Below are 288,358 nucleotides of genomic sequence, written 5' to 3'. Positions count from 1 at the left end.
GTTTTTTATTTAGTTGACAGAGACACAGCAAGAGAAGGAACACAAGCAGGGGGAGTAGGAGAGGGAGAAGCAGGCTCCCCGCTGAGCAGAGAGCCCGATGTGGGGCTCGATCCCAGGACCCTGGAATCATGACCTGAGCTGAAGGCAGATGCTTAATGACTAAGCCACCCAGGCACCCCTACTGAAGTTATTTTTGCTCAAGTGTTATTTCTTCTCAGTTAAGTCAAGCCCTAGATACCTTACAGTTTGGTTTGATGCTGTGATTATCTTCTTTCTTGATTTTTTTTTCTAATTGATTATTGCTGATGTAGAGAAATGCTGTTGGTTTTTGTAGGCCAGTCTTCTATCCCACAGCCTTGCTGAACTCTAGTATTGGGGTCTCTTGTCGTCTCTACAAATCTGTTGGGTTTTCTGTGTATGGTCACTTTAACTGCAAACAATGAAAGTCGGCTCTATCCTTGCAGTTCTGGCCCTGGTTACTTCTTTGTCTCTGCCTGTGACATTGAACAGAATCTCCAGTCCTGTGGCGATGAACATCCTTGTCTTCTTTCTTTTTTTTTTTTTAAGATTTTATTTATTAATTTGACAGAGAGAGAGATTACAAGTAGGCAAAGAGGCAGGCAGAGAGAGTGGGGGAAGCAGGCTTCTTGCCTAGCAGAGAGCCCGATGCGGGACTCGATCCCAGGACCCTGAGATCATGGCCTGAGCTGAAGGCAGAGGCTTAACCCACTGAGCCACCCAGGTGCCCCCATCCTTGTCTTATTTCTGTATCTTAAAGCATTCAGAGGTTATCCACTAAGTATGTTGGTTGGTTTTGTTATATAACCATTATCAAGTTAGGGGAGTTTCCTCCTATTCCTAGTCTGCTAAGAGGGGTTTTTGTTTGTTTGTTTGGGGGAGGCTTTTTGGTGTTAAACAGGTATTGAGTTTTGTCAAATACTTAATGTCTTTTTTGTTTGTTTTATTTTTCACTATTTATTTTTTTATTTATGTCATGGTGGGTATGGGAGCTTGAAATCTGGAGCTGATGTGTCTTCCCCTTCTCACCCCCTTGACAAGCACAACTGAGATCAGTCCCAGAAACCTCCGAACTGGGACCATTCAGACGGGCAGAACCCCTATGCCTGTCTCCTGGCAGCCAGGCCTCCCTCACAGGGCAGGGAGCGAGGGCTCCCAGACACCCACTCAGGGCCTGACTCAAGTACTGTAGCTTGCACTGGACCACCTGTGCCCCTCACGGGTCCCACAGCCCCTACCTTGCCAAGGTTTGGGGGTAGGAGGGGGAACAGTGGCCCCTGCAGGCTGATAAAGCCATTTAGCTTGACTGTGGTTGTGACTGGGCCCAGCATTTGAGGGATGGGTCTAAGGTGTGTCTCCAGGTAAGGTGCTGGGGTAAGCTTGTTAGGGAGGCCTCAAACGTCCACATCTGTGGGATAGAAAGACTTCTTTGCCCACAGCAGACACGGTATCTATACAGTGCATGAGGGAGAGGCATCCAGGGGCTTGACTGGAGGCAAGGAACCCCAGGGCTCCTGCCTGTTCCCTGGAGTTCAGGGGCCGCTCTTGGGACCCTGTTGCTTCCTCCGTTACCTGCCCCAGCTGGCAGAAGGACAGCCATTTGGGGTTGAGGCCAAAGGCCTGCAGTCTCTGGTGAGTAACTCATGTCTACCAGCTGTCACCTTTGGGCCCAGGAGTTGTGTCTCCTTGCCCCTCCTACGTCCCTGGGGGACTGGCTTCTGGTGGGGGTGGGACACAGAGCGCTCCCTTCCTGTGCTGGGCTGCTTCCTGCAGGGCCTGTCAGGTGCCAACAGCTGCCCTGTGGACTGGCTTCATCTCTCTGTGGCTTCCCTGTGGCTTCCGTGAGTGTCTCTGTCTCTTCTGGGCAGAGTGACTTGAAGACCTGCCTCTTCTTCCACAGTTCTGGGCCTTCCGCTTCTGGCGTCTCATCCTGTAGTTGCTCTGGCTCTGACCTTGTATGTGCAAGTTTCCTTTAGGGAACGCCACCCGCCTTCCCCGGCTCTGGATTGTTCCAGCATTCCTCCAGGTGGGCAGTTCTCTCGGGTGTCAGGGCTGTGATTGTCCTTCTGCCCTTCAGCGTCTCCAGCCAGTTTGCATCCCCCCGGGCCTTCTCCGCCTGGTGTTCGCATGTGTCTGCCGCCACCTCAGAGCCACTGCGGGACACTGTCCTTGCCCTCACTGCCCTCCACCCTGCAGCAGGGCCCGAAAGCTTTCCTTGAGTGGTTTCTGTTCTTCTGCGTAACTTTTGACGAGATCTGCTGGAGTCTCCAACTGGAGGTCTCCACCATGTCCAAGTTCGCCTTCTTTCCAAGATAGCCTTCCTTCTGCTTCCATGGCCCTTCAGGTACATAGGCCGCATCTTCTTTTGCTTCTCTTTAGCCACGGCTGCCTGCTTTCTCTCCGAGGACGGTGCTATTCTCTGACAGAAGGTGGCAGCTTTCTGATAAATGTGGGGGTCCTTCTTCTTCAACGAGGGGAGAGTCCTGTAGAAATCATGCCCCCACTGGGGGGTCAGATTCCATGCACTTGTTGCTGTAGAGTCAGACTCAGAGCTGGAGGTGCCACCGCGGTCCAGGTCCCAGTCTCTGAAGCCATCTGGAAGCTGCTGCTCCTGGCACTTCTGGCGGGGGCCATACCGAATGGCCAAGGCCACATTTACCCGAAGGGGCGACCCGCTCAGTTCTGCCTGGCGGCTCTGCCCTTCAGGTCTCAAAATGTGCCAAAGATTCGGGGACAAGCCGATCACTCACAGAGAGTATCTTACAAGAGCTCAGGAGTCCCGTTTCTGTCCCCAGCAATTACACCCACCAGCACTGTCATCCTAGGTGTGTCACTTGCCGTCTCTGAATCTTGGTAGCCGAACTCACAGAGAGTGACAGGTTTGCAGTCAATGATACCAGATCTTCCTCATTTCTTCACAGAGAGAGATTCTCCAAGGTCCCCTGTTAAGTTTTGTCTCCTTCTTACATTTAGAAATGATTCTCTACTTCAAAATGTAGTTGCTGGGTTTAATACTTTCCATAACTAAATATTGCTTTTGTGGTTCTCAACCAATTCTAAAATGATGCTGTCTTCATCTGTTCTGTGGTGAGCCAAACTTCTCCAGCATTCAGCTTTACGGAAGTACGGAATAGCAGCGCGTGCGCACCACGGCTCTGATGCCCCCTTGCATCCTGGTCTCTCTTGTCTCACATACATAGCTTGATGAGAGTGACGAGTGGGAGCCGAGCCCTTCATTTATCTCCCTCCAGGCCTTCTCCTCTGTTCTGTGCCCGTCCATGCAGCTGCCCAGTCCCGAAATCCAGGTGCCACCCTGATTCTTCAGACACCAAGCCCTCCAGAAGCTACCTTCCAATCAGACCGTCCATGACCGTCCTTCCCTGACAAGGGCACCATCTCTAGCTTAGTTACTGCAGGAGCCTGGAAGCTAGTTTCACCGCACATGTACACACACACACACACACACACAGGCCCCAGTCCACCCTCCACAACATTCTTTCTCAGAGAGAGCCCAGAACTCTTCACTGGTTCCCTAGTACTTTGATAATCAAGTCCGGACGACTTAACATGCCTTAGCATTGGGCTACTTATAGTAACCCACGGGGATACTCTTGAGACCAAAAAGGGCATTATTAATATTAGCACCAGGCACAACAGGTGTAAACTGTCCCAGGGAAGACAGCATGTCTGCTCACCTTGCTGGTGAGGACCTTTACTGCCTGGCCCTGCCTCCTGACCCACCGCACACTGAGGCTCCTCTTCCAGGAAGCCCTCTGTGATTCCCCCCAACTGCTGGCATTCTCTCTCACCCCCACCGTTTCCACTCCAAATGCCTTGTAGCCCCCTCCACCTCCTACACCCAGCTTCACAGGGACCAAGGCCCTCTTCTGTGCCTCCATTCCTAGACAATGTCAGCATCTGCTCACATGTCTCCAGAACTTACAGAGCTGCGACTCTTATAGCCTTGGAGCAGGCGTGTTCAAAGCCAGCTTCCACATTCCTCCCCTTGCAACAGGGTCTCCTTCCTGCCCCGACGGTGTCAGCTCTCCTCTCCAGCCAGCCAGAGACGCCCGTGGCAGGTGGCACATGAGCTCAGTGTTCCTATAACCGGACTGGAGATGTTGGACAGTGGGCCAGTGCAGAGAAGAGGGCTTTGAAAATTCATAAAGAGTGGTTCACTTTTGTAACAGTTTAATTTTTAGTTTGGTTATTATGACTTATTACAGATGTTTCCACACTCATCCATTCATTCAGCATTTAATCATATCAGGCTGTGGGCCAGGCACTCCATTTAGGCACTAAAGGCACTACAGTGAACAAAGAGAAACTCCCACCTCAGGGGGAGCCCACACTGCCATGGAGATGGCAAACAGGAAGTAAATAGTAAAATATAGGTGTCAGGTAGGCATCCCCACTCTGAAGGAAAATGAAACAGGATAAGGGGATAGGATGCAGGCTGCTGACTCCGGGAGAGTGACATGCGCAGCCCCACAGAGCTGACATCAGAGCAGACTGGAGCCAAATGAGTAACTGGAGGGGGAGCCTTCCAGGCCCCAGGAGCAGCAAGTGCAAAGGCCCTGAGATGGGAAAGTGCTTCTCAAGTGTGGGGAGCAGGAGGAGGCCAGAGAGAGGTGGGCAGCTGGAGGCAGGTCACATGGCACGGTCAGGACTTGGGGTCTTACCCTGAGCACAAAGGAGTGCCACTTGAGGGGGAAGAGAAGAGACATGGTGTGATCTACTTAAAAAAAGGTTGTCTGAGCCTCTGGGCTGCTGAAGAGAGAACATGGAGTGGGGGCTGGGGAATAGTAGGGAGGCAGGTTGGAGGCTGTTAAAAGACCCCCATGAGAAGCAACAGAGGCTTCACCCAGGAGAGGAAGTGTGTTGGCAAATATGACGAGTGTCAGGATTTAGGATTTATTTTCAAGGTAGAGCTGATAACATTTGCTGGTAGATTCATTGTGTGCTATGAGAAAGAGGATATTCAAGAATAACTCTGGAGTGGGGGTTGGAGGGGTGCGCCTGGGTGGCTCAGTTGGTGGAGCATGTGGCTCTCTATCTTGGGGTCGTGAGTTGGAGCCCCACATTGGGCATGGAGTTTACTTTAAATAAATAAATAAACAAACAAACTCTTAAAAAAAAAAAGGATAGGGTGTTGGCTGGGTTTGGCTCATTGGGGTGAATGAAGTAGTTGTTGACGTGAAACCCCATTAGATTGGGAGCCGTTGACTGGGGGTGGCACTCTCCCAGTCCAGTTCCCTGTGGTTGTGGGTGGAAATGTGGGCGGCAGGCAGAGAGCTGGAGCCCCTAAGCACGTGGCGGGGGCCTGCCGGAGACCAGTGCCAGGGGCTGGAGAGGGAGGATCAGGCCAAACGGCCCATCTTAGGACCCTGACCCTCCGACCCGACCCAGGAGAGCCTCCGGAAATCCCGATTGATTGGCCCACTCTGAGCAGTTGAACCTGCTTTCATACCTTTCAAATATATATCTATTTACCTATGGCCACCTGGATTTTTCAGTAAGGATAGAAGCATAAATGGGAGGAGAATCATTCACTTATTTCATTATTCTCCTTCCCCTGAATGTCTGTGTGTCTTTGATCACAGCCCTGAGAACTGAGCAACAGGGTAGATGAGGCGTTTCATCTGAAAGGAGATTTTTCATTGGACAAGTGTACATTCTGCAAAGGATTATAAATTATTATCGGGGGCAACTTAATTTGTTCATGAATTCCCGAACTGCCAGCCTTTTCCTGTAAGACCTATGTTTCTTTTGTACCAAATATTAGGAGACAATAAGTCCCTCATAAGCCATTAAATGCTGAATCAAGGCTCACTCAGTGACTCGTGAACACAGGCATTTTTATCCCTCTTTAAGCGGCTCTTTTTATAGAAGATGAATTTACAAGAGGGCTTGCAAAATCCGGCATGTTTCCTGTTTCCAAAAAATCCTGTATTGAGAATTAGTTTGAGGAAATTCTTACAGGCACTTAACGTTCAGAGAGCGTTCATCCCTTCATTTAACAAGTAACTGTTGTGTGCCTGCTGGGCCAGGCACCGCCCTAGCCCCTGAGGAGAGAGCAGCAGACCAGATGCCCCCCCTGCTGGCATTCATTCCCACAGATGAAGGAAGACAGGAGCCAGCAATTTTCTTCTTTTTTTTTTTTTGTTTAAGATTTTTTAATTATTTGACAGAGAGAGAGACCATAAGCACAAGCAGACAGAAAGGCAGTCAGAGAGAGAGGGGGAAGCAAGCTCCCTGCTGAGCAGAGAGCCAGATGCGGGGCTTGATCCCAGGACCCTGAGATCATGACCCGAGCTGAAGGCAGATGCTTAACCCAGTGAGCCACCCAGGCGCCCCAGCAATATTTTAAAGTTAATTCCTGCAGAGCTCAACTGGGGGACTTACTAACTCCCAGACTTCCATAGGCCCCCTCCACCAAGTTCTCAGAAGGTTCCAGAAAAAAAAAAAAAGAAGGTTCCAGAAGGGGCTACACAGGGATCTTCATAGCAGTCCACCCAGCAGCAACCAGGGAATTGTCTCCACTCCCAGCCCCCACACATGGCTGCTCAAGTACAAGGGAATGAGACCCATATTGATGGATAAAGGGTTCCCCTGAGTGTAGAGTCCCCAGGCCCCACAGGAGCAAGTGTCCCTTGGGCACAGCTTCCAGGGTCCCCACAAGGATATACCTGGTTTACAGTAACCACTGCCCCAAAGATGCGCAAAGTTTCTGGCAAACCCACCAGATGTTTTCAGTTTCACCCAGCCCAGACGCAGTTAATCAATCAAGTTATTTTTACCATAAGCAACATTGCTGACATTCCATCTCTTATCAGGTTTCTAGGAAGTAGAGCCAGAAATGATCTTAAGGTCACCTTTGTCCCTAGAGGAGAAAGAGTTGGGTTAATGCTTTCTTTGAAATTACTTTTGTCATAAGTGCCACAAAGGAGAAGTAGGAGCGGGGAGCTTTGGTGACCAACATGCCGATGCCCTTGCTGGGCTTTCATTCTTTATGCCTCAAACATAGGATGCTGACTGCCTCCTCGTTTTTTTTGTTTTGTTTTGTTTTGTTTTGTTTTGTTTTGTTTGCAGATAAGCCATCATGGTGAAAAGCCACATAGGCAGCTGGCTCCTGGTTCTCTTTGTGGCCACATGGAGTGACATTGGCTTCTGCAAGAAGCGGCCGAAGCCTGGAGGAGGCTGGAACACTGGGGGGAGCCGATACCCAGGGCAGGGCAGTCCTGGAGGCAACCGCTACCCACCCCAGGGTGGTGGCGGCTGGGGCCAGCCCCACGGGGGTGGCTGGGGCCAGCCCCATGGGGGTGGCTGGGGTCAGCCCCACGGGGGTGGCTGGGGACAGCCGCATGGTGGCGGTGGCTGGGGTCAAGGTGGTGGGAGCCACGGTCAGTGGGGCAAGCCCAGTAAGCCCAAAACCAACATGAAGCATGTGGCGGGAGCCGCAGCAGCCGGGGCGGTTGTGGGGGGCCTGGGCGGCTACATGCTGGGGAGCGCCATGAGCAGGCCCCTCATTCATTTTGGCAATGACTATGAGGACCGCTACTACCGTGAGAACATGTACCGCTACCCCAACCAAGTGTACTACAAGCCGGTGGATCAGTACAGCAACCAGAACAACTTTGTGCACGACTGCGTCAACATCACGGTCAAGCAGCACACGGTGACCACCACCACCAAGGGCGAGAACTTCACGGAGACCGACATGAAGATCATGGAGCGCGTGGTGGAGCAGATGTGTGTCACCCAGTACCAGCGAGAGTCCGAGGCTTACTACCAGAGGGGGGCGAGCGCCATCCTCTTCTCGCCCCCTCCCGTAATCCTCCTCATCTCGCTGCTCATTCTCCTGATAGTGGGATGAGGATGGCCTTCCCGTTCTCTCCATCGTCTTCACCTTTTACGGGTTGGGGGAGGGGGTGTCTACCTACAGCCCTGTAGTGGTGGTGTCTCATTCCTGCTTCTCTTTATCACCCATAGGCTAATCCCCTTGGCCCTGATGGCCCTGGGAAATGTGGAGCAGACCCAGGATGCTATTTATTTGAGCCCCCATGTGTTGGAGTCCTTCAGGGGCCAATGCTAGTGCAGGGCTGAGAATAACAGCAAATCATCATTGGTTGACCTAGGGCTGCTTTTTTTGTTGTTGTTGTCTAGTGCAGCTGACAGAGGCTAAAACAATTCTCAAAACAGTCTTCAAATACCTTTGCCTGGAAACCTCTGGCTCCTGCCATAGCTAGATCTCAGTACACTAATGTCCCATTTTAGCCCTGTCTTCATAGCAACTCGGGCAAGTTTTTCTCACCCACTCTAAAAGAACGCAATTGCACTTCCCTGTGCAAAGAGCATTTCTGCCAAATTTGAAAGGAGGCCACATGATACTCATTCAAAAAGCAAAACTAGAAACCCTTTGCTCTTGGACGCAAGCCCGGCCTGCTAGGGAGCACCAGTCTGGGGCGATGGTTTGCATTCTGCGGCAGCCGAGGTATCCAGCGTAAATATTGATGCGACGCTAGACCTCGGCAGAGGATGTTTGCACAGGGAATGAACATAACCAACAGTGCGAAAATGCTACAAAAAATCCCACACTTGGGAGCAGTGTCCTTGGAGGCAAGTTTTCTTTTCTTTTGGGACATTTAAAGCCCCTATATGTGGCATTCCTTTCTTTCGTAACCTAAACTATAGATAATTAAGGCAGTTAAAAATTGAACTTCCTTCCAGGCCCCAAGAGCAAATCTTTGTTCGCTTACCTGGAAACCAGAATGATTTTGACACAGAGGAAGGTGCAGCTGTTAAAATAACCCTCATCCTAGAAGATTACATCATGGAGAAAACGATCAGTAGACAAAAATGATCGCATTTCTTCATTGCTGTCTCGTAATTGACAGAAACCAGAATTATGTCAAGTCCTAGTTTCTATAATCAGCTTTTGAATCAAAGAATGGAAGGCCATCCAAAAAAAAAAAAAGAAATACCTTAGGTCACCCATGACAGAAATACCCATTCAGGTTGGAAAAAAGGAATTCTGTTAACTGTTATTTAAGTAAGGCGAAATTATTGTCCGGATTGTTCGATATCATCAGCTAGCAGATAAATTCGCATTCTGCAGTGTTCCCGGCTTGCACTGTGCGGGTATTTGATGTTAAAAAAAAATTATTATATATATTGTGTATGACAAACTTAGAAGTTTTCGCTAGAGGAGTTAACATCTGATATATCTAATGCACCACCAGTTTTGGAAGGTACTAAATACTTAATATGTAGAAACCCTTTTGCGTGGTCCTCAGGCTTACACGTGCACTGAATAGTTTTGTATGATAGAGCCCATGTGTCTTCGAAATATGCATGTACTTTATATTTTCTATATTTGTAACTGGGCATGTACTTGTATAAAAAATGTATAAACATTCGAACTCTTGACTAGAATTAAACAGGAACTGAGTGTGTCCCATGGTGTTTGCAGTGACATTCACCGCCGCACCCTGTGTTGGCAAGGCCATGGGTGGGGGGTGACAGGAGCAAGGTGCCACTCGTGGTCCAAGCTCCTGCAGTGGCCTGCAGCCCATGCACCCAGTCCCCGTCTTGCCTTTAGCGGGCTCCCAGTCACACACCAGCTGCTCCCAGCTGCCTTTTCATTTTTTCCACAAATATCTTACGTATGCTGGGCTCTGGGTAAATGGCAGAGGCACTTAATTGCGGCAGAGGAAGACAGTCCTTCCGCCCTAGAAGCTCTTTTTCTGCCCTAGATTTTGAAATAGAGGATTTTCTTTTCTTATTTTAAGATTTTATTTATTTATTTGACAGAGAAAGACAGCCAGAGAGGGAACACAAGCATGGAGAGTGGGAGAGAGAGAAGCGTGTTTCCCACCAATCAGAGAGCCTAATGCAGGGTTCTATCACAGGACCCTGGGATCGTGACCTGAGCTGAAGGCAGACACTTAAGGACTGAGTCACCCAGGCACCCCTGAAATAGAGGGTTTTCTTAACTAAATGCAACTTAACCAGCTTTCAAGTACCAACTTGATTGCCCCCTGCCCCACCACAATATCAGACTATAAACTCTCCCAGACCATGGGAGCCCAGGGACAGTCACTCCCTTTGTACTGAAATTCAACACCTTAGGTCTAAAAGATCCATTTGTCAGTTCTTCAACTCCTGCTTCATCTCTTTCCTGCTGCTTTGAGAGTGTCAGGCACCAGCCCTAGGGGCACTCGTGATTTTCCTTGGTGGGTTTTCTTCTGCAGCTGAAATCTACCAACAGCAGGAAGTAGTCACAGAAGAGTGGTTGAAATCATACTTATTTGTTAATACCTCAGGAAATGCCAATATTCTGCAGCGATCAGAGCATCAACTCTGTGCTTAAAATGGGAAGATGGAGGTTGACCTATTGAAACCCTATCATTCACCAAACTGCTAGAATAAACAGCCACCAAGTGTCTGAAGTATTCCTCATCCATAGTGAACCTCAGACTTCATTCTTAACATAAAAATTTCCAGAATGATTTTCATTTAGAGCCATTTATCTAATTATTTAAAAATAAGCTTCATAGGGACGCCTGGGTGGCTCAGTTGGTTAAAAATAAGCTTCATTATCTGACCATCATAATTTCTGAAGAGTATCCCACTGAGAAGACTTAAAATGTTCAAAGTTTAAGTACTCAGAGGCCAAAGTGAGTAACACCACCAAGACCCACCGTTTCTTCCTGTTACTTCCAACTCATGTGAATTGTGCTGGAAGAATTTTCTCTTTTGAAAGGAAGGACCCTCTCCCTGCTTGCGTGCATGCTCTCTCTCTAAAATAAAACTTTTTAAAAAATAAACCCCTTTTATTGATGGTTGATATGAAAAATATTATTTTCTTGGATCTCGTGCAAAACAGCAATTGATAGTCTTTATCATCTTACATAATGTTACTCATATTGTAATAAACCCAATCATTTTCTCAAGATTTTACCACTTGGGAAGAGTACCAAAGAGTCTTGCCCAGCCTGTCTAGAAGCTCAGAAATTCGCTGTCACCAAGTGTGGAAGGCAATATGACATCCTAGTTTTAGCACGCAGGTTCGAAGAGAGACTATCTGAAATCAAATCCCAGTTCTGCCACTTATTAGCACTGTGACCTCAGGCACATTATTAATCTCTCTGTGCTATAGCTCTCTCATCAGTAAATGGCAATAACAAAAATATCCACATAATAATGCTGTGATAAGTATACGAGTCAATATGTTACTAAAACTCCTAGTAATCAAAACAGTATCTATGGGCACAAAAAAAGACATGCAGGTCAAGAGAATAGAATAGAGGGGTGCCTGGGTGGTTCAGTGAGTTAAACACTCTGCCTTCTGCCCAGGTCATGATCTCAGGGTCCTGGGATTGAGCCCCGAATCGGGCTCTCTGCTCAGCAGGAAGCCTGCTTCCTCTGCCTCTCTCTGCTTGCCTCTACTTGTGATCTTTGTCAAATAAATAAATAAAATCTTTAAAAGAAAGAGATAATAGAATAGAAACCCAGAAATAAACCACACTTATATGGTCAATTAGTCTACAACAAAGGAGACAAGAAAATACAATGATGAAAAGTTAGTCTATTGATTAAATGGTGCTGGGAAAACTGGACAGCTTCATGCACAAGAATGAAACTGGACCACTGCCTTACACTACACACAAAACTAAACTCAAAGTGGATTAAAAACCTAAATGTGAGACCTGAAACCATAAACTCCTTGAAGAAAACACAGGCAATAATTTCTTTGATACCAGCCATAGAAACATTTTTTCTGGATGTGTTTCCTCAGGCAAGAGAAGCAAAAGCAAAAATATTTTGGGAGGGACCACACCAAATTAAAAAGCTTTCACATAACAAAGGAAGCCGTCAAAACAAAACAAGGCAACCTACTAAATGGGAGAAGACAAATGTTATATCCAATAAAGGATTAATATCCAAAATATAGAGAGAACTCATACATGTGAACACCAAAAAACCCCAAATAATCTGATTAAAAATGAGCCAAGGACCTGAATAGACATTTTTCCAAAGAAGACATACAAATGTCTAGCAGGCATATGAAAAATGCTCAACATCACTCATCATCAGGGAAATGCAAATCAAAACCACAATGAGTTAGCACCTTAACACTTATCAGAATGGGTAGAATCAAAAAGACAACAAATAACAAGTGTTGGAGAGGATGTGGAGAAAATGGAACGCTGGTACACTGTTGGTGTATTTTGGGGCAGCCGCTGTGGAAAAAGGTACAAAGATTTCTCAAAAAATTAAAAATAGAATTACCTTATGATCCAGTAATCCCATGACGGGGTATTTACCAAAAGAAAACAAAAACACTAATTTGAAAAAATATATATATACCCCTATGTTTACTGAAGCATTATTTACAACAGCAAAGATACAGAACCTAAGTGCCCATCAATAGGTAGATGGATAAAGAAGATGTGGCATATGTAATATACAATGGAATATTACTAAGCCATGAAAAAGAATGAATCTTACCATTTGCAACAACATGGATGGACCTAGAAGGTATATGCTAAGTGAAATAAGTCAGACCAAGAAAGACAAATATATGATTTCACTCACATATGGAATTTAAGGAACAAAGCAAACAAAAATGAGAAAAACAAAAAAACAAACTCTTAAATACAGAGAACAAACTGTTGGTTGCCAGAGGGCAGGCGGGTGGGGGGATGGGTGAAATAGGTAAAGGGGATTGAGTGTACACTTATCACAATGAGCACTGAGCAATGTAAGAAATGCTGAATTATTATATTGTACACCTGAAACTAATGTAACACTGTATGTTAATTATATGTAAATTAAAAAGAAAATTCTTTTAAAATTAAAAAATAAAAATAAACAAAGCAAGAAAGGAAAAGGGGTGCCTGGGTTAAGCATCTGCCTCCAGGTCAGGTCATGATTCCAGGGTCCTGGGGTGAGTCCCAAGTCAGGTTCCCTGCTCCACAGGGAGTCTGTTTCTCCCTCTCCTTCTGACCTCCTCCTGGCTTTTGTTCTCTCTCTAAAATAATCTTAAAAAAAAAAAAGGGAAAAGAAAAATTAATTTTAAAATGATTGACGTAAAGTAACTGAGTTGACTCTAGGAGAGGTTTCTGGAGAAGCATCAGGTGTCAGGTTCTATTTCCCCAGCCCTCTCTCTGGGGCTGAGACTGAGGAAGTGTCCTCTGCCTTTGGACAGGAGTGTGGGTCCGTGTCGCTTTCTACCCTCGTGGGAGCCTTCATCCCAGCCAGAATTGAGCTTCCCCAGACTCAGGCCTTGCCAAACGGGGCAAGGAGTAAGGCCTCTGAGGGCCCAACGTTGTCCCACGCACGCCCCAAGCCACCCGAGACACTGGCTTCCCAGAGCCCTCAGACTGGAGCTGTCGGCCCCTGTCCTCACCTGTACTTTAAAGGATCCCCGTCTAGGCCTTCATTCAGATTTCATCTCCTACACTAGGTCCCAAGGACTGAGGGTATTGAACTCTGCCAAATATTTGGCCCCGATCCAACCCCTGGGGCTCATATGACCTCTTATCTGCGCCACCTTCCACAGGTGGCTCCCAGGTGTGCACACCTCCGCCTCACAGAGATAGCCAGGTTGGGGGAGGGAGCTCTGAAAGAACTGGGACACACACACCAGGGGGCCCACACCCATGAACCTGAGGCCTGCACAGGTGCCGGCTGGGTCCCGGTGGGGAGAGAAGAGGGCAGCGTGAGCTAGAGGCTCCCCTTGTGGACTCTGATTTCTCCAGGGCCTGTGAAGGGCGGGGGGGCAGTCCTGCCCTTGAGCTTCTAGGGAAAGGCACTGAAGGATTTTGCAAGGAAGTCATTAGTTTTTACAAATGTCCCTACGCCATGAGGTGTTTTGAAGTTCTCAGTCCTGCCAGGACTGGTCTTGTGACGTTCTGAGTTCCCCCAAAAAGGACAGTCAGGAACTTTATTTCTGGTGCCTCGAGCCAAGTTACCTCCCCATCCTGGGGCAACTGTTCCTCATCTTCTTCCCAGGTCTCCACATACAAGTGGTCCAGGTACACTCAGGCTCCCACACCCCCTTCTGATGAGCCTCTAGAAGGTGACAAGTGCCACCAAGATGTCCTGTTAACAGGTACTCGAGTGTGTAGGACCCCACCGGTAAAATGACAGTAGTCTTTTTGCCTCTACCAGGGAATTTGCCAGCACTTGCTTCTAAGATCTAAACCTTAGAACCAATGATAGCCCATCAATTCGATTAAAAAATAATAGTGAGCCAGAATTAATTTTTTTTTTAACATGGCTGTGCTTCTGTGCAGTAGAAGGCTGCCCCCAGCTCTTACCCTCAGAAGAACTGTGCCTTACGTGAGCATGTAGAATGCAATTTTAAGTGAAAATTGGAATACAAACTGCTAAGGGCAGTGTCTCCACTTTTTATAAAATAAAGAAATAAAATATAGAAATAAACCAAAAAACACCTGAAATACACAGCCCTTAATGTTAAATTGCTTATCACTAGGTGGTAGAGGACAGGGGATTCTTTGTTTTTCTCTGTGTTGTTCTTGTATTTTCCAGAAAATTTACAGTGACCAAATATTTCTTTTATTTTTTTTTAAGATTTTATTTATTTCTTTGACACAGAGAAAGAGAGAGAAGAGCAGAGGGAGAGGGAGAAGCAGGCTCCCCGCTGAGCCAAGAGCCCGAAGTGGGACTCGATCTCAGGACCCCGAGGATCATGCCCTGTGGTGAAGACAGACACTTAACCGACAGAGCCACCCAGGCGCCCCCAAATATTGCTTTTGTAACAAGAAAGAGGTCTGCAATTGTTATTTTTTTTTAAGATTTTATTTATTTATTTCACAGACAGAGATCACAAGTAGGCAGAGAGGCAGCAGAGAGAGAGGAGGAAGTAGGCTCCCTGCTGAGCAGAGAGCCTGATGTGGGGCTCAATCCCAGGACCCTGGGTCCATGACCTGAGCCAAAGGCAGAGGCTTTAATCCACTGAGCCACCCAGGCGCCCCTGCAACTGTTATTTTTAATTCCTCTCTTGGCACGTACCAGCCTGGGTGGTGCGCCCTTGGGGAACTTGTCTGAAGCTCCAGCTTCAGGGCACTTAGCTGACCCCAAGCAGAACCTGGAAAAAGGGTCAGCAATCCGAAAAGCAAGCCAGGTCTAAAATGCTGTCCCAAGGGGCACCTTGGTGGCTCAATGGGTAAAGCCTCTGCCTTCGGCTCAGATCATGATCCCAGGATCCTGGGATCGAGTCCTCCATTGGGCTCTCTGCTCAGCAGGGAGCTTGCTTCCCCTCTCTTCTCTCTCTGCCTGCCTCTCTGCCCACTTGTGATCTCTGTCTGGCAAATAAATAAATAAAATCTTTTTTTAAAAAATAAATAAATAATGAAAAAAAAATAATAAAATGCCTCGTCCCTGAAACAGACCCTCTATTGCTGACTATCCCGTATGTGCCCCACTTGCATTATTTCAGAGGGGCCAGACCCAAAGGTTGTGTACAGATGGTGTCCCCCTCCAATTAAACCGTGGTCCCCTAGAGGCCTAGAGCGTAGGTCCCCCAAAGCCAGAGGCCACCAGGGTGTTGATGGGCTGGGAGCCTTTTTCTCCTTAACTTTTTCTCCTAAAAAATCTGCCCCTTGCCTCCCTCCACCTGTCTCTAAAAACAAACAACAGACAAACAAAAACAAGTTCATTATCTTAACTTTTGTACTGGACAAAGATACCAATTTTCAGTACCTCCATGCCTTAGCACCCTCAAATGACCCAATTACACTCAGACACCATTCTCATCGCCTTTCTTTAAAAAAAAAAAAAAGAGAGAGAGAGATTTTATTTATTTATTTGACAGAGAGCGATCAAAAGTAGGCAGAGGCAGGCAGAGAGAGAGGGAAGCAGGCTTCCTGCTGAGCAGAGAGCCCGATGCGGGACTCGATCCCAGGATCCTGAGATCATGACCTGAGCCAAAGGCAGAGGCTTAACCCACGGAGCCACCCAGGCGCCCTCTCATTGCCTTTCTTGCTGGTTATACCATTGCTTTTAGTTTGTTAGAGCTGCCATAATAAATTACCACAGACTGGGTGACTTAAAAAGAAGATTAATTTCCTCAGAGTTCTGGAGGCCAGAAGTCTGAGATCCAGGTGTCAGAGGTGTTGGTCTCTCCTTAGGTCTCCTCAGCTTACACACGGCCATCTTCTCCCTGTGTCCTCATGTGATCCTCCCTCTGTGTGTCTGCGTCCTGATCTCTTTCCATAAGGACTCCAGTCATGGTGGATTAGAGTCTACCCTAATGGCTTTGTTTTAATTTAACTTTAAATTAACTCTGTAAAGGCCCTACCTCCAAATACAGTCATTCTGAGGTTTGAGGGACTAAGACTTCAACCTATAAATTTTGTGAGGACACAATTCAGCCCCTAATGCCGTCCTTCTAGAAACATAACCATGTATCCACGTCACCGTCAACATGGTTCAAAGGCATTCCTGGGACTGTGAGGGTCTTTCGAGGGCCCCACACTCACGTGCTCACTTCTCATAATGGAAATACCATCACCTGTGTGTCCTCAACAGACTGGGCCACTCAGGATTGCCAAGGTGCCCACCCCACAGTGCCCATTGCCAGGGACCTCAGAAATGCTTCTGTTCCAGAGACAGCCCCTGAAAGCCAGCCACTACACCCCCGGGACTGGCACAGAATGAAGACTTTCATGGTCACCCAAATTTGTTTATTTGGCTCCTACTTAAGGAAGATCTAAAACTCTAAGCCCAATAATGTTCCTCCCACACACCAGTACACTGTGAACACACCTGGCTTCGGGTTATGCTGATTACGAGTTAATTAACTGAGTCTGATACCTGGGATAGCTGGCAAGAGTTATCCCCTCACGCCGCCAAATTCAGAATGCGAGGCATGCCCATCGCTCTGCTCACAACGGCTGCCCACACATGGAATGCGTCCATTCGGGTTTGGCCCAAGTTCTTCCTCCCAGGGCCCTAACACAAGAGAACGCCACAGATTCCAGGCTCTCCCAGTTGAGTGCTGGTTGGCCTTGCATTGCTAGACTCACAGACCAAGAGAGCCCAGTGAGGAAGGAGACTGTGTTTCCTTTTTCTAGCCAATGTCACATTTCCCCCATTCCCCTGCATGTCTCTGGATCTCTTTTTATTTCAGCCCTCTGAGGAGGCCCTTCCTCTCCAGTCACTCTGCAGACCCATTTCTCTACATTGCTTCCAGGAGGCAAATCTCTCTCTCTCTCTCTCTCTCTCTCTCTCTCACACACACACACACACACACACACACACACACACACACACACTGGGTTTGTTATATCCACACTGTCACGCAGACACTGAGGCTATTGTAGAATGGCCCAGAAGGAGGGTTTGTGCTTCCCGTTAGGGCCATTAGGCAGGGCTAATATTTCTTCAAGAAACATCTCTGGACCTTTGAAGAATGAAGAAAATAATGAATGAGTGAATGATTACAGGAGAGTAAAGCCCAGACTTGTCCCCATAAAGTCTGTCAGAGACCATTCTTGGCTTTGAGAATTTTAGGAGCAAGATTTTGCCCAGCCACCTGTGGAAGAAGTCCACTGTGGTTCTACTAAATGCCTGATTTCCACCAGATCAGGCTGCCACATTCCCCACAGTCCACCAGAAGATGAACTCATGGAATACACCAGGATGGGCTGTTGGGTCTGTCTGGGCAACTTATGGGAAAAGCTTAGTGAAAGCTGCCATCTTGTTTTTGACATACTCACCTGAAGAGTAACTGGACAACAGAAACATTGTTTTATCCCACACCTCCTAGTCTGCCCTAGTAAAACCACACTATCAAATGGGAAAGTATTTGTATCCTACAGGGTGAAGGGTATAGAACCTACCATGTTATTCACCATAAAAAGGCTACATGAAGTGCTGATCTATGCTACCATGTGGATGAACTTTGAAAACATGATGTCAAGGGAAAGATGATGATTCCATTTCTGTCTCTTTATTGTATGATTCTGGAATAGGCAAATCTATAGGGACAGAATGTAGATTATTGGTTGCCAGGGATTGGAGAGAGCTGGGGAATTGAGAAGGGAGAGCTGACAGGTACGGGTTTTCTCTCTGGTTTGATAGAAAATATTCTAGAATTAGATAGAGGTACTTGATGAACAGCTCTGTGCTGAATATCACTGAATTTACACCATGAAATGACGAATTATATGGTATGTGAATTACATCTCAATGAAGCTGTTTATCTTTAGGTTTTTTTGTTTTTAAGATTTTATTATTTATTTGACAGACAGAAATCACAAGTAGGCAGAGAGGCAGGCAGAGAGAGAGGAGGAAGCAGGCTCCCCGCCGAGCAGAGAGCCTGATGCAGGGCTTGATCCCAGTACCCTGGGATCATGACCTGAGCCAAAGCCAAAGGCTTTAACCCACTGAGCCACCCAGGCGCCCCTAGGTTTGTTTTTTAAGCACAAATTACTTGCCTAAGAAGTAGTTTGGGCAACCCTTTCGGGTCTCCTCCCTCTTTGGGAGCTTTGTACTATCGCTCAATAAACTTTAACATGCACACACACACACTAAAAAATGCAGTGAGAGGGTAGGGGGCAGGTTAGGCACTTTTTTGAGATTTAATCTAATAACATTTCAGCCCACTCAGTTTTCTCACAGGTGTTCCGGAAAACAGTCTGTACAGAAGCACTAATGGCCTTGGGTCCACCATGCTTATAAATACTTGGCCTGAAGCCTTTTCTGGCCATGAAATCAAAGCCTTCAATAGCGAAAGCTGAAAAATGTCATATAATCTTCTTGACCTTCACCAAGGGGAGCACAGAGGCCAGTGTTCTGCATACAGCTTCGTTACCAGTGGCCTGAAAACAACCTTGGGGTGTTTTGTTTGGGAATTATTTGGCCAAGACCTTTTGAACAGTAGAGTCCTAATGAAGAACCAGAGAGTGTTCACGGAAGAAGGAGCTTTTTTATTTAAAAAAAAAAAAAAAAAAAAAAAAAGGTCTACCTTTCCAAAATTAAAAAAAAAAAAAAAAAAAGTGAGCCCAGCAATATTTAGCCACAAAGTGCTTGAGTTTATAACCTGTTTTCCTCTCCTTGATATATTACCCTAAAAGACCTGCTGATACCATGCATGGACAAAAATCAACTCAAACCCTCTACTTAGTGGCAAATACTAAATTTTCCTCAAGAAAAGGCCATGGTCTTTGATGAATGAATGAATGAATGAATGAATGAATCAGTTAGTCAATGAGTAAGGAACCTGGGGAATTGCTTCACACACCGGTTTTTGCAATGAGCCTAGTGACTGCCTTTTCTACCAGATTACAGATGACTCCCCATTTAGACTATTTTAAAACCTTGCTTCCACCAAATGGAAACTTTTCTCCTGACTTTTCCATCTGCCCTGTGGAGACAGCCCCCACTAATCCTTCTCCACTTCAAAGGGAAGTTATGCAGGTGAATAAGGATGTGCCTTTCCATGCTGTGTGCTAACTCTTTGGCAAGACTAGGTTTTGAGAAATGAAAGCCCTCATGTGAACCTTAGCTTCTGAACATCCACATTACATCCCTGTCTTACTTACGCTGACCTGCGTGGCCCATTCAGAGGCCTCTCTGGAGCCTTTATGAACCAGATAGTCCATCTGAATCACACATGTGATGTTTTGGTTTTCCCTCCTTTGGCTCCCCTTCCATTTGGTTTTCCCTCCCGCATGTCCACCCGATTCTTCTTTTCTGTGAGTCATTGCACACCTATGTGTCACTTCCACTTGGGGTCAGGAAATCAGAAAAGATGGAAGAGGGACATTGGTTTGTGTCCATTTGGAAAATCTGAAATCCTTCCCTATGGCAGCTAAAGTGAAGGGACAAGAGGACCCAGCCATTTCTTGACATCAAGGACATCCATGCATTGTTCAGGAAGTATTAGCCCTTCCTCTGAACCATAAAACTGAGTCAAGTGGGAAAACCTGCTGGGCAGAAAAGGTTGTGAAAGAAATCCAACAGAACACCAGAGATGTCAACTGTCCCCGCTTGACCCCTTCCCCCATCCCAACCCTCTTGATGGTAAGCCAGTCTTCTATTTGTGTACCTCTAATAGGATGCTACCCCCAGCCACCTTCATGTCCCTTCAAGAACTGGGTTCATGCTCTTCCTCCCAGGAAGTCATCCCTACAGACTTCCAGCTCGAGATCACTACCTCCTCTATACTCTGATAACCCCTGCCTTGTACATACCACCGCAAACACTGAGGCAACAGACTGTTTCATGATCACAAACACCAGCAATCACAACTTGCAACCATCATTTTCCCAAGCCTAATTTTACAAGGTGTATTCAAATGCAGCACAAATCCTTGCCTTATTGTCCCCTTTTCTCACGCTGCTCCCCCCACCTAGAATGTCTTTCCTTCCCTCTCTCCACTCTTCACACAAATTCCTATTTATACATGAAGACCTAACTGAAACCTTTATCCTTCCCATGGATCCTTCTGTGAGTCTGGCAAAACCTATGGACCCTGCATGGAATAATGTTTTTAAATACATCAAATAAATACAGAGGTCACAGAGGAAACCAATGATGCTGAAGTATAATCCTGATTAAATTAAAACTTTTTTCAAACTTGCTAAATAAAATCTACTGGTGGACCTAATAACGACCAAAATTTCATGATGGTAAGTGTAAGGGATATTTCAAGATCTGCTATCCCTACACATCTGAAGGAGGGTGACCCCTTTATCCTGGCTCGGCCACCCCTTTATCCTGGCTCGGCCCATACTTCCCCAGTTAGCACTGAAAAATCCTATGCGCTGGGAGCCCCTTAATCCTTGGCAAACTGAGACACCTGGTCACCCAACTGTCGTCACAGTTTATTTAAAAATTAAAAGAAATGTCCAAGAGAAGGGCCACCATGCAGCAGGTGCCTGGGAAACACCAGAGCCCTCTTCCACAGCTGAGTCTACATTGGTTGAACAACTCTGGGGAACTGCCAGTTTCTACTAAAGCTGAGCGGACACCAAGCCCATGGCACAGCATCTCCACTCCTGAGCATCTGCCCAACAGAAATGAGAGCTTATGCTCACCACCAGAGGTAAAGGAGAATTTTTAGAGCAACTGCATTCATAATAGTCTCAAACAGAGAATACCCCAGTGTCCATCAAGAGGTAAATAGGTAAATAAATTATGGTCTATTTATACAACCATCTATCATGCAGGAATGAGAAGTGAAAAATAATGCCTCCAGGCAACAGTACTGAGAAATCTCACAAACACAATGGGGAACGAAAGAAGACAACCACAAACAACCACACATGGCATGATTTCATTAGTATAAAATACAGAAGTGGGTGAAACCAGCCTGGTCATTAGAAGTCAAGAAAGTCAAGACTCGCCCGCTTTGTGCAGGGGGAGCCATGAGGGTTTGGAATATCCTGCTGGTTACATAACATTGTTCAGTTTGTGAACATTTATTGAGTTGTGCACTTTTTTGCACGTATGTTTTACTCCAATAATAGCATTTTTTAAAAATGTTAGCTCTTGCATTCCTATTTCCTGCCAGATCTACCAAGAAGTGACTTCAGCCTGCATCTTCCGGTTTGGTTGGCTCCGTGGCTCAGACACTCCTTTTCTCCATCCAGTACGACCTATCTTGACGGTGCTCCAATCCTTCTCCTTTCTCTGTCACAGACCCAGGCTCTGGCGTGAACCTTTTCAGCCCCTGCTAGTGGCCTTCACAGTAGTAAATGCTTCATTAGTATTTCTGGCAGGCCAGTAGCGAACATGTTAACACATGCTCAGATGTCAACAAAGCTTTTAGATCTTAGCTTACTGCCCTTTATACTATTTCAGGGCAAAGGATTTTTATTGGGTTCTGTGCTTCCAACACTGGCAAGCAACGTGTGTTAAGCGTGAACAGTGGTGGTGGCGGGGAGGCGTGATACCTCTTACACAAACCTGGAAACATGGAAACCCTTTCTCAGCTGAACTTCTACCTGCCCGAATGATGTCTGATAAATACACCATTTATCCTCATAAAGGCAGCTTATGTGACAGCAGACTCCATGCTGAACACAGAGCCCGACTCAGGGCTCGATCCCACCACCCTGAGATCAAGACCTGAACCAAAACCAAGAGACAGACACTCAGCCGACTCTGCCACCCAGGGACCCCCATAATAGCTAACCCCTTTCACCTGGAGCAGGCCTTTCTCCTTTTGGACATTTTCTTGCATACTGTGGAGAGAGGACAAGCGACACATCATATTATTCGGTTAATTATTCTTCTAAAAAACCATCAAAGACAAGTGAGAAAAGTGGTGGGTGGCCAAGTGAGGAACTTCGACATGGTGGCCAAGGCTGGCACTCTCTGCCATCCTTGGGGTCTCCACGCTGGAGTGTCTCCCTTTCCTTGGGTGCCCCTTTCTGGACCACCTTAAAACACAGACTTCACCCTATTCCCTGTGCCCTAAAGCTTTGGTGGCACTCTCTCTTCTCATTTATAAACATCCTACTCCACGAACATTTGGGGACACAAGATGAGTAACCCCCTTCAGTGGTCCCCAGTATGCCACGAGATTCCCCATCTCCCAACCCTTACGCATTCCCTCCCGTTCCATCTCCCTCCCCCGCATCAGCTCCACACAGCCCAGCACCTGGCACCTGCTGTGGTCTGAGCAGGAAAGGGCAGCAAACTGCAGGGGAAATGGCCCTTCGATGAGAGAAGTATTTGCTTCCTCTAGGGCCTCCTGTTCCACTTCTAGACAATTTGACCCCAGAGGACTTTCAATGACCATGATAGGTCTTCACATGCTGCCCTTGATTTTTTTAAAAATGAATTCTAAAACTGTTGCCTTTATGCCTATTAGCTTTCCTCTTGCTTCCTCTATATATCATGACCTGCTGTGACTTGGAGGGTTGGTCCTGCCACCTGGCACACAGCCCACCCTGGCAGCTGTGATCCTTGCGCAACCAAGTCACAGATAAGAAGGGATAAAGGGAACTCAGTTCCTTTAGATTCCAGGCACCATGCTATGTGTGGGGCAAGTGGAACATGGTCCTTTGACTTCTGTGAGCTCAAATGAACACATGAACAGCGAGAGTGCCCTGTGCAACTATTCAACTACATGTCCAGTGCTCTGGAACCCCCAAAGGAAGAGCCCCCTACTGCACTTAAGAAAATAGTGGGCAAGCTATAGAGGAAGGTGCTATTTAAAATTTGTTCAAAGTCATAATCCAAATTCTAAGAATACAAAAGCTGAACATAGTCTATGACCCAGCAAGTCCCCCCTGAGAGTGTACAGCCAACAGAAAAGTGATTCCACCGAGAGGCACATGTCTGAATGTTCACAGCAGCCCAAACTGGAAACCCCCCAAACAGGAAACCACCCACACGCCCACCATGAGGGGAACCAAGAAGATACTGTGGAGTTGTCTCATGATGGAATGAACCATCGGCAGACACAAAAGATTAGCTTCTCCATAATTCTGTTTCTGTGAAATACCAACAGGCAAAGGTAAGCGAGGGTGTCCTGAGCCAGGCAAGAGGGCAGTGATACAATGGGGAGACAGAGAGGCTTTGAGCATGCTGTCATTGTTCGACTTCTCATTCTGTCGCAGGTTACAAGGGTGTGTTCAGCTTTTAAAAAATGCATAATGCTGTACCATCAGGATAGCGCTTCTTGTGAACAGAAGGCTTCACTAAAAAACTGAGTACAGCTGTTTAGACTTCTACGCAACTATCTTGTTAGTATTATTTTCCAAAACACAGTTCAATTATTTCTCTAAGCTAAGGGGAGCCGTGAGCTGCCTTCGCTGCCTTCCCCAAGTTGATGCTGTCCCTCCTTTGACACAGCATGGTCCAAACACAGGACTGGCACTCGATAAATCTTCAGGAAGCCAAGAAACAGTGGGTGATCTTCCTACACACTAGCCCTTCTGGGAACAGTTCAGCCTGGCGTCTTGTCTCTTAATACCCACTGTATTTATAAATATCCAAAGTTCCCAGATCTCATCAAAGTAGGAACTGATAGAATAACGACCCACTCAGCCATGCTAGACCTCAGCTTTTCCCAGCCATTTTTTTTTTTTTAATTCACATAATTTTCTACCACTCATTCATTCTAGAAAAATCCTCCGGAGCCCCTTCCCTTGCATCACAGAGCACCCAGCCCAGTGGGATCCGTCTCGGACTCTCTGTTTGATCAAGGATGATCCATAATCAGTGATATTCCTCAAGTAACTGTTGACACCAGAAGACGTGATTCACTGGGCCCTGGTGTCTCAGCTCCTGGAGAGACTGGGGCTCTCTCACTGATTCGTTGGCTGTTTGTTTGTTCATGTTTGTAGGTGGGGAACCAGCACCAGGCAGAATTGGGGAGTTCTGGACTCTCTGCAGTTGTCTTGCCTTGTTTGCAGCTTTCAGAGTTCCTCCCATCTTCTCGAACACTTCCGTCGTCTTCCATGCTCCTCTGTGCCTCTTTGTTCGCTGCCAGGAGGAATCTGCAGTCTCATCAGCTCTGCACCAACCTCCCACCACCTTCTGCGCCAAGTCCTCCTCTGCAAGAGAATAGAAAGAATTAGAAAGAGGGGGGGCCTGGTGGTGCTCACACCAGATGCGGACGGGCAGGGTGGACAGTACACAGAGTTCAGGACAGGGCAATGGGTCTGCACTGTTGGGGGTGGGGGGGCAGCACAGCCTGCCTAGCGGGGTGACCTTGAGCCTATCTGACCCCATGACTTCATGGTGTGAAGGAGCTCCTAGAGGATTCTGAGCCCTTTCCAGCTCTAAAAACCCCCAACCCTAATTAAGAACCTTGTACTGATGCTTGTCTCTGGATAGTGAAATAGGAAGGAGGGTTTTGTTTCTTTTCTTCTGCATTTTGCAAATAGTTTATAGGGAGCTTGCACTGCTGAAGTGTGTGTGTGTGTGTTATGTGTTCACAGGACAAAAAGACTCTGATTCTAGGAAGAAAATAAAACTTAAAAAAAAAAAAGGAAATACAATACATTTTAAAAGTAAAGGCAGAGACAGACCCAACTGGAGGCCCCAAATCCCTGCAGGGGTTAGCGGTGGGGGTAGAGGGGGGAAGTGCCCACCTCGGGCGTGAGAGGTCTTTGTGAACCCCTGGCGCCATCTGCTGGTCATTATGGGAGAGAACACTTCAGCTTGGTTTGCAAAAGGGCTTTGAAGCGAATCCAGCCAACATCGATGGTTCACAATCAGGATAAAGATCACATTTATTTACATGCTAATCTCACTCCGTACTTTCCTCCGGAATTCACTTTTGATTTCGCATTGCAGTAATAACTGAAATAGAGACACCTGAGTAGATCCATTCTGTACAAGGAGTAATTATGCACAGCCCCTCCTGCCAGGAGAGCCTGGTTCTCTAGCTGCCTCCTCCACCCCAACACCCCATCCCCAGACCCTCCACCCCCGCACCCCCACCTGTCCGCGGGAACTCGCTCCCAGCCCCCACCGTGTTTGAACTGGGTCAGTTTCATCTCCATCTGCGTCTGTCCTGTGGGTGTCCATAGATCTAAACTTCCTGAACTTGGACTAAGTCAGCATCTCAAGCATTCCTGCGTGACCCAACAGCCTAAAGTGCCAGCCAAGCCTGTCCCTCTAGACAACATGTGTCCCTCTAGACAACATGAACCTGCTTTTCCACCTCCCCAGAGAAGGTGGGTACCTTGCTCTCTGAGGGTCCCCGCTGGGAGAGGGCCCCCCTAGGGCTCAGCTGCTGTCTCACCCTCTTCTGACCAAACCCTTCCCACAGAGGCTGCCTGGCCAAAGCCCCTTTGCTGGTGGAGGCTAGTCTGTGGGTGCCAGTCGGCACACATACCAGCAACACCCTCTGTTGTGGATACGGATGGGAAAGCGTTTTCCTTCTAACACTGTTCATTTCCATTCTACAAGGCACTTCTCAAAACACCAGTCTTAAAAACAGACTTAACCAGACTCTGGACAGATGCCTCCATCCATCTGTCCAGCTGTGACATTGTGGTATAATAATGTCCCCAGCGTCCGGCACCCAGCTTCTAAAACCTTGCAAATTCCTGAGTGTTAGGGGTGATAGGAGTATCTTTGGTTAGAGTATTTGGTCCTTGGCCCCAGTTACTGGCAACAGAGGGGTCTGGAGAGCTTTTAGGCTGGTGAACTCATGAGCAATGGGGCAGGTTGTACCCCCAGACTCCCTGAGCACTCCTGCAGCTGGAACCCTCCAGACCTTCCCCTAATGTACTTCTTCATCTGGCTGTTCCTTTGTTTCCTTTGCCATGTCCTTTTTGATAAACTGGTCAGTAGGAAGTAAATAAGTAAATGCACATGTCCATACATAAAAGGAAAAAAAAGTGAAATCAAAGGCAACTCTCTGAACTTCGTCAAGATCTCCACACAGTGTTTATTTGTGAAGAGGGATGAGGTCTCTCCTCAAGGCAGAGGAGTGTCTGGGAACCCGTGATTGGTCCTGCCCAGCGAGGAGGGATGCCCTATTTGGAGAGCAGCAGGAAAGCCCCCTCCCCCGCAGCTCCTACATAGGTGGGAGGGCAGTGCTGGCGGACAGTGCTGCTGAAGCTCCAGAGGCAAGCTTCCAGAGAAAGTCCAAGGTATGTGGGGAGGCTGAGTTCGCGTTGGATTCCGTTTCTGTGGTCAGGGTCGCTCATTTCTAATCAGACTGCAAACCGTGCAGCGGTTTCCTGTCTCGCATCTCCTGGAGTGGGTCCTGAGTCAGGGGACACGGGCCTGGTGTTACACCACTGGCTTTGGTGCTTGCAATAAAATGCTACTTTAGGGTTAGCTGGTTGGGATTTTCTTCTTGCTTTCAAGCCCTTGACTATGAAGATGACTTTCCAAGATCACTATGCTTTTATGTTTTTCTTTTAACTTGACACACCTGTAGTTTGTGTTGTTATTCTTATTTAACATTTCCCCTACTAAAAGAGTATGGGCTGATGGCATGGAGAGGTGGCCCCCTATTTAAGAGACAAATGAACATTGGCTTCATGCTTGGATCTCTTTAGCGAAAGCTGGTCTGAGGTCACTGAGGGGTGGTGGTAGGGTAAGGTGGGTGCTCAGGGTGCTGCCGGACACACTCATGGCCTCCCTGAGCAAGAGACTAGACCATGCCTGCAGGTAAAGAAAGGTCGGCCAGAAACCGCTTTGCAGACATCCAGAGGTCACTGGACATGCACGGAGGTTGTGTTTTGCTTTTTTTCCTACATAAGGACCAGAGTCACACCGCATTTGAACATATTAACAGAGGTGGACCTATCACTTTTGGAATTCTGCAGGGAAGGGGTGTTAGGGGCTAAGCAAGCTGACTTTTGAACCCCTTCAATCCTGGCACTGATGGGCTCACAGTGGAACTTCATCTAGGACAGAGCCCGACCGTGATTCTGGTGTTTCTCATCCATGCTGACCGAGGTCCAGGTGCCGGAACGCCCTGAACAGTTGACCTTGGGAAATATATTTCCACAATAGCTATTGTGATTTCAGGAGACAGATGTGACAATCAGACTGGGGGGCTGGGGGAAGGGAGGGATATCTCTGATGTCATCAGCAACCCTTGGAGTGCCCAGGCACCACCTTGACCCGGGAGCCTCTGAGCTCCCCCAGACCCTCCAATCCTCCCCAGCATTCCATCTCCTCATGGAGCCTGCTCTTTGCTCAGCTTAGGGCCTGTCGGTGCTGCCCCTCATGGCCAGAGAGTCAAAAGCAAAAAACTTGGGCACCATCCCCTCCTGAAGAACAGAGGGCCTTGGGATATAGCAAGTAGGCATATGGGAACAAGTCGGACAGACTGGTTTCAAATTTGCCAGCCGCTATTGTGCAGCCTTGGGCAAATCTCTTCCCCACTCTGAATCCCAGGACACCTTTTTTTTTTTTTAAGATTTTATTTATTTTTTGAGAGTGAGCAGGGAGGAGGGGCAGAGGGAGAAGCAGATCCTCACTGAGCTAGCATCCCTATGCGGGATTCTATGCCAGGACCCTGGGATCATGACCTGAGGCAAAGGCAGATGCTTAACCAACTGAGCCACCCAGGCACCACCACCCCGGGACAACTTTCATCCGAGGGAAATAATAATGTACCCACCCTGTGTGAGAATTAAGGCAGTCAATGTTAGTGGCTGATCATAGTAAGTGCTGGGTGAGGGAGACGGTGGGGTCACTCTGTCCCTAAGGTGAGACTGGGAGCCACCTCTCTAGCACATCTTGACCCCTGACACAGGAGGCAGGGGTCTCCTGACCACGTTTCCACCTCTCTCCATCATTACCCTAAAGCCCTTCGGGACTTTCTTAGAATGGACTGCAGAATGTGCCAGAGACAGAGCCAGTTTAGAGCTACAGAATAAAGAGGGAAGATTAACAATACAGTCTGTGCTCAGAAGCCTGTGGTTTCAACTCTTCTGCGTATTTTCCTCCAGAGATCCTCTGATTGGAAAGACTTGGGTGCACCAAAGAAAACCTATATGTATTATGTCATTACTCGCTCATTTTCCCATGCATATTCAAAGGCTTTGTAATTGCCAGCTGGAGAATCTTATCTATGGGAGAAAATCAGATCTCCACCCTGAATGCACGTAATTCCAGGCAAAAGTAAGAACCTGGGTATTGACCTAGCCTATGCAACGTGAGCACGGTGAAACTATTCCGCTTTTGGAAAAATGTGAATGGTGCAAGGATGCATTCCTTGCTTAAAATTGCCTGCATGGGAGAGGGAGGCAGGGGAGCCCTCGAATCCTCCCCACCAACCTCCACACCCCCATCCCCCACCCCCACCCCCACCCCCACCCTCGCCCCGGGGAAGGTAACCGCCTGGGTTTTTGCTCCTGCAGATCCTGGCACAATGAGGAAGCATCTGGGCGGATGCTGGTTGGCCATTGTCTGTGTCCTGCTGTTCAGCCAGCTCTCAGCAGTCAAGGCCAGAGGCATCAAGCACCGAATCAAGTGGAACCGGAAGGCTGTGCCCAGTACCTCGCAGGTCACCGAGGCGCGCACGGCGGAGACCCGCCCCGGAGCCTTCATCAAGCAAGGCCGGAAGTTGGATGTCGACCTGGGAGCGGAGGGCAACAGGTACTACGAGGCCAACTACTGGCAATTCCCCGACGGGATCCACTACAATGGCTGCTCAGAGGCCAACGTGACCAGGGAGAAGTTCGTGAGCGGCTGCATCAATGCCACCCAGGTGGCAAACCAGGAGGAGCTGTCCCGAGAGAAACAGGACAATAAGCTTTACCAGCGGGTCCTTTGGCGGCTGATCAGGGAGCTCTGCTCCATCAAGCACTGTGATTTTTGGTTGGAGAGGGGAGCGGGACTTCGGGTCAGCGTGGACCAGCCGGTGCTGCTCTGCCTGCTGGTTTTCATTTGGTTTATTGTGAAATAAGCTTGCAGGCCGGCCGGCTGGCCATGGGGATGAGATGGGGAGCCATCGCTGGGGTATCTCAGTTCTCCTCTAAGCCCCAAACCCCGCGTGCCCCAAAGGTACCCAAGAGCTGTGATTCTTCAGTCCCTCAAGGCCTACTGGCAAGTCTCCCTGGGGAATCTGTCTGTATCAGGTAAATGAGTGTGTACCGAGCCCCTGCGGACTCTCCCGAGGGTGACCTGGCAGTCCCTGCCTCTTCAGCTCCCCAGGGAGTGTCTGGCATGTCGCATTCTGCAGTAGAAAAATGTTCGCTGAACAGAGAAGAGAAGGTGCCAGGGACGGGGCCATACACTTCTCCGCATCCCCAACCCCTCCTAGAGACAGGGGTTCTTCCCACTGTGTAGACAAGGAAACTGAGGCTCCAAAAGTTGAAGAGGCTAGAAAGTAGCAGAGCCAGAATGCGACCCTGGTTTGTCCAACCCCAGATCTTCCACTCGGTGCAATCCCAGAGCTGCCCTGTGATTCCTTTAGGGCTCACCCAACCCAAACCCAGATTTCCACCTGGCTGTGGATTCTGCTACCTTGCTCCAGGCAGGTTGTATTTAATTCTTCTAATTAAACTAAGACACAGTAAAGGGATGAGATGAACATAGAGGTAAAGAGAGAGAAAAGGCCAGAAATCATGGTGTAAGGTGATCTTGCCTGGCTAAATTCCCAGAGCAGAGCATTTCCACAGCAGGATGTGTCTACTCAAAGATTTCTTTCACAAGAAGGATAAGTGTTTGCTGTTCCTCTCTGAAATAGCACCTGGATTTGAGAAAATATTTTTAAATGACACATTTGCTTTGTAACATTCCCCTAGCGCTAGGTGCCTCTTTTTCTGTACCTGTGTGGGAGAATCCTGAACTCTACTCCCTTTACATGGGTCTGCTGGCCAATCGCCAGCTGTTCTTTTAACAGCTGTTGGGGGTGGGGCGGTCATTTCTGTGAGCCACTTGTCACTATAAAAAAATAATTCCTTGCCAAAAAGTTTCAAGAGAAACCGTATCTTTAGGGAGACCTAGCAAAGAATTCACTCTTAGCATCAGCAAGAGATGTGGTCCTTGGTATCTACCTCTTATTAGTTAAATATATAGTGCAAAATATGAATATGGCTTAAATACAAATAATGAGTCTAATGCTCTAAGATGTCCCCACAGGCCCTCTGGGGTGAGGACCTCTTGGGGTCCCTCTTGGGGACCCCCAGGAATTGTTGAACCATATTTGGATTCACCAGTTACTGACTATTATCAATTCTCTTTTAAAGAGAGTCTTAAAAAAATAAAAATAAATTTTAAAAAATTAAAAAATAAAAAGAGTCTGCGGAGGGGGGCAGGGATGTGCTTTCTCAGACAGTGTATCCTAAGTATTTTAAACCACGAATGTTGATAATGGTACCTCTCGTTCTGAGCCTCCACGGCTATCAGTGTTCTTCTCAAGGATACTTGTGGAAGGTTTTAACAGAGAAAGTCAGTGGAGGACTTGGGGGCGGGGCAGCCCAGGATAGCAATCTTACCCAAGGGGACTGGAGGATCAGTGCCATCCGCTTCTACAGTCCTGATGAATTCTTGAGCAGAGCACAGGATAAAAGTACAGACCATGTACAGGCTATTTCTTGCATGTCAGTTTTTTATTTTTAATTTTTAAACAATAGCAAGAAAAACAGGGGTAAAGAAAGAAAGAAAGGGAGGAAGGAAGGAAGGGAGAGAAGGACAGGGAGGAAGAAAAGAAAGAAAAGCGGCTTACTCGTAGGCCGGTGTTGAAATTTTCAGTCCAGCTCTGCTGAGTTTAACCAAAAGGACACGCAGAGCCACAGAAGCCAAATGACTTCATTTCTTCAGCAAACACAGGCCAAGATACAATACATGTTCCGTAATTGCTGTCTTTGCTCATCTCATTAACATTTCCAGAAACCAGACTTAAATGGCGAGTGAAGGGCATTTGTGTATGGTGATTCAAATGCCAAGTTTATTCATGAAGCTTTTAACACGTGCTTGAACATCCTTGCTGCTGTTTATGAACGATGAGGTCCAGGGAAGGCTTTGCGCGTCCGGTTTTTCACTTTAGCCAAGGTTGTTGGGTGCCTGCCATGTGTAGGACATTGTGAGGGACGCCTGAATTTAAACGGTCGTTTTAAAGGTGAATAACTTCACCAACTACCGCTTTCTTTTCCCCTCCAAGTGCTGACTTTTAAAAATGTAATTGTTGGGGCGCCTGGGTGGCTCAGTGGGTTAAAGCCTCTGCCTTTGGCTCTGGTCATGATCTCAGGGTCCTGGGATCGAGCCCCACATCGGGCTCTCTGCTCAGGAGGGAGCCTGCTTCCTCCTCTCTCTCTCTGCCTGCCTCTCTGCCTACTTGTGATCTCTGTCTGTCAAATAAATAAATAAAATCTTTTTAAAAAATAAAAAAATAAAAATGTAATTGTTGTGTAAAAGTGACATTCAAATTACAATAGAAATCCAGAACACCACATCCCACCTCCCCCACCCCACCCCCCACCGCAACCCAGTATCTGATCAAGTCTGCCCTCTTATCTCCTAGGCCTTCTCCATTTGCATATATAAATGTACATATCAGCAACGATACTATAGATCAGCTTTCATATTTCAAATATTCTCTTTATTTTACAGAACTTTATTCGATGCTTTTTTCCATTTTTCTATGATGTTTTAATTCTTGCCTCCCCCAACCCACCTCCTCCTTCCTGCCTGATCTGTAGTCTCCACGTTTTCACTGTGCTTAGGTATATAAGGGAGGGTTGGTTGGTTGGTTGGTTGGTTGGTTTAGTTTGATTGCTCCTTTAAAAAATACCATAATTGTTGTACATATCACAATTATCCCTCAGCAATTTGCTTCTATGGCTTAATGCCGCGTCATAAAACTCTTTCCAGCTCAACAGCTAGCTGGTTAGCAAACTTGACCTTTTCGATTGCTGTGTAATGACTACTCCGCAGTCCAGACAGACCCTGGTTGATTTCATCACTTCTGTTGATGCACCTTCAGGGGGCCTCCGTTTTTCACCACTGCAAACAATAAACATCCACATATATACAGCCTTGCAATGTGTGTCTTTTGTTTCTGTGGACTGGTTTAAATTTAAATAACTTAAAATTTTCTAGATGGGACTATATTACCTTCCCTCATCGCTAGAGCCATGCTCATTCCCGCCTGCCATGGGGGGTGTTAACCTATAAGGGGTTTTATTATGTCTTTTGAGTGTAAGAAGCCGCCTCTTCTGTAAATGCTGCTCGAACACCTTCTCCCCCTTTACACACAGCACACCCAAATCCTCCCCAGTAATTTCTGACCACAGGACCATTTGAAAAATCCCCAAACTGTTAGTAATTCCCATCCTAAACCTGGCTTGGGGTCCCAGAAGATCCAGGTGAGAAGCCTGGAAAGTGTATGTTGGGGCTTCGGAGGGTGGTTATGTGCACAACTCCGCACTTCCCAAGGGTCAGGGAGGCATGGGGTGAGGTCCAGTCCTCTCCTTTTTACCCATCTTTATCAAGCCAGAGTAAATGCCCCGCATTCCACTGCGCATGCACTCCAGGAGGGCAGGCGCAACAGGTGCAGCGTTCAAGTAGCCCCCGGCTCTTCCTTCCCTTTAGGGCTCCGGCGGCCAGCCAGCCTCTCCCCGGAGCCTTCACACCCCTTCTTACTTAGGATGCGCTTGGCAACATTTAGAACCCCATCCTGTGGTCCTAGCGACGTTTGTCCCGGTGATTGAAATGCCCCGAGTTTGTCCTGAACTACTTACACTCTCTACCTCACGCTTCCCAATAACAAGTGATGGTCTTGGGGCGCTGGCCCACGGGGTCAGGCACTCTCCGGAACTACTTCCTACCTTGCGGTTTGGTCAGGGTCTTGCATTTCCACCCACCATGTTTTTTTCATGCGTTGTATATGGCTGGTCAGGGACACCCTACGGTGTCTGACAAGTTCTAGCCGCCCTAGCTGGAAGCTCAGACAGCGCTCCGTTGACGAGCAGAGCCCCTGCGAGACCCAGCTGGGTGCCAGTGGCGGGGTGTCTCTCATTCTGCCTCGAGACCATGCCCTCGCACCCGGCCCATGACTCCTTCTTCTCCTATCCTCAGGCTGGCAGCAGACCCCTTACAGCTGGGCACCCAGCTTCCCCAGTGGAAGGGAAGGGAACCAATCCCCCATGTTCCTGAGAATGACCGACACCTGCACGATGAGAATAAATATAACATTGCCAGCAAAATGGGAATAAGGTACTCTGTCTTCAGGACATCTCCAAGCCCATCCCAGACCTCTCAAAACCAACTCAACAGACTCGGCGGTCTCCCTTGGCAAGTGGGAGGCTTCAGACGGAAAGATATCCCATGTAGTGACCATTCGCCTTTTAAAGGGACCTCCCTGGTGACTGCACCCAGTCCAGAGCTGACCCCCCACCCCCCTCTCCGCACCCCCACCACAAAGAGCTTGTCTTTGAATGCTTAAGTGTCACTGCCTCCTCAAGATGCTTCCCCTACTCTGGTCTGAATTTCTTATCTCCACCCCCACCTGGACAGCCCTTGGAATTTCCAGATCTTATTTTAATGGAAACCTTTTTGTGGGAATGCGCTGCTTTCTTAAACAATACATATTGCTTTTAACTCCAGAGGGCTTAGCTTTCAAGAGTGGAAGGAAGTTGGCAAAAAGCCAGAGAGGAACTTGAGGAAGCTAGAAACAAGTGAGGGTCAGACCTAACACAGCTGGTTTCCTGGGATGGAGGGAAGGGGCGGGAGAGGAGGTTAGGCGGGAGAGGGCAGGGGCTTGGGAGAGAGAATTACACACGGGTTCATCAGAGATGCCATCAGCATTCAACAGGGTGAGGTGTTTTCCCCAGGCCTCCAGGCTCAAGAAACAACCTTCAAATAAAAAAGAAAAAAGAAAAAAGAAACAACCTTCAACATCGAAGGAAGTGAGTGTCAAGGACTCAGCAGAAGGAAGGGTCTAGGGTAGGGTCCTGTTAGCCAATTCCCATATCAGCTGTGTTGTACTTGAATTTCCAAATCCATAAATAGGGTTTCTAATTGTTTTAACTGGTGTTTTGACTCAGGGCTACTTAGTGATCAAGAACAAAATGACGAAGTTACAGCATCCACAACATGGTGATTTCTTTACTTTTTTTTTTTAACATGTGATTTCTAAGAAATACATATTTAGTTATCTAGATGAGCAAAATACAGTTCTTTTATGTGTTTGATCTTCATCCATGGTTCTTAACTCACAACTCTGCAAACTCTGGAATTTGCTGAGCAATAAGATGAGTGGAAGCGTCTTTTGTCCTAACACTTGATCTCTTGTCCTCAGCTCCTGAAATCGGTTCACAGCCATAAAGGTGAAATGGGTGTCTTGTTATTCATCACCAGTCCCTTCATGAGTTTATGTTAATGAGGTGGCTTGGAGCACACCTAAGGATGGGGGCTGGTTGCCAGGGGAACCAACCAAGACTAGAGGGTTGGAGCTTTCAGCACACTCCCACCCCCCCACCCCCCGATTTCTGGGGAGAGGAGAGAGACTGGAAGTTGAACTAATCACCAATGGCCAATGAGTCATCAGTTGCACCCAGATAATGAAGCCTCCATAAAAAACAAAAAAAGCTTCCAGAAGCGTCCACATTGGTGAACACGTGGAGATTGGGGAGAATTGTCCATTCCAAGAGGATGGAGGCTCCGTGTCCTTTTCCCATACCTTGTCCTATGCATCTTTTCTCTCTGTCTGTTCCTGAATTATGTTCTTTTATGATAAACCAACAATCTATTAAATAAAATGTTTCTGTGAGTTTTGTGAGCTACTCTAATAAATTAATTGAGCCCAAGAAGGCGTTACTGGAACCTCCTGTCTATAGCCAGCCAGTCAGAAACACAGGTGACACCCTAGCCTTGGGATGTGTGTCTGAGTGGGGGTGTGGGCCAGTCTCAGAGGACTGAGCCCTTAGCCTATGGGGTCTGATATTACTAGTATCAGAATTGAGTTGAATTATAGTACATCAAGAATTTAAATAAAAACTTGGGAAAAAAGAGAATTATAGGACACCCAGCTGGTGTTGGAGAATTGCTTGGAGGTGCAGGGAAAATACACACACACACACACACACACACACACACACACACAGTGGAATTGTGTCCACAACCCTTTTAGTATCTCTTAAATGTCTTTTATCTCTCCCTGTGCCTAAGCAAAACCCCACCATCAACTCTGCTCCCCATCATCAAAAAAAACAAAGGGCAGCAGGAGGCAAAAGATTGGTGGGTTTTCCTCAGATCTTTACCCACATGGCACAGCCAAAGGGTGGAAGGACCTCCACCCACCCAAAGTTAAAGGACTTTCCAGGTTCCCTGTCACAAGAACAGATTCTAAAAATTTCCTCCCAGATTTCAAACTTAGTGGAGCACTGACCTGTGCAGTTGGATGTTTCCAGAAGTCCAGCTGCCAGACTTACTCAGGGCAGGACCTGACCCTGTCTCGGGAGTCTTCCCATCTATATTTCAAGGCCATTGGCCCTTTGCCTCTGTAGATGGCTTTTACCTAGAATTACAGATACTTTTTCCTCTGGGCCTATCTTGGCTCCTAACTTACATTCCATATTGTAGCTAATCTGCCTCATCTTGGGTGTTTTGTGGTTGAATCCAGGTCTTCATCTTACCAACATTTTTTGAGTTCCTATTATGTGTCGATTTACTCTGTGCTGGATCTCTACTGCTGGGCAAGAAAGCCCTGCTGTTGGGGTGTTGAAGCACACACACTCACACACACACACACACACAGAGAGAGAGAGAGAGAGAGAGAGAGAGAGGCCTGCTGGTATACCAGCTCTCTGGGAACTGGGGCGAGATCTGATGTGTTTTGTTTGCCCACTTCCAGTACTCTGTGCCCTGGTCTTAATTTATAAAGGTGACTGAATGACAGCATGAAGTGGTCAATGCCATTGAAATACAAGTATAATGTGACACAATCCCCCTAGAAGTGAGATGCATGGCTCATCGTCCAGGGCAACAGGAGGAACCCCAAGCTTGGGTCAAGAGGCAGAGCCAGGAACAAGGGAGAGCCTAGGTCAGAAGTCTTGCCTGCAGTTTCCTCAGGAAAGGCAAGGCAGAGTGAAGCTAGAGTGAATCATTTCACTGGGCTTTGGGCTATCGTGGTGGTGTCTGGTCTCTGGTCTCTGGACTGGCAGGTGGAATTAGAGGAGTACTGCTTCCAGGGGTGCCTGGACAGAGGAGCATGGCTCTGGATGGATTACCTCGCATCTTGATGGCAAGCTCCCAGCTGAGCCCTTTGCTGTATCTAAGACTTGGCTGGCCCTGGGACGGCAGTCTCTCCCCATCAGAAAGGTTTTTTTGTTGTTGTTGTTGTTTTCAAATATCAAAACATCACGATATCCAGAAAATAAACATGATTAACACACCTTGCTAATTCTGAGCAGCTTGTGCAGCATAGTTGCTGCTAGAAGCGGAAGAGATGTGGGCAGTCGCTTCTGGGGAGCCCGTGTGACTGAGTCCCCACACAGCAAACTCAGTTGTTTCCCATGTCCTTTTACACGATTCATTCATTCCCCCCGACAGTGTTGATAGCCCTGCCAAATCACAGCTAAGATCATTTCAAGTGGCAGGGGGAGGGGGCTCTAGATGTGTTGAAGATTGCCCTCTGGATCTCTCTTCCCACCTGTGGCCCCTGGGACGGCCGCTGGAGTGCAGGATCATGTGGCAGTAAATCATCACTGACGTGCTATCACGTGTGTGTGACCATGCACGCGACTTGCAGAGACACAACGAGTGAACGAGCCACCGTCATTCCTTCAGGTTACTGATCTTGCCGGGTGTGATGCAGGAGCCCCAGCAAGACAGTTTTCCAGAGAGGGTGAGTCTGAAAGGATGGATATGGGTCCCCAGGGAAGAAGAGTGGGAAGGGGCAATGTTATGGAAGGCGGGAAGACTTTAGCGTATTCCAGGGGCTTCAAGTCATTCATTCTGCAGGGATGTTTGTGTGTGGGGGGGTGTGGTGATGCCAGGCTGGAGAGCTTCAGGGGCAAGATCAGCAGCAGTTCCTCCTTGTGTCTCGTGTCCTGTCTTGTGTCCTATAGGATAGCATGTCTCAAGCTGGTGCACGAGTTTCTCGGAGATCTTGGGCAAGTGCAGATGTTTCTTCAGCAGTTTGGGGTGGCCGGAGACGGTGTCGTGGTTGAAACGAGCTCACAGGTGATACCAGCACTGCTCGCCGGTGGAGCACTCTTGAAGGGCAAGCACTCTTGAGAGATCTCCAACTGACTGAAAGGCGTTGGGAAGGTGACTGCCACAGCGGGCCAGTCTTTAGAAAGCCGGCTGTAGCTGCAGGGTGGGGAGCAGGCACAGACAGCCAGAGCTGCGGGAACCCCCAACCCCCAGGGGCACGAAGAGGTTAATTCTGGTGCGGAATGAGTTTGAGGTAACCCATGCGGATCTTGCTTCATGTCTGGCTCCTTGGTCTTCACCCCCTGCCTCACCCAATTCTCCTCCCCAGGGAGGTGCTGGAACCCCCAGAATGTCTTCCACTCCAGCAAACATCGTGGCTCTGGGATGCCTGCGGTGTCTCTTCGTTGTAAAGAATCAAGCCCATGGATGCCTAATGTCACTCACTTATTACACAGTAGAATCATTTAGTTTTAGGGCAGAATTTATTTCAGTAGCTGTCCCCAGAGTATATAAAGGGTGATAAAGGGTGATCATGCATGTGTTCTAACAAAACTTTACTGAACACTGTGAGGGAAATCTGTACAATAATGAAATTTGTCAAAATCTTAGTATCTATCACTTTGGGGTACGCACCATCCACAGTGATGGGGAAGCATCAGAAGCTAGAAGCGGCCTGTGAGTCTGCTATGGGAGCTTGCAAGAGGGACAATTAGCTGTTCCCAGGGACGCTGGAGATGACACTTAGGCAGAATCAATAAAAAGTGAGAGAAGAGGGCCAAGAAGAAGAAACCCAAAGGCTTCGAGGTCTAGAAAGAAGTGGCAAGTGTGGGCACTGCACACAGCCGCAGGTAACACTAGACTAGACTGTGAGTAGCACAACAGCAGTGAGGAATGAAACAGGGTGATCCCCAGAGAACAGGACACAGCAAACCCTCCAATCCGAGCACAGCTGAGCTCCCAGGCCACCAGGCTCCGCCCACTGGTCCGTCTGCTAGGGAACCCCCTTACAGAGTGGCTTCTGTGTGCGGGGTATCGGTGCCAGGCCTCGGGGTGTGGTGATGGGACCCACAATAGAGGAGATTAGAACACGTCAATGGTGGACAGCCTTGAACTAAGAGTATGATTCTTTAATCAATCTCACGTGTCGGGGCCCTGGGTAGCTCAGTCAGTTAAGTGTCTGACTCTTAGGGGACGCCTGGGTGGCTCAGTTGGTTAAGCGGCTGCCTTCGGCTCAGGTCATGATCCCAGCATCCTGGGATCGAGTCCCACATCGGGCTCCTTGCTCCGCAGGGAGCCTGCTTCTCCCTCTGACGCTTCCTTCCACTCTGTCTGCCTGTGCTCGCTCTCATTCACTCTCTCTCTCTGACAAATAAATAAATAAATAAATAAATAAATAAATAAGTGTCTGACTCTTAGTTTTAGTTCAGGTTAAGATCTCATGGGTTGGGAGATCAAGCCCCACATCAGGCTCTGTGCTCAACAGAGTCTGCTAGAGATTCTCTCCCTCTGCCTCTTTCCTGACTCACACATGCTAGCCTCTCTCTCTTTTTCTCTAAAATAAATAAATAAATCTTTTTTTTTTTTTTAATTTAAATTTCATGTATGATCTGCATACATGAGTAAAGGGGATCTGGGTATTAAAATTGGGAGTTGATGTTTGAGACCTAAAAACTAAATGGGGTTGAGGCACATCCAAACACACTTCTAGGGGTTCCTGGGTGGCTCATTTGGTTAAGCATCTCTTAGTTTTGGCTCAGGTCATGATATCACAAATTACTGGAACACAGAGCAACATGGATGATCTCACAGACACTACATTGTTAAGGGAAAGAAGCCAAATGCAATAGAGTGCACACCACTGTATGATTCTATTTATAGGAGGTTCAGAAACAGACAAAACTAGTTTATGGCAATAAAGGACAAAATAGTGATTCTCCTTAGAGTAGGGAAGACTGTGAACCGGAAAGGAAGGGAGAGGGGGGAACTGTGTCAGGCATGGAAGTTTCTGTATTTCATTCTTGGTAGTAGTTATGTGGGCACACATACATATGTACATTTTTTCACATAGTACACTTAAATACTTTGCTGTATATAAATTAAACCAGTTTTCTAGAAAGCTCTACAAGCCCAACATTCACTAAAGCGGGTAGACTAACCATTCTGAGTCCTCACTCCATTCTTCAGTTGGCTACTCCCACTTGTCTGCACCAAGGCTGCCCTGAGCCACCAGGATTCCAGTCACATGTAAGCAGGATGAGTTAAGCCACAGTCCCTGAGGGCAGGGAGTTCTCTGCTGGTTACACATGTGACACCTGCAGCCAGTGGCCAGACTAGGCACCACCTGGGTATCTCAGGGCTGCTGACCAAGCCAGGGGACAAAAGATGAACAAGTTCCTGTCCCTGGGCCCCTGGGAAGGCCCAGGCTCTTTGTTGGCTCTGACCAGACATGAGTGGCTGAACAGAGTCTCTGCCTTTGTTCCAAGGTATTGTTAGAATCCGTTTGATGTGGGGCATGAGGGGGACCGCACCTGAGAGAAGGGTGTGGAAGATCTCTGAGCACCAGCCAGAGCAGCAAGGCAAACAGCTCTCTAGGCCTTCAGCTGACCTGCAGGGCAGGTAGCGGGGATCAAGGGCCCCTGGACAGCAGAGTTGCAAAGGCCAAAGGAAGCATGCAAGAAGCAGACCTTTGAGCTGGCTGGGATCTGCTAGACCCATGCAAGCAGATAGAGCAGGTGTGGGAGCTCAGAGTGATCAGGCTGAAACCGTCTTTGAGTCTTACTCTGGCTTGATGAGCTCTAGACCAATAGCACCTAACCCAGGTCTTCGCACACAGATGGTGCTGAAGTAAGGCCTTTAAAAAAAAAAAAAAAAAAAAAAAAAAAAAAAACAAGCAGCTCTTCTCAAGTCTCAGGGTCCTCATTCTGCTGTCTCCAAAGTGTTGCTACAGAATTTCCTGAGCGTCACAGCCCTGTCCTTCCCTGCCTGGGGAGGGGGGCAGTGGAGGGGGAGGGTCTTGCGGTTAGTCCAGGTAAGTTAATCAGGTAAATTAATCTTTTTTTTTTTTTCAGGTAAATTAATCTTACCTGAAAAAAATCCAACACTTGAGAGCAAAGATTCTGGAACCAGAGACCCTGACTTCAAAAGCTAGCTCTTCCACATCTGCAGTGTGATCTCGGGGAAACACATTAACCTCTCAGATCCTGAGGTCTTTTTTTTTTTTTCTTAATCTGTGAAATGGGAACAATTTCTGCCTCACAGGTTTGTTATGAATATGTTTATCTATAAGACAATACATGTAGAATGCTTAGCAAGGTGGCTGACACATAGAAAATCCTTTATAAATGTTCGCTTTTGTCTCAGGTCAGTTTCCTAGGAAGTGGAAAGTGAGAAGGAAATTCTAGCACATGTGATTTATTGGGAAAAGCTTCTTAGGAGAAACCAGAAAGGGAGTAAGGGAAGGAAGGAAACAAAAGGGAAGAGATGATGCCAAGCAAAGATATGGGCTCAGCTGGAGTCAGTCCTCAGCCCCATCCTGCAGGAGGCTCTGGAGTGTGAACTTGCATCCCAAGGAGAATGGGCTGCAAGCCTTCCTAGAATGAAGGAGAGTGTGGCCGGAGAGGCCATGAATGCTGCCCAGGGCTGGTTTTCTAGAGAACACTGCAGATAGGTGGGGGACATTGGCAACAGCCAGTCAAAGGGAGCCACAGGGATCTGGCCTGGGGATCTGCTACAGCAATTGAACCGCAAGTAATCCTGTGTGTTACTTCTTGACTTCTGCTGTGTTCCCACGTAGAAGGAAGGTCAAGTATGCCACAATCCTTTGGAAGATCTACTTTCCCCTTGGCTGGGCCTAGACCCAGCTTCATGCCCTGAAGGTCTTGATCGCTGCCATTTGCCCACACTCCTACCCCCTGCCAGGGTAGTACCACCAAAGTGTCTCAGTACTTCCCAGCCCCAAGACAAGGGGAGAAAGAAGAGGTCAAGACTCTGGGCCGCTTTCCTGGAGGTTTTCCAGAGTGAACTGGAGGCCGTCTTAGTCATTGTGTTGCTGTGCTTGAGAAGAAATCGGTTTCTCAATAAGACAAAATTTCTCCATCTGAATGGCCAACTGAGCTCCACTCTGGCGGTTTCTTCGCTAGCCCAGGAAGGGCTCAGGACGACGTGGAGAACCTCGGGGCACTTCTGCAAAATGAAGAAGTTGGAGAAGCAGAAGACCTGAGCTCCAGCACTGTGCCATGCTTGGGGTCTTCGGGCAAATCATTTCACCTCTTTGAACTTCAGGGTTTTTAGTCCATAATGGTGGGCAGAATACCACCTACCTCATGAAAGTCAAATAAGAGGCTGCATTTGGAAATAACTGGCACAAAATGAAGGTCACTGGCCTCAGAACTCATGAATATATCGCTATGACAAGACAAAAAAGTAAGATCTAAAATCGAGATCGTAAATACACTTGATCAAGTCCAAGGGGAGCAGGCTTCTTTCATTCCCTTATATTTAGGAAACTGTGTCGCTCTGTAGGTTAATTGCTGTCTTGGTCTGGGTTCCCCCAGAAGTCGGTCCTGAGACAAGGATCCATATACAAGTACTACATTAGAGAAGCAAACCCCCAAACACTGGAAGTGAGGAAGTAGAGGGGGCATTAGCAGATTTACTCTGCGCGCAACTAGAATTCATTCTGCTCAGACGCTCTGGGAGGTGACGTGTGCTCAGAGAGGCACTTGGGAGATTCAGTCAGTTAAGCGTCTTTTTTCCATTCAGGTCATGATCCCAGGATCCTGGAATCAAGGCTGCTTTGGGCTCCTTGCTCAGTGGAGAGCCTATTTCTCCCTCTTCCTTTGCCCAACCCCCAGTCATTCTCTCCCTCTCTCTCTCTCTCAAATAAATAAATAAAAATCTTTAGGGCTGCTTGGGAGGCTCAGTGGGTTAAAGCCTCTGCCTTCGGCTTAGGTCATGATCCCATGTTCCTAGGATCGAGCCCCACATCAGGCTCTCTGCTTAGCAGGGAGCCTGCTTCCCTTACTCTCTCTCTCTGCCTGCCTCTTTGCCTACTTGTGATCTCTATCAAATAAATAAATAAATTTTTTAAAAATAAATAAATAAATAAATATCTTTTAAAAAATCAAAAAAAGAAAATGTGCTCAGAGTCATCCCACCTGAGGGCGGGGGAGCTGGGGAATTTATACACCAGCACTCTCATCATTGATTGAGGACCACTCCCAAAAGGCACTGATTCCTAATATTTCCAGCCTGCCCTTTGCATGGTTGGAGTGGGCTTCAGACAATGCCAGCTGTCTCTTAATGGTGAGAGTTGAAGTCAGGAGAAGAAAGAAACACAAGACAAAGACACTTTAGCACTGAGAAAATGAGCCCAATCCAACTTTCAAATTTCTGGGTGCCCACCCATCCCTACTAAGCACCATAGGCCATTCCACCTGCTTTCATAAGGACAGACCATTCTGCAAAGCCAAGCCTGACAAGTAGCTCACCTGAACCTGTGAATCCCAAGTGCTGGTGGCCTTCCCACTGCCAGTCAAAACCAGGAAATAAAGAAAGGCCTCTAAACTTGCTTTAAGTATTCATTTTTTCTAATTATAAATAGCACACGACAGCTTAGTTGGAAGGTCTGGTAAAAAAAATATGCTAGAAAACTAGGGCAATCGTTTAAAAAAAAAAAAAGTGCTCTTGTTTAGCCAAAGAGTGTGCATCTGAGCATCAAAAGATGAGATGAGAGATGAGAGTAGCTTTGACTTATAATTATAGCGATCTTTCAGGAAAAATGTGCTTCATCAGCTCATCTTGAGCGAGTGTTAAAGATAATGAAGACGCAGCTAACTATTAGCTTCAGAAACTCCTGTCTCAGATACACAGCCCAAATTGACAAGGCCTGAGGAGCCTGGAGGTAGGGAATGACATGTGCTAGAGTCTGAATGTTTGTGTCTTCCCAAAATTCTTCTGCTGAAATCCTCACCCGCAATGTAACAGTATTAGGAGGAGGGGCTTCTGGGAGATGATTAGGTCATGAGGGCGGAGCCTTCATGAATGGAATTAGTGCCCTTCTAGAAGAGACCCTGGAGAACTCCCTCCCCTCCTCTGCCCTATGAGAACACAAAGAGCCAACGGTTTAGTTAGTGTGGTAGCTAACACTACCACACCCCGAATCTGCCAGCCCCTTCTCTTGGACTCTCAGACTCCAGAACTCTGAGAAATAAATGTCTGTTGTTTAGAAACCACCCAGTGGATAGTACTTCATTAGAGCAGCTCAGGTTGAGACAAGATGCAACAGATTTTTTTTTTTAAGATTTTATTTATTTATTTGACAGACAGAGATCACAAGCAGGTAGAGAGGCAGGCAGAGAGAGAGAGAGGAGGAAGCAGGCTCCCTGCTGAGCAGAGAGCCCGATGTGGGACTCGATCCCAGGACCCTGAGACCATGACCTCAGAGGCTTAACCTTCTGAGCCACCCAGGCGCCCAGATGCAACAGATTTTTAATGCTTGCTCTGCAAATCCTAAACCAGCAGAGGTTCTCTGTCCAAGGTCTCAGGGTTCCTGGATTTGGGGTGCTTATCCTGCGAGCTTCCTATAGAGGGCCATCCACCTGCCCTTGACCCCATCTGAGGATCCCTGATGCCACAAAGATCTCCTGTATCCCATTGTAATGGCTTTAACACCTGTCCATAGATCACACTGAACTATCTTCGTTGGTTGCCATAGCCTCCTTCAATGGATTCCCAAGCAGAATATAGATTCCTTAGTGATAAGAGCTGGGATGTCTGCCTCTTTTGTGTGGCACATGGTGCCTAGTGCAGAGCTGAGTGCATCATCCCAAGGAATGACTAAATGAATGAATGTCACTATCGTGCCCTAGGAAACCCAGTTTACTCCCTCTGAACTACTCCTACTCCCACCTGGGAGACTGTCATGTCTTAGTAGAACTTAATATATCTTCATCACTGTCGTAGCAACATTTGATAAGTGGCTCATTGTGATCTGGAATGACTTTCTTCGTGTTCCCTCTTGTACAAAAGCCCAAGTACTCCGGAATTTACCTGCACCATAAAAAAGGCAAAGTACAAAATCACTGAAAAGAGATCGGGCTGGTTTATGAGAACACCCTTCAGATGTATCAGAAACAACACAGGTTGGAAACACGTCTGATTCTCCCGAGAAAGCAGAATGACGTGATCTCTACCATTTGTTTGGATCTACGGTTCCTCATTTATGAGGGCCCTCCAGATCTATTTAAAATCCTCTAAAGATGTTCCACCTTGTCCAGAAGAAGGTCACGGCACCTCTGCCAAGAGCATGAGGTCTCTCATAAGCCGGTCCAGCCTGGTTCTCCAAGCTCACCTTCCATAATCCCAGCACGTATCTAGAGTCCCACTATATCACCAAACCGTCTCAAGTACTTCCCCCGCCTCACTCCCCCCTGCAGAATTTTACCCTGCAATTCCTACTCACCTACTGTGAGCAGGTCAGACATGACCTCCAGGAGACCTGTCTTAAGATTTTAGGGGAGATAACTGGCCTCCTTGTCACTTTGTGACACAATTATTCACGTGCTCGTGTCTACGAGTGCACCGTGTCTCCAAACTCAGCCATGCATTTTAGTCACCTGGAGTTCCTTTACACAGCTCCTGTCCCCATCCTGCCAAACGGCCTGTAAGGACGAGAGCCCGCAGATGGGGTCTTCAATCTCTCTCTACCTGCCTGAATCCTACTGCCGCTGAGCCGCTTTCCTTCCACTAAGATGTTATCCTTTTGTCTTAAACACCAGCACTTACTCTGATACGCTTGGGGGAAGTGGTTCTCCTGCTGCTCTTCACGCCCACTTCCCAGGCCTGGTCTTCCCTGATACAGGGCCAGCTCAGTACTTGCTCTGAGGAGACCCCTGAGGTCTTCCTAGAGACCAGCCGCAGGAGGAGTTACTGTTCCATGATCAGCCAGCAGGGGGCAGTGCAGAAACACACAAACTAAGCCGTTTTGTTTTCGGGTCATCTTCCCTGACAGAGCCCATCTCCCTGGTCTGTGAAGATAGCTTGAGCCACTCCTCAGGTTCCGTGTTTACCTAGATTCTTCTCTGACCCCTAATTTCTATTAAACTATAAAATCCCAAATGACTTTCTGGGTTGCTTGGAAAGGCAGCAAGCCCTTACCAGTCCGTTCCGGATACATGAATTGAATGTGGGCTAGAAATTGTGGAGCCTGGTACTATGTTATCAGATGTGAGTCAGCAAGACTTCTTTTTTTTTTTTTTTTTCTTTTTTTTTCCTTTTTTTTTTTTTTTTTTTTTTTTTTTTTTTTTTTTTTGCCTGTTACATGCAAAAGTAGGAACGCTAAATAGTTTAAGCTGGGACATAAAGACAAGCGGGTTACTCCCCACCCAGCCCCAGCTTTATTGAGGTATAACAGACATATAAAATTGTAAGTTATTTAAAGCATGTTCAGTAGTGATTTGATAGACATATTCACTGGGAAAGGACCTTCTGCATCTAGTTAACTAACACATCCATCACCTCACGTATCTATCTTCTTTTTTTGGTGAGAAGACTTAAGTTCTACTCTCTTTATTACACAATACGGTGTCCTCAGCTATTGTCACCATGTTTTACATTATAGCCTCAGACCCTATTCATCTGACAGGTGAAAGTTTGTACCCTTTCCCAACTTCTCCCTCTTTCCCAACCTCCCTAGTCCCAGAAACGGGTGGGTTTCTAATCCTCTCTGATGCCTTGAGTTCTAGAAAGTACCTGTTTGTATTCTGTTGGAGTGTCTGGATGTGTCCTTTATTTCTTATTTCTTTTAAGATTTTATTTATCTATTGGAGAGAGAGAGCATAAGCGGGGAGGAGGAAGGGGCAGAGGCAGAGGGAGAAGCAGACTCCCCCCTGAGCAAAGAGCCCTACATAGGGCTGGATCTCAGAACCCCGAGATCATGAGCAGAGCCGAAGGCAGACATTCACCCGACTAAGCCACTCAGGCCCCCTGGAGGTATTTTTTAAATATGCTTTTAAATGTACTGTAGATTTCTTTCTCTGATGAATTATCTTTTTCTGAAAAGAATTCTCTAGTGTTGGGAAAACATCAAATCCTCCACGTTTAACCATTTGCACCATAGGACAGGTGTCTTAAGGTATGCTGTCATGGATCTCCCAGAATTTTAAATCATGTCATTTTGATCCTGAAGTTGCAGCTTCAAGCTTTTCTGGCTACTGAATGTGTGGCCAAGATCATCTCAGCAAGCTCTCTGAAGCACGTTCCCTACTGCGTTATCAGCACCATGAAAAAATGTTTCTATCTCATCCTTTGTTTCAAAAACACAGGAGCACTTTCTTCTTAATACCTGTGGGACACCCTGGTCTTGCGGAACCAAGGCACAGACTGACCGGTCTTTTATACCTACTGGCCACGTAGTTAAAGTCATGCTGGATAATCAATGAAAACCAAATGCACACCATCACTGTCTGCCTTTTGAAGTAATAATGTAGACATCCCAGTACAGGAGGGCTTCAAGGGAGTTTTGGACTTTAAAAAAACACTTTGTAGATCACCAGTAAGAATGATTAACCCACATCTTGGTCAAGGGTATTCATTAGTCTCTCAGACACGCCTGGAGTTGACCACCCCACCTCCGTGGATAGCTGCAAGTTAACCCCATCCTTCCTTAAACACCAAGGACTCCTCTGTTATATACGTTGGGCATTTTACTCTGGCTGATATATTGTCTCCCACAGGGATGCGGGTTAGCAGTTCTGATACAAAAACCCTGGAATTGAATAAATGGCTAAATGGATAGTGCAGAGCGGGTTCCAGGCTCCTCACTGTTTGGAGTGGGAATTCGCAGAGAAGCAAGAGGAGGCTAGAATCACCCATAGGGTAATGGAGCAGAGTTAGAGACATTGGTATGAACTCATGTGTAGCTCAATGTGGACACAGAAGGTTACGTGCAGAAACTTTTATAGATATGTGTCTGTGCTCTGGTTAGTGTACATACATGTATTTTCTTTCTCTGCAGCTAAAAAGGCCTGAAAGAAACAAAACTCCTGTACTAACAAATGGACCTAGAACCCAGGGCTTGGTTTCTGATACCATTTTCCAATGAGAGGAACCAGGGCTCCTTGGAGAAAGGGCTGATTGTATGACAGGAGCAGAAATATACAAGAAGGGCATGGCACCTTGTAGTGCCAGAAAAGAAGGAAGGGCTACAAAACAAACAAAAATCAAGCAAACCCCCAACCATGGGGCTATATCAAAGGGACACAGGAGCACTGGAAGAGCTCCCAGTGGTGAAAACAGTGACAATTTGAGAAACGAAATAAAGTCATATTGGATTATAATCCAAATAAAATAAAATAAATACCCATAAGGCCATGCTGCTCTTGTGGGTAGAAGAATTCCAAATAATATCTGTAGATACTCTGCCCTCAAAGGGGCGGGGCCTACTCCCTTCTCCTTCTGTGTGGCTGTGCATAGAGACCTCCTTCCAAGGAGGACAGTGTGGGAATTGGGGCAAGCCTAATTTTACAGTGGAGGAGTTAGGTGATCAGGGTCAACAGCAACAGTGATAAATCACATTGAGAGTGTGAACTGATACCAAGTGAGGGAAATGGTGCTTTACCATTGTGGTCTTTCCTCTCCAAAACTCATAACTCAAAATAAATCATGAGAAAACCATCAGACAAATCCAGTAAAGGGAGAGTCTACAGCCCTCCTTAAATCTGTCAAGGCCATCAAAAGCCAGAAAAGTCTCAGAAATTGTCACAGCCAAGAGCAGCCTAAGGAGACATGACCAAAAAATAGTGTACAACCATTAATTGTAACAAAAGAACCATACTAATGTAAGGAGTTAATAATCGAGGACACAGGGTGTGTGGGGCCTATGGGAACATTCTGTACCGTCTTCTGAATTTTTCTGTAAATCTAAAACTGTTCTAAATAATAAGGTCTTGTTTAAAAACACAAGAAGCAGAAGAAGAGAAAGTATTTGTGGTATGTAACAGATAACAGATTATTACATAGACTATATAAATAACTTCTATTATCAGTGAAGGAAAGATAAACAAGCCAACAGAAAAAACAATGACAAAGAATATGAGAAGGCAACACAGAGAAGAAATGCAAGTGACCGGAAGCATAAGGGGAAAAAAATGCTTGATCTCACTAACAATCACAGGAATGCACATGTTTTCCCTTATCAACTCAAAAGACGTGTGATCTGCAGTCCGAGCAAGAGGATGAAAAAGAAACAATACTAACATGTTTGAATAAAACTTACGTATTTAAATATAAGTTGACATGATGCATTTTTTTTTTCCAAAAAACTCAGAGATAAGGAAAAGCATTATCCCTTTGCCAGACTCTCCGGGTAATTTTGACTCAAAATGATGGGTAGGTATCCAGTGGCCAATGAGAATGCGGGTCTCGGTCAGCCTCAGTCAAATGCAAATGGGAACTTCCAGGAAGCACTACTACACACCAGAGTAGCCAACCTTGGGAAATGCTGATGAGGATGTAGACCAATCAGACCTTCAAACCCATAGGGTGGGATTGGCTCCACCCACTTTGAAAAGTTCGCTTGGGCAGGATCCACTCAAGCTAGCCACGCACCTGCTGTTGAGTCCCAGCAAATCCACTTTTCAGCAAATACCCCACAAACGTGAGAGCTTCTGGCCACCAAATGACACACGCCAAAGTGTTTGTAATGTTTTAGCCATGAGAGCTAGACACTGGGAACAACCCAAATGTCTGTGCGTGGGAGAAGGGCTAAAGGGTAGGACAGTCACACCCTGGAATTCGGCCCTGCAACGGAAGAGGACCGACTGTTGACACATACGCGAGGAACGAGTCTCACAGACATTGCTGCGCAGGAGAAGTCAGGCGCAAAAAACCGAAACAAAACAAAACAAAACAAAACAAAACAAAAAACACATATGGTATGGCTCCATTTTTTTGAAGTTCAAGGATAGGCAAAGTTAATCTAAGGTGATAGAAATGATAACAGCCCTTTCCTTTTGGGGGGAATTGGGTGGCATCGAGATTATTCAGGTAGAGATGTAGGTAAGGTGTATGCATTTTCTTATGTCTTAGTAAACACATAAAGGAAAAGGAAGAGACAGATGAGTCTTTAGAAATGGGGTAATTTACTGCCAAATGAGAATCACTTGGCTGTACCCACTGTATAATGTGGAGGTCAGATTTCAAGAGGACTCCTTAAAACAGAGGAATGATAAATACAATGTGGTCCTTCCACATAAAGGAATATTATTCAGCCACAGCCATAAGGCAACATGAAGATGGGGTGACTCTTGAAAACATGCTGCTGAGTGAAACAAACCAGACACCAAAGACGACATGCTGTATGATTCCATTAGCGGAAATGTCCAGAACAGGCAATTCCATGAAGACAGGAAGTAGATTCGTGGTTATGGGGAGGGAGGAATGGGGAGTGACTCTTACAGACATGGGGGTTCTTTTCGGAGTGATGAAAATGTTCTGGAGTTAGATAGTGGTTGTACTTGGACATCTTTATCAATGTACTAAAAACCACTGAACCGTACACTGGAAAAGGGTGAATTTGACAGTATGGGAATCATATCTCCAAGAAAACCGCAGGGCAGAGGCGGGTGTCTGTCCTGATAGGGGGAGACACATAAGGACTCTGTCTGGGCTGAAGCCTTTGGATCCTGGGACATGGGCTCCTGTGGCCGCCTTTTCACTCCCGGGGTAGCCAAGGACCCCAAACGGAGGAACCAAAGAAGTTGTTCTGGTCTCTGTGCAGCCTCGGGGGGCACAGCTGGAATCCGCTGAGGGTCGGAGAAAAGAAGGAGTTCCAGCATGGAAGGAGGTGGGGTGGCAGGGAGTCACCCCCAAACCTGGGGCTCTCATCGTGGAACATCCATGCCTCTGTCAGGTGTTACAGAGGGGGTGCCAGCAGCAGCAAGCCAGGGAACCCCCAATGAACCGCAAGTCCCTCCAACTGCAAGATCTATTAAGACAGAAGTACTGAGGGCTGAGACGGAGATGTTAATTAACTCCTTCTGGTGAGTTTCAAGTCAGCAATCAAACCCCGGAGGGCTCCCCAGGGCCTCAGCAGCTCCAGACAGCTCCTTTGTGACGCGTGTCTCCTTCTTGGGTAATGCTCTAGAGGCCGATGAGGGTAAGGCAGCAGGATCCAGAAGAAGGGATGTTTCCCCAAAGTGCCCAAACAGTCTGCTATTTCTCAAGGGCAAGGACAGGGTCTGGCATGTGGTTCCAGCCTGGTCCTCTTGGGAGCTTAAGGAGTAGACATACAGAAGACTATTTTTTTGTTTCAAGTTTTAATTCAATTACACAATCTCTCTCGTATCCACCCATTCTCTTTGCACTTTACTTGCTTCTGCTGATCTACGAGGATTTTAATTAAAAGCTTAAAATGGAAAATGAAAATTCATACAAATAAAATTATTTAACCACTAGAGATGCTGACTATTTTCAAGCTTCAAAAATGCCAGGTAACATTTCTTGAGGGCTCAGTATTCGCTGAACCCTGTTCTAAGAAGTCACTGCTGCTTGCTTAACCTGCATCGGGTGGACATTCTAATTATTCTCATTTCACAAAGGGAAGACTGAGGCTTAGGGACTAGGCAGGACTGGTAGTAAGCAGGTGACCCAGGCTTCAAAGGCCACACTTTAATCTCTATATCTTGTTGCCTCCTTTTAATAAACTTTTCTAGGGGCACCTGGGTGGCTCAGTGGGTTAAAGCCTCTGCCTTCGGCTCAGGTCATGATCCCAGGGTCCTGGGATGGAGCCCCACATCAGGCTCTCTGCTCAGCGGGGAGCCTGCTTCCCTTCCCCTCTCTCTGCCTACTTGTGATCTCTGCCTGTCAGGTGAATAAATAAAATCTTTAAACTAAATAAATAAACTTTTCTAATTTTCATCAATAAAGTTGGAAGTTCATCTCTTGCTGCTGGGGTCTTCAGCTGAAGGTCATGGCCCTCTTGCAGGGGCAGTGAGGAGCAGATAGATGCCTCCACCTGACTCTACATTTTCCCACTCCCTACCCGCAGCAAGACCATGTAGGTTGGCATTCCTGGTCCCAGGTGCCCTGCCAGAGGTTAGGGAAGCCTGGGATCCACAATCCTGTTTTCAGCTTACAGGTCACATAGGCAGTCCCTGCTTGGTCCCAACTGTTTTCTCATCTGTTTCCATTGCCTGCACCCTCGCAGGGAAGAATGGCCAGAGCCCCCGCCTCTTTCACATAGGCACTTGGGGTTCACAGGAGACCTGGGCCAAGTGGCCGAGGGGTGGACTGGGCCATCTCTCCGTGAAAGGATTGCTACAACTCCGATGGGGGCGCCTGCCGAAGTCCGAGAGTCTATGTGCCCAAGGCCGTTCACTCTCTGCCTTCACCTGTGGCGTGGCTCATCAAGCCTGCAAATTCGGCAGACCCTCATTTACCAGTCTCTTTTTTTTTTTTTTTTTTTTAAGATTTTTGATTATATGACAGGGAGAGCACACAAGACGGGGGAGCGGCAGGCAGAGAAGGAGAGGGAGAAGCAGACTCTCACTGAGCAGGGATTCCAATGCGGGGCTCGATCCCAGGACCCCAGGATCATGACCTGAGCCGTAGGCAGACGCTTCACTGATGGAGCCCCCCATCTAATTTACCAGTCCTTAGATACGGACTCTCTGTTCCAGTTCCAGCTACAGACATAAGAGAAAGGAGTGTCAGATCCCCCAAAAGACAAACCAGAATGTCCATGGCCTCCTAAGGCACAACTTCCAACAGGCAACGATCCACAGGGTTGAAGCAGGCCAGCCAATAAGGATGAAGATGAACCAGAGGGAGCAGCCCCAACGGCACCCCCCCATGAGGGCTCCTTTGTTCTCCTTGAGGCTAGAGGCTAGGACATGTTCATGCAGGACACGGTGAAGGCCAGCTAAAGGAAGCCTTGGCTCCGGGTTTCGTCACCTCTTCCTGCTGAGGGAAGAATGGGAGCTGGCAGGAAGGGAAACCGAACAAAGAGAGAAAAAATCAGAGGTTCCCTGGGGAGAAGTGACAGCTGGCCCAGGTGCTCATTGTGAGCGCGCGGAGGGGCAGGGGGGCGGGGGGGGGGGGTACCTGTGTGAGAACAAGCTGCTGCCCAGGAATCTGCCTCAAGCCCTAGGAGAGGCGCATGCCCTCCACAACCAAACCAGGGTCCAGCCCCCCAATCTGACTTTCAGGATCTCAAAAGGGACCTAAAACTGACTTTGAAAAACTTGACTTTTTCCATATACATTTAAAACAGAACTCCCATTAAAAAGCAAACATTAACTCTGGGGCAGCGCCATGTACAGAGGAGGCGACGGGAGCCACACCAGGCGGTGACCATGGCCTTGTGGGGAAGCCAGTGACTTAATAACGTAATCCAGAGTAGACCACAGCTTCTGGTTTGGGTGTGATGGAAAACTACCCCCAGCTACCGATTCCCCTCCCCCAGAACCATTCCTGGAAAGGCAGAGAGAACGGAGGGTGGGTAGACGGCGGGTATGTGTGCGGCACGCGACTGAGAGGGCAGAGGGCACACGGCAGGGTGCTTGCTCCTATTTGCTGAGCGCTTCCTATGTTCTAGACCCCGCACGAAGCACTCAAGGGTCTCTTGCCGACCCCAAGAAGTAGGTCATTATCATCCCCTTATAGAGGAGGAGATGGCGAATGAGATGGCGACACCCCGCAGGTGGGGAACCGCCTCAAGGTCAGCCCCATACAGCTGGTAGGAGGAGCAGAGTGATCTGGGGTTCTGCGCAGTCTCTGTGTGGGGCTTGCCTTTGTGAGGCTTGTCGGAGGTCCCCTCTTCAGATCCAAGCAATGCCTCCCAACTCTGAGGCATCAGAGCTGGGCGCCTGGGTGCTGGAAGCCCCGGAGCACCTCTCACATGTTGTTTGGTGGCAGAAACCTCTCTGGATCGTTGTCTACCCACCTTTGACCCAAGCTGCAAAGCCGGCTTTGCCCCCATCCCTGGATGGTGGCTAATTGACTCGAGAAGCTTCTTCTTGGCCAATAAAGACCATTAACTCTGGGGCAGACCTCCTTACACTGGCTTCAAAAGCTCTGTGCCTCTCTCTCACTGCCTTGTCGGTCCTTTTCCCTCACTAACTCTGCTTCAGACCCCCAGGCCTTCTGTCAGGTCCTGAAACTCAAGTTCTTTCCAGCCTCAGGACCTTGTCTGTTGTTTCTCCACTCTCTTCCCTGTGTAGAAAGGTCCTTCTTAACCTTCAGGCCTCAGCCTAAGCAGCAATCCCTCACCAGACCTTGCCAGGCCATTCCGCCAGGAGCAGCTTCCTTTTGCTGTATCCTCAACTATCTCAGCTCCCTGTTCCCTTCAAAGCACCTGTATCAGCCAGCTACTGCTGCGTAACAAGCCGCCTCTAAACTCCGTGGCTTCAAGGCAGGCTCCTGCAGGTTGGCTGGGGTTCAACCACAGGGCTGGGCTCCGCTGGACAGCTGTGCTCCTCCCGGGAGGACCGTGAGTCAGCTGCTCATGTTTCTCATACTCCCACTGGGATTAGACTGGGCACATTTTCTCATGGCAGCATCACGGGGACAACAAAGCAAGCAGAAAGGTGGGACATCTCTTCAGACCTCAACTCAACATGGACACGCTGTCACTTCTACCCACATTCCATGGGGTGGGGAAAGTCTTGTGGTTAATCCCCACATCAAGGAGTGGAGAAGTGTCCTCCATCCGTAAGGCAGCCAAGCAGGCACACAGAGGCAGGGAGAGACAAGAAACTGGGCCAAGCAGTCAACTGTCACCATCGGGGATTTGTGATTGGCATCCTTGTTCCTCCCTTCTCTACTGGAGTGTAAGCTCGGAGCAAGCAAGGAACTTGTCTATCTCAGGCATCTTTACCTGGTCTCTACAACACCTGGAACAGTGCCTGGCATGTGACAGATGGTCAACCAGTCCTTTATTAGCTAGCATCTGAATAAGCCCTGAACCACAAGTCCATGTTGAAGTCCAAACAACATTCTGCAAAGGCATCCTGACAGGTGGATTTCCAGAAATGGCTTCTGTGGGAGATTGCCTCGAACACAAACACATTTTTTGCTTAACAATGGAGACTTTTATTAATCACATGCAGTTTCATACCAAATTGTTAGCAATTGTTTTGGACATGGCTTAAGAATTACAACAGCCATGCTATGGTCTAGAATGGCAGAAAAAAGCCCAAAAGAATGGCCTTGATCAAGGCAAAAACTAGGCAAGGCCTTCTCTGCCCTGGACAGGGCAGAACTGAAAAGATCAGTGCAGGACCTGGCCCCAAACTCTTCCGGCCTCAAACCTGTTTATCCTTCAGAGAAGGGAGTGAGCAGAAGGTAGCCAGAGAGTAAGTAAGTTACAAAGGTTGACGGTGCTCCCCTTGTGCCTCGAAGGAGAGTGGGGCAGACAAGTAGTTAAACTGTTGTGGAAAGCACCTAGGAGCATGAAAACCAGCGGCCTTGGCCATGAGGAGGCCCAGCTCAGCCAGTGAGCACAGTGAGTAACTCTGGCTTCAGGGTTTGGAGTGCCTACTGCTGTACCATCAAACTACCAAATACCACATAACTCCGAACAGGGCTGCTAAGCAAATGGAGGAAGATGTGCGGGGCAAAGCCCACACCTCTGTGGGGTGTCTCTATCCAGGTTTGCAAGCGATGGTAGCCAAGCTTTTCACAGGGGACATCCCCCAGGGAGAATTCATAATATGCTTAATACTCTTATTTATAAAGTATATCCATACACTTTTAAGTATCTTTCATTCTAATGGCCCATCTTCTGGACTTCCTGCATTTACATTCTTCATATTATCTTTTTAAAAAAGATTTATTTATTGGAGCACCTGGGTGGCTCAGTCAGTTAAGTGTCTGCCTTTGGCTCAGGTCGTGATCCCAGGGTCCTGGGATGGAGGCCCGCGTCTGTCTCCCTGCTCAGTGGGGAGTCTGCTTCTCCCCCTCTTCCCAGCTTGTGCTCTCTCTCCCTTGCTATCTCTCTTACAAATAAATAAATAAATCTAAAATTTTGTTGTTTATTTATTTTAGAGAGGTGGAGGGGGGGTGGTGGGAAGAGCAGAGGGAGAGGGAAAGAGATTCTCAAGCAGACTCCACGCTGAGCACAGAGACCCCTCAGGGCTTGATCCCACGATCCTGAGATAATGACTTGAGCCAAAACCAAGAGTCGGACACTCAACCGACTGAGCCACCCCGGCAACCCGTTCATATTATCTTTGATCTACATGTTGTGTCCCTTAGGATTTTTTGAGCACTTTAGTCTAAGAAAAACTAAAAAGTTGTAGCTATTGCCACTTAGACAGTCCCTACCGAGGCGTTCCATCCCTACAGCCGCCCCGTTAAACAGATGAAGAAATGGAGGTGCTCAGAGAGCAGTCAAGGGCTCACCACAGTGGAACAAGGGTTTGAACCAGAGCCACCTGGTGCAGAAAGCGTCAAAATGCACCAGGCATGTGTCCAAAGCTTTATGTCCCAGACACTGAGCCCGGGGAGGGCTCACCAGCGGCCTTCCTAGGTGTGGGGGCCCTCCTGTGCCCACAGGGTACTCCTTCCCCTTTTATTTTACGCAACGGGATACAAGGCGGACACACAAGCTACGGAAGGGCGCCAAGGTCAAAATGTTGCTATTTGTAAGATTTAAAAAATTCAATTACTGCAGTTAAAATAGAGGTTGTAGTCTTTTCTTTCCGGGCCCCACTTTGGCCGCCCCGGCTCCGAAGCGGTGAGAGAGGGAGAGTAGTGCAGCATCTAGACCACGAGGGGGCGCTCCAAAACCACTGACCCCGATGGGCGCGGTGGACCCTGCCGGCAGCGCAGGCAACCTGAGGACGGAGGCTTTCAGCAGAGTTCACTTTCCAAACCCTCATGGGCCCTCAGGCTCACCCAGTCTAACAAATGGGCCTGCTGTTCTTAGCCCCAGATCCTTCGCAGGGCTGAGCTCAGGAGAGGGAGCTGGGCCGCGACACTGCTAATAACCAGATAGGGCAATGACCATGAAATTCGCAGGGAGTTGCAGAACCAGAAGGTACCCCCCGGAGATGCCGCCCTTCTCTTCTGCCGCCACGTGTTTTGTTTTGTTTTGTTTTGTTTTGTTTTGTTTTGTTTTGTTTTGTTTTGTTTTTACCACGTCCTGAGACATGTTTTTGAAGATTTTCTTCCTGATTTTAGGGGGAAGCTCCAGCAGGACATTCTTCCTAAACAGAAATGGATTTTGAAGGGCGCCTCTCGCTAGGCGAACTCTTACTCACCCATGTGTCATCCAAATGTTCCAAGGTTAACATGACAGGACTCTGTCTCATCGCCCTGACCATGACGTTCCAAGATGGCGCTCTCAGACCGGGCAGATGTGGGATGTGGAAATGGTGAGGCAGAGCACAAGGGAGAAGAAAGAGTTCTCACCCACAAGACCAGGAACTAAGAGTGTTGCCTACACTAGGGAACCTGCATCCTGAATTCAGTTCCAACAAGGGAAGGTCCATGCCCAATCCCACAGAGTACTAGGGTCTACAACATTAGGAGCCAGGGATTATCTGCTCAGAGAAAAGGCAAAGACAGGGGCACCTGGGTGGCTCAATGGGTTAAGCCTCTGCCTTTACCTCAGGGTCTTGGGATCAAGTTCCCAATCGGGCTCTCTGCTCAGTGGAGAGCCTGCTTCCCTCTCTCTCTCTCTCTCTCTGCCTGCCTCTCTGCCTTCTTGTGATCTCTGTCTCTCTGTCAAATAAATAAATAAAATCTTGAAGAAAAAAAAAAAAGGCAAAGACCATTCATTTGTTCGGTGCAAGCCAGAAAGATGTCTTGAATCCAGGGAATACAGCAGTGAACCAACCGGATGGATGAGACCTGTTTCTGGGAGTTTCCTTTGAAGGGGTGGAAACAGTTAAATAAGAGAGACAATATCCTCCACCAGCTGAATGAAGTAATGAAACAAGGCAGCAAGGTAACAAGGCCCTGGGGAGAGTTGGTATTTTGGATGGGATATTGATACACATATGTAAACAACTGTCAAAACTCTCCAAACTCTCCACTCAAGATAAACTAGATTCATCTCATTATAGGTAGATTTTATCTCAATTAAAAACCTTTAGAAATAATGAAAAGAGTGATGGAAAGGAAGACATTAGCTAGAGTGATCAAGATGTCCTCTGTGCAAGGTGAACATTGGAGCTGAGACTTGAACACTAAGAATGAGCTAGAGTTAAGTTTTCCACGCCAACATCTGGTGTCTCTTCCTGCCAAGATGCTTCAAGAAGAGGAGCCGGTGCATTCAAAAGGCCCAAGTAGAGAATTGTGGAAGGCACAGGGAGCCAGGTGTGAGCAAAGGAAGCAAAATGGCAGGTGTGTGAGATGAGGTTGAGGAGAGCTGATAATGAGGGCCATGAAGGAGTTCATTCTAAGTGCAGTTGGAAGCCCCTGGGGGACCAGATAGAGAGAAGATAGAATTTCCCAATCTGATTGGCCCTAGGCAGAGCGTAAGGAAGGGCAGGAGAAAGCAGCCAAGTTGAGCAGCCACCTGAGGACCAGTGGTCGGCATGACCTGGGCAGCAGGTGGGCAACTAGACCCCAAGATGTCCAGCGAGGGCATTGTGGCCACAGGTAGAAGGTACAGCAGGGAATGGGCAGGACCTAGAAGACTCAGGAAGATCTAGGGACACTTGAGAGAACCCCAAGGCCTGGGGTGATCCACAAGTAGACACCAATGCATGCTCCCAAAATAAGGCCAGGAACACAGCCAAAAAGTGAGTCAGAAGAAAAGGGACAAGGCCGAATGCCATCAGCAGGAAGGGCACTCCTCAGCTACTGGCCTGAGCTCCATGGATACCCCCTTACAGGAGTGCACAGGCCAACCTCTGGTCACAGCCCAAGGAAGATCGCTTCTCCAGGAAACATGCCTGGTTGGCTCACACGGTGTATTTATCCCTGAGTCTGTGGGGCAAAGGGTTTCTGTAATGTGGGCAGGTGGCTGGAAACTCATCAGTATGTCCCCCAAAGATCCTCAGTCACTATTTCTGTCCGGCAGATACCTTTGTCTTGACAGCTATGAGCTCTGAGGTGAATAAAGCAAATGAGCTCGAAGTTGCTCTTAAAATACCCAGTGGGCTAGACTTCTTAGGGAAGGAAAAGCCAAGTTGAGCATCTGAGATGGGGTTATCTGCTGTCACTTGAGAATGGAGACGACCTCACCCAAGGTGAGACAAGTTGGAGCAAATCCCTAGGGCAGGGAGCAAGGTAACAGAGGGGCAATTTCAGCACATCATTCAGGCTGACACAGAGGAGGGCATGGCCTTCTGAATTACCAGCAACCCCTCCCCAGGAAGGACTGTCTGCTGAGACATGAAAACGCCCTGTTTCTTGGCTCTCTGTGTCATAATGGGATCTTAATGGTTTCCAGTGTTCAGTGAACAACAGGGGGAAAGAACCGAAGCTTCCCAGGGTCATTCAGTGCTTTGGGAATTTCCCCTAAGTATGCGACAGCCTTGAGGTGGATTACAAGAAGAGAGTGATCCCCTAGAAGCAGGGTGTTAGGGGCTGGGGGACTGAGGTCAGCCCTGCCTTGGCCCCATTTCACTTATCTTTGTTTTTCATCCCAGGACAATGTTCCAGGCTTCCACTGGTATGCATTCTCTTGTCTCCTAAACAGGGTCATCCAAGGACTGCAGGCACTCCTTTTTGTCTAACTTCATTTTTGCCGAACTAATTCCAGTTTACCATAATAGGGGTAGGCTGGAAAATGGCCCCCAAAGATACCAAGAACTTGCTAATGTTACCTTCTATGAAAAGGGGCTCTTTGCCGATGTGATTAACTTAAGGCTCTTGAGAAAGGGAAATTATCATGGCTTATTTAAGTAGGCCATAAATAAATTTCTGGAGTGTCACATAGGGCAGAGGAGAGAAGCCTTTCTTTGGGGGCATCCAGAAAATGACAGGCTGAAGAAATACAGAAGCAAGTTTACTAAAGTGTGGAATAGTTTAAAAATAGTTTATATATCCACATCTAACACATTGCTACTTTTAACACATACGGATATACCAAGTTCATGTAGCAGACCTTGTCCATATCCACTTGCCGTTTCTGTGCACATACACTTGACCTCTAAAGGCCAGCCCTTGTGTCCCTTGGCCTGTGGACTTTTCTTTGGCCACCATAGCTTCCTCTGCCCGTGGACCCTGAAAGCCAGAGATGCCAGGGAATTAATGCCTCCCCAGCCTCCAAGGGCAGCCCTCTCTCCCTGCCACCGATGCCTGATGGAAGTTGGTGTGTAAGTACCCCGGCTTTCTCACCCCTCGGTGGGAGGACTCTGAACTGTTCTCTATCCTGGCTTTCAGAAGTCTCAGGTGGGATGGAGCTCCAGTTGCCCAGAGAAGTAACTTAATGTATATGCAAAGTCTGTGTGTGTGTGTGCATGGGATCCACAAGGATCAGGATGGGATACCATCCTGTCTCTGTCTCTTACCAGCCAGCTGTCTCACCAACTCTCTGTTTTGGCATCTACTTTCAGATAGTGAAATTGGTCTTATGGTACATCATAGACTTTAACATACTTTCTCTACAAATTCTGAATAAGGAAAGTATTACACACAGTGAAACACAACCTTATCGCCTGGACGTAAAGCTCTTTCATGCAGTTCACTGAAACCAAATTGTTATCTTTCAGCATGTCCTCCAAGAAAGACAGTATTACAGATCTTGATCTTGGGGGGATACATTTTTGAAGTGTCTTCCTTTTGGGGGAGAAAGTAGGTTAAGTCATGACCTCTCAGCAGGGTCCTTTTATAATATCCTGTATGGAATCTTTGGGTGGCTTATCCTTTAAGTGGGGGCTCCTGGGATTCTGGTTTTGGATATGTATATATACAGGGTTAAAAGTAGGTGGTTCAGTGGGTTAAAGCCTCTGCCTTCAGCTCATGTCATGGTCCCGGGGTCCTGGGATCGATTCCCGCATCGGGCTCTCTGCTCTCTCTCCCACACCATGCCGAATGTCACAGTGGCCTTGAAAAGCAAATTCACGACTTTAAGGGCAGCTTAAAGTTAGTATTATAAAGCCTAAAATCTGCACTACTTTCATTTTAACTCAGGGTAAATTTCAGTGATTACATTGAGAAGAACATGGCTGTATGATCCCCAGAGGGATTTTTGGGTCCTCACTCAAAAGCTGGATAAACTTCTAAAAAGTATTATTTCATCATTTTTAACTAGATCCTTAGGTGACGGGTATGCACATGGAACTCAGGGTAAGGAGTGTTATGTTATCTGACCTTCCAGATCAGGAATACCAGCTGGTGCTGCAGGCTATCTTAACACTGCTTTCTCATTTTTCAGTGTTTAGGGCTTAAGGTTAGTGTTGTTAGGGTTTACGGTTCTGGATATCAAAGGCAAAGTCACGTTTAGGTCCAGGTAAGCCTCAGGGTAACCTCTGTCACAGTTCTCATATTATTGGGATTATTAGGATGAAGGCATAGGATCATTAGGGAGAAGAGTGTAAGATTGAGTTTGAGGTCAGGATATACGAGGGTCTGCTCTAGTCTGTTTTCCAGAGTTGACAGTGTAGGGTCATTAGTTTAGGGTAATCAGACATTTGGGTTAGGTCAGGGGAGTCTGAGTCAACCATACATTAATCCTCTGTCATTTGGAACTCAGAGTCTTGGGTTCAGCGTGAATGGCCTCCCTGGGTCAGGGTTAAAAGTAGGTATATGTATATAAAAGCAGGTATATACACAGGGTTAAAAGTAGGTGGTTCAGTGGGTTAAAGCCGCTGCCTTCAGCTCATGTCATGGTCCCGGGGTCCTGGGATCGAGCCCCGCATCGGGCTCTCTGCTTGGCAGGGAGCCTGCTTCCCTCTCTCTCTCTGCCTGCCTCTCTGTCTACTTGTGATCTCTCTCTGTCAAATAAATAAATAAAATCTTAAAAAAAAAAAAAAAAGCAGGTATATAAACAGAACCCTGCTCTTTGGAGCATGGATGCTGAGTCACTGGGGTGTGGGGTAATCAGGGTCAGGACAGACCATCAACAGAGTGTCTGCGCCATTGCCTCTTAGGGTTTTTAGATCTCTGCGTCATCAATGTCAAGTTCATTGAAGTTGTTAGCACTAATGTCGCTGACAGTGGGAAAGTCAGGCTCATTAGAGCTAATCTCCATTTAAACAATTTAAGGTCATTTTGGGTTTAGGATAATTTTGGATCACTTGGAATTGTTTCAAGAGTCTGGGATTTTAGGTATAATTAGGCTCTCTTGGGTCTTTTAGGATCTTTTGGACTGTTGGGTTTTAGAATCATTTAAACGTGAATTTTTAAGGCATTTGGGGGGAGGAGTGCAGGGTTTAAGATCCTTTAGAGTCCACTGTGAACCTTAGGTACATTCAGAGTTGCCCGAGTTAGTATAGGGCCATGTGGGATACTTTGGGGCATAGGGTTTTTAGCATCATTTGAGAAATTTTAGGGTGTTTAGGGTTATTATGGATGGAACTAGAGTGTATCATGCTTAGCGAAATAAGTCAAGCAGAGAAAGACAACTATCATATGATCTCCCTGATATGAGGAAGTGGTGATGCAACATGGGGGCTTAAGTAGGTAGGAGAAGAATAAATGAAACAAGATGGGATTGGGAGGGAGACAAACCATAAGTGACTCTTAATCTCACAAAACAAACTGAGGGTTGCTGGGGGGAGGGGGGTTGGGAGAAGTGGGGGTGGGGTTATGGACATTGTTGGGGGTGTACTTTGGTGAGTGCTGTGGGGTATGTGGGCCTGGTGATTCACGGACCTGTACCCCTGGGGATCAAAATATATGTTTATTAAAAAAAATTTAAAAAAAAAAAGATTTAGGGTTATTTAAGATTTAGGGTTTCATTTTGTTGAGGATCTTTGAGGACATTTTAGAAAGTAGAGTAGTTCTACCTGTTTTAGGATCCTTTTGAGGCATTTAGGGTTATGTAACTTACAGCCTTGCTATACAGAGTGTGGCCTATGGACCAGCAGCCCCCACAATCCCCAGAAGTGTGACAGTAAGGCAGTATCTCCCGCCACCCCCACACATCTGCTGAAACCAAATCAACATTTTAATGAGACTCCTGCCCTCCCACCACCACCACCATCAAGAGTCCCTCTGTTCTAAGACCGTTTAGGGCCATTTGGGACCATTTCCAATCATTAGAGCTTTGGGGTTGTAAGACACACTAGCCGTGGAGCTTTTGAAATGACTGGGTCCTTTAGGGCTGGAATGAAGATCATTTTCTTCATTTGGGATATTTTATGCATTTAGAGTTAGAGTCATCTAGGGTTCAAAAATACTGAAGATCCTTTAGAGATTTCGAAGGTTCAGGTTCTTTCTGGGTCACTTGGAGCTTTTTAAGCTTTACGTGTTTGAAGTCTTAGGCCATTTCGGGTCATTTAGGATACCAAAATGTTCAGGAGCATTTGGAGTGATTTAACGCCCATTAGAGAGCCTGGGACATCCAAGGTCATTTTCGCAGGGATTCCAGGGGTTACAATTGTTAAGGAACTTGGGCCAAGACTGTAAAGCTGTTATTAGCATGGACGTTCTTGGCATCTTAAGGTGTTTGTGTTCAGGGTACCACTGGATATTGACTCGTGCATTCCACAGATGTTATCAAGGTGCCCACCCAGGGTCAGGCAGTACTCCAAGGGTTGGGGTTACCCTCATGAGGTTTGGGTTCTACTGGAGGAGATAAATCAAGAAACCAAACCAGGTCATGATCCCAGGGTCCTAGGATCAAGTCCCACATCCAGCTCCCTACTCGGCAGGAGAGCCTGCTTGTCCCTCTGCCTGCCACTCTGCCTACTTGTGCTCTCTATCTCTCTGTCAAATAATTAAATAAAACCTTACCAAAAAAAAATAAATAAATAAAAGTTCCCCTGGTGATTATAATACATTCAAAACTCCTGGCACTGAGTTTACAAGAATCTTCAGGACCCTTGAAGCTTTTATTAGGATGGAGGCTTCTAAGGGCATTTTAGGGTCCCTTATTATCATTTGGGTTCATTTAGGGTTCTTCATGGCTGGCTTAGTGCATTTATCTTTATAGGGTATGGGTGGACATGTGAGGCAATTATTTTTAAAATAGGTTAATTGGATAATTCCCTGAATCCAAAAGTAATCTTTGCTGCCACCATGCCTGGACCTCTCTCCTCCCCTAAAACCCTTTGGAGGAGGAAAGCCCCTTCTCTGTGGGGATGTTGCTCAGAGCAGCTCCCAAGATCAGAGACCTTCTGGTGTGGGAAGTAAGACAGAGGAACAGAGACTGTCCCCTGTGCCAGGGTGGGACGAAGCATACATATTCCAGAATCTACCACACGAGGCCTCGGTTAGCTAAGCAGGGCAGTGCCTCTGGTACCCAATTCTTAATAAAGAGAACTTCAGAAGTTCAGAGCCCAAGTTCAACAGTATGACAGCATATTCTGGATGACCTCAGGTTTCCAGAATTTATAATAGGGCTGTTGTTTTTTTCCTCCTTTTGAAAGCTGTTGCTTTTCTAATTCCTGAAAGAAGCAGTGAGAGTACGATTAGAAAGCGGATTTGGTGTCCAGAGTGACTGAGCCCAAAGTCAAGGCATTCCCCAGTCCCTCCAGCTCCTACTGGTTTTCTCACAGGCTCTATGGATGTGAGCCTTGCTTTCTGGTGTGTGTGTGTGTGTGTTGTGTGTGTGTGTGTGTGTGTGTTGTGTGTGTTGTTACATCAGTGTGTATGCATGTGATGTATGCTACATGCACAGACACAGGGACTGCATTTCAATTGCATGACGGGCCTCCTAGGACAAGGACTTAAGTCTTGCCCTCGGAGAAGATGGACCCAAGCAGAGGAGGAATGGAAGTCTTGCTGGCTTTCATGTTCTGGCTACTGTTTGTGTTTTGTGTGTGTTTCTTATGCATATATGTGCTTTTGGACCCTCAACATTTTTGGACACACTAGCAGGAAATTTTAACCTAAAAGCCAATGTAGTAGAAACATAAAGAAAACATAATCTTAGCATTCCAATGTAACTTTTTATAAAAGTTATTGGCTTTTTTTAAGTTTTTATTTATTTATTTGACAGAGAGATCACAAGTAGGCGGAGAGGCAGGCAGAGAGAGAGAAGCAGGCTCCTCACTGAGCAGAAAGCTGATGTGGGGCTCGATCCCAGGACCCTGAGATCATAACCTGAGCCAAAGGCATAACCCACTGAGCCACCCAGGGGTTCCTGCATTGGCTTTAAATAGAAGCCTACCATCCTCTTGAATATGCTATGTTATTCACTGTATGTAACAATATCTACCATGTTTCTACAAAAGCTTCATCATTATACCTTTAATGGCTGAATAATATTCATGATTATGGTTTCTATTTTATCTATAGCATTATCACAAAAGGAAGAAAAAGTCTTGGCTTTTTTTTTTAATTGAGGTATATTACTTGGCTTTTCATCAGGACTGTTTAGATCAATTTAGGAAGAGCTGCTGTCTTTCCAATGCATAAATGAGTTATACCTTTCCATTTTTAGGTTTTATTTTCTAATCTCTTATTGCCCATACATAGAAAAAAAATAAATTTTTATATATTCACGTCATTTTGGCAACCCTGCAAAATTTATTTGGTACTTCAAAATAATTTCTAGATTATTATGACCATTTTAAATTCAGCTCTCCCTTGTTGGTTTCTTTTAATGGGTCATGGATGTTATCATTTGTTCTTTTTGCTTAGGTAACTCAAGCGCTTTAGAGCAAACTACCCAAATGCATTTTTGTGACTTGTGTTATAGACAAAATTTGGCTAAGGAACTTTAACAATTTAAGTTGAACAATATATCCCACTTCTGTAAATATATACCTTACCTTTAAAATCTTTCCTTGGGAATCATTCTGGACTCAAGGTTTTTCATAGTCCTAGACATTCAATATTTGCTATTCAATATTTGCTATTGCTATATGTGGGAGTTCTCGTCAGCAGTTTGTTCCCGAAATTATACCCCAGACATGTCTGAGACATAATTACTTTCCATTAGCAAGCCATACCCACGCTGTCTTCTGCCCCAGTCTTTAGCACCAGTTACCCTCCCGGGAGCCCAGATTTCTCTCTGTGGAGGATATTTTAAGAGACCCAGAATCTGGGGGTTGCCCACCCCTTAGATGGCTCGGCAGCTGTGGGCAGAGTTCAACCAAAAGTTAATGCTAATGTGTCCAGTTCAAAAACTCCTTTAGGAAAAAAGGATCTCACTGGAACACAAGAACGTTAAATCAGTGTTCTCAAAATATTGTTATGTAAAATATCTGTATCGCAGCGCCCCCGTGGCTCAGTCGGTTAAGCGTCCCACTCTTGATCTCGGCTCAGGGCATGATCTCAGGGTCCTGAGATCTCTGGTCCCCCATCTCTGCTCAACAGGGAATCTGCTAGGGATTCGCCCTCTTCCTCTGCCCCTCATCCGCTCCCCCCCCCAAGAATGTGCTCTCTAAAAATAAATAAATAAATCTTTAAAAATAAAATATCCATGTTATATCTTGCCTTTCACCAAAACATGTGTTTAGATTTCAGTTCTGTCATAAAATGTAAATTTGAGTTCCCGCTTACGGCTTCATCTTGACAACCTCACACATTATAATTATAGCGCGCTGTTTCTCTAGCCCATACGCAGAGTGACCATATTAATTAGCCACACTGGGACATTTTGAGAGAAATAGGGGCTGCTTTTGATAATTACAACAGAACGACAGGTATAACCTGAGACTGTCCTGAGCAAACCAGAACTTGTGGTCCGTACCAAGGCGCATGTGGTTTTAAAGCTTCTAAAGTTAACTAAAGTATCTACTTAAGTCATAAGTAATCTTTTTTTTTTTTTTTTTTTTTTTTTTTAAGTAGGCTTCATGCCTGGCGTGGAGCCCAACACGGGACTCAAACTCAGCACCCTGAGATCAGGACCTGAGCTGAGATCAAGAGTTAGACACTTGGGGCACCTGGGTGGCTCAGTCGTTAAGTATCTGCCTTCAGCTCAGTTCCTGATCCCCGGGTCCTGGGATTGAGCCCTGCACGGGCTCCCTGCTGGGCAGGAAGCCTGCTTCTTTCTTTTCCACTGCCCCTGCTTGTGTTCTCTCTTGCTGCACCTCTTTCTGTCAAATAGATAAATAGAATCCTTTTTAAAAAGTTGCTGGGGTGCCTGGGTGGCTCAATGGGTTAAGCCTCTGCCTTTGGCTTAGGTCATAATCTCAGGGTCCTGGGATCAAGCCCCGAGTCAGGCTCTCTGCTCAGCAGGAAGCCTGCTTCTCCCCGCAACCCCTCTGCCTGCCTCTCTGCCTACTTGTGATCTCTGTCTGTCAAATAAATAAATAAAATCTTAAAAAAAAAAAGGGGGCGCTTAACCAACTGAGCCCCCCAGGTGCCCCTTAAATCATAAGTAATCATCTTTATTTTGTGTGGTTTTAAAATGAAAAGAGCAATGTCAATTTTACCAAAGTTCAGTTTTCAGTAGGTTTCCTTGCATCTAAGCACCTCAGCAAAACCTCTTCAAATGTATTCAGCACTTGACAGCTCAGTCTGTGCCCTCAGCAAACCCCATTCAGTACTAGCTTCATTACCTAAAATAGACAAAACCAAATTATTTCATAAAATCTGTTTCCATAAAGAAAGCCAAGAACTGCTGGCTCCTTGGGGAGAAAGTTATTGGTATTTGCTGGATAATTTTCTGCACTCTAATTTCTGTAAGGCTTACAGCCTAATTTGGGGTGTTGGTGGGACCCCAGACAGTTTATCTTTTGTCTTTGTCACCTACATGCACCATCCGAACTGTACAAAAACCACACTTTCTTTGAAGTGTTTTAACTGTCTGCTCGTCTGTTTCACTCAATTCAGCAACCAAAAAGCTACTGCTCAGAGTGGAAACTCTAAATATAAAAAATCAAGACCACACTTAAGACGAGCATTGATCCATCCAAATTTTTTTCTTCTTTTCTTTTTTAAAAGATTTATTTTAGAGAGCATGAGTTGGGGGGAGGGGCAGAGGAAGAGGGGGAGAGAGAATGTCAAGGAGACTCCCTGCTGAGCGTGGAGCCCAGTGTGGGTCTCAGCATGGGTGTTGTTGAGTCCAGGACCCTGAAATCATGACTTGAGCTAAAATCAAGAGTTGGACACTTAAGAAACAGAGCTACCCAGGTGTCCCTTTCTCTCTCTTTTAAAAGAAACATATAGGGGTGTCTGGGTGGCTCAATTGGTTAAGTGTCTTCCTTCAGCTCAGGTCATGATTCCAGGGTCCTGGGATTGAGCCCCGCATCCAGCTCCCTGCTCCGCAGAGAATTTGCTTCTCCTTACCGCACATTCCCCCCTCCCATGCTCTCACTTGGCTGTCTCTGTCTTTCTCAAATGAATAAAAAAAAATCTTTTAAAAAGTTAAAAAAAAAACATATAAGTATCATTTGGGGGCATTGTTAAAAATCCCATCTTGGAATAAAAAAATAAAAAATTATTTAAAAAATCTTATCTTGGTTGTTAGTTTTTTTTTTTTTTAGAGCCCAAATTATGTTGGTCACTATTTATGCTCTTAGGAAGAGCTCTTATCAATCACATATTCAAATGTTGTGACCAACCGTACAACCCCTCTGTGTTAAAGCTCCCCAGAAAAACAGAACCAACAGGACGTGGCAGTCTGGAGACCCGAGGAAGAAAGCCAACGTTGCAGCTCAAGTCCAGAGGCAGTCTGGACGTAGAATTCTTTCTCCATCACGGGAGGTACTATTTTTTTTAAGGCCTTCAACGGATCGGATGAGTCCCCCCCCCATTGTGGAAGGTCATCTGCTTTATTCCAAGTCTACTGATATAAACGTTAATCTCATCTAAAAAAACACTTCAGAGCAACATCTAGACCCGTGTTTGGCCAAATATCTGGGCCCTGTGGCCTAGCCAGGCTGACACAGAATTAACGAACATTGGCCCCACACCATAGGGTAGAACTTGGGCCCTTGTCTGGGGTCTTACATCTGGCAACCCCTGGGGAGCTACCTCCAGCAGAAGCAACTCCTGAGGCAAGCCCAGGTCCCTACTCCCCTATGGGGTGACTCAGCCATTTTAGACATGGGGAAAGACTAAGGACTAAGATGACCAAGGACTAGCAAAAGGTTCCATGATTTGGGCCCAGGATCAAAACAGGCCTGGGGTAGAGTCAGGGCAAAATCCAGCATCTATGGTATTCCTACCCAGCTCTTTCCGCTACAACTCTTGGCTCCAGCAGGACCTGAACTCAAGACTCCTAAGGGACGTTCTCATTTCACTTCCTATTTGGAATATTACAGCCAAGCCTGAGCCTGTTCAAACCATAAACTCTTAGGGAAGAAAATCAACTTATTCCCTGGATATACCTTCACACCCCCATCCCCGGCCCTCCCACAAGGCAGGGGTCCCCACCCAGCGGCCACACATAGACTCATCCACAGAGCGACTTCTCTTTGAAAAGTGCTTTATTTCAACAAGATCTAAGTTAGGTGCATGAAAACATATCAAAATGTTACAGACATTTATGGCTCCCACTGAGGCCTCGTCAAATTATGTTAGGATACCCAGATGCATCATTTTAAAAGTTCAGAACCAAACATTGAACCGGGTCATGTACCATTGTTGAAGGCAAACTATGATAAAGAAACCAATACCTCGCGAAGCTAACATAAGTGGGGAAACCCTGAAGAAACACTAGCACTTACACACCAGAAACCATCAGCCGGGGAAGCAGGTCTGCAATCAGCTGAGCAGGCTCGGAAAGGGCAAACTGGGCTTTCCCTTCCGGGCTTGTCCACGTCTTGTGCTTGGTTCAAACACGGGGGGGGGGGGGGGGGGGGCTATAACCTCCCGTGGCAGAAGTGCTTTCAGTTCCACTGAAAGAAAGGCTGCCACATTTCTCTGTATTTCTGCCTCTCTCTGAGATCCTCGTCTCACCTGACTCAAGCAGGACTTTGTGTAAAACAACTTCAGCAGCAGCTCGGAAATGTGCTACGGCTCGAGGATGCTGGGAAATTCCCTGCTTGCTATCTCAGCTCCCACATCATGGCTTGGCCACGAGACCCTGAAATTCCCCCGCGCGTAGAAAATTTCTCTCTTGGCCATTTATCTAGGACACCATATTCTCTGTGCCGTGGAGCTTGGCATTTTTCGAGGTGGGAGAAGGGGAAGGAGAGTTTCTCTTAAGAGAGTTTCTTGCCCTACTGGGAGCCGTCGCACCTCTTTGCTCCTGACACCAAAATAACCACCCAACCCTGCGGAGAAGAATTTGTGCCAAGAAGTTTTACATCCGAGAACAGATTTGCGTGTGTGTGTATCATTATATTTCAAAGTCTTATTGTGTACAATGGTGATAAAATGTCTACATGAGGATCTCCAGGAGAGTGTATTGTTTCCTTTCTGCTAGGGAGAAGGGAAGGGTGTGAATATTTCTCCTTGAAGCCTCAGACCAAAACCTCAGCTCTTGGTCCTAGCATGGGACCCAGTGGGTGGATGGCTAATCTGATCTCCTCTCCCTTAAACCTCACGTAGAATTCAAGTTTATCAGCCTGGAGTCCGGCGCACACATTCCTCACCAGCCCATTCCTCACCAGCCCGCACAGGCAAGCCGGCTGCTTGTGCTTGTCAGTCCTTCCCCAAGATTCCCCCACCCTCCTACGCTCCCCTTTAACACTTCACCTGCCCACTCACGTGATCACTGAAAATGTGACCTTGTGCTTAATTCCACCAACACCTGGCAGAACGGACCCCACCCCCACCCCGCCAGATGAGACTCAGGCTTTTCCTTCATTTGATCACCTTGTAACACAGCCCCCAGGAAAAGAAAGCCAGATGTGGCTAGCCTGCTTTTCACAAGTTAGGGAAAAAACCCTATAAATTGGCCTTTTGTTCCTCACCCGATTTCAGGTTCATTGCACGCAATTACATAAAACCACACAAATCAGTAGAGGAATTCAAAGCTGCAAAGCCATACGATACCAGTGGGAAAATCCGGCTCCACACCATGGAGAAGTGTCTCTCTTTCAATCGCTGCTATTTCAAAAGACCTTTCCAAAATTCCTGATGGGGTTATTAGGATGTGAGAAATGATCTCCAAACAGGGTGGGCCAAAACGGAAAAGTACAGCCTGTGGTAAGGGGAATGTATCCAATAAGACGTGATTTCCCCTGACTTTCACCTTGACACCTGCCCCCCCAACCCCATCTTTAAGAGGCCAGATCTACCCTACGTTTTGCAACATTTCCGTATTGAAGCAATTGTAGTGCTAGTGCAAATCAAAGAGAACTTTTATAAACCAGAAGTCGCCATCTAACAAAAGTTAGAGGTTAGTCATCTGCTCTGTGGAAATTTTTCTGCCTAACCCACCAAAGAGAGTTATGGGACCAACGCAGGCTTTGAACATTCAAAATAAAAGTAACTGGAAGAGAATTTCTTAGGTCATTTTCGCAAATGCAAAACTCAGGAAGTCTGTTTGCATTCACCAACCGGCTCTTTCCCAGCTCTAACAAAGGAAGCCTCTCCCCCTGCCCCTGGGGTTTTCTGTGCATTTTGCGGAGGCCCACCGAGGGGTATGATGGAGACTAAAGACTCCGGATTTCCAGTCCACGCCCCATAGGGCTGGTGGCGCTGTCCCCAAAGAGGAGGTCGCCTTGCTAAAAGACCCCCGGCAAGATGCCAGGTGGCAGAACGCCATCTTTGTGAAAGTCAACAAGACCACAGCTGCAAGCCATCTAACGAGGCTACGGAAGCCACAGAGGGGAGCAGGGGGCAGGAGGAGGCAGGAACGGCTCTGCTGCAAGCATCCACCTTCTTTGCAGACACGGCTCTCCTTCCGCCAACTGCCCGGTTCCCGAAACCTTTCTTGGAGAGGAGAAGAGATGGGGACACCCCCCCCAAAAAAGGCTGAGACACCTGCTGCTAGGAGCTCCCACCCTTGCCTGGCCCATCCTCTGCTCCCAGCATCTGTCTGTCCCTCTTCAAACTGTACCAGCCACATTGATGCCCAGCTACCCAGTGGTCTTCCTGAGAGGAGACACAGGTGACAGACTATCCTACTCTTTCTCCCCCATTTGAGGTCTGTTCCAAAGATCACCCAGGTGGCTGCTCAGAGAAGCTCCACCCTCCACGTGCACCTGCATAGGACAGCCCACAGAGCTTCCCTGAGCCCCACACTCAGTCAGTAGCAGGGTCTTTCTCATGCTTGGAGTCCATCTCCATGCATAAGTTGAGGGCAACTTACAAGAATCCTGTGGTTGGGAAGAAGAAACCCTTGGCCTTGACCTCAAACACATGGCCTCAACTCCAAGTGCAGAGAGAGCCCTTGATGATGGGAAATGGGCTGGCCTCCCAGGCATCTGTCACTTCTGCAAGGAGCTTCTATGATTCCCTAAAGAGGGAAACTCTGGTCACCACCCAAGGACAAGTCCAGATCTGGGCCATTCTAGCCAGTTGGCCACGGAAAAACCCATGAGACATTTCCTTCGACTCAAGGAGGCGCCAAAGAGTTGGGGTTGGCCTTCACAGCATGGGGTTGGCATGCTGAGTGAGACATCAGTCTCTTCTCCTAGGCATGGCCACAGAGGTGAGGACAGAAGCAGAATCCACACAGATCACATACGTCTTTGTTATTTTAAACAAAGTTTCCAGTGTAAAAACTTGTGGGTTTATTGCATCTACCCCACAGATGATTTATTTTTCTCTTTCCATCCGACCTTCCCCAAGGGCATGGGGCGGCTATTTTGTTAATTTCCAATGCCCAGTCTTTCTAGACGTACGGGGAAGATCTCCACCAATATATAAATACCCCAAATGGTGAGTTTGCGGAAACCCCTTCCCTTCCAAACATGCATGGCTGCTCCCTGGCCCTCGAGGGAGGACATCAATGTCAACCCCCCAGGTGGGTGCTGGTGGCTCGGAATTCAGTTCCGTGTAAATATCAGGTAGGCACGTGAATATGTACCATATGTGCACACGCGCTTACTAGTGCATGTGTGTGCTCAAATGCACACAAACACACACACACACACACACACGTTGGGTCCTTATAACAAAATTCAAAAGTCCTGTGAGTGAGAGAAAGAAGAGGCGCGTGGGGATCCGAGGATGGGGAGCTGTCTGCTGGCTTCTCCATCCTGCTATAGGCAATGGATAGTGGCTCCGCAGGAGCTGGAGGGGTCTGTAGCTACACATTCCCATGGAAGGAAGGCTCCCAGCTTCCTGTGCGTCTTCTTGTGCCAGTGGCGGCCCCTGTGGCATCTGGATCCCCTCCTTCGTGTCGCTCAGATTGTTGCTGGGGTCTCGGCCATCTCTTCCAGCCTCTGCCGGATCATGAGCCGGAGCACAGTATACCTGGGGACAGGAACAGCTACCATGGGCAGCAGAAAGCAACACATGCTCCCTCTTGATCTTCCCCCACAGCCCGGGTTCCTGGGAGCCCCCTGTCAGTCCCTTTACTTCTATCAGTGGCCCAGCTGCCAGCCACCCTGTGTGGCCTGTGTTTATTTCTGCACCCAGAGGAGAGGAACCGAGCAGACCCAATCCAAACTAGACAATTGGACTACAGTAGCGTTCAGTAAATGTTAACTGCTTTTGCGCGATCATCATTGTTAGGGCAAATAGAGCACTGGCGCTATTCTCCAGGGGCAGAAGTCAATCAATTGTTCTGCCATATCCATGGAAAGCTGTCCACTTTACGAATAAATATGGCAAAAAAAAATTTTTTAAATCATACAATTCTCCCCAGAGAAATAGGGTGAAACCGGTGACGGGGATTGGAAGGTACGAACTTCCAGTTATAAAATAAAAAGTCACAAGAATGAAGAGTGGAGCGTCGGGAATACAGTCAATAAAGTGTCAAAACGTTGGATGGTGACAGATGGGGACTTTGCTTATCATGGTGAGCACTGAATAATGTATGGAACCGTTGCATCGCTACGCCAGACGCCTGAAGCAAATATAACACTGTATGTCAACGACACTACGATCATAAAATTAAAAAAAAAAAAAAAATCCTCTCCAGAGAGAAGCTTTACTGGACTTTTCAAGCTAAATGTAATTTCCAGAAGAGAAGCATTGAGAAAGAAGAAGGGTAGGAGAGAAGGATTTCAGAGGTAGGTAGCTTCGGCTAATTTCCACTGCTACGACAGCCTTCCTGAAATCCCCAGAACATTTTTCTGTCCCACATCAAAATAAGAAGCTGACTGAGGAAGAAGAGAGACCAACACACTTAAGCTTTGTGTCCCCATCTGAGATCCACATGTGTCACAGGGAGCCCCCGGGAAGAAGGTCCCCAGGCCCCAGGCCCACACTCAGCATAGTCCCCAGGAGGCACCCATCAGAGAGCCGGCTCCCGGAGGTCCCAAGGAGAAGCCCAAGCAGCTGCCCCGGGGCCGGCCGCACGTACTTGCGCATCAGTTTCTTGACTTCTCGATCTTCTTCCTCTTGGAGCTTCTGAATGAAGCTTTTTAGGACAGGCATCTCAAACTTTATGTACTGGGCCACCTGGGGAGGAAGAAATCCGTCTGGGGTGCGTGCACGCCCCGTCCCAAACTTACTCCAATTCCTTTTGTTGTCTGTCTCATGCAAGGTGCAACGGGGTGGGAAACCTATTTCTGCATGGATCCAAGATTCCTTTAAAGGCTACAGTAGCCAAGCCCCGTTCATCTCGCGGCTGGCACTGAGTCTGTGGTGACGATCACTCCTTATCCGTGACACAGATCTTGGAACTTCTCCTCTCTTGTCCCATGTATCTAATGCACGACAAGTTGCTATCCAACATGCAAAGCACTCTCTCTTGAGGCAGTGATGCTGAGAACACCTGAACCCCCAAGTCAATAAACCTGTACGTTCTGCCCTATCGGGTTCAGGGACCTATGGCTCAGGACGATAATTTGCATTTGGAGTCTCACATGGGCATCCAAATGGGAACTTGCTCCAGAGAGGCCATGGGGGTGAGGGTGCCTCCAGGTGAGCTGAAGTTAAAGCAGCTGTGCCCTTGCCTCCACAAGAATCCCCCTCCTACTCGATCAACTCTTTTCCATGGGAAAAGCCTATTCATGTTGAACTGCTCTAAGACTCGTGGCTGGCTTTGGTCGATGGAACGTGTGTGGACATGATATAAGGTCCGTTTGAGTGGAGGTTTCAGAGGAGCTTATGAGGTTTGGTCTGGTATCTCGCCCTCCAGGCAGCTGCCCTGGGAAGTGTACCCCAGGAAGCCACTATTCCTCATACCTGGGTCTCGGACTGAGACGTGAACTCAACCCCAGGCTGGGAGCAGAGCAGGTAGCCACCAGCCTGCGGTGCCCTGAGCAAGAAAGTGAACATTTGCTGTGGCAAGCAGCTAGGATTTGGAGATGTTTGTTACTGTAGCAAAAGTTGACTAACACACAAGATAAGGGAAAAACCCTGCCAACAGCTTCAAGTTGCTGAGAGAGGTCTGCAGAAACTTCTCAGCCCTTTACAGTACCCTAGAAAGGTTGAAGACATTTACTTTTTCTGGGTAAACCACTTTGTGCCAGAACATTCCCTCAACAGCTCCCCCAGCGCATGCCCTCTGCCTAGCTTTTGTGTTCATTCTCCCGGCCTCATGACCATTCCTGCTTCAAGAAAACCTGGTATTAAAAGTAATAATAATAAAAGAAAAAGAAAGAAAAAATGAAAAATTAAAAAAAAAATTTTAATCATAATAAAATGTTTCATTAAAAATAAAATAAATAAATACAATTTAAAAATAAGTTTTAAAATTCAAAAAATAAGATAAATGAATTAGAATAAAAATGTTTAAATGTTAAAAATCAGAAATTTGAAAATGTTTTAAAGATGGAAAAAAGTAATAAAAAATAAGTTAAACTTTAAGAAAGAAAGAAAAGAAAAGAAAATCTGGTATGGAGGAACAGCAGGAAAATGGGACTTGGTCCTTGGCCAGAGAGTCAAGCTGCACGTAACCCAAGCAAATCTCCGACCGCCCACCGGAAGGGGACTCACATCATAGGTGATCTCCTGCACCTGGTCCTTCTCCATAAGAAACACTTTGGAGACTTGCTCACACGGTCCCTGGAGGATTCGGGCAACCAGAGGGTAATCGGTGTTCTTCAGCTTCTGTTTCTCTGGAACCACACACACAGCCAGGAACAGCTCCTGAGTTAGGCCTGAGGCCTTTCTCACCGTAAGAAGCAGCCAACTCAGGGGCCCAGATGGCCCAGGCCCCTTAGAAGATGTGGCCAGCTACGTCAGGAGACTGAATTGTGAATGAACAATTCTGGTTCAAAGCAACCATTCCCTCCTCCCCGCTCTCCCGGACAAAACTACCAGGCTCCAGCCCCGCTATAAGACGCTACATGGAAGGAATCGGTTTCATCTACCTCGAGAAAATCCAGTTGCCTTTTAAATAAGCAGTTAGGTTTTAGACCACCTACAGCCTTCCCCAGTGGACTCAGACAGTGACCCCACCAGCCTCAGGAGCAAACAACATTTGGAACTTTCCAAAGGCCAAACAACAAGCAAATGAGGCCGATTTGAGTGACATAAACATTTTCAAGTACACTGTGTTTTTCAGACTTACCACCGCTGGTATGGACCACGTACAAAGCAAACTCCTCTGCGGAATTCTCGATCTGAATCAGAAACAAGAGATGCTTGAAGAGAGTGCGTATTTACATATCCTACCTCTGAGCCATTCCTTCTGGAACGTTGCAAAGCTAAATGGATTTTCGGTGCTTCTGAGGGGGAGCCGTTTCTCTCCAGCTCTCAGAAGGGATGAGGAGAGCGGCTGATCACAGTCGATAAGAAGGACTCACCTTTCTGGCACCCTGCCAAGCACTGGGCGACACACTTGGCACGTGTTAACTCATCTCGTGTTCCTGACAGGCCCTCAGCGGGGGTTCCGTGAACCCTCATTTTAGAGAAGACGAAGGAGAAGCACAGGGAGCTTAAGTTACTATCTCGGCTCCTCCAATCAGCAGGTGACGGCTGGGGATTTGAACCCAGAGACCACCAGCTGACAGTGGCCTCAGGGAAAAATGGGGATCCCTGTCTCCTAAAGATTTCTTGTAAAGGAATCGTGTAAAACCTGCAGAGTTACAGGACTTTACGGACTCATGCACTAGAACTTGCACGTGTACTGAAGTTCATTTTTCAGCATACATTTCCCAAATGTGTTTCAGAAGCCAGTCTGTGCCTGGGCTCTGAGGTGTGTGCCTAGGGCCTGGGGTCTGTGCCTGGGCTCTGAGGTGTGTGCCTAGGGCCTGGGGTCTGTGCCTGGGCTCTGGGCTGCTTCTCAGAATTCAGCGGACCAATCTGCTGCCATTTGCCAAACAGTTTCCCTGGTCCTTGGGCTTCAGATTCAGTAGGTCTGCTTCAGGGCTGGGGACTGGGAAGCTGCTTGGCTAACAATCTCCCTTGGGATACTAATGCCACTGGGTCGGAAAACCCCAGGCCCCCTCGCCCAGTGCCCCCTGCTTACTGCACACTCTCCACGGTCCCCTTTCCCACCTCGGAAGCGCCGCAGGCCCCTGCGCCACCCCTCCAAGGCCAGCCCGCGGAGGGAACTTGCCTTGAATTTGTTGAGCAGCAGCTTCAGGACCTGGGGGGTGGTCATGGTGCTGTTGATGCGGACGTTGGTGACGGAGCCGTAGGCTGGCGTGAATACCGATGTCTGTCAAGAGAGGGGGATGGCTTAGGGTGGCAGTGGGGACAAGATGGGACAAGAACTGGGCTCTAAAACCCAGGTGTCCCGGCCCCATGACCTGGGGTAAAGGGCACTCTCCCCGTGCACCCTGAGAGGCCCCCTCCTCCCCCACCCCGCCCCAGAGAGCTGTGCCTAACTCCGGTGGTCTCTTCCCCACTGTCCCCATGGGAAGCTGGAGGGGTCTGGGCTTAGCAAGGAGGGGGAGTGGATCCAGGTAAGGAAGGCCCTCTTGCCAAAGAAGACATGCACAAGGCCCCTTCCACTGTGACTTCAACGCAAGGGGTCTCTGACCCTCCCGTGAGGCACTTGCTTCTGGGGCTGGATTCAGACCAGGCAGTGGGAGGAAAGGAGGATCAGCTAGAATTGGTGGGGGTGGGGGGGTCGGGTAGTGCACGGACACCCCCTGATTTGAGCCCTGCAGCCCTGACTCAGTGGGTAGCACACAGTTCACAGAAAAGTGAGACCACCCAGCAGCGAGAGGCCCACGGTATAGGAAGGGGGTACATGTGGATTTTCCAGGGAAAATCTGATGTTTGTGGGGTCATCTCATTCACCACCCTATGGGGGGGCTCTGATCTGGGGTCCCTCATCCCTCCCAAAGCCTGCAGAGCCTGCAGCCCACCCATGAACCAAGACAGAATAGCAAACACTTGGCTTCCCACTCGTCTGTAACCTTGAGGTGGCCGCTGCCCAAGAAGAGGCCTTATTCCCTTGGCCCCCAGCCCCTCCCCTCCCCCATCCTCTCTACCTTGTGGTTGTAGAAATGGCCATTGATGGAGAAGCGGTGGCGTCTGATTCGTCTCTGGTCACCGGGTGTCCTCACGTTGCCACGGCGACGCACCCCAACATCACTGCGTGTGCGCATCAGCTGGGGGGTGTCTTCCTGCAGGGGCTTGAGGCCCCTGGAGTCTAAGAGGGAAGAAAGAGATGAGCTCCGTCTGCCCAGCCCAGGGTTGTGGCAGTTTGCACACAGTCCCCTCTTTGTGGCCAATGCTACCGTCAGTACTAGCCATGGCCTCCCACTGAAATACGTTTCATCAAAACAGTATTTCTTGCCGGGGCAAAAACCTATGGTATAATTTACGGAGAAGCTCTATAGTGACAAGATTCAGAGGAGAGACTCAGGAGCCAGATTCCCAGGGCCAAATCCCAGCCTCACCATTGCCATGTTTCACTAACCTCTCCACCCCTCAGTTCCTTCATCTATAAAATGGGCATACTAATAGCACCCCCATCACGGGGTTGTCGTGAGGGTTTCCTGAATTAATTCACGCAAAGCACTGAAAATAGTGTTTGGCACAGGAGAAGCATGACCTAAGGACCTGACAGTATTTATCAAAATTACAAATGCTCATAACCTCAGACCTAGACACTCCATTTGAACGAATCCTACAGATATGACAAATGTGTGAAATGACACGTGTCCAGGGCCACTAACTGCCATTTGTCACAGCAACAGACTGGAATGACTTCAACGTCCATCACCGAGGAGCAATTCAGCTCTCGTTTTCTCTACACAGTGGAACACAGCTGGATAAGAAGGCCAAAGTTCTTGAGGGATTTGTGTGGAACACTCCTCAAAACAAACCAACAGAAACAGGGATGTGCAGAAACAGAAGAGGGGAAGAAAAGAAATGACCTCCAACTATAAAGGCATGTTGCTGTGTATTTGCTTTTCCCTGTCTAGAATACCTCAGAAAGAATGCCTTCGAGGATTTTCTGGGGAGGGAACCACTTATGGTGGGGAGAAGAAATGGGGGAACCTCTGACTGCCTCCTTTGAACACACATTGAATCTCAAACCACATGACTTTTATTAATTCCATTTACAGCATCTAGATCACACCAGTCCTCCCAAAGGTGAGCCCAAAGCGGGACCCCTCCCGCCGCACCTGTACCTGTGGGGCTCGGTGTCTGCTCGCCCTCAGGCGGGGCATCCGCTTCTGAGATCTGAATGTTGGGCATGGTGAGGGGCTTGAGGATGGTGCTGGGGAGAAAGAACACAAAACGGAGAGCGGTTCAGCTCCTGCAGGGGGACCCTCCCTCTCCTGCAAGAGCACTTGGCCTGGGCCGGGCTGGGAACTAGCACAGCCCCGTGCGGGCGGCCCGTGAAGCTGGCCCTGCTCCAGGGATAAGCACTGGGAGGGGAGGGGGTGTTCTAGAGAAGATGCTCTTTCCCAGCATCCATCCCAACACAAGCCCCAAGTTCATCACGCCCGGGATGGAGAACACCAAAGAAGAAAATCCAGGTGTTGTCTGCACTGTTTCTGAGCATGTACAGCTTCTACAGCATATTTGGAAAACCCGGTAACAATGAGCATTTGCTTCTCCAGACAAGATTCCAGTTCAGAACCTTTTCTGTTGGAGTAACTCAGAAATTGCTTCTGGCATCTTCAAGGAGGAGAAGCAATACATTGGCTGCCTACGAGGGTCAGAGCAGCGTTGGAAGGGCTACTGATGATAGTGTCCTTGGGGTTGCTGGACGGGTTGCTCAGCCAAGCTGGACCCCACACAGCCAGCCTGAGCAGAGGCCCGGATAACTGGCAAATGACCCCCTTATAAGCCAAAAAGAATAATGACTGCAGCTCAGAGATGCATACCCCAAATCAACAGGAGATTTGAGCAGAGAGGAGAACCGTATTTAACCCATTAGAACCATCCCATTGTGAGAAGAGTATGGGCTCCCTGGGATCCAGTCGAGATGGGACTCAGGATCCGGAGATGACAGTTTTAAGGGAAGACCATAAAAACTGAAAATCTGGAAGGACTCCCCACTGTGGTCTAAGTCTGGACTTCTGACTGCAGACTGGAGCTAGGGAGGGCTGCTCCCACCGCCCACTCCCTCACCGCAGCAGAAACTGGTCTCAGCCCCCTTCTTAGCCCAGTGGCCCAGGTAGTTGCTTGATTCTAGCCAGCATCAGGGATGACATTCATTACCGTTCCTGACAACCCGGTCAAAAGCCCTGGTGGGTTTCAAGAACTAGCGAAGTCCAGCTTGGCGTTGCAGGGAAGGGAGGAGAAATGAGTGTGCGGAGTGAAGGACCGGCCAGCAGGTTCAGCCAAAAATCACGCAGTCAACGGCGTTCTCAAAATCCCCTCGTGGAGGGGACGCAATGGAATACAGCCTGGGCGTCGTCCGGATGCGGCCATGGAAAAGGGTTTGGCCCGCAGGAAATCCAAGAAGGCAAAAGGGCTGAAATCAAATTAGAGCGTGAAACTAACCAAGGAGATGAAGCCCAAGAACCTTGACCAGACATCCCAGCAGCCGATGGGACGGGCGACGTCCCTCCTAAAATTCCCTGGGAAAGAAAGCACATCAGCTCCAGGGCTTGGCCACCATGCAGGCGTCTCTCAACTTTAGAGAATGATGGATTTGGCTGCGGAGTTGAGCAGAATTCCAGTGTGTCCAACAGAGACGGCTTAGGTCCGGTTGAAAACAGAAAACACGTCACCGTGGTTTGGCTGGGAGGTCAGCACACATCCCCCACACTCTGGCCTCAGGGCAGCACCAGCCAGTTTGGGGAGGGAACACGGCCGGTCACTGATACCCAAAACCGAAGTCCTGAAGGAAGTCCCAGCGGAGAGGGCAGGCCTCAAAACATGGCACTTGGCTACTCAGCTGGCAGCAGAGGGAGGGGGCAACCAGTCTTGGGCTTTGCAGACCTTGCAGTGGGAATCCAGAGGAGGGAGCCTCCCAGACTACTGACTGTCACACTGAAGCCCAGCTCCGGGTGTGGCCTGAAGGACGCAGTCCCCTGGCTGGCCTCGCAGGAGCGGTTTGGACAAGCTGTGATGTTCCTTTTCTTCTTCCAGGTTCCTCCACCCCAAGACATGGAAAGCTTTGGAGACAAGGTTCAAGCCCTTGCTGTCTCCAGAGCAGGGCCACTCTATAAGGAGTGGTCCCCATGGGGAGATGCCGAGGCCGGCTGTCCCTTAGAAATCTGCAGGCGAGGCCCAGCTCACCACAAGCTAGACTCCTTCAGAGACTCAGAAATTCTCTGCGAGGGAGGACACACTGCAAGCAGGCCTTAGCGTTTCCCCCCTCTGATGTGGTGACAGGCACAGTGGCCTGATCACACCAACACCTGCTCCTTCCTCTTCCTCCTAAGCCCAGAACAGGTGCGTAGTGCCGGTGGGGAGAATGGGGGCCAGGGTCAAGGCTTGCTGGAAGAAGGTGGCATTTCTCTGCTCAAGGACATTTAAGAACAGAACCCCAGTCACCCCTGGGCCCCCTCTCTCTTCACTCACCCCTGCGCCCCCAAGTTACAGCCAGAGTGCCAGGAGGAAGAGGATGGTGGGGGGCGAATGCGCTCATTGTCGTCCTGCATCTGTAGACGGATGGGCCGTCGCAGGCCCCAGGAGATGTTCAGCAGCCCCTCCACGATGAACTCGTCTTCCTCCTGCCCACAAAGCAATTGGCACCATGAGCCAGCCCTGAAAACCCCGCAGAAGCCAGCAGCACATCGGGGGACAATGGACAGCGCCCCTGACACGTCCTGGCTGGGCGCACCCAAGTTACACCCGCAGGCCAGCTCTGAGACACACCCCACCGCAAACAACCCCTGACGCCCCGAAGACGACCTCAAGGTCAACGCAAAAGTTGCCTCAAAATCAAGCATATGTGTGTCAATGATAAAAATGGTGGGGTTTTTTTGTTTTGTTTTTATACTTTAAAGAAAGAAGAAGACATCGCTTAGCGTGAGATGAGCCCTGCTAACAGAAGTCAGAGCCAGATTCTCGAATTAGCTACTTTCCCCTCCCCCACCATGGGAAGCTATGTCTTCAGCTAGAACATATGCTTACCAATCTGACCCGCTGGATGAAGGAGTTTGCAGTAACATTTCCCCAAGTTTGTTCTATCGAATACTAGCTTCTCTCGCAGATCAACCATTCCCTTAAATAGGGTGCCAGGCGATCACGAGCTGAGACAGGATATGTTCATCAGATTTCCTACCAGCATAACATCCCAGAGACTTTAATTAGCTAATGTGCTACATTATGGCTCTCCAAGAGGTGAATAAATCCTCTGAGAATTCCAAATTTATACTCAAGGGTGGTTGCCTGCTAACAGGTTAAACATCAGACCCTTCTAAGGGCATCGGTGTGTTTTGTCTCAAAGAACCGAATCTCATTTATTATAATGAGTCTCTATTTAATCATAGAGTATTCTGAGAATTTATTCTATAAGACACACTGCTGAAAAGCTATCCAAGGACCAAAATCTTACAAATGGCGGAGCCACTCACTACGAGAAGCTTTAAGGGCAGTGCCTAAAAGGGTCAGGCCTTTTAGAGGGTCTCAAAAAAACCTACAGCTGTCAGACCTGGGCCACAGCTACATCTTCAGGATGAACCATATGGATGAGGAGGACACCTGTCCACCGAACAACAGACCCAGATCCCAGGATCATCCACAGAGAGGAGGGAAGAGCCAAAGACGGCAGGAGATGAAAACAACTTTCAGGCTGGGAGGGGTCTTGCGGGGAAAGGCTTTATGTAAGAGCAAGCCATATAGAGGGCCTTTCTTGCTGGTAAAGCCTGAGGCTGGCATGCCTACTGTTACATAGTATGATTTTAGGACAGGATTTAACCCACACTAGGACTTTGCCTACATGGACTGGTTTGAGGGACACAGAAAAGGCCACTGCATCTCACATACTCTCCCCAACGAGCCTGCCTTTGTAGCTGAAATTCTACCATCTGATATCTGTTTCTGTGGATTGGATCGCCATGGCTTGAGGAGCTGAAAATGTGTTTAGAAGGTATTACACACATCTTATCAGTCTAGAACACTTGAGTATAAATTACTCCACCTGGCTCCTCTATAACTCACCATCTACCCGATAACAGGCTTCAACGGAAATGGATATGGGATGAGTAAGCTTAGATTCAGGCTGGGGGCTGGGAGAAGCCGGACGGAGAGCAAAGGGCATCCCAGGAAGGCACCCGAGGAAGACCACTGCAGTCATACAGAAGGGCCAAGTGTTTCCACGCCGAGCTGACTGATGTGGGCCCAGGTGTGTAAACACAGAGGACTGGGTAAGATTCCTGAATTGCCCAAGAAGAAAGAGCTTGCTTGAGAGCCATGGGAAAGGATCATTTCATGAACGTCCCCTTTGAAAGACCCCCCTCTGAAGCAGAGGCTAGCCCAGGCTCACATCCCCAGGAATATCTCTGAAACAGAAAAGCTCATCCTCATTAGTACAAAACAAGCCTGGGGTCTCCTTCCAAAGAACTCCAGGGGCTCCCGCTAACATCCTCAATGAGTGGCCACCCGTTGGTGGGGGTAGGAGAGGCAGGGACCCCGAGACCCTGGAGACATGGAGACAGACTGGGCTGGCCCACAGGCTCCCCCGCGGTCTCCTTACCTCACGGTGTCGGAGCTGCAAATTCTGGCCTTCATAGTACAAATTATAGGTCTTCAGATGAAGGAGAAGTTCGTTCCTTAGGGCAGGATACAAAAGGTGTGACATTCTCAGCTGAAGCCACTTGTAATGCACCTGTTCCCTCTTTTCTCACCTCGAAACTGGCCTCCAGCTGCCCCAGTCTGGATGTCTGTCCACACATGCATACACACACACACACACACACAGCCACCGCCCCCATCTCCATTTTCCCCAGGATCAAGGTCAAGAACAGAGTGCAAGGAGCAACTCCAGCAAACCCAGGCTCGCAGCTCTGACAACACTCCCCAAACCAAACTCCACACACAGTCCTTGGTGAGGCGAGATTCAGAGAGGCAAACACACGACTAAGTCCATGTATAAGCCTGCTGGGGCCCCACTGTTTTTTCTCCCTCACCCCTGCTGTGAGGACAGGGCAATCAATACAGGCTTGCGGGAGACTCAGGGACTTCTAGACTTTGCAGCAAGTTAAAAGGGACGGTCTGGACCCACTGACTAATGCTTCAGAGACATGACCTTACAGCGGGTTTAAAAACTCACAAATTCCCGTCAACAGCTCAGAGAATGAATAAAGGAAGCTGAAGTCACACGGTGGAATGTTACATAGTAACAAGAATATGAATGAGCCTCACCCCCACGGATGGATCTCACAGACCTTACCACAGACCTTACATTGAGGAAAAGATGCCTGACTCCAAAGGCCACGTATTGTATGATCCCGTGTATACAGAGTTCAAAATGGGTGTTAGAATTCCGGAGAGCAGTTCACCTTGGGGAGCAGTGACCACAAGGGGGCAGGAGGGGATTCTGGGCCCTGGCAGTATTCTGTTCCACAAGTTTTTATCTTTTCATTCTATTCTAAGTGCTTTTAAGTTTATTTAAAAAAAAAAAAAAAAAAAAAATTGGGGTCGGTGCTTGGCTGGCTCCGTGGGAGGGGTGTGTGACTCTTGATTTCAGGGTCGTGAGTTCAAGCCCCATGTTGGGTATAGAGATTATTTAAATAAATAAACTTTTAAAAAAAATGTTTTCTTAACTTGCAAATCTTCCTCTGAAACCCCCCATATTAGCCTACTTTGCTGTTAAATCCTGGTTTTCAGGTGGCCCCCTGGAAACACAGCTCTACTGAATGAGAGAGAGCAAGGACTTCCCACCTTTGTGATTTGGATGAGCCCTCATCCAACCTGAGAACAATCTACTCCGGTTTTATCTGAAGGTGCATGCTAGCACCTGCGGGCTGGGAAGGCAGGGGCTTGAAGACATCGCCCTGTGCTCTTGCCTGCTCTCAGGCAAAAGTTTGGACTCTCTGAATGCCACCATTCAGTGGAGCGAGTGGGGCCACACCAGAGGTCAGAGCTGGCTTGAAATTCCAAGAAGCTCCTGACAAGTTAAACCTAGAAAAATTGGAGTCATTCTATGCAAGCCTAAATGAATTAGTTGAAAAATGTGACTCCAAATAACCTAACGCAAAAGCTGTTTGGGACTTTTGAGCACAGAGATCTAATATAACTGGCCAGTCCAGTCAAGGGCCCTGAAGAAATCCCTCAGTGAAGCAATAAGAACAAGCCACAGTTCACACAACTGCATGTGTGTAAGTGGCCAAATATGTGTAAAGGAATTAAAACAATTTGGCCTCGGATAAGTTAAACATTTATTTCAGATAGAGAGCATTCAGTATGAGTGAATCCCTGTGCTGGATAGAAAAATCTATTCTCGAAATTATCATTTGAAAAAGTCCATTTTGGCTCCCATTAGCAAAAAAATCTAAGCTCAAGAGATTTAAGTGCATATAAAGCCATAAGGCTGTCTCTTTCTGTTCAGAGCTCACCTGAGTCCATTCCGGACAGACCCCCAGCTGCACAGGGATATGACCCAGCGGGGACTGCCTCAGGGGACACCACAGACAGCACAAAGGGCAAGCACCATTAATTCCTCCTTTCGGGACACTATCTGTGTCTTGAAGGTCCCCTTTGCTTTGCTGTCCATGGCCAGCCCCAGGGCTATGTTTTATTCTAGAGCACCAACCTTGCTGTGCTCCCTACTTCCCACACACGGGAGCCCCTGCCATCCATGGGCAGAAGAGGCTCTTCTGCCAGGGGCTTCCATCCACATGGAACTGGCCACTGGGGGCATAACACTAAAGCCAAAAATCTTACTTGGAGATGTATTTATCTTGTCCACACGGGACGAGGGAGGTTTGGTGACTGTAGTCCATTCTTCTGTTCTCTTTTCATCAGAAGGGGAGACCTATGTTTGAAAAAAGACAGAGGTCAAAGTCAAGTTGGGTCCTTAGGGATGCAGAACTTGGGCCAGGGGAGGGGGCACATGGCTCTCTGTTCCCACCCCAGATCCACAGCTTAGGCAACCCAATGCTGACCCAGGGCTAGTGAGATACCACACTGCTGGCTGCTGCCTCTGCTTGGCACAGCCTCTGGGGGGGTGGGGGGAAACACCCAAAGGGGAGACTGACAACCCTTGGAGGGCTCCAGTCACTAAGAATGTTTGATGCCCAAGGTGGTCCCAAGGGTGACCAACAAGTTTTGCCTGAAGAGAACTTCACCACACAGAATAGAGATATGTCTGTCAGGGAAGACTCAGACTCCACTAAGGTACACTAGAGACTGGCCAGCCACCTGAAAATGCCCAGACAGAGCTGGGTGCAATAAATCTAGCATAGACACCTACAATTGCCATTAAAATAGGATAAGGTTTAAGGCAGTTAATTACCTGGGAAAATGACAACATGTTATGGAAACAAAGGTTACAAAACCATGAGTTCAATTTTGTTTAAAATATATGTAAGCCTAAAATGTGTGTGTGTATATATGTATATACATATATATATGTATATACACATTAATACGAATGGGTATAAATATTCAGATATTCAGATATATATGTCAGGGTTTCTCACCCTCAGTACTGTCGACATTTGGGCTAAAACATTCTTTGTTGTGCAGACTGTCCTCTGCATCGGAGGGCACTGTTAGCAGCATCCTGGGCCTCTACCCACTGGATGCCGGCAGCACCATCCAGTCATGACGATCAAAAATTACCCAGTGTCCCCTGGGGGCTAAACGTCCCCCAGTTAAGAATCCCCGGCATGTGTCTATCTGTATATAAAGGAATGAAGGATTGACTCTCTCTGGGGAATGGCATTACCCCAAAGTTTTTTCCAACATTTTATTATGAGAATTTTCAAACATAAAGATGAAGAAGACAATGAACGGCCATGAATATATGCTTATTCTACCCTTAACATTTGCTGCGGTGCCTGGGTGGCTCAGTCACTTCAGTGTCTGCCTTTGCCTCAGATCGTGATCCCAGGCTCCCAGGATCGAATGAGCCCCACATTGGGCTCCCTGCTCAGCGGATGGTCTGCTTCTCCAGCTCCCTCTGCCCCTCCCCCTACTTGTGTTCACTCTCCCATGTTCTCTCTCTCTCTCAAATAAATAATCTTTAGGGTGCCTGGGTGGCTCAGTGAGTTAAAGCCTCTGCCTTTGGTCATGATCCCAGGGTCCTGGGATTGAGCCCCACATCAGGCTCTCTGCTCGGCAGGGAGCCTGCTTCCTCCTCTCTGCCTACTTGTGATCTCTCTCTGTCAAATAAATAAATAAAATACTTTAAATAAATAAGTCATAGTCTTTAAGAAAAATTACTATCCTTATCACACAGCGGGCCAGCTATACATTCCTTTATCTATTCAATAATCCATCTTATCTTTTATGCATTTCAAAGTAAATTACAGACAAAACAAGTTTCATGACTTAAGATTGAGATCATACCAGTATCTTCTCCAACCACGGTGGTATGAAACTAGAAATCAATAGGAGGAGGAAAACTGGAAAATTCATGAATATGTGGAAATTGAACAACACACTCCTGAACAACCAATCGGTCAAAGAGGAAATCAAAATGGAGGTCAAAAATACCTGGAAACAAACAAAAATGGAAATAGAGCATACCAAAAGTTACGGGATACAACAAAAGCGGTTCTAAGAGGGAACTTTATAGCAATAAACACCTACATTAAAAAAAAGAGGAAGATCCCAAATAAACAACCTCGAGGAACTAGAAAAAGAATAAACTAAGCCCCAAATTAGAAGAAGGAAGGAAATAACAAAGATCAGAGCAGAAATAAACGAGAGATCAGAAAAAACAATAGAAAAGATAAATGAAACTAAGCTGGTTTTTAGAAAAGATAAACAAAATTGACAAACCTTTTGCTGGACTAAGAGAAAAAACTCAAATAAACAAAATTAGACATGAAAAGGAGACATTACAACTGACATGAGAGAAATGCAAATCTTCTTAAGAGACTACTATGAACAATTATATGCCAATAAATTGGATAATCTAGAAGAAATGGATACATTCCTAGAAACATATAACATACCAAGACTGAATCACGAAGAAAAAGAAAATCTGAATAAACCAATAATGAGTAAGATTGAATTAGTATTCAAAAACTTCCCAGATTGTGAAAAGAAAAGCAAAGCCTGGGACCAGATGGTCTCACTGGTGAATTCTACCAAATATTTAAAGAAGAATCAATATCCAATCCTTCTCAAACTCTCCCAGAGAACTAAAGAGGAGGGAATACTCCTAAACTCGTTTTATGAGGCCAGTGTTACCCTGATACCCACAGCCAGGTAAACATATGACCAGAAAAAGAAAATTACAGGCTGATATACCTAAAGAATGAGTGTAAATGTAATTCTCAACAACTAGCAAAGCAAATTCAACAATACATGAAAAAGATCATACAACATGATCAAGTTGGATTTACCCCTGGGATACAAGGATAGTTCCACACATGGAAATCATACACGATTACCTCAACAGATGAAAAAAAAAAAAAAAGCACTTGATAAAGTTCAACATCCTTTCATGATAAAAACTCCAACCAATTAAGTATAGAAGGAATATGCCTCAACATAATAGAAGACAGACATGACAAGCCCACAGCTACCATCGTACTCAACAGTGAAAACCTGAAAGCTTTTCTTCTGCAACCAGGAGTAAGACAAGGGTGTCTACCTAGACCACTCCTATTCAACACAGTACTGAAAATCCTTGCCAGAGTCTTCAAGCAATAAAAATAAATAAAAGGCATTCAAGTCAAAAAGGAAGAAGTAAAATTGTCTCTGTTTGCATAATATGATCTTATACATAGAATATCCGTGGCTCAGTCAGTTAAGCATCAACTCTTGATTTTGGCTCAGATCATGAACTCAGGGTTGTGAGATTGAGCCCTGAGTTGGGCTCCACACTCAGTGGGGAATCTGCTTCTCTTCCTCTCCCTGTGTCTCTCCCCTGACTCATACACACTCACTCTCTCTCTAAAATAAATAAATCTTTTTTTAAGAATCTTAAGGATTTTTCAAAAAAACTGTTAGACTTAATCAATGAATTCAGTAAAGTCACGGCATACAAAATCAGCATACAAAAATAGTTGTGTTTCTATACACTAACAGCAAACTATGTGAAAAAGAGATTTAAAAATCCCATTTACAATAGCATCAAAAAATATAATTCTTAGGAATAAATTAACCAAGTGCTTGATAGACCTTCACACTAAAAGTTGAATGATACTGATGAAAGAAATTGAAAAAAACAAAAACAAAAACAAATAAATGGAAAGATATCCCATGTTCATGGATCAGAAGAATATTGTTAAAATGTCCATACTACCCAACGCCACCTCTTGATCAACAGAATCCTTATCAAAATTCCAATGGCATTTTTCACAGAAACAGAAAAAATAATCCTGAAGTCTATAGGGAACCACAAAAAAACTCAAACAGCTAAAGCAATCCTCAGAAAGAACAAAGCTGGAGGCATCACGTTTCCTAAATTCAAACTGTACTACAAAGCTATAGCAATCAAAACAGCGTGATGCTGACACATAAACCAATGGAACAGAATTAAGAGCCCAGCAAAAAACCCATGCACATGAAATTAATATTTGAGAAGGGAGCCAAGAATATTCAATGAGGGAAGAATAGTATCTTCAATGAATGTTGGAAAAATTGGAAACTCACATGCAGAAGAATGGCATTAGACCCCTATCTTATACAATCACAAAAATTAACTTGAGGGGCACCTGGCTGGCTCAGCCAGTACAGCATGCAACTCTTGAGGTCATGAGTTCAAGCCCCATGTTAAGTGTGGAGGCTACTTTAAAAAAAATTAACTTGAAATGAGTTAGACTAAATGTAAGACCTGAAACTATAAAACTCTAAAGAAGAAAACAGAAATAAAGTTCCTAGGCACTGGTCTTGGCAACAACTTTTTGGATATGACACCCAAGTCATGAACAACAAAAGTAGAAATAAGTAAGTGGGACTATATAAAACTAAAAACCTTCTGTACAGCAAAGGAAACAAAGAGCAAGATGGAAAGGCCACCTACAGAATGGGAGAAAATATTTGCAAACTATAAATCTGGTAAAGGGTTACTATCCAAAATATATAAGGAACACAGAGAACTCAATAGCAAAAGAAACCCAACAATTCAATTAATAAATGGGCAGGGAAACCAAATAGACATTTTCCCAAAGAAGACATACAAGTGAACAACAGCACATAAGAAGATGCTCAATAGCAGGTTGGTAGGGAAAAGCCAGTCAAAATCACATTATCACCTCATTTGTGTTAGAATGGCTAGGTATCAAAAAGACACCTAGGTGTCTCTACCTAGAATGGCTAGGTATCAAAAAGGCGCCTGGGTGGCTCAGTGGGTTAAGCCTCTGCCTTCAGCTCAGGTCATGATCCTGGGGTCCTGGGATGGAGTCCCACATCAGGCTCTCTGCTCAGCAGGGGGCCTGCCCCCCCCCCCGGCCCCGTCTGCCTCTGCCTACTTGTGATCTCTCTCTCTCTCTCTCTCTCTGTCAAATAAATAAAATATTTTTTTTTAAAAAGACACAAGATAACAAGTGTCAAGAATGTGGAAGGATAGAGCACCTTGTGCACTACTGGTGGCAATGTAAAATGGTGCAGCCAATGTAAACAACAGTACAGCAGTTCCTCAAAGAGTTAAAAATAGAATTACCATATGATCCAGCAACTCCACATCCGGGTATATACCCAAAAGAACTGAAAGCAGGATATTGAAGAGATATTTATACATCCACATCTATAGCAGCATAAAACACAACAGCTGAAAGATGGAAGCCACTCAAGTGTTCATCAACATATGAATGGATTAGCAATTCATGTTAGACACATACCATGGAATATTCTGCAGCCTTAAAAAAGAAGGGGATTTTAACATATGCTATAACATGGAAGAACCTTGAGGACATTCAGCCAAGTGAAATAAGCCAGCAACCAAAGGACAAATACTGTGTCATGCCATTAATAGGAAGTCTCCAAAGTAGTCAACATCATAGAAACATAAGGCAGAAATTTGGTTGCCAAGGCTGGGGAGGAGCAGAATTAGTGTCTAAAGAATAGAGTTTTAGTTTTGCAACATTAAGCATTGCGTGGATGGATGGTGGTGTTGTTAGGGCAACAACAGGAATGTCCTTAATGCCACTGAACTATGCACTTAAAAATGATGAAGTTGATACATTTCATGTGTATTTCACCATGATATAAAAGAGAATGAAAGAGGGAGGCAGAAAAGCCAGTGTGATGGTGATACAATGTGAAAAGGACACAATCTGTTGTTGCTGGCTTTGAAGCTAGAGGAAGAGGGTCACAAATCCAAAGAACATGGTGTACTCTAGAAGCTGAAAAGGATGAGCAAATGAATTTTTCCCTAGGTCCTTTAGAACATAGCCTTGCTGATACCTTGATTTTAGCCCAGTGAGACCCTGTAGGTACTGACCTAAAAAACCCTAAGATCATAAATTTGTGTTGTTTTAAGCTGTTATATGTTGACACTTTGTTAAAGGAGTTGCAGGAGACAAATATAAGAGTTCCCCTAATAAAGGGGGCATCAGTGCAGAGAGGGGAGTTGAAGGCTGAGTTTCATTCTGAAAACTCAGTTCCCAACTGTGTACCCAAAAGTGGTATCCTAAGGACACAGTCATTCTAAGTTCTAAATTTTAATTTCTTGATTTTTCCTAAAAGGAAAAAAAAAAATCATAAAAAATGGAGTTCAGAGGTGCCTGGGTGGCTCCATGGGTTAAGCGTCTAACTGTTGATCTCAGCTCAGGTTTTGTTTTTGTTTCTGTTTTTAAGACTTATTTATTTATTTTATGGAGGGAGCAAGAGAGAGCTCACACAAGCAGGAAAGAATGGCAAAGAGAGAGGGAGAGAAATCTTCAAGCAGACTCCACGCTGATCAGGGAGCCTGACATGGGGCTCTATCCCAAAACCCTGAGATCATGACTGGAGCTGAAACCAAGAGTCAGACGCCTAACCGACTGTGCCACCCAGGCACCCCCTCAGCTCAGGTCTTGATCTCAGGGTCGTGAGTTCAAGCCCTGCACTGGGCTCCATACTACCTTAAAAAAAAAAAATCAGAATACATATGTACTGCGAAGAAGAAGAAGAAGAGGAAGAGAAGGAAGGAAGGAAGGAAGGAAGGAAGGAAGGAAGGAAGGAAGGAAGGAAAGAAAAGAATGAAAGAAAAAGGGGAAAGAAAATCAGACTGGTGAGAAAGTTTTGTGTTTTTTTAAGTGATAATTACCCATAACTAGTCAGTGCCCACTTTTTAAAAAAGTATCCTTTCTAAGAGAAAAACAGAGCAGGAGGCAAACCAAAAGAGACTCTTTAACTAGGAAACAAACTGAGGGTTGTTGGGGGTGGGGGATGAGGTAACTGGGTGATGGGCATTAAGGAGGGCACTTGCCGTAAAGAGCACTGGATATTATATGCAACTGATGAATCACTGAATTCTACCTCTGAAACAAGTAATACAGTATATGTTAATTAAATTGAATTTAAATTTTAAAAATGAAAAAAAAAGTCCACTTTTTATGGTTTATTTATTTACTTATTTATTTATTTTTTATTTGACAGAGAGAGAGACCACAAACAGGGGAAGCAGCAGGCAGAAGCAGAGGGAGAAGAAGACTCCTTACTGAGCAGGGAGCCCAACACAGGACTCGAACCCAGGACCCTGGGATCATGACCTGAGCAGAAGGCAGCGCTTAATACACTGAGCCACTCAGGCACCCCTATGCAGATTTAAATGTACACATTTCACAATCCCTTCTCCTGTGCCTGACATGTATGTGTCTTTTGCCCTTACTGATGGTGATTCAACAGCAAAGAGAACAGGCACAGCCCCGTCCTCAAGATGCAATAAGAGATGGTAACAGGAGACTGTTCTAGCAAGGGAAGCAGGTGCTAGGGCAGCACACAGAAGGGCACCTAAACTGGACATGAGTGGGGTCCCAGGAGCTTTCTTTCTTTCTTCCTTTTTTTTTTTTTTTTAAGATTTTTAATTTATTTATTTGACAGAGATCACAAGTAGGCAGAGAGGCAGGCAGAGAGTGAGAGGGAAGCAGGCTCCCTGCCAAGCAGAGAGCCCAACGAGGGGCTCGATCCCAGGACCCCGGGATCATGCCCCGAGCCAAAGGCAGAGGCCCTAACCCACTGAGCCACCCAGGTGCCCCTCCCGGGTGCTTTCTGAAGGAAGCATTGTCTAGGCTGAGGCCTCTGGGATGAGAAGGAACTGGCAAAAGTTTAGGACAGAGTGGTCCAGATGGAAGCCACACGCACCCCAGAGCTGTGCAAAATGGGGAGGAGGGTGCATCTGGGACCTCGACCATGTCAAGGAGTTCGAGGTGCCATGGGAGGTATGGTAGGCTGAATAATGGACCCAAAGTTACCCAGGTCCTAATCTAGGGAGCCTGTGAACGTTACCTTGTACAGTACAGGGAACCCCCCAGGTGTGATTAAATTAAGGTTCTTGGAATAGGGAGACCATCCTAAGTTACCTGGGTGGGCCCTGAACGTAATTACACGTGTCCTTATAAGAGAGGCAGAGGGAGCTTCTGGAACACCAACCCCAGCAGAGAGACAGAGAGACGGGAAGGTACTAAGCTGGATGAGGATGGAGAAAGGTCTGCGAGCTAAGGCACACAGCTCGCTGAGTCAGAACAGGCAAGCAAATGATTTCCCCGCCCCCTGCCCCCCAGAACCCTCCTGACATCTGTGTTTGGGCCAGATGAAACCCATTTCCGACCTCTGGCCTCCAGAATGTCAGAGAGTAAGTCTGTTGTTTTCAACCACCCCATCTAGGATGGTGTTTACAGCCGCCCTCAGGAGACCAGGGGAGGGTGTGATCAGACTTGAATGTTGGAACAGCTGCCCCACGCAGTCTACTTTAAGAAAGGATTGTGGCAGAGAACAGAGGCAGGGGGACCCCTGGAGGGGCCTGACCCGGGGAAGGGGGGGATGGGGGCAGATTCACCGCATCTATAGGATTTAAAGAGGCAGAGGGAGAAATAGCAGCAAAAAGATATGGAAAAGGGTCCAAGGCCAGAGTCACCGTGGGGATAAAGGCAGAGTCCAGGATGATACAGGGCTGGGGGTGGTGTCACATTCGCACGTGGCAAGCTGAGGAACAGGGGCTGACTTTGAGACAGGCCCATGGAACCCTTTGGGGCAGACGACAACAAGCATAGCCAGGTCTGCGGCCTGGGAAGGCAACCGCATGGAGCTCCCAGAGAGGGAGGTCTGGAACGCACAGAGGGCTCTGATGTACCCAGTAGGTCAGCTATGGGCAGAGGAAAAGGAATCTCTCGAAAAGAAGGAGGGAGACCTGTTGTCCCGGAAGACAAGAGAATAAGATGCCTTGCAAAGGAGGCTGGTCGGCAGAGCCAGAAGCTGGTGGTAGAAGCCCAAAGAAGAAAGCCCAGAGCAGCCTCGGGGCAGTCGTGGGGGACCTCAACCAGAGCCCATTCTGCAGCCTGCCTGGTGTAGAAATCAGATTAGCGGTGCCTAGCTGTCCACAGAAATTCTCACCCTGAGTGTTCAAGTCTTCCTCCAACTAGGGAAATGTTGTTTGAGCCTTTCTTCGTTCTATTCTCTTCCTTCCATTCTTGGTTCGGCAATGTCTCTAGCCCTCTCTCGAGCACTGTCTGCCTGTCTGTCCATCCATCCACCCAACCATCCATCCCTGCCCCGATCTCCCCCAAAGTACCATCTCATTTCACTCATTGCCTTCCATCTCCTTCTTCTCCTTAGAATTCTGCAGCTAATCTTCTAACTCGTGGATTGGGTTTGGGGCAGGACTCTCTTTTGTTCACTGCCTCTATCTAAGCTATAATTTAGTAATTTTGTTCTGCATCTGAAAGCAGTCTGTCCTGTTCTCAAGACAATTCCCTTTGATAGCATGCCCTCTTAAATCTACAGACCACACACCAATTAGGGAATTTAAGTCTTCTCTATAGTTACTAAAACTACTTGGTACTTGAGAAAAAAATAGGCAGATCAATGAAACAATATAGCATATGGAAATAGACCCAAATATATTTGGGGACACAGAATGTGGGGAGCATCTCTAAATAGCCAGGGAAAGATAGAGTAACTGTTAAAATGTTGTTGGAGAATTGACTGACCTTTGGAAAGGGGAGGTTGGGGAAGCTAAATCCCTACCTTACTCCTGCCACCAAAAGAAATCATAAATGAATAAAAAATTTAAACATTAAAACGTAAAATACTGAAAGGAAACATAAGACATATATCAACTTGAAGTGGGAAAAACTCTGCTGTGAAAGACCCCAAATCTAGAAGGTATAAATGAAAAAAAAAAAAAGAAAAGAAAGAAAGAAATGGAACCAATCTGTAAAAATTTCTGACTTCTTTCAGAAAAAAAAATTTTTACACTATCCAAAGTCAAAAGTCAATGACAAATTGAGAGAAAACATTTACAATACAATAGACAAAGGGTTAATGTCATTAATTTATAAAATTGATAAATCCATAAGAAAAAGGTTCTCTACCTAATACAAAATTGGGCAAAGGACACAGTTAATTCATAGTTAATAAATAAGTACAAATAGTTAATTGATTTATGAAAAGATGTTCAAACTCTCTAATCACTAATTTTTTTACTTGCCAGATTAATATAAATCAAGTAGTCTGATGGCCCAAATGTGGGGATTCTCCAAGATTCCATCACTACCTGTTGGGTGATATTAGCTAGGCCATCGCTGTGTATCAGAACCCCCAGGATCATGTTGCTCAATCTTTTTCTCCAACCTGAACTTCTTCCCACCTTTTTTCTTACTTTTATAAATCTTGAATTTGGGGTGTTAGGAAAACACTTATTAGCCTACCACATTGTTGAATTAAACATATAGGTCACTGATACCAGGACCCAACCCTTCTTTGTCTATCTCAAGGAAGCAGTGTTCTGATATTCCTGATATTCCTTAAACAGAGTATTGTTCCTCACACAAGGAAGGGTCAGAGGAAGATGGCTGATGGGGCTGGAATGTGGATTCAATGGGACACTTCCTCCAAGGGCGCTTGCCGAAATCTGCAGCCTTGGGGAGAGGGACTGGTTCAGCTGGCTCGTTGCAACTCTTCGGCCTTGTCTGTTATTATCAAGAATTTATGGGGCTCTCCGGGACTCCAAAATGCCTTGTAAGAATCATTTGCCTGCAATGCTTCCACGATGTCTTGAAAATGGCAAAGGGGCAAGGGGCCATCACCATCTTTTTGAGGAAGAGAGAGCACAATGGGGAGGAAGGCGGGACTTCCCCTGTGGGTCAGCATCTCAGACACAGAACTGAAACAGCTCGCAGGTGCCCACACAGAAAAGGAAGGGGAGAATAGGGGATGCAAACGAAAGGACGACTTGGACACAACACATAAATTTTATAGAAAAATAACTTTCAAAAAAACTATTCATAAAAAAATCATTAACGCGGAGTTGCTCTTTGGAAGTCTGAGTCATACAAAAACCGACTGACCTCCCTCTAGGAACATCGTTATTCACCCCTCAAGAATTCTAAATCGGTACAACTTCCCTGTAAAAAGACTTTAAGAGGTAAAATGTATATTGAAGCACATCTGCTTAAAGGTCTGGAGGTGCATGTATCATTGGGTCTGCCACGTTGGGACAGGAGCCTCTCAGGGCTCAGTCACACTGGAGACCCATTGGGGCCACCAAGTAATCAGTCCTTCCTTCTGACCCAGACTTCACACCCTGGCAGAATCTTCTAGGTTCTCTTCAGCTCCATCAAATGCCTGGGCAGTACCATGAATCTTTGCTAGTGGTAGATAGGAAGACCCATCCATTACGTCCTGCTTGTACAACTTTCCCTAAGATCCAAGAGAATGTTTTGACAACTGGAATTTTCCTCAGCCATTGGAGGTGATGACATCCCAGCCACAGAGAACTTTCTAGGCCTGCTCTTCAAGCTCCATGAGTGTGTCCATGCTCCTCTACAGACCCAAGCAAACTCACGTGGTCCCTAGACCCTGATCCAAAACTTAGCTCCCCCTTCAAAGTATCTTCCCTGCCCCTGGGCAGTGTTGGGGGGCAGGCGCTCACACCTCAGCCAGCTCCTCACAGTGCTAGCCACCACCCAGAAATCATCCATCTGGTGTTGCTTTCCCCCTCCTGGGCTTGGAGCTTCCCCTTTCTGGACCCCAGCCCCCAGCCTATGATTCTCTCCTGTGAATCTTCCCATGATCATTATATTTTCAAGGGAGGGAGTGGATTCCTGCTGTCCTAGGTAAGAGGATTTCCAGAAGCAGGGCCCCACACAAGGATTTTTGGACACATGAGTTAATGAGGACGTGTTCTCAAGAGAGCCCTGTCAGCAAGTGAGGGAAGCGGGACCAGGCCGGGGAAGGAGCCGGGTGACCGGATTCATTCAGCTGGAGCCCAGCCACAGCCTGATCCCGTGGGAGCTCTGGGGTGTCAAGAGCACCACGGACTTGGACAGGCAGGCTGGCCTCTGTAGCCCTGGGCTAGTCTGTCGTCAGCTGAGAGCCGTCCTGGGAGGAGGGGTGAGCTCCCACACACGGCCCTGCAAGAACCCATCTGAGGACAAGGGAGCCACTAAGACTGAGCAGGAATCCCCTTTCTCCCACCTGCCATCCAGCAGGGAGGAAGCAGCTGCCCACCCCGCACCCCCCAAGCTGGCCAGGTGCACTGTGAGGCTGAGGTGCAGGGATGGGGACACTCACTTGCCAGAGCTCTGGACCAATCATAGTCCTGCAGCTGTGGTACAAAGGGGCCCTTCCTCTTCCTCTTCACAGACCTGCCCTTGCACAGGTGTCTCCAGCTTTCCCAAGAATAAATGAGGGGCCGTGCAAGCCGCTGACAGTCACCAGCTCAGCTTCCTATGAGGAAGGCAAACATCGAGCCTTCAACTTGCTCCAGGAGGGAGAGAAGGCATCCAAAGCTCTCTTCAAGGAGAGCAAAATCTGTGTTCTTAGCTCTTGGTTCCTCCAAAGCCCAGGGCCCTCACTCCCGTTCTGCTGGACCCCTGGAAAACACACTGAGGTTCATCTGGCCTCAGAACCTCCCTGGGACGCTGGCTAAGCCCAGCAGTTTCTGCTCCAGCCTATGGACCACGTGTGTCTCATCTTATTGAGTCACTGGAAGGTCCCCAGAGGGAGAAGGGCAAAGGCAGAACAGAAAGGCTGGCAACCCAGGCCTTGGCAGGAGAGCCCGGAGGAGATGAAGAATCCACTTCATTTCTGACACCGTCTTCCTGGTGGCGCAGCGGGAGCCAGCCTTGACCTCAGCAACTAGGGCAGGATGGGGGTGGGGGGGGTGGCCACTGCCCATTAACAGGACCCAGGCAGTCCCAGTCTCTAAAACAGGACAGTGAGGAGAGTGAGACAGGCTAGGGCATGGGAGGGCTTGCCACAGAGAATGCCCAGAGGGGCAAACCGCAAAGAGCTCCCATCTGACTGATGAGAGGGACGTGCCATCTGCGAGGCCACAGCGGAAACCAAAGCAGGAAGGAGAAGCAGCTGGCCTTGAGACACACTGCAGCTCAGAGGCTCTGCTTGTAGGTGCTCCTGAGACTCTCTCTGAGTGAGGACAGCGAGGTGTGGAGAGGGAGGTTAGCAGGGTTGATTTAAAATTCCACATGTCCAGGCTGCCCCTCATCCCAATGACATCAAACCCACTGAAAGGGGCCCAGGTATGAGCATTTTTATAGTCTTCCCCGGGGGGTGCCGATGTACAACCAGAGCTGAGAACGACCTAGAAATCTGATAGGGACAGAGCTGAGTAGACTGAGGACACCACTCAGTGCGTCTCAAAACAGCCTTTCAGGAATGGAAGGAATAGAATTTTCTGAAAGCCAACTGAGTCGGGTCTTCAGCATCCCCCTCCTCATTACTAATATCTCAGCAGGGAAGAGAGGGCGGCACAGAGCATCCCAAAGGGTGGGTGTAGGCAGGGACAGAGGAGCGAGTTGACGCAAAGGGCCCCGTGACACGCAAACCAGAGCACCAGAGCAGAGAGGGCAGGAAGTCAGCTCTGGGCCCCAGAAACAAAGGAAATGCACACTGGAGGCCCACAGCTTCCCCTTTTAGGGCCTGTCCCCACCTCTTCTCTGAGTCCTGCTCTGCCCCGCTCCCCAGGGGGATGGTCTAGAGCTCCTGGGCTGGAGTAGAAAATTCTCCTGCACAGTGCTTCATACTATAGTATTAAAGACAGTCTCGTCGGGTATCCTGAGGGACTCTGCTTTGTAACCAAGCAGGGGTTACAGAGGAGATCGGGCTGACCCCTGTGGACTTCAGCCCCTTGGTAGAGGGGCAGGAAGAAGTGTCGATGGCAAACAGGAAACCCCAGCCCTATTGCGCCACCCGAGGAAGGAGACTAGAGTTGTGGCCTGGGACCCTGCCAAGTTCTAGAGATTACCAGAGATTCCACCACCTGGTTCCTGAACCTGAACCTGCCCCAGAATGGGCAAAATTCTGGCTGGCCGGGAAGCAAGCAGCTCACCTTGCCTTTCACCTTCATTCAATAAAAGGCCACTTACTGGCCAGGCCTGGGTCCTCTCCAGGGCCTGTTCACCTTACTGATGCTCCCTTCCCTGAATGTACCACTTCTGTCCCCTTTTCCAGGCCTAGAGGCCCCCGGTGACCTACCCACACGGCTATCCCAGTCGCTCCGCTCAGAAAGAGTCTGGCACCAAACACCACCAAAGCGGGAGCTAAGGTCAAATGTCTTGAGTATATGGACAGCACTCTCTCAGCTTTCCATCTGACAGTGAATAAAGGCTTTCATTCAGTCCCCGCCCCAAAAGCATGCTAAGCATCACGAAAGGGGAAGTGGAAGGTATTTGGTAAGAGGTGGGAAGGTGGAAAAAGGCTCAGGAGAACTAGGAGTTCTGAACTAGGAGAAGACAGGTCTCGGGAGGCACCTTGACGCCTGTTTCCCTCATCAGTCAAGAACAGAACAATCACACTATTATTATTAAGCTAATAACAAGACACCAGATGTGAATCATAGACAGCTACCATAAACGAGAGTTCACTGTGGGCCACCTAGTATCTGCTTTGGCTCGTTTCATCCCCACAATGACCTCATGGAGAAACCTCAATATCCCCATTTTGCAGATGAAGCCAATGAGGCACAAAGAAGCAAAGTCCCTGGTCCCCAAGTACACAGCCAGGAGGGAGGTGGGGGTCAAACCTGGAACTGTGTGAGTTCTGGCAAAGCAGAACCCTCTTGAGGTGAAGGGGAAGAAAGAGTTTCAGCTAAAACTCAACTGAGCCAGCGGTACCCTAGAGGAGGGGCTCTCACACTGGAGTGTGGACCAGAAGGCTCTGGAGGGCTACTTCAGTACAGATTGCTTTCCCCCATCCCCCACCCCCAGCTACAGATTCAGTCCTTCTGGATGGGGTCAGAGGACGTGCATTCCTAACAAGCCACCTCCCCAGTGATGCCAGCCTTGTGGGTAACAAGGCTCTAGAAGCTTTACCTTCTTCCTTACAAGAAAGAACCCACTGGGAAGACTTTATTTTCACCATTTACAGATGAGGAAACAGAAGGTCCTAGAGGTCAGGCAACTCGATCCAGGTCACAGAGCCAACATGAAGCCCAGAGCCTCCTTCTGTGGTGCCCTGGCTAAGCACTGGGTATGGGGGGCTTCCGCTGCCAGCCACAGCAGGCCCAGGGGGCCTGGGGAAAGGGGGGGCAGTGAGTAAATAGCTGGACAGACAGGATGTAGGTAGAGCAGACCCTTCAGGGGCCAGGGATAGAGACCTCAGCCAGGGACCTGGGCACCTGCCACAGACCCTAAGACACATCTACCCTCTGTCCAAAGAAGAGCTACCCCTCACCTCATGGATCCCAAAACCACTGGCTCCCCCAACCCGGAAAAAGCTGGGGGCCCTGACTGAGGACAGGTATGAGGCCCCTGCTGACGGGAAACATGGCTCCCATCCCCAGAGGCAGCCCCTGCCTGGCCCACCCTCTCCGGTGAGGAGCTGAGATTCCAGCCACGCTGGGCTCCCCACCAGCAGCTTGACCTATGAAGTCCCTGCTCTTTCCGCCACCAAATGGGACCCTAGCCCACTCTGCTCGGGCCTTCTGTACACAAGGCTGAGTCCCCAGTGTGGCTGGGGCAGATCTGAGGAAACGGTCCTGGGATTCCTGCCAGAAGGGCCTGCCTCCCCTTCCACACCAGCGGGCGGGTGGCCAGGTGAGTGACCTGGAAGGTCACCACTGCGACTCACCCAAACAATCATTTCAGAGGCCCGGATGAGCAACTACTTGCTTATAGGAAAGTCCCACCAGTGTCCACAAGATTTTGACCTTCTGGATGTTTAGAAGGAAACCCAAAGTCCCCTAATCTTCTATCAGAGAACCAGGGTGTTGGAGCAGGACGAAAAAAAAAGGCATTAAGGAAGTAAAAACTCCAGACAGAAAATGCTGTGTGTGTGTGTGTGTGTGTGTGTGTGTGCATGTATGTAGAATTTAGACTCTGGCTCCGAGGAACCAGAGATCTAGAAAGCCAACCCTCCAATTCGACAGACCCTCCTGCTTCCCCAAAGCAACCGCTTCATCACCACCCACCAGAGGGGTCTTGCCAAGATCAGCCCCTCACAGGCTAGGATTCAGCAACATGCCAACTTCTGTGTGGCTGAGGTAGCCTGAGGAAAAAGTGGGAAGTCAGCAAGAGGCCACACTGGCCCTAATAAGGGAAGAAAGATGAAACATTCCTTGACCTGCATCTCTCAAAACCAAGGTCTATTTTATAGGGTAATTTCATGTGCTACCTCAGGAAGGGCAAATTAAGCTTTCCTCCACCTGATAATTATGGGATTTAGGTGGAGCCTGTCCCACAGGGAGGGCCTGAGGCCTGGAGCCCCCGCTTGCTGTCCGTGGTTAGTCTCTCAGCTATGCAGGGATGTGCTGACCTATCAGGGCAGGTGAGGACGGGCGGCCTCCAGCTCCCCATTTCCTACAAGCACAGGTTTCTTTCTGGCCATTCTTCCTGTTTACTGAGCGATTTCTCTGAGACTCATCTCTGACCTCACTTCCCCTTCCTCAGGGAACCCCAGCAGCTCTTCCTTTTTTGGTGCTAGAAGCTAAGGCCGAGCTTTGTGTGCAGAGATAATGAGGTTCCTGCTCCTCGCTACCTGGGGCCAGGATTGGGCACCCAAGAGCCAGGACCGTGGGCTTTATCCATGCCCCCCACCATCTCTCCCCTCCCACCCCCAAGATGGGCAGGTTCCTGGCATTTCAGAAACAGTAAAGAAGGGAGAGCAAAGGAGGAATCCTGTGGACACTGAGCCCTCCCCTGGGGCAGCTATTGGAGGGGGACCTCCTTTCACCTCCTTAATACCCCGTGTGTGGAAAAATTCACCCTCACACAACAGATCTCAGATCCTTCCGAGTACCAGGAAAGACGGTTTATCTGGGGGTTTCCAGAGCATTTCCAGGAGGCTGACAGGGGGAGTTTTCCACAAAACCACGTTCCTACCCTCCTCTGCCTGCTCTGCCACCAGCTAACTAACCCTGAAGAAAAATCAGCACCGTGCAACACAGAACCTCTCCTCAAGATGGGCTTCAAAGCCTGTCTCTGTAAAATCTTTACACTCCCCCAAATGCCCAGGATTAAAAGAGCAGCCTCCCACTGGACAGAGAGAAGACAGGCCAAACCAGGTAAAGAAACTTCAGAGTTCAGTGGGCAAGTCTGTCCCTCCCACACCTAAATCCTCTTACTGACTCTCTGGAGAGCCCGACAGGCCTTCTGGAAGCTCACTTACCAAGGAACTAAAAGCTTTTCACACAGAACAAGGTGTCCCATTGAAAAGCCACTTGATCCACTCCCATGACGCCTAAACAGGGCCACAAGACCCAGTTCTGGGTCCCGAAGCTTCCTGACCCCTTTCACCTCAGAGTCGACACACCATCTTCCCTGCTCCCCACCCCACTGCACCACGTCCCGGACTACCTTGTCACATGCACCAGAGAGCCATCCTTGTCCCAAATGTCTGTGTGATCAACTGTGAAGTTCCATATGGAGCTTCAGGAAGAGGGCTCTGCCCACCTAAGGCCACCACCCATCTCTCCGGAGCACTTGAGGCCTCACAAACCCCACCAGCTAATGCCCCTGCTGCACACCAGCCCGCCCACCCCACCTGCTGACAGAACATTCGACAGCCATACCCCCAGCCACCATGGTGGCAATTTAACAGGTTATGGTGGGGAGTTGGCAGGTCAAGTTCAGCCCCGGGATCTGGAACACACACAGAGGACGCTTGAAATCGAAATGATGAGGCTGTCGTTCTCAGCCTTCAAGACGGATGGTCCCAATAACCCACCTCTAGCAGGTTTGGTCCTTTCTCACTGCAAGACGGCTCTGAGGTTCAAGGCACAGTGAACCCCAAGCACACCCACTCAAACCCACCACAGAAGCCGCCATCTGGGACCTGAGTCCCAGCTGTCAGCAACCAGAAAGCCACACCTGCGGTCAACTCCGAGGCCAGGGGCGCTGCATTCGTCAGTGCCTGGCCACCTGCCCTTGGCTCCCCCAGGCCAACGGGGAGGTCAGAGCCTGCCCCCAACCCCAGTGGGGAAGATGGCAGGGTTGGGACGGATGGCCAGGACAAGGACCTCATGGCCCTGCCTGAAACAAAACCCCCAGGGACAAAACACCGCCACTCTCCCATGGGGCTGTTTCATTCCTTGTTACGTAAAACATTTCTATTTCTTTGACAAATATAGGGAAGCACAAAGATTATTGAATGATTCTAATTCTATGCCATCCCTAGGACAGGCAAATTCACAAAGGCAGTGCGTGGAAATGAGGTTGCCAGGGGCTCTCAGGTCGGGAATGGGAAGTTGACAGCTGATGGGTACAGGGTCTCTGGGACAAGGGAAGAGCTCTGGAGAGGGAGTCCGGCGAGGGTCATACAACATAGGGAGTACACATAATGTCACTGTTGTCGTTGAAACATTTGGGTCCCGACAAGTTTTAACATTGAAATATTAACCCAGAATGGCCTGGATTAGGAAGCGAGGCCTTTGGGCATGACTAGTGCCCTTCTCAGAGACCCCATGGAGCTCCCCCATCCTTCCTGCCACATGAAGTTATAACGATAAGTCTGAGATCTAGAACAGCCTCTCGCCCACCTCTGTGGGCACCCTAATCCACACTTCCAGCCTCCAGAACTTCGAGAAAGTCATCTCTGGGGTTTTCAACTCATTCAGTCTATGGCATCCTCTGACAAGAGACTGCACAGCCCTTGAATTCCACACTTAAAAATGCTGAAAAGGACAAATTTTCTATTACATATATTTTACCATCATTAAAAACAAAAATATTTAACTTAAAAAAAGACTAAGATCAGTATCTCCCCGAAATGCCACCACACAGAGACAATCACTGCGAACATTTGCCTGCACATCCTTCCAGAGACAAATATAAAATGGAGGGGAGGATATATTTGCAAAGAACACAGTTGGGTAACCTGATTTTGAGAAATATTATATTTTTCCACAGTAATAGATGCACATCGCTCCCCTGTATTTTTTGCAGCCCCATGGTATTCTAGTGTGTACATATGGAGGTGTTTCCTGGCCACCCAAAAGCAGAGAGTTCCTATGAACCTTTTCGTGAGCCAAAGCGACCTAAAGCAAAGAATCAATTACCATTAATCTATATGGGAAAATGTGTTAGCGTTCCCAGACCCAAACATAACCTCGTTTAGGTTTTTCTGATACCTTGGGACACATCTTGCTAACAGATAACACAAAATAAATCAAGACAAAGCACAGATGCTCACAGACACAGTTCAAAGCTCCGTCCGGCGTTGGCTTGATGCTGAGACAGTGAGATGCTGAGAGTAGGTCCCAGGGAAGGAGAGGGGCCACTCTCATCACGGGCGGTGGAGGTAGGGGGTACAGTGCTGAGTGCTACTTATGCTTTTTGCCTTTTTTTCATAAAAACAAAAATCCTGGGACGCCTGGGTGGCTCAGTCAGCTAAGCATCTGCTTTCAGCTCAGGTCATGATCCCAGGATCCTGGGATCCAGTCGTACATCAGATTAGGCTCCCTGCTTAGCAGGGAGCCTGCTTCTCCCTCTCCTTCTGCCGCTCCCTCTGCTTATGTGCTCGCTCGCTCTCTCTGATAAATAAATAAATTTAAGAAACTGAAAATCCTTTTTGGATTTCTTTCTTTAACAAAACAGGTACTAATGTAGATCCTTCTTAAAAAACCAAGCAGCGGGGGTGCCTGGGTGGCTCAGTGGGTTAAAGCCTCTGCCTTCAGCTGAGATTGTGATCTCAAGTTCCTGGAATCAAGCCCTACATCAGGCTCTCTGCTTGGTGGGGAGCCTGCGCCCCCCCCCCCCGCCCCACTCTCTCTGCCTACTTGTGATTTCTCTGTCAAATAAATAAATAAAATCTTTAAAACAAAAACAAAAACAAGCAAGCAGCCTAAGGCAAACAACTTTGGAAAAGTCAGGGCTACCTGGACCAGAATTAACATGTTTGCTTTTGTTGAGGTTTACTCTCCATTTCGGTGGTTATTATTACAAAGAATGCTGCAAGGGACATCCCTGTGCACATATTTTTCTGCACTTGCCTAATTACATCCCTAGGATAAGATTTCCCACCAGGGCCACCGTGGAGTCCGGGACTCCCTCCACAGGACTGTCTACAGAGCTTTGGGGATAAAAATCACAGCAGGGACGTCGAATTCTGCCACACAAGGGTCTTTTTCGCCACATAGAATTTTCTGGACTCTCACTTGGGTGTCTGTGGCATGGCATAGCAGTTCAGCAAAGTAGGGACTGTCCTTTCCATAAGAAATCAGTCCCCTCCTCAGGGAACAAAACATGCCTCTGTCATGAAGAGAAACCATTATGCCAGGAAGGCAGAAGGTGGCGGGGCTGAATTCCCCCTTGGCAACAGGAAAGACCACAGCAGGACTCCAGGATGGCCCAGTGCCACCCAAGCGGCTGTTCAGCATCTATCACCGGTCACAGCCTAAATGTGACAGCCATGAGCAGGTGCCCTCAGCTTTCTCACCTAGCCGAAGGATAGCCCCTCTCCACCAAGGCGTTATAACTGGCCATTCATGAGCCATCATAATGCCCGCTCCCAGAACCTCCATGGCCTCTTCCATCTTTATCAATGAGCGGTCCATGGCAGCCTGAATGTTTGCTGTGTGCCAGGCTCTCCTCTGAATGCCCATCACAGTATCACCGGGAGACAATGATAACTGTGGTCTTACAGCTGGGGAAACTGAGGCTGAGAGGCTTTACGTGACTGTTTGACTGCAGCCTGAAACCCATCCTCAGTTGCTTTCCCCAAGAAGCTGGCCCTAAAACAAGGATCAGGGTGCAAGTGGAAGGGGGCTGGAAAGGGAAACAGGGAAGGGACAGCAGCCGGTGAGGGGGACCAGTTACTAGGCGACTCTAAGACACAGCATAGCACGTGCCCCCATGCCACCCCAGCAGAGAAGTGAGGGAGCTTTCTTTGGTCACTGGCTGAGGCCAAGGGAACACAGGAAGGATGCTGAGAGCATCTATTACATTGCCCAATATCATCGAGCTGGAAGCCGTCGAATGCCATTCAAACCCCAAATCCAACACTGTATTCCTCTTTTAGAAATGAGCAGTTAAACATTGAACTGCATGCCAGCCACGGGGAGAGCGCCATGCTGGTGAGATAAACCCACTTTGCCAAATCACTTTGGGTTGGGATGTCCAAGGACAGCAAGGGTATCTTTTTGTCAAGTTTAATCAATGGGATGACTAGGGGAAAGCCCTTCTATATCACTTTGCCCATCCCCTGGGAATTAGTCAAGACCCTGTCACTGCCCCCTTCTCCGGTGTAAGGTTTCCCTCTCGGAATCAGCCACAGCTGGCCTGGGCAGAGTCCTACAGCCTCAAACTGTCATCCCAAGCAGCTTCATCAGCCGATTATAGGCTCCAGAGTCCGCCTGCCATCCCAGGGACGATCCCAAATGACCCACTAGATGCCCTGCCAGCCGAGTCTGGAGGATGTCCCTGTTTACTGTGCCCCGCTTCCCCTGTGCCTCCTGCCCTATCCCCTCCCTCCAACCTCACACACACATGCCCTCCACGGGAACCCACAAGGAGGCCAAAGAAATGAAACCAGCAATCACAGGTCTGCAGGAGCTGACCCCATCTTAAGGACTCACTTAACATTCTTCTGGAGATGCAGGGAGGTGTTTAATAAGACAGTGTGTCATGAGGGTAGATCACTGGACGATACTGTAAGGAGCGGTGAGAGAAACAAGGAGGTGGCAGAAGGGAACCACTGCCCTAGTTTTTCTTTCTTTTTTTTTTTTTTTAATTTTAATTATTTATTTGACAGACAGAGATCACAAGTAGGCAGAGAGAGATGGGGGGAAGCAGGCTCACTTCTGAGCAGAGAGCCCGATGCAGGGCTTGATCCCAGGACTCTGGGATCATGACCTGAGCCGAAGGCAGAGGCTTTAAGCCACTGAGCCACCCAGGCACCCCCACTGCCCTAGTTTTAGAAACCCAGTGGCAGCAGCTCTCAACAGCTCTGTCTTGAACCCAGAGACTGGCCGTCCTGTTCTGTCCCAGGAACACTGCTGAGACCTGCCCAGTTTCTCCCCCTGGGGGAAAGAGGGAGACCCTGGCAAGTCCCAGTCCCTTTCCTGGCACCCCAGCAGGATTCTCTGGCCCTCAGGTCCTGCCTGTAAACCCCCTCCCAGTGAGGACACTTCTGGCCCAAGTATCCTAGGGAGAACCAAAGGCAATCATCAGGCCAGCGTTCTTTTATGCTGTGGGACAGTCATGGGCACGCCATTAGAAGCGCAGTCCTGGGCACCTCTCCAGCCAAGTCTCCTGGTCATTCCTAAGCAGCTCACGCACAGAAGGCAGACACGAAGCTTGGCTCTGGGATTCCAGGAAATAGACCAAGAAATCAAAGCAAAACCAGTGGGTGACTGAAAGTTCCTGGTTAGGACATCGAAGCTGAGAAATGGAAGCTTGAGGGAGGGAAAACAGGTGTGGGGCATCTATCGCTGCTAAGTGACCTCTAAGGGAACAGGAAGAACAGAAGCTCTGCAGAATGCAGAGAGGGGGGTTCCAGAGCCCCGGGGGCAGGATGAGACTCCCCATACCCAGCTCATGAAGGTGGAGATGCTGCCACCTGAGGCACAGGGACGCATGCTGTGGTCTGCACATTTGGGGGAAAGGGGCACCCCTTCCCACCCATTTCCCAGGGCTTCCCCTGGAGGGGGGCATGCCTGGGGGCCCCAGGTCACCTGGCCTCCTTTCAGCCAGGCTCCCTGAAGATGCACCTAGATTTCAAAAGGGCAAGGAGCATGGGATACATCTCAGCTGCACCCCAGCCAGATTATCCTATCTCCATATACGCTACCCCTGCTCTTTCGTCTTCTGAAGGGGGGTCAGGACTCACAGCCCAGCCTGCCCAGCCCAGCCCAGCCCACGCTCTGAGGTTCCCCAGGAGGGCAGCCTCTCTGACTCCCTGTCCTTCCAGCCAGGGCAAGAACCACCTACCCTCTTTCCCAAACTATCCCACCTCTCCCAAACCCAGCCACCATGTGGCTGTTAGCCTGTCAGGGCCCAGAGGACTCTGCAGCAGCTCCCAGGCTGCCAGGTCCAGAGGACAAAGCACAGATTGCGACCCCACTGCAAGGTCTCTGATCCCAAGTGGGAGCCTCCCAGGCTGATTCACACTTAGTCCCTGGGACACCACATGTAGACACAAGTTGAAACACACACACACACACACACACACACACACACCAACAACTAACCCACCTCCCCTCAAAAAACCCAATATATCTTAGCCACGAGAAGTTTCTTTAATTCCAAAGACCACTCCAGAAAAAGTTCCCAGTAAATAAATGTGGACTGATAAGTAGAATAAATCCAAACCCAGATTCCTCCCCCAGATGCTCTGGAAAGCAGGCCCCAGGCTCTGAATCCCAGCTGTTTAAAAGAATCATTGTTTCTAATTCTTTCCTCCCATTGTACCAAGATCAGCTGTGACAGGAACAGAGTCCCACTCCAGGATGAATTGTTACTTGGCAGCTCCCTGGGTCTAATTTTCATTCATCCCATTAAGGTACTTACTAGAAACCTGGCCCACGCTAGTTAGTCACGGCCTCTGTCCTCTGGGAGAACCCGGATTCCGGACACCTGGGAATAAAGTATGGGCAGCATTGAGAAGCGCAGCCTCAGCTCCTGCTGTCACTCTGTGGCGGGGGTGGGGGGTGTGAACAAACGAGGACCCATAAGAGCCCCGGAGTAAGAGGAAGCCCTCCGTCGCCCTGTCGGGCCACCGCGCCGCTCCGCGCTGTCCCCAGAGTTCTCCCAGTTTAAGTGCTGAATGCAAAGCAGGCGACCGAAATGCAGAAGTGGCTGGGTCGCCCAAAGAAACTGCCCCTCTCCGGAGAGAGAGGACGCAAAGCTGAGGTCCCCAACGACCTCGGCGCTAGCTCGGTAGGCGGACGGGGAGACCGAAACGGGAAGTGCCACGAGGACCGAGGGCCCCCGAGGCCGCGCGCCCTTCAGATGTGGCCTCGGGAGCGACGCCTGCCCGCGCCGGGTGCTGGATCCCCCTCTGGGGAACCGTCCGTTGGGCTGGGAAAATGGGGACCCGTTTGGGGTTAAACACTTCCCAGCGCTGTCCGGGCCTCCCATCCCGGCACCTGCTGCGCGGCCGCAGCTTGCCAAGGAGTCCCGAGAACCCCGCGGTTGGGGCGGGGGCGCCGGAGGGAAGAAGGACCCCCAAGGGTCGCAGAGGGAAGGCAAGCTTGGAGCCACAACTTTCTCCGGCCAGCAGCTGGGCGCTCAGGGGCTGGCTCCTACGCGGCCCCCGGGGGTTCCGCACTCCCGGGAACCCCCAGCGGCCCCGGGAGGAGAGAGGAGACCAGGGCAGGGGAAGACTGAGGCGCTGACCTGGACCAGGCTGGGAACACCGCGGGAAAACTTTCGGCGGGGCTGGAGGGAGGGCAGGGAAGAGAGGACCGGCCCGTGCCCGGCACCTTGCGACCCGCATCCCGCGCCCAGTGCCCCGCGCCCCGAACCTTGCCTGCGTCCTGAGTCGGCTGCATCGCCCGCGGAGTTGGAAAGTGGGGGTGCCTCTGCGCTGGGGTAGGGGGGCGTTGCTCCAGCCAGCGCCTGGGTCTGCTAGCCGCGGGCCCGGCTCAAATCCAGCCCCGCGGCGCAGGCGACGGACGCGCGATTGGGGGTCGGGCGCCCCGCCCTCCTCGCCTCCCCTCCCGCCCTCTATCCCGCCCCCCTGCCTTTATCCGTCCCTACCGCGTCGGATCGGCCTCTCTCCCCGTCTTTCTCTAGCTCTCCATCTCTCCCCCGCCCCTCTTCCCTCGCCTTTCTTCCTCCCCGCGTCTCCCGCCCTCCGTCCCCTATCCCCCTCCTCCCCTCCCCTCCTCCTGGGGGGCGGAGCTTCTCCCCTCCCTCCCAGACAATGCTGGGGCTGCGCGTCCCCTCCTTCCCCTCCTGCGAGTCTGGGCTCAGGCTGCCAGCGCTTCTTCCGGGCTGGCGGCGGGGGGGGGGGGGGGGGGTGCGGTGGCGGGGGGGGGGGTGCGGTGGCGGGGTGGGGGTAGAAGTGCAGGGGTGGAGAGGTTGGACTGGCTCCCCTCACCCCATTCGCCGCTGCCCTCTTAAGCCGGATGGAGTCTTGGCCCTAGCCCCTTGGCTCGCCCCAAGCTGTGACAGCCACTCCCAGGGAATGGTCACACCGCCCCGCAGAGCCCACCTCGAGCGCCCCGGATTCCCCAGGCAGAGGATGTGGGATTCATTTTCTAACACCCCGCCTTATTCCAAAAAGGGTTTGAGCTGAGCAGGGGCTAGGCAAGCCCACTTCGACAGGCGGGCGGGCAGACGTGACCGTGAGGGAAGGAAGACAAGTTTCTTTGTCCACCTCTTACCTCCCTCACTCATCCATCCCTGGACTATGGGGACGCTCAGTGCGGAGGAAGACTTGGAGAACCACAACTGCGGGGCCCCTTATCTATTTCCTTCCTCTTATCATAAACCCCTCCTCCCATACATGCCCCAGCCCCGCACGGTAAATCTCCTTGTCTAAAGGGAAGGGAAGCTAATGGTTAATGCATAGCCAGCCCCCAGGATACAGCCGGCTCTGCTCATCCCTCCTAAAAGCCAAACATTCTTTACTAAATTCATTGTTTGGATCTTGGAATGTGTCTCCCTTAGAAACAATGTTATAAATGGTGATGTGCTTCCCAGCCCAGCCACAAAAGCCTTTGAACCCAAAACGCAGCTGTAGGGTGGTGCCCAAGACTGTGTCAGCTACCCTGGAACAAGGAGGCCACTGATCAGCATTTTCTGTAGGGAAAAAAGAAAAAAAAAAATCTACTTGTACATTCCCCTTGACCTATAAACACAAAGCTCTCCCATTAATATTCTCCCCTACCCCTCAGCCACTACTCTGTATTGGTAAGTTGCTCCTTTGCAGGTAACATGAGCACTAACCCGGGAATGTATTTGGAGGACAGGGTGTTTTCTCTATGACCTCGAGGTCAGAACGGTAGGGAGAGCTGCATGAGAGGCACAACCAGAGCCTGGAGCGCTTCCAGGAACTCAGAAAGTCTTCTCTGAGATGCCAGCTCTTCCCTTGGCTCACAAATGGGCCTTCTCACGCCCCAGACACATGACAAAGGGTGGCCCTCATTTACATCACTGGGGTTTGGAGCTCCCCTTTTGAAGACGGGCAGCCAGGTGGAGCTGGAATCCCTTTGCCTTTACTCAATCCCCCAAGAGAGCAACTCTTTGGCCCAGGTTGAGTCAGGTAACCATGCTATGTATGACCAATCAGCTGGGGTGGAGGACTCTTGCACAAACTGGGCTGTCAGGGACCCTGCCGTTAGGCCCTGTTTAAAACAGTCCAGTCCTTGGGACCCCTGGTTGGCTGGTGGGTTAAGCAACAGACTCTTGGTTTTGGCTGAATTTGTAATCTCAGGGTCCTGGGATCAAGCCCCAGTTGGGTTCTCTATTCATTAGGGAGTGTGCTAGAGACTCCCTCTGTCCCTCTCCCTCAGTCCCCCCCCCACCACCACTTTCTCTCTTTTTCTGTCTAAAATAAATCTTTAAAAAAAAAAAAGAAATAAAGGATCCATTACCCTCTGCTTATATTTCCATGCTGGTGAATAAATTGATTAATTCAAGATACCAGAAAACATCTTTTTTTTCATCAGTTTCCCCATACAGAAGCCACAGAAGAGAAAGGAAAAGGTTCTTATCCTTCCAATGGGTATAGGGACAATACATCTGTAACAGGTTTAATACTTCACAAATATTAAACAGCTATATGAAGCCCACCCTCAAAACCTTCTTTTCTTGCCACCATCCACCCCTGGGGACTGGCCCTGGAGGCACATGGCTCCAGGAAAGCAGCAGATAGCACTGTCTAGAACACAGGCTGGCCAACGGAAATACAGTGCAAGCCACAGACTCAAAACTTTCTAGCTACATTGAAAATAGTTTAAAAACAAAACAAGTGAAATTAATTTTCATGATATATTTTATTTAACCCAATGTATTCAAAATATTACCATTTTCACCATGTAAACAATATAAAGACATGACTCGAGGTATTTTGCATTCTGTTAATGTACTAAGGCTGAAATCAGGTGAGTATCTCTACTTCAGCACATCTCAATTCAGACGTTAGATTTTCATTTAAAAAATACTTGACCTCAGTTTAAGCTTTATAAAATCTCTATCTGAGAAAGTAGATTCACAGGCTCAAGTTGTTTTAGATATACTCTAAAGTTAGCCAATAACCAAACTGAATATATCAGTTTTTACATTTAAATTTTAATTAAGATTAAATGAACTTGAAATTTAGTTCTTCAGTTGTACCAGCTGTGTTTCAGTGCTCCATAGCCACAGGTGGCTGGTGGCTACCCTATTGGGACAGCACAAGATTAGAGAGCGAGGAAGCCACTGATTGACTCAGAGTCTCAGAGTCGACTTTCCTCATCTTTTTAGCGAAGCAGTGGCAGGAAAGTCAAGTGTGGCCAGAGAGAAATTGATTTTCCAAATTCCTCATGTCTCCACAGAACATCGAAAGGGGCAGGCTTTGCCAGTAGATCAGAGCTCTACCACACGCCTGGGGAGAAGGAAGGTCTGCAGGGAAGAGTTGGAGGCCCAAAGCCCACTCTTGAGTTCCCAGTGGATTTTGGGAGAAGAGAGGAAGAAGCAGGAGACAGACAGTCTGAAGCAAAGGTCGCATCCTCCGTGATTGTGACCTTTAACCAGAGTGAGGAGGTATGTCAATGGGTTAAGGAAGGTTCTCAGGAGATTACCACATGGGCTGCCTACATCCTCCTCCCCTGTCCTCAGGCACTGGGCTAGGAGAGGGGGCAGCCCCTTTAAAGTCAGCTTCGTGGATCACCATGGTTATACAGAGCTAGGGCCTGGCCTGGATTTAGTTTCTGGAGTCACCTATAAGTCCTTGTTGGTCCAGACATAATGCAGAAGTTCCTTCCTGCTCCCCAGGACCAGGGGCCTCAGAAGGAAGCTAACTTGTGAATCTCGGGCTTTCTGCGGGGCCTGTCTTAGTTTGAGTTCTCTCAAAAACAGAATCTGAGGTAAGGATTTGGGTACAGGTCACTTATCTGGAGTTGATCCAGAAAGCAGGGACGTAAGACAGGGCAGGAGGAGACGCTAATAAAGGGTGTACAACTGGGTCTCCATTCTTCTGGGGCCCCTCTGAGGAACTGTATAAAATGTGCCTCAAAATGGTCCTCTCTGAAGTTCAGGGGGCTGGGGGCATTTATCTCATCTCCCACCAGTTGAGGATGTCTCCCAGGAAAGTTTACTTCTTCTTACTTCTGGTTGTTTTTCAAGGAAACATCTGGGACAGAAAAGCAGAGCCACTGCCTTTGTCACTAGAGGTGGGATGAGTCACTGTGCATGAAGCTGTGCCCCACGATTCTGCTAGGGTCACAGGTAGGCTGAGGGGTTGTGACACAGAACACACGAATCATCTGATCTAAGGCCCAGCATGGAGAGGGACGAGTAGACCCTGGAGGTTTGGTCAGGGACTGACGGGAGGATATGATGAGGTCTCAGAGGGAATATTGGTGAAGGAACATTGGTTAACGTCGTTGGGGAAGTCAGGGAGCACTGCAGAGCTCTGAAGGAGCATGGAGCACCCAGTCCATGAGGTACACAAGCCGCAGGCTTCCGCAGCCGAGCACTGAGGAATAGGGCCATCACCCCTCAGCGTTCTGCTTTCAAGGAATGATCTGGAGCAGACTTTCTGCGGGGAGGCCTAGCGGAGACCCAGAGGCACCCCCTCACGTGCCACCACAGGAAGAACTTGGGAAGTCTCTAAGGAGACCAGAGAGACTGTTTGAATCATTGCCTCAGACTCCATTTTTTTCCCTCTGCTATCCAGGAAGAGAGACTCTGCAAAAGAAAATCTAATGAGTTATAGAGAATTAGAGAAGACTCAGCGAGGTCTGCCACTGGACATGTCTGACACACTAGCATGGTGGGCTGGCTGGAAATCTATTTGCTTGGAAGGTGAAAAAAGTCCTCCTGGGAGATTATTTTCATTCTAAGGAAAGAAGAAACCATGTTTGGTTTGGTCCAGTAACAAAGTTTTAGTGCCAGAAGGAAGATGGAATTCAACTCTGCCCCCAACTTGGCCCTCTGGACACACCAGGGATCCTAGGAAGATAGAAACTCTATGTTACAACTCCAAGAACTCTTTCATAAACTACAGAGAGACTCTGGGGCCCAAGCAGATATGTGTTGGGGACCCTCCTGCTAAGCAACACTTGAGAGACCTACACTTCATTCCGCTTCTCCATTTCAAGGGCTTGGTATGTTGACATTACCCAGAAAGTAGTAGATGAATTGCCACAACAGTCACAGTTACTCCCCTCCCGGCAAACACTTCACAGTTCCTCCCACAAAAAAGGGGAACCTACTTCCCCACCTTGAATCTGGGTTGATACTGTTGCTTTGGCCAACAGAATGTAGCAGAAGTCCCACTGTACCTTTTCAGACCCTGACCTCAAGAAGCCTTGCATTCTTCTACCCTCTCCACTGCCACATGAGTAAGCCTGAGTTAGCCTACTGGAAGGTGAGAGATCTCTTGACCCAGAGCCAAGGCAACCCAGCTGTTCCAACTGAGGCCCCCCAGACATGTGAAAGACCCAACCAAGATCTGAAAGCCCTCTACCCAATCCCGAGTTGACCGCTGATGCAGGAAGAAATCCAGCTGAATCTAGTCCAGATAGCCAACCAGTACAACCCCGAGCTCAATAGATGGTTGCATCTTAAGTCACTCAGGTCTGGGTTGTTCCTTATACAGCAGTGACTGTTAAAGAACTTGATAAAAAATGGTAACTCTGGCCACTGATGGATGTGTTAACTAACCTTATTGGTGTAATTGTTTTGCAATATACACATATATCAAATCATCAAGCTGTGCAGCTTCCATTTACTTAATGTTGTATGTCAATTATATCTCAATAAAGCCAGAGGGGAAAGCACAAAAAAATAAAATAAAAGCCTGGGGGCGCCTGGGTGGCTCAGTGGATTAAGCCTCTGCCTTCGGCTCAGGTTATGATCCCAGGTTCTGGGATCCAGCCCTGCATCAGCCCTCTGCTCAGCAGGAAGTCTGCTTCCCTGCCCCCCCCGCCGCCTGCCTCTCTGCCTACTTGTGATCTCTCTCTGTCAAATAAATAAATCTTTTTAAAAAATAAATAAATAAGATAAAATCCTATAATACAAAGGAAGAAAAAGAACTTAGTAAGATGAGGTGGGCATGGCCAACACAACCAGGATATCAGTGAACACGAGTCTGGAGCCTCCTGGATTTGCTTATGAGCTTGCAAGGGAGGCCTCTGGGAATTCTCCCCCCACAGGCACCCCCACCTCCAAAACCAGTATGGAAGTATGGCTGGCCGAAGTCTCAGTGAGCTGATGAAATTTCTGTTTATGGCTGCTGATGGGACCATTTGTTCTCATAAAGTGGAGAGACATAGGGAAATTTGAGTAACAAAGACTTTGTCACTGAACCCCACAGCTTTATCTGTCATGGAGAAGGGCTTTCTTAATTAAAAGCATCCACTTTATCCACCACTAAGAAATTTCCATAGCATCTTAAATATTTATACAGTACAGTGTCTGGACTCATCCTTGGAGATGGGAGGGCAGATTAAAGCTCTCATATAGTTGGCACTTAAGAAGACTCAGGTGCGGGGCACCTGGGTGGCGCCTGGGTGCTCAGTGGGTTAAAGCCTCTGCCTTCGGCTCAGGTCATGATCTCGGGGTCCTGGGATCGAGCCCCGCATCGGGCTCTCCGCTTGGCGGAGAGCCTGCTTTCCCCTCTTTCTCTGCCTGCCTCTCTGCCTACTTGTGATCTCTCTCTATCAAATAAATAAATAAAATCTTTAAAAAAAAGAAGAAGAAGAAGAAGAAGAAGACTCAGGTGTGCCAGTCTCCGGCCCCAGAGGCCCCAGAGACGAGACCTGCCTTTCCTGGATTTTTCCCTCCTCCACTTCAAGTGCAGATGGGGGATGGTGAGAGGGGGAAAAAGGAAAGTGAGGACTCAAAGTATATAGCTTAGAGTCAGTTCATTCCTTGCAAATACGCAACTTTTCCCAGTAAGTACTGGTAGAGAGGCATACGTCAAAAATTCTCTGCACAGCTATCCCCCTAAACAAAGTGCTTATAAACAGAATTTGGTGGGGTGCTTGGGTGGTTCAGTCAGTCTGTCTTCAACTCAGGTCATGGTCTCAGGGTCCTGGGATTGAGCCCCACATCGAGCTCCACATCCGGCTCGTTGCTCAGTGGGAAAATCTGCTTCTCCCTCTGCGCCTCCCCCAGCTTTTGCTCACACTCTCTCTCTAACTTGCTCTCTCTCAAATAAATAAATACAATCTTAAAAAAATAAAAATAAATAAACAGAATTTGGTAACTGAACTGTGTTTCAGATTAGATAGGAGATTTCATATAATTTTTCTAGCTATCTATTGAAGTTTCTTTGACCCCGAGTTTACATTCCATCAAAGCTCCCCCTCCATTCTTGGATGTATTGAAATACTAATTACTTGGTGTGAAAATGTTATCCTGTCATAATGCAATACACATTCAAAATTATGTTGATAGATATTTACGAGACATCTGTGGTGTGCAAGGGACCATGTTAGGCATGGTGAAATAAAAGAAATATCAAAATCAAGGAGCTAAAAACAAAAAAAGAAAACATTAAACAACATCTTGTCCAATAATGCATTTGGTGGACTCAGAAATCGAGACTTAGAGAAACAGGATCTCTAAGTACATGTAGACTCATCGCACCCTCTGGTAAGAAACAGAAGCCCTCTGAACCAGCCTAAGTAAAGAGAGACTGATTTTAAGGAATAAAATTCCTTGTAGAACTCATGGGAAGGAAGTGAGCCAGCATCAAGAGGGCTAGACTGTGACCTACAATCTCCTCTCATTCTTGCCCCCCATCTCTCTGTCTCCCTCTCTCCCTCCCTTTCTTCTTCCCTGCTTCTCATATTGCCTTCTCTCCTCATATCTGCTCTAACTTCTCCCCAGATGGCAGGCAGTCTTGATCTCTAAGTCTACATGCACTTAGAGATCCTGTGCCCACCATCAGCTCATACAGTCTCTGGGCATCATCTGCTGTGGCTTGCAGCAGGGTAAGGTGGGCAGGTAAAATGGGTTAGTGATCTCAGAAAAGGAAGAAATGAGCAGAGGTGGAAAGTGCTTGCTTGGAGTCTCTATCTGAGTGGTCACATAGTCTGTTCATCTCCCACCTGTTGGCCCTTTCATCTCTGTCAGCTCAGGTCCATGGTCAGGCGACATGGTCCCTGTCCACGGAACCCTGGCCCCTGGGCATTCTTGAGAGACCCTGAGTGGTGGGTTCCCTGAACGTGCCGTGCCTTCTCACACCTCCATTAACTGGCTCGAGCATTCTCTCCTGGATACTCTTTTTCCTCCCCCTCTCTGCTGGACTCTTTCTCCCATTACCCTTGATGTAATGTCCATCAGTGCCCTCCACCCTTCATCTTCCCAACTGAAACATGCAATCCAAGTAAAAGATCAGTCAATCATAGCACCTGCTGCATTTCCTAAGTTCCATAATCCAATTAGAACTCTACTTAAAGCCCTTCCCATATTCGGGACCTACTCTCGATGACTGCTCATTCTCCAAAACTGGGCTCCAGTGCCCCTTCTTTCAGGAAGTCCTCCCTGAAGAGCCTTTCCTCACCTACTCCGTCACTTCTTCAGTGATCTCACAGCAACATTTCAAAGTGTATCTACAGTGAGCCCCTCCTCAGGTCGACCAGCCCAACAGCCAAGATGGCGTCTTATTTATCAGTTTATCAGTTCTTCTCCAACAGCCATATTGAGAGTGCTCGATACATATCTGTGAATGAAGGAAATGAAAAAATTAATCCTATCACGTTATTTGCCACAATACTTGCCACAAGTTTTAGCTCATTTAATTCTCATATAGCCCTGGTAGGTGGTATTATTATTATCTTCATTCTTACACAAAAGGAAACTGAGGCAAAGAGTGGTTGGATAACGTGCCCAAAATCATAGCAACAACAGTCAGAGCTAGGATATGAATCTAGGCAGTCTATCAAAGGTGTCTCTCAGCCTTTGTGCTTTCTGCCTCCTCAGCAGCCCAGACCAGGTAGAGAATGACAGCTACTGGGTCCTCACTCTGCTAGCCTCACTTAAAAACTGAAACTGAATGAGGAAACTGAGGTTGGTATATGTCCGGGGGTGAGAGTAGAGAAAGTCAGGTTATTGCTTCTTCGTAATCTCTAAGGGCTGGGCATTGGAAGCAACAGAAGCATCACCTCAGAATTCTTGGGGTGAGAACCCACCCACTCTTGGAAAAATTGTGAAGTCAACGGAAGTTGGCCTTGCACCCTGCCCTCACTCCCCTATCTTCCCTTCCTGTCCCACACTCCCATTTTCTCCTCCATCGTGATGTAGAAGCCTCTGTCGGTCACAGCAAACATTCAATAAATAGGAACAATGCCAGAAGTGCTTTCAACAATCAGGAGACAAAAGCCTGTCAAGTTACTATAGTGTAGTGTAAGAAGTAAATATGTATTACTGTTCGTACCACTGTTAATAACTGTTAATATATATTACTGTTAGTATTCTATATTGTTGTCTAGAGCTTTCTAAAGAGCCACAGAGAGAGACCCCTTACTCCCACTTGAGAAAGACTTTGTCTTGGATAGATAAGTTGTGACGAAGATTTTCTCATAAATTCAATAACTTAATGAAAAAATCACCTATAGGGGCGCCTGGGTGGCTCAGTGGGTTATGGTCCCATTGAGCTTCGGCTCAGGTCATGGTCCCAGGGTCCTGGGATCGAGCCCCACATCGGGCTCTCTGCTCAGTGGGGAGCCTGCTTCCTCCTCTCTCTCTGTCTGCCTCTCTGCCTACTTGTGATCTCTGTCTGTCAAATAAATAAATAAAATCTTTTTAAAAATCACCTATAAACAATAATTCAAAGAAAAGTTATAAGCACACAAGAAAAATTTTAAGACAAAGGGAAGAGGAGAAATATAAGCTGTCAGGACTTAGGGAAAAAAGTGGAAGAGAAACATAAAGTCATCACAGTAATGAAGGGCTCAGAGAAGCACTAAAAAAAATAGGAAAAATTCAGCTTCAAACATCAGAGAGGAATTCCAGAAAAATGAGCACCATAACATGGACAATAACAATGAGTTTTAGGAGCACCTGGGTGGCTCAGTTGGTGAAGTGTCCAACTCTTCATTTTGGCTCAGGTCATGATCTCAGGGTTGTGAGATCGAGCCCAGTGTTTGTCTCCGCAGAGGGCATGGAGCCTGCTTAAGATTCTCTCTCCCTCTGTTACCCGCCCCCCCCAAAATTAAAAAAAATATTTTAGAACCCAAAACAGTGAATTTTAAAAGGAAGAGAATAACATATATGGAACAAAAACAAAGGATTCCAACACATGTATACTGGCATTCAAATATATGAATTGAGAAAACTTCCCTAAACAAAAAACTTGAAGGGTGCCTGGGTGGCTCAGTGGGTTAAGCCGCTGCCTTCGGCTCAGGTCATGATCTCAGGTCCTGGGATCGAGTCCCACATGGGGCTCTCTGTTCGGCAGGGAGCCTGCTTCCCTCTCTCTCTCTCTCTCTGCCAGCCTCTCTACCTACCTGTGATCTCTCTCTGTCAAATAAATAAATAAAATCTTAAAAAAAAAAAAAAAACTTGAGTTTACAGATTTAAAGGGTATACTATGTTCTAAGAAAATGGGTAGAGTAGAGTTTTCTTTCTTAAGTTTTTCACCAAAATGAAAGTTTCATGAAGTGTAGGAACAGGGGTTCTTGTCCTTTTTGTTCACTGCTGTGTCCCCCATGTTTTTTTTTTAAGCTTTTATTTATTTATTTGACAGACAGAGATCACAAGTAGGCAGAGAGGCAGACAGAGAGAGAGGAAGGGAGGGAAGCAGGCTCCCTGCGGAGCAGAGGCAGAGGCTTTAACCCACTGAGCCACCCAGGCGCCCTGTCCCCCACATTTAAAATCATGCCTGGCACCGGAGAGTCCCAATAAACATTGACTGAATGAATTGGTAAAGGAATAGACCAACCAACACCAACACGTCCTAATAATGTTACCGTACTTCAAAGATAAAGATTCCTTTAGTTACCTAGCAGTAAAGTCAAATCACCTATTTGAAAAATAAAAAAATTTAAAAACCAGGGCACCTGGGTGGCTCAGTGGGTTACGGGTCTGCCTTCAGCTCAGGTCATGATCCCAGAGTCCCAACATTGAGTCCCACATCCAACTCCCTGCTCAGTAGGGGCTGTTTCTCCCTCCCCCTCTGGTGCTCCCCCTGCTTGTGCTCTCTCATAAATAAATAAATAATCAATGGATGGATCAATCAATCACTCTTTGGGGGAAGAAAGGTCAGGCTGGCTACAAACAACAGCACAACAACATTCCAAGCTAGAAAACAATGAAACAGTCGGGTACCTCTTACAACACCATGGCGTCCACAGAGAAAGAAAACCTGACCCAAGAATTGACCTCAACCCAAACTGTAATCCAAATATAAAACACACTAATATTTCACATCGACACAACTTCAGCCATCTTGAAGAAAATACCTGAAGAAAGACAAAGTCTGGTAAGCAAATGGATCAAGAAACAGGGGGAAAAGCATCCAAAGAGATCACTGAATGTACTAATGTTTGGGATTAAAGTTAAGACAACTTTTGGAATTATGGTTCCAAAAACCACATAAATGTTATACCCCATTATGATACAAAAACCATAAAACCAAGGGAGGTAAGAGGTTGTTAAGTATCCTGATTTCTTCATTTTTTCATAGCAAGGGAATGAAAAAAGACGTTGCAAGCAGACAGCCCAGGTAATAGAGTTATGGGGAGGGGTGTCCAAGAGTCCACTGAAGGCAGGTTTCAGCCAGGGGCGGTGTCTGCATCTTTGGTGGTCCCGGAGCTTCAGCAGCACTCACGCCTTCCTGTGGGTTGGGATCAAAGCTTAGGAGCAAGTGCAAAGTGCTCGCCCGTCTTACACAAAGAAGATCTGTCTCCCAGAAGTACATTAATTCATCCCCACGGAGTAATAAAGCCCTAGAACCAATAGTAACAATCAACCAGAACTGAGGAGAGGAGAGCAGAGGAGAGGGGAGGAGAGGGGAGACAGGAGGGGAGGAGAGAGGAGGGCAAGGGAGGGGAGGGGAGAAGAGGGGAGGGGAAGAGATGAGGCAGAGTGGAGGCATGGGGATTTGCCGTCACTATGGTAGAGACTTGAACAACGTTGTCTTAGATAAGAAAAGTAAATAAATTGTGTAACAATTTGAGTGCTTTTGTACTATGTGAATTACTTGTTTAATATGCATATATTAAGTAGTAAAAAATTACAAAGTAAACGTAGCCCTATGGGAGGCAGGGAGGTGGGAGGGAGGGTGAGCAGACCATGAAGCAAGACAGTTAGTAGCTGGTGGGGATTTCTGAGGGGTCCACAGGCTGCCTCCTCTCTAGGGTTAGATCCAGAAGGTTGGGGGAGTGGACAAGAAGACCCTCAGATTTCTGGATCAGTTTGGGACCTGAAAGTGGGGAGGAACTCCGTCACTTCCCATCAGGCGCCTGTAGTAAGCTAGTACCCGTGACCTGGGGTCTGCCTAAGTCAAGGGAGGGACCTAGGCAGGTACAGAAAGCTTCTGGCGGCCATTGGAGGGGGGTGTGGGAGACAACTGACATTCTCCTTACCCCAGAGAAGGGCATGGGAGCCAGATGGGAAAAGCTGAGGGACCTGAGGGTAGCTCAGGACAAGGGCACCCACAAAAAGGCGGTAGTCTGGGCCATGCCCGAGGACCATATGGGAGCTTAGACATCTTGGGGGAGCCGGAGTGGAAGGGTGCTTTACCCACAACCAGCAGGACATCCACCCAGCATCACATGCCTCCCCCAGCCCGCAGCTGCCAAGACGTCACACAAGCCCCCCCCACCACCACCACCACTGGCAGCAGCAGCATTTGCAACAAGACTGAGATGAGAACCTAGAGAGAAGGGGAGGGGGGTGGCGGGCAGACAGGAAAATTTTAGATTTAACCATTAATTTTAGAATTAATTTAACCTGGGATGAGCAAGTTTACCAGAAATTAACCAGCATGTTTTCTGCTACTAGCTGAATGGGAGTTCAAAGGAGAGGGTGAGTTGTATTTTTTTCAAACTGTTTCACGTGTGGCTTGTCAGACAAGCGAGAGAATGAGATAAATGCTTTAAATCTTTGCTTCCTGGACTGTGGCCCAGGGACCAGCAGCACTGACCTCAGGAGTTGGCTATAAGTCCAGAACCAGGCCTTAGGCCAGGTTCAGTTTTAATAAGGGGTCAGGTGCTCCAAAGGAACCCTAATGGTAGAGGCCCCTGATATGATAGTTTCAGGGGCTCCGTGGAAGCACCTAGAAAGACAGGACTGGGTATATAGGAAGGGGGGAACTTCAGAAGGAGGTAACATCTGGATTGAGGCTTAAAGGGCAACCAGAAGTTCCTTGGGCAGCAAAGGCTATTCCAGGCAGAGCTGTAGTAGGCTCTAAGCCACGAAAAGCCTGCACGTGTCAGAGGGCTGTGTGTGGTCTGGGGTGGCTGGAACAGAAGGTGGAAGGTGAGACGTGTTTTACGTTCCATTTGTACAGCCAAGAAACAAAGTTCAGGACGAGTTGAGATCCCTGGCTCCTGTGGCGTCTCAGGAACACAGCTCCCCTGGGCCTCGGCCTGAACACTGTTCAAACTGCAGGGCCGGACGAAGAGCCAACGCCACCTCTCTCGCGGAGAGGCAGACCAGCCGAGTGGAGCCAGCTGGGGGGAGTTTCTTGGAGGACTAGCATGCTTCCCGGGCCAAGAAATGTCTGGAAGGAGCCAAGGAGGGGAGGGCAGGACAGCTCAGCCAGGAGGAGCAGTCCGTGGGCCTCTCCCGGCCTGTGTGAGATGCTGACCCTCCACCCGGAGCTGGCCGAGTCTCCACAGCCACAAATCCAACTCTCAGGGCTTTACCACTTTGAGGCCTTGACCGCCGCACCCACCGCTGTGCACAGAGACGAACCTTCAGCATGTTCTCTCCTTCACTGCACCTAATCGCTCTGCTGTGGAGACTTCCCAGGACCCAGCCAGCAGCCCCACGCCTACCTGCTGGGCCCTGATTAAGAACAGGCCTGGGCTGTCCAGGCCTTCCAACAACCTTAACCTCTTCCTCCCCTGACCCACTCCCAGGGAAGGGAGGGCAAGAAGGATCTGGAAGCTGCTGAGTGGCCAGGCAAGAGAAGGGTCCAGTGTCCTGCCAGCTGGCTTTGGTCATGAAGGAATGGCGAAAGTAGTGTGTGGAGGAGCAGGGAGAGGGCGCAGGGAGATGGGCACAGGTGAGGCGCTGGTCAGGCCTCGCACCGCAGCCCACAGTGAGGAGCTTGGGTTTCACCCATGTTGGCAGTGAGAACCTTGAATCATGAATTTCATAGCGCCATGGACCTCACCTCCCTAGTGGGAGATGGTGAGGTAACATCTGAAAGAAAATTGTTGAGAGATCAGAAAAGTCACGAGTCGAAGCCATGAAACAGGGAACATGGCAGAGAACTCGAGGACAGGCTGGTGCTTCTGTATTCAGGCTACCATTAGGAGAATGGATTAGCAAGGGGTAAGGCTAGAACCTGGAAACCAGCCGAGAGGTTATTACGTCATTGAAGGAACAAAATTGTGATGGTTTACACCGCAGAGGGGTGTCAGTCGTCTAGGGCCACATACCGTGGCGCGACACACAGCCCTAAAACTCAGGGTTGAAAACACTTACCCTTTGTGGGGGGCCGTTGGGACAGCTCTGCTTCATGTTGCAGACCTCAAGCTCCGCTTGGTGTTCTCTCCCCTTCCAGAGACCAGTGTGCTCGCCACGGTATGTTCTCCTCTTCATGATGGTTGAGGCACAAGAGAACTCATCTCATCCCACCAGCACATTTCAAGTCTTTAAAACATCTCGTTGGCCAAAGTGGGTCACATGGCCAAAGCCAAAGCCAAAGCCAAAGTATGGGAAGAACACTGCACAGCTAGTGAGAAAAACCACAGTCATGTGTCAAAGGTTGTGGATTCTGGGCAGACTCAGATGCAACCACGTTGCAGGGTTACCAGTGGTAACACCACATAGCCCTAATCGTGTGATGGGGTAACGGTGGGGGTGCAGAGGAGGCGATCGATTGAGGAGGTGGTGGTGGGGCAGGACTCACAGGTGACAGCCTGGGGCCAGAAGACCAAAGAGTAGAGGAATCACAAGCTGGAAGAGAAGCATCTTTGGTGGAGAGGGACGAGGATGTCTCTGGTTTGAGGCACATCCTGTGGTTATGTCAAGTAAGCAGTTGGCCCTAGAGTCAGGAACTTGGAGACGAGGTCTGGGTGAGGGTTTAGAATGGCCAGTCATCGGCTTACCAAAGTCTACCAGAGGGTTTTTGCTTGTGGCCACAATCTGTGATGCCCTGGGAGATCTGTTCTCCTCGCCCCAATCCCACACCCTGACACAGACCCCTGAAGACATGAGACCCCAGGTGACTAAGTGGAAGGGACACCAAGTTGCCACATGAGAGGACAATTCTCTGTCAGGTTCAGAGAAGCTGAAAGAAGAGAAATTCTGCATGGGGCTGGGAAGAGGATTTTTGTTCTAGTTTGGTTTTTGAGAAAGTTATTTGTAGATGCTTCGGAGCACTATACAACCTCCCCCTTCCCTCACTTCCAGGATGAGGCACCTGTGAAGTTCAGTGATAACCATGGGTGGGTGTCAGAATTTGGGTCCCCTCCAATGTAGGTCCGAAGACACAGATGCCAGTGCAGGTTGCCTGGGTGAGGTGGGGAGTGGGGGAGTGAAGGACACCAACCCGGGGCCTGTGGAGCCCAGTACCACTGTGGGCAACTGGGACTCAGTCTTGCTGGGGATTCTGGGAGAGAGTGTAGAGCATACCTCAGCCACCCACCCAGTGGATGAGGCTGCTGGTCCCTGATTCCCTTCAGCCAATTGGCTGAGAGCTTCTCCTGTGGGTGTTGTCCCCGGGCACTTCCTGTTTGCTTGAAAGCTTCCCAGAGAGCGGCATTGGTCGAGTGAGTGTCTGTGCCTAGAGGACGCGGGTAGACACTGACAGCCTCTCCCATGGCAGGGAAGGCCATCGTTCTGTCCCTCACATGGGGTGCACAGAAAGGCCGCCTTCCTCCCCGCAATATGTCTACAGGTGTTGGCAGGAGGGACAGGCTACTTTCACGGTGTCTAGGAACCAGGGACGCCACCTGGGGTGGCAAGGTGAGCGTGGCCACCTCAGGAGACCATTTCAGGAACTCATGTCCCAGGTCACCTAGAGTGGGAGGGGGTGGGGATGTGTGACACGGCTTCCGTTCTGGAGGAAGCCTCCCACTCAAGGATGCAGAGTCTTCAGACCTCTCGTCCGAGAGAGGCGGTTTCAGGGCTCTGGGGTGCAGAGAAAAGAGCACCTGGACGTCAGCCGCGGAAAAACAGGAGCAGCCGGGGGTCTGCAAACACGGTCAGACAGGCTCCCGGACCCTCAGGCACCAACCACACCGCAGCCCTGCACTCTGGAGTTGGTGCAGGGATGGAAGCTGGTGGAGTGGGGGGGGGGGGTGCAGACTACAGAGGAGATGGACCCAACAGATCCAGGGTTGGAATAAAGTCACTCCCTGGCCTGCCTGGACTAGAGGACCCAGAAAATCCTAATGGGTCTCAGAGTCAAGAGAACAGTCAGAAAGGTTTCCTTTTGGCAGAGATCCAATTTGTGCATGCCACATTGGAAGATAATGTAAGCCATGGCCATGGATGACAGTAAGTGCCCTGAAGAGAGAAAAGACCCAAGTCGGGATCTGCTCATTGGAGCTGGGGGGTTCCCCCTTAAAATCCTTTTGCAACTTCCTACACCTAGAGGATTAGGTCCTGAAGCCTCCCATGTCTTACCCCAAAGCAGAATCTGTATTTTAATTAACTATTGTCATATAACAAATTACCCCCCCCAAACAAAGTTAGCTTAAAGCACTAAAAAATGATGGTAATTTCCTACCTTTACTGTGGGTCAGGGAGTTGGGAGTGGATTAGCTAAATGATTCTGCTTCAAGATCTCTCACAGAGGCTACAGTCTATCTGAAGGCTTGACCAGGGTCAGAGAACCCATTTCCAAGATGGCTCGTGCACACAGGTGTTGTCAAGAAGCCTCAGTTCTGCCCCACAGCCTGGACCTCTCAAAAGGGCGGCTCACATGTCCTCACAGCATGGCCAGTAGCTTCCCCCAGAGCAAAGGATCCAGGAGAAGCAAGTAGAAGTTGTTCTGTCTTGTGTGAGCTAGACTTGAAGACATACCTTGTGATTACTACAACATTCTATTCATTAGACATAGTGATGAAAGCCACTGCCCTCAAGGGGAGGGAAATTAGCTCCACCTTTGGAAGGAAGGCATGTCAAAGAATTTGTGAATCCATCGTGAAATCACCACATACTTTTTTGGGGGGGGAAGTAATCCTAGGAAACACCAGGGAGGGAGGGAGGGCGTCTGTCGCTGTGGCAAATGGGACTCCAACCCGTGAGTTCTCCGGAACAGTACACAGAATGTGCCTTAGAGTCATCCCACCGGAGGGCGGAAGTCTGGGGCCTGACCCACTGTGACCAGTCTGGTACTGGAAGAGGAGAAATCCCTGCATCTTCCATTTCTGGAACCCCTGCCTTCACCTGAGCAAACTGCTGTGATGCCCAAGCTTGAAGCAGAGAAAAAGTGAAACGTACATATGCTTGAGGTAGGAAGCTGTCCCTGGGCTTCCTCTGCCTAGGGACAGCTGCCCCCTCTGCCGAGGGAACTCAGGTAGCCCAGGGAATAGGAAATGGAGGGTCTCAATGTCACTGACTCCAGCCTGCAAGGCTGTCCATTAACTAGCTCTTACCTAAGGTGCATCTTTATGACTGACTTCTCTCTGGCTCACACCTTATGCTCCAGCAATGCCCAAGTGTTTGTCATCCCCTAAAACGCTCTCCGGGGTCGCTTTTCCTGGACTTGGCTGTTAGCCATCGTACCGCAGCAGGAGCAAAAAATTAATAACACTGCCCAGCAAGATGTAAGAACAACACAAAAAATGAGGAACTAAAATATTATTGAGGCTTAAGATGAATACTTACACATAGAAAGTACTGTGAATTCCCACACACCCGTCACCCAGATTCAGCAAGTAGAAAGATTTTGCCACAGGCAAACTCTATCTCCTTTTCTTCCCTACTAAGTATTTTAAAGCCCATTCCAGACACCAAGTCCTATCACCTCCATCCTTCAGGATCCAGCTCAAAAACTACATACTTGCTGTCTTCTAACCCAAATGTAACCCTTGCTTTATCTGCTTTTCTACTTTGCAAAAGTAACTTAAATTCAGTTCTCTAAAACATATGGACATTGTACCATCTAATCACAATGATAAAAATGTGATTTTTATTTATTTTTTTAAGGATTTTGTTTATTTGTCGGGCGGGGGGGGGAACACAAGCAGGGGGAACAGCAGGCAGAGGGAGAAGTAGGCTCCCTGCTGGGCAGGGAGCTTAATGCAGGACTCAATCCCAGGATGCTGGGATCATGACCTGAGCTGAAGGCAGACGCTTAATAGACTGAGCCACCCAGGTGTCCCTCTAAAAGTGTGATTTTTTTTTCTTAATTAAAATGTTCAGCAAATGAACTGAAGGAAAGGATGGCTGATGCTGAGATTTGAAAGAAAACACAGGAAAAAAATTTAAAAACTAAAAAAAAAAAAAAAAGAAAGAAAGAACCAGGCAGTTACACACGAAAAATAATCAAACTGGCATCAGACTTTTAATCGGCAACCCAGAAATCTAATGGACAGTGGGATAACATGCACTGATCAAAAATTAAAAAGCAAAAAAACCCTACCAGACCAAAAATCCTCTACTCAACCAAGATTCATTAACATGTTAGCGTAAAAGGAAGATATTTGTGGATAGGATAAGAATCAGAATGTACTGTCCCTTAGGGAAATTCTCAAGAAAGAAACTTGTCCAAAAACAAATGACTCAGAACAGAGATTTCAAGTTGAGAGAAGGTGAAGAAAAGAGGAAACAGTGCTCACCAGTGGACCTTTAAAAGGGCGCACTGTTAAATAAGACACGGTGTGAAATTGTGTGGTATAAACACTTAGCAAAGGTTTATGCATAGAAGAGACGTACTGTAAGAGAAATTCAAGTAATCAGCTGGGATGAAGTCTATTAAACTATCTCTAAAAATTTAGGAGTAATAGGGTGACAGGCGGGGTTTGGGAAGTAGCAGCTTTCTAAATGTCATCTAAAAAGACGAAGAAATGCAAGTATTAAGCTTGCCTCAACTTATTGAGGGGAAAGGATGGGAATAGGGAGAGGAATGGCTGGTGTTTTGTTTTTACAATGGAATTTTAGGGATGCCTGGGTGGCTCAGTGGGTTAAGCAGCTGCTCTCAGCTTAGGTCATGATCCCAGCGTCCTGGGATCGAGTCCCTAATGGGGCTCCCTGCTCAACAGGGAGCCTGCTTCTCTCTCTCCCTCTGCCTGCCACTCTGCCTGCTTGTGCTCTGTTTCTCTCTCTCTTACTGTCAAAAAAATAAATAAAATCTTTAAAAAATATATAAATAAGTAAAATAGAATTTTACTTGTTTAATTACGAAATCTGGGGGAAGTTCAATGATCTCCTCTACCTAATTGGGCAGAGAAGGGAAAGGAAGGAAGAAATGAGCATAATTTTGTCCAATTAATACAAAGTTGTTGTTGTTTTTTTAAAGATTTTATTTATTTATTTGACAGACAAGTAGGCAGAGAGGCAGGCAGAGAAAGGGAGAGAGAGGGAAACAGGCTCCCTGTCAAGCAGAGAGCCCCATGCCGGGCTTGATCGCAAAACCCTGAGATTATGACCTGAGCCGAAGGCAGAGGCTTAACCCACTGAGCCACCCAGGTGCCCCTAATACAAAGTTTTTAAAAAAGTAAACTAGAAGGGTGCCTGGGTGGCTCAGTGGGTTAAAGTCTCTGCCTTCCACTTGGGTCATGATCTCGGGGTCCTGGGGTCGAGTTCTGCATTGGGCTCTCTGCTTGGCAGGGAGCCTGCTTCTCTCTCTCTCTCTCTCTCTGCCTGTCTCTCTGCCTACTTGTGATCTCTGTTTGCCAAATAAATAAATAAAATCTTTTAAAAAGAGGTAAATTAATATAGACATCAGTTTTTAGAAATTAGAAAAAGAACAAAAAGTTAAAGCAAAAGAAAACAGGAAGAGGAAATTAAAAGTTGATTAATAAAGAAAGGAGATGCCGTAGGTATTATAAAAATGATCAAGAATACCTACCTACCTCTATAGAAATACATTTGAATTTCACAGAAAACAGTTGATTTTCTGGCAAAAAGATTTCCAGAAGTGGAGATTTGAATAGACTATAATAAGAGAGTGGTGGTCAAACACCAGCCACGGAAAAAGAACCAGATGGGGTCGCAGCCACATTCTATTTTCCTCTAAAGAAGGAATGATTTTAGTGCTATTTAAATTTTTTTAGGCAATGGATAATTTAAACCTTCATAATGTATTAAATGAAGCCACACTAATTTGAAGACTAAATTCTGGTATGACACAACAAAAATAGAAAACTTACGGTCAGTTGCCCTCATGGGTACGGCTGTCCAATTTTTGACCAATTGTTAATAAATAGAACTCAGCCATGTACGGAGAGTGGGACACTGTGGCCCTGTGTGCCGTATTCCACGAATGCAAATCTGGCTTACAATCAGGAGCTCTGGCAAGGTAATTCATTACAGCAAATTAAAAGACAAAACCATCTAATAAAATAATTCAATGCTGAAAAGCCATCTGATAAAAATCAGCAGGCACTCTTATTTAAAATGCTAAATAAAACTGAAAATGGCTTAAATATATAATAAACTCTATTTACTAAGATCCAGGAGCAAATATTCTAAAGGGAAAAACACTCAATTCGTGCCCTCCCCCGTGTTGTCCTTGTTGAAATGCACAGGACGCCTGACATCTTCATTATTAGTCAACCTTGTCTTGGAGCTCTAGTAATTGCAATACGATCAGGGAAAAAAGAGAAGAATCAGAACATCAGGCAAGAAAATCTGACACAATCCTGTTTTTGCCAACAACACAACACTTTGAATTCAAAATTGGCCTAATAAAAGAAAACTAAAAGGACTAATAAAAGAAGTTAGGAAGCTGGTTGATACAAGATAAGTATATAAATAGTAATATCTGGTTTGTACAATACATGTGGAGAAGTAGATACTGGAAAAATATTCCATACACAATAGCAATGAAATTGTTAACTTCTTTTGAATAAATCTAATGAGAGCCGTAAGACATAACTGAAAAACTGTAAAATCTTTTCGAGGGCCTTAAAAGCAAGATTCTAAACAAATGAAAGGATGTATCACATACTTTATTGGGGATTAGTATATAATGTAATTCTAGTTAGAATCTCAAGGCTTAGGGATTTGGATGAGTTCATCAAGACGGTGTTGATAAACAAGAAATGCCTGAGCCACTCCCCAAACACAGCCTCTGGTTCAACTCCAACAAGGCAAAAATCTTCAGCTCCACAGAGACTGACTGGAGCTCTGAGTCCCTGATTGCTGTGTTTCAGAAGTATGCTGGGGGGCGCCTGGGTGGCTCAGTGGATTGGGCCTCTGCCTTTGGCTCAGGTCGTGATCTCAGAGTCCTGGGATCGAGTCCCGCGTCGGGCTCTCTGCTCAGCAGAGAGCCTGCTTTCCTCTCTCTCTCTCTGCCTGCCTCTCCGTCTGCTTGTGATTTCTCTCTGTCAAATAAATAAATAAAATCTTTAAAAAAAAAAAAAAAAAAAGAAGTATGCTGGTAAGGATGGTAACAACAGCAGACTCTCCAAGAGTTCTTAAGCCTCATGAATATGAAACTGGCTGCCTTCACAGAGAGCCAGAAGGACCCTGGTACAAAAATGGAACCTCAACTCTGAAGGGAAGCCAGATCTCCAAGAAGTTCTCAGTCTTCTTGGCCACGTAGCTGTGGCTACCCATTTCCATAAACTAATCTGAGAAGCCCTTGGGCCTGGCCTCCAAACCCAACCTCTTTCCAGCTTCCCAACCAACAGGGCACGGTTCAGGCAACAGGGCACGGTTCAGGTATACCCTGAGCCCAGGGTAACCCATCCAGGACACCCCTGGTGGTATTAATAAGCAATGTATTTTTAAAAAATAAAATAAAAACCTGGGGAAAAAAAACAAATATAAGGAAAAGAACAGTAAGCCTGGATTTGCCTTCTTATTGGAACAGGGACAGATAGATTAGTAGAACAGCCAATCATAAAAATAACCTCCAGAAGTGTTAAAACATGTAAACATAAAGTATTAAAAATAAAAAATTAAGAATGAAATCTTGGATTACACATGCAATCTAGGGGTGGGGAGATTGTCTTAAAGCAGAAGACACAGTTGCTCTGCAGGCATGGACATAGTTAACCATATAACTGTTAATAAAGTCTTTATGTATTATAGATATTTGGCTCTACCTGTATTGTGAAATTTTTCCCCCAAATTTATTTTTCCATTAACATTGTTTCTGATATTTCTTGCCAGGAAATAATACTAAAACAAATACATTTCGGGAAAAAATTTGCAACACAGACGAGGACTTAAATATCCATAACACACAAAAAATTCTCACAAAATAAAAGATAAACCTAATGGCATTTGGGTGGCTCAGTGGGTTAAGCCTCTGCCTTTGGCTCAGGTCATGGTCTCAGGGTCCTGGGAGCAAGTCCTGCATAGGGCTCTCTGCTCAGCAGGAAGCCTGCTTCCCCCACCTCTGTCTGCCTCTCCGTCTACTTGTGATCTGTCAAAAAAAAAAAAAAAATTACAAAAAAACAAAAACAAACAAACAAAAACTTAAAAAAAAAGATAAATCTAAAAAAGCAAATGAAAAATGAGCAAGAATAGGAGCAGACCATTCATAGAAGGGAAAATTGAAGGGACTGAGAAATTAAACAAACAAACAAACAAACAAACAAACACACTAGTGGTCAAGGAAAGGTAAGTTGAAGTCCAGCGAGAAACCATGTTATAGTCGTTGGGCTGACATTAAGAGAAAGGTAGCATCATTGCCAGCAGAGCTGCAAGAGTGAGGACAGAAATGTATTGTCCTGCTTTGCTGATGGAAAGAGAATTATGTCTGTCTTTAGAAAGCAATCTGGTAAGATCCCTTAACATTTAAAATACACATACTCTCTAGCCTACCCATCCTGGTTGTGGGCATGTATTTTAGCATTTGTTAAGATGTGTGTACAAAAATGTTTACTGTAGCTATATAGGATGGTTAAAAATGGAGAACACCAGGGGTGCCTGGGTGGATCAGTGGGTTAAAGCCTCTGCCTTCGGCCCAGGTCATGATCCCATGTTCTGGGATTGAGCTCCGCATTGGGCTCTCTGCTCGGCGGGGAGCCTGCTTCCTCCTCTCTTTCTGCCTGCTTCTTTGCCTACGTGTGATCTCTGTCAAATAAATAAATAAAAATCTTTTTAAAAAATGGAGAACACCAATATCAACTCTGAATAAACTACTGTGAGTCCTCAGCAAAGAATATTATGAAATCTTTATAAAAAAAATGAGTTCAGGTGAAGGCTGCTGACTCGTAGAGATCTCCATAAGATACTGTTGAGAGAACACTGCAAAGTACAGAACAGTGTGTATAAGTGGATCTTTTTTTTTTTTTTTTTTTGGTAGAACAAACCCTGAGTAAAGATGAATGAATGAATACATAGGTGTGGTGTCGATCATGTGTGCGCACAGTTAGGTGGGTAGTTTACGTGGTCATGTGAACACGGAGAAATGTAGGAATGCTACAAAGCAGGTTGCCAACATGGGTTACTAGAGCGATGCAGAAGGGTGGGCAGAGGGAGAGGGAGATGGAGGAAGAGAAGTGAGCAGACAGAAATGATGGAAAGAAGTCTGCACAAAAAAAGAAATGGTGTGTAAGATCATTTTTATGTTAAATTGTATCTCAGCGCAGAAAGGATCAGGAAAAAGATCAACATCTTTCCAGTTGTAGGAATGTCCATGCTATACTGTGAAATGAAAAAAAAAATGGGTTTCAGAATGTAGTACACCACCATTCTATTTAAAAAAAAAAAACAAAACAAACACCAACAAATCACAAGCACAACGTTTTTAGATGTCGATTTATGATTATATGCATTTGTCGAACAAAGAGAACGTTGTGAGAGGATACACCAGATGGGTAACGATGGTTAAGCGTGGTGGGGTGGGACTGGGATGGAGCGGAGGAGGGGGAGTTTCACTGTTCACATCTTTGTATTGACGGAACTGTCACAACAAGCACATATTACTTTGATAGTTTCAAAGCATCCAGAGAGACAAAAACTCTAAAGTAGTGACAGGTTTCCTTCTTTTTCTATCTCCATTTGCCCCTGAACATCTGGCTCTGGATGGAGCCCAGCTTCCCAGCAACCATCTCACTCTACCTCAAGTGTTTGTAGACATTTGAGTCCCATTTGTAGAGGGTCTTGATGTTACCTTCCACAAAAATCCCGGGTGGTGGTCAAATTCAGAGAATGTGTCTGGGTATCTATGAGGCTTTTTGAAAATTCTGGGCCACTTAAGGACTTGGGTAGTCTAGAGAACACAGAGGAACAAGGGATGGGACCCACAGCTGTACACATTGACATACCCAAGTCTTCGCGCTAGCCTGGGCAATTCTTCCAATAAAAACACATGGGCCATGATTGTGGCTCTATAAAAATATGTGTGTGTGCCTACAAGGCCTGGAGAGTTGAAGAGGAATGGAACCTAGCCTGTTGAGGCTTTATATCTTAACCCCAATAATCCCAAAACTCTGGATGAGTATTACTTCTGTTTTATACATAAGTTAAATAGCATGCTCAAGGCTATATAAGCTGGTCACTTGTAGGTGGAAATGTGTGAATTGCTAATCCAATTTTAGACTGGTTTTTAACCTCCAATAGGGCACAGTTTTGGTAGCTACAACAGATACACAAGTAATAATGGTTTAAACCAGTGTGTTTCTCTCTCACTTTAAAGTTTGGGCTGCTGTCATGATGAGTTCAGGCTTCTTCCATATCTTCGTGCCCTGCCACGTGTTGTCCTTGTTGAAATGGACCACGTTGGCTGGCCACTACCTCTGCCTTCCAGCAGGGAGAATTGGGGGTTGTAAGGGAAAGCAAGAATGTGGGTAAACATCCATCCTTTAAGAACACAACCAGGAAGTTATACCTTCAGCCTTACTTACCCCTCACTCACACAAGTCTGATCATATGGTCATAGGGAGCTACAATGTAGCAAGGTTGGGAAAGGTAGTCTTAAACCCTTTTGAAACTGCATGACCATGGGAGAATGGGGGAATAGACCCTGGGGAACACTTGGTAGTGTCTGCCACAGTGGAAAGAGGACTTCTGAGATTTGAGCATGGATCTGTATACCTGCAAAGCTCATTACCTGATCACTGAACCATAATAAAAATGACTAGGCTGCTACTCCATGTGAAATCTTTTTATTTCAAAAAACTCTTCTGTTGTGCAAGAGGCTCATTCCTAGACAATCCCTCTAAGGGTGATTCTTCCTGCTTCAAATTCATTCCCACAATTTTCCTGAGACCACAGTGGATCACTCACTGCCCAAGAGGTAAAACAAAACAAATTGTACATGTGCTCATATGTGTATGCACACACACATAAATATATAAAAGGCCCTCTGGCAACTTTGAGTATCCAAGGACAGTTGCTTCATATTGATATAAATTGGTAATTTGAGGCTCAGCATCTCAGTAGTGGTTGGAAGGTTGGGGCTGCAATGGAAGTTTTCCAGAGACCACATCAGCCCAGTTCAGACTGGGGCTGCCTTGGTGCAGGAGTGGTCATTACAGACTTTTGGGCACTGTCTGTCATTACAGACAGGGCATGGTGCAAGAGTGGTCATTACAGACTTTTGGGCACAGCTCAGGGTAAGTGCCAAAATTCCACCATCTGAGGGTCATTCAGCTTGAGCTTGTGTTTTCAAACATCACTGTGTCCTCCCCAAGCGACCCCTCCTCCGGTCCCTAAGGATGGAATGTTCTGGAAGATTTTGTCCACCAAGCCATGTCATTTATAAGGCAAAATCTTCCTGTACAGGACAAATGGTAGCTTTAGCTGTTTCATATTTCAACTGAGGAGTATTTGGCTACAACTTATTTATTTATTTATTTATTAAAGATTTTATTTATTTATTTGTCAGAGAGAGAGAGAGAGTGAGAGCGAGCACAGGCAGACAGAGTGGAAGGCAGAGTCAGAGGGAGAAGCAGGCTCCCTGCAGAGCAAGGAGCCCGATGTGGGACTCGATCCCAGGACGCTGGGATCATGACCTGAGCCGAAGGCAGCTGCTTAACCAACTGAGACACCCAGGTGTCCCAGGCTACAACTTATTTTAATGTGAAGTACAATTTGAGGAAGTGCAATGTTTTATATTTGTATTAGAAGAGTACAGGACTTCCTTATTTTTAAAACTATGATATTACTGAGTATTCATAATGCAATTTTTGATCTTCTTTGAAAAAAGATTTGAGTAATTTGTATTTAAAATAGTTTAAAATTACAAAAATATTAAGACAGAACAAATGGAATAAATGTAACTATAACCCCACTTCCCAAAGATCATAACCAAAGATCTTGAGGTACATTTTCATTACTTCCCTTTAAGCACATGTTCACGTAAATATGAAGATATTTGTGATAAAATTGAAATGTTAGAAGAACACCTCTGAGTTATTGCTAAGTAAACCAGAGTCTGGCAAATGGATGCAGATAGAACCAAAATGAAGAAAGTCCAAGGAGAGGCCCACTCAAAGGGTCTAAAGGATTTTAATTTCAACTCAGAAGCTTTGGGGAGGAAAGTAATCAACCAAATTCACCATAAATCCTACTGTTGAGCAAGCACAGACCTCCTTCTTGAGCATAAGCAGTCAGAAAAAAAAAAAAAATCACCAGATAACATGAAAAGTTTCCAGTCCCAAAGAAGGTTACATTCAGAGTAACTGAGAGAAACACTTCCCAATGAAACATAAGGAATGGGAGAAAACTTTTAAGCAAAGTCCCAAGATATATTTTCAGTAGGACTTGTGAGGTTACACCATGTAGGAAAACATCTCATCATGAAAGAGTGTTTAATCTACAATGCAATTACAGAGCCAAATAAAAAAAGGCAATGTCCCCAGAAAAACTTTGGTATGGGAACTGAGTGTCAATGGCTGTAAACATCACAAGAGGAGAGACTATGTGCTGCCTCACAAAAGGACCCACAGCCACTTACAAAGTAGTGCTCCCCCTCCCCTCTGGGACCAACACCAGGTTCAGGGCAAAGAACATGTTTAAAGGGCTGCACTCAGCACTTCTGTAGGAAACTGCAGGACCAATAATTTGCTCAACAAATAAACTGCAATGAAGAAAGAGACTTATCAACCAATACCAATGACAAAATCTGAACATTTCAAACATTCATGAGACAACTGCAAATTTGAACACTGCATAACTATTTGACCATATCAAATACTATTAATTTTAAGACCGAGTAGCTTTTATTAAAAAAAAAAAACCTTTTAGTGGTAACTAGTGAAATATTTATAGATGAAGTAAGATGTCTGGGATTTGATCAGAACAATGGAGGAGGGAAAGTTGAGGGGTGTAGATGAAATGAGGTTGGCCAGGAGTCGGTATCTGTTAAGCTGGGCTGCGGGCACATGGGGAGTGGTTATGCTCTTCTACTTTTGTATTCATTTGGAAAATGACCAAAATAAATTGTTTAAAAGTTGCACTATATGACACAAGTAAGAGGCTGAGTATTCTAGAAAAGCCAGCCAGTAACCTAGATCGTTGCTCAAGAACTTCTCCCAGAACTTAGAGGAAATGGAAAAAAGCATAAGTGAAACTAGACGAAACCCATAGGAGAGACCCAGGAGATAAAAGGCGGACATAAAATCAGAGTTCTAGGAGGCATGTACAGAACCACCAGAGGATGCCCAATACACTTCATTAAAGAACATTTCCATTATTGGTTTCTCCTTTAGTCACGGAGTTATTTAGCAATATGTTATACATCCAAATATGCAAACTTGTAAATTCAAGTTTTTATTATTAACTTCCAACTTAATTGCGCATAGTGAGGGAACATCTTCTGCATAATACCTATTATTGAAATTTTTTCAGGGCTTGTTTTAATGACTAGGACAAGTAGTTTCTAGAAACATGCCTGAGTGCTTGTGAAAATCTATTCTCTAGTTCTTGGGTAGAGTTCTAACCATGCCCTTTGGTCACTTCTGTGCGTTGCCTAGTTTTTGCTTGTCTGACATATCAAAAGGGAAGTGCTAGAATTTTCCACTGGTAGGTGGATTTGCCACTTTCTTCCTATAGTTCTATCCATTTATGGATGAATTTTGAGGTTGCGTTTAAAATTAAGGACTCTTTGTAAATTGAACCTATCATTACATCATGAACTTTCATATCCTTCACAAAGCTGTCTCAAATTTTGTCTGAGAATAAAATAGATGGTTTGTATTTGTCCCATGTGATTTTTCCCCCATCCTTTGTCGATTTTGCACTAACGGAAACCAGTTTCTTGTAAATGGTGCTCTTAAACCTACCTGTGGTGAAAGATTTTTTGTTTTCCCCAAACCATTATAGCCTCAGACTTTTAAAAAAATGTTTTAAAAGATTAATAAAATTCTGGACTTAAAAACATGTAAAATACAGGCGAGATATTTTAGTATTGGATCCAACACACATAAAATAACTGTCGAATTGCTTGGAAACTTTTTCACATGAAGCTTCTAAGATCTTATCAACTCCTAAACAGATTTTCTCACAGCTTTCAGAAACAGAGCCACGCTTTTGAATACCAGTGTTTTAAACACACATCAGGATTTTGTTCTGTCCTAACATATACCTTTTAACCTGCAAGTTTAGTTCATTTATCGTTATTGATGAATTTGACACGTTTCTCTCCTCTGTAAGGTTCCTCTTTTTCCCCAACGCCAAGTTCATACAACCTTGAATTACAATTTGAGACCAGGTGCTTTAGACTGTGCCCCCCAACACACCCCCACCAATTCATGGTAGAACGGAATTCCCAGAATGATAGTATTAGGAGCGGAGCCTTTCGGGTGATCAGGTCATGAGGTGGGATGCGGAATCCTCACGAGTGTGACTAGTGGCCTCATCCAAGAGGCCCCCGAGAGATCCTGCGCCTCTCCCATCATGTGAAGACACAGTGAGGGGATGGCCGTCTATGGTCTTGGGGCCTGGTCCTCACCAGACACTGCATCTACTGGGGCCTTGACTTGCAGCCTCCGAAACTGCAAGAAATGTTTGTTCATAAGCCACCCTGTCTATGGTTTTCTGTGATTGCAGCCAAAATGGGCCAAGAGAGCAGGTTAACCGAGGTCTGTGCGGCTCACCTCGCCCTCTATCATCTCCTACAATGCCTCCCGGCTTTGTTTCCTCCTCACAATCAACTACTTCATCCCAAAGTATTTAAATGGGGACATTTGGGTGGCTAGATGTGAAATTCTCAAGTTTGAAGTTTTTTCTTTTCCTTTGGTCCTTAGAAATGGTAACTCCACACACAGGGCTGCTGCTGGAATACCTCACGTCCGTTGCTTCTGGTTCATGGTCTCCAGTTTTCAGAATGAGCTTCGTCTTTGTGAATGCTCGAGTTCACTAGCCAGCAGTGAAGATGGATGAACTACATTCTAGACACATACCAACATGAAAGATTCTCACGATAGTGGGGGAAATGTGGTAATACTGTTACTCTTTTTACGTAACCTTAAAAAACACACAAAACAGACTCAGTGGTAAACTATTCAGAGATGCGTCTATATGGGCAAGATTGTGAAGCAAGGAGACGACCAACCCGAAAACCAGACGGTGGTTCTCTCATGGTGGATGGGTTACACCAGGAGAGAGGTACATGGGGTACGGTGTGGTAAGGGCTCTGAAGTACTGACCGTGTGCTTTTGTCCCACTGGAGGTGGGAACATGGGTATTCTATTATTTTAATACCTTATATTTTTGCGGGGGGGGGGGCATGTCCATAGCATCAAGTAAATACCTTGTGACAGACTGGATGTCCAGCGGCAGCTTACAGGTCAGGGTACTAGTGACCGGGTGCAGCAGGGTCCATACCCTACGAGAGTAACTATGGGGGGCCACTCACGGCCCAAACTGCCCGAGATGAATCAGGGATGGGGATAGGAATGGGGGAACTCTAAGTTTGCTCTAAATTAAGAAATACATTGGGGTACATCTGCGCCCATCTTCACGTCCCCACCGGGAGGCCTGGCAGAATGAACTGTCCCCAGCTGCTTTCAGCTCAGCTCCAGGCCTTTAGGGCACCTACGCCTCCGCGGCTCCTGCCCCAGCATCAATACTCGGTTTGGCCCAGGCCGCTCTGGGAGCCTTGGACTCCACTGTGTGCACAGACTGCTTCTCTGTCCAGCCTCCAGAGGTTGTGGCCTTAATAAGAGACTCAGAGTTTCACCCACCGTCCTGCAGGCTGCGTCTCAGAATGGAAGCCTCCCTCAGGCATCCCCGCAGGGACCCCGCTGTGGTTCTCTGGTCGTGGGGACAGATGACGCTTTGGCTCCTGCTTTCCTCCCTTTGAGTCTTCCAGGACCCTGACCATGGTAACATTGGAGACTTGCTGAAGCAAGTTTTTTATTAGTCGATTTCCCTCCCATAGGTGATGACTTTTAATTAATGACACATTTCTTTTTTTTTTTTTTAAAGATTTTATTTATTTATTTGACAGAGAGAGATCACAAGTAGACAGAAAGGCAGGCAGAGAGAGAGAGGGAAGCAGGCTCCCTGCTGAGCAGAGAGCCCGATGTGGGACTCGATCCCAGGACCCTGAGATCATGACCCGAGCTGAAGGCAGCGGCTTAACCCACTGAGCCACCCAGGCGCCCCAATGACACATTTCTTAAAGACAAGCCAAAGAAGGAGGCACATAAACACAGAACTGCATCCAGGAGAGCTTTTATTCGTACGGAACAGTTTTAAAAATACAGAATAAAATAGCTTTATCTCTACTATTATTCACAACATCTGGTCCAAATAGTACATATTTTTAAAATACTTAAACGTTTAATGAAGCCATGTTAGAAAAACAATATGAAAATTCTTTTTAAAAATTCCATAAAAGAATTACACATCTCAAAAAACAACCCCACCCCCAAATACCCTCGGTATGCAAAATAAACATAAAAAACAAACAAAGAAAATCCCCGAAAGGTATATAGCCAAAGTCAGTCACAAAAACTCAAGGAAAATATAGGCATCCCCACTGCTTTAGGAACAGTCAAGAAATTTATTAATGTGTCAAACAAAGGTGGTTACCAACTTACAGAAAAGGGTATTAACTCGAATTGTCAGTAGGACGGCTGCCCCAGTGTGGGGGCCCTACGTGCCAGGAAACAAACACAGGAAGTTGAGGGGCGCTGGATGGGACTTCTGCGGAGTGAGGACGAGGCACAGTCAAGAACCACCTCAAAGGACAGGAATGTGTGTGAGGCTGCCGCAAAGGGGTGCCCAGCGCTAACGTGCTTTCCGCATCCACGGGGCTGGGGGGAGCCGAGTGCCGGCACCACGGGCAGTCTTCTCGCGCTGCCACTGCAGGTGAAGTGGCGAGGATCCAAATCCTAAGAGGACAGAGTACCACACGCACAGCGTGTGAAAGCCCCAGGTGCTTCTCTGAGGCCAAGTGTGGCGCCCGCAAAGAGAACCCCCAAAGTCTCAGACCCACTCACGTGGGCAAGCACAGCCCCCCAGGGCCCAGCGGTGGGGTACCCGTGCAATGCTGCCACCCAGCGCCGGCCAGGTCCCAGAATGAGGCCTCTGCCACAGCCACCTAGCCACCTACCACTCCTGCCGCATTGGTATTATGCAAGATTACCATTGCCAACTTCAAGTCTAAGTTGCCAGTACCGGTATTTCAGCAGGGCCGTGAACTAAGGAAGTAACAACTTAGCTCGTGGTGATAAAACAGATGCGTGGGTAAATAAAGTATACACACATACTAGAGATTCATCAATGGAGAAATTCTATTATCACATGACATTGTCATGAAAATTATATCATTCCCTCCCTGGAAAACTGTGACTATTATCCTGGGTAGAAATGTTACTTTACTATATGGAAATACTGCAATATTCATGCATAAACCAAGGCGTCATCAGGAAAGGAAGTATTCTACAGTATAAAGCAAATCCTGCTTGTGACTTTGTTGCCATGAAAATGGGAAACCATTGGGACTTGTGATGCTTCAGCTGGCCTGGTTAAGCCACTTTTCTCCTTCACCAATCACCAGAAACTCACTACACGTTAACAGCTAAAACCGTCTTGAGAAAGACTCTATGAAGGAATCTAAGTTTAATTACCTAGTGAGGCAAAGACTGGAGCCATTTCCCACTATTCTGTCAACCATGTTAGATGTTTTATTAAAACCAGTGGTGGGATATCCCTTGCCACCCACCGTGATATGACAGCACCTACCGTCCTTATAAACACTTTCTACTTCTCACATCAAGATCACCAAGGTGAATGTAAAGATGGTGGGTAGGTGGTCACTATGGAAACTGGAGTCTGCATGGCCTGCCCAAGGACATTTACATCCAAAACACTTTGAAACATTCCACTGGCCAAACAAAGCCTGGTGGGTATGTGCCCCAGCAGTGCAGGCCAACAATGTGAGTGGTAAGTATACAGGTACAGATGAGGCACGGCCACTGTGTTCCCCCAAACTTCCCTTTCACGTGTGTGCTTAAGCCTCAAGAGCAGATGAATCAAGTTTTTCTCTTGATTATAGACTGGTTCTACAGTATATCTACCAGCAGGAGGACCACTGTCAAAAATGGCATTCATCAGGAGACTCCAACCACTCAAGCAAAGGTGAGTTTCACAGGCCGCGCAGAAGTACCAGACTCAATGGGACCTGGAGTCTGGCTGCCCTCTCTCCTCCCCACCTCCTGTCCCCTTTCCCCATGACTTAGGGAATCCAAAGTTGGCCCCAATGGAGCAAGAAGGGTAAAACGCCTCATTTCTGACAGAGGGTCGAGGTCCAGGGCTTCCCTCCACAATTAAATGCTTGCAGAAGACATCCATCCCCCCAGACCAGCAGACCTGCAACCTCCCAACAAAACCCAGTCCAAGGAGGGGTTTCAGAAGGGAGGGAGTGTCTGGATGTTTGAAGCACATGTCCTGAGTGTCACCCACTGGAACGGACGATGCCAGGTTGAAAGTGAAGATTATTCAATGGTTCAGATGCTTTTATTTGTATATTTGGTCCTTCTGCTCCCTTAGTGAGCTAGGATCTCTGGCATGTTTAACAGTTTTCCCCACTTTTCAGGGCAGAGAAATTAGAGATGCTGAGCAAAAACACAAACAGAAGGAAACTAAGAGCGCCTTGGAGCAGGAGGGCTTTTGACATCAAGTGCTTACCAACCAAGTCACGGGGACGACAGTCGCTAAACAGTGTGCTTCCAAAGTTAACTAGGCATCAGGTACAATTTTTAAAAACAACATACAAAATTAAAAGTAATTTAGAATCTAATTTTTTAAACTTAATCTGCAACCAGATCTTGGCAGAACAATGCAGGGGCTCTGAACTGTTCTTGCTAGAATACACTTTGCAGCCCCAAACTTCCCAGGAGCCAGGGAGGCCGCAGTGACAATCAACGCTGCCAAAGACACCCCAGTGCTGTGGCACGGAGCCGGCTGTGGGAGCCAGGGAACGTACCCTCGGGACACGAGGCTGCGGGGAGCCATGCTCTGCTATCAGAGACAGGAACACCTGTGGCCACCCAAGGCTCAGCCAGGTCAACGAACCACCTAGGAAGCACCACCTCACGTGGCGAGGTCACTACTTGGTGTTTCAGGGTTTTCCTTTGGCTGACAAATTTCAAACCAAATTTCAAAGAAGTCACTTTTTTCAGAAAGGATTTAGTGTTATTAATGAGAAAGCGACAGAAGGGGCCCGCCACCTGCTTTTCTCACCACCATTCTGCAATGACTTAAATAGGAAAGGTGCATTTGGCCAGGGGGGTCTACTCTACCCCTCTGCAAAATCAAGATCCAGTTGACACACAACATGGCAACCCACACAGAGTCTCCGTAAGCCTTAAGTGCCAGAAAAGACTCGAAACAGAACTGCAGTGATGAATTTACCAGGATGTCTGACCATTCAATATGGCGACTCTGTCGATTACCTGCCCCCAGCTTCCCCTCTTCACAAAACAAATTCACGTATAACTTAACCCATAAGGTTTCTGGGCTCTGGTCCAGTAGTCAGTTTTGATAAATAGATTAGGCATTACAGTATTTACACTTTCATGGTATCAAGCAATACAAAACACAACCACAATAATGGTTACTGGCCTTCAAAAGCCATGATGACAAGCTTCCCTGATGGTGTCCACAGCTTTACAAATGCTGGTTCTTTTCTTAATGGGAGGTGAGGGGTGGGGGACAAGAGACAGGGATGCAAGGTAAGAGGGTCACGTGGAAAACACTGATTTCAAAAACCTGCTATAGTCAATAACATTAAATAGGAATAAAATCTTGTAATTTATAGACACGCGCAACAGTAACTGACATCCACATGACAGCAGAGTCAAGACTCCCATGAACATCTGCTAAGTGCCATCGTGTGGCACTCTACACCCATCGCACCAGCCTGGAGTGATAAATGTCAGATAGAGTGTCTCCATTAGAGTGAAAAAGAAGCCCGTATGAAATGTGCTGGCCCAGCCTGGGCCAGGATGGCACCAAGAAAGAGCAGTTGAGAATCAGATTCAACTTCAAGGTACTTTCCCTTCCCCTCCAATCCCCCAAACAGATTTCAATTCTAAGAACATCTGTACAGACCTTACCCACACACAGACATGGGCCTGGGGTAACCATGTCACAGTTTTCAATCAGGCCAATAGCTTCCCTCTAATCAGGGAACACAGAATCACATTTGACCCATCAGTTGTGACAGTGTGAGGATACTGGTGCCCCATGACCAGAGGGGTTCTCTGTGGGTTGCAGGCCAAGGTCAAATTAAATAGGAGCAGGTCCAGGTGCTTCTGGGACAGAAAGCCCCTGGACCATGGAGGCAGCTTGTAGGAAAGCTAGCCCAGGGTGCTGGAAGGAACTAAGGAACCGCTGTGGATTTCAAATACCCACTCCCACAGGAGGATAGGAACTTCAGGTTCAATGGACGCTCTTAAGGGCAAGGGGTAGGGCTTAAATAAGGAGACAAGTGAGACACGATATTAGACACGATCACCACCCACAACAAAAAAGCTATCTGTAATCATCTTAGCTCCGGGTGCAGAATGTAAATGCAGATATACAAACATATAGGTTACTGCTTGTTACTCAGCAAGGAACTACAGATTCATGCCCCACTGCGGCCGGGCCACAGGTGACCTACAGCTATACCGTGGCCTGTGAGTCCTCATCCGGACTCCGGCTGGTGGCACTCTTCCCGAGGCCTTTCCACGTGTAGCCTGCGAAGGTTGGGCTGACGGGTAAGTAGCTGAAGCATCTGTATTTTTTAATAATGTTCATGCCAAATGGCAAATCGTAGGACTCCATGCCATCGAGCGACTTGCTCCCTTTGCCCACACCCTTCTTCCATTTCCTGATTCCTCTTTCCTCTGGAGTACCTGGAACACACACACATACAGACACACACAGAACAATACAAAGGAATGTTTAGCCTGACAGTTCCTGGTGGAACGGAGCTTGCCCAGCGCGCTGTCCCGCACAGGGAGCCGCCAGGAGGACGGCAAGGAGCCCTTACGGAGGAGTGGACGGCACTCAGCCGTCCAGGTGCCTGAGCCAGAAATCTAAGAATCGCTAACCCATCCTTGTGCTTTCTGCTCCACATTCAAGCCATCTGACGGCTCCAGCCTCCTCCCTGTCCTTCCACATGACCCATTTCCTCCCGTCACTGTTGAGGTCCGGAGCACGCCTCATTGCCGCTTTCCGGGGTCATCACAACAGTCCCCTTACTGCCTGCTCTTCCATCTCACCATCTCCTTCCTCCAATCCGTTCTCACAAAACCACAAAATGGGACCCATTTATAATGCCTTCAACAACTGGTCAGGGCAAAACACCTGCATCCAGGCATAATGAGTTCTATCCTACTTCGCTGTGTGTGTGTGCGTGCACGTGTGAGAGAAAGAGAGAGACAGAGAGAGATGGGGTGGAGGGAGACAAGGAGAGGGATACACCTGCTCTGTATTCTCCACTTGTCATGCCCCTTTTGTGAGGATGAACTTCTACTGGCATTAACATTCGGGGACACTGTACCTCAACAAAGGAGTGAGGGAGAATGATGTGGGCTCATTCTCAGCAAATGCTGAGCCTTAGATTTGATTCATAAATCTTTCCAGTGCAGAGAGGTGCACTGGAACCTGCTCTTGGCTACACAGGACATACTTCTGTGCCCAAGCCTAGATGACGAGTTCGAGTCCCCAGTGAGTAGAAGGAACATCATTATTCTCTTACATCCAAACTATGCCCTATGCCCTCCCATCAGTGTTTCTGTGACAGGGCTCTCATTCCCACCTGTCTGACTCCTAAGCCTGCCTCTCAGTTCGCTCTGAGAGTGTGTGTTACTGACATCCATGAATCTAACGCAATCCACTAATTTGTGCACGTGACTCCCTCTGCCTGATGTGTTCATCCCTGGTTTCCCCAGCAACCTCTTCACAGAGGCTTTTTGAAGGTGTGCGGTCTTCAAGGGAAACACCTCAACAAAACCTTCTAGCTCAAGAATAAGCATCAGCCTTCCTTGAGGGAAGGTGAATCTACCCACGCGTCCACAGAAGCACTTTTCAGCCTCCTCTGGGAAGCTGGGAAGGCTACAAGGCAGGACCCACATCACCTCCTCGTCCAGCACCCAGCACTGGGCACAGAACGCACACCGGAGGAACAAGGGTTGCAGATGTCGGGAAGAGAGCCACCTCCATTGGTCCCTCAGTCACCGATCCTGACAACAGCCCGTGCCGACCATACTCACTATCTTGAGGTCTTAGTTGGCAGGGGCCTGCCTCAGGAAGGAGAAGGAACCCCCATGGGCTGTCAGCAGCTCAGAGGCGTTGTCTGAGCCGGGCAGCACAGCGGGGGGCAGACAGCCTGGAGAGTGACCACGGTGAGGGACTTCCTTGCTTTCTCCTAACTGAGCAAAAAGGAAAAAACCTGCTAGGTTTATCAGCAAAAAAATGGACTCACAAAAGGAGGCTAGGAGTGTCATCTTAACCACTTAAAAGACCGTCTCAACCACCAATGGCTCCGAGCGGATTCCTTCTGCCTGCTTCCCTATTTATTTGGCAAAATGAGTGCTTCACACGTGGAATAAGCATGTGTGTATGTATGTACCACATACCTGGGATGGTATTATCCAAAATAAAAGCCACGCAGCCTCCTACAAACATGGCAGTTGTGAGAAGAACGTTCAACACCTGATCGATTCCTGTTATCCCTGGAAACAGAACACAGTGGTAGGGTCACAGCCATGGCCAGGAAGGAGCACTGGGGGCGGGACAGGGGGGCAGGGGAGCCACCAATCACCAGTCAATGCAATGCACGAAAGTACAAATTTCTGTTGGACACAAGTAGATAAATTTTTGCCAGTAACATTTTAAACTTTTATAAATAATTTCAACAATAATCAAGAGGTTATTCCTATAAGGAAAATCCCCCAACAGTGGTCCCCAGAAAAGAAATCTAAGAGTGAAGCTCACCCTATAATGAACTAAAAAGCCACTGGGGTGTGGTGTTAGCAGATTAGGAAAAGAAAATTAATAAAAAGATGGCTGTTTTAAGGCTGAAAATATTACAAAGTGAGTAAGACAACAAAAACATCTGTGGTGTTTGCAATCAGATAAAGGGTTTCCGAATCCTGGATCACTGATTTGTGCTTAGCTGCTTTTAAAGGATTTTATTTATTTATTTGACAGAGAGAGAGAGAGAGAGAGAGAAAGAGAGCATAAATAGACAGAGTGGCAGGCAGAGGGAGAGGGAGAAGCAGGCTCTCCACTGAGTAGAGAGCCCAATGTGGGACTTGATCCCAGGACCCTGGGATCATGACCTGAGCCGAAGGCAGCCGCTTAACCGACTGAGCCACCCAGGCGCCCCTGTGCTTAGCTGCTTTTAATTAGGAGCAACTGCATGTATATAAATGAACTCATATGAACGTGATATATTAAAATATAAAAAGGAGCAAGAATCTCCTTGTTATTAGAAACTCTCACACTTTCTATATTAAAAACATATGATCCTTAGGAGTGCCTGGGTGGCTCAGTGGGTTTTGGCTCAGGTCATGATCTCAGAGTCGTGAGATCAAGCCCTGCATCAGGCTCCACGATAGGTATAGAGTCTGCTTGAGGTTCTCTCTCTCACTCTGTCTTTGCCCTCCCCCGCTTAAAAAAAACAGTTTTCCTTTGTTCATTTTTCATGACATCAGGTTATTAAAATTAAAAGGTGTTAAAAAGGTTAATCTTGAATTCAAAAGTTACAATCCTGGTAGAAAGACATGTATTTGAAAGTCTATGAAGCTGAGTTTTTAGGAATTATACATTTTCATAAAGCATTAGTCTGAGAAATCAAAAGGTTTTACACACAGGCACTGTCCCAAAAGACAGGGTCCCAGTCAATAAAGAGACCTTAACATACACATGAGTCACGTGCACCCACCAGCTCATGCTGGATGTGCAGGGGGCTTCCAGATAGGCGGTGGCAGAGTGAGGCTTGAATCAAACACATGGACAGATGTCAGAGGAGACAACTCCTGAGGTTCCAATGCCCTCTGTGACAGGCGTGGGGTGTCTGTGAACCGACAGCTGGGATTCCAACTACTCCCAAGACTCAAGGCCAGTTTTCCTTACCTGTGACGAGAGGGTTCTGTCTGAGGTAACTTGGAAGGACGAGCCCGAAGAATATTGAAAATCCAAGCACAAAGAGGTTCCGGGAAGAATTTAAGTCGATGAACTGCAGGTTGGAGAGCCCAACAGCTGTGATCATTCCTGGAAAGAAACAGCAGATGGCAAGTTGCACGGAGCTCACCTACAGACGGGTGACGAGCCTTGCAGACTCCCCACATCGTCCCTTCTCTGTCCCACCAGAAACCAGCTGGGACACAGAACAGTGACAGGATGGGGTCAGAAAGTGACCACCTGGCTCTCTGATCCAAACGGCTCACGGCTGACACAGGGACACAAACATCAAACGACACCTTCTTTAAACCAAGCAGAAAACTGAGGACATCGGTTACCCCCTGAAAACCTCTATGCAAACATCTTGACTCAACTGGGAAACCCACCCGAAGATCTGGGCCCTGTTTACAACTGGATGGCACAGAGATCCAGTCGAGAGCCACGGTAAAAATGGTCAGTTTTAGATGGCCATTCAGGGGAGAAGTTAAATCAATTAGATACACCAATTAAAGATTAAGGTCATCTTATTTTTCCTAGCACAAGTATTCTATATTTGGTTCTACCTTTAACATAAATTCAACTCAGAGATGGCTGAAGGTTTTCACGTTTTGAAGATGTATCCCCTTTGTATTTTTAAACAGAAATATATTATTACCTCCCATCTCACGGAAGGGATTCGTTAGCAAATGTGCAGAGGAGGAGAGAGGTCAGGCTACCGAGGAAATGGGATCTCACCAAAGAGAGTACAGAAGAGGGCGCCAAGCACAGGATCGGGGAGGGAGGCGAAGAGGGCACTGAACTTGCCGATCATGCCCAGCGCCAGCATGAGGGCCGCGCCATACTGGATCACCCGGCGACTGCCGACCTGCGGGACACACCAGAAGCAGATGGCACTCAGTGCCAGTTCTGCGCCCATTCTCTTCCAGTGCCCCCCGCCCTACCCCCGTCCCGGAGCAAGTGTAACAAAACCCCACACATCCCCTAGATCCTGAAAACTTATTGTTAAGACAGGTCTCGTCAGATAGTGATGATTGACACCTCAGGGAACCACTGCTACACAGACACCCCAAATAAAGAGATTCCTCTCCTCTAGCTCATCCTGTCCACACTCCAGGAGGAAGGCAGCACCAGGGCTCGGCCTGTGCTTCCCTGCACTCTGGGTAATGTCATTTCGGCGTGGCTGTGCTCCAGCTCTCGGGTCCCAGGTTTCGAATGCCCTTACAGTCAGCAGCTAGGATGACCTAACATCAAACACAAAAACCCTGGTTCATCCTGCTTTTCTCTTCTGGGCTCTTAGAATCACCCATTACCAAGTTAACCACCCCAAAGCAATTCACCTTCCTCTCCATCTTCCCCACACCCCGAATCAGACAACAGCCTGGAGAATTCTGGAATCCCCTCTCCTCAAGGAGCTTTGCTTGTGAGAGTTGGCACAGCCAAGAGGCAAAGGAGTGTGGATTCTCAGTGCGCCCTGCCTGGTGTGTACGCCACTCTGCTCTATCCATGTGACCAGGGCAAGTCACTTGGCCTCTCTGGGTGGCGGGATCCTTACTTTTATAATGATAAACCACAAGGTTTGGCTTTAGGGGTTAAATGAGACAAGGTGGAAAACAGTGTGAACAGCACCTGGCAAGCATGAGGCCATGACAGCTTCCCAGGTAGGTTTGCTGACTCTGACCTTTCCTTTGCCTCCCTGTCCTCTCCACTGTGGTAGAGTGACCTTTCAAACACAGCGATGTGGGATATCAATGCTCCTCTGCCCACCTCCTTAAATCCTCTGGTGCCCATGAAATAAAATCCCTTCGCAGACATCCCTAGACCTGTCTACCCAGAACACACCCACATCCCCCCCTTTCTGGCTAGTTCTAGACATGTCCTTCAGAAGACTGCCCAAATGTTACCTCCTCTTTAAAAAAAGTCTTCCTTGATTCCAAGGCTCTGCCTTTCCACACTGGGCCTCTGCAGAACCATTATATTTTCCACACGGTCTCATCTTTATCTGCTCTCTGCCTGCTCAACCTGCTCTCTGCCTTCCAGAAACTTCTACATACCCTGCTGTACCCTAGGCAGTGGGATGTGGAGCGGACAATAGGCTCAAGAGTCCTGTACTGTTGGCCCCTACAGTGTGCTGTCTCTTCCAGGGAAAACACCCTGAGCACATAAACTGAGTAAAAGAGGTTCCAGAAGTGACTGGGGAGTGTCTGTAGGGCTTTAAGAATGACTTACAGTGAGAAGATGGCTACTTAAATTTAATTAAAATGAAATGAAATGAAATGTCAGCTCTAGTCCCTCAGCCGCACCAGCCACTATATCAAGTACCCATCAGGAACATGTTGGGTGGTCCCTGCACAGAACAGCAGCGAAGGTGAATGTCCGCTGTGCCCACCACCACACCATGCTTTCGCTGGCTCGCATTGATCTAGAGCTTCCAGCAGCATCTCAGAGGACCCAAACGTCAGTTGGTTAAGAATCAGAGAAGAATCTTATTGAGCCAACGGAGGGATGGCTGTTCCGCCCAGCTGACCCTGGAGGCCAGGCTTGGCTGTTATGATCTATGGTTCCACACCTCTCCCACTGAATCTTCGAGAGCAGGGAAGCAGCAAGAAAGGGTATGCAAACTGGAGAATCGAGCAAAAATGACTTCTGCTGGGTGGCGTTACATCGTAAGGAAGCCTGCCGCTATTCAGCAAACGTTTTTGGGAACCTACTCTGTGACCGGCGCTTGTTAGACTGGAGGGGGAGGGGAATATGGAGAGGAGTAAGCCATAGACTCACGATCACATCACAGCACTGCCGCAGTTGTTACGGGCTGTGGGAAGCCAGGTGGAAGGAGGAGCTGCGGAGGGCTCCACAGAGACGGTCTCAGGGGATGAGGAAGAGCTCCCCGGAGGAAGAGCATCCAGGCACACGGGGAACCGCCTGTGCAAAGCCCACCCTCCCAGCAGATCAGAGGTGCCAGGAGGAGGCCCTAGGGACCCTTGAAATAATAAACCTTTATGAAGACTAACCTTCAGGGAAGCTGATCTGCCTTGAAGGCTCAAAACAAACAAGCAGCAACTAAGCCATTCTTCAGCTTGATGACTGAACCAAGTGCCAGGTGCCTATTACACACTTCTGTGAGCGATGCGGGGAGCACAGGCCTAATCCCTGTCCCCTCAGTGCTGATGTAGAGCCTTGGCCTCACCCCTCCTGCTGCCCATTCTCTGGACTCCCTTCCCTGCCTCCATTCTGAACTCTTTCTTGAACTCTGACTTTGCCTCTAGGGCCATCAAAACACTGAACCCTCATTTCTGACTTGCCCAAGTCTTCAACAGTGTGGGACACAGCAGGGGAGAAATGGCCTTCCTCTGAAGGGACTGCGCTGGCAGGAGAGGTGGGGTTTACTCCGTCCCTAGAAATAAACTTAGGGCTAAATATCAAGCAGGGACACTACCTACTGCTTACTGTGTACCTACACGCCCGACTCTGCTACATGCATTATACCAATTTATTAATTCTAATGGCTGGCCAGCCGTCTTTATAGACAAGAGCATGGAGACACAGGGAGGTGACGTAATCTGCCCACAGCCACACCGGGACAAAGTCATGGCACCAGGGCTGCAATACCAAACAGCCACCCCCCCTTTGCAGGACAGACACCGGAGCACACTCAGAAGAGAAGACCTACTCCTGGAATCCCACCTGACGGCTTCCAAGCACACAACAGGGGAGCTGGTGGCCTCAGGTCCTGATCAAACAGCTTAGGATCTCCACGTACAGAGAACGACAGGAGTGGATATGGGGTAACAAGAACCCGAGCTGCCAGGACATGGAGGCAGATCCCTGGGAAGAACCAGAGATCACCCTCTTTCCACAGCCCTGAAAGCTGGACACAATGGCCCAGACCAGTGCTGTCTGCAGAACTTTCTACAAGGATGGACATGTCTTATATCTGTACTACCCATCGACAGCCACTAGCCACATGTGACTACTGAGCCCTTGAAATGTGGCTAGTGTGACTAAGGAACTTAATTTTCCTTTTTAACAAACTTAAAAGAGCCACATACAGCTACTCTCAAATTGGGCAGCACAGATCCAGATCTAGAATTGTCAGATTTCAGAGCTGAGAGTTCTGCTCAGACAAGTGACTTGTCCCAAGTCCTTCCACTAGATGAGGGGCAGAATATAGCCTCCAACATGTGCCTCCTTCCTCCTGGACAGAGTCCTTCCAATCGCCGCATGGCTGGGGCCAAAGAGAAATTTCTACTGTGAGACCCACTTCCCACCCCAAGGCAGCTACACGGACAGCTCAATCATCCCCACTGTGAGTCGGGGCAATGAAAATCAACTCTAGGCCCCTGAATGCATGCCGCCTTTGCCTGGGGATAGTAATCCAAAGGGGTTCAGAGGTAAGATCAATTAGCTCATTAAAGAGAGCTAGCAGGTTGCCTTTTCAGAATAAGCTGGCAACATTCAAATTGTAATTAATTATTCCCCAAACCACTTCAGTGACATTTCAGAAAAGAACCTCCATGAACAACACCCCCACTCCCTACAGTGACTCTGATTACGTTATGTGAGGTGAGGATCAGTTTTAAAGGGGTGCAGAAGGGATCTGGCTTGTTAAACTGTTTTGCCCTAAGTCCCTCTGTCTATAAGAATTTCATGACTATGGTATTTCGGATTCATTCTAGGTCTGTCCCAGAATCACTGGGTCATGGCAGCAAACTGGTTAAAGAGAGGCATGGCCCTGAGCTCTGTGTGCTCGGCAGCTTCTCCCCAGGGACAGTGCCAGGACCCCAAAATGGCGCTGGAGGACATAGGGAATTTGAGAACCAAGAGCACCTGACAGGGCTGTGTGCACACAGGACACTGGGCTCTGCAAAGGCCCTGCTGACATCCAAGGAAATCAAAGTGTCAGAACCATGCGCCCTTCTCACCTGGACTCACAGTCAGGATGAACCAAGCAGTCTCTGGTTTCTTTGGGTCTGGTCATACAATCTTGCAGAGAGCAGGGAAGGGGGGGCGGTATTTCTAACTGTACAGAGGTCAGATAGCTTAAGAAGACTACAGCTTGGCTGTAGATTCTCAGGACACAGCGCTTGGGTGAGGGAGACCTATGGTGTACACAGCCATCCCAGATGGTGAGCAGGTGTCCAGCTGCTCGGCATACAGTGGCTGGGGCAGAGGCACGTTCCAGCCCCGCAGACAGTGAGCTCTGGCAAGACAACTGGGTTCTAGAGTTCAGTACTAAGTGAGAAAGGCCTAGGAGCGGTTCTTCACAGAAGCTGGACTGTAGCGTGGGACAGCCCCAGGTCAAAGATCTGTGTGGGGACAGGGGCAGAAGAGGCCCACGGGGAGGACTCCAGACCCAGACCTTGCTCAACCTGGGGGCCTGTGGCCTGGCAAACCCACTAACTTTGTGCCAGATTTCATCTGAAAGAGAGGGTCCCTGTGGCTTTGGTTTGAAAACATTAATTCTTTACTATAAGATTGATGTTTTCCTGTAAGGAATGGGACCATCTGACATCTAGAACTAGTGCTGTCTCCTGCTCCAGTTTCTACCTCCTCCCCTGACCCTGAGGTCCACTCTCATCATAACAGCCAAAGTGAGACTCACAAAATATCCTGATGTCAGTTCAGTTGGTTAAGTATCTGACTCTTTTTGGGGGGGGTGTAAATATTTATTTATTTATTTGACAGGCAGAGATCACAAGTAGGCAGAAAGGGAGGCCAAGAAAGAGAGAGGAAGGGAAGCAGGCTCCCTGCTGATCAGATAGCCCAATGCAGGGCTTGATCCCAGGACCCCGGGATCACTACCCGAGCCAAAGGCAGAGGCTTTAACTCACTGAGCCACCCAGGCGCCCTAAATATCTGACTCCTGATTTTGGCTCAGGTCATGACCTCAGGGTCAGGGGATCAGGCCTCATGATGGGCTCGGTGCTGGACATGGAGCCTGCTTAAGATTCTCTGCTTCCATCTGCACCACCGCCCAACTTGCACATGTGTGTGTACAAGGATGCACTCCCTCTTCCTCTCTAAAAAAACCAAAAGCAAAAACAAAAACAAAAAAACCCAAAGCCTAATGGAGCCACAGTCCAGGGGATGTCCTTTCCCTGTCTCTGGCAGCTTCTGGGGCCTATGTGACCTGGTCCTCCATTACCTGGAAGATGTTACCTGCTATTACCACCCGCACCCCATACTCTGCTCTTGCCCCCCCCCGGCCTCCTTGCTGAAGGGCAGCATGTGGACCTGCTCTCAGGACAGGGCTTCACACCAGCCATGTCCTTGGCCTGAATGCTCTTCCCCAAGGACTTGCATGGCTCCCTCCACCTCCTTTGTTCAGGTCCTTGCTCAAGGTCATCTTCTTGGTGAGGCTTAGCCTGACCCTATTTCACACTTACCAGCCCTCACTCCCAATACCCACACCTGCCCTGTGATTTCTCACACTATGTGTACTGTCTGCAGTTTGTCTACCTCTGTTTAGAATGTAAACACTGACAGCGGGAATTTTGTTTTATTCGCTATTATATCCCAAGTGCCCATAGCCTGGCACAGGTTGGTGCTTAGTATTTGCAGAATGCCTATGAAGCAGTGACAGCTCTGAGTGCCTGGCTACTCAGGCAGCCAAGGAAGGGAGACCTCCATCAGCACTCCAGAAACCCATCAATGAGAAAAAGGAAAAGGGCGGGGTGGGTGATGGAGATGATCTCGGAATTGGAAGCCTTCCTTTTGGGATTCATGGTGGTTAGACCAATCGATGAAATGGATCAACACTTAGAGGCCCAACCATTTAATTAGAAAAATAGCTGTACCTTAGTAATTCCCAAAACTCCAATGTTGGGACTGGATGAAGTAGAGCCATTCCCAGTACCAAATATGCCATCGAGAACACAGGAGAGACCCTCCACGAAAATCCCCCTAAAATGTAAAGGAATGGGGGAAAGAGAAGCATTCATTCAATGGGGGAAACACTCTGAAATATGCTCCAAGTGGCTGCACCCCAAAGGTGGCGTGCTCGGGCGGGGAGCCTTCACACTCCTGGGAAGGGTTACGAGTGCAGAATCTCGGGCCCCCACCCCCAGACCTGCCGGAGCAGAGCCTGCATTCTATTTTAACAGGATCCCCCATGCTCATCCAACTGTGAGAAGCACTTCTGGGAACCACACATTAGACACAGGTGTTTAAAAACCATTCCAAATTAAAGGCTTTTAACCAGAAAACAGAGCCATTGGTTGGGATCGAAGACAAATACAGGCTGTCTGCTGATCTGATTCTTTTACTATTAATAGTTTCATCAGGAAGAAAACGCTTCGTAATTCTGTCAACACTGCAACTTTTTAAAGAATCAATATATAAGTAGCTCCGTCATGTGCAGCATCCTTTAGAGGAAGCTGTAAAAACCAGGAGTGTGAACACGAACAGAACCGAAGTGAGACATGCTCAGACAGCAGCGCACTGGATCTCATCACCCTCTATCCCTCTGGAAGGGCAGCGGCTGGCTGGCCGAGGCGGGGAAGGGGCAGATCTGTGCTTTTCTCTAAGGCCTCCGCAGAGTCCAGTTTGCTCTCAGCATCCAGAAACGGAAGACCAGGTGTACTGAGGAGATAAACCCCACAGCCCATAAGTCTCCAAATTCTGCAGACTGGACCTACACCTGCTCTTCTCGTCTCTCTATACAGGGATTACAACTGTGAATAGATGACACAGCTTTTAGCCCTAAGAACAGTAAGAGAATAAAGAAATCAAAGGGAACATCCTTCCATTACCCCAAATCAAGCAAAGAACAATGGCAGCGTCCCGCATCTGCTGTAGTGAGTTTAAGGTCTGTTAGGGTCTCAGAGAAGTGTCTTCTGTGACTGTCAACACGGCAGGAAGGGTGGAACTGCCCTCCATGTCCCAGATAAGGAAAATGAGAGCAAAATGGGGGCAGTGACTTGTCCAAAGCAGACAACCAATAAGGAGCCCTGATGGCTGGCTACTTCCATGCTGAACCTCCTTCTCTTCTCCAAGATTAACCAAAGGGCCAGGTGAGGAGGCACTGGGCCCAAGGAAGAGCTCCACGGTCAGAGGAACGTACCTGTTTATTGCATGGATGGGAGGCGGCGGAGCACAGGAGAGCCTTGCGCAGGCGTAGTAGTCCCCAATGGACTCAATAATACTGGCGACCACCGCGCTGAGCATGCCGATGACGCCAGCGGCAGAGACGGTGGGCAGTCCCCACTGAACTACGGAAGGCAAACAGGAGAAAGTAAGCAGGACAGCAAAGGACTCCACACCACACACCCAGGTTCCGAGCCTCGGGGAAAATCTTTGTTGATTTTTAAATGTCACTCTTCAGTATACTACATGCCTGGGGACAGTTTCTAAATCAGATGAAGGTGGCCACAACCAGGATTGGTCTGGAGAGATAAAGTGATTAGAAAGCAGAGGCTGCTTCCAAGCCACGCTTGGTGTCTACTAAATTACAATTTAACACAGCCTGCTGTGGTGGAAATTCCTATTGGGATGGGATATTTGTATGAAGAAGATTTTTAACCCTGCTGGGAAGGCACGGCACAAAACAGTGGCGATCTTGCCCAGGGGGTGGCATTAAATGAAAAAGTGGCGAAAAGTCACCAGCTAAATTTAAATCTCAGCAGTAAAGCATAGCACCAGATACAGACAGTCCCCTAATGTAAGATTAGTGCTTTTTTTTTTTTTTTCTTAAAAGTAAACCATGTTATGTTAAATAAAATAGTTTCCTTTAGAAAAGCAAAGAAAAGACCTCAGGACACTTTGTGTTGGATATCTGGATTGCCACACGAGCCACACAGGGAGAATGGGTTTGGGAAGAGAAAGAGGACAAGAAGTAAAGTGTGCAGATAAGCCTGGGATGTGTATGAAGGCAGGACTGTTCCTGTCTGGGAGTAGAGAGGGGCGTGCCTGGTCAACATGGCGTTTTCGGGTGGGTTTGGAGATTTTTCTCATGCTGATAATTTCTTTATCCAGCAACATTTTGCATATCATCTCTAATCTAAATAATCTTTAACATAGTTATTATGTTACTGACAGAGTACTGTAGTTTCATTTTAGTGTCTTGTTTTTGGGAGGGATACTTACTTTCCCATTGTTTCTATTGCCTTTTATTTCTTAGTCTCTTTACTCTGTTTTCTTATTTTTTTCCCATTTTGCCTGCAGCCTTAAATTAAATGTGATTTTTAAAATCTTTATTCCATCTACTCCAACATTTTAAATTGTACTCATCTAAATTTTTGATCCCTCTTCCTTCCACTCATTTCTATATACAGTATACCCTTGAACAACATAGGTTTGAACTGCACTGGTCCACTTACTAGCAGGTTTTTTCCAATAAATACAGTACAGTAGTGAAAATGTATTTTCTCTCCCTTGTAATTTTCTTAATAACATTTTCTTTTCTCTTATTTTTCTGTAAGGGTACAATATATAAAACATGTAACATACAAAACATGTTAATGACTGTTGACGTTGTGAGTAAGACTTCCGGACAACAGTAGGGCTGTTAGTAGTTAAGTTTTGGGGAGAAAGGTTATATGCAGATTTTCGGCTGCGGGGGTGAGGCGCATCTCCCCGCCACTGCCCACTCGTTCAAGAGTCAACTACAGGTGTGTGTATAAACTTTGTTGGCTTCCAGCCTTCTGTCTGAACTGTTATTTCATCTCCCCTTATAACTAGAATGCCTAATTTATGTTGTCACTTCACAGCAGTTTTTCAATCTCAGCACTACTGACATTTTGGGCCCCCCATCTGTATTTTCACCATTTTTCTCATGCTAAAGACCAAGGACCACTGTTGTAGATATCTGAAAACCTGTCTCCAGATGAAGCCAAACTGTCAGGGTGAACTCTCTTGCTGTCTGCGGGTCCCCTTCTGCCCCATGACTGGTGGCCCCAGAGCAGCTCATGGCAGCAAAGGGCTGTGGTGAAGAGGAGCCCGACAGCGTGGGCCACCATCCTGGGGCTAGAAGCCCAGTCCACTTGGCCATACCCCTCACGCACAGGCCGGGAGGACCCTGGGGACATCTCTCTGGTTTCTCAGCACATGCACAGCTGCTCTTCCAGAACAGCCCACCCCGTGTTCCTCGTTTGTGCTCATCTTAGGACTGGCCGGCGCCACAGAGAAGACCTCCTGGCAGTGCTCCTCCTACCTCCCACACCTCCTCCTCCTGACTGCCTGGCCAACCGGTTTCACCTCATTTTATATCAGATTCTGTGTCTGTTTATAAAACGTGCATTTATTGTTTTTTTGGGGGGGGACAGATGTACATAAATACACAGACCATATGATCTGATGAGAATGTTATTTTAAAGAATAAACTTTTGTTAAGTATGAACAGGTCAGTGATGGAACAACTGCCAATATCACTGTCATTTAACATGCTTGGAACAGTTTTCTTTGACCCAACCTTGCTATTCTCAGCTTCTCCTACTTTTTCTCATCATCATAAAATGTGAGGATGTGGCTGCTGAGCAGGGGAATAAATCAGCGGAACCCGACTAAGGTCAGGTTTCAGTTCTAATTAAAAGGCCCAAGTGCCAGGAACAGGGTCTTTACAACAGAACAACCAAGCATTAATAACCGCTGGATTCATACAAGTCACTTTTGGGGCTGGCCCCAAAGTCCTCTGTGTGAATCCAAGTGATACCTCAGCTTAGGGCTACACCCGCTACCCCCCACACCTTGCCAAGAGTTACCCAACACTTAAATTATAACTCAAGAGCCATCTCCCACCCATTAGTGAGTATCTGTCCACTTCTGACAGCTGTGACCAAATAAAAAACAGAGTATAGCTCCCCATTAAGAGATGACACAAATCCCATCATGCTGAGCAGTCGACTTGCTGATCATCAGGCCTCTCCTAATTAAGCCTGCTCTGTGTGGGCAGCTCAGGTACCATGTGGCTCTCTATTTGCCTTCTTCAACCCTGGCAAGGGATTCCTTGTCTAGGATTTCATCCCAGTGGAACCAAAAGAATTAGTTCATCTGGGAAGGGAGCTGGCACGAGTCTCCGAGCATTAGTCCCAGCCTTCTGGGGACAGGGCCTCCCCCTGTCCGCTGTCAAATCCTCCAAATTGTAAGACCTTCATGGGACATTCTAGACCAAAGAAGGCTTTTCAAGCTGCAGAGCCTTCTGCCACCTTCCAGCTCCTCTAAAAGAGGCTCTCATGAGCTCCCAACCCCTCTCCCTCTGGCCACCAGAGTACTTACATGGGTATGGGACCTTAAACCACGGGGCTACCAGAAGCACACCCTGCCTGGCATCTGTCCGAGCATAGAAGCCGTATTTTGTGCTGTCGGGAGGGAAGACGTCGGTCACTGTGAAGATGAAGCACAGCAGCCAGGACACGAGGATGGCCAGGATGATCTAAAGTGGTCAAAGGGAAAAGCTCCATGAGGCCAACTGAGGTGGTGGAGGCTGGCAAAACACACACCTTCCTCCTGTGGGCTGCATCTCACACCCCACAACCTCCACCATCGTTGGCACTTCGCAGGAAAAAACACACCACAGATCTGCTGAGAGCCCATTCCTGGATGGAATCACATTCCAAGAAAGAAGTTTTATGCAGGTAAAGTTACTGGAACCCTCAGCCTGGCTAGAAAGTAAGAATAATGGACAATGTGCTTGCAGAGGCCATGGGAATACAGATCTCCCCATCTCAAACTGTGTCCTCCTACACTGCTGGAAGGATTTTAGAATCAGAACCTTCTGTCACTGGTAAACTTTATGCCAATGACAATTTTGTGGTCATCAGTACCCTGATGTTACCATCCTGACTTAATTCCCCCAGGAAGACCTGCTTAAAACTTCCTTCCACACGAACAAAAGCAATGTTGTCAAAAAATGAAAGTGACTACTCACAGGGAACATTTTGAAAAGCTGTAACTTGTACGCAGTCCATCCTTTCTTGGATTTGTAAATTGGGAGAGGAAATTTAACATTTCTGGCATACTGAGAAAACAATAATACTAGGAAAATTGTCCTGATGAGAGAGAGAGAGAGAAAATAAACTATGTTAAAGGCTATCTGTGTTTTAAAATAATACTCAAAGCTTCAACAGCAAAACTGACCATATTATTCAACTCATTTCTCTAGGAGCTACTAGTCCTTTTAACTGTTATTTGGGAAATCTTATCTTTTTGGAAATGCCATTTTGGGAAAGATACTAGTTCTAAGCATATCTTGATGCTAAAGGAAACTGCCATATAAATGTTTTGGCTAAATTTTCCTGAACAGGACAAGAAAACCTGAAGAAAGCACATACTTAGGAAAGATGCTCACACTGCGTAAGGGAAAAAGATACCTACAAGACAATGCACACTAGAATCACAACTATGAATCAGCTACAAGACACGCACTTGCCACACGGGCATGAACACACACGCACGTGTGCAAACAGGTAAGGGGGTCCAAAATGCTCTCAGGGATTGACTACCAATAGCAATGTTTTGAGACTTTTCTACTTTCCCGTATTTTCTGATCTATATCAAGAGCATAAAGTTAGCTTCAAAAAGCAAAAAGCTTCAACATTTAAGGCCTACATACAGGATTCAGTATTAATAACTTTCCTGAGAGGTTTGTGTGTCAGGTATTATGTGAGGGTCATGCCGCCCACCATCCCAGCCTTCTGCAGCGGTGGCTTCTGTGACCATCCACGTCCCAGACAGATAAAGCCAGTGGTCCAATATTACGCAGGCATGAGTTTGCAGGGGGGTCGGGCCAAGGGGTCTAGCTCTGCAGCCTGGCTCTGAACTACTTTGCCACACTATCCTAAGAGCAGGGATACTAGGGCTGGCTCAGAAGGCCATCTACCTGGAGCCCCACCCCTGACCCAGCTGCACTGAGGATCAGAGGAGGCAGCAACATCAGATGACTGCTCTGCAGCAGGACCCCGCACGCCCGCTACCAAGCACAGCAGGTGTGGGACAACTTCCCATTGCTGACACAATGAAGGTCTACAAAGATGTGTTTCATCGCCCACAGGGATACACTCTCACTTACGACCCGAGGGAGAGTTGGCACAAAAGTGGGTTCCCAAAGTTCAGCTTAATTGTTCCTGGGCACAGCTCCAATTGCAGAGATGGAATTATCAGCTCCGCTGACAGTGGGTCAAGTGCAGCTTCACTGTCACATTCCTAACGAGGCACGTGGTCTATAGCTAGCCGGAGAACAGGCTCATGCCGCTCCATCTTCTCCCTTCTCCCCACCTGCCCAAGTTCTTTGTCCACCTGGCGATGGGGATCTCAGCCCAAATACAAAGTCATCGAGCCAGTACCAGTTTGAAGTTGGAAATACACATGTGCCCAAGCTATTTTAATTCCCCCCAGGGTGGTAAAGTTTAACTTAAAAATGTTATGGTGGGGGCACCTGGATGGCTCAGTGGGTTAAACCTCTGCATTCAGCTCAGGTGATGATCTCGAGGTCCTGGGATCAAGCCCCGCATCGGGCTCCCTGCTAAGTGGGGAGACTGCTTCCTCCTCTCTCTCTCTCTCTCTCTGCCTGCCTCTCCACCTATTTGAGATCTCTGTCTGTCAAATAAATAAATATGTATCTTAAAAAAAAAAAAAAAAGTCAAAAAAAAAAAAAAGTTATGGTGAACACTTGGGTGGCTCAGTTGGCTAAGCGTCTACCTTCAGCTCAGGTCATGATCCCAGGATCCTGGGATCAAGTCCAATTATCGGGCTTCCTGCTCAGTGGTGAGTCTGCTTCTCCCTCTCTGTCTGCTGCTCCCCCTGCTTGTGCTCACTCTCTCATTCTCTCTGACAAATAAAATCTTTTAAAAAAATGTTATGGTAATGATGGGTGCTAAAACTGGTTTACTTTAAATTTAGATTAACATAAAGTTTTCATGTTCCAAAAAAATGCTGATTTATTTCAAAGTGAACACTCTGAGATTCCAAAAGACCCCAAGTCTATTATTCAGGCAACAGCCACCTGTCATCGCCTGCAGCATGGTGTTCACGTTTTAAAGCATGTTTACAAGGGGAGGGGGGACAGAGAATTCCAGGAAGGACACCCAGACCTCAGGCCAAATCTGGCAGTGCAAATGAACTAGGATGGACTAGGCAGATGAACACTTCATTTTCCTGCCACTCTAAAACCCATTCCCCCCCCCCCTTCTAATTTGTTTGTCCTCAAACAGCCTGTGTAGCAGGTGGAGCAGGCAGTCCCATCACAGAGAGGCCACAGCAGAGGCTCAGAGGTGAGGGGTGTGCCTGAGCCCACGCATCTTGGCCAAGCAGAGAAGGGGAAAGGATAAGCCAGCCACAGGTCCTCAGCCCAGGGTTCTGTCCAACCAAAGGCTTGCTGACTTTCTACCTTACAAATATTATGCAAGCAATGCAGACTACAATGTAGGAAAATTATAAAAGGTGAATAAGCAAAAAGAAAGACAAAATCCTGAAGACCACTCATCACCCCAGCTTAACAACAACGTAACATTCAGCCTATAGATTCTGAGCAGCTTCCACTCCCTGGATATTTATAGGGCATCACTGGGTCTGGGGCACCAGGGTTAGAGAGGGACATGGGACCACTGACGTCACCCTTGCCCTTGAAGCACTAATAGGTCCATCATCTGACCCAAAAAGGAATCACACTTCACAACATGCTTCCTAACTAGCCTGTAGCCCCTATTAATGCCACCTCAACAGATGGAAATAAGCAACTGCACCTCAGTGGCTACTTAGCATTCTGCCTTATGCACATACCACGTCTTGTTACACAATTTCCATATGGTGTGACACCAGGAGCATAAACAACTGCAGTAGATCACCCCTCCTGGCACCTATCTACACATTTCCTTAGGGCAGGATCCTAGGACTGGAATGGATCTGTCAAACAGTAAATGCCTTATGAAAAAGCTCTTTTTTTCCTTATTAAAAAGCTTCTGATACAAACTGCCAAATACACAAAAGCTGAAAGAATTTACAAATCCCACCCAGAGACCAAAGACATCCACTTGCTTCTCACTGCAATACCAGGTCTTATACATTTTTTTTTTTTTTAAAGATTTATTTGAGAGAGAGAGACACCGAGACAGCGCAAGTGAGGAGGGGCAGAGGGACAGGGTCCCTGCTGAGCTGGGAGCCCACCAGGGCCTGATTCCAGGACCCCGAGATCATGGCCTGAGCCGAAATCAAGAGTCAGAGGCTTAACCAACTGAGCCACGCTGGCGCCCCATAAAGTCTTATACTTTTAAATAACTACCAATTTCGTCAATTTAAAAAATTATCGTCGTTTAACTTTCATTCCTTACACTGAAGAGTATGTATCTCAGCATTGTTCACAACAGCGAATACTTTAAACAACAAGCATGAGTATCAATGGGGGAATGGTTTCATAAATTCTACACTATTCCATACTATCAGCATTGTGCAATTTTACAAAGAATGGAGCAGATCTAAACACACAGTCTTAGAGAGATGAGCCCAGAAAACTGTTAGAGTGAAAAGCAGACGATCCTGGTAAAGCTGCATCTATCACTATGTTTGTGTTCAGGCATACAGGGCAAATACGAACTTCTCACTCATCAATTGTGACTTTATTTATTTATTTATTTATTTATTTATTTATTTTTGAGGTGAGGGAGTGGGTGGGAGGAAATATTATTTTAATTTAGATTTCCCTGTTTAATTACTGTTAAACTTCAAATGACTAGAATTTTAATATATTTAATATATGTGGTGATGGTACATGGGGGTTCCTTACACTATTCTGTATTTGAACAGGTTTGAAAACTGTATGAAAGTAATCAAAATAATGTTTTCTCATGAAAAGCAGCTGTCATCCAGAACCAATGCTTAGAGTTGGGAATGTCACCCCATTTATCCTCTCTTGAGAACCTGCCTCTAACTGTGCCTCTCTTGGCTGACTTAGGAACCCGTGTCAGTATAGTCTGACCTACCACCACTGCCCCCACTGCTAATAAAATCCCTGTGAAGGGGCGCCTAGGTGGCTCCAGCAGTTAAGCGGCTGACTCTTGATTTTGGCTCAGGTCATGATCTCTGGGTCCTGGGATCGAGCCCCACATTGGGCTCCACGCTCAGCGGGGAGTCTGCATCGTGATTCTCTCTCTCTCCCTTTGTCCCTCCCCCAGCTCTCTAAAATAAATAAATTAAAAAAAAAAATCCCTGTGAATATGCAGCATTGTGATAACCGGGGAGGCTAACCCTTTTTACATACTAGTTAGCTATTTATACTTCCTTTATTTGATTAAATGGCTGCTCATATGATACCCTTCATCCATTATTCCACCAGGACTCTCCCTTAATGAAACTATAAATTAAGGACCTTAACCTTTTTAATGGAATTTGTTGTAAATATATCCAAGATTCATTTATAGTTTAGTTTGTGGTTTATTTTTTTAAAGATTTTATGTATTTATTTCACAGAGATCACAAGTAGGCAGAGAGGCAGGCAGAGAAAGAGGAGGAAGCAGGCTCCCCACCAAGCAGAGAGCCCGATTTAGGGCTTGATCCCAGGACCCTGGGATCATGACCTGAGCCAAAGGCAGAGGCTTAATTTCAGTGGGTTTTGATGGGAGTTTTAAATGCATCAGTAGTAAAATCAGTCTTTCCCTTTACAATATCTGCTTTAAGAAGGATCTTCCTCTGGACGGCTGGGTGGCTCAATGGGTTAAATGTCTGCCTTTAGCTCATGTTATGACCCCAGGGTCCTGAGATGGAGTCCCACATCAGGATCCCTGTTCTGTGGGGCGTCTGCTTCTCCCTCTGACCTCACACACTCTCTTTTGCAAAAATAAATAATCTTTTAAAAAAAAATATCTTCTCCGCCCATGATTAAATATTTATGTACATTTTCTTCTGGCACATTTATTGTTTTACTTTCTATACTTAAGTCTTTAATTCAACCGAAATATAATTTAATATAAACTAGGAATCTAAATTTTTTCTAAATAATTTTTCTCATGTAATTCTTCTATTCCCCACTGATTTCTGATATGATTACCATCTTACACTAAATATTAATTTCTTCTTGGTTCTGTTTCAGTCACTCCTATTCTGCTCTACCAGTGTCTATCCTTCCCAGGGCTACAGTATTGTTATTAAGTTCTGAAATGTATTTTAATTCTTGTAAGAGCAAGTCACCATTTCCTTCTCTCTGACTTCTTTGGGAATGGCCCATATTACTTTATTTTCTTTTTCACTGACTAGCACGTCCAGAACAATCTTAAATGATACTGGTAATAACAAACACGCTTATCTTGGTTTCTGATTTCGGCAGGCAGGCCTGATATCTGTCTCTCACTGTTAAAGGACGAGGCACTTAAAACTTTTATTCATGAAAGATCCTTCTATTCCCATACTGCTAGTAATTGGCAGCAGAGATAGAGACTGAATTTGACTGATTTAGTTGTCATCATGGTTTTTTATTAATTAAATCCACCATGGGCCTATAATAAATTTTCTAGGGACGTCTGGGTGGCTCAGTTGATTAAGCATCTGCCTTCAGCTCAGGTCATGATCTCAGGGTCCTGGGATGGAGCCCTACATTGGGCTCCCTGCTCAGCGGGGAGCCTGCTTCTCCCTTTGCCTACTGCTACGCCCCACTTGTGTTCTTGCTCTCTGACAAATAAATCTTTAAAAACTTTTTTTGGGGGGGGCACCTGGGTGGCTCAGTCTCTGCCTTCAGCTCAGGTCATGATCTCAGGGTCCTGGGATCCAACTTGGCATCAGGCTCTGTACTCAGCAGGGAGCCTGCTCCCCCCCCCCCCGCCCCACCTGCCTCTCTGCCTACTTATGATCTCTGTCAAATAAAATCTTAAAAAAAAAAAAATAAATAAACTTTTTTCCCCTAATATTTAATCATCCTTGAGTTCCTAAAATGACACACATAGTGTGCTGGCTTTTGTATTATTATCTATAAGATCATTTTCCCAAACCATGTTCCAAAGAACATTCTTCCAAAATATGCTACTAGATATGGCACTAAAAAAATAAACTGTGTGTGCAGAGCTGTACACTAAGGCCTTTTTCTGAAAAGAGTCTTCTGCACACTTGCCTTTTAAAAGATCAGGGGCGCCTGGGTTGCTCAGTGGGTTAAAGTCTCTGCCTTTGGCTCAGGTCATGATCCCAGGGTCCTGGAATAGAGCCCCACATTGGTCTCTCTGCTCAGCAGAGAGCCTGCTTCCCTCTCTCTCTTCCTGCCTCTCTATTTGTGATCTCTGTCTGTGAAATAAATAAAATCTTAAAAAATAAATAAATAAAAGATCACAAGGAGACAAAGTAGAAAAAGATGCTGAACTTTGGCATGCCACTACCTAAACAAATATGTACTAAGCTTGAGGCTTGACACCAGCCATAGGGAGGAAAGAAAATGTTGGTCCAGAACCTCCCTACGGTATTAGCTCTGTCAGAATCTGCCATGTAGGGGTGCCTGAGTGGCTCAGTGGGTTCAAGCCTCTGCCTTCCGCTCAGGTCATGATCCCAGGGTCCTGGGATGGAGCCCCACATTGGGCTTTCTGCTCAGCAGGGAGCCTGCTTCCCCCCTGCCCCCTCTGCCTGCCTCTCTGCCTACTTGTGATCTCTGTCTGTCAAATAAATAAATAAAATCTTTAAAAAAATAATAAAAAATTAAAAAAAAAAAAAAAAAAAAAGAATCTGCCATGTAGATAAAACTGGCTGGGAAGTTTCCCTGGTTTCTCAAAGTGCCAGAACCACTTAACGAGTGTGGGAATTTGCCCTTCCTTGAAATACAATATACTCACTAACCACTGGAGCCCAGAACTTTTATTAGAGATAAAATCCTCTGACAGCATTCTTGCCTCTTCCTGCGTCAGGGGTATACTCACAAGCCCCAGTCCTCCCCTTGCTTATTATGAGGTGCTTACTAAACACCTGCTCTGTGACAGGCAGTGGGCCAGGTGCTGGAAGTGCCAAGGGGACCAGAACTGAGCTGAAGCCTTACAGAGCTGGTAGCCCAAGTACAAAAGGAGTTGGCTGGAAACTAAAAAACAGGAGAGCCAAAAGGAAAAGATGGACAATGGATACACAGAAACAACTGAGGAAATTTTCCCATGAACAGAGAAAAAAATGATTTGGAAAGCAGAGGAAGGGCTTGGAAGGTCCAACATTCTAAAAGTTCCAGAAAGGGACAAGCAGGAATGGAGGGGAGGAAGGCATCCTTGAAATAATTCAGGATCATTTCCACCCCACCCCCACCCCCAAATGTCTGAGATTCCAGAGTGAAAAGGCCCCAAGTGCCCAGTGCGAGATATAAACAGAATGAGGGACTGTGAGGAAGGCTTCAGACACAGACAACGAAAAGACCTACAAGCTTCCAAAATTCTAGCTTGTGTCCAAGTAGAGTTTCACAAGGTGGAGAAAGGAGTAGAGAGTGACCAAGTACTTCACAGGGCTGTGAATGGGCAAGAAGGGAGCAAGCAGAAGTTGGAGACCAGTCTGGAAGCAATGACCGAGGATGAGGACTGTCCAGTGGTGGGACGGGCTCTGGAGGTGAGGCAGAAAGATGGCGTGCATGTGGGGAGAGAGAGGAAGCAAAGAATCAGGGACACCTGCAGGACTTCTGGCTTCACCAGCTGGCTGTGTATTTTGGCTCTGATCGAGAACAAGATGGCAGGAGGGGAGGAGTGGTTTGGGAGTCAAAAGCTTGACCCTTTCTTCCTCTGAAGTTTGAGGTGTCTTGTGTCCCAGCACCTGGAGGGTGCAGGCCAGGGCTTGGACCTGAAGTCTAGCATCTGAAGGTCTGGCTTCAGGCTTCTGTGGAAGTCACCAGCATAACAGAGGCTTGCCAGGGTTGTGCACTAGACGGGGTCCCCCAGGGGAAAAGCATGTGGTGGGGAGGCAGCCTGAAACCAAGTTCTGAGGAACCCTGGCATTGAATGATCAGGGTGAGGAGGAGCCTGTTTGGGTTTTTATGTTTTTCTGGAAACCACCCATTTTATTAATTTGCTGTCATTCTTTTTAAATTTGGGGACAGGAAGCACAGCTAGAACTCTTCCTCCATGGACCTAGGGCTTTATCCTCCATTTGGGCCTTCATCCCCTTCCCTGCTCAGTTAGCCTTGCCAGAAGCGTGTCCATGTGTTATTTTCCAAAGAACCAATGTTGGGATTCTTCACTTTTATTTTTTCAGTATTTTTGTATATATATTAATTTTTGGTCCCCTGCTTCCATTAGCCTCCATATTTATCCTGTTTTTCTAGATTCTAGAGATAAGCTCTTCATGTACTTTGTCTTTAAGATTGTGTGGGCTTGTTTGTTTGTTTTTTAAGATTTTTAAAATTTATTTGAGAGAGTGAGAGTGGTGCAGGGGAGAGCAGAGGGAGAGGAATAAGCAGACAGCCACCCAGGCATCCTAAAACTGTGCATTTTTTTTAGAACTCTGACTGCTCTGTGGGATTGGTCGGTTCTTACCCTAATCTTCTAAAATTATCAGTAATTGTGAACTTTCAATTTCCCCTCTGACTAGGAACGATTTATAACAGCACTTTCCAGCTTCTAAGTGATCTGGGGTTTTGTTCACCCTTTTGCTGCTGGTTTCTAATTACCGTGTGATGGTAATTACATCTTCTCCTTCTTGCAACTTACTACATTTCACTGAACAGACATTCTTCCACGCCCTTCTACACACCCGTGCTGGTGTGGGCAATACTGACCAACCTTCAGTAAAATGAGAAAATTAAGAACAATCCTGGACATTTCCACATACCTTAATCTGTAAGGAGAGATGGATTATAATTTCGCAAGGATGCACTTTACTCGTTCCAGCACAGACCGGCAGGATTAAGTGTTACAGGGTAAATTCTGGTCAAACTGTTTGAGTTCTGAAAACCATGGCAGCCACCTACTGGCTGTGCAAGCCTGGGCAACAAACTTTGCCTCTTTGTGCCTCTGCTTCTTTTCCTGTTGAATGAGGCGAGCGGCAGTGCCTACCTCAACTTACAGTGCATAGGAGTGTGTGGCAAAGCTATACCAAAGCACAGGCTCAGGCAGGGCGCATGCTGTTAGACAATTACAGAAGATCTCACAAAACAAAACAACTAGAAAATTCCTTTCTATGATTATTTACTTGGTTTTAGGAATTTCACTGATTGGCAAAATTCCAGGTTTTGTACCATTTCCCTCTGACAAGATCAACTCTTACATGTGCTCTTCAAGCACACAAAAAGAATGTGGGTTCTATTTGTGGTATAGAGTTCTATGGCTCTCATAATCAATCTTATAAATATTACCAAGGTCCTGGATGTCTTTACTGACAACACATCAAGGGGTAAATGACATCTTTAATGGACTCGCACTTCCACACTGAAGGACCAGCAATGCCTGGCAGGACTCAGGCAGGAGCCTGGGGAGTCACATCTCCTATCAATGCCAACACACAGTCCTACAGCATCCCTGTCTCCTGCCAATCGGGAAGGGTTTTTTTGAGTCTCACCTATAGGATCTGGCTTCTCAGTGTTTCCATTCATGTATGCGAGAGACTTGGCATGACCTCAAAAGTTAAAAACTAATGGCATCACCATTTTATACCCCCTTCCTAAAGCCCGAAGCCTTACAACCCTCACTCTACACATGGCTGCCAAACAGGTCTTTGGAATACCTTGACTGCAATGTCACTCCCCAACCTCTGGGACTTAAACCCTTCAATAACTTTCTGCCAAGAAACAGATCAAGTTTAAACTGTCAGACTATTCTTACTTTGAAATAATAAAAAAAAAAAAAAAACAAAAACACCACCTATCTCCTAAGCTCTGTGTAAATGCTCAGAACACCACGAACCCCCCCATCCCACACCGCCGAGGCTGCCGCTGGGTGGTGGGAAGGGGAGGTGCTGACAGTCTGTGCCGAGCGGTCCAGAGCACTCACAGCATGGCGATGCCCCAGTGCTTCCCCGCTCTCTCTCCTGCTGCCTGGAAGCCGGACAGCCCGATGAGGGCCACCGTGGGTGTAATGGTCAGGGGCCCGATGTATTTCAGCAGAGCCCCAGGCAGGCCGAGGAGGCCAATGACCACTTCTATCAGTGAGGACATGATGATGGCGCCCTGGATCTGGAACGAGAGAGGCCAGAGACAGGACAGTGAGCAGCCTGTAGATCGTAGACTCCAAATGTCACCCACAACCACACTGGACAGTTCTGCCAAGCAGCGACTTACTACCTAACAGGCATGACACAGCTGGAAAATTCCTGAGGCCTCAAAAGAAACCAGTGGAGTGAGTGGGGTCTAGCCAACCTATGAATCACATGGTCACTATAGGAGCATCACATAAATGGGCACTGATAGATGTACCGCCAACCTGCCACCCCACGGACAAGTGAGAGAGTTATCATTCCCGCTCAAGACATGGGACATTCAAAGCCAGCCTCAGAGGAACACTCCAGCAGACTCTAGAGTGAGTCCCTGAGGGATATGGAGAAGGAGGTATTATTGATACAAATTCTAAAAGAACCCTCCTACAGTGGGGAAGGGCTGTGTCTGCACCCATTATGAATTAATGGTAAAAGATCTTCCAGGTTTGGGAAGATCTGGATAAACCGTCAGCCATTCTTCATGGCTGAGGACTCTCAGCTGTGTTCTCTTGCCCTGTTCTGTTCAAGTGCACCACAGCAGACCAGTATCTTTAATTCCTTCCCCACACACAGGCAAACACAGGCTGGGATGAAGAGTTCTGCTGCCCATAGGCCAGCCTCTGTCACTCCCTGCCAGGGAGCCGTGTCCCGCTGGGCCAGTTACACTGGAGGTTGTGTATCCGGTCCATGGGCACACGGTAAGGGGTAGGGAGGGAAATGAAGGGCAAGAAACAACACTGGATGGTGGCATAAAGCATTTCTGCACACTTCATTTCATAGTGATGGCACCTTAGTTTCACAGAAGAAATAAACATGTCCAAAGTTGGAAAAGAAAAGGAGGGCTTAGCGCAAGGAAGCACAAATTCTTGGGAAGCGGGGAAGAAACACAAAGAAGCCGCATGCAGACTGTGCTCAAGTTTTACCTCGCGTATCCGGGGGTACCAAATGTGCTCTGTGTGCAGCAGCTCTGTGGTTCCATTGGACACTGAAACATCTTGAAAACAAAAACAAAGACAGTATTTTTTTGGAGTGACACTGATGCTTCACAGGATATATTCATTTCACTCTTTGTAAGGAGAAATTTCTTCCCTGTTTTACGTATATTTGTATAAAATACCCATCCCTGAAATTCCTGTTACGACAGTATGGCTTACCATACTGAAAGGTGGACTCCCAACGCTAACGTAACCACATGTAGTCATTGACTGAGCGCTCCCGGAGCGTCAAAAGCTGACTGAACTGGGGATTCATACTGCTAGTGGCCTCCTCACACAAAGACCAACCTTTGCAAGCAGCGGAACTAACTGAAATGCCTGATAGCAAGGCTGCTGACTGAGGTTTTTCTAAAGTCTAGAGAAAACAGAGGGCCTTTTCCAGTTCCTAAATCAAATCCGTGGTCACCAACTAACTCCTAGGAGCAAGGAAGGAAACGAAGGTTGGAAAACTTTGCTCCTAGAACCAAAAAGTGTAACAGTATTTTGAGAGTACAACAGGACTATCTGATTTTTCTCAAACCCCCTATCTGATTTTTTCCTGACCTTATCAGGCTATTTAAGGATCTCTGTAATCACTAATGGGGTGGGGTGGGGGTGGGGAGTGAAAGTCATTTGCAGAAAACCAAAGCAGCCAGGTCCTTCAAAAGCAAAGATGGTTCAGAGAAGGGATGCTGATGCAGCAAAGAGAGTGATTACTGGTGGTTCATAAAATCCACTGAAAGAAAAGAGGCAGAAAAATAGCACAAATGTTGTTCTAGTCCATTCCCATATTTATCAATTTCATTAGCATAGAGAAATGAGGCTCCTTCTGGTCCTTACTTGCTCTGGGGTTAGGGATGAATGAGTGGGGGAGAGAGAGAGACAGAAACACGATCCACAGACTGGAGTATTCTAAGCGGTTTGTTGCTTCTGTGTTCTGTGCCTGATTCCAGAAAGGATTTAAGGCCGCCGAGGGCAGCACGTCCAGGCCTCCCTTCTATCACCTGCGCTAAGGGACCCCAATGACGTACGTGGAAATAACTGCAGTTACCTGTGGTGTTACATTTCCATTTATCTAAAGACAGGATGGCTCGAGCAGGGGCCAGAAATGCAAAAGCACTGGCCTGAAACAGGGGTAACCTAAAAGAAACGAGACCAAAACCATGATCACGGCATCAGGAACTACCGAGGTAGTTCACGATTTGACAGCTTAACAGTCTTTTCCATAGACACACAGCACATGAGTAAATGCAGGCACGCGCGGGAGAAAGAGCCCCGGGCTACACAGATCTCCTCTGCACGCGGCCAGGGCCGCCAGCTTCTCCGTCCTCCCCTCCTGCTGCTCTCCCCAAACACAGCCCTGCATGGGCCCTGGGGGAGCCCTGTGGTCAGTGCCCACACCCCAATACCAGGCCCTGCCATCACCACCTTTCCCCTCGGGGGTGGGGGATGTCTGGCATTCAGGCGTCTTGCTCTCCTGCTGAGCTTGTGAGCTCCTTCTTAAACACGGGTGTGTCTTCCAATTTACCACCCTCCTCCTCTTCCCCTTCACATCCTTATTGGTTATCACAGGAGAAAAAATCTATCCCCCCAACCCATCATTCCATTTTGTAAATCAAAAACTGCCCTAAATCCTACAGGATAAGCATCATAATCACATTAGTGATCTAGAACTACTGAGGAAAGAAAAGCTGTAAGTTACAAATCAGCGGTAGATATAATATCCTGCTTAATCATAAAAAATACTCAAGAGTTCTAAACCCTGTTTTTAAAGAACCCCGAAAGCATGCAGACTCTCTGTAAAATCTCCTGCCTTCAATCCTCAAATGCCACCATTCAATTACATTTTAGATACTCCATGCTGCCTTTTTGAACACCTAAGCTACTCAAATTCAAAAGATTTTTGAATGTGTACAACATTTCAACTATAAATGTATGAAGGTAGCTTTACAGGCTAACATGAGAACTTGACTGCTATTTTTAATATTTTCAGGGTGAAATCTAAAAATGACTCCTTCTATTGGCAGGGCTGGCAACTCCCAGATGTAGAGATCCTTCTGAAATATTCCCCAGCAGCCTTGTGTCAGCGTCCTGGCCAGCGGACCGGCACCCGGCACATGCCCCCCTGTGCTCTGACAGCACATCTGACCCCAACTGGAACAGGAAGTGGGCTAAGAGGAGGTGGCTCTGGCCGAAAGAGCCTTGTTACAAGCCCAGCGCTGGCACACACCTCTCTGCGCCAGCCACGGGCTCAAGATTCTCTTGTTCTCCTGGCTGTTTCAGTCATGCCATGAAATCACTGTGAGCAGGCAGGATGCTGGCTGGCGCTAGGGTGCCATAGAGCTGCACAGGGCAGACCAGAGGCATTGCTGGCCGTCATTCATGTGGGCACGCCCTCTACCAACCGTCCATTTACGATTACCTGTCAGAAGGGCCCAGAGCACAGTACCATCGAAAGTGGGAGTGAAGGTGACCTGAAGTGGGAATATACATTAAAGCAAAACACTGTTTTCAGAAATGCTCTGAAGGGGCAAAGGGAGGTCAACATCTCATCTGGAATGGATGCCATCTCAAATGACCGAAATAGCATCTGCTTTACTATCGTTTTGGATTTTCAGCATCACATCCCAGGGCCACATAACATGGATTGCATTTAGAGACCTCGTCCTAGAAATGGTGCCATCGACACCATACTGCTTGACTCACTGGTAGCAAAGTAAAGACTGGCTCTGGGTTCCACTGGGACATGAACTACTCCTGACCTCATCTGGACCAGACCATCACCTGGGCACCTTTCAGGGCAAATATTTTATGGCTTAACCATGACCAAAGGTGCTGAGAACACAGCTGCAAAGAATCTCCCTCATTTCAAGCAACTGGGGCTCCTGCATTCCTTTGAAAGTGTGTGGTAACAGATAATCCCCACCTGTTCTACCCCAGGCTCGCAGGACTCTGGAAAGGGCTGGCTCACATGTTCACGGTTCAACCCCGAGCACACTGCCCACCCCACGCAGCACTGGCAGGAGGACAAGGGCGGCTGCTGTACACACTAGATACTCTCAGTGGCTGACGGGGCTTTCTGAAGCTCTTCCCCAGCAGACAGCTGACCGTCTGCCTGCACAGGGCTCATCCCTCTACACTTGGTCACACACCAGTCACCACCTTGGGTCCCTGGGCTCCCCCATTGTGGGCAGGACTGCCCACTCTTTTTCTTTGTCCTGACAGCAGGAAGGGAAACGAATCAAACTGTGCCTTTCTTTACACCGGGGGCTGGCAAACCGGCCCATGAACCCAATCTAGCAAATGACTTGTCTTTGTGAGGAAGGTTTCCCCAGGACACAGCCACAGTTGTCTGCAGCTGCTTTGGGGTTACAATGGTAGAGCCTAGTAGTCCCAAGAGAGACCACAGAGCCCAAAATGTTTACTGCTTGTCCCTTTGCAGGAAAAAGTGTGCTGCCCCAGTGTAGAGGAAAAGTATTATCTGAAACACGGGAAGAGGTGGTGGGTTTTTGCAGATGAGCTTTTAAGGTTAATAGTGTCCCTAAATGTTACAAGGAAACAAATCTGAGCAGACAGGCACCTTTACTGTGCTGACGCATTCCCATGTCGGGCTCTAGCGTTAGGATGGAGAAAAACCTAACCTCAGCCTTATTTTCTTTAGAACTCAGTTGGAGGCGACCCATTTCCTCCTCTGAACCCAGGAGACCAGAGCCCCGGGCCCCACGCTCTTCCTCAACAGCCCCTTCACAGACCTGCACTCTAGCTTCTCACTTCTGAGCCTTTGCCCTTCTCAGTCATCAACTCACTTCCAACAATCAATTTTTATTCCTCATTCAAAGGCACAGAGAAAATACCATGTCCTCCAGGAAACATTCCAAGATCTCCTTCCTCGGGTTCAAAATGCTTTCCCCTATAACTCAGGCTTTTCTGTCCGCGACTTCTCCAAGTCACCCTGCAAGCTGCCAGGAAGCTGCTTCATGATCCCTGGGGTGCTGGTTGAAAACAGCAATTTCTGCATCTCACCCTGGCCTGGTGCATCAGTCTCGGATGAGGCCTCCAGTCTGCATACGGAACAATCATCTCTGGCTAAAGCTGAGGCACCAGGCACCACAAAGGCAGACTACCTCTGTGCCAGTAAAGGGATTTACTGCTTTACAGTGACAGAAAAAACAACCCCTGAGCTGCCGAGGAAGCCCAGTCCATTTTAGTGGAGAGTGGGATTTAGAAACCGAGATGAAACACCAGGTGGGCTCACAGTTACTGGGGTAGCATTTAGTGAATAGAGCTAGGATTCATTGTTGAATCGTGGGGTCACAATTGACACCTGTAGCTCAGCCCAGTATTATCTCCTTTCTTTCCATATTTATGTCTCTCCTTTCCCTACACTGAGCGTCCCGATTTCCATCACCATCAATATGTTATTCATTTGGTTTATCCTGTAACAAAATATAGCACAGAATTACACCAAAATCATAACTAACAAGACTACTAAAGGGACCTGGATGGCTCAGATGGTTGGGCGTCTGCCTTCGGCTCAGGTCATGATCCCAGAGTCCTGGGATCAAGAGTCCTGCATCAGGCTCCCTGCTCAGCCTCTGCCTCTCTCTTTGTCTCTCATGAATAAATAAATGAAATCCTTAAAAAAAAAAAAAAAAAAAAGACTACTAAGATTATTAAGGCTATTAATATTTTGGGGCACCTGGGTGGCTCATTTGGCTAATGTGTCTGCCTTCAGCTCAGGTCAAGATCTCAGGGTCCTGGGATCAAGCCCCAGGTCAGGATCCCTGCTTAGCAGGGAGCCTGCTTCTCCCTTGCCCTCTGCCTGCCGTTCCATCTGCCTGTGCTCTCTCTGTTGAATAAACTCTTAAAAAAAAAAAAAAAGACTTAAGATTTCTGTTTTCTATCCCATTCAGGGCATGGAAAGTACTGTGTTCTGAAGTCTGTGAATGAATTCCTTTCTGTGTGGTTAGCAATTTGACATGTAGTTAGGCTCATGGGTTTCTGTAATTTTAGGATTTGCTTTTCTTCATCCTTTCAGATTTAGGTTTGAGCATGTTGAACATTTGTACAGTTTAAAAATCAAACCACAGAGAGAGATACCAGAAGAGTCTCACTCCTACCCCATCCCTTCCATCCCATTCTCAGCTACTTCCTACAGGTAACCATTTTCCTTCATTCGTAATTATCCTTGTTCCCATGCCTGCACTCACACTTTTTTGCCACTTGTTTTTTCCTGCATATCCTGGAACTTACTCTCTACCACTACAGAGATTGCCCCCATTTTTTCTCAGGGCTGCATGGACTATAGTGTGAGATGCACAAACAGCAGCCAGTCTCCTGCAGATACGCATTTGAGTTGTTAAATATTTTGCCATTACAAATGATATAGCAATAAACAACTTTGGGGCACTGTTTTGCATGTATGGGAGTGTATCTTCAGTGTAAATTTCTGTAAGTGGGATTGCTAGATCAAATGGTAAATGCATATATACTCTAGATATTGTAAAATTCTTTATAAGGGTTGAACTATTTTCACTCCTGACAGCAATGTATAAGATGTTCTTCTACAGTCTTGCCATCAGAGTGGCTCATTGAAATTTTTATTTTTTGTGAATCTACCAAAGGTGAGAAGTGGTATCTGAGAGTAGCTTTAGTTTAATTATTATAAATTGACAATCTTACATATGGAGAATAACTTTTCTATGATCTATTCATGTCTTCTGCTTTTTCTGCCTACATAATTTTTGGAACCTTTTAAAAATATGTTCACTTGTAGCTGGTGAAACCATTCTGGAAAACAGAATGGAGGTTCCTCAAAAAGTTGAAAACAGAGCCACCCTAACGACTCAGCAATCACGCAACTGGGTATTTACCCTAAAGATATAAATGTAGTGATCCAAAGGGGCACATGCACCTGAATGTTTATAGCAGCAATGTCCACAATAGCCAAACTATGGAAAGAACCTAGATGTCCATCAACAGATTACTGGATAAAGATGTGGTATACATACATACATATATACACAAACGCATACGTGTGCACACCCCCCACACAATGGAATACTATGCAGTCATCAAAACCCCCCAAAATTGCAACGCCATGGATGGAACTAGAGGGTATTATGCTAAGAGAAATAAGTCAATCAGAGAAAGACAATTATATGATCTCTCTGATAGGAGGATTTTGAGATGCGGTGGGGGGGTTGTAGGGGTAGGGAGGGAAAAAATTGAAACAAGATGGGATCAGGAGGGAGACAAACCGTAAGAGAATCTTAATCTCAGGAAACAAACTGAGGTTGCTGGAGGGGAGTGGGGTAGGAGGGATAGGGTGGCTGGGTGATGGACACTGGGGAGAGTATGTGCTATGGTGAGTGCTATGAATTGTGTAAGACTGATGATTCACAGACAAGTAATATATTATACGTTAATTTTTTTTAAAAAAGTACACTTGTGGTAAGCACTGGGTGACGTATGGAATTGTTGAATCACTGTCTTATATACAAGAAACTAACATAACACTATGTTAACTACATTGAAATTAAAAATTTTTTAAATATTTTTTAAAATGGAAGAAATAAATAAAAATATATTCTTTCATTCTTAAAATACTTGGACTTTTAAGAGTCCTTTCTGTATTAGAGATTTGGACTTTATCTGTGATACATTAGAAATACTTTCCCAGTTTGTCATTTTTATGGTATATTTTTACAATGTAAAGTTTAAAATTTTTTATATTTAATGTTATCAAATTTGTTATCCTTTTGTTTTTGGGGTTTGAGTCCTAGTTTAAAAGTATTTCCCTACTTCTAGGTTATATAGGATTTAACCCTTGTTTTATTCTAATACTTATATAGTTTCATGATTCTTGCATTTGGATCTCTAATCCATTCTGGATTGACTAAACAAAACAAAACAAAACCTCCTCACTAAAGACAAGTGTTATCTTTTCTGTTTTTCACCCCCAAGTATAACATTTTCTCTTCAAGTTTGTGCTGTTCTTGTTTTACAGGCAAATGCTAAAATTAGATGAACGCTCCAGTCAGCACTTGTCACAGAGTCCTGGAGATCCTCAGTGGGAAGCAGCCAACTCGCTTCCCTCCCAAGCCACAGCTCACAGCCGGGGCTTTGTCCAGACAGAGCACAGGAATTCATGAGGGCTAGCTGGATATGATTTTGATAACCTCCTTGTCAAGTGTAACAGTATCAACTACTTCCAGTCAAGAGTTTGTTAGCCTAAAACACTTTCGTGGAGAACTGAATTCGATAACCCCACATGTACTAAGTCTCCTAGCCCTGGGAGCATCAGAAACGCTCACAGAGAAACAGCATGTCAAATGAAGGGGAAATATCCTGGAAAAGCCAGTGTTGAAGGAGCTAAACCTGAGTAGGCTCAGTGGAGAGGTGGCGGGTGCTCAGGCCGCACGAGGAGTGGATAACGTACCCTAACCATTTTCTGAGACATGGCCTGAGACAGATTCAGGGCCCCACCCTGGCCAGGGGACGCTGTCAGTGTGGCTGAGGAGTGCACGCAACCACCTACCACATGGACCAAGGACATGATGCTCAGCCAGACAGCCTAGCCCTTGCCCCCCTGCACCCCGCCACCTCACCTGCACCCGCCTGCCTCCTTCCCTTCCAGAAGGCCCACTAAAATAATGAGAGCAAACAGGCAGGTGTGGACAGGTTCCAGGCATTATCTCATTTGATGCTAACAATTTCACCATTATTAATTACCACTTTACAGATGAGGGAAGACAGCTTTCAGAGAACAGGCAGCTTGTCCAAAGTCACAAGGCTGGAAAACAGTGGAACAGGAATGATGCCTGCTCTGACGCCAAAGCTCTCCAATACAGCTGGTTGGGGGCTAAGGCAAAGCTAATGACCTCAAAAGTCATTAGCTCCAAGTTCTTACTGGCTCCCAATTCTATAACCTCCTACCCAAAATTTGAGTTAAATGGACTTTTTTTTTTTTTAAGTTAGGGGAAAACCTTGCGATCTGCTACTATATGCCTGCTTCATGTGACAGAATATGAAAGACTCTCACCCTCATGGTTATTCTGGCAAACATGGCTCACCCTGAATCAACAGTGCTTCTGGCCCCATCCCGCAGGTTACAACAGAGAAGGGCAATTGTCGAAAAAAATCAAATACCACCCTGAGGACACAGTCAGACAAATTCAAACCACTGGACTCAACAAGACATCTGGCCTGGGTGCTTTATGGAGGCAAAGCTATGGAGGAAAGATGTGGGACAGCCTATTATTCAGAGACCAAAGAGATACACTAAACAAATGTCCACATGACCTAGACTGCATCCAGATTCAGGAAGGTGGAGAGGACAGTAGGGAAGATATTTTAGGGACCTCCTGGGAAATTAAACAGCCTGCATGTTAGATTGTATAGCAGAACAACAGTGCTCTCAGATGTGGTAAGTCATCGAGTGGGACCCTCAGTCCCACAAGTTTTTATGGGTCAGCTGGCACGGAAGCCACTTTACTTTCAAGGGGTTCAAAAAACTGCACGTATACCCCAAGTACATATAGGGAAACAGAATGCAGGAGAATTCCCAATCTCCCCCATCCCCAATCTAATCACTGCTTCCCTCCACTCTTGCAAGTTTTATGAACAGTTAAGAGTTCAGAGCCCTCAGGGCCGCCTGGGTGGTGTTCAGTAGTTAAGTGCTGCCTTCGGCTCAGGTCATGATCCCAGGGTTCTGGGATTGAACTCCACACCTGGCTCCCGCTCAGCGGGAAAGCCTGCTTCTCCCTCTCCCTCTGACCCTGTTTGTATTATATTCCCTCTCTTGTGCTCTCTGTCAAATAAATAAATAAAATCTTAAAAAAAGAGATTTCAGAGCCCCAGACCTGAGAGATGGAGGTATCCTTCAGCCACCCCGTACTCAGTGAGCACATATCACGTACAGGCCCCAAGAACTCAGGAAGGTGAGAGAGAGGGGAGCGCCCTCTTCAGGACAGACAATCTGCTTAGAAAACAGGCTGCTGCACCAGCTACTAGGATGCTCTTGGCCCAATCCCTACAATTTATCAGCAAAGAAAGGCTCGGCCTGCCTGTGGCAGGCCTGTGGTGAACTGGAGGGGCTCCTCTGGGAAGGGGCCAGCCCACCTGCAGTCTAGTCTTTTGTGAGAGAGCTTAGAGGGAGGTTTTGCCCAGGCAAAAGACTGAGGTAACCCCCAAACAAAGCACCTGCCACACTTCAGGAAAGATGGTGTGGGGGGGGCAGGGTTCCTGGATCCTCCTTCACCCCTAGTTCTGTACTGACACCTGGAGTGAGGGGTGAGGACTCTGGAAAGCTCAGAGCTGTACAGAGACTTGGCCTCTATTTTAAGAGGTGGCAGCAGCCAAAGTGATACAGTAGCTGAGTCCTCCCTGAAGCCAGGGAGGCAACACTGCTGCCAGCTGGCTAGCATTGGGGGGTGGGGGGAGAGGGGGAGGCGCAGGGGAATCGGAACAAACTTGCCCCAATCTCTCAGGATTTCAAAGCTTTGCATTAATTCTTGGAACAAGGCTCGGGAGTTCCCGGGACTGACATCACAAACGAACCAAAATGAGAACTGTTAAAACCTCAGTTGAGGGAACTCAGCAATGAAGACGTTGTTGAAAGCAGAGTGCAGGGGGTAAAGGTCAATGGGCAGGAGCAAAAAGGAAAGGCAAGGTGGGGAGGAGGGAGGCGGCGGCACAGCAGCCTTGGCAGAATGGCTATCCCCAGTAGGCTGAGGCTCTGGGCAGCACGAAAGCCACAGGAATCATGGGGCATCAGGGACTGAGACCCACAACGACCACCATTTCCAAACCATCATGGTCCCCAGAGGAAAGGAAAGCACTTGGTGCAGAGGGAGGTGTGCAGGGAAGGGAGGAGGGTCTGCAGCACACATGGTGTGGCCTCGGCCAGCCCCGCCAGGTGACCCGCCCCCAAGGAGCCTTCACTTGGCAGCATCCTGAAGCTGGCGCTTGGGGCTTACACAAAGACACACACTGGCTTCACCTCCACCGGTTCCTGAGCAATTCTCAGGAATAAAACAGGTTTCCAGGAATAGTGTGCCACTCTCCACCTGGGTACCTGTGTGAAGTGAGGAGGAGGGACAACCTGGTCATAGCCCACAGCTCAGGGACACTGACACTTTCCTCCATCTTCGGCTCTAAACCCAGCTTTCTCAAAGTGAAGGACCCGTGCCCACTGCACACGGTACAAGAAAGCACTGGGCACTCAGCACAAGGCAGGGGGTTGGGGGAGTGTAGGCAAAACCCCGTACAGAACTCAGACACTTCGTGGTCTGACAATAGGTCCTAGATACCATGCAAGCTGAACATGAAACTTTTTTCCCTCTGCGGCTCTAAGCCTAAGGAAATGGGCACTAAACTACAAAGACATGCATACACAGACCACCTACAATCCTTACAGCTGGGACACGGAGAATAAAGCCTGCTCCCAACACCAGCAGCCCCCCTCCCACACTGTCCCACCCTTGCCATCCCCGCAACCCCAACGGCTTTATCTATTTCTTTGATCCTGTGGTGATCCGGAAGTAAATACGTGAGTCTGTTAAAATGATCCTTCACTGCCTATAGTGAGCATCCAGCAGAACTGTAAGATCTTCCAAGGACTCATTCTCTATCAAGTCTCAGATGGACTTTAGGAAGCTTGTAATAATCTATTTGCACAATAATGGCAAAATGTCACCTACAGGCCACCTTCAGAAGAGCCACCTCTCCTTTTCACAAAAGGAAACAGAGCTGGGGAGGTCATCTGCTCCAAATCAGAGGGCTGAGCGGGTCCCTCTAACCTCCTGTGCTTGCTGCACTCCCCCATGTGTGACGGGAAAAGAAACCATTATTTGCCACTTGCCTTCAGCTAATGCTTTACACCAAGTACTGTAGGTTCTGACTGCCCACAGGATTACAGTTCATCATTAAAATGTCCAACAAGGGGGTGCCTGGGTGGCTCAGTGGGTTAAGCCTCTGCCTTTGGCTCGGGTCATGATCTCAGGGTCCTGGGATGGAGCCCCGCATTGGGCTCTCTGCTCAGCAGGGAGTCTGCTTCCCTCTCTCTCTCTCTGCCTGCCTCTCTGCCTACTATGATCTCTGTCAGATAAATAAAATCTTTAAAATAAAATAAAATATCCAACACCCTGATTTTTTTTTAAAGTAGATCAATTACCTTTATTAGTTGCAATCCTGTTAGTTTTCCTTAGAACAGTAATACTTCACTTTTAGTGTTACCCATCCATTAAAGCAGCATCACCGCACTGCCAAATTAACCACACACAACTAAACACCTGACACGTGCATCCCACCTTTATCTGGGTCAGCGCCAGCAGCATGGCCTTGGGGAGCCTCTGGAACAGACCCTGGGAGGCCCCTCCTCCACCCCATCCTGAGGAGGAGCCAGGTGGAGCCGGGTATCTTAGTACCATGGACGGCTCCTCCCGCTGAGGTCCTAGGCCTGCCTTGCTCCACTGGAAACATGGGAGGAGGGGCTGTGTAGGGGAGGCAGGGGGATATGTGGCCACTGTTTGGATTTCTGCTCTTCTCTCACTCAACCTACAGGAAATGGGCCAAGGGCATAGGAAGTGGTTCCACTGGAGAGGGGAGCCCTGCCCCTTGGGGCCCAGAGGAAGAAGGGAAAGAGCAGGGATTAGAGAAGTCAGTTCTCTAGTGGGAGGGGTGAAGGGTGGGGAGATGCAGAGGAGATAGAACACCTGAATATATAGGTGCAGCAAACAAACCTCAGAGGTGGTGACCAGCCAGGCAGGAAGGGGGAAACACCCCTCACCATCTCAGTTCACCTGTGCTCAGCAGGCCCTCAAATATACAGTGGACAAACACTGAAACGAATGTATCAATAACAGCTTAAGGCTTTGCAGAGTTGGAATCCACAGCACTAGCAGCAAGGATCCCAGGCAGGAAAACAGTGCTGCTAGCACAGAGAAGGAGAGCAAGAGTTAACCCAGTGCAAGAAGGGCCAGAAGCCTGAGGGGGTGACACTGGGGGGTGGGTTGCTCCCTCAATTCTCCCCAGACCCAAAGGCAGCTGATTCAAATTCATCCAATCATATTCTTTAATAATCAACACACACCAAGGCACACCCATGTTTTTCTTTCCACTTTAGGATCAAAAGCAGGAATGGACTTCCAGAACGCAGGCTACAGCTGAACTCATCATTCAACCCTGAAAAACACACACGTACACACACTCTGTCTCCATCTGTCTCTCCCCACTGGCCCCTGGCTAGCTCCACACAGGGACCCTGAAACCTCTAACATTTTCCTTCCTATTTCCCCTCCAGAATCTTGCATGAATCCCACTATCTTTCTCCTAGATATCCCTGGTCCCCTGAATCTGGCCCATCACCCTCTCCACACTACATCCAAGTAATGTCTTTCGAGGCGCAGCCCCAGTAGGCAAGTGCCCCGCCAGTGGAGCCCAAGCAAGCTTTCTTGTCCCGCTGAGAGAACACCCAAGCATCAGAGACTGGCCCACAGCCTGGCCTCTGGTCAAGGGGGAGGCCTCATCAGGCTGACTTCCTGACTTTGCCCCTGCCCTGCCCAGGATGGAAGTTCCTTCAACCCTCCTGGGCCAGGAGCCCACTGAGTCATCAAGACCCATCTCACATGCTATCACCTCTCCTAGGACTCTCCCTTCAAATCCCCAAAGGTGCAGGTGGCTGTCCCATAAGCCTCATAGCACACGCTCATCTCAACAATTCGCACAGCTGGGTCCAGGCACCCGGGGCCTCCCACACAGACTGTTCGCTGCCTATCTGCTGGAACAGGTCAGTACTTTCCTCCTCTTTTTTCCCACGTTAAGAGTATGGACACCACCACACTGTGACAGCCACAGAAAATCCACATCCCAAGACGAAACCACATGAAAGCACCTCAACACACGTTGTCCTGCCCCAGTTGCACACATTCACTAACATGGTTGGCAGACGGAGACCCACCTCCCAATCTATAGCTAGGCACGCAGCCACACCACAGTGAGGATGGGACCCACGGCTTCCCACACCTCCCAAGGACATGGGTGGGGCTTCCCCGACACAACGCTCCCACCGTGAAACGGAGCAAAGAAAGCCACACTCACCACGCCTCTTGGGCACAGGGTGCAGACAGGCACTTAGTGCACACACAAATGTTTGCATGCGCACATCTACTGCAGCTCTACAGGCTGGGTCCCCAAACGATCCCAGCAGGTATTTCAAAGCCCTCTCCTGTTCCTTCTCGTCTCAGCTGCTAGGGGGTGGGTGCATAGACCCAAGCTGTTCTGTTTAGGTCTCTTGTGCCCCAAGATGGGTAAGGGGTAAGGGGGTCCTGAATGGGTGCCCTCCCATCTCTTTGCCCTCACCCAAAGGCCCCCCCCCCACTTCTGTCTCACCAGCAGGCAACTGTGCCTGCGGCTGCCAGGCTCAACTGCCAGCCAGGACTAGCCTCCTTGGCATAAGACCAGGGCAGAGCTGCACACTGCATATTTTACTACACTAAAGACATATGCTTCCACTCTTCTGATCAATCAGCAATCTTCACTCTTCAGATCAACTAGCAATCTCAACTGTAAGCACTGCCCAGTTTTACAGATGGTTTGTGCAACGAGTTCCCCAAGGAGTCAGCTGTTTAGAAAAAGAACAATCCCCAGCCACCCTGCCAAAGAACCAATGGCCTGTATAGAAGGTAAGGCTCCCGAGTCAGTCAACAAAAGCTTTTTAATACACTCTGGATTTGAAATACAGAACCTCGAATGCTTTCTCAAAGGACTGAAAGATGCTCCCAACCAAATTTATCTACCTGGCTCTAAGAAAATAACTCAAGTCCTCCTTGGAATGCCCAGAACACATCCCTTCCCTCTCACAGGTCAATGACACCCTGCCCCTCCCCTCACAGGTCCTCTAAGGAGACCATCCCCCTGGGGTAAGGGAGGTGCTCAGAGTGGTGGATATAGGCAGGCTTTCAGGGGCTGGGGTTGGACAACTCCAAGAGCTGGACACCCCCACAGCCTTCTATCCATCCACAGACCTGCCGGGAAGCTGCCCTATCCCTTCCCAGGACGCAGCCTGCAAGGCCAATCAGAACACCTTAACTCTGCTCACAGCCCTTCCCGTATTTCTCCTGTCCCCAGGTAAGGGCAACCCTCGGGAGGTCCCTGAGGGTTCAGACTCCTCAGAATACAGTTCACGAGTCTCAAGCTGCTTTCTGTAGCTTCTTGTTCTTGTTCCCCCGGCAGAGAAGGCAAAGCCCTCCTCAGGCTGTCTCTGACAGAGCAGGGGACAGAACTCCCGAGTGTAATCTGCTGCCCTTCTACTGGGGACAGAGGGCTGCTGCAGCAGGCTCCAGGCTGAGAGCAGAGCCGGGGGCAAAGGAGGAGGCTGAACTGTGATGAGGGTGGAAGAGCAGAGAGCAGAGGAATGAGCGGCCCGCACAAGGAGGCAGGCAAGGACGGTTCTTTTCCTTCCCGTGCCGGCTCCATACCCATTTGAGCTGGGGGCTGGGGATGCAAGGTGAACCAGCCAGAGCCCTGGCACCGAGGGGAGCACAATCCCATGGGAAAAGACACGAAAACAAAAAAGGACAGAGTGGACTAAGAGCCACATCAGAAGACTGTACACGAGATGCATGTGTGGGGATTCAGAGGAGGCAACAACAGAAGCCTTGGGGACACAAGCGTGCTTCACAGAGGGGGAGGGACAAGCCGGGAGGATAAGCAGGGTTTACTGGTTGCTGGGGAGCACAAGCATAGGAGGAGAAACAACGGGCTCAGGGAGGAGCTCAGCCCAAAGCAAGTGCAGGGCTCAGAGGCCAGCCCACGGCAGGGTGGTGGGACAGAGAGCAAGGGAGAAGCCTATGGGGTGGGAGTGGTCAGACTTTGAAGGGGGAGTGGGGCTACAGCCTGGCAGGCAGCCCAGGGGAAGATGCAACGGGAGCAAGATGGGCAAGGGGGGCACAGAGTGGAGAGCAGAGCCACCCTGGAGGCAGGGAAACCAGTGGGCACGAGCAGAGCAGTTAGGTCTGAACTAAAGGAAGGGGGACAGGAAGGGGATCCTGGAGAGAATGAGACCTGCCCACTGGGGACCCGGAAGGAGAGGGGAGTGAGTCTGAGTCTCCAGCTTGCCCGCCTGGGGAAGAGAGGCTGGGCCCTCCACCAAGAAAAGAAACACGGGGGTGGGGGTTGGGGGGTTGACCGTGGCCACTAGGATGCCCCCCACCCTGCCAGCTCCAGCTAGTCCTTCCAAGCAGCCCTGAGTGAGTGGCCTCACTCCATGCCTCAGGGGGCTTCAGCACCCCAATTCAACACCCCAATCTCACCTGCATCCAAACGTTGTCTGCAGCAAGGTTGTGATTCCCACGCAGAAGAAAATGGTCCCGATGAGCTGGCTGGTGGCCCACTGGTCGTAGCCCACGCACATGGCGTCGGCCAGCAGAAAGGGCACGGCGATGGTGCCACTGAAGCACGTCAGGTAGTGCTGTGGGCGACAGGAGGGGTTGGGGAGAGAGAAGCGCTTCCTCGTGTTTCTGTCCGATCCTATCCGAACCGGAGCCCCGGCTGTTTGTGAACAACAGCCCACAGGAAGACTCTCTGGTGTTCAGGGTACATATGCCTACCCTGTAGCACATCCTCTCCCTTCTTTAGCGCTTCACCTTCCTGGCAGTTTCCTGTCTATGGCTCGCCTGAGCCTGGCCTGCACAGGTGAGGTTTATTTACAGAACTCTAACTGGGAACACCTGCTTTGTTCAAATGCTTTTTTAGCATCAGTTACTAAGATCTGAGATCCCTTTCCTCTAATCTGTTGACACAAATTGTGTTGCATGGAACTATTCTTAAAACAAGCCCTCAGCAGTCATGCTAGGTTTTTCTTCTCGGGTGTGATTTGCCAATATTTCACGTGGCATTCTATATATATTCTTGAGATCATCCGTCTTCCTTTTATTTATTTATTTTTTCTTAAATTCTCTCCAGTCTGTGGGTTAAAGTTACTCAAGCGTCTACGCACAGGGTGTTTCCCATCTTTTTCTAGGGCCTGGCATTGTTTGACTACCATCAGGAAAGGGTTATGGGTGTGTGGGAGCTGTGGGAACCCTCCAGAAAGTGCCCATCCCCCATTCCTCCTTTGGGACCTAGCCCCCGCTTTTGGCCCCTGGTGGGACATTCCGGGCACTCGCTGCTCACCTCCCTTCCTCCCAGAGGTCTGTCTGTTCAGGTCCCTCTTCTGATCTGCAAACTTCCTACTTCCCTTCCCAAGTTTCCCGTCTCTGCTCTCATTTGCCAGAATGGGTTGCCTAATGCCCGACACTCCACTATGCAACACTGTGAGGTGTTCCGGACGGGGAACAGAACGTTCCTGTCTGGGACTTTGCAGAGCTGCTCATAAGCTTAAGAGCACTGCAGATCGTCAAGAAAGGCATGACACATGCAAGGTTTCCTGATCCTATAAGACCAGGGAATGCTTCTAAAGACATATGTAATATAAACATTTCCAAAAGTGAGTTTCCTGAATCTGATTCAGGATACTCAGCCCAAGCTAAAGACAACTTAGCTCCTTTGGCTGTGACTCCTCCTTTACTAGACACCTTTCAGTCCAGGTAACCAGCTGCTTTGGTGCCCGTGTGGGAGGTGGGGACAGAGGTGCTGAGGGCGCTGGGAACCAGACCAAAGCATCAGATGTCTGCAGAGACTTCCCCTCCTCCAAGTGACTACACGTGTCTGGGGTGCATTGGGACCGATTTTTCTCAGCATCTGAAATACCTCAGGTGGAACAACCCATTCCAACTTGAGAAAGGAAAAAAGGAAGTCAAACCTCAGAACAGAGTCCGGGCTAAAACAACCAAGGCAGATATAAGCCAGGGCGTCAGGGCCTCTGGGCCTCCCACCAACCCCTAAGTGGGAAAAGGGTACAGAGAGAGGGGAGAAAAACATCCAAGATGCAGGGCCCGCGTCAAGCTGGGTCACCACCCGCCTGGTCTCCCAGCATCTGGTGGCTTGCCCACTGTGTTCCCACGGCAGTCCGCAGCAGACGAAGCCTCTACGACAGCGGGTCTCCCTTCCCATGCAGAGAAGACTGAAACCTCCTATGTGCATCCCGGCCAACAGGGCACTTGTTGGTGTCACCCCTGTTTCACAGCAGAACTGACCACGACTGGACTACATGACCAGGAGTGAAGACCAAAACTTCTCCTCCCTCCCTCACTGCATTCTCCCCTCTTTCTCTATCTCACTGGCCCTTCCTCTTTCCTGCCACATCACTCATCTGCTCATTCCTTGAGAGTTTTCCCTCTTTCATGCCTGCGTCCACCTCTTCCTCCTGTTCTTTTCTTCCTTCCACTACTATGAAACAGATGCTAATGAGTCCCAGTCGCCATTGTTAAAATAGAAATTTATAATAAAGTTGTCCATAAATAAAAATCAAAATTGAATTTTTAAAGAATCCAGACAGACAAGTTGAACATTTGCTGGTAGTTACATTCTAAGGGAGCCATCTTACCTGTAACCCCAGAAATATGCACAGGTACCAGGGGGGTACATCTTCTATGGTATAAATCATGTCCGATCTCTGGGGGTCTAGACTGCCGGTACTATCCAGGGTTTCGGCAAGAGAGCTCTGTGAGTGACAGGGAGAAAAGGCATTATTTAATAGAAGCAAGGACCAGGAACACACTCAGCTTGGAGCAGGCCACTATTACTGAGAAACAACTTTATGAAGTGGTGGCCATGCTCTTGCAAAAATCAGCCTTGGCTGCCTTTGATGCAATGCTCAACACACTCAGCGAGACGACCAGTCCTCAGAGTTTGGGGGCTCGGTATCCCTTGTCACAGACTCATCCCCAAGAGCACCCAGCTTGCTCAGGGTTTCTCTCCAAGCCCAGGGGGCCCTACACAGAGAGGGATGTTCCCTGGTTGACCCCATAAACGGATGCCTTGGCATGAGCAGTTCTCAAGTGGTGCCTCAAAGGAAGAAAACGTTTTAAAACGCTAACCACTTTCAGACAAAGAGCACTAATCTGTCCCTTCTACCCTTCTCATCCCTGCAAGGAGAAAGATCGCTGAACTTCAAAACAAAGTCCTACACCCTCCTATCAAAACACAGCTGCTCTGACACATGGCGAGTGAAAAGTAAAATTCGAAAGGACACAGGTAGGATTTCAATTTTTGTTTAAAAACAGACTAAAGATATATTGATAGTTTAGGGAACAGGGTTTTTTCCTTTCCTTCCCCCTCCCCATTACTACAGACTTCTAAAAACATTAAGTGTTGTATGCTTTTTGAGCCAAAATCTTCACAAAGACTGGACACTTTAGATTATAGTCTAGACGTATTCAGTTGATGTCTACATTACTTCTCAGCTAAACAGAAAACTCAAGATAACCTCAAGTTATCTCATGTACCCTCAAAACTGCTCTGGGTTCTAAAACTCTATGAACAATTTCTTAGAATCCGAGATGGGCACTTTAAGTCTTTTGTAACTTAAAAAAAGTGCCTAAAAGGAAAAAGTAAAAGATGGTTCACAAAAAAGGATGATGACCTTCTGACATTATCTAGCCCCACTTGTGCCCTCTTGTCCATGGATATGGTCCACAGAAAGACACTGACTCCCTGTTCGTCAATCGATTTCCTGTGCAGAGGCAGACAAGGATTTGGGGCCCAAATACCACTGAACAAAGGAAGTGACGCAGTTCAGCCTCACCTTTTAAAGCCTAAGGGTAAATAAACGTCTGATGTAAGTTGACATTTGAGCTAATCCAAACGAGAACTGAGGTTGACCTTTCAGAGAACTTTTCCTTCCATTTTAAACAAGATAGTGGCAGATCTGCATTCCTGAATAAGTTAAAATGGATCACGTGTGCCTTTAAAAAATCTGTTGGTAGGGGTGGTAGAGAAAACACATGGGTGTGAACAGTGTTGTATGCACTAATGTGCAGGAAAGGGTTAATTCAGCAGGTCTGGGTTGTCCAAGCCCTCACACATTTCAAAAAAATGGCTTGGGGGGTGGTTGGGTGGCTCAGTAGGTTAAGCCTCTGCCTTTGGCTCAGGTCATGATCTCAGGGTCCTGGGATCGAGCCCCACATCAAGCTCTCTGCTCAGTGGAGAGCCTGCTTCGCCCTCTTTCTCTGCCTGCAGCTCTGCCTACTTGTGATCTCTCTGTCAAAATAAATAAAATCTTTAAAAAAGAAAAAAATGGCTAGATCCTTGCCTGGCAATTGGGAGACAGCCTGTTAATCCTTGGAATAGCCTGGGGTTTTTTGGTTTGTTTGTTTAAGTTTTTCTGTTCATTTGAGACAGGGAGGGAGGGAGAAAAAGTGAGTGGGGAGGGAGAAGGAGAATCCTGCTCTTAAGAATGTGTCTAGGGGTACCTGGGGGGCTCAGTCAATTGAATGTCCAACTCTTGGTTTCAGTTCGGGTCATGAACTCATGGGTCATAGGATCTGCCTTGCATTGGGCTTTGCACTCAGCACCCAAACTGCTTGAGATTCCCTCTTCCTCTGCCCCTCCCGCCCAACTCTGTCTCTGTCTCTCTCACACACACACTTTCTCTCAAATGGATCTTTAAAAAAAAAAAAAAAAAAAGAATAAGCTTTTAAAAGTCTAAAATGTAATATAAAAATGAATTTAAGAAATAATAAAATTTCCAAGAACTAACGGATATGTTTACAAATTAGAAAAACCCACCAATGAATTAACTCAATGAATTAACGAAAAACTATTCAGATATTCTGGAAGGCAGCCATGATACCACCAATGTTGCTCAGACTCAGATATTTTGAAAACTCAATAAAACAATCAACTGCATTAAGAAAGACCTTAAAACAGAAATTTAAAAACAAAGGGAAATAAAACATGTTGACAGAATTTTTTTTAAGAAAAGGAATAAAAAGTGCACATGAAGGAGCATAAGAGAAAACAGATATGAGTAACAAAGTAAGGGTCACAGGCTGGAAGTGGGAGAAAAAAAAGAAATCAAACAACATAAGAAAAAAAAATGATTAGAGAGAAAGGATAGCTAGCAAAGGCTAGCAAAAGAGATCCAAAATATGTCCCTCAAATAAGAAAACCGAAAGAATAGACTGAAACAAAAAATAAAGACAGAATTTAAGACAGCTTTCCTAAAATAAAAGGGTCCTTAATGCTAAATACTCCAAGTGCCAAAAAAACACTGACCCAGAATAGTCAACATCAAAACATATCTAAGTAAAGTTACTGAATATCAAAGATAAACAAAGAATCCAAAAAACAGGCAAAAAGACCAAGATGCTGATAAAAAGAAGAAAACAAGACTGGCCCAATTTCTCCACAGCCAAAATCAATACCAGAGAACCAAAGAGTAGCAACAACAAGGTATGACTCAATTATTCTCTTATCTTTGTACTACACAATTTTCCAAGCATATACAAAGGTGGAAATATGGAATACCAACCCCAAATCTCTCTCTAGCTTCAAAAATTACCAATGCTGTATTCTTGTCTAATCTATTCCAAGGGAACTTCCTTTTTCAAGAACTGCTGGTACCTTAATTTTAAACAGAATCCACAAGGATTGAAAGTTTAAAAGGTCTTTAACTTTAAAAATAAATCTCAACATTACAAAAATAGGTTCATCTTTAGAATAAATGAAATAAGATGGGATTGAGAGGGAGACAAACCATAAGTGACTTTTTTTTTTTTTTAAAGATTTTATTTATTTATTTGTCAGAGAGAGAGGGAGCACAGGCAGACAGAGAGGCAGGCAGAGGCAGAGGGAGAAGCAGGCTCCCTGCCGAGCAAGGAGCCAGATGTGGGACTCGATCCCAGGACGCTGGGATCATGACCTGAGCCGAAGGCAGCCGCTTAACCAACTGAGCCACCCAGGCGTCCCCCATAAGTGACTTTTAATCTCACAAAACAAACTGAGGATTGTTGGGGGGAGGGGGCTTGGGTGAAGGGGGGTGGGGTTATGGACACTGCGGGGGGGGGGGGGGGGGTGTGCTTTGGTAAGTGCTATGGGATGTGTGGACCTGGCGATTCACAGACCTGTACCCCTGGGGATAAAAATATATGTTTATAAAAAATTAAAAATTAAAAATTAAAAATTAAAAAAAAATAGGTTCATCTTCTATTTAACAAGCTTGGTAACCACTGCAACCACCCAGCTGTTGAAACAATGGGCAGCAAAAGACCCCAGTGCCAAGCCAGTGGGATATTCAAGTGGGTACACATTATAACTACTTCACTTGTAACTAGTTCCACATTTTGGCAATCTCTGCTTCCTAAAAACCTCATGCATGCTGTTTTACATTCTCCGGTCCCCCATGCAAGGGACCTAGGAAGTCACACGTCATAATAACCCCATTTTATAGATGAGGAGGTAGAGACCCTGAGGAGCCAAGCGGGTCGCCCAGCAGTTGAACACAGGCTGTCCACAAAGGCTACACTTGCCACCATGCTACTCAGCCTCCCAGGAAGAGCAGGGTTGCTGCTTAGAAATTGCCAGAAACAATGGACTCTCTGAAATTGTGATTAATAGTGATTTGCCCAATACCGCTGCAACCACTTCACGTGCTGCTGTAAACACACATGCTATAAACATATTTTGCCCAATACTGCTCCAACCACTTCACGTGCTGCTGTAAACACTGTAAAACAACAAATTGCTGATATTTCAATGGGAACATCTAAACCGTTTACTTGTAGTTACTTCATTCCTGTTCCAAATACCCTCACTATAAACAAAGTTCAATTCCTTCAACATCCCCCAAAGAGGAATCCCAGTAATACCAAGGTCAAGTTCAGAATGTATTGGGCGTGGGTCTCAATGCTATGGTCTTAAAGATTCATGGTCCGGGACTCAAGGCATTATCCTTCTGGTCCCTTTCATGAATAAATCCCTTTGAGCACATTCCAAGATGGGTATCTTGTAGCTAACACCATATTAACCAGCATTTACTATAAGGAGCTCAAGAGTATTAAGAGATACCAGAAGTCAAGTTTTGTATAAAATAAGAAAATACATAACAACTAACAGCTTGCTATAATTAGGAAAACAAACATGAATATGGAGAACATGTGGGGTGATCTCTCTGGCCCCCACTCATCCTGTCTCTCCTGCAAGGTTCCAGTGTTACTTCATGGTCAAGTGTTCAAGACACAGCCTTTCCATGCCCTTGAAAAAGCAAGATCCCACAGGGTAGTATCCTCCGAAGTTTTCTTTGCATGAATTCAAGACAGCAGAGGGCCTAAATTTCATTTTTTCTCTAAAACACGGATTGTGATAGCACCTCTCTAATTGGGTTGTGGTGAGGACTAACAGTGGCCCCTTGCCTGAATCATAGAGCCCAAGGTCTGGACCATTCGCACCATTTAATACATGACAGCTCTTCCCCCGAAACCTGTCATTTCATAAAGAAAAGCAGCCAGTGAAACAGAAAGATATCTTCTCTCCCTAGTACTCAAAGAAATACGAATGTTTCAAAGTTTAGACAGTGAAAAAGATTTTCAAACAGGCAAATAAATGTCTAGCATAAATGAGCCAGACATTCTTCCTGCCAACAGTTCACTAGAATCAGTAAAAGGTACTGCCAGAGATGTTAAAAAGCCCTCAGTGTTAATGCTCATTGTTATTCATTTCAAAAGATGACCATCGTTTCCTGGATAATGTAGGAGGGAGTCCAAAATCATGACAGCCTATACCCTGGAAATTCTGGTGACTCTGATTAAGGGCCCCGTACACAAAAAATGGATACAGCCAAAAGAGTCTATGAATTCAGAAGCACTCTACTACAAGATGTAGCACTGGATGCTGAGACCCAAGCAGGCCGGGCGGTGGCTCCCTGCCCAGATCCTGCTCCATGGGCTGTATCTCAGCTGCGGATGTAGGCATCGGCCAACATGTCAACAGTGGCCACTTGAATTCCTGCACTCTGAGGACCACTTTGGAATCTAAGACCACAGGAATTTTAACATCTCAGCATGAATCTAATAAGCCTCCATAAAATTTATAATAGACTGACCAAATTTATAACAGCTTGACCAAAAAGCAATACTGGCCAAGATAGCCAAAAATGGAAAAAACCACAAACACAAAAATTCGATTATTCTAGAATTTCAATATTAACGTCCTTGTTCTTTATCATTTTAGTGATGACACTGTAAACTTCCAGTGCTAATACCCAGGCTGGGTACTATTTGCAGGCATCGACTTTCTAGTGGTCTGTTTCTAGAATATTAAGTGAACACTATCTAGAATATTAAGTGAACATTACCTAAAGTACCATCCAGGGTCGCCTGGCTGACTCAGTCAGTAGAGCATGCACCTCTCAATCTCAGGGTTATGAGTTCAAACCCCACAGTAGGTGCATAGCTTACCTTAAAAAAATACAACTGTTCTAGAATAACATTACATTATAGAAACTAATTAGTAAATTTTCACAGTGAAAATAAAATGTGCTTTAAAAGTCTACCAAATTGGAGTGGCCTGGATGGTTCAGTCTTTTAAGTGTCTGACTCTTGATTTCAGCTCAGGTTACGACCTCGGGGTCATGCTCTGCACTGGGCATGGAGCCTGCCTAAGATTCCCTCCTTCTCCCTCTACCTCACCCTCCTTTCTCTAAAAATAAAAAATTAAAAATTAAAAAATAAAAGTCTACCAAGTAAAACTCAAATGAAGTTGAGATGTTTTAGAGCTGTCGTGAAACCTGTAAATATGTCACTTTTCATGAATTAGCCATAGTGACCGACCCCCCCCCCCCCAAAAAAAAAGGGAAAAAATAAATCAAGACATCTGGACCCTCTTTGGGCAGGTCTCTCCTGGCCCCTGTGAATAGGTTCCCATATACTGACCTCAAAGAGATGGGAGGAGGCAAAAAAAAAAAAAAAAAAAAAAAAAAAAAAAAAAGATTTTCCCATCTCAGCATGTGATTTCTATCACTTTGTTCATTGTCACAGTCTACATAAGCCATCCACAGGCTTCTCTTTTTTTAAATTATGAAACAATTTAATAAAGCTTTAAGTACTTTAACTAAGGATATTTAATACTCTCAAAGACAGTTTCAATCTGAGTTTTCCCATCATCCAAATCATTTCCTGAAAGACAGGAGTGAGGAATATGAAATCTTCTAATGCCACTAATGTGGCAATAATATCCAATTAATATATTATAAAACATTCTAAAGTATCGGTGCTAGGTCATTTTTAAATGTATGCTACGCAAGATCTACTGGCTTCTCTTATTCTCGTTTACCACAACAGAATAGCACCAGGCACAACACTGATAACCACCTATGTTACTATTTCATCTAATCCTAACAAACTGAACAGACACTAACATTTTTATTCCCTCTTTGGAGTTGAGGCACCTGATACCCAGAGAGCTTAAGTAATTCCCCTGGGGATCTGGGTCACAGTAGCATCCAGAGCTGAGTCCAGACTCACACTCTGAACCACCTCCCTCAGCATCCTGCTTGAGGTCTTTAAAAGTAAGGACTTCTATATGGGTCTCACCTTAACTGCCATCAAGACAATTAAGTCACTTCCACTCCTCCTCATCCCTTCTATTTCCATTGTGAAAAGAACACACCCAGTCAGGGGCATGGAGAGGAGTCCCCAGGAAAGACAGCCACGCCCTGCAGCGGGCCTGGGACACGGGGAGGAGGCTGGGCCCAGGGGGTACCTTTTCTGCTATGCCGTTTTCCGTCGTGTAGATGGCCATGAGTTCGGTGTCTTCATTGTCCTGTTCCCCGCTGGACGTGGCACCTCCATTTATCACCACCTGCAGAGAAGCACTTCATTTATAGGCTGTTTCATGGCACATCGCTGCGCTGTGTGGTAACATTCTCCCCAGACGCCTTTTATAATCTTCGTAACAGACCCAAGCCCTGTGTGTTCTGCCTACCAAATCGGCCGAGTTTCAGGTTTTCTTAAAAGAACCCCTGGACAAGTGTGCACCGCCTCAGCAACTGTGTGTGTTTCTGGCAGCGGCAAGCAGTGCACTGCAGGTCCTACAGGGGAGGCCGGAAATGGAGCGGCCCCAGAAAGCCCTGGGAGTGCCCCCTGACTCCCAGGAGGCATAGTGGGGTGCCGGAGCCGCAGACTCTGGTGGGGGTCGGGGGAAAGCATCCTATGCTGCCTCGGTCAAGATCCCTTCCCAAGTCACCGCGTGATGAGGATTCTGAGCGGCATCCCCCGGGAGAAGCAAAACACACTGCTCATAACCCAACGGGCTGACGTTTCACACTGTGGTTACTATACAAACTAGCTTGCCAGCACAGGCGCAGGCAGGCAGTAACGGGTGGCACTGGACGGGCGTCGGGGCTGTTCATGCTGACAAAATCTAGTTTCTGGGCCCTCAAAGTAAGGACCAGAATTCATCACCACCGTCACATGTGCCTGCCCTGATGAAGCAAATGGAGTCATCTTAGGTCTTGGAAGCCTGTAGCAATCTTAAAATATTTTTACTCTTTAGCCAAATGGCTCCATTTCTAGCGATCTATCTTGAAAAATTGGTACTGAAAAATAACTATGCAAGAATAGCAGCACAACTTTATTTTTAAAATATAGAGAAAAAAAGACAAAGTACATAAAAAGTTTAACATCTGGTAAAGTATATTAGAGAGAAGTAAAAAATCAGTGATGGGGTAAAAGACGGTCCAGCGCAATGACTACAGGCCACAAAGGTCGATATCAGTAGTTGGTAAATACCTGCAAATCAATAAAACAATCCACAGGAAATGAGCAACTGACAGGAATCTACAACTCACAGGAAAAAACTTAAATATCTAAATATTTAAATATTTAATAATTAAATTATTATTTAATTATTAAATATTTAATCTGATTAGCTGTCCAACCTCATTTAAAATTATAGAAATGAAATTTTTAAAATTTTCATTTTTTAACATAAACTAGGGGGATATTTTATTTTTTTATTTTTTATTTTTTTAAAGATTTTATTTATTTATTTGACAGAGAGAAATCACAAGTAGGCAGAGAGGCAGGCAGAGAGAGAGAGAGGAAAGCAGGCTCCCCGCTGAGCAGAGAGCCAGATGCAGGACTCGATCCCAGGACCCTGAGATCATGACCCGAGCCGAAGGCAGTGGCTCAACCCACTGAGCCACCCAGGCGCCCCTAGGGGGATATTTTAAAAGATAAATCTGCTGTTGACCAGGGTGTAGGGAGAAAAACTACTCTCAGTTATCAGAGAGATTACATTCTTGGTGGACTGGCCTTTCTGGAGGGTAAGTTAGCACTAGAACAAAATAGGCATCTTCTTGGACCCAGCAATTGCACTCACAGAAACTTATCCCTCCAGAAATATCCATGCAAATGGTATGTGCATTCAAGACTGAGGACTGATATTTAAAATGCTGAATCCCTGGAAACAACCTAAATGTTCAAAAAAGAAAAAAAAGACACTACAACCAATGGGAGAAAAATAAAGATAAACATTGTAAGATATAAGATACTGATTTCAAAAATAATGTGACTGGAAAGAAAAAGCCATTAAAAAAGAAAAAATAAACTAAGGTACTAATAAGGAAAGAACTCCAAAAAACATTGCTTCTTTAAAAAGTCACAAAATAGGGGTGCTGGGTGTCTCAGTGGGTTAAAGCTTCTGCTTTCCACTCAAGTCACGATCCCAGGGTCCTGGGATCAAGCCCCGCATCAGACTCTCTGCTCAGCAGGGAGCCTGCTTCCTCCTCTCTCTCTGCCTGCCTCTCTGCCTACTTGTGATCTGTCAAATAAATAAATAAAATCTTTAAAAAAAAAAAGTCACAAAATAGCCTAGAATTATCCTAATTATGCTTTTTTAAAAAATCTTAATAACCTCCCTGTTTTGAACAGTTGGGAAAGGATGTAGAAAGACTCCAAACCAATGATAGGAAGGCTACCCTAGGGACAAGGACTAATGATGGGCACACCTTTCATTTTTTATTCCCACTCCTCCTTTAACATTTGGGTCTTTTAGAATTGGCATGTATTTTTGAGTTATTTGTTTGCTGCCTTTTTAAAAAAAAATTTTTTTTTATATTTTATTATGTTACATTAGTCACCATACAAGTATGTCATTAGTTTTTGTTAGTGATTCAAGATTCACTGTTTACGTAGAACACCCAGTGCTCCATGCGTATTAATACAGGCCCTCCTTAATACCCAACCCTTTCTAAACAAACAATAAAAAAGATGTCCACCAAAGTATTAACTGTGGTTGTCTTTAATCAGTGGGGCCATTTTCATCTTTTTCCCTTTATGTATTCTGGAATTACCTATAATGAAGACAACTACTTTTTGGAATGGGGAAGAAATTATAATGACTAAAGATCTAGTAAGCAGCACAGCTTAGATTGAGGTGGTCCAAAGATATTTCAATCCCCCCTTTTTTAAATAGTTGAAAAAATCAGGCAGTGAAAAATTCAACTTCTTATACAGACTGATAACCTAAGCATTGAGGCTACTTTAAAGAATGCCAGAGATCTGCACTAACTAGTACGTAATTTTTACAGAGCAGAGTTTTCTTACGGCACCTTGAAGATTTATTTCTAGGACTACCTCTTAAGTCATGCGACAGCTTTTTTACACAAGTTACCTGGGTTTGGGACATTTGTTTGCCCGTAAAACCAGCTGCCAGCAAGAGAGACCTTCCCAGCCAAGTTCAAGTCTACAACAGGAAACACTAACATACTATCAGAGCCATGCTCCAAGTCCTATCACAGCAGTGCTCAGCCCACGGAGACGCCAAGATGTACACACACTCATGATGAACTCTCCTACTACAACAACGCTCAGTTACTAAATCATCAAAGAAACCCAGATGGGATTCAACGTCCTGTCCTGGCTAAAACCCCCTTCATCTGCACACATGGCCCATTGCCATGGAACAACTGCTCCGTGGGGACAGGGCTTCCTTCAAGGTGTTGAAAAGGTTTCAGAATTAGGCAGCAGTGATGGTTGCCCAACACTGAACATGCTACATGTCACTGAATTGTTCGCTTTAAAGTGGTTAATTTTGCTAACCAATTGTGAGCATTTCACCTCAATGATTTTTTTAAATTCATATATCAGCATGAAACAGGAGATTTTGGCAGGATTTATCAATTCCCACGCCTTTTCGGACTTACTCCACACACACACACACACACACACACACACACACACACACACACAATGAGGTAAGTACTATAAGATGCAAATGCTTCCCAGCCCAGGCAAAGACTCACATATTCATTTGACGAAAGGTCTGAACACCTGCAGTGCCCAGGCCATGAAGATACAGTCCTGGCATGCCACCGCCACCCCCACCCCTGCCCTCCAAGGGGTGCCACCTGCAACAGGTGCCAGGCTCAGGAATTCGGACTGGAGACAAGGGGCCCCCGTAGGGAGCTGCAAAGCAGGGGCAAGCAGAGGCGGGCCACGACAGGATGCCCCTGCAGACGGCTGCTCTGCTGGCAGCAGGCGAGTGGAAGGGCGAGGTGCAGTAAAGGGCTTGACAACGGGAACAGAGGCAGGCAAACCTTTAATGAAGCTGCTGCTGGGCACTCAAGACAGCAGTCTGGGCCAAGGTGTGAACAGCGCTCTGGGACAGGTAGTGTGGTTCGGGAGAGAACAAGGATGTGGTCCTAATGCCCCTGGAGACTGCCGGGATGGGAGCACAGCATTGTGGCTGCTGGGTGTGGGCGCCAGGCAGACACCACCGCAGTCAGACGGGTAACACACTAGCCCTGCACTGAATGTCAGGGTCGGGGGGGAAGGCATCCCAGCCACTGTCCAGTTCAATCGCCTGGGCCCTGGGCAGATGTGAGTCCTGGTCCCAAAGAGGCTGGTGCAGGCAGGGCCAGAGAAACCAACTGTTACAAGAGCAGTGTTTGTAAACCTATCAGAAAGGTGGCTGATTCCTGGAAATCACACAGGACGCTTACTTTCCCAGGCCAGTGCAGGATGTTTATTTAACTATAAAGAGGACTGACCTAAATCACCGTGATTTCTAACATTTTTCCACAGGTCAAGCCATGCCTGAGGACCTCAGAGTCCAACTTCCATCCCTATCAGCCTCCAGTTCCAGAGCTGCACTGCTGCCCTCCACCCTGGCACCCTCACATCCTACTCCCAGCGCTCTGCCATGTCCTGGAAGGTGGGAGGTTCTGGAGCAAGCAGCAGATGAACGAAGTTTCTACTGAAGGGAGAGGAAGACCTGGCAACGGAGAGAAGTGAGGGGGACAGGAGGTGGGGATGCCCACAAGGGCGCCTGCCTGACCCGCCGCCTCCACTGTGTGTGCATGCAGGAAACGACCAAACATGACTGAAAAAATAAAACACTGCTTTGTTTTACTAATATGTTTCCTTTGGTTTACTAAATTAGCTATTCTGATACTTTAGGCTTTTTTCTAAATGTGAATTTTTTTAAAAATCAAATTTAAAATCCATTCTTCAGAAAAGCACAGATTTTTAAAAGGATTTAAAAAAAATTTCACATATTTGAATCTCTAAATATTACTTCAACTGGGAAATAAAACACAAGTTGGAAAGCCTCTTTAATGTAATAAAACACGTTTCCTTTTGTGTTATTCATAGCATGGCTGTAACACCGCATCTTGGCATCTTTCATCCTAGGAAACTGATCTAGTTTTTATTTTTAAAAAGGGGGCGGGGATTATTTTTGGGAACAGGATGTCCTTTCTCCCCACCAACCAAAACTATTTGAAACCAGACCTGATGGCTTTAAATTTTTCCGCTACACCAGTATTATAGAATCACTCCATCAGCTATGAATCAAGCAGGTTTTCTCTGCCTGCGTTTGTCCCCAGTATGCAAGACTGAGGTGGTCTCTGTGTGGGACAGTGTGTCTATCACTCTGTAAACATGTCTTTCTTACTCAAGTATTTTATTTCTAGTAAACAAAGACAATAATGCTAATGTACTTGTTTCTAAACAGTAATCCTAAGACGGCCAAACGTATGGGAAGCAGGAGAGACAGGCGCAATAGAGGAGTGCAGTGCTGAGGGTCAGTGTCACAGCAATGTCCGTTTACACCAACAGCAAACGAGCCTGTGTTACTCACACAAAGTGACAGTGAATGGCAGCTGAGGACACCTGCAAGTGGAAGGGGACAGGGACCTGGGAAACCTTGTGCCTCTGATCAGAGGTTCAGAGCTCAGTCCATCACCTGCTTGGGGTGTGGTATAAGTCACCCACCACTCTCACGTGTCCAATAACTAAGTGAGCTGTTTTCTACATACTCACTTTGAAAGTAAAAATGAAGTACCCTAAATTAACTGTTTTCTACTCTTTTAATAAGAAGGTAGCATTATTCTTTCCCTCCTACACACACACACACACACACACACACACACACACGAGATTATTTCCTCTAGTATCCGTATCTACAATTAAAATGTCTTTAAAGAACAGCAGCATCAGGGAGCCTGTGTGGCTCAATCGGTGAGGCTTCTGACTCTTGATTTTGGCTCGGGTCATGATCTCAGGTCATGGGATCAAGCTCCAAGTCGGGCTCCAGGCTGGGCATGGAACCTGCTTGGGATTCTCTCTTTCGCTCCTTCTGCCCCCCCCCCCCCACGCCCCGGCTCGCAGCACTTGCGCTCTCTAAAATAAAAAATTAAATAAATAAAAAGAACAGAGGTATCAATCAAGATTAGTGTTTCTCAGCCTTTTACCCAAACCCCTTTTAAAAGATTATAAAAGAACATAAAAAACCTCCCAACTACTTTCAATATTCTCTGAAACTTCAAAATTAACTACCATGAAAAAGAAATCAAAGGGAGTATTCTACAACACACACTAAGCCTCCAGAGCCTGTGGGTCTTAGATTAAGATACTCCAAAAGAGGGCGCCTGGGTGGCTCAGTGGGTTAAGCCGCTGCCTTCAGCTCAGGTCATGAGGGTCGTGGGATCGAGTCCCGCATCGGGCTCTCTGCTCAGCAGGGAGCATGCTTCCCTATCTCTCTCTCTCTCTGGCTGCCTCTCCATCTACTTGTGATTTCTGTCAAATTAATAAATAAAATCTTTAAAAAAAAAAAAAAGATACTCCAAAAGATATAGTTGCAACCCTGAAGTTGTCTGAGGCAACAAAGTCCCTTACGCTGTTTCCCCTGTTTCCTCAAATATGGCAGCCCCACGACACTCTTCAACAACCACTACTGCAGCCTCCTTCACTTGCACTCTCAGCTTCTCAGGGCAGCCTCTTCATTTCCTCAGCCCTCTCCAGAAGGCGCCTAGGGATGCAGTGGCCAGAGTACCCTAGGAGTTCCAGGTCCACTCCCCTCCCCCGCCCCCGGCCCCGGCCCTCAGCACGACTGTTCTTTGAGAGGAGTCAGAGGGGCATCACCTCTCCCTGGCTCCAGCCCCCATGCCGAAGCACTTTGTGGGCTGATGTGCCTGTCGGTGGCCCACGAAGAAAACTCCAGTGCTCCTCCTCCCACACAGCCCGTGACAATGGTGATGAGACAGCTGATGTTTGTGGGGCACAGATTCACACCAGTACTGGCACTCATCTCCTTTAAGGTCCCCTGCCTGCCTCTCTGTTGATCTCTGGTTTAGGGAACAGAGTGGAGATGCAGAAGATAAGTAGAACATTTATTCACTGCCTACCCTGTACATTATCTGAGGCTAATACGCATGATCTCATTTACTTCTCAAACATCCCAGACGCAGACAAGGAGGCTGTGACTACCAGTAGTGACAGGCACAGCTCTGGCTGGAGTGCCACCAGTTCCCCCTCCATCCCCTCAAACTGCTACGACAGTAACTTCTAATAGGTCTGTGGCATTTCTGATCTTTGGTACAGCTCAGCACAGACAAATGGGTTCGGGTGGGGAAGACAGACATTCACAAAGAACATGAACAGCCAAGGAACACAGGAAAAAAAGTACCCTCCCTCATGAAAATTCAAAACTAGTATGCTTTGCAATAAGTTTAACATACATTAGGCTAACATCTACTCTCACAAACACTTGAGAAACAACCCAAGACCCCAGTGAAAGTGCAAAAGTTAGATCCACAATTTGCCATATGTCACACTATAAACAACTTCTTTTTAAATTTTTTAAAAAGATTTTATTTATTTATTTGACAGACAGAGATCACAAGTAGGCAGAGAGGCAGGCAGAGAGAGAGAGGAGGAAGCAGGCTCCCTGCTAAGCAGAGAGCCCGATGCGGGGCTCGATCCCAGGACCCTGGGATCATGACCTGAGCCGAAGGCAGAGGCTTTTAACCCACTGAGCCACCCAGGTGTTCCACAAATGGCGTTTTCAATGGCATCAATATGCCAGGTTAAAACATGAAGCTAAAGGGCTTTATAAAGCAGTGTGTGTGTGCATCAGACTTTTATAAAAGAACTCTCAAATATTTACTTCAAATCTCTAGAAAGAAATACACAAAAACAGCATACTGTTTTTCTGGCTGATGGGACTCTAAATGATTTGTTTTCCCCTCCTTATGTCGCTCCATAGTTTCTAAATTTTCCAGAGTGAACATATTTCTCTTGTAAGTAAAGAACTTATACAAATAATGAAACAATGACAGAAAAGAAACCTATGTGCACTATAAGAACAACAAGGAAAAGAAAACCACGGTTTTCTCGCTACTCCCATTTTATTCCAACACCACGTCTGTACCATAAAGCCTGGGGGAAAACGTGGATGCTTTAGAACAGGTACAATTAAAGGGGGTGGGGGAAACAAACACCGGGTAATTGGTGCCATGCAATTGCCCAAGCCTATCATCCTCCTCAAGTACTGCACCAAATCCTAACAGGAAAGGAGCCTTTTCTCCATCAGAATTACAGACTTAGATTACGGTAAAGAAATCCATCTGAAATACCTTACCTCTAACTGTTCAAGTCAGGGATCCTGCCTACCTAGCTTAGGTAAACACAGGGCAGGAGTGAATTGAGAATTTAGAGGTAAGGGGTTCAGGAGGTATAAACACCTCCAAGAAAAAGATATCTGAATGCAAAAGGCACAGGAATGACAGGGCTTGGAAAGGAACATGGCCAGGGGGCAGGGAGACCAAAGACCCCAGCTGACATGAGGGTCCAAAGAACCCAGTGGCCCCAGGGATGGGGCCGATGGTGGGAGGGCTTGATCAGGTGGGGAAGGGGAAGCCTGGGCAACTGCTTCTGTTGCACGCTCATCACATCTCGTAAAGCCTGGAGCACAAAGCAACCCTTAAATAAGAGCAGAATGGACAGGAGGTACTTTAAGGCCCAGATTCTGTGGATCTGGCCACATGCAAAAGTAAAAGACAATCAGCTAAAATGCTCGTCGACTTTGTAAACCTCCTCTAGGAAGTGACTGCACCAACTCTGTTATTTTATCATCATTTATACCACATTGTCTGTGTCCTAACTACTAGGTGGTAATTTTTTTTATTATGAACATCTCTCATTTAAAACTACCAAAGCTCAGGGGCGCCTGAGTGGCTCAGTCGGTTGAACGTCCAGCTCCTGATTTCAGCTGTGTTTGTGGGGTCCTGAGACTGGGCCCAGTGTTGGGCGTGGAGCCCACCCGCTTAAGAATCTCTCTCCCTCTCCTTCTGCACCACCCCCAACTCATGAGCACATTCTCTCTCTCTCTCTCAAAAATGAGGTAAAGAAAGGAAGGAAAGGAAAAAAGAAAAACTACCAAACTCTATTTGAATTAAAAGCTGAAACACTAGGGGTGCCTGGATGGCTCAGTTGGTTAAGCGTCTGACTTCCACTGAGGTAGTGATCTCAGGGTCCTGGGATTGAGCCCCATGTGGAGCGCTGCATCCATGGAGAGTCTGCTTCTCTCTAACCCTCTGCCCATCCCCCATTCTCTCTCTCTCTCTTTCTCTCTCACGTGCGCATGCGTGCACTCTCAAATAATAAAAATTTTTTTAAAAAGGCTGAAATACTAAATACTATCTGAAATTTCAAAACCAGAGCATAAAAATTGGTTTTTAATAGGGCACTTGGCAGGCTCAGTCAATGGAATATACAACTCTTATTCTCAGAGTTGTGAGTTCAAGCCCCACTTGGGTATAGATATTACTTAAAAATAAAAATCTTAAAAATTATTTAAAGATTTACTTTAGACAGAGATAGCAGGAGCAGGGGAGAGGGACAGAGGGAGAGGGATAAGCAGACTTCCTGTTGAGTGGGGAGAGCCCCAGTAGAGGCTCGATCCCAGGACCCTGGGATCATGAGCTGAGCCAAAGGCAGACACTTAACCAACTGAGCCACCCACGTGCCCCTTTAAAATTAATTTTTAAGAACACAAATTCTAAAAAGAAAAAACAGAAAGAATCTCACACCATGCATCAAAATCATTTGTATCCTATCTTTCCAGTGTTTTTCCAGTGTTTTTACTTCAAAGCCTGTATCACGATATCCTCTTTCCTAAAAAATATTTTCTAACTGATAGACTTCGAACAGAAAAGACTGATTATCTTGGCTATTCGGTTTTGACCTGTTGAGCACATCCCCTCCCTTATCACGGCCACAACGCAATAGATTCAAGCTCTTATCCTGCACAAAGAGAGGAGTGAAACCAACCCTCTGGGAAACTGCAGCAAACTTCATTCTCCTCATCCTCTAACCATTCTCAGAATCACACACTGTTGATCCCAAGATCTAATTATTCTTCAGGAAGAGAACATTTCCCTATTATTACCATCTAACTGAGACCTTGGTGTTAAGATCTAACAACTCAAAGCCTACTTAGGAATGCACTAAAGAGACCCCACAGCCCCTGGCATTAAAGTCACAAGAACAAGGGTGTTTTTCAGGCTTCCGTGCTGTTTTTTAAAGAGAACTATTTGCACAAATCTTGTGCCTTCTTTTCACTGCTAAGGACGGGCCTGTTCAAATCTGCCATCACGGGGTCAGAGGCTTAGAGGAGTCACAGTTACATAACATGATTTCTTCACTCACCCATGTCTGCCCAGCTCCCTTCTCTTAAGAAAAAGCAAGGGGAGGGAAGGAAGGAAAGAGGACGGGACAGGAAAGAACGGGCACCTGTCTCCTGGCAGCGGTTTCCACAGCACGGCTGAGCTGCTGCTCCCCAACCCAGTACACCCAGCTGCATTGGGGATCTCTTTCGGCCTGCTATATTGTGACCTCCTTTCTCATCTCACAATCTATCACCTTCTCCACTCAAGGTTTAAACTTCCCTCCCTTCACCAATAGCTTGAAAAACAAGGACAATGTCTTTACTGATGCTGATAAAATCCCACAAATCAACGGCCAACAAGGAAGGCCCTCCATTTCTCTGGTTTGCTGGATTACCGAAGTGGTCAACGCTGGCACATGTATACAGGAAGAGAAAAATGCATTTGTAGTAACTACAGAAAGTGGGAGGAAGGAGACCCACCTATATCTTCTGATCCATTTCATAGCCTTCCAATTCAAAAATAGTTTTTCTCATTTAAATGCTTTACTGTATTTTCCACATTTCCTAATGTCAACAGGTATGACTTTTACAACCAGAGCTGGGGTTTTCATGTTTAAGTCTAATCATATGGAAGAATTTTCTAAAAGTTTCTCTCAAAGAGCTAAAATATTTCCAGGCTTATGCTTGGTTATAATCAAGGTCGCCATACAATGTATTATCCAAACCAGGCCCCTCCAGGAGGACAGGGAAACTGGATGGACGTGTGTGCAGGAACAAGAGACCCGAACCAGGACTGCCCCAACAAACCCAAACGTCAGACAGCCTGCGTGTGACCGTCTTTTTTTTTTTTTTTTTTTTTAAAGATTTTATTTATTTATTTGAGAGAGAAACAGTGAGTGAGAGCATGAGCAAGGAGAAGGTCAGAGAGCGAAGCAGACTCCCCATGGAGCTGGGAGCCTGATGCGGGACTCGATCCCGGGACTCCGGGATCATGACCTGAGCCGAAGGCAGTCGTCCAACCAACTGAGCCACCCAGGCGTCCCTTACAAGCCGCTTCCTACCGGGTGACTCAGAAGCGGTTTTCTGTGCTACAAGATGCCAACGCAACAGTGTTCAGCGTGGATTTCAGCTGGTCACGCCTGCAGTAACACAGCAGGACCTGCACCCTGGCTGACAGAAGACAAGAGGAGGCAACAGATTTCCCAGGTGCCAAGGGATCAGAATTTCCCTGATCGGAAATGGACACAAAGGATCACAAAAGAGCACTCTAATTCAACTCCATGTTTGATCAATACCTCATCTCCCCACACCAACTTTAAAAGAAACAAACAAAAGCCCTGGTGATCCATGTGCTTATTTCATACTTCATTCCCCCAACACACCCCCGGGTGCCCAACCCCAGTGCCTCCAACCCTGACCTCATAGCCCACACCCAACCCAACACTAAATCTGGTCCCAGGTCACATCGACCTCTTTGCTCCTCTCAGAGCCACTTGGGCCTCACCCACCTGGCTTTCCTCCTAGATAGCCCCAAAGACCCCAATCCCCAGTTTCTCCACCCTGGTAGGTCTGCCAAACCCTGACCCAAATACCTTCTCATGGCCTCATTACCCCACTGGTGTCTGGGGTACAGCCCTGCAACAACTCTCCCACAAACCATCAATCCACTCCATCCGGCACAGGCCACGCCCTGGTAAATCCAGCAGCCCACCCTTACTTGCCGTCTACAAGGCTCACAATGCCTTTGTCACTGACTGTCCACACAGCTTTCTTGGTTTCCCTCCCGCCGCAGCAACTACTCCTTACCTACACCTTTGCTGACCCTCCTCCACCTCTACACCCTTCTAGGCCCTTGGACCTTCCCTTTCACCCCTAAGGACATTATCCCCCACGTGCTAACATTCCATTCCCCAGCTTTAAATACCCTCTCCCTCTGCTCACACCCAGTAAGTAGCTCCAACCCACACTGCTTCCCCTAAGCACTACAATCTCCAGCCCTGCTTTCTACCCAGTGTCCCGGCGGCCAGCTCCACACTCCTTTACTGCCCCCAGCTCCCCACCCTGGCCTGCTCACCCGTCTGCCTCCCCACACCTCAGTACCTGGCCACTTCTTCCTGAGGCTCAAGTGAGATACTGGAAGCTGTCCTGGCCTGCCCTCTCATACTTCCATCCCCCTCCAGTCTTTGGGTACCCTGGTCAGCTCTGATCCGTGGCCCGACCACCTCTCACAACGCCCACGAGCCAGAACCCTGGCTGGAGCCACTGTCAGCTCAGCCGCCCTGTGGCACTCAACTACTGACTGGTCTGCTCCCTGCTCGGCAGCCACAGAGAAACTTAAAACTAGGCAGAGCAGGTCGCTCTGCTCAAAGCCCTCCAACAGCTTTTCCTCAGGGTCAGGAAAAGCCAAAATCCCTCCCAGGGCCACATGGCCTACATCTTCTCTATTGACCCCATCCTGCCCTCTGTCCAGCCACACCACCTCCTCACGGTTCCTCAGACATTACGGCCACAGCGGCCTTCACTCAGAGGGCATCTCCTCAGGGCAGCCTTTCCCGGCCAGCTGAACGTGCAACACTTCACCCCTAGCAGCTTCTACTCCACTTCCCGAGTTTATTGTTCCATTCATATTTACCTACATCTACACATCTGACCTATCTCTAGCATGTGCTGCCTATCTCGTGACCAGTGTGGAAGCTCTGTGAGGTCAGGGATTTTGGTCTAAATCCCTCCTGTTTCCCAGAGCCTTAAACCTGTGGGAAGCTCTCTCCCTATTTTTAAGGGATAAATCAATTAATGGCCTGTGGCTAAAAGATCTTTATCTGACTTCACATTCTGCTCCTCGTGATCCCTCTTCTGTGATTTATTCTCTTCCCAGAATTTGTCACTGGCTGCCATTTGATGCTTCTGCTTCTTTGTCCATCTTCCACCTCCTCCCACTGTTGGAAGTCAAGGCCAAGAACACAGGAACCACACAGGCCCCCAGCGAACATGGGCTGCAGGCAAAGAGTCCCTTTCCCGCCTGCCTTCCCAGACCACAAGCCATTCTCACCTGGGCTGCCAGAGCCCCCGTGACCAGGATTCCTGTCTCCAGGCCCTTCCTCTCACAGCACCCATGGCAGGAATTCTCTACCCCGAAGATCAAGCAACTCGGCTGCAAGCATTCATCCCCGGCTGCCCACCTCCGTTCTCTGTATTCTGACTGCACCAACCTCATGCCCAGAACAAGATACGGCCAGGCTGCTCCCTGTCTATTTCCCTCCTCTTGAGCTGCTTCACTGAGATGTTTTTCAGGACTTTGAGGCCATCTCCCCTGAGAATCTCTTGACAGGCCAAGCCCACCCCCATAAACATGGCTGGGCAGGGGTCCTTCCAGGGTGCTCACGCAGCACCCCAGACTGAACTCAAACTCTGACACTTAGGGTTTGATTGCAGACTTGCCTTAGGGAACCTTCAAAACTTCAGCCAGCTGTGAACTTGGCACTGAAATGCCGACGTGCTGAAACCTGCTGTACTACAAGTGGGACTCTGCCAACACGAAGTTCAGGCTATTAACTTGGTGTCCCCTGCACAGCCCTCCGAGTTCAGATAACACAGAGCTCTCCATACCCAACCGCAGACCTTTTCCTGCAGTCTTTCCTGGCCTGTGTCCTTAGGGCAGGACAGTTCTTCAAGACTATTCACTGTTTTTCTGGTTCTAATTTCTCTCCATGTGGCATTCACTTGTATTACACATTTCCTACTTGCCTTTAAAAGCACACAAATTTGCCTAACAAGATTCCCGTGGGATAAGGAGAGCTTTTATTATGTTTCTCTTACTTAATATCAACTCTGATCACATGATCTAACTTCTGTAAGAAGTTGCAAAGCTCCTGCTCTTACTGTGACCTATTCATTATTCCTTTACTAAATAAGGATTTACTCTTTTTCTCTTTAAAGTATTGTCATGCACCTTTGTTTTACTTTGTGTAAAGAAATTCTAATTCCTAGGGTGCCTAGGTGGCTCTGTGGGTTAAGCATCAAACTCTTGATTTTGGCCCAGGTTATGATCTCAGAGTCATGAGATCGAGTCCTGTGTCAGGCTTGGCGCTGGGCATGGGGCCTGCTTAAGATTCCCCCCTCCGGCCGCCCTTGCTCACGCATGCATGTGCTCTCTAAAAAAATTGAAATATAAAGAAACTGATTCCCGGGACGCCTGGGTGGCTCAGTTGGTTAAGCAGCTGCCTTCGGCTCAGGTCATGATCTCAGCATCCTGGGATCGAGTCCCACATCGGGCTCCTTGCTCGGCGGGGAGCCTGCTTCTCCCTCTGCCTCTGCCTGCCATTCTGTCTGCCTGTGCTTGCTCTCTCCCCCTCTCTCTCTCTGATAAATAAATAAAATCTTTAAAAAAAAAAAAAAAAGAAAGAAACTGATTCCCATTCCATGTGAGTTTCCAAAAAAAAAAAAAAAAAAAATCGGCCCTTGCCACATCTGAGGAAATTCTTATCCAACACAATGCAAACCACAGCAACAGAAGCTGGGAGACCTGTCCGGGTGGCAGGAGAGGGAAGAAAATCTCAGAAGAAACACTCAGAAGGGGATTTTACACCAAACAGAAAACAGAACAACTGGAGAATTACTTTAAAATAAGTACATTAGGGTCCTCGGTGATTTAAATGAAGAATCATTTTTAAACAACACAAACATATACACACAAGAAATTAACAACCAAAAACAGGCAGGAATGGAAACAGAAATCTCAGAAATAAAAACTACAAAACCTGAAACAAAAATTTAACATAAACACACGACTATCCACAAGGAATTAGTAAACTGTAAAATAGCACTAGGGAAACCAATCAGAAGTTAACACTAGCAAAAGACAGCCAAACCACGAGAAAGCAGTTAAAAAGAAACACAGACTGGAAAACTGTAGTGTGTAATTAACAGATGTTCACCCAATAGTTGAGAGCAAAATACAGTTATTTTCAGATATACAAAGACAAAGGTAGCGACCATCACAGAACCTCAGTGTTTTTGTTTGGTTTGTTTAATGAAAAGTGATCAAAGAGGGAGGAAGAGGAAAACCAACAACAGGGAATAAATATGAAAAAAGATAGATATGCTGTGGATTTAACTATCTGTAGAGTATCACAATTTGAAAATGAAAACAAGGGGCGCCTGGGTGGCTCAGTGGGTAAAAGCCTCTGCCTTCAGCTCGGGTCATGATCTCAGAGTCCTGGGATCGAGCCCCGCATCGGGCTCTCTGCTCCGTGGGGAGACTGCTTCCTCCTCTCTCTCTGCCTGCCTCTGCCTACTTGTGATCTCTGTCTGTCAAATAAATAAATAAAAATCTTAAAAAAATAAAAATAAAAATAAAATGAAAACAAGTCAACCTAAAACTCTCTGCCATAGTGACAGGGCAGGTGGGAGGGAAAGGCAAGCTCAAGTTCATGTCTCTCAAGTAGAGGGTGAGGGTGAACTGTGTGCTGAGCTCTCAGGCAGCAGGAGAGACAAATCAACACCCAGGCACAAATACTCCTTTTCATTTTTCAAAGACGATCTAATTTAAACTTGGAAAACCACCTTGCCTCTTCCTCTAGAAAACGTGTCAACCCTAAGCCTTCAACACAACAGAGAATCAGTTTTTCTTAACAGTTTAAATTTAAATTTTTAAATTTTAAACAGTTTAAAATTTTAAATTTTAAACAATTTAAATTTAAAATTTTTAAAAGTTTAAAAATTTCACTTTGGGGGCGCCTGGGTGGCTCAGTGGATTAAGCCGCTGCCTTCGGCTCAGGTCATGATCTCAGTGTCCTGGGATCAAGCCCCGCATCGGGCCCTCTGCTCAGCAGGGAGCCTGCTTCCCCCTCTGTCTCTGCCTGCCTCTCTGCCTACTTGTGATCTCTCTGTCAAATAAAATAAATTAAAAAATCTTAAAAAAAAAAAAAAATCCCACGTCCTCCCTCTATGCATTTTAAAAATTTCACTTTGTAGGAACAAAGAAAACAGTGATGTTGGTTGTAAAATCAGGGACATCTTTCTGGGAATTAATAGAGTAAAAATCAAACTATGAATGCCAGTCAAGTCAATCAATGTACTTAAGGATACGTGTTCACATCCTTCTTACTGGGTAATGCCACAGTAAGGCCAATTCCAGGACCATGCTTTCAGGAATTCTAGAATGATGTTCTTGCCCTTAAACTCATGTCTAGTACTAAGAGAAAAACACTTGGAAGCAAGTTCTCACTAAAGAGCTTTTTCCTTTTTTGAACCAACACTTCAGGTAAAACTTTATACACATCAAATCATAATCCTACATCTGGAAAAGTATTAGCACTGAATTAATGAATGTGCGTAAGCAGCCTTCTCTAACTGGTAACACCTCTTCAGCTAAAACTGCATCTGGGATACTGCCACCATGATACAAAGCAAGACTTCTGGCTTTGGGTGGTCATTCAGTCATTCTCTACCCTGCAAATGTGAGTGTGAAGCTGGGTCTTAGGTTATTTCATTGGAACACATTTTGGGAGCCAGAATGCAGCTTTCAGCACCCTCCAGCACACAGTAAGCACTGGGCAGGGTGGTTTTATGACGTTCACAGCCACACATGCTTCCTTCCCAGAGTTAATCCCATCAGGTGACTCCAACACACAGCACGGCCAAAGCCACAGTCACCCAAGAGGGTTCCCAAAGACCGTCTCACGTGCAAAGCCTTCAGTTTTTGAACGCCTTAACCTCCACTGAAAACAGGAGTATTACAGCTAATCCTATGTTGATTCAATATGGAAACAGCTGGAGAGTGAGTCAAGGGGAGAGAGAGAAGGGAAGAGTTACCGGAAGAGTGAAGAAAGCAGGATGCTTCGCTTCATCTTCATATTTGCCTTCAGTTGAACTTCCAGCCTCCATGGATTTGGACGTAGTGTTCTTACCGATACCCATCATCAAGAAAAAATGAGCAGTTCAGCCTCTGGACTGCAGGGGCTGGAAGAGAAGGCTTGTGCAGGCAAGACGCCCAGGTCTGAGCTGGCTCTTCCGGTGCCTGGAGGGCCCGATGCTCAGGCAGAGAGGAGCTCCACAAGCGCCGCCATCTCTCAGCACCTAGAGAGAGAGAGAGGAAGCAGCCAAATCACGACAGGCGCATCAAGGGGACAGGACACACATTCGCTGTGTGTCCTAGAGAGAAATATAGTGTATGTTACATCCAAACAGGAAAAAAAGCACATCACTTAATCACACTTTTCAAGTCCCCACCATCTTCAGGGAGCCCTGCAGATTCTGAACCACCCCCTTGAGAGGAGGACCATTGAACTGGGCCAGCAATACCCAAGTCCAAGGGTGAGAAGGCTACATGGGGATCTCTCTGACACACATATGATGGTACAGCTCTCACAGCCCAGCACTCTCCAGCAGAAACCACTGCAGGGATGAAAATGCCCTGTCCAACCCAATTGTCTCTTCCCACAGGGCTGTTGGAGAAACTAAAAACAAAACAAAACAAAACAAAAACAAAAACAAAAAAAAACCCCCCTTTTTAAAAATATTTTATTTATTCATTCAACAGAGATAACAAGCAGGCAGAGAGGTAGACAGAGAGAAGGGGGGAAGCAGGCTCCCTGCGAGCAGAGAGCCCGATGTGGGGTTCAATCCCAGGACCCTGGAATCATGACCCAAGCTAAAGGCAGAGACTTTAACCCACTGAGCCACCCAGGCACCCTAAGAAACTCAATTTTTACTTGTATCTAATTTTAATCAATTTGAATTTAAATAGTCATATGTGACTAGGGTTGACCATACGAGACAGTGAGTGCAGTTATAGCTAATCCAGTATGACTGCATGGATATCCAAGTTCTGAATTCCCTATAGATGCCTAACTAAAGGCAGGGGGAGACACTCATAAGCATTTAAATTAAAAAAAAAAAAAAAAAAAAAAAAGGAGATGAAACCAATCTAGGATTAAATGACCGCACAACATTCTAGGAACGCCTCAAGATGACCTTTAAATGAGCTAGAAGAATGCCATACAAAACACCAAGCCCACACATTCCTATCAATCAAATAAACAGCATAAACCTAAGGAAGAAATCAAGAAAAAAAAATAAAAAGGAAGGGAGGTAAAATGGCAAGAGATAAGGAAGGAAGGGGAAGGAGAGCATGATGGATCCGGAATGCTCAGAGAAACGTGGGTGGATGGGGAAAAGTGCAATGCTCCGGGCTAAGAGAAAGATCTAGGCAAAAGTCAAGTGTAAGAAATTACTAAACAATTCTATGCAGCCAAGTTTCAGGGTAGAAGAAAAGTAAAAACTCAATTTCAAACAAAGTATGACTTGGACAATAAAAGAGATCCACCCAAAAATTAACAAGCATTTGGGGAATTTCAGCTTCAAAAAATGAGAGGACACAAAGGATCCCTACAAGGGTTGGCACATGGTCAATAAAACCTGCCTAAGTATGCCCCAAGTTTTATTTAAAAAAACACACATACACGAGCAGGTAGGGGTGAGAGGGGACAGAGCATTCATTAAAATGATGTCAGACTCCACGCCAGTGAATGTGCCACTGAGGGTGAATAACCCAGCCAAGCTGTCCGGCAACTCTGAAGACACACCAACGCCAAGTTTAGAAATACAAGGAGGAAATCTGTTCGAGGAACTCTGTTAGAGACTCTTTCATTCAACAATGACTGGATGAGCCAGGGGAGAAACTGAAATACAGACAAAAAAGAAAAGAGAAGGAATTATACAAAAATTTGGGAGTTCAGTGGGAAGAACACAAAAAGAAAAAATAAAAGAAACAGTTGCCAGAACATCATGCTGCCTCAAGTAGAAGAGAATCAAGCGCACACATCAAACTGGTTAGAGGGGCTCTTCTGATTAAATGTTTGCACATACACATCGCCTTATTGTATCCATGTCTGTTGAACGCAGGAGCCCTCAACCAGGAGTGGTGTTCCCTCCAGGGGACGTCTGGCAATGTCTGAAGACCCTCCTGGTCATCAGACTAGGGGAAAGCTACTAGTATTTAACAGGAAGAGGCCAGGAGTGCTGTGAAACATCCTACAGTGCCTGGAGCAGATTCCATAATAAAGAACTACCTGGCCCCAAATGTGAATAGTACCAAGGCTGAGAAACCCTGGTTTAAATACATCTCCCTCCTCCCCAAAATGACACCCCAGTGTGCCATCTGAATTCTAAGCACAGAACAAGGGATATGTGTTCCAGATTGGGAAGCAGGGACATGGATGTCACCAGATAGAGAAAACTCCCTAAAGGAGTAAATCTGTGTGACTTACTGCAATTCTGTGACTTTTTAAAAATAGTTTTCCCGGGGTGCCTGGATGGCTCAGTGGATTAAAGCCTCTGCCTTTGGCTCAGGTCATGATCCCAGGGTCCTGGGATCGAGCCCCATATCAGGTCCTCTGCTCAGCAGGGAGCCTGCTTCCTCCTCTCTCTCTGCCTGCCTCCTTCTGCCTACTTGTGATCTCTGTCAAATAAATAAGAATCTTAAAAAAAATAAAAATAAAAATAAAATAGCTTTCCCTTTACAATAATGGGGATGAGTGGGGCATTTCTGTTTTCTGCTGCTCATGGGGAATATGGGGACCCATGTTACTATGTAGTAAATACATAATACATAAAAGTGGGGATTTTCTGTCCTCGGAGGGGAAGTTATGGCTACTGCTTAGAAAACCCTAAAGGCTCTACCTGCAGCCCTAACAGAGATTTCACTCCGAATTAACCTTTTCTCGTGTTCTCACTTAAAGTGTTTTATGACAATTCAAAAACAACACAACACAAAGAACTCCTTGCAAAGGCAAAGTTTGCAGAGAGGCAGGAAAATGATAGAATGGGTAACAAAACCTTGGCAAACCCCAATCCCCTGAACAGAGCTCCCGAAGAGGACTAAGGACATAGAAGAGGCTCTTGAGACATAAAATTCTCATCCTGAAAGACTCTACTTGGCAGTGCCACCAGCAACAAATCAGTCCATCTCACCCACATTCGGGAATGCTACTACAAAGCTGCAACAGTGGAGAATTTTTCAGATTTTTGGGAGGTGCTGACTCATGAGTTTTTCATGTTTTCTAGCAAGTACAGAGACTCTTGTGGTTTATCTCCTGCCCTCTGCCTCTAGTGTTTACAAATCTTTATTTTTGTAAGGCTATTAATCCTTTAATTCTGTTCTATTGATTCTAAATATCTTAACCCAGCTTTTTGTGTGTTCATGAATTTCGTGGATGATCTTCTAGAATTATTCTTATGTTTCTTATGTTTATAATCGAATCTATCCATCTTCTATACATCATGACTTCACTACTTCCACCCATCAGTTTCCCATGAGCTAAAACAACAGCAAAAAACAACACATACAGCAGGACTCTGAACATACCTGAAGTAGCCCAGACAGACCTGTACCGTAACTGCCAGAAGCTTAGGTTTCCCTGAAGATGGGACAAGCAAAGAGGACAGTGAACCACTGAAAGGTTTTTTTACAAGACTACATGCTATAGTTATACGAAGCATCAAATGAGCCCTTGGCTCCACATGCAGCCATGGCCATCAGGGAACCAGCAGACCAAGCGGAGCTCTCAAACCCAAGTTAACCTTAGGAAAAAGGATAGAGTCTTTTAAGATCGATTTTTTTATTATTTATTTATTTATTTATTTATTTATTTATGAGCGAGAATGAAAAAGAGCACAAGCAGGAGGAGTAGCAGGCAGAGGGAGGAGAAGAAGCAGGCCTCTTGCAGGACTCGATCCCAGAATCCCAGGATCGTGACCTGAGCTGAAGGCAGACGCTTAATGACTGAGCCAACCAGGTGCTCCAGGATAGAGCTTTTTAATGTAGAATGTATTTACTCTCCTGGGTGAATTGCATCTTCATGCTCATTTCAGACCTGATCATCCCTGCAGCAGCCAACCTTCCCCACTGCCCCCATGACCAGGAACAAAAGGGGACAATTCCACTGTGGCAAGACCACTTTTCATCAAGCAGTCTGTATTTCTTGTTTGTTTTGTTTTTTTTTTAAAAGATTTTATTACTTATTTGACACAGAGAGAGAGCGTGAGTGAGCGAGCGCACAAGAAGCAGGGGAGTAGCAGACAGAGGGAGAGGGAGAAGCAGGCTCCCCACAGAGCAGGGGGAGCCAGATGTGTGACTCAATCCCAGGATCATGACCCGAGCAGAAGGCAGTCCTGTAACCAACTGAGTCGCCCTGGCGCCCCAAGCACTGTGTTTCTCCACTGAGTGTTTAACTGGCCCTCATGAGCTCTACTGGGACCTAGCCCCGGCCTTTGCGATCTCTTACAGGGCAGAACTCTTTGGCGCACCATGAAGACAGGGGGCCAAGTGCGTAAAAGAGGGGATGTATCCAAGCAAAGCGCAAGGCAGTGATGCTCTCTCTGACAGAGGCTTCGGGGCAGAGGGGCGCCAAGACTCGGAAGGAGGGGATATGCTTTACTGGGTTAAGACACAGACAGGGAAAGAAGGGGAGGAGACAGGGAACACTGAACACAGAAATGTATCCTCGGAAGTCCCCACGTGACAGCATTCCACAGCCAAGTCCTGGAGCATTAGAAAGACAGCCTCAAGGCCAGAACCCACGCACCAACCTGAGATCAGAGTGCTTCGTCCACACAGGCTCAACTTGAGTGGGGGAAATGCCAAGGCCCAGACAGAGAAAAAAGGTGTGGGTGGAATTTAGGGTCTGGTTTAGTGTTTGTTAAAAGAAAAGGCAAAATCTCCAGGGAATCTTAAACTGGGGAAGGTCTGCATGCCCCCAGTCCGTCTGTCACCTCAGAATGACAGCAAGGCTGCAGGGTCACCGTGGCACCTACTGGGAAGCCTGGCCCCGCTGTGCTGTCATCTCCATCTCTCGAGTCCTCAGGTGCTGGGTCCTCCACCAGCTTCTCGGACTCCTGCATGGGCCCCACCTCCAAAACAAACTCCCTTTCCTTCATCCTCTGGCCGCCACGTCACTGTGGCACAGGGGAGCCACGAGGCCAGCTCTGCCCAGCTGGACCACCAGGGTGGTCAGGACGAGGGGCAACAGCCATCGCCTGACCCCCAGCTCCCGGGGCCAGACTTGGCAGCTGTACTGAAGGCTCCCCAGCCTTTGTGGGATAAATAAATGGTTTAAAAAATAATAATAAAGCTACCTGATATAATGTAACATTCATTCTTGCTTAATACTTCTCCGAAATTGGGTAAGGAAATCAAGAGCCAACATCAAGCCCATCTGTGACACACCAGATGCGCTGATGTCAGGGATAAGCCAGGGTGTCGACACCACCGCGGTGTTGCTTGGCTGACAGAGGAAGAGGAAGGAAGTATTTGAAAGGAAAAGACCAAATGAGAACCACAACCAAGAGATGAGAAAATCTGAGAGAACCTGCTGGTTGATTAGGAGTGTGTTTGTTTACTACCTTACAAACAAGGGCATTCAAAATAGCCCACATAACCTTAAAAAAATAAAAAGAAAAAGGACCCAAGGCTCTTTTAGGTTTGCTACTAAGGTAGTTTCCTACTCAGCTAGTGAACCTAAAGCGTTCCCCTAACGCCAGCAGCAAGCATCTGGTTGTGTGCTGCCTTGCCTGGTTGTGCAGGGTCCCCAGCTGAGAGCGGTTTTCACCTTTTTTCAGGTGGTAAACAGCAACAAGGAAGAGCATGTGACAGGATTATCTGGGCCACAAAACCTGAGACACCTACAGAAAAGTTTACCCACCCGTGAAGATAAGAGGATGTATCTTACTTACTTACATCTTACTATGTAAGATGACAATAACAGCATCACTTAGGTTTTATCAAAATTGGGCATGACCTTTATGAATAAAACAGGGCTACAAAACAGATTTAAATAATCAGAGAAATAGACCAGATCCCAGAATAAGAATGCTTCTATAAGTATGTACATTTTCTGATATTCATAATGCATATAAATTTTATAAAAATCAATTAATATCCCAAAAGGAGAGAAAGGGGGCTTGCTAAAATTCTTGTGGAAGGATAAGCAAAAATAGCCACAAATATCTGAAAAAAGAGTAAGAATGTGTTCTATCAGATAGGAACCCTAACATAAAGTTGTAATAAATAGAGTTCACAAAGGCAGAAAAATAGACAAGAGGAACCCTAAAAACTGAGAAATATAGAATATGGAAGCACTTTAAATCATAAGGCAAAGTACGGATTTTTCAATACAACATGCCAAAACAACCAGGGCAATACTACGTAATAAAATCCAGAAAATGTTTAAGTCCTAAGGCTAGTGCAAAAGAGGGAGGGCCGGAGGGAGGAAGGACCACTAATGGTTACGTAACATTATGGCAGAGGACTCCTTTCTTAGCATACTATGTCGTGATTAGGCAATATGAGATTTTTTTAGGTTTCTGTATGGAGAAAAAAAAATCACAAAGTTAAAAAGCAAAATATGATCTATATAAGATCATGTGTTCGTATCTTTACTATTTGAAGAGCTCTTATAAATACACAGGAAATAAAAGTCCTTAATATAAAAATGGACAGAACAGGGGCACCTGGGTGGTTTAGTCAGGTAAACAAACATCTGCCCTTGGCTCAGGTCATGATCCCAGGGTCCTTGGATCTGAGTCCCCCAACAGGCCCCCTGCTCAGTGGGAAGCCTGCCTCTCCCTCTCCTGCGGCTCCTCCCCCTACTGCTTCCTTCTCTCTCTCTCTCTGGCAAATAAATAAAAAATATTTTTTAAAAATGGACAAAATATGAGCTTCTTATCTTCAATCCCCCTCAAATAAAAGCAGCAAAATAAATGTTCCATCCTTGTTTAAAATCAAATCAAAGTATACTGAAATGAGGTACCTTTTTATTAACCTATGTGGGTTATTTTTAATGCCCTTATTGGTAAGGTAGTGAACAAATACACAAACTCACACTCCTAATGAAAAATAAATTTGCTAATGAGTAGAGAGTTGGGCTATATGTATCTGAAGACGTATACTCATGTTTACTTCTAATATTTGTTAATTAGGACAGAAAAATTTAGCTCCAAAATCATGCATGTGAGCAATATTAATAAAACCAAAAATTGGGGCACCTGGGCGGCTCAGTAGATTAAGCCTCTGCCTTTGGCTCAGGTCATGGTCTCAGGGTCCTGGGATCAAGACCCATATCGGGCTCTCTGCTGGGCAGGGAGCCTGCTTCCCCCTCTCCCTCTGCCTGCCTTTCTGCCTACTTGTAAACTCTCTCTCTGTGTCAAATAAATAAAAACAAAAAAATAAAAACAAAACAAATCCAAATTATCAGGAAAAATCTAATATCCAACACTAGGGAATTGAATGACAAAATTATGGTATGTTCCTGCAAAGGAATACCATGTAGACATTAAAAAGATGACATAGAAATATCTACTGACATGGGAAGATGTTCACCCTATATTATGTAAGGAAAAAAAAAAACATTATGTACAACACTATGCTAAGTGAAGTAAGCCAGTCATGGAAGGACAAATACCGCACGATTGCATTTATAGGAGGTATCTAAAATAGTCAAATTCACAGAGGCAGAGAATATAATCGAGGTTGCCAGGGACTTGGGGGGGGTGCCACTCAACATGTGTAAAGTTTATTATGCAAGGTAAATTCTAGGGATCTGCTGTAGAACACTGCACAGTTAACAAGACATTTAAAGGTTTGTTAAGAGGATAGATCTTAGGCTGAAAGTTCTTGTGCATTTTCTGATACGCGACAATAATAATGAAACACAACAATAATAAAAGAAGGTACCAATTTTTTAAAAATCAGATAATAAATAAAAAGAAATTAAAGGCAATTCATACAGGGATAAAAACAGATACAGAACTAATCTAACCACTGAGTGATATTAAGTGTGCACACACACACGCACACACCAAAGTGTTAACCAAAATGTTGATTAATGGATGGCAAAGGGCTTAAGTCTCCGTATTTTCTAAAGCTATTTACTGGACAGTGAAAGGCGCGCCCCCTTCTCCCTGAAGAGCCTGATGATGTCCACAGCAGCACTTGGTTCCACCCCTCTGCTGAGAATCAAATTGAGAGACATGGTCAGTTCCCCTCAACAAGGTCACACAAAGAAGTCTGGTCCCTTCCGTTGAGTGGTCAGGACACAGCCTTGGAGTGACAAGACACATGGAACAAAGCTCTTGGGTTTCGAGTTGTAAAATAACTTCTATTGTCAGAAGAGAAATGGAGAAAAGCAAAGGTTTTGTAAATTACGCTCAGCTGGGAAAGGGGGGGGAACGGGCAACAAAAGAGGTGTACCAATAACCAAGGCTGCCCCCAAAGAAATCATCCTCAACTTTGATTTCATGTTGAAACCACCTAAGAATTTTAAATATACTACTGTTGGGTCCCCTGCCCACTGAACCTGATTAAGTAGGTCTACGGAGCCTGAGCATCTAGTTTACAAAACTTTCCTACAGCCAGGATTAAAAATCACCACCTTAAAGCAAGCAGGAAAATATTACAGTCTCATTAAAAAATATTTCTTTTTCAACCTCAAAATAAATCTAAGCCTGCTAGAGCAGAAAAACGGTAATTTGGCAAATGCTGCTATGAGCCAACAGGGAAGTAAAATATTTAAACTTTAATTGGAAGTTTAACAAACTTCCAATACCCCAGGGATTGAACCAGCTCTCCAGCCACCAATAATCATGAACAAATACAGAATAAAAGCTTTGAATTAGCACTTCTTTGATCAGCTTTTCAGCCAGTGATCATTTCTTTTGCACTTTATTTTTTTCTTAATCTGACAATTTCTCTGCTGTCTAGGAATGGGTCAACTTCCTGCTGTGGCTTACCACGGCCACCTGACTTGGAAGTAGGACAGTACTACCCAAACAGAATTTAAAGGCTGAGCTGCTCCTGGAGTTTACTACCATCCAAGCCTTTTCGTGTTTCTTGGAAGCAAAACCAAACCCTAAAAAAAATGTGTCTTTCCATCAGCATCTGGCAGCTCCTAGTCCCAAGCACTCAACAGATGAAGAAACCACTAAGAATCCTCCCAAAGGGCTGACTCCCCCATGTGTACAATTCATCTTTATAGTCCCAGCTCTTAGCACAGAATACTCAATAAGTATTAATGAAATATACATTTATCCCACATTGATGGCAATACTACAACAAAAACATACATGCACGGCAAATCCACCTTTTGACACAAAAATCTACAGTCTCCAAAATGATACATGAAGTATAAGAAAGAGTCAATAGTTCACATGCCTAAGACTCACTTGCAAAGATTCTTCAAAATGCAGGCTTCTTCTACACAAATACTTGCAGACAAGTTCTCAAAGCTGTTTTCATTATAACAGACCCAGAACTCAAGACATCAAAAGGTCCATCAACAAGTGAATGGATAAACAAGCCCCAGCAGGTCCCTACAAAAAGTACTCAGCAACAGAAAGGAAGCAACTGCTAACGTACAGAACAGGGAGAAAGTGCACAGATACCACACAGAAAGAAGCTGGACACAAGATACGCTGCCGGATTCCCTGACCTCCAGCGACAGGAAGCAGGTAGTAGCGACCTAGCATGGGAGTGGACAGAGCGACTCCAAAGGCAGAGGAAAGAAACAGAGAAATCGTCTACACTGTGAACATGGTTCCATCCGTGTGTATCCGTTTACAGTATGTAAACTATACTTCAATAAAAATCAATTTTCGGGACGCCTGGGTGGCTCAGTTGGTTGGACGACTGCCTTTAGCTCAGGTCATGATCCATTGAGTCCCGCATCAGGCTCCCAGCTCCATGGGGAGTCGGCTTCGCTCTCTGACCTTCTCCTTGCTCATGCTCTCTCTCACTGTCTCTCTCTCAAATAAATAAATAAAATCTTAAAAAAAAAAGAAAAAAGAAAAAAAAAGAAAAATCAATTTTCAAAGAAAAAAAAGAAAAAGAATTTAAAAATTTCCATAATCTCACCAACTTAAAAAATGTCCCCTCTTCCAGATTCTGATTTCATACACCTACACTGGGACTTGGGAATATTTTTAACAAACGCACAAACGTTCTGATGCTAGAGGACCTCAGACCGCCCCCACCTTTGCACGGGCAACCAGGGGTGGGATAGTTTCTCTGCCTGCAGAAACCTATCCAAACAACTGAGTGTGACTAACAAGGAAAACTTTGGGATAAGGAAATTCTAAACCTCCACTTGCCAAGCTGTAGTTTGGTTCTTACCAAGGTACAAACAAGACCTTTCAGAGCTGGCCAGGTTCAATGATAAAGCACATTTCGAAAGCCAATCCGTGGCTCCCTCTCTGCTTAAATCCCATCATTAGAGGATTATAGCTCAACTGTGGCTGCTCCATTAAATTCTGTTAAATGCTAACATTTGACCTAAATGCTTTTAATCCAAGACCAAAAAAGATTATTGGAACACACAACCTCAATTTATATGTGCTCAACTCCCTTTAAATGAAAGGACTTGAATAGTTGCCCAATACACAGGGTCCTGCTTTAGAAAGTTTAAAATCCTGACATTTATCCTAGCTATTATTACTCCCTTTAGGCAGCAACGAATGAACCTGTAAGTGGTGGTTATTACTTGATCTTGTGATAACAGTTAGGGACGATGTCATGGGGTATAACTGGGAGGGGGGAAAAATCCTCCTAAAGCCTTTTCCAAAACACTCCAAGAACTTTTGCTCTTATTTTTTTTCAAACTGCAAGTCACTACCCACTAGAAGTGGGCTAGGATATCAACTCAGTGGATCTCAACAGAACAAAAAACTTCAGAGTACACCTCGTAAGATAAGGGATTCTAGTTTCAAGATAAAATACTTCACTGTGGCTTGGGTCAAACAACAACAACAAATTCGAGCCTGAAAGTCACTGATGTAACTGAAGCCCCAGCAAGTGCCATAAAGGGCATAGTCTGGATACCCCAACTTACATCAGCTTATTTGCTGGGCTTCAAGGAGCACAGCCATAGAAAATGTTTGTTCACGTAGTATAAGATAAGGACACAGATAACAAAATATCCTAAAACGTCCTTGCTGTAAGCGTAGAGAGTACCCCAGATCCCAGCCTCCAAGTGGCCTCTCTCTAACACCTGTCAGAGCCTGACACCAAATGACCTCACTGACCAGAGTCAGGAAAATCTCCACCTCCCCGCAACGAGCTGGGTCAGTCTTTTGTCACTATCCCGATCTGTCAACTTGTCCCCTCAATAGAAAGAAAAGTTTAAAAGAAGGCAGATAAAACCTGGATTTCTGAAGGGGAGCCCAGAGTCCACTGCCAGGCTCCCCATCAGAAACACAGCTGCTGAGAACTCAGGAGGGACAGTGCCATAGCGGTCACCCCCGCCCCAGGGCCTGTAAGGTGCCCCACATCAACAACCCCACTCTGAAGCGGAAAGGAAAGGCCTCTGGGAAAACAGTGCTGGACTACTCAGGTATCCCGTAGAAGTGGAGCCAGGTGCCGCAACCGTGGGCCCCAGGATCGTGGGGCCACGGGACAGACACTGCAAACCCTCCCGGCACTAGGGGTAAGGGAGGGTCACTCCTGACTGAAAGCGAGTGCTTTATGGAGCAGAAAAATGAAACAGAAGATGTTAAAGACGACTCCCTGCCTGCGGGAGACCCTTCCATCTCTTCTGGAGATTGGGCCCAAGAAGCCCTGGGACAGAGTATGCTCTAAACCCAAACAAAACTCTAAATCCTGGGAGAGCTCTTGAATCCAGCCTGAGAGGGGCTGTCCTGCTGACGTCCGTTTCCACACAGGCTGAGCCATGAAGAGTGATGGTCACGGGACCTAGAGGGGAAGACGCTGACTCACTGACGTCTTGGTCAGGGGAAGATGGGAGGTGAGCGTACAGTAAAAGGTCAAAGCAGCTGACGTTCTGCTGGTTTGGAGGCTTTAAGATCAATACCCATCAGTGATCTTCATGTTTCTGACCTAATGCTGTAGGTATCAGATGCTACAACAGCTTCTGGGCCTGATCTCATCCAGCAGAAATGTGTTGCCCAAACTTCATTTAAATAAAATTATGATAAGGCCTTAAGACTTGACTATCCTAACCATGACTCTCCTGCCCCAGGTAGCATCCACCTGGACCACAATGACCTGCAGTTTCCATGTCGGAGCTCAGGAAGCAGCCTCCTCCGAGAAGCATTCCTGGGTTAGCTGTCCCATGTTAGCACATGGCTTCGTGGTCCAACTCCCCCAACCAGGCAGGGATAGGGACAGGGACACAGTGTTCACCACATAAAAGACACTCAAAATGTCTAAAGAAAATTTGACCATTTTTCCGGAGGTAAGTGATACACCTGAAACAAAACCTAATGCCAAACCTCCCTATTCATTCAGGGAAAGCATGTGCCCTGGACAAGTGAGGGCAGAAGGAGAAATAATGGAGCAAAAGGAAGAGCTTATAGGCCAGAATCAAAATACAGAGGTATATCTAAGAAAACTCAAGCAGAATCAAGATTGGTTTGATTGCATTTATTCCTGCTATATGATTTAACATCTCATTTTTTGTACCAATAGTGTTTTTAATTAAAGACTATTTTAGGGGCGCCTGGATGGCTCAGTGGGTTAAGCCACTGCCTTCGGCTCAGGTCATGATCTCAGGATCCTGGGATCGAGTCCCACGTCGGGCTCTCTGCTCAGCAGGGAGCCTGCTCTCTCTCTCTCTCTCTCTCTCTGCCAGCCTCTCTACCTACCTGTGATCTCTGTCAAATAAATAAATAAAATCTTTAAAAAAAAAAAAAAGACTATTTTAAATGTATTAGTGAGTCATTTTAGGGGCAACTAGAAAGAAATTTTGTATGCAATTTTAATGACAAGATAAAAACATGTTCAGAATTGACTGCCTATCATATGACACAAACAGGATTTCACTTAACCCTTACAACAGTGCTGGGAAGGGCTGTTCCCATCATCCTGTCACAGCTTCAAAAACTGAGGCAGAGAAGCTGATTTTCACTTAGACAACAGCCAAGGGCAAGTGGAAGGCACAACAATCATTCTGAGAGCATGAAAGCTGCTCTCAGTTCCCTTAGAGACTAGCAGAACAAGCTCCCAAGATGAGCGGCCAGAAGAGGCCTGGAGGGTTATCTCTAAAAGTCATTCTGGACGCAGCTGGAAAAAGTCCACCAGTTACTATCTAGGAATGGAAAGAAAGCTTCCTCCTCTTGCACACCTCCAAATGACCTTTGTCATCTGCTCTCTCCCCCACCCCTTTCCCAGTTCCCAGTACACAGACAAACCTGGGTGTTCAGGTAACTTCCAGGGCTGGCTGAGCCCTGCTAACCCTGTGCCCCCCTCTCGGTACTGCTCCAGACTCCGTTTCCAGCACAATGAGGACTCACGCCTCCTCAGGAGGGCACTGGGTCCCCTCCAGCTACTCTGTCCGGCTGCAACCAATGGAAAAGCACAGGTGCCCGCAGGAGCGTTTTATCACTCCATCGCCTCAAGCCCCACGTAATTATCAGCCCTCGCTCTGAACTACTCAGACCATTCCCTTCCTCTCTGGAATGTTCTTATCAGCTCTTCCTGCCCTCAGCGTCAAAGCCAAAGGTCCTCCTCTCACCTGCCGACAGAGGTCAAGCTCCCAAGTTCCCTTGTTTCCTGTCTGCCGACAACACCTGCAGGGCTTTGCTGGACTTCAACACACACCCTTAGCTCTCTCCGCCACCTGCTGCTTCCTTCCTACCACCTGTTCCATTTGCAAATCTCTTCTGCAGTATCTTTTCTCTCCTCACCCAACCCCCACTTTACCACAAGTTCCCCTCCTCACACCCTTTCCCAAGATAAAGAAAAGGGCGCTCTGAAATTTCACCTACTCTGGTGGATTACCTGATGACTGAACAGTAGGTCTGCCTAAACTGCAATTACCTGGGGCTGGGACACTGTAATTCTTCTCAAAGTTAACCCCAAGTACACGGTGATCCAAATAATAAGGCTCTCCCTGACCTTCAATAAATGGGACCCTGTTCCTGACAGTCAATAAACATCTCGTGCTTGAGAGTAGGTTAGTTATATAGTTGGGCTGCGGGGCTTTTTTGCCCTGCAAAGGAACATGTTCTTCCCAATTCATAAAACAACAGCCATTCAGCAGCATCTTGCTGGCTCAAGTGAAGAGTGAGTAACTCTTGATCTCCAGGTTGTGAGTTTGAGCCCCGAGTTGGGTATAGGGAGTACTTAAATAAATAAAACTTTAAAAAAAAAAAAAATACATTCAGTACAGAGACTGCAATCGCTTAGAATCCTGTGCCACGGACAGGATGAATCTAACATTTTCATAATCCCCAAACCTTACAGGATCAAAAAATTTATATATTCAGCTATAAAAGACTCCAACTTTCCATGAAGTTTAATCTGTGTTCCTTACTTTTCTTTGAGGCTCTAAAATTCTGCAGAAATGAAAGCATAAGAGAGCACACAAAGTCGTGGGTGACCCAGCAATGGACCTCACTCAGAAAATAAGGTAAAAGAGCATCTGAAAAACAACACATCTGATATTTCAATTGTTGCAGATCGGGTTCTAAGGTCACTCTTTCTCGCACGTTTAATGAGGGGCACTCCCCTCTAATTCTATGAGTCGCATAAATGATAATATTAGGTTATTTAAATATTGACAGCAACAGTGAAAAACTCAGACTTCGAATACTTTCTGGTAAGCAGCTGGGCAAACTTGAGCCCCAGGCTCCTCACCCCCCTACAGAGACACAGGCAGGCATAGCTACGTACTTGCAGAAAACCAGCCACGGCCATAGCCCGGAGTGCACACAGTCCCAGACAAGAATGGAAACAGACCCCCGTAGCCCCAGATGCACAGACACACAGACACAGAGACATTAATTCCCCAAAGCAGAGCTAATGTACCAAGAAATGGTCCTACCTGGAGAGAGAAATCTTACCCTATCCACAGAAACACTTGTTCGTCAGTGTCCGACCCACCAGCTCCACAGGGGCATCTGTACAGGGCCGGGATCACCCTGATGCTCAGTAGTGGCCGTGTTAGGAGCCGAAGGAATTTCGACTTTTATAATCCACACAGGCTCGCCAAAATTGTATAATCACACCACCTAGTCAGAAGTTACACAACAGCCACCACCTGGTTACAGATGGTTACTACAGGCTCCTGGTAGGGCCTGCTCACCATCAGTGTGGCCCAGGTTTCATGGGACAGGGTGGTTTGTCTATTGTGGAAACCAGGCAGTTGCTGGGATTACATTTCTCAAACCCACACAAGTAAGGGAAATTAAAACCTATCTTTCTGAACACTCCTGTCCAGAGGAAGGAGTCCACCTGCACTGCTTTCAAGCTCAGTGAAGGAGTTGGGGGGTGGGGGGGTCGGGGGAGAGTCATGTTGCTTCCTGGTAATGTTTCATTTCCCCAACTAGGGGCCCAGAAACATTTCCCCGATGGGGGGCTCCCAAAACAATTGTTTTCAAAGCCCAAGGACTTTCAAAGATTAAGAATACACCTCAAAGCATGATCTCTTCATTGAAATGCCGGGAAAAGCAACAAGAAGCTGCGCTACTGAGAGCCAGCTGCCAGAGCCTGGCAGTGTGTGGCCTCTGGCACGCAGGTCCCAGCCACAGAGGCCATATGGAAGAGTGGAAGTGCCCACACAAACACTCAGAAAGGCAAACCCATGCTGACAACCTAGTGCCAGGAGGAGTGAAGAAGCCACACCTGTGGTCAGACTCTGTCCTCTGCAGTCCTGTCTTCAGGCCAGGGCCTGTCAGGAAGCCGAGCAGCGGGCACCTGCTCCCCTGGGTGGTGCTTTTAGAGGGCTAGAACCTGCCTCCATCTCCCCAACACCACGCAGGGACCACATGGCTCTGTTGGGAAACAGGCAGGCAGAAAGGGCATCTCCCAGCAGCACAGGGCATCCTGAAGATGTGATAAAGGCAGAGGAAGAGACAGGACAGCCTGGAGAACTGCAGCTCTGACAGACACTCATTTCATGAATCATCTTTGGAAAGTCAGTGGTGGGCACAGAAGAAAGATGCCACCTGACTGCAGTAGAAGCTGCAGTGAAAGTGGGGAGAAGGCTGACAGCCAAGAGCTTTAACTGTTCAGAAGCAGGAGCAGAGGTCACAAGGACATACCCAACGCCTTGCGGCAACATGCCCAGGTAGACCAGAAGGCCCCTCCACTCCAAAGTGAGCTGAGAGGAAAAAGCTAGAATGTGGCCTACGGGAAAAAGAGTTCAGTCTCTGTATCGTGAACACAAGATCAATCCTCAAGCTGTTCTCTTGAAGACTCTAGCCTCGAAAAGGTTTAACTCTAGGAACCAAAGAAAAATTTCAATTTGGAACAGAATTAAAAAACAAAACAGTTGCTATTTTTTAAAAAAGGGAAACAGGATCACACAATTACATGAAGAAAATGGACAGACACCAAGAAGGACAGCTGTGGGTGGTGAAGAAGCAAAAGAGAGAAGTGAAAACCCAAGGAAACAGCAGAAAACTAAAGGGTGGAGGACAGGTTTGAAAAACACAGAGACAAGGAAAAGTCCAGAAAGGAAGTAACAGTTCACAGAGGAGAACCGTGGAGAGACAAAAGCAAAGAGCAAACCCAGGATATGAATAACCAGTGCCCCTTGACTAGACTGAAAAAGAACAAAGAAGCCAGTCATATAGGACTCCATTTACATGAAATGTCCAGATTGGGCAAATTCACTGTGAGACAGAAAGTAGATCAGTGGTTGCCTGGGGCTGGGGTGGAGATGGGGGAGAGGAATGGGGAGGGACTATTAATGAGTTTGGGATTTCTTTATGGGATGAAGAAAATGTGCCAAGCTTGACAGTGATGGTTATACAAGTCTGATTCCCTGGGAGCTGCTGCACTGCACAGGTTCACCAGCAGAACTTTATGGTGGTGAATTCTAGCTCCACCGAACTGTTGTATAAACAACCAACAGAACAGGCTTAAAGATTCAAGAAAGATACAGACTAGAAACCAACTACTCTGAGATTAAAATCTGACTAAACAAATTACAAAGGCATGCCAGATTCATGCAAAAATCAGGGAGAAGAAACCTGTTCTTGGACACATTCTGGCAAAATAATTTAACTACAGGAAGAAAAAGTTGTAGAAGGGAGAGGAGAACGTGTTAGGGTCACTTAAGTAATAGCAATAATTAAGATGAACCCCAGGATTTTCTAAGGCAGCATGAAAATGCCAGAAGTCTATAGAAAATGAAGACAGAGAACTGAAGAAAAGGTTATCCCAAAGAATTTTATACCTAGACAAGCTGCCCTTCATGTGGGAAAGCAAAAAAAATAAAAAAATTTTAAAAATTAAAAAAAACTTAAAAAATAGAAAAAAAATTGCAACCTCATATATAAAGGGGCTCAGAAGGGCAGTTAGGGTGGGGGTTCAGGGTATTATTCCAATGCCTAAGAGGCAAAATTCAGAGACATTATACACAGGGCTGCTAATGACATATACCAGCAGTCAAAACCATCAAGATTTCTTAAATAATGAAGAAGTTTCTTAAATAGTGAAGATCAACCTAATTATAAAACTGAACCTATATGTCAAATTATTCCCTAAACATACGCTAGGTTACGTGAAAAATATAACTAATAACAATAAAGCAGATTGAGCAAGATTACACTACTGAAGACTGAAGACAGGGAATAAGATAATGCTCAAACCCATCTCCCAAACAAGCAGGACTCTGAAAACACTGTTAGACCTTCGCGGTAATTACGGAGAAAACAGGGGGTTTTGTTTGTCTGTTTGGGAGGTGATTTGTTTTGTTTTTTAGTGTTTTTTTTTTTCTTTTTTTAATTTAAAGGAAACCACTATTAAAATTGGAAACAGATCACAGACTATAACACAAACTAAACCTATAAATGAATTAAATATAAAGTATTCTCAGATGTGTCAGAATACAAATGCCAATGCCTGAAAATACACCTTAAGCAAAGTGAAACAAAAATAAAGCAACGTTAATGCTGCCTGCCTCATTATTTCTTAAATATCAGACACAATGAAATCACACCAGAAGTATTAAACAGGGGAAAAGAGGGAAAGAATTCACAACAGAAATACTATGTCAATTTTTATGTTCCAAGCATCATTTCAATGAAATTAAGTCCACAGGCTGGCTAACAATACAGAAGAAAGGACCAACAGTTCACAAATGTACTTCAGTGTCTCCAAGAAGATGGGGACAAGAGGGTAGAGAGACAGGGGCAAAGGCTCCATCTTCATGTGAGCTTTATTTTTTATTGATGAGAAAATGCCACCAATTTAATGGATAAAGCTAACAAAATAGATACCAAACTGCACAACCAGAAAATAGAGCCTTCCTTCTACTGATTAAAGAGCATTTGTGAAAACTGGCCATCATGCCAAATGAAAAGTTCAATCCCCCACAAAAAGGAGCCTTTATTATTTCTCATTGCCTGACCATAATGCCAGAAGAGATCAAAAGAATTGTTAATCAACAAAATTGTACCAACTTCCAAATTTTCAACCTTTCTCCCAAATTACTGTTGGGTCAAAGATGAAACTGAAACTGTAAAAACACTCTTACAACATAAAAGAATAAGTAAGAAAATACCCTAAAGGACAAGAAATGAGAGAAAGAAAAATTGGCTAGAAAAGCAAAAAAAAAAAAAGAGGATAAATACAGCCAAGAAATTTCTTAAACAAGCTTCCCAAGGCCAAGGCAGATAGAAACCTTCCACTCCAAAATACATGGGCCCAGGTAGCTTCCTAGGCAAATGCCTGTAAGCACTAAGGAACAGAACTTCCTAGGCTACTCAGGTTCAAAGCACTGGAGAATGAAAATTTAAAAAGCCTATCAGGGGAGCCTGGGTGGCTCAGAGGGTTAAAGCCTCAGCCTTCGGCTCAGGTCATGATCCCAGGGTTCTGGGATCGAATTCCGCATCGGGCTCTCTGTTCAGTGGGGAGCCTGCTTCCTCCTCTCTCTCTCTCTCTGCCTTTCTATTTGTGATCCCTGTCAAATAAATAAATAAAAAATCTTAAAAAAAAAAAAAAAAAGCCTATCAGCCATTTTAGAAATCTAGCATCATCCAGATCACAAGCCTGACAAAGAGAAAAAGCTAGTATTACAACTCACATTAATGGGTAGAAGAAAAAAAAATTGTAAGATAAACAAAAACCAAATACAATTCAGCATCAATTTTCAAATAAAACTCTTAGCACATTCATGGGGCGCATTCAGTGAATTAAAGCCTCTGCCTTTGGCTCAGGTCGTGATCTTAGGGTCCTGGGATTGAGTTCTGCATAGGGCTCTCTGCTCAGTGAGGAGCCTGCTTCCCTTCCTCTCTCTTTGCCTGCCTCTCTGCCTACTTGTGATCTCTGTCAAATAACTAAAATATTTTAAAAAACAAACAAAAAAAGCTCTTAGCACATTCAACACAGAAGAAAAAAAATCCTCAAAAAGAATCCCCAACTCGTGCCATAGCCAGCATGATATGTGCCCTGAAAAACCCCAAGAGGTGTCCATTAAAGCCAGGAACAGAAGGAGTCTGATAGCCTCCATTACAGAAAACTGTCCCAACAACTACAGTAAGAAAAAGGTTTTGAAATACTAATACTGTGGGGGTATTTGGATGGCTCAGTAGGTTAAACACCTGCCTTTGGCTCAGGTTGTGATCTCGGGGTCCTGGGATTGAGCCCCTCATCAGGCTCCCTGCTCAGAGGGGAGTCTGTTTCTCCCTCTACTCTTCCTACCCACTCCCTGGCTTGTGATCTCCCTCTCTCTCAAATGAATAGATATAATCTTTAAGAAAAACAAAGTGCTAATATTGGAAAATCAAAGACAAAATAATTATTTATAGGTAATAGGTCTGACTCAGAAAATGAGTTTAAAAACCTAGAATAAGGGGTGTTTGGGTGACTCAGTAGGTTAAAACCTCTGCCTTCGGCTCAGGTCATGATCTCAGGGTCCTGGGATCACCCTGCATCGGGCTCTTTGCTCAGCAGGGAGCCTCCTTCCTCCTCTCTCTGCCTGCCTCTCTGCCTACTTGTAATCTCTCTCTCTCTGTCAAATAAATAAATAAAATCTTTAAAAAATAGTAATAAAAATAAATAAATAAAATAAAAACCTAGAATAAGATACGTCAGAATGGTAGGGAGTTACAAAATGAAAAACAGAAAAAACATCCTTAGCACTAGCATTAACCTATATTAATTCCTCCCTTTTGTGAAGTATTGTATACACACATGGACAAGTGAACTAGGAAAGTAAGGCAATACCTCAATTACTTTACAGTGGTCATCTCTATAAAGTGGGATTCTGAGTATTTCTTCTTTTCGTTCATCTTATTTTCTAAGTTTTATGCCCCTCCCATTGTATTAAGGGACAAATTAGAAGCAGCTCAAATCTTAGTACCTATAAGGTTAGTAAATTTAGGAACAAAAAATCATGCAAAACAACTAAAAGGCTAAACTGAAGACAAATACTAAAAAAAACTGCTTAACATTTCAGAAATAATTATGCATTTGAAAATATGTAATTTGATTAATGCAATCTCTAGTTCATGTTTCCTTTAAACGACAAAATCTGAATTGTTTTGAAAAATACCCTTCCATATAGGTTGTGCTTACTTCTGTCTTTCCAAATAAATGTTATATACTGACATTTCAATGCAGAAAAATGCTGAAAAACTGAGTAAAACAACAAAGAAGGTTTAGAATTATCAGCTGGACAAAACCTGCTCTGATTCTGTAATGAGCCAACCTGGGGGTTAAAAAAAAAAAAAGTGGTTCTAGAAACATAAACAGCAAATGCATTGTCTAACAGCACCCCCTAGTGTTACAAAATTTAACTAGCTCTCCGTAAAGTACTGGAAAATACAAAACTATTTCAAAAAACTATTTTGGATAATTTCAAATACACAGAACAGTAAACAGAATTAAGACACATTTCATATACAACTTATTTCCAAATATGTATTGTTTTGTGTGGCAACTTCTATATTTCATCAAAAGTGTCAGATGCCAGCAGGTGTCTCCAAGAGTTTTCTCATCAATTAATTGTTATAAAAACCCTTGACTGGGATGTGTGGGTGGCTCAGCTCATGATCCCAGGGTCCTTGGGATCAAGTCCCACATCGGGCTCCCTGCTCAGTGGGGAGCTTGCTTCTCCCTCTGCCCGCTACTCCTCCTGCTTGTACATGCTCTCTCGGGCACTCTCTCTCTCTCACAAACAAAATCTTTAAAAAAAAAATAAAATTAAAATAAACAAATAACTTAAAAATGAAAACCCTGATTTTAGGCTGGGCACAGAATCAACAAAATTCAGGAAACATTTCCCAGCCTCCTCTGCAGCTAGACATGGCCACGTAACTAAGTTCTGGCCCATGGGATAGGAGTGGAAGTAAGTCCTATCCACCACCACCCCACCACCCCACCCCCACCCCTGGCTGGCTGCAAGAACCATCTTGAGGCGTATTAATCCATCAGTATGCTAACAATGGTGAACCAGTAAGAAATAAAGGTGCCAAATTACATAAGAGAAAAGAGCTTCTATTTCACATTTGGTTATATTAGAACTGCCTGAACTATACTCTTAAATAAAAACAAACAAAACAAAACATGCAGAGACACAATCTGGCAAGACAACACATTTTGGAATAAGCCCAGTAACTAAATTCTCAAAGGGAAATGGATCAGTATGTATTTAAAACCCAGATGAATGATGATGAGTGTTATTTTCCTTCAAAGGGGGGCATCGTGGTAAAGGGTAAACATCTGGGTGAGAGAAGCAAATTCACTGTTCACCTTAAATTCGCTTCTCTGACATTTAAAGGCCAGCCACTGGTTCATGGTCTCAAAGCACAGCTCGGAATGTGTGCTGACAGTGCGTATCAGAACTCCATCACTGAGAGTAAAATCAAATTTCTCCAACTCTCAAAGCAAATCCATTGGGAAGACTATAGCCTCCCAACCCCAGGTACAGGCTACAGCATGGCCTGGTCAGCAACATGCAGCAGAGCTCCAGGGTCTGCACAAGAACACGTCCCCGGAACCCAGAAGCCCGGTACACGCACACAGGGGTGTGGGCACGGGAGTCATGTTTGAGGCCAGTGGGCCTCAAACATCTTGCTCTGTAAAATAATGGTGTTGGCCTACTTCTGTAGTTTCAGCACTTCTATTTTTCATAATGCAACAAGCATTCTCAAATTAAATCTTATTTGAGGCCTGGCAGGGGTTGGGGGGGGGCAGATCATAAGTAGGTGTATGATGTCATTAAAATGGGGACTGCATATGCTTCACTGTAAAGTTTTAATACATATTTTCCAGGAAAAGCAATAAAAAAAAAAAAAGAAGTCCAATCAGTAAATCAGAGACCATAACTTAAAGAACTTTGCTGACAGCAGCAAGAAAAACACCTTTACCCAATTTTCTAGCAGCAGCCTTCGAATGCTGCACTATATTGTACCGCCTCCGTTATCACTCTTTGGTAATTCTCACACATCTAACAAAATGCTCTGATTTTGAATTAAAGGAGGAAAAAAAAATTAGCAAAATTCAAGGGCGCCTGGCTGGCTCAGTGGGTTAAGAATCTGCCTTCACCTAAGGTCATGATCTCAGGGTCCTGGAATCAGGCCCTGCGTCAGGCTCTCTGCTCAGCAGTGGAGTCCGCTTCCCCCTCTCTCTTTGCCTGCCTCTCTGCCTACTTATGCTCTGTCAAATAAATAAATATTTTTTAAAAATAGCAAAAATCTACTACTTCAAGTCCTTAAAATATCCAATTTTAAAAATTTAATTCTTTGTGTTAAAAAAGTATATGACCTACTTGCTAGAATGGCTAAAACAAAAATTAAAACTAAGGTGATACACCACATGCTGATAAGAACACAGAGTGACTGGAACGATCATACACTCCTGGGTCAGGATGTAAAAATGGCATGAACATTTTGGAAAAACATTTTGGCCATTTCTTACAAAGTTAAAAGATACATTTACACTATGACCCAGCAACAGCACTCCTAGCTATCTACCCAGAGAAATGAAAACTTACATTCAATGAAACACCTGCACATAAGTGTGTTTGGTGGCTTTATTTATATTAGCCAAAACCTGGACTTGTTCACCTTTAGCCAGTAAATGGATAAACCAACTGTGGCATAACCCTATTAATGAGGTCATTCCACACCGACCAGATAAGGCCGGTAGAAAGAGGCTTAATAATACCAACTGCTGGCAAGACTGTGGATAAACAGGAACTTCCCCACTCTGTTGCCAGAGATGTAAATTGGTTCAAACTCTCAGCGAAACAATTTGGTGGCATCTAGTAGGTTGTAAATGTGTTTGCACTAGGATTCAGCAATGCCGTGCCTCAGCATCTTGACCCTGCTTTTAATTAGTACACAACCAACACATCAACAGAATATGTAAGTTCTGAGGCTCAAACAGAATTCAAAAAGAGCACTTAAAATGAACTCTATCTAGCCGCTTGGGTCAACATGCCTCGAGAACATTCCTGAATGAGCGAGCAGGCTGCAGAATACAGACCACATGAGATCTATTACTTAAGGTTTTATTTTATTTATTTATTTTTTTTTTTAAGAGTTTATTTATTTATTTGACAGAGAGAAATCACAAGTAGGTAGAGAGGCAGGCAGAGAGAGAGAGGAGGAAGCAGGCTCCCTGCCGAGCAGAGAGCCCGATGCGGGACTCGATCCCAGGACCCTGAGATCATGACCTGAGCCGAAGGCAGCGGCTTAACCACTGAGCCACCCAGGCACCCCCATTACTTAAGGTTTTAAATCATGCAGTCAATACTGAATGTGGGACTGAATGTGGCTTTATTGGTATATAAACATGTAATACACAAGTCAAAATACAAGGGGTGGTTCAGTCACTTAAACTTCCGACCCTTGATGTCGGCTCAGGTCATGATCTCGGGGTCCTATGATGGCATGTCAGGCTCTGCGCTGGTTGTGGAGCCTGCTTAAGATTCTCTCCCTCTGCCCTTCCCCGCCCTCTCCCTCCTATTTAAAAAAGAAAACAAAAACAAACAACGGTAAAAATATGGGAGAGAAGGAGAGAACACTAGCAAAGAATACAAAGAGGATATCTAAAATGTTTTATTTTTTTTAAAGAAAGACCTAAAGCAGAGGTGCCTGGGTGGCTCAGCTGATTAAGCAGCTGCCTTTGGCTCTGGTCATGATGCTGGAGTCCCAGGATCAAGTCCTGCATCGGGCTCCCTGCTCAGGAGGGAGTCTGTTTTCCCTCTGACCCTCCCCGATCTCGTAGTCTCTCTCTCTCATTCTCTTTCAAATAAATGAATAAAATAAATGAAAATTAATAAGAATAAAAGAAAGACCTAAAGCAAAGACAAGAGCATGTTTAGATTTATTAAACCTGAGTATCTGGTATGAGTGTTCATCCTTTCGTTTTCTTTGTATCTGAAATTTCACAATTTTACAAATTTCACAAATAAACTCTTACCAAAAGATACACAAAACAGACACATAAAACCTGGTACAAGTTGTTGCCTGCAGAGAACAGAGCTGCAGTCAGACAGGAAGGAGACCTAATTGCCTTGTCTGTCCTTGGAAGCTCTCAGACTTTGTTCTATGTAGACCCACTATCCATTTTTCTTTAATTATAAATAAATTTCATGTCCTCGTCACCTCCAACCCTACCTCCCACTCAGGGGAGAAAACGTCCATCTAAAGTATTTTCATCTAAGATAAGGCAAGGCTGCTGAAGAGGCGATGGCATGTGCAGCACTGACTATGCCCCGGATGGGCTCTGTCGACTCAAGAGGTCATTTAACCTGCCACTGCCTGAGGGGTGGGCCACTTCTAAGACTCTGCCTTCTGTGAAAACACAAACATGTCTCTGTAAACTAGGGATCAGAAGTCCTAACGATGCCACTGGGAGCAGCAAGTGGTTCTCCTGTGGCCCTGGCAGGAAAACTTCCAGGATGTATGAAAACCGTTCCACACAGACCATCTGCGGGATTGCCTCATACTCTCTGTGGAACAAAGTGGGCAGAGATGTATACAGATAGCCACGGTCTCTCAATGCTAGTTGAGGGAGGAGGGCAGGAAGTGGAGGGAGCATCTATCATATGACTTGTTTTCTTAATGAACTAAGAAGTGGAAGTCACGGTGGAGAGGAGAGATGGAGGAGGACACTGGAGGAAAGAGGAGTGAAAGGACTCCCATAAGGAAAAAGAAAAAAAAAAGTCAAGGGTCTAGCTGAGCCCAGAACTTGTAAATAGGTGAAGGAGAAAGTCACTCTGATACCTGGTTTCTCTCCAGCAGAGTGTAACGGGAGAAGAAACATGGAAAAACTAAAAAAACGGGACTGTGCCACTGAAGAAGGCCGGTAAGTCACCCAGACAGTTCACTGAGGAAACCAAGATGTCAGTAAGAGGACAGTCACATGACTCCCTGTGGACCCACAGCAGGTACAAAGAGTGCAGAAGGGAAGAAGAAGCCAGAGAATGCCAAAGTACCTGAGGAGAACAAGAACCAGAAGAGAACAAATGAGACCTAATGAAGGACAGGATGTGTGCAGAGACTCCACAAGTCTCAGGAGAGCTGAAGTAACTCGAAGTAAAACTGCCAGAAAGGATCCCGTGAAGGGAGGGTGAGGTTCACAGGCCTGAGGAGCCAAGAACTCAAAAACGATGTTAGAAGAAACAGTAGGAGGAAAGGGAGCAAAACAGGCGCCAATGTTCTCATTAGTAGGAATGGTCAAGAAGTTGGTAGATGAAAGCAAAAAGGTAAGCGGAGGGTCAGGTCACAGACTGGGGTGGCCTTCAAAATGGCAGGCATTATTGAATCCTAGAAGGATGTAACATCCAGAGAATTCCCCATTTACACTTCAGATCTTTACTTAAATTACCAATTCCTCAGAAAATCCTTCCCGGACCCCTTAAAATCCAAATCAAATCGCACACTTCCCTTTGCTGTTCCCTCTAAAGCAACAACCACAATTCATACCAAGTATCCCTCATTGTTCAAACATATGTTCTTCCTGAGGTCCCACAATGAGGAACCCAAGTTCTTCTGAACCTACATGGTTCCTAAGTTTGGGCTAGCAGTAAAATACGATTTCAGAGAACAGAGGATATATACCTAAAAATTATCCAGAGAGCCACCAGGTCAGGAAGACAGTTCTCAGGTAAACTGACTTCAGAACACTTTACCACACATGTTTAAAAAGTAGTCTGCTTGGGAGAAGTCTGTGTGGCTGTAAGAATTCCTAATACTGTCAAAATTCCCTTTACCTTCTTTTTTTTTTAAGATTTTATTTATTATTTATTTGACAGACAGAGATCACAAGTAGGCAGAGAGGTTTTACTTCCTAATTTAATGTGGTTCTCACTGTATTGCTGATGGGAGTCTAGTCATGCATAAACTTTCTTATAAATAAATGTGAAAAGTCAGGGGCCACCTGGGTAGCTCAGCTGGTTAAGCAACTGCCTTCGGCTCAGTTTATGATCCCGGAGTCTGTGGATCAAGTTCCACATTGGGCTCCCAGCTCCATGGGGAGTCTGCTTCTCCCTCTGAACTTCTCCCCTCTCATTCTCTCTCTCTCTCAAATAAATAAAATCTGGAAAAAAAAAAAAAAGGCGAAAAGTCTAGGGGCACCTGGGTGGCTCAGTCATTAAGTGTCTGCTTTTGGCTCATGTCATGATCCTAGGGTCCTAGGATCGAACCCCACATCGGTTCCCTGCTCAACCGAAAACCTGCTCTCCCTCTCCCACCTCCTCCTGCTTATGTTCCTTCTCTCACTGTCCCTCTCTGTCAAATAAATAAAATCTTTAAAAAAAGAAAAAAGACAACATTTTTTAAAAAGATGAGAAGTCTAAAAGAGCACAAATAAAATGCATCACTTATTACTCATTCAACAAATCTTAAGATTACTGAATAATTAATGTTCCTTCAGTAGACAGGCACTTAGATAAGCTGCTAGGGGGAATAATAATTGGTTTAACATTTCTAGGTGGCCATTTAACAACATCAAAAGCTCTAAAAATACATATAGCCTCTGACCCAACAATTCTACTCTTAGTGAATTTAACAAAATAATTAAAATAGGCTCAGTTTTTAATTATGAGAACATTCACTAAAATAATGCGTAGAATAATCCAAACCTGAAGGGGAAAATATTAATGCCTAAACTGGTTGGTTAAATTGTGGATACATTCTGGGGCATCTGGGTGGCTCAGTCAGTTAAGCATCTGACTCTTGAGTTCAGCTCAGGTCACGATCTCAGGCCATGAGATGGAGCCCCTATCAGGCTCCACACTAGGCATGGAGCCTGCTTAAGATCGTCTGTCCCAGGGCACCTGGGTGGCTCAGTCAGTTAAAAATCTGCCTTCGGCTCAGGTCATGATCCCAGGATCCTGGGATTGAGCCCCTCACCCAGCTCCCTTGCTCAGCAGGTAATCTGTTTCTCCCTCTGCCCCTCCTCTCCACTCATGCTCTCCTTACACGCTCTCTCTCTCAAGTAAGTAAATAAAATCTTTTTTAAAAAATTCTCTGCTACCCTCCACCCCTCTCCCCCTGCTCTCATGTAGTCTCTTAAAAAAAAAAAAAAATCTGTAGATACATTCTCAGAACACTGTGGGGATTTAAAAACTGGTAACAGAAGTACTCACTGACATGGAAGGAAATGTGCTGAGTGTATCCCTGAGTGGAGGAAAAGGAAGGTTACGAAATATACGTGATATCCCCATTACAGTGTGTACATACACACACACAAAATGAAGGGGAAATGCCCAAGTGTTTTGTGATTTTCTGATTAACTCCAGATGACAGGATTATGACTTTTTGCTCCTATTTTTCTACAGTGTATGTATCATTTTAAAGATTTCTTTAAAGTCATCTCCACATCCAATGTGGGACTGGAACTCACAACCCCAAGATCACGAATCACAGGCTCTACAGACTGAGCCAGCCAGGTGCCCCTATTTTAATTTTTAAATCTGAAGTCATTGCCTATGGACAATATAAAGTAAATACACAGGCAAGACAAACCAGAAGGAGAAAGTATAGCACTCCAATCCTTGTAACAAGATGCTCAGCCTCTCACTTCCAAGGACTTGCTGACAGAAGCTGAGTAAAGAGACCAAAGTGTGGTCAGAAGGGAGGCATTCTCAATGTTCTGCAAACGTACTGTGCTCAGGGATTCCTGATTTTCCTCTATTTCCTCATAGCCCTAAATTCTAACTATTTCTAAAGGCTTTGAGTGAGTTGTTTTGTTTTGTTTTGAGAGAAAGAGAGTGAGCGAGAGAGAGAGAGCAGAAGGCGGGGGTAGTTGGGCAGGGAGCAGGCAGAGGGAGGAGAAGCAGACTCTCTGCTGAGCAGGGACCCAATCAATCTCAGGGTCCTGAGATCATGACCTGAGCTGAAGGCAGCTGCTTAATCAACTGAGCCACCCGGGCATCCCTAAAGGCTGATTTTATCTAAAAACAGTAGTGTACTTCTTCAGATTTTCCTGGGTCATCAAATTCTTTATTTCAAAGAAATGAGGGCACCGGGGTGAGACTGCAGAGCTGGTGGTGTAGCCCAGTAGTACAGGGCCTGTTCTGATTGGGGAAGGAGACACGGCCTGGCCTGTGTTATGTGTCAGTGTGTGGGTAACAATCTAAGCAGAACAGACTCTTCCGGTGGACTGTGGCCATGATTACCATGGTTGTATACTCTGCCTAACTTCTCTCTTTTCCTCGTATCTGCTTTCCCTGATGGAGAGGAGCAGCTGCCATAACCTAATTTCCCTTTCCTGGAAGATGGGAGGGAGCCAGATGTGGAAAAATCCAAAGCAGAAATCCATGGGCTGACAGCGAGCACGAGCTGAAGGTCCTAAGGGGATCCAGGGGCTCCGCGCCGGAAGCTCAAAACCAGCACAAAACCTAAATAAAACTAACAGCATCCATCCAAGTCTCAGAACAAGTTCTGGTTTCATATGGCAAAGCTAAAACAGAATAATACCTGCATTTTTGTTAAAAATAATGATAATAATAATAGTCATTAGAAGGACTGGGACATGTTTATTGATGAGATTTTTCCATACCAAAGTCAGCCAAGGACTTAGGCAATTTATCAACAGCTGGTCTTAATCCAACACTGACACACTGATTTTATAACCCATCCCACCGAAAAGGCCAGCGCTCACCTAATGTGCTTGGAGTCCCTTCACAATAACTGTTCCATAGTAACCATCATCCTCCCCTTCTTATGCAAGCTCCCTGATCTTCACCAGTGTTTACAGAGGCTTTTGAAAGTACCCATTTTTTCCAGTAAATATTTAATTCTCTTGCTGCAAACGATCAAACTATCAACAATGAGCATTTTATATAACATGTTTAGTTATGAGAAACTGGGACACTGACGTCAACAGCACACAGTCTATAAACCAAAGACTCCAGAACTACCAGATGCAGCCTCTCGAAATCAGCCACCAGTAAAACACACTTCCTCGCAGCTCCAAGTCTTTAATCCAGTTTCTATCCAAGTCCGTCCACACCTATGGATCAGCTTCTAAAATGTGCCCGAGATCAGACACGGGCACCTGGTCAGCAGGCTGCCAGCACCAGGCAGAGCTGGTACTCTCAGCAATGACTGCCCGGACAGCGAATTATCTATCACCTGTGTGCTCCGGGTAACACACTAACTGGCAGGCTTCTCGCTTCTCAGCTTTGTAAACTTAATATTTAGCATCTGTATGGGGTGGGGAGGAGGTGGGGGGAGGAATAAACCAACCGTTTGGCTAGTTTCCTAAACTGCCACGAGTCTCCGCACTGATGGAAATGGATTACGTGTGCCATCTCAGTGACTGGAACAGTAAATGAATTATAGAGATGTGATCATTATCAAACTGGGCATGAGCACTCAGAGAAAGGAACTCAAAAGGGCCAGAAATGGTCAGAAATGAATTTGGGGACGTGGGGCTTGGGGGGTGGGGGGTCAACTTCGGAGGACGGAGTCTCCTGAGCGGTGGGCTGCCACCGAGACCAAGGTAGGCCAAAGTCTGGCAGCCTCTAGGCCACGAGAACAACTGAGCCACAGCATACAGCATACATACCCCTGCAGGGTCAAAGGAGTTCGAGTAAATGCAACACAGCTTTATGAAACATGAGCTTCTGGGCAGGTGAGGAGAACAGAAAGAGTCCACTGCTGAAAAATCTCAAGATTTTTCTCAAGAAGCTGCTGTGTTAATCCAAGTACAAGGATTCCGGCCATTGGGACGGTGGATGGGACAGTGAAAAAAAGGGATAGAGGGAATGAGCTGAACAAGAAAAAATAAAAGATCTAGTGTCAAAGAGGACCTCGAAAGAAAGAACTAGAGTGTCTCCTTTAAATAAGGAAACGGGCTTGACAGGCAAGTAATGAACAAAGTCTAGACATGCTGACTTTGAGCTGGGGGTGGTATGTACACCCAGCAAGCACCCATCGAAGACCAGAGATCTGAGAGAGAAGTTCTGTGCACAGAGCAGAGAAAGAGAGGTGTGAACTGAAATATAAAGACTGTAACTGAAACTCTGAGAGCTGAGAGACCACATACTTTGCAGATACTTCCCCGGCAGAACAGTCTTCCCCTCACCTCCCTTGTGGTTAATAAATATTTAATAAACATTTAATAAACAATAATAAACTTTTAAGAAGGGATTACATATAATTTGATACTGGCTTAAGGAGAAAAAAAAAAAACTGCACACAGAAAAAAAGTCAAATCCACAAATGCTCACCGTGGTGTCATTAGGTGGTAGGATCATCAAAGATCTTCCTCCTAAATTCTTGGAATTACCGTGTTTGTTTTTTGTTTCTTGTTTTTTTTAAAATAGTAAGTACAGACTTTCTATTAGAAAATGAAAAAAATATTTTAATGATCCCCTTTTTAGCATTTGTGAAAGCACTTATAATTGTGAATTTTAGTTTGTTAGAAGTAAATAAATAAAAGTACCACCAACATAACATTCTATACCTACCATACTGAATAAGTTAGTTTTGACAAGACAACCTGTTTGAGAGAACAATTATTAATAAGACTGTTAATTCTTGCAGCTTCCCTATAGGACAATTTGTCAAAATTTAAAATACTAAAAAATCTTAAGCACTGTACCCGACAATTCTACTGCTAGAAACTTACGGGTATTCTCCCTAAAATATGTACAAGAAATTTCATTGCAGTATTGTTTGTATTAGCGAAACATTTAAAATAGCCAAAATGCCTATCAAGCTTTGGGATGGGGGGGAGTAATGTAATAAATATCACCACTTAAATTGTGGAATGCTAGAAAAAGAGGGCTTCAGTCTACCTCCAGGGTTCAGACCTGGGACCCAGACAAGGAGCCTCAACTGGTGATAAGTACTCAAATTTTAATGATAAAAAAAGTCAAAAGCATATAAAGGAAAATGAAAATATTTACTTCCTACCTTATCACTACCCGTTAGTAGCAAGACTTTGCCTGTTTTCTACTTTAATCTGCTTACAAGGAATCTGGCCTAACGCAGTCTATTACCTTAACATTAGCATTAATAGAACTATTAATTATTCCCTGGATTGCATTTAGACTGTTGGAGACATGTGCAAAGACAAGGTCAAGCACAGATGAATTCTAACACTAAAGGGCTGTTAGCACAACCGCATCGTGAAATGCAGAACGAGAAAGACTGGGTTTCAGACGCACCTAAATGCCGCGCCGCAGACCTGTCCATATGCTTTCCGTTACAAGCCGCTGAGCTACATTTCCTTGTGCTGCTGAGGTCCAAGCTTGAAACCACAGGGGGATCCCGGTTAGCAGAGTCAAGTCCTAGCTAGAGAAAAACAGATGGTAAATAAAAACAGAGCAATAATGAACCTACCAGGAGGCACTCCGCATGAATGGAGTCTACTTCTCACTCATTGTGGCCAATCCTAGAACCTGTTCTATGACACATTCATTCTTAAGGAGCATCTAGGAGGCCCCAGCCAGCCCCTGGGCAGGATCACACAACGCACCTTCTTGCCCTTCAACATCGGCTCTTCATCTGCACTGAATATTTTGGAAGATGGTATTTTAGAATACATGGGAAAAGCAATCTTGTACTTAGTTGGGGTTTCTTCCTTGATAATCTTTGAAACTCTATATTCCTTAGCATAACACCTCAATTTTTCACCAAAAAAAAAAAAAATCTTTTTACATACTTCTGTAAGTGTTCTCTAGTGCTCACCATACTAAGTACCTCTTAAAAATCTTTAAGATTTTCTTTCTTTGAGAGAACAAGCTCAAAGAGCAGGGGAGGAGTAGTGGGAAAGGGAGAGGGACAAGCAGATTCCACCAAGCACAGAAACACACGCAGGGCTCAATCCCATAACCCTGAGATGATCATGACCTGAGCCGAAACCAAGAGTCAGATGCTCAACTGATGAAGCCACCCAGGAGCCCCAGGGACATGTTAAAATTAATAAAGGGATGGGGCACCTGGGTGGCTCCGTGGGTTAAGCCTCTGCCTTCAGCTTGGTCATGATCTCAGGGTCCTGGGATCGAAACCCGCATCAGGCTCTCTGCTCAGCGGGGAGCCTGCCTTCCCCCACCCCCGCCTGCCTCTCTGCCTACTTGTGATCTCTTTCTGTCAAATAAATAAATATAATCTTTAAAAAACTTAATAAAGGGAGACGTCATTAATATGCAGTGGGAAGAAAGCAGGGGACGCTATAAGGGGGAGCCAGTAAAACTCAGTTAAGCACAGGAAGAACTGTCCATCACAGACCCCAACAGAAGAATCTCAACAGGAAAGAATTATCAATGATAGGGCTCAAAAGCAAGACAGTGCACTGCAGCCCCTACAAGAAATCTGCAACCCTGGCCAACTCAGCCCATGACAAGCCACCATCACCCTGAACTAGTGTCTTCCTCCTACGGGCTCTGCTACAAACTCCCAACTTCTTCCTTCTCCATAAAATAATCCTCCTCTCTGCTGTACCTGCCTATGGTTTGTCCATAATGTCCCAAATAACTCATTTTTGCTGGTAAAAAAAACTTATTTTGAAGGCTAACATTATTTAGTGATTAGAAGTGGGATCCAGAAGACTGCCAACAACTCCAAGGCTGATGAACAAAAAGGTACCCATATCCACAGAGCTACCTGAGCTCACTGCTTTCTCGCCAACCCTAGAACTTGAACATAATTTTTCTCCTGGATTTTGAGCTCCATTCTGTGTTTTAAGCTCTCTACGAATTATTTGGCATCTGTTTTAAGGCTTTGTTCTTTATAAGAATGCTCATTTGGGCTCCTGTTATGAACCAGGCTACTCCGACTGAAACTGTGCTAGCCTTTTACCCAACTTCTTGGGAACAGGGAATATTATCAGGAATCTAAAATTGCTTGTCTACAAAATACAATTTCTAGAATAACGGAGGCAAACAAAGAGAGAAGAGGGCTTCTGAGGCCTTTTTCCTTCCTGTCTTCTATGTCTCAGGATGTGCAGCAGCTGTCTTGCGTTCACTCCTGAACTTCCCTTTTCCTCTGAAACTCTCCCAACTCCCTCCTTTCCTGAACATAATAAAAACTGCCCCTTTAAAGTTAAGTCTTCTGAGGATCTGAAAACCCAAATCTCTTCTGTTCCCTGGACCAATGCCAGACTGTGCACCAGAGTTGAAGAGTTTCCTAAAGTGACTCAGAATTCACATTTGCTAAAGAATTTAACACACTTATTCCAACTTACCACCCCGGTTTCTAAGATTTGTATCAGCCAGGCCATGCGCTCGGGGAGGACCACGCCAAACACTGGATGAAATTAGCCCCATGAGAACATCCTAAAACATTTAGAGAAACAAACCCCTAACTTTGGCAAGATCCTAGAACGCTCACCGGAAATCTCCATCAGGCAATTACAGTAGCTTTTCCTAAGCCTGTTGACTGGAACAGAATTCAAATTTGCACACAACAGCCTGATGACCTCATCGTAACTACTATAACCAACTCCAAAGTGTCTCTGGGGAAGATTCTAGTCTTCCTTTAGAGAATACACCTGGGTAGGTAGCATTTAGCTCTCATTTACTAACAGGATGAACCAGGATTTTTTAGTTGAAAGAGCAGCATGGAATGGGAAACTGCGTCTACTCCACATTTAGCTAGCTTGGCAAACCAGCTCACTCACACCCACAAGGGCCACCTAAAAGAAAGAACACTAAACTCTCAATTTTCAACTCTGGCCAATGACAGCCCCTAAACAGACCAAAACCCCTTGGTTTCTGCTATAGGTGCAAAGGGCCAGGGCAATGGGAAAAAAGTCTGTTACAAACCTAAACATTCCAGAAGCCTTCAGCCCTCTTGCCAGCCTTTCCAACGTCCTCCTAATTCCCAGCAATGGGGCTCCAAGGACCTACAGGGGCTCTTCCCAGTCCCCACTCTTAACTGGCCTGAAGAAACCACTCTTCAGACTGAGAATGAAATCTCCACAGCTATATTCTCTGTGCGCTATGCCACTCCTGGAAAGCAGGTCCTACAGGCAACAGAGCATGAAAACAGCCCAAATAATTGGGGGGGAGAAAGGGGCTTCTCTCATAAACCTTACAGGTTCCTGTCTCTGCACCTATTCCTTTTCGGTTAGACCCTTGGAGATTCCCACCCTTTTCTCCTTAGTTTCTCCATCCCATTCATTCACTGGGACAAGATTTCTTAGGAAAGTATTATGCCAGAATTTCTCCCGAAAGAAGGAAATAAGTTTAGAATCAAAATTGCCAACCAGGGGGATTAAATGAGCCTTCAGCCTCTTCTGTTTGCTCCATCTCTGATGGCACGATAGGGGAGTCTGGGGACACGGCGCATTTGTCCCCATCGGGTCAGCTGCCACCCTCTTTATAGGCAGATTCCTCAACTGATACTGGCAGGATTCACAGCACGCCTCCCACCAAGATTCAAACAGATCCCTCGCCACCTCTCCCCAGAACAAATGCCCTATAAATAAAGAAGCCCTTTAAGGCATCAAGCCCGGAGTAGGAGACCACAGACTCAGGGCCTTATCATCCCCTGTACTAGGCCCTGGGAGCCCCTACTTTACCTGTGAGAAGACACCTGGCCCAGGATGGAGGCTAGTCCAGGACCTCAGAGCAATAAGTAACATTATCCCTGGGCACCCTGTTGTTCTCAACCCCCACACACTGATGTCCTTTCCCACTAAAAGCAAATCCTCCTTGGGACGCCTGGGTGGCTCAGTTGGTTGGACGACTGCCTTCCGCTCAGGTCATGATCCCGAGTCCCGGCATCGAGTCCCGCATCGGGCTCCCAGCTCCATGGGGAGTCTGCTTCTTCCTCTGACCTTCTCCTTGCTCATGCTCTCTCTCTCACTGCCTCTCTCTCTCAAATGAATAAATAAAAAAAAAATCTTTAAAAAAAAAAAAAAAAAAAAAGCAAATCCTCCTTCCCTGTAATTGTTCTACATAGTGCACTTTTAGTGTTCCAGTTCATAAGGACAGTATCTTCTTGCTTTCACCTGGGAAGAACAGTAATAAACCTGGACAGTAATGCTCCAGGTTACACAGGCAGTCCTTCTTAACTCCTTATAAACCTTAAAAGTTGATTCAGAGGATATAAAGTTTCCTGCAGGCTCTAGTTGGTTACAATATGTATTTATGTTCTGCTTTTCTGCTCCTTTTCTTAAACATTTCCACAGGAGGCAGCATTCATCTGTTAAAAACTTTTGGCCTCAAAAGGACATAAAATTGGGGCACCTGGGTGGCTCAGTCGGTTAAGCATCTGCCTTCGGCTCCAGTCAGGATCCCAGGGTCCTGGGATTGAGCCCCGCATCGGGCTCCCTGTTTGGCGAGCAGCCTGCTTCTCCATCTCCCTCTCCCACTCTCCCTGCTGTGTTCCCTCTCTCGATGTCTTTCTCTGTCAAATAAATTAATAAAATCCTTTAAAAACAAAACAAAACATAAAGTCTTCAAAGACAAATTGCAGCTTGCAACAACTCAGGTTCATCTTAGGGCACCTGATCTCAGAACAAGGACTACATTTAGACTCAGGTTGGTTTCACAGCACCCAAAACCTAAACTAAGTGCCAATTACAAAGTATTTGGGGGCTGGCTGTCTACTGTCAAAACTGAGATTCCAAACTTCTCTCTTACAGCTCAACCATTGTATGCTTTACTTGAAAAATGACAAACCTGACCCTGTCATTCAGAAAGATCGAGAAGACCTAGCTTTGGAGACTTTAAAGAAAAGCCTAATAAAGCCTCCTGCCCTCGACATCCTAATGATCAACTTCCCCCTTCCTCATTGTGTGTGAGAAGAAAGAAAATGCCTGGAGTACTTACCCAAAAATATGGGGGACCATCACTAACCCACAGGAGAGCCAAACTCTGGAACCTGTGCCCAGGGATGTCCCTTCAGCCCCCCCCCTCAGAACCATTCCTGTCACTGCCCTTCTGGTTCAGGCCCGTGAAGAAAGAGTCTCAGGATTCCCTCTAACCAAGCTTGTGCTGCCTGCAGAAACCCCCCTAAAATCTCACCACACTCAGCACCTTAGTCAGCCGCCTCACCTCCTAGGGGATCCCCCTGCTACCTGCTCGTCACGGAACTCCTCCTCACTGCCATAACCATAATTAAGCCTGCTATTCTCCTCTCCTCCTTCACGGAGGAGACCCCTCACAACTGCCTGAGACCGACAGATCACCTCTGGACTTCCTGTGACAATTCCTAGCAAACTCCTCTAACCAAGGCGGATTTTTCATGTTTTACCAATGGTACTGGTTTAGAGGATGAGAATGACAAGTACCATGCTGGGAATGCTAGTGTGGCCCCTCTGGAAGGGACCGAGGCAGCACTTCTACCTTTAGCTACTTGAGCCCCACAGGCTGAGTTTCACGCTTTCAGGCAAGCTTGTACCTTGGCCATAGATCAAACCACAAACATTTATACCCACAGCTGGTCTGCCTTCAGGTAGCTCAGCACTCTGGAATGTTACGCCAACAATGTGGTACCCTTATGTCCAAGGAGGATAAGATTAAAAATGGCTCCTAGGGTTAAAATTCATTAAATGCCCTACTTTTGCCAGCTGCTCTTTTACTGAATTTCCTGGGCATTCCAGATTCAACTCTTTGGAGGCCGAAGGAAACCACCCCACGATACTGCCACCAAAACACTGCTCTCAAAGAAATCAAGAGCCAAACCTCCTTCACAGTCCAATGAAATATTCTCCCAAATGAGGCTTTTGAAAAACTGACCAGAGACACCTGACAACTGGCCCCAGAATAGGAAAAACAATACTGGGAATCTAATCATTGTTGCTTTGATAAAAAAAAAATAAACAAACTGTGGTTTGGACCAAATAATCTGGCCCAATTCATGAACCAATACAGTGGGGAGATATAAATAAAGCCACAAAAAGTGCCTACCTCACCTGCCCCATGTGTCCAAAACATAATGCAAAAAATTCACTCACACCACTCACTTGAAATTACCAAAGGGGCCATTCAAGATTTGGCAAATGGATTTCATAGAGCTACCCCCCATCTCACGGATTTAAATATGTTTTAGTCATGGTTCTTATGTTTTCTCCCTGGACCACTGCTGTCTCTCGCACCCGAGGCCACTACTGTTTCTGTAGCTAAAATTCTGTTAGAAAAAAAAATCATCCTCATGCGGAGAACTCCTCTTTAACTTCAGAGTGATGGAGGAACCCATTTTGGCAGGCAGGTGCTTCAGCAAATCTGCGCCGCTCGGCCAGTTTTACGACACTTCTGCCCTCAGATTGGTCCAATGTGCTAAGGGCACTATTAAGATTCAACGGGCAAAATCGGCAAAGACCTCCCCTCTTATCTGGGCCTAAAGCACTGACATTGGCCCTTGCTAACTCAGACCCAGCCCTTCAGACTTTGACCCTCTGAAATAACCGGAGAACAACTGATACACTCTGTCCCCGCCGCCTTTGACCCATGGTTGATAGAGATACACTTCAACTGTGTAAAAGCCTCGCAGCTCCTGTTGAAAATAACCAGGCGCTAGTAGAGACGTGTTTTCACCACACACTCTGGAGATGAAAACTTCAGAATCACACCTTGCACCTGGAAATTTCATCTACAGTAAAAGACCTCCAGAAAGACTCTCTTCAGCCTCCCTGGAAAGACCCCTCCTAGGTGCTGCTAATCCACCCACAAGCTGCCAAACCCCAGGGAACAGACGTGCTGCATTCACACAACCTGTCGAAAGTCAGCAAACCCTGACTGGACCTCCACACTGCCTGCTGACCTGCAAGTAATGATTTCCTAGAATTGAAGCAGACACATCTGGATGAGACTGCTTCCCCCAACATGTCCAGCCCTGGCCTGTTAGAAGGTTCAGGATTCACAAAGTCTCTTTTTCATCTGGACTATTAACAGAGTCTAGATTCTAATCCAAAATTCATGGTTTCTGAATTATCAACTTTACTGTATTATTACATTTGGTTAGAACAGTTCTTTCAAGATAACAATACTGTTTTAAAGTGTCTGCAGAGGTTTGCTGTTTCGCAAAAAGCCCACCAGCTATTGCTTCATATTTATACCTGTACTGTACCTTCCCAAATGAACTCCGTTCATTCTTAAAAATGCTCCTGTCATATTCATTATTCTGTTTTCATGATGGGCTCAAAGGGATGACTTCTAGTAGGCATAATGAACTCTGGGTTTGCTTCCTATAGAGAGAATTTTCTCCCCTAAATTGTAATCAGTGCCAATGAATATTTTTAGTTGGCTACTTTCAAAGATTTTATTTGAGTAATCTCCACACCCAGCAAGGGGCTCAAACTCACAACCCAGAGATCAAGGGTTGAACGTTCCACCAAATGAGCCCCTCACGTGCCCCTAGATGGCTACTTTCAGATCTAGGATTCTGGTTTAGAACCATCACACAAGGATGCCTGGGTGGCTCAGTGGGTTAAGCCTCTGCCTTCAGCTTGGGTCATGATTCCAGGGTCCTAGGATCAGGTCCTGAGTTGGGCTCTCTGCTCGGTGGGGAGCCTGCTTCCTCCTCTCCCTCTCTCTGCCTGCCTCTCTGTCTACTTGTGATCTCTGTCAAATAAATAAAATCTTTAAAAAGGGGGGGGCGGCGCCTGGGTGGCTCAGTGGGTTAAAGCCTCTGCCTTTGGCTCAGGTCATGATCTCAGGGTCCTAGGATCGAGTCTCGCATCGGGCTCTCTGCTCAGCGGGAAGCCTGCTTCCTCCTCTCTCTCTCTCTGCCTGCCTCTCTGCCTACTTGTGATCTCTGTCAAATAAATAAATAAAATCTTTAAAAAAAAAAAAAGAAAGAAAGAAAGAAAGAAAGAAAAAAAAGAACCATCACAGAATTTGGAACTGTCATGTTACTTTTGATTCTGTACTTGTTGCCTGTCAAACTTTTATAAAAATGACATACCCATGGGCACAAGGGTGGCTGAGTCTGTTAAGTGTCTGCCTCGGGCTCAGTTCATGATCCCAGAGTCCCAGAATAGAGCCCTGCGTTGGGCTCCCTGCTGGGCCATGAGCCTGCTTCTCCCTCTCCCTCTGCCTGCTGCTTCCCTCGCTTGTGCTCCTCTTTCTCTCTGTCAAATAAATAAATCTTTTTTTTTTTAATGAACATACCCAATAAAGAGAAAATCTCCAACGTTTACAATCTGGATAACTATGCACTAGAAATGGGAGATGCCAGAGAGTTCTCCCTGCACCCCTCCTTGTTACTCAAAAGTGACCTCTATCTGTAGAATTTCCAATCTGTAGAATTTTCTCCCAGTGTGGGACATGACACACAGGAAAGGTCCATCCTAGCACTGAGAGACAAAAGCCACTAAATTATAAGACTCTGACTACTAATCAGTAATGCTTTTGGAGAAAAATCTCAATCAAAAGGGGGAAATACAAAAATTTATAAAGGGAAACTTCACTAAAATAGAGTCAGGAAGTTAGAAGGGGGAGCCAGTATCACTGAATGCCAACTATAAGAACTGTAAATTACAACCCTAACAGAAGAATCTCAAGAGGAAAGAATCATCAATAACAGGCCTGAAGAGGGGAAAATGTACATAGTATCTCATCTAAGAAATTAACCACTCCTGCAACTCAGCCAAAGACAAACCCTCCCCTCACATCACCCTGAACTCCTACTTTTCTTCCAAGGATTTCGGACTTCCTCATTCTCCATAAAGTAACCTTTTTCTCCTTTGTTTGTTGGCCATAGCTTTTATGTCCAAAGTTGCAAATCTCGGTTAATAAACCCATAAAATAACTTTTATTTTTCAGGTTAACGTATCATACCTGTGCACTTTATTTTCGCAACGGCCCTCGGAAATGACTGGGTCCACACTTCACAAGTAAGAAAACCAAGAGGGGCGAAGCCTGGTCAAGGTCCTGGAGCTCCTATGTGACAAAATTGGGGTCAGGGACCACCACACCTATGACGATTGGGCTTTATGACTCTACACTGTGTTCAATGCCAGCACCACAACACCCCACCAGTGCTGTTTGTGGTGAAACGGAGAGATGTGACTACTTAAAAATCACCTTCTTTTAAAGCCTCTTACAAATGTATTATGAGGGTGCTTCTAGAAAAAAAAAGCTGGCTCATACTCTATTTATTAAGCTGGATTATCAATAGATACACAGATGTTCATTTTATTGTTTTACATACCCTTATACCTGTGCATATGTTTCACAATAAAAACGAACCCAGAGCCTGACCTGGGGCAGCTGTCTCTGGAACACCAGTCAGGAGTCTGGCCCACCACTGTAAAGAAAAACACAGGTGAGTTTAGCCAGATACCAAGTTTCCTGTTAGAAAACAGTTCCAGGGGCGCCTGGGTTGTTCAGTGGGTTGACGTTCTGTCTTTGGCTCAGGTCATGATCTTGGGGTCCTGGGAAAGAGCCCCACATCGGGCTCTCTGCTCAGCAGGGAGCCTGCTTCCCCCCCCCCCCGCCCCGCCTGCCTCTCTGCCTGCTTATGATCTCTCTGTGTCAAATAAATATCTTTACCCCCCCCCCCAAAAAAAAGTTCCACTGCAAACTTTTTTTTTTTAATGCTGCAACTTTTTCTACTGTTTGTTCAGGAGTGAGTTAGCATCACAATCACTGACGGCCTTGAGGCATACACATGCCATCACACTTGTATCAGTCCAGCCTTCAGGAAGCCTCCAGGGATCCTATTTTTTTTTTTTTTTTTAATTTCAGAAACTAAACATTGGTCTTTTGCTGTTTGGGGACAAAAATTACTACTCAGTTTGAAATAATGAGCATATGAATGGAGAAACTGTTTTTCTCTTGCTAAAACGTTACATTCAGGGCAGAAGAGAAAGGTAATTTATTTCCAAAAATAAAATCTGCATAACCATAAATCCATTCTAAGCTATGTTTATTAAAAATGTAAAGATTCAGAAGAAAAGCACCAAGGCAACATCCATCAGTGAAGATTATGTCAAGAAGAGGAATAATGGAAATACCAGGGAAAAAAGTAACTAAAGAAACGCTTTTGAAGAATAGCTTATTTTCAGTTAAACTGAAATTATGTATGTTGTCCTTTGAGAAATGCAAGTTGCACAGTATGTGTAGTATAATCCCATTTTTATTAAAAGTATAATTTTACAGAACATATTTGTGGACATAAGAAAGGGCTGGGAAGGATAAAGAGCAAACTGCCAGGAAGTGCAGGGAGGTAAAAGAGGCCCATGTGACTTTTACAATTTGCTTTATCCAATTCTGACAAGTTAGAATTATTTTCCAACATGTGTATGCTTCTTTCATAAATCCTTTAAAAGGCTAAAAAATATTAATTAAGAAAAAAAGCTTCCATGAGGGCAAAGCTGCATATTACCAAAATGTCACTTTAGTTACAAATCAGAGAAAAATCGTCAAAGGACAAGGGCAAGTACTATGACCCCACGAAGATTTGTTTTTGGAAAGTATTTTTTTAAGCTGATTAGTAAAACCAGGGTTTGGAAGGACTGGCTTTCTACTCCACTAGACTATCAGACACCAAAACAAAGAAATCGGGTCAGAAGTTCTAATACTGGAAAAATACAAGTGTATTTTTGAAAGAAAAATTAAGCAGGAGGAGCCACTCAACAAAAGCAAGACTGAGTTATCAGTGTGCATCCTTGAACTTCTGTCCCAGCACCAGCCAGCACCCTTCCCCTTTGTATGCCACCACACTCTGGAAATGTGAAGACCTGCCCTTTGCACACAGGGTTACAAGGCTGAGATCAAAGCCAAGGCCCCTGTGAGCAGTTGAGAGGAAACATCACTTGCAGCTCAATAACGTTCCTCCTGACTTTCCCCCTGTAAAGGCCACTCGGAACGCACACAAAAATATTTACAACTCTTCTCTAGTTTCTTAATTGGGATATGCAAAGGTACTAAGTGCTACAGTTTCAAGGTTTTGATTTCACAGAGAAAAAAACACACACACACAAAATTTTGGGGGGGGTGAGTAACAGACATATATATAGAACTGTTATCTTTATATTTTACCATTTCCTTAAAAAAGGATGTTAATACTTCAGAAGCAAGAAGGACATAGCCCTGGGGCCAGTACCATTCTCAGACCAGAAACAGAGCAACCAAATCATTTTGTCAATTCCATAGATGCCAAAAAGGCGGACAAAATACCTACTCCTAAATCAAAAAAACAAATACCAAACCTCTTCCATGAAACTTAAAATACTTGCTAAACAGGACAAAGGCTATCTTCTGAAAACGAGGGCAAAACACAAGATATTACGTACTACTTACTCTTCATGCTCTTACATTGAGTTTGTATTTTGTAACTGACTTAAAAGAAGCACATGAACGTACCCCAAAATTTAGGCAAAATGGGCAACTTTTTTAAAACAATTTTTTAAAATCCTGAACAAGTAACAGTACACAAATAGAGAAAACTACAAAAACAAATAATTGTGCCCCAAAAATAGATGCCAGGCTTAAGACAAATTTATAGGTCAGTTACATCCTAACCTCCTGGTAACGAAATAGGAAATGGGAAACCTTCCCAATTCCTTCTGGGAAAACTGACAAGCTAACAAAGAAAGCACAAGAGAAGAAAACTGTATGTTAAATTCACTTGCCAGTCCTGGATTTTTTTTTTAACTTTTGCATATTTGACATGCGAATAATGACATCTGGTTTCAGTCTTGATTTCTTTGATCCATGCGTCTATAATTCTCTTATGAACTGTTAAAGTGCCTTTTGTCCATTTTTTTCAGTAGGTTTGACTTTTTTCTTATTCCCTGGTCAGAGCTCCTTACAAATTATGGACATTAACTGTTTGTCATGTTGCAAACATTTTCCCCCAGAAAAAGTCAAAGACTGCTTTTTTCTTTTTGTTTATATCACTTGAAATAAAGAACAGGTTTTTCACCTCCCTTAAGTCCAATCTCACATCTTTTTCAATTGCTTCTAATACTTTTGTACTTAGGAAGCCCCTCCTCACTCCAAGATGAAAGCAATATTCACCTTCATTTTCATCTAGATGTTTTTGGTCAAAATAACTTTTAAATGTTTAACATCCATCCCTTTAAAAATGCATATCCAGGAGCACCTGGGTAGCTTAGCTGGTCAAGCAGACGGCTCTTTCCACTTCAGTCATGATCTCAGGGTCCCTGGATGGAGACCAGTGTCACATCCCCACTCAGCAGGGAGTCTGCTTGAGATTCTCTCCCTTTCCCTTTGCCCCTCCCCCTGCTGGTATGAGCCCACCCATCCCTCCTCCCCCATTCTCTCAAATAAATCAATTCTTTAAAAAAATAAAAATGCATATCCAATAAAATCATAGCTCTAGGAATATAACTAGATGAGTATAATTTTATTTACTTTAGTTATAGAATAAGTCGATATTCAATATTTAAGGGCTGGCTAACTAAATTATGACAATAAAATGCTTTACAATAAAACACTTCAAAAGCCATTCAGGAAAACAGTCCCGCTCTGTTACTAAGTGGGGGGAGGGAGGGAAGAGGCAGAATACCCTCCCCATTTTTATATAAAAACTATGTTTGTTTGGTAAACAGGCAGTCTAGATACTTTACCTAAATATTAACAGTGATCCTTCCTGAGTGTCAGATTGTATGTGGGGTCCTATTTCTTTATGCTTGTCTGTTTTACATTATTAATGAACATGTATTACATTTGTGATTAGAAAAAAAAGCTTAAAACTCGTAAATATACATGCAAAACAAGCCAATAAAAATAATTTTGCCCACATGCTTAAGTTGCAACAGTCTTTCAAAAAAATTAAAAATGCCTTTCCTTTGCTTAACACATTTAATCCCATATTACAAATAGGATAATAATGACTTAATTCAAGAAAAATGGAGGGTTGCCAATCTTCCTTAATTACCCAAAGATCTAAGGAGTAATGTCTGATTTATACTCCTGGCAAAATGACCAAATTAAAAAAAAACAGCCCAATGACAATTATCAGTGGTAATAAGTCAAGCTCAGCTAACACAAACCATTCCATTTTTCCTTAACAAACTGTGCCTTAGCACGTGAACAAGTACAGCTAAGTTCAACTAAGCTGAAAAGCTAACCCCAAAAGCTTCCCATCAGACTAGATGTGTCTTTATCCTCTAATGCCCCAATCTCTCTCTGAACAGCCCCATTCTCTGCCTGCTGGTGTGGGGTGCTTGCTCCTTGACCCACCCAGACTTGACAGCTCAAGGGGGCTCCCCTGCTATTGCTCCCCCCTCCTGTTCCCATTTCCACGGCCTCATTACTATGGAAGACAGGAATAATTCTGGAATAGAATCAGGAGTGTGTGTGAAGAGGGATGACAAGATCCCCCCAGGAACCTGCTAGCCCCAGAACTCCTGAAAACTTCTCCAGTGTCTAAGAATGATCACAATTAGATAATCCCTGTCATCAGACTGAAGTGACTCAGGGTCAGAATTTTGAACTCAGAACCAGGAAAGACCTGGAGATGGTCATGCGGAGGTCTCAGACAGGCCACTTCTCCCCAGATGTACCTCAGTATCCTCAGAATGAACACAAAGGATAGATTAGAAAACCCACAGACTCACCAGCCAAGGAAGGGAGGGGCACAGAGGGAAAGCAGGGTCTCACACCCAGCCAGAAGCAGCAAGAGAATAGATACCAAACCAGTCTCATTTCCCACTAGGAACCGTGGAGAGGGAAAGAGAATAGTGTGGATAGGCAGAGAGAGCCCAGAGCACCTTCTCTGAGTCCTGTGCTGCACGTGTTATTAAAATCCCGCCCACGACTTCAGGAGTTAACAAGACTAACAAAGACTAAAAACTAGTTAGGACAAGCGTTTCCAGAGACCTGGAATACACAGCAAGTCCATATTTTGGAAAAAGCCTAAAGGACATAATTAGAAAGAGTTACTAGAGGCTATTATTTAAGTATGATGCAAAAGTCTCCATTTTTTAATAGTACCGGCATAAAAACAAGGAATGAAAGCTCAAGAACTCCATCAACCCCAAAGAGACACCATACATGCCCAAACAGAAAAGTACGAAACACCAGAACTGTCGAAATTTAAAAGTGGAGTGGAAAGCTTGTCGATGACCTCTAGCCCCCCTTTCTGGTTCTTCAGAATAACAGCACCCAACTTCCGGGTGCTCCCACTTAAAGTTCCTAATTATTGGGACCAGGATGGTGAAAAATCTTCAAGTTCATATCTAACTTTTTAAAATTCAGCTGATTATTCCCATCATACTTTGAAAGACAAGCAGATTTGAAATCTAAAAAACCTTTTAAGCAAAATCACATTCTGACAGATTTTTATTCATTTTTAAGAAAAATGCTTTGTTTGAAACCTTAGAGTCTGAAAAATGACTTTTTTTTAAAAAAGCTAAAGCCCTAAAAATGATCTATAAATAAAACTTTCTGGAGGGCACCTGGGTGGCTCAGTGGGCTAAAGCCTTTGCCTTTCGCTTAGGTCATGATCCCAGGGTCCTGGGATCAAGCCCCGAATCGGGCTCTCTCTGCTTGGTGGGGAGGCTGCTTCCTCCTCTCTCTCTCTGCCTCTCTGCTTACTTGGGATCTCTGTCAAATAAATAAATAAAACCTTAAAAAAAAAAACAAAAACACAACACTTCCTGGATACATCATAAAATAACAAGACAAACTGGGAAACATATTTGTAACATTTACTAAAATGCTAATATCCTGGCTGTAAAAAGAACTCCTATAAATCACCAGGAAAAAGATGGAACACAAAGCTAGAAAAATTGGTAAAAGAAATAAATAAACCAAACAAAATATAAACGGCCCCCAAAACTCAAAAGTGTTCAAACCCACTAGTTATCAAAGAAAAGCAAAATAAATATGATTCTATTCTATGCCCAAACTGGTTTTTTAAAAAGGGAGGAGGGAGGAAAGCTTAACTATAACAATGATTCCCAGTATGTTAACCTGGATACAGTAAGTATCCTGTATATATGTCATGTAGCAAAGCCTTAAAAATGCAAATGATGTCCTTTCCAAAAAAGCAGCCTAAAGAAATAATCTGAAAAATGCACCCAGATTTCCATACAAGGCTGTTCACTATTGTGTTGTGTTCACCGCAGCACAAAACGGCTCATAAGCTAAATGCCCAACAATAGAAGGATTTGTCAAATAAAACATGATGCATTCAGCACAAATGAGCTGTTAAAAGCCATGTTTTAAAGGGCTATTTAATGATTTAGTCATATGCCTAAAGTACATTGCTAAATTTTTTTTAAATGGTTTAAAAAGCCCCTGTATCTCTATTTCAAAATACGAATATACACATGTGCATATGTACAGGTGCACAAACAAAAAATTTTACTCTCAAGTAAATTGGGAAAAGAAATATTCATGGAGTAAAACAAGCTATTTTGTGTGTTTCCACCACAGTCTTAATATTCCTTAATATTCTGAGACAGGACTCACTTTCAGCTATTTTTCCAGTAATTCTGACTTTAATTCTGATCAGTTCTGACCAACAGCCTCATATACTTCAATAATAACTAACCAATAGTTTCAGGATTCTTTATACAACAATCCCTAAAAAAGTCATGCATTTCCTGCATATTCTTCTCAAATCAGTCCATTTCCTATCACAGAAAAGCAAAACACAAAAATTCCTGAGAAAGGACACTCCCCAGGGACTGCTCTATCCTTGCCCTCTCTACAGACCACTGACAACTACACACACCCAGGAGAAAGTTAAAGCCTTTTATCTCTTGGAAAAACAATGTCAGTGCTCAGGTTAAATGAAGAAAAAGCACATGGACCTCTCTAGCATGAGGCTCTGCAGCTAACATTACGCACACTTCATCCCACAGTACATTCAGTCAACTAGGCAGAGGCTCTCAAAGGGGCAAATAGCTGCACTTGACTTCACTGAGAGCAAAAGTTCCCAACCCTGGTTGCACACTGAAATCACCTGGGAATTTTTTTTTCTTAACCCCAACAGTTAGGCTATACTCCTGATCAAGTGTACCTTAGCTTCTCAGATGAGACCAGGCAGCTGTCATTTCTTAGTTCTCCAGATGATTCCAATTTGTTGTCAAGGCTGAGGACCACTGACCCAAGGCATGTTTTACAAACAATAAATTAACAACCCACAAACATGAATAGAGGAATCAATTCAGGGAGCTGGGGCCAGCAATTATTTTAACTAAAAAAAAAAAAAAAAAAAAAAAAAAAAAGAATGGAATGGGCTAGAATAAGCTAGAACATAAAATGCATTGCTCCTAGTGCAAATAGATAATATCTCGTGAAATTTTTCAGTTAAAAATATGTAGTTCTTGGCAATACTATTGAGACTGATCTACAGATTCAATGCAATCACTATCAAAAATCCCATCTGCCTTTCTGGCAAAAATCGACAAAATGATCCTAAAATTCAAATAAAAATGCAAAGGACCCAGAATAGACAAAACAATCTTGAGAAAGAACAAAACTGGAGGACTCATGTTTTCCAATTTCAAAACTTAGTACAAATCTACAGTAATTATGACACCCTGCTGTAAGGATGGACAAACAGATCTACAGGACAGAAGAGAGAATCCAGAAGTAAACTGTAACATTTATGATCAGGTGATTTACAACAAGGGTGCCAGGACAATTCAATGAGTAAAGAACAGTCTTCAACAAACGGTGCCGAGAGAACCGGAAATCACACATAAAGTAATGAAGCTGGACCCCTACCTCATACCATATACAAAAATTAACTCAAAACCAATCAAAGACCTAAATCTAAAAGATAAAACTATAAAACTCTTAAGAAAAAAAAAAAATCACAAAACTCACTGTGGATGGATTGGTTGGAGGAGCATTCATGAGTTTGAGCCCCAAGTCAGGTAGACTACTTAAAACTATATATATATTTTTTTTTAAAACTCTTAAAAAAAACATAGGGGCAAATCTTGGCGACTTTGGGTGAGGCAATGATTCGTTAGATAAAACATCAAAAGCACAACAACAACAAAATAGGTAAATGAGACTTCCCCAGAATTAAAAACTTATGTTTTGGGTGCCTGGTGGCTTGGTTGACTAAGCACCCAACTCTTGATTTTGGCTCAGGTCATGATCTCAGCATTGTGAGATCTGAGCCCCATGTCAGGCTCCAAACTCAGCAGGGAGGCTACTTGAGATTCTTACTCTCTCCCTCTGCCCCTCACCCCACTTGCACTCTCTTTCTAAAATAAATCAAAATTAAAACAAAACAACTTTTGTTTGAAAAGGACATCAGAAAGTAAAAGGTAACCCATAAAATGGAGAAAGTTTATAAACTTTTTATAGATAAGAAACTAGTACATAAAACATTAACAATAAAAAGACAATGACCCAGTTAAAAAGGATCTGAATAGACATTTCTCCAGAGACATTATATAAATGGCCAATAAGCACATGAAAATATGTTCTCCCCCTCTTTAGTCATTAGGGAAATGCAAATGAAATCAACAGTGAGATAACACTTCATATCCACTGGAATGGCTACAACCAAACAGGCACTAACAAGGGTCATTGAGGATGAGGAGAACAACTGTCATCTTGCCGACCCACTACCCTGGAAAAGTCTGGCAGTTCCCAAAAGTGTTAAACATAGAATTATCATATAACCCAGTAATCCCACACTTTGATATTTATCCAAAAGAAGGAAAACATGCTCACACTAACCCATGCACAGGAACATGCAGGGAAGCAGAACTCATAGAAGCCACCATGGAGAAACACCCAAATGTCCATCGACTGACTAATAATGTAGCACTGACACCTGCCACCATGTGGATAAATTATGAAAACAGGCTAAAAGCCCATCACAAAAGAGCACATATGGTAGGATTCCACTTACAGGAAATATCTAGATAAAGCAAATCCACAGAAACAGTGCAGGTGCGTGGTTGCCAGAGGCTGGCTGAGGGGAGGGAAGGGGAGGGAAGGCTGGGGACCGACCACTGATAGGTACAGGGTTTTCTGTCTGGGCTCACAAAAATGATCTGGAGAGGAGATAGTGGTGGGGGCCACAACTCTGTGAACATACTAAAACAACTGAAGCACACCCTTTAAAAAGGTGGGGCTCAGGGGCACCCGGGTGGCTCAGCAGGTTGAGCCTCTGCCTTTGGTTTAGATCATGATCTTGGGGGGGGGAGGCGGTGTCCTGGGATAGAGCCCTACACATCAGGCTCTCTGCTCAGTGGGGAGCCTGCTTCCTCTCTCCCTCTGCCTGCCTCTCCGCCTACTTGTGATTTCTCTCTGTCAAATAGATAAATAAAATCTTTTTTAAAAATTTAAAAAAATTTGGGGCGCCTGGGTGGCTCGGTGGGTTGAGCCTCTACCTTAGGCTTGGGTCGTGGTCCTGGGGTCCTGGGATCGAGCCCCGCATCGGGCTCTCTGCTTGGCGGGGAGCCTGCTTCCCTCTCTCTAACTCTGCCTTGCCTCTCTGCCTACTTGTGATCTCTCTGTCAAAGAAATAAAATCTTTAAAAAAAAAATTTTTTTTTTAATTTAAAAGGTGGGGTTAAAATAAATAAATAAATAAAAATAAAAAGGTGGGGTTTATGGAATAACAACTCAATGAAACTTTTCTTTTTTTTTTGCAGGTTATTCTGTGTCGAGCTCCTTCCCCATTGTTCCTTCTGAAGCCCATGCAGTTCCTTAACCAGAGGACAGTATGGATAGATAACCTTTCCAACTCACAGGCGGAGTCATGTATGGATTTCATGGCCAGATCTCAATCTCAGTTCAGGGCATCACAACTGATTTTTTCATCAAACAGGAGTATAAGATTTCAGAACCCACAGTACACGAAGTTAGGTATGGTTTCTGTGAAACTTGCTTGAGATGCGCACGGGCACACTTGATGTGTATATACTTATCAATGAAAGGGAGTCAGTCAAAACAAAGTCTGGAAAATGTATTTTAGGAGTTGACTGACACCTGTCACCTATTCAAAAAAAAAAAAAAGAAAGAAAGAAAGAAAGAAAGTATGAGATGTTAAGAGTTGAAAACAGAAATTGGGAGAAAAAAATTTGAAGCCACTCTGGAGCATTGCTCCAGGCACTGAACTAAAGGCTAGGAAAAGTGAGCTGGACCCCCATCTGCCTTTACTGCCCAAGGAATAAAAGATTCCCTGCCCCATCTACCTCCACCAGGGCTTCTGAGGGGGAGCAGAGCAGCATCTGGGCACCACCACCCCACCCCCCGTGGGGGAGCCCACAGCAGATCCCACAGGGAGCTCAAGAGGTGAGGGCACAAACCCATCACTTGAAATGGGGTGTGGGGAGGGACCCACAGACTGCAGGACAGGGCAGGGCCTGAACTCACACCAGGGGTCAGGAAGCAGGTGCAAAAAGCAGAACTTCAACAGAGGAGGCAAATGGAGATTGCTAGAGTATTCAGTTCATCTTCACAGGGATGAAAGAGAAAGGAAGGGAAACAAGAAGCCACAAAAACTTCTCTGAGGAAGAGCACATTTTCAAAGACTGTGGGCCAGAAACCTGGACACAAAAGACGCCAGCAGCTGCACAATACGACAGCATGGTCAGAAAATAGAAGCCCTTGGGATGAACCTGAAGATAAGATAGAACTCCTATAATTCCTCCTGGCAAGAAATTTGAGGTCATCCTCAAATCAGCAGGGAAACTGAACTTCTTTGTGGAGAATTACCACAATAACAGGGTCAGACTCTACCAAGGATTTTTGTGGTACAGAAAACTGCAGGGTCAATGTCAAGGTGACAAACTTTGTTCATTCAAAAACATTATGTACATAGAATACTGCAATTTAGTGAAACAGACCTTGAGAAGAGGACACTTCTTTAATATCATTGAAGATTATATACAATAATGCATTCTGGTAAAAATTAAAAGGACTGTCACATTAAAACCTGTTCTATAAATACTCTATAATTTATTAAGAAAAAGAAATGTATGAGGCATATGAGCGGCTCAGGAGAGCATGCAACTCTTGATCTTGGGGTAGCAAGTCCAAGCCTTGCACTGGGCACAGAGCCTACTTTAAAAAAAGAAAAAAAGAAGAAAGAAAAAAAGAAATGTATAAGAAAAAGACTGCAAATGGAAGCTCCTGCATGGCTTAGTGGGTTAAGCATCTGACTTCTGCTCAGGTCATGATCTTGGGGCCCTGTGATCAAGCCCCACATAGGGTTCCCTGCTCAGCGGGGAGTCTGCTTGAGATTCTCTCTCCCTCTCCCCCTCCACCTTGTGTGTTCTCTCAAAGAAGTAAATGTTTGGGGGGGTAACTTTTTTTTTTTTTTTTTAAGATTTTATTTATTTATTTGACAGAGAGAAATCACAAGTAGATGGAGAGGCAGGCAGAGAGAGAGAGAGGGGGGGGGGGGAAGCAGGCTCCCTGCTGAGCAGAGAGCCCGATGCGAGACTCGATCCCAGGACCGAGATCATGACCTGAGCCAAAGGCAGCGGCCCAACCCACTGAGCCACCCAGGCGCCCGGGGGGGGGGGGGGGGGTAACTTTTTATTTTGTTAGGACACCGATTTTGGCTAACATAACCACCCTGAGTAATACAGGTGCTTGGTTGGAAGATACATAGAATGTAATCAGTTTCTTTCTCTATTCTTGCTTTTTACCACTGGGAAGAAGGGAGGGGCAAGGGGAAATCACCTCATTCTAAATAAATATTTTTAAATAAAGAGCAAGAAACAAGTAATCTGCAGACATTAGGGAAAAAACAAAAGCTATAAAAGATTGCATAAACCCAAAGATTCATAATCACAGAATAATTCAATATTATAAAGATGACAAGTCTCCCCAAATTTATATACATTTAATGAGATTTCCCAATAAGTTATTTTGAAATCCTAAACTGAAAAATACGGGATAAAACAACAACAAAAACAGAGCATAGGCACTACCAGAGAGTAAAGCCTACTATAGAGTGATTATAATGATGAAAATAGCAAGGTCATGGCAAAGGAACAGACAGATAAATGGAATAAAACAGCAATTCCCACAACAGATCTAAGGATTCAACATATGATTAAGGTGTCATTTTAATTTAATAAGACAAGGATGAATTAACAAATGGTGCTGGAAAAAATGTACAGGAAAAAAAAATCCATACTCCACACCACACTCCAAGTATTAAATAACAGCCAAATATTTTTTTAAAAGAACGAAAAAACATATAAAAAATATTAATAAATTCTTAGGGTACAGAGAGGACGAGAAAGAAAAAGGTTGACAGATCTGAATTCAAAGCATAGACAAATATTTGCAACTTACGACAAAAAAATGCAAATCTTAATGGCTTATTTCTCAAACAGAGTGAAAGTAGGATTAAAATAACATATCCAGTAGCATCAACTTTACTCAAAGATTAAGGAGGAAAAATGTTTCATATTAAACCAAGCACTGATGTTTCTGGAATAGAATTAAAAAATTCACATTATTTTTAGATAAAACAGAAGACTTAAAAGTGCCATGCTTGTTATACTCCCTAACACTTCAAAATATGCATATATCCCCCATATACTTCTGAGGAATAATTTGTGAATCAGTCTCTTTAATATATAGAGTTCTCAATGATATGAATTCAACAGAAAATGTTCAGCACTGAGGTCATCCATACCACTGTGAAGCAGAGGTAATCAAACTCTTTGTATAAAGGGCCAGAGAACAAATATTTTAGGCCTGCAGGTCATATGGTGTCCTGAATGCACACGGCTGTGCCTCAGTAAAACTCGATTTACCAGAACAGGTGCCAAGGATTCTCTCATTGGCAGCATCCGAAATGCAAATTATTGGGCCCCACCCCAGACCTTCTGAAGGAGAAACTCTTCCAGTTTGAGTTTTACCACGTCAGACAAGGAAGAGATTGCACCCCCCAAGCCAGGGGATTTGCCTTTGGAGACAGCAAAGGATTTCAGCCAGCACTGCGGAGGGGACAAGAGAGCCAAACCAATTTGAGGCTGAAATCCCAACTAGAGTGGCAATATGTGAAGAACAGCATTTCCAACAGGACTCTCCACCAGAAGAAGGGTGGAGAAGACCATCCCTAAAGTCATAACACCACGGCCTCCTAAAAAGGGATGGTCCAGAACGAAAATGCTAATGCAAGTTTAATTAAATGAAGCTGGTGGGAAAGGGATGCCACCTTGAAGGGAGACCAAGTAAAAGAAAGGACTATATGCTGAGATTGGGGTGGGGGTTGCGGAAGACTCCTACAGGAAATGCCAGGGAGAGCTAACAGAAGGAACAAAGGACACAGGGCGCCTGGCTGGCTTAGTCAGTGAAGTGTACAACTCTTCATCTCGGGGTTGTGGGTTCAAGCCCCATGTTGGGTGCCGGGTGTAGACATTACTTAAGAAAATAAATAAATAAATAAGGAGGAGCCAAGGACCAAGCTGGAGTACACAGAGGAACACCATAGCTGGGAATGAAAAACAGGCCAGTAAGAGAAAGAGGAGGGTACAAAGCAAGAATGATCCCAACCTCAGCCTCCTCAGCTGTGAAGTGGGAACCAGAGTAATGGCCTTCAACCGGGGCTGCCATGATCAAAAGACATTCGTGATCACAGGAGGTGCTGGCAGAGCAACTGGCACCCAACTCTAGCTTCTCTACCCTCTTCTAGGCCAACAGGGACTTACAAACCCAGAGCTTCAGACAAAACCTGGGAAGAGCATTCTATCCCTGGACTACTGGAGCTGAAGAGGAGAAATCAAGACCCAGGAGGAGTTAACTCAGGTAAGTTAACCAAATTCCAATTTCTTCATCAATAAAATGCAGCCCAGGACGCCTCTACCTGCCAGTTGCCTAACCATACTGATGTCCAGTGCTTAGCACTGAGCCCATCTCGGGTCCCTTCTATTGCCTGGGAAGGCTCCCAGACAAGAAGTGCGCTTTGTTAAATCGCACTCATATTCATCTTAGAAGATGGGGGGACTCAGCACTGTAAGACTCATGTTCAGAGTGAACTGAGAGGGAGGTGGCTGCCGGGAGGGTGAGCCTCCAGCGGGCTTCAGAGGCACCCCAGTGCAACAGACCCGAGGGCAGAACCTATGGAAAGAACTGCGGATGAAGCCTTTCCTGACCGGTGACCAGAGAAAGCCATGGTCTGGGGCGGCCGGGTGAGCAACAGCCCAAGGCAACTGGGACCCCCCTCACTGAGGCTGCAGAGATATGGTGAGTAAGAACTGCAATCAAACGATGGCCAGCAGAAGGGTCTGGGGCTACGACCTAAAGCCTTTGAGCAGTGGCCGGCAGTGAGGACACTGCACCAAGTCCCAAATATTATCTACTGTGAAATTAGCCACGGTTCTCACCTGTGTTTGTCACATTCACAGACTCAGATGTCTCGGTACAAACTGTATGTGCAGCTCATGCCTGCCACACTTCCTGGGAAATAGGAATTTTCAAAGGTCATTTCTGATGAATCCAGCTCTTTGCTTTTTGTGCTATCTTTAGATTCTAGGCCTGCATAACATGCAACCCCACTGAAGGGGCACAAGAAGGTGCTATTGAATAGAGAGATGGAACTCTCCTTCATAGAGTACATCTTCAGAGGGCCTTAGAAGCCACCTATACCTGAGGTCAGAGACTTGCCGAGGTCAGAGGAGAGAATTAAGACTACGGACAACAGAAGTACCCCAAAAGATTTACATTTCCGTGAAGGAGGAGCTCCCCCAAAACACCCACTCCCTCCCTTTCTGACTGCATTCGGGCTTGTCAGGTTGGTCACCATGCCCTTTGTTACCTTGGACATCTTGGGTTCCTTTCCTTCTAAGTGCACAGGCCAGAAACTTGGACACTGCCTTCAACTCTCTTTGGTACACCACTACCCTCCCCTCACATATCTGGTCCATCAGCATCTCCTCATCCCCACCTCAGAATCCCCTCAGAATCACCCTGGTCTGACCACCACCCTCAGCCCTCACCCAGGAAGACACAGTGCTGCCCCGCCCTCCCTGCTTCTAGTTGATTCTCAAACAGTAATAACCAGCAAATCCCTGTTAAAACCTAGGTCAGTCCCTGTCCCCTCTACTCAAAACCTTCCATCAGCTCCCATTCCCATCAAAGTAAAACCCATAAGCCTTACTGTCACATGGCCTTACATGTTTCAATTCCCACTGTCTCTTTGACAGCAAAACCAAATGCTCTCCTTCTGCCTCAGGGCCTTTGCACCTGCTGCTTCCTCAACTGGGAATGTTCTGCCTTCAGATATCCACATGACTCACTTCCTTCACATCTTCACTCAGACGTGACTCAGGGCTTTCCTGTCTATCCTTCCTAAAATTTCAGCTTCAATGCCAACACTTAGTACCCTCAATCCTGCCAGATTCTTCTTCAGGGCATGAAATCTCTGTCTGCCACCTAACCAAGAGTGTGAGCTCCATTAGGGCAGAGAATCTCCATGCAGCAACCAGAGCACCAAAAACACTGCCGGGCTCACAGCAGGTTCTCAATAAATGTACTAAATAGGGGCGCCTGGGTGGGCGCCTTCGGCTCAGGTCATGATCTCAGGGTCCTGGGATCGAGTCCCGCATCAGGCTCTCTGCTCAGCGGGGAGCCTGCTTCCTCCTCTCTCTCTGCCTGCCTCTCTGCCTACTTGTGATGTGTCAAATAAATAAATAAAATCTTTTTAAAAAATAAATTAATTAAAATGTACTAAATATGTCAAATCCTGTGAAAAGTAGAAGCTGCAAGCAAACCTCCATGATTTGACAGTCAATATAGAACCTGTGACAAAATAACAGGTTAGAGGGGCGCCTGGGTGGCTCAGTGGGTTAAGCCGCTGCCTTCGGCTCAGGTCATGATCTCAGAGTCCTGGGATCGAGTCCCGCATCGGGCTCTCTGCTCTGCGGAGAGCCTGCTTCCCTCTCTCTCTGCCTGCCTCTCCATCTACTTGTGATTTCTCTCTGTAAAATAAATAAATAAAATCTTAAAAAAAAAAAAAAATTAAAAAAAAAAAAAAAAAAACAGGTTAGAAAAAGTAAAGCTGGGGAGAAAAGGAAGATAGTTCCATAAAGCACACACAGAGCTCCTTTAAATCCTAAGTCAATAATGTACAGCCACAGCATAACCTGGAGCAGGAATGTTCTCCAGCAAAAGAATAAAAGCCCAAACCGGCAGCCCTCTGAGGAGAGAATAACTGGAAGAACAGCAGGGAGTAAGAAATGAGTTAATGAGTTTATCTGGCATTGGGAACAGACTAGTGTGTTGGGAGTTTTATAGGCAAGGCCCAGAAACAGGTCAGGGAAGGACTGTAAAATGTTTAAATTAAAAAAAAGCCTAAGAGGATTAAATAAAAATAAGTTTTTAAAAAGCTTTCATTTACAAGTACAAAGCACTATGTAATTGCAAATTATGATGCTGACTTTTAGTCCCCTTAAGCAAAATGGGAAAATTTCTCAAGGTACCAGTGGTGCCAGAAAGGAGTCCCCAAGAGGATCCCAGGTTTGTCTTTAGAGACACTGCAAAGGAAGGCAATAGCCAACTCAGGATTTCTAATACCCCAGACCTCGGCCTTCTTGAGGGCAGAAGACTGAGTGTGATTCCACAATTATTTGTTCAACAGCACCTGACACCAAATTAGCAGATGGACTAACGGAAGGCTATGTGAGCTTGGTCCTGTGAGATCTAACTCCTGCAGGACTAAGACCTCTAGGCTTTGCTGCACAAATGCGACAGGCAATGTGGCTGGCATGAAACCTAGCAAAACCCTTTCCAATATTCTACCCAAGTACTTTCAAAAGCATTTTTGAAACATCCTAAGAAACATTAAAACTCAGCTTAATTAACTTTTGCCAGTCAGAAAATACAACTGCCATGCAACCATGTGAATAAGGGGGGGGGGGGGGACGTCAATATGGAAAGTTCCTGAAATACCTTTCCTTTAAAAAAAAAAAAAAAAAAAAAATCATTCCCCACTCAGAGCCAAAAAAAAAAAAACCCCAAGAGAAATGCCCTGGAATTCAAAGAAAGAAGCTGGTCGCCATTTTGACAAAGGAAATGGTCTAGAAAGCAGGTAACTCACGCTCAGGCTGTCAGGTGAAACAGGTAGCTGGGCTAGACACACCTGCTCACCTCCTTTCAACTACCAGGTGTGCTAGGAGGCCTTCCACTGCATACCCACTGCCAGCCATTTCAGAGGCTAGTGCCCAAAAGCTATTAAATTCTGGTAAGGGAAAAGAGACTACGAGTGACCAGTTCACAAGTCATCCTGAGACAGCCAACCATAACCCAGGACAGAATTCAGAATGTCTGAGCAGAAAGGCCCTTTATAAATCTCACCCGTTTCCAACACCTCCGGGGCTATTCAGGGAAAAGTCATGTGCTAAGCTAAAAAGGCAGGTGCAGACAACTGGAAATAGTGAGGCCCCAGCCCAACAGCATTCAAATACAAAAACATAAAAATAAAAAAGCTTCAGCTACCCCTGATTCTGGTCTCTGGCTTTAGAGAGGAAGAAAACTGGCCGCGAGAAGTCACATGGCTAATTAATGACAGCTCAAACCAGACTGCCTCGGGAGTCCCGGTCCCACGTCCTCGCACATCACCGGCCTCCTCAGCACACCCAAACGTCAGCAGGGGCAGCATCTTCCCCCTCCCATCTTCCAGCATTGCAGGAATAAAAGTAACAGCCGCGGCTGACACCCCAGACCTAGAAATCCCTTATGGGTGACTTTCTTCCACCTGCAGTTGCCCTCATTTACCCTTTGCCCTGACAATCAAGAATTTCTCATCAGTCATGCTTAAAACCCCCAGACTGTAGGCCGAGTTCCTGTCAGCTACCCACTCAAGGGTACATCCAGAGTCAAAGGAAGGAGAAAATCCTGAGCCCTTGAAGTAATTACACTCAAGAACGTCAATTTCTCCTTCCAGCAAGGTAGCAACAACGGGAATTCGCGACCCCCGGGGGAACAGGCCTGAGAGAAAGGCCCAGGGGTCGGAGCAGCAGCTTCTAAAATTACTTGGCGCAGCCTTTGTAGGAGAGAAGAAAGCAAAAAATGTACAAGGCAAACCCCCCCCCCCGCCGCCCTCTTGATGGCCCTGAATTCCGGGGGGCGCGGGGATGCCCGCGCGCACCTCGCGGGGAGGGACGAGGAGAGAGCGACCCCAGAACGCGTGGGCCGAGGGCCCGGGAGGAGGCGGCGGCGGCCGGCCAGCCCGGTCCCGGGGGGACCCACTTGCCTCCCCGCGGCGCGGCCTGAGGGCCCGAGCGCGCTGCGTCTCCCGGGGCGGCCAGAGTGAGCGCCCAGGGGCCAGACCCGGCCCGGTGGGGCGGCGGAGGCTGGGGGGTTGCGGGGCATCCACGGGCCCCGCGGCCACCCTGGCCCGCGGGTGCGGGGACCCGGGGAACCGGCCGGGGCTTGGGGGGCGCAGGCCGCGCCGCGGGGCCGGTGACAGCGCGCGGGGGCCGTGCCAGGCCGGCCTCGTGGGTGCGGCGGGCACCTCGCGGCCCGGCCCGGCAGGTGCGGCTCGCGGGCCGGGCCGGGGGCGCGGCGGTCCGGCTCTCACCTGGCTGCAGCTCGCTGGTCTCCCGTCCTGCCGCCGCGCCTCGGCGCCGCAGTGCCAGCCGCCGCCGCCTCCGCCTCCGGTCCCCGCGACAGCCGCCTGCAAAATGGCGCCGCGGAGGGGCGGGCCGGGGGCGGGGAGCCGTGGAGCCGCCCGCCCCCGCGCCGGCCCGGGACCCACCTCCCTCTCCGCCCCCGACCCCCCGCCCGGCGGCCTCCCTCCCCCCAGGGGAGGGGCTGTTCCCCCTCTCACGCGGGGCCCCGCGCGGGGCCACCGGCCCCCACCCCAGCCGCCCCCCGCGGCGTTCCCTGCGCGCACCCCACCCCAGGTCCCCTTTAGCTCCCTCCCCTGCGTGGAAGTCGCCCCCCTCCTCGCGCCTTGCCGCCACACCTGCTCCTGGGGCCCACCTGGAAGGCAGAGCGCCAGCCCGGAGGCTCCCCCTCCTGGCTCTCCCCTTTTACCCCGCCTGACACTGAGCCCTGTCACCGCTGCGGGAAGATAATCGTGCAATTGGCGCGGAGCATTGGGCTGGGGGTGGGGGGGTGGCTGGAGGTTTCACGGCAATTTCACCGTTTCTCGGGTTAGGCCGTCAGGTTTTTCAACTTACTGGAGGAGAGGGCCTCCTTACATCATGCGGACACCGTAACACAGCCCGGGGTTTCTCACACTCCGCTGCCCCGGGGATCCTGTTTAACTGCGGGTTGTGATGCAGCGAGTCTGGGGGGCAGCCGGAGATTTTGCATTTCTAAAGAAGCCCCCGGGTGATGCCGCTGGGTCAGGGCCGCCGAGCGGAAGGGGCTGCGGGTAAAATTTAGCGCCTCGCAGCCCCACCTTGAGTGCACGAGTGAGACGCACGTGGTTGGGCCCCACCCCCTGGCTGCTGAGGCCGGAGGTCTGGAACGAGAGGAACTTGCATTTCTGACAGCTTCCAGGTGATGCTGCTGCGGCTGCTGTCCGATATTCACACTTCGCGAGCCACTGCTGAAGACCATCTGAATACATGGCCAGAAACAAACAAGCAAACAAACAAACAAAACACTAATAATTAGCGCTCTCATAGCACCTTCCATCTTGAAACCACTGTCGTGGTTGCTGTTTCCACCGAATAATAACTGACTAGTTCCCCCAAGCAAGTCTCGAGAGAGCTGAAGAATCGAGGACCGTGTTTGACCTGACATAGGGAGGAGCAGATTTCATCATCGGAATTTCTGCCTGATTCACACACTTTGGGGAACTCCATGGTATAGGTATCATACATATCAATGAGGGGGGAGGGGTATGACTAGCCGCTGGGAATTTCACCAAATACAAAGTATAGTCTGTGTTTGTAAGAATCAATAATGTGTCATCATATTTACCTCTCTAATAACTTGTAGGTTTAAAATACAAGAGTTGGCTTGTAAAATTCAGTACACATTCTATTGTATGTCAACTATATTTGAATTAAAAAAAATTTTTCTACATTGGAATGTCAGGTGTTCAGAGCCTCACGGAAGATGGAGGAAATAAGAGATTAAAAGTTTGTGACCAAACACCTAGAGAAAAATTCATGTCCCCTCTCCCTGTAACATCCCCAGCAGTGAGACTATTTTCCAGCCAAAGTCTATTTTGGGGGGTGGGGCGGGAGTACTCTGTGTCTTGCTCAGCCAGGATGTGAGATCTGGGATAGAAAAGCGGGAGAGTCTTTATTGCATCTTCAGTGTCCCTTTCTCCCTCACAGATTTTCTCTATCCTAAAAAAATCTTCCACTGTCCCAGCCTCTCTTCCTCATCCCTCTTCCCCATCCCTCCTCAGGCTGATGCTGTCACTCCCTGCTTTCTCAGACGTCACCAGTGACCTTCTAAGGACCAAATCCAATTGCCTGTTTAGAGCCCTTCTTTTCTACTGAGAGGGCTCTGTAATCTTCCATTGACTTCTCCCTCCTTCTTGAAACTCTTTTCGGGATAATACCACTGGGTCTTGCATGTCCTATACTCCCCCCTCACTTCCTTCTCAGTTGCCCCATGCTCAACCCTTAAAAAGGTTAGTTTTTACTAACATTTCCTTTCTCTCCCATCTTTTCCCTTGTCTCTTCCTTCTCGAACCCCATCTGAAAAGCAGCCATTTCCTCATGGTTCCAAATCTCTCTCTCTTGATCAGATGTTTTTCTGAACTTCTGGATTTTTCTGATCTTCTGGACATTTCCGATTGTCCTACACAACCTCCCTAGATACTACCCAGGAATTTTAAGTATCTCCCTACTCCTCCTACTACAAACTTCTTATCCGGGTTCTCCCATTTTGCCACCAGAAACTTTGAAGTTGCCTTTGACTGCCTGTTCCCCAGCCCCCTTGTACATTTTGTCAACCTATTGGCCAATCGAAAAAAGACGTGTGTCTGGAATTCTTTTCTCTATGTGCACCATCCCAAGCCCTCACTGGTTCTTCCTCGGACTGTTGAAAAAGTTTCTCTCTGGCCTCTTGGCCTCAAGAGTTATCTCCCAAAGCCATCCTTGTTATCATCCCAAAACACAGAATTGACCCTTCCCCCCTTCTGGAAATTCTTGAGGGCCTCTGGGTCTACAGAGTAACCTGGTAAAAAGAAACAGAATATAGGCTATTTCCCAGCACAGCATTCAAGGCCCTTTACCAGCTAGTCTCCAGCTGCTTCTTTTTTTCTGGACAAAGTACCATTTTTTGCTGCAGGCAGACAGGGGATGACCTTGACTTCAACCTTGCAGGGTTTTTATGAGGATTAAGTGAGATCTTTAATATAAAATGCTTATTCAGGGCTGGAATACGTAAGTATATTTTACATAGTCAATACGTATCCATGTCCTTATTGTTATATAATTATGTTTATCATCAACTCAAAAAATACATGAATAATTTCCTATTTGTTTCATTTCCCTATTTCCTATTCATTTTCCTTTCCTATTATAGAAGATATAAACGGTGTTTTTTCTTTCCCCTTAACTTCTCTAAACTAAATCAGCAGAACGTTTTGTGACCTGGATAATTTGATTGAAATTTCTGTCATTTCCAGGCTGTGTTATTTTTGAGAGGTAATTGTAGCTTGGGGCCATTCCATCTTTATACAGTGCTTTTCTTTACAATATTTATTTCCGATATCTCTCTGGAGTATAGAACCGAGATTGGCAAACTTTCCACAAAGGGCCTGATAGCGAATGTTTTAGGCTTCGTGGGCCAAGAGGCAAAACCTAGGAGATTATAGGGGTGGTTATAAAATGAGAGAAAATTTCCACAAATTTTTTTATTGATAAAATTCAAAATACACAGGATGCCTGGGTAGCTCAGTGGGTTAAAGCCTCTGCTTTCAGCTCTGGTCATGGTCCTGGGGGTCCTGGGATCGAGCCCCACATCAGGCTCTCTGCTCAGCGGGGGAGCCTGCCTCCCTCTCTCTCTCTGCCTGCCTCTCTACCTACTTGTGATCTCTGTCTGTCAAATAAATAAATATATTTTTTTAAAAAATTCAAAATACAACAATAGTAATTGAGTATAAGCTTTTGGTAGTACAAGTCTGCTAAGGAAAAAAAAATGGAATTTGAGGGGGCGGGCAACAGAGAATAAGATTCTGCTTAATTTGAGCTTGAAGCTAGTGTCTCCTATCATCAAATCAGTCACAAATGTGCATCTGTAAAAACCATTCTTAGCTGGTACAAAAACAGGCCAAGCCATGATCTAAACCATAAGTCCCCCACTTCGGGTTGTCCCTTCAGGGTAACATGGGGCTGATATAATTTATAATAGGTCTTCGAACGATAGAAGAAAGCAAAATGACAGTCATTTCAAAGTCTTTTCTTCTGAGAAAGTGCTTGGAGAAGAGGGTGAAAGCTTCTTCCCTATACCATGCCTTGGTGTCAGAGGAAGTGACACTTCTCTAAATCAGACTCACATAGGGATATGCCCAGATATGAGGCAGCCTGGGAGAGCCCAAGGTCTGCCTAAATAGGGACGCCTGGGTGGCTCAGTTGGTTAAGCAGCTGCCTTCAGCTCAGGTCATGATCCCAGCGTCCTGGGATCGAGTCCCACTTTGGGCTCCTTGCTCGGCGGGGAGCCTGCTTCTCCCTCTGCCTCTGCCTGCCATTCTGTCCGCCTGTGCTTGGCTCGCTCTCTCTCTCTGACAAATAAATAAATAAAATCTTAAAAAAAAAAAAAAAAGATCTGCCTAAACATTCTCTCTCTCTTTCTCTCTCTTTTTTTTTCACATGTTCAAGGATGTTCGCTGCAGCATTGTTTCAAACAGGAAAAAAAAAACTGAAACGCAACCCTGATGGGCATCAACTGGGGAATGACTGAATAAACTGGCATATAAGCACTGTATGAAATACCATGTAGCCCTCATGCTTTTTAAAATTGTGATACAACTCGCACACCTTAGTATTCACCGTTTAAAGTAGACAGTTCAGTGGTTCTTAGTATATTGGCAAAGCTGGACTGCCATTACCACTGCAACTTCAGAACGTTTCATCACCCCAAAAAGAACCCTTATACTTATTACCAGCAGTTCCTCCTCTTTCCCCTCCCTCCAGCCCCTGGCAACCACTAATCTCCCATCCAAGTACTAACCAGGCCCGACCCTGCTTAGCTTCTGAGATCAGATGAGATAGGGCGCGTTCAGGGTAGTATGGTCATAGATGGCAACCACTAATCTATACTCTATTTCTATGCATTTGCCTATTCTGGGCATTGAATATAAATTAAACCACATTAATAGGTGATCCTCTGCAATCAGCTTTTTTCAAGGTTCATCCATGTTGTAACAGGTGTCAGCACTGTCTTTCTTTTTTTAAGATTTATTTAGGGGCACCTGGGTGGTTCAGTGGGTTAAAGCGTCTGCCTTCATCTCTGGTCATGATCGCAGGGTCTTGGGATCCAGCCCTGTGTTGGGAATCTCTGCTCAGTGGGGAGCCTGCTTCCCCCTCTTTCTGCCTGCATCTCTGCCTATTTGTGGTCTCTGTCTGTCAAATAAAGAAAAAAATCTCTTTTTTTTAATTTTTTTAAATCTTTTTTTTAAAAAAGATTTAATTTATTCATTTTAGAGATAGTGAGAGTGCGAGCAGGCCCATGAGAATGCGGGTGGGGAAGGGACAGAGGGAGAGAATCTCGAGCAGACTCTGCACCCGGTGTGGAGCCCAATGAGGGGCTCCATCTCAGGACTAGAGATCACTTCCTAAGCAGAAACCAAGAGTCTGATTCTCAACTGACTTCACCACCCAGCTGCCCCTCGTTTCTTTTTTAAGTTGTGGTCAAATATCTCTACAACACAAAATTTACCATTTTAACTATTGAAGTGTACAATTCAGGGGCATGAAGTGCATTCGCACTGCTCTGTAACCGCTGTCACTGTCCACCTCCGGAATGTTTTCATGATCTCAAACTGAAACTGCGTCCTTATGAAACACTAACTCCCTGTGGCCCACTGGTAACGACTATTCTGCTTCCTCCTCTGTGAATTTGCCTAGTCTAGGTGCCTCAGGTACGTGGAGTCATACAATATTTATCTTTTTGCATCCAACTTCTTTCCATTAGAATAATGTTTTCAGGCGTCGTCCCTGCTGGAGCTTGTATCAGAGTTCCATTCCTTTTTAAGGTAGAAAAATACTCCGTTGTCCGGTTTTACCATAAAATGTCCCCTCCTTGTGGGCTGGCCACCAGGAAAGACCCAGCTATAAGTAAAGCTGTTCTCGGGTACAGAGTGTCCTCGGTGTCCCAGGAGTGACTAGGAGTGCAGGGAAAACAATCTGCAAGGAGGAAGGCAGGATGAGAACCTAAGGGCGCAGGAGGGGTCATGATAGCCCAGGAGTTCAGGCTGGGAGCAGGCAGGGCAGGGCTGGCCTGAGGCCTGGGAAGGACCTGGGTTCAGTGGCTGAGGACTAGAGGACCCCACCCAGCCCTTCTCTGAGAGCTAGGGCCTCTCTTTCCCAAGGGGCAGGAATATAGTCATCAATATATCATTTTCCGGGTACCTGGGTGGCTCAGTTGGTTAAGCATCTGCCTTTGGCTCAGGTCATGATCCCAGGGTGCTGGTGGGATCGAGCCTCCTGTCAGGCTCCAGGCTTTCAAATAAATGAATAAAATCTTTAAAAAATATTTTATATATATATATACAGTTTCTCCCCTATCAGACTGGCAAAGATTAATAACATCCAAGGCTGGTAAAAGCACACGGAAATAGACTTTCTCAAAATCTGTGGGAAGGATTCTAAGTTAGTCCGCCTTTGGGGAATGTAATTTGGCAACATCTATCTGTTTCAATGCATGCCCCGTATCTGTTAAAATATCTATTTAAATGTACACACCTTTAACCCAGAATACCAGTTCCAGCAGGAAGCCCAGCTCAGGGCAGCCACGAATGTCTGTGCCATGACACAAGAGGGTTTGCCCATGGGAACAGCCCTCTGCCTTTTATTTGTCCTCCACAAGTGACCTCTCCAACCTGCACTCCACACCCCCCCACCCCAATCTCAAATTCCCTATCTAACCATTTGTCCCTACTCCCAACTTCCTGCTTCCCTCCTGGGAGACCATTCCTGGGAGGTGCTTCCCTCAGCCCCACCTGCCTGTGAGGGACCCCCCCCCCCACCCCTCGCCATGCAGCCTTTCTGGAGAGTCCCCTCCCTCAGGTAGCATCTCAGCACTCACCACCCCCTTCCACAACCCACATCCTCCCAGCTCTTGCACCTTTCATCCCTTCTCAGTTCAGCTTCTTAAAGAGCCACCTCTGTCCCTGTCTCCATCCTGACATCCTCCTTTCTTCTCCCTCTGGCAATCTGGCTTCTGTCCCTGTTTTCCTTTGGACCTACCCAGGTAAACTCGCCATTTGCCCCAAATTGCACAATCTAGGGGATCTTCTCTGTGGGTAGCTTATTGGAAATTTCTGGAGGTATTTGGCACAGCCAGGGCTGTGTTTTCTTAGGAAAATTTCTCCTCCTTTGTTTGGCTTTGTGGCTGCATTTCCTGTTGGTTTTTCTAGGTCTCTGGCCATATCCCCCCGCACCCCCCAACTTGCTTAGACTCCCATTCCTCCTGTTCCTTCAAACCCTCGTGTTAGGAGTGGGGGAGTATGTCCATTTCGGTCCATTTCTGTTCTGTCCATTCTCCTCAAAAACCCTTCAGCAGCTTCACTATTCCTTCTGCCTGGATCATATTAACCTTTTCTCTAGATCATTTGTGCTCATTGTTTAAGTTCCCTCCACCCCCGCCCTTGGACTCTCCTGGAAATCTCCCCTGAGCCCCTAGGTGGCTATAGGTGTACCCCTGCATACTTCCTAGGACTTAGAATGAAATTATATTGAAATACCTTGTTTTTCTGCCTTGTTCCCCTGCCTCACTAACTGTCAGCTCCCCCAGGGCAGAGACCTTGATTTATGTACGAACTTTTGCCTGCTGGCTGGTCACATGATGCCTGCCACACAGTAGATGCTCAGTGAATAGTCAAGGATGTCAGCTGTTGGACTGAACCACCAGGGCCTAAGCACTGATGGGAGATACAGTATGAACGGAGGGGAAGACTCAGATTAACTCCCGGTTCCTGGAGAATTGGAAACCAAGAGGGAAACAAAAGTTAGAGGCAAAGCCCGAAAGGCTTCAAATGCCTGGGTAAACACTTTTATCCAGTAAAGGAGTCATTTGAGCCTAGAATCTCATAGTCTTAGTCTCTGGAGGGGGAGGGAATGGGAAAAGCACAAAATCCATCAATATTTATACAGAGTAGAAAAGAGGTAAAATTAACCCAAGCTGTTGGAATTCAGGATGCTATCACCCTGTGGAGGGACAGTGACTAAGGAAAGACCCACAGGGTCTTCTGAGGAGCTGGTCATGTTCTATGCCTTCATCTGGGTGCCAGGCAGGCAAGCATATTCAATTAGTGAGATTTCATTAGGGTGTACACTTATGTGTGGTTTTCTGTATGTATATTACAAAGCACTTTTATTAAGTAAATGCAACAACCGACTTAGAAAAAAAAATTACACTTAGTAAATTGGGTGTTCTGTTTTAAATAGCATGGTCCATCTCCAGAAGAAAGTAGAGACGAATCCCCTTCCTAGCATGGGCCCTAGCAGAAAGTCAGGCTCCAGGACATAAATTGGTCCAAACTAGTCTCCAGGAATGTGCATGTTAGGAAACAAAGATGTGCATATATACTATAGGATGTGAAGGTTTAATTTAGAATATGCCTTTGGTCTTAGAACAAATGTATCACACAACTCACGTACCCTTGGGGAAAAGGCACAGGGTCCCTGCCCCAACTATGCCTTGTGGATGACCTTGGGGAAATCATTTTACCAACCTACAGGTATGTCTCCCAATATGCAAAGTGAAGATAATTCTGTCTGCCCATCTACCCCCAGGTTGGTATAAGCATTAAATGATATACTTACCGCAAACATGTTTTCTGCAAATGTTTTCTACTGCCTTTTACAAATATAAATTATTAGCACAAGAGGCCTAATCTAGTTGCAGGACTGAGCCCACGATTGGTTTTGAGCCGAAATCACACACTCGATCTTTCCTTGGACTGTGTTTACACTTCATTTATATGAAATTTCATTCTCTTTGTTTTTGATAAGGTCTCCAGTTATGCAAGCTCACTTGGAATTTAGAACCTTTGTGCCCAGACTGTTGGCTGTCCCACTCATTCATCCAATACAAGTTTGGACAGCCACTCTTGATCACATGGTGATGATCACATGCAACCTGGCAGACATGGGGCTAGACACCATCGACAAAACTGATAAATAGGAAATTCACCTCACCTGCTCCATGTGAGCCTGTATACTGGTAAGTATGGAGGCTAGAGAAGAAATCGTCATCTACCCAGTGTCTGGTTGGGCTCCTGATGCTCAGAGGACTTTTTCTAAGACATGATATGACAACCAGCGAAAAAGCAAATAAAATATAATTATGTTGGTGGTGAGTGCTAAAAAGGAGTCATCAAAAAGACTGACCATGATCCAGATGGGGGGGGGTGGCCATCATCGGTAAGGTAATGAAGAAGCCCTAAAGAGGGGATATTATTGCTAAAATTTGAAGAAGCCAATTATGCAAAGAGCTAGGGGAAGAACATTCCAGGAAAAGGGGACAGTGAGTACAAAGGTGCTGGGGCAGGAAAGAACTTGTCACATTTGAGAAACTGAGAAGTGGTTGGTATGGTTGGGACATGGACAGTGGGAAGAGGAAAGGAATGAGATTGAAGAGTTGGTCATGAGAGGGCTAGATGGAGCAGGCCTTCTAAGTATGAAGGGAAGTCATCTGACGGGTCCAGCAAGGGAGTGACATGACCTCATTTCTTGTTTTCAGGTCACTCTGCTGCCCTGTGGAGAATGGATGGGAGGGTCAAGTATAGAGCAAATCGAATATGGAGGAGTTACAGCCAATTAGGTGGAAGATGGTGGCTTGGGATGAGAACAAGAGAGATAGATATATGGAGCAGATTCAAAATGCTTTGGAGATAAAAATGATAGGGCTTGCTAATGGGCTGTATGTGGAACACAAAGGAAAAAGAGAAATCTGGGGACATCTGTGTTTGGAGCTTGGGCAGCCCGTAGGTGAGAGGCCACTCTGTCAATGGGTTCTGGATAGAGGAGGGGTTGGGGCGGGGAGACTTCAACCTGTGACACCCCCAGAGCAAACAATGCCATAGCTGCCTCTGGATTCCCTTATTGACCTCAGAGAGGAGGACAGGGCCAGAGTTGCACACATCGGAGCCAACAGTGACATACGATACTCAAAGCCAGTGGATTCAGTAGGACCATGGAGGGAAAGAGCATAGAGGGAAAGGAACCAAGGCCTAGTAATAAGGTCTGGGGGCTCCTCCAGTACAGGAGACTGAAGTTAAGCGGGAGAGAACAGTGGGTGATGAGGACACAGAACATCGTCTAGTAGTTGATGGAGACCCTCCAGCAATAACACTTCCCTTAAAAATTCGTACTCAGCCCAGCTAGAGGGAATTTAGAGGGAAATCACGGTGTAAAAAGAGGTGCATGCATGAAACTGACTTGGAGAAAGCCAGAGATCTTGGTCTGAGGGTGGTTAGACCCCCCCCCTTTTTTTTTAAAAGATTTTATCCATTTATTTGACAGAGATCACAAGTAGGCAAAGAGGCAGGCAGAGAGAGAGAAGAGGAAGCAGGCTCCCTGCTGAGCAGAGAGCCCGATGCGGGACTCGATCCCAGGACCCTGAGATCATGACCTGAGCCGAAGGCAGCGGCTTAACCCACTGAGCCACCCAGGCGCCCAACCCCCCCTTTTTTAAACTAAGGTATAATATAACTACAATAAAGCACACAGCTGAAAGTGCTGCTTGATGAATTTCTACCTGTGTATGGATTTGTGTAAGTTAAAATACATAAATATATGTATACACACAGGTGTGCACACACACGCATTTTCTAGGATTCTGGAAATAACTTCTAGAAAGTTCCTTTATGCCCTCCTCTGGTCATTACCCACCTTCCCCATAAAACCACTACTGTATCACCATCAGTTGGGTTTGCCCATTTTTGAACTTTTTTATAAAAAGAATTGTGCAGCACGTGCTCTTTTGTGCCCGGCAATTTTTACGCAACATAATGTCTGACATTCATTCATGTTGTTACAAGTGATGGGAATTTATTGTCTTCCACTGCTGCACAGAGTTCCATTGCACGAAGACCACCATTTATTCACTCATTTTGCCATGGATGGGCATTGGAATTGTTCCCAGTTGGGAATATTATATGCTATGAACATTTTTATACAAGTCTTTTGTGAAAGGTTTGCATTTAAGTTCTCATGTGGTTCTAAGAATAGCCTCAGGGGCACCTGGGTGGCTCAGTGGTTAGGCATCTGCCTTGGGCTCAGGTTGTAATCCCAGCCAGTGTCCTGGGATTGAGTCCCACATCAGGCTCCCTGCTCAGCAGGAAGCCTGCTTCTCCCTCTCCCACTCCCCCTGTTTGTGTTCCCTCTCTCGCTGTGTGTGTCTCTCTCTGCCAAATAAATAGATAAATAAAATATTTTTTAAAAAATAAAAAAGAAAAGAACAGCCTCAGATAAGTACCAACAGAGTTTCACTAAAATTCAAGGAGATAGAAAGAAGACACAAGTAGGACTCCTTCCAGCTAGAGGTGTCATACATGTTGTGAACATCCATATGCTAAAAAAAATATTCATTATGCATCTGAAGTTCACATTTAACTGGGGATCTTGTATTTTTATTTGTTAAGTCTGGTAACCCTATCAGACCTGAGCTCATTTTTTTGTATATGTTAAGTTCTTCATAAAATATATTTTCTACAGATTTTATTTATTGAGGCACCTGGGTGGCTCAGTGGGTTAATGCCTCTGCCTTCGGCTCAGGTCATGATCCCAGGGTCCTGGGATCAAACCGCACATTGGGCTCTCTGCTCAGCAGGGAGCCTGCTTCCCCACCCCATCTCTGCCTGCCTCTCGGGGCCTACTTGTGATCTCTGTCTGTCAAATAAATAAATAAAATCTTAAAAAAAAAAAAGACTTTATTTATTTATTTAACAGAGAGAGATCACAAGTAGGCCAAGAGGCAGGTAGGCGGTGGGGAAGCAAACTCCCTGCTGAGCAGAAAGCCCAATGCGGGGCTCGATCCCAGGACCCTGAGACCATGACCTAAGCCAAAGGCAGAGGTTTTAACCCAATGAGCCACCCAGGTGCCCCTATTAAAATATTTTTAATGAGCTATGAATGCATCTGGTTGTGTCTCTTCTCCATCAATTCATGCTAACTAGATCTCCTGTGGAAAAAAGCCTCCTGAATATTTTCACCCAAAGAATACAAAAACACTAATTCAAAAAGAAGTGCCTGGATGACTCAAGTCAAAAAAACATACAAGTCTTGATGCTGGGGTCATGAGTTCAAGCCCCACACTGGGTGTAGAGATTACCTAAATAAATACAACTTTACAAAAAAAAAAAAAAAAGATACTAAACACACACACACACACAAAGATATATGCACCCGTTTGTTTATTGCAGCATTATTTACAATAGCCATGGTATGGAAGCAACCTAAGTGTCCTCAATAGATGAATGGGTAAAGAAGATGTGATATACATGAAATGAAATACTGTTAAGCCATAAAATGAATGTGATCTTCCCGCTTATGACAACACGGGTGGATGGAGGGCATTATGCTAAGTGAAATACGTCAGAGAAAGAGAAGTACCATATAATTTCACTTGTATGTGGAATCTAAAGTAAAAAACAAACAAACAAAGCAGATGGTCTTTATAAATAGAGAGAAAAACTGGTGGTTGCCAGAGGGGAAGGGAGTGGGGGGATGGGCAAAATGGGTGAAGGGCAGTGGGATGCACAGGCTTCCAGTTATGGAATGAATATGGAATGAATCAGTAGCGTTGTATGGTGACAGATGGGAGTTACGACAGGTAGACTTGTTAGATCACTATGTTGTGCACCTGAAACTCATGTAACATTCTGTGTCAACGCTACTTCAATTAAAAACAAAAGGAAAAAACCTTCTGAGGCATTTTGCAGGGTGTTGGTCATTCTCTGGAGAGATGGGATCTATATTTATTTGTTCTGATTTTCTTTTAATAATAAGTTTATTCTAGTGGAGTCTGGGTGGCTTAGTTGGTTAAGCATCTGCTTTCAGCTCAGGTCATGATCTCAGGGATCTGGGATCAAGCCCTGAGTTGGGCTCCTTGCTCAGCAGGGAGCCTGCTTCTCCTTCTCCCTCTGCTCCTACGCCCTGCTTTTGCTCTCTCTGTCTCTCTCTCTCTCAAATAAACAAAAAGAATCTTTTTTTTTTTTAAATAACAAGTTTAGGGGTGCCTGGGTGGCTCCGTGGGTTAAAGCCTCTGCCTTCGGCTCAGGTCGTGAGCCCAGGGTCCTGGGATCGAGCCCCATATCAGGCTCTCTGCTCAGTGGGGAGCCTGCTTCCCTTCCTCTCTCTCTGCCTGCCTCTCTACCTACTTGGGATCTCTGTCAAATAAATAAATAAATAAATTTTTTAGATAAATAAAAAATAACAAGTTTATTCAGAATCTAGGTCCAACATATAGAGGTGTGGAACTCTATGTCGGAAAATGCGGACGGCTGCCTAAAAATCAAATTTTGAAATGGATTGTGTGTTCTTCCAGCGTTATAGGTGCCTGCTTTCTGGGGCTGCCTCACCACTGTTCTGCAGACATTTTTTGGACAAGTGGATAGCCTCTTAGGACAGCCTCTGCTGGAGCAGCCCTCCGTCACCACACTTCAAAATACTGTCCCTGCTACCTGCCCTTTGCTCCCTATCATGTCTTCCTTACCTGATTTCTTTAAACAGAAATTATATGTGGAAATAGCTTATCAGCTTATTCAGGGCATAAAAATAGAGTCCACAATTCAATTTTTAAAATACAGACTTTAAGTGACCTAGGTAATTAAGATACAACCTTTTCATCTTTAATTTATAGCATGGCAAATACTGGTTCCAGAAAACATAAATCCAAACAAGGTAGCATATTTTGCTTCTCAATGAGGCAAAAATGTCTGAAAACATAATACTTTGTGTTGGTGACAATGTCAGGACATGAAAACTCTCCCACATTCCTGGTGGTGGGGTTAAATCAGTTGAACCTTTTTGGAAACCTTAGTAAGACACACTGTAAAACTTTTAAAATATGCCTACCTTTTAATCTTACAAGTCTACTCACTGAAGCTGATTTTAAGGAAATCATTATGGATGTGTGCAAAGATTTATGGCCATGGGTGTCTATCATAGCCTGGTCTGAAGTAATAAAAAATTGGAAGTCTCCTGAATGTCTAATAAGAGGGAACTGTTAAATACATCACAGCCCAAGTGTTATACGGCCATTCTATTTGATGATGTAGAAAAATAACAAATGACAGGAAGGAGTGTTCATGGAATGTAAGTGAAAAGCTGATTAAAATGTATATAAACTAGATTGCTCTTGGCCAAAAATCACACAGAATGCTGAGTTCTACTTCTGTGCAAGAGATAATGAATATAAGGAAGTAAGGAAAATGCATTCTCTCTGATAGCAAGAAACCCAGAGGTAAGGATGTGTTTGTGCTGATGAATGGTTTGATGACATCTTCAAAGACCCAGGTCCTTTTCATCTGTCCAGCCCATCTCATCAACAAAGCAGCTTACCTCCCCTCAGGGTTGCAGGATGGCTCGATGGCTGCAGGTGTAACATGGGACTGGTTTTTTCCTACGCATCTTTTTCAGAACAAGGAACTCTTCCAATGGCCATCACCAGAACCTCACATCTAGGGGCACCTGGCTGGCTCAGTCAACGGAGCATGCGACTCTTGATCTCTTGATCTTGGCATTGTGAGTTGGAGCCCCACATTGGGGGTAGAGATTACTTAAGAAACAAAACCTAAAAAGAAGGAAGGAAGGAAGGAAGGAAGGAAGGAAGGAAGGAAGGAAGGATAGAAGGAAGAAAGAAAAGGGAACCTTATGTCTCAGCTCAGCTGATCAGAAAGGCATCTGTGTGCCCCCCGCTGAACCAATCACTGAGGTGTGCTTGGGCTGTGAGTGGTCTACAGGTAGGTCAAGCTGTTGGTCCCAGAAGCCCTCAGACAGCAGCATCCATGAAGCTGGATGGGGCAGGGTGTGGAATGTGTTTGGAAACAGTGCTTAGACCAGTGGTTCTCAAAACGTGATCCTTAAACCAACAGCATGACAAAGGAATTGTTTTAAAAGATAAATCCTTGGGCCCCACCCTGGGTTTTCTAATTCTGAAACTCTGGAGGTGGGACCCAGGAATCTGTGTTTTAACAAACCCTCCAGGTGATTATAATGTTTGATGGACTTGGACTATTCAGGATTTGCTCTTGCATTGGGAATACCTGAAAAGATGCCCTTTGCTGTGATATTGGGATTCATTTTCTAGAGCATCTTCCCAGACTGAAAAGGCTGGAAGCTAAAACAACATGTCCACCTATCAAAATGCTCGTGTGAGCTCCTGTATGAAAGCTGAGTCACAAGGAGGAGAGGCAAGACTCAGAATAGTGACTTGTGTAAACTTGGCACAGGTGTGGGGGTTCTGGTGGTGGCCAATGTGGCAGCACCTTCTTTGTTTACAACATCCTGAGTGTAACAGTGACAACAGAATGCTTGCCATCCCAGTTCTGTGTGGTTTGGTGGGGAGTCATTCTGTGACTTCTTTTTTATTGTGGCAAAAAACACATAACATTAAACTTACCATCTTAACCATTTTCTTAAAGATTGTATTTATTATTTTAGAGAGAGAGAGAAAGACACAGGGCATGAACAGGGAGGGAGAGGGGCAGAGGGAGAGAATCTCAAGCAGACGGCCTACTGAGTGCAGAGCCCGAAGTGGCTCAGTCTTAGGACCATGAGATTATATCCTGAGTTGAAACCAAGAGTCAGAGGCTCAACTGACTGAGCCACCCAAGTGCCCCCCATCGTGATCCCATCTTAACCATTTTTCAGTGTACAGTTTAGCAGTGTTCTATACATTCACATTGTCGTACAACAGATATCTAGGACTTTTTCATCTTGCAAAACGAAAACTACCCATTAAACACTAATTTCTCCTTTCCCCAGCCCTTGGCAACCAATACTGTACCTTATGTTTCTATTATTTTGACCGCTTTAGAGGTTTCATATTAGTGGACTCATATAGTCTTTGTCCTTTTGTAGCTGGTTTACTTTCCTCAACATAATGTCCTCAAGATTCATCAATGTTGTAGCAAGTAACAGGATCTCCTTTTTTAAGGCTGCATAATATTCTATTGTGTGTATACATCCTACATTTTCTTTATCTGTTTATTCGTGGGCGGACATTTAAGTTGTTTCCACATCTTGGCTCTCGTGATAATGTTGCAGTCAGGAATGTATAAATATCTCTTTGAGATCCTGCTTTGAATTCTTTTGACTATATACCCAGAAGTGGGATTGCTGGACCCTTGGGCCCCTGGGTGGAGCACTGAGAGTGTCTACTAACACCCCACGTGGGGATTTAAGATGTTTATTACGAAGCTCCCTGTCACTAAGTGTGGAGGAAAAGCAGTGGACAAAGAGATAGATGGAAAGAAGACTACTTAGAAGGTGACGAAAAGTCTGGATAAGAAGTAACGCGTG

The 288,358-nt window shown here is 46.2% G+C and overlaps 4 protein-coding genes and 3 long non-coding RNA genes across 42 annotated transcripts in view; 5 read left to right on the top strand and 2 right to left on the bottom strand.

The window, feature by feature from the left end:
* The window catches only part of PRNP (prion protein (Kanno blood group)), a 16,733-nt gene extending 7,260 nt beyond the window's left edge, over nt 1-9,473 (top strand). For both annotated transcript variants that reach the window (XM_082743069.1, XM_082743070.1), the window contains exon 3: nt 7,111-9,473. In XM_082743069.1, the coding sequence (XP_082599195.1) occupies nt 7,121-7,894 (774 nt within the window). In that variant the 5' untranslated portion in view covers nt 7,111-7,120 and the 3' untranslated portion in view covers nt 7,895-9,473. The remainder of the gene's footprint in view (nt 1-7,110) is intronic.
* A 13,969-nt stretch (nt 9,474-23,442) lies between these two features.
* On the top strand, nt 23,443-24,830 carry LOC309871135. The gene is made up of 2 exons (XR_014315052.1): nt 23,443-23,521; nt 24,354-24,830. It is a non-coding gene; the product is annotated as an uncharacterized lncRNA (long non-coding RNA).
* A 1,699-nt stretch (nt 24,831-26,529) lies between these two features.
* On the top strand, nt 26,530-29,507 carry PRND (prion like protein doppel). The gene is made up of 2 exons (XM_082745626.1): nt 26,530-26,615; nt 28,845-29,507. Exon 2 carries the CDS (start codon nt 28,856-28,858, stop codon nt 29,390-29,392), a length of 537 nt encoding a protein of 178 aa, XP_082601752.1. The 5' UTR covers nt 26,530-26,615; nt 28,845-28,855; the 3' UTR covers nt 29,393-29,507.
* A 39,504-nt stretch (nt 29,508-69,011) lies between these two features.
* Nucleotides 69,012-110,563, bottom strand: RASSF2 (Ras association domain family member 2). Of its 13 annotated transcripts, none has more exons than XR_014315283.1 (12): nt 110,104-110,547; nt 109,143-109,208; nt 85,804-85,894; nt 83,615-83,690; nt 81,496-81,647; nt 79,146-79,234; nt 77,997-78,157; nt 76,825-77,215; nt 76,124-76,785; nt 75,547-75,668; nt 73,967-74,064; nt 69,012-72,912 (listed from the first exon to the last, which is right to left on the bottom strand). XR_014315283.1 is itself a non-coding variant. In XM_082744476.1 (12 exons), the coding sequence occupies exons 3-12, from the start codon at nt 85,860-85,862 to the stop codon at nt 72,843-72,845; spliced, it is 981 nt and encodes a 326-aa protein (XP_082600602.1). In that variant the 5' UTR covers nt 85,863-85,894; nt 109,143-109,208; nt 110,099-110,563; the 3' UTR covers nt 69,012-72,842. The 13 variants fall into 13 exon arrangements, 12 of the variants coding, with proteins under 12 accessions (XP_082600602.1, XP_082600601.1, XP_082600592.1 ...); XM_082744476.1 differs by having other exon boundaries at nt 76,124-76,175; nt 77,114-77,215; nt 110,099-110,563; XM_082744475.1 differs by having other exon boundaries at nt 76,124-76,175; nt 77,114-77,215; nt 110,104-110,563.
* LOC309871459 lies at nt 109,215-115,492 on the top strand. Its single transcript, XR_014315295.1, has 4 exons — nt 109,215-109,511; nt 113,117-113,324; nt 113,907-114,008; nt 114,460-115,492. It is a non-coding gene; the product is annotated as an uncharacterized lncRNA (long non-coding RNA).
* Nucleotides 115,493-140,644: 25,152 nt separating this feature from the next.
* Nucleotides 140,645-273,378, bottom strand: SLC23A2 (solute carrier family 23 member 2). 23 transcript variants are annotated; one of them, XM_082744433.1, is made up of 21 exons: nt 273,103-273,362; nt 272,275-272,370; nt 254,041-254,086; nt 253,618-253,719; nt 245,056-245,182; nt 244,114-244,223; nt 213,281-213,544; nt 196,277-196,375; nt 189,123-189,239; nt 186,949-187,106; nt 172,686-172,774; nt 171,584-171,654; nt 170,459-170,640; nt 160,471-160,591; nt 159,819-159,975; nt 156,670-156,817; nt 155,405-155,510; nt 149,346-149,475; nt 148,563-148,700; nt 147,062-147,157; nt 140,645-145,333 (listed from the first exon to the last, which is right to left on the bottom strand). In XM_082744433.1, exons 7-21 carry the CDS (start codon nt 213,386-213,388, stop codon nt 145,101-145,103), a joined length of 1,953 nt encoding a protein of 650 aa, XP_082600559.1. In that variant the 5' UTR covers nt 213,389-213,544; nt 244,114-244,223; nt 245,056-245,182; nt 253,618-253,719; nt 254,041-254,086; nt 272,275-272,370; nt 273,103-273,362; the 3' UTR covers nt 140,645-145,100. The 23 variants fall into 23 exon arrangements, 22 of the variants coding, with proteins under 22 accessions (XP_082600559.1, XP_082600562.1, XP_082600572.1 ...); XM_082744436.1 differs by lacking the exons at nt 244,114-244,223; nt 273,103-273,362 and adding an exon at nt 272,679-272,772; XM_082744446.1 differs by lacking the exons at nt 253,618-253,719; nt 254,041-254,086; nt 273,103-273,362 and adding an exon at nt 272,879-273,063 and having other exon boundaries at nt 245,056-245,178.
* LOC309871460 lies at nt 199,821-200,932 on the top strand. The gene is made up of 2 exons (XR_014315296.1): nt 199,821-200,185; nt 200,602-200,932. It is a non-coding gene; the product is annotated as an uncharacterized lncRNA (long non-coding RNA).
* Nucleotides 273,379-288,358: the final 14,980 nt, after the last annotated feature.

The sequence above is a fragment of the Mustela nivalis genome (genome assembly GCF_964662115.1).
Source record: "Mustela nivalis genome assembly, chromosome: 8".
NCBI lineage: Eukaryota > Metazoa > Chordata > Mammalia > Carnivora > Mustelidae > Mustela > Mustela nivalis.
This window is presented reverse-complemented; position numbering and strand designations above follow the sequence as displayed.

Coding starts and splice junctions, on each gene's coding strand:
- SLC23A2 (XM_082744438.1), bottom strand. CDS start 213,388: ATGATGGGTATCGGTAAGAACACTACGTCCAAATCCATGGAGGCTGGA. Junction 189,240..196,276: donor AAAACGGCATAGCAGAAAAG/GTACCCCCTGGG, acceptor TGTCACTCACAG/AGCTCTCTTGCCGAAACCCT. Junction 187,107..189,122: donor GCATATTTCTGGGGTTACAG/GTAAGATGGCTC, acceptor TGTCGCCCACAG/CACTACCTGACGTGCTTCAG.
- PRND (XM_082745626.1), top strand. CDS start 28,856: ATGAGGAAGCATCTGGGCGGATGCTGGTTGGCCATTGTCTGTGTCCTG.
- RASSF2 (XM_082744466.1), bottom strand. CDS start 85,862: ATGGACTACAGTCACCAAACCTCCCTCGTCCCGTGTGGACAAGATAAA. Junction 79,235..81,495: donor TGTAACTTGGGGGCGCAGGG/GTGAGTGAAGAG, acceptor CTTTCTCCCCAG/CACCATCCTCAAGCCCCTCA. Junction 77,216..77,996: donor GCCATTTCTACAACCACAAG/GTAGAGAGGATG, acceptor CTCTCTTGACAG/ACATCGGTATTCACGCCAGC.